Source organism: Episyrphus balteatus, chromosome 4 (assembly GCF_945859705.1).
Source record: "Episyrphus balteatus chromosome 4, idEpiBalt1.1, whole genome shotgun sequence".
NCBI lineage: Eukaryota > Metazoa > Arthropoda > Insecta > Diptera > Syrphidae > Episyrphus > Episyrphus balteatus.
Window position 1 is genome coordinate 46,849,085 of NC_079137.1, and position 288,358 is coordinate 47,137,442.

Below are 288,358 nucleotides of genomic sequence, written 5' to 3' on the forward strand. Positions count from 1 at the left end.
TTAAAATCTCTATATGTGCTGGCAAAAATAAATTTAAGCAAACAAAAAAAAAAAAATCAACACAAATAAAAAAAAATACATTTTTACTAAAAACAAAAATGACTACGAAATAATAAGCATTATAAATAAATTGTAAAACCTTTTTTTATAAATATAAATAAAAATAAAATAATATAAACAAGAAAATTCAGAAAAAAAATAAAACAAAATGCTTTCTAAATGTTACTATACACAAGTATTTAAGGGAAATTAAAATAAAAAAAAACAAAAAAAGTACATATATTATAATTAATATATATAAAATATAAATACGAATATATCTTCGAAAAATGCCCGACATTCTTTTTTTTTTTTAATTTATATGTATGAGTATTATACAAAAAAAAAAAGAAATAAAAACAAAATGAAGCAAATTTACAATTTTTTGACAAATAAAACAAAAAATAATTATTTAAATGCAAAAAACGAATGTAATTTTGTTGTTTTTACTTGTTAAGTAAAGAGCTTAAAATGTAAGTATCAATCAATTGGCATCATTTCTTTCCTCCTTCATTCGGAAGCAGATATTATCGGATCAAGGCCCCGAAATAAATTTTGGTTTGCAGATATGAGATAACATTGAACAGGCCTAAAAAAAATATTACAAATTTATTTTTTTAAGATTTTCGAAAATTATCCAAGGGGTACCCCTTGTCTAAAATTTCGGAATTTTCAAAAATTTTCTCAAAATCCATCGAATGAAATATAAAAAGAAAAGACTCCTTAGACTCTATTCATAACTGAAAACCAAAAGTTTGTAGGAGTTCGGGTTGCTGAATTATTTGCAATCGAAATATTTTTTCTTTTTATTCGGAAGCAGATATTTTCGGATCAAAGTCCCGAAACAAGTTTTGGTTTGCAGACATGAGATCACATTGAACAGGCCTATGTATCCAGCTTGAAATATTACAAATTTATTTTTTTAAGATTTTCGAAAATTATCCAAGGGGTACCCCCTGTCTAAAAATTCCAAATTTTCAAAAAATTTCTCCAAATCTAACGAATGAGACATTAAAAAAAGGACTCTTTATACACTATCCATAACTGAAAACCAAAAGTTTGTAGGAGTTCGGGTTGCTGAATTATTTGCAATCGAAATATTTTTTTTTTCATTCCGAAGCATATATTTTCGGATCCAAGTTCCGAAACAAGTTTTGGTTTGCAGAAATGAGATCACATTGAACAGGCCTATGTATTCAGCTTAAAATATTACAAATTTATTTTTTTAAGATTTTCGAAAATTATCCAAGGGGTACCCCTTGTCTTAAAATTCGGAATTTTCAAAAATTTTCTCAAAATCAATCGAATGGGATACAAAGAGAAAAGACTCCTTAGACTCTATTCATAACTGAAAACCAAAAGTTTGTAGGAGTTCGGGTTGCTGAATTATTTGCAATCGAAATATTTTTTCTTTTTATTCGGAAGCAGATATTTTCGGATCAAAGTCCCGAAACAAGTTTTGGTTTGCAGACATGAGATCACATTGAACAGGCCTATGTATCCAGCTTGAAATATTACAAATTTATTTTTTTAAGATTTTCGAAAATTATCCAAGGGGTACCCCCTGTCTAAAAATTCCAAATTTTCAAAAAATTTCTCCAAATCTAACGAATGAGACATTAAAAAAAGGACTCTTTATACACTATCCATAACTGAAAACTAAAACTTTGTAGGAGTTCGGGTTGCTGAATTATTTGCAATCGAAATATATTTTTTTTTTCATTCGGAAGCATATATTTTCGGATCCAAGTTCCGAAACAAGTTTTGGTTTGCAGAAATGAGATCACATTGAACAGGCCTATGTATTCAGCTTAAAATATTACAAATTTTTTTTTTTAAGATTTTCGAAAATTATCCAAGGGGTACCCCTTGTCTTAAAATTCGGAATTTTCAAAAATTTTCTCAAAATCCATCGAATGGGATACAAAGAGAAAAGACTCCTTAGACTCTATTCATAACTGAAAACCAAAAGTTTTTAGGAGTTCGGGTTGCTGAATTATTTGCAATCGAAACATTTTTTCTTTTTATTAGGAAGCAGATATTTTCGGATCAAAGTCCCGAAACAAGTTTTGGTTTGCAGAAATGAGATCACATTGAACAGACCTATGTATCCAGCTTAAAATATTACAAATTTATTTTTTTAAGATTTTCGAAAATTATCCAAGGGGTACCCCTTGTCTTAAAATTCGGAATTTTCAAAAATTTTCTCAAAATCAATCGAATGGGATACAAAGAGAAAAGACTCCTTAGACTCTATTCATAACTGAAAACCAAAAGTTTTTAGGAGTTCGGGTTGATGAATTATTTGCAATCGAAACATTTTTTCTTTTTATTCGGAAGCAGATATTTTCGGATCAAAGTCCCGAAACAAGTTTTGGTTTGCAGACATGAGATCACATTGAACAGGCCTATGTATCCAGCTTAAAATATTACAAATTTAATTTTTTAAGATACTCGAAAATTATCCCTTGTCTAGCAGGTGGCCATGGCACAGAGGAATAGATGGATGACTTCAGAGCCAGACATCGTGGGTTCAAACCCAGCGGTCGGCTCAGAAGTTTTTTCTAAATCGCCAGCTTAACTGAAGCCACCTGTGCGATAACATGAGACAATTTTCAACTATGTCTCCTCCTCTGTGCCACGTAGTTCAGTGTTGTATGTTCTTCTCTCGTTCTTTCTCTCTTTGTCTTTCTGTGTTGTATTAATGTCTTGTGTTGTATCAGCAAAATGGACCTAGATTCCGAAGCTGCAGTGTTTCTAGTCCGGAGATTTATCTTCAGACTAGTTTAATATGTAATGTAATGTAATGTATCCCTTGTCTAAAAATTTCTCCAAATCTAACGAATGAGGCATTAAAAGAAAGGACTTTTTATACACTATCCATAACTGAAAACCAAAAGTTTGTAGGAGTTCGGATTGCTGAATTATTTGCAATCGAAACATTTTTTCTTTTTATTCGGAAGCAGATATTTTCGGATCAAAGTCCCGAAACAAGTTTTGGTTTGCAGACATGAGATCACATTGAACAGGCCTATGTATTGAGCTTAAAATATTACAAATTTATTATTTTAAGATTTTCGAAAATTATCCAAGGGCTACCCCCTGTCTAAAAATTCGGAATTTTCAAAAATTTTCTCAAAATCCATCGAATGAAATATAACAAGAAAAGACTCCTTAGACTCTATTCATAACTGAAAACCAAAAGTTTGTAGGAGTTCGGGTTGCTGAATTATTTGCAATCGAAATATATATATTTTTTTTTTCATTTGGAAGCAGATATTTTCGGATCAAAGTCCCGAAACAAGTTTTGGTTTGCAGAAATGAGATCACATTGAACAGGCCTATGTATCCAGCTTAAAATATTACAAATTTATTTTTTTAAGATTTTCGAAAATTATCCCTTGTCTAAAAATTCGAAATTTTCAAAAAATTTCTCCAAATCTAACGAATGAGACATTAAAAGAAAGGACTCTTTATACACTATTCATAACTGAAAACCAAAAGTTTGTAGGAGTTCGGGTTGCTGAATTATTTGCAATTGAAATATTTTTTTTTTTTTTTCATTCGGAAGCATATATTTTCGGATCCAAGTTCCGAAACAAGTTTTGGTTTGCAGACATGAGATCAAATTGAACAGGCCTATGTATTTAGTTTAAAATATTACAAATTTATTTTTTTAAGATTTTCGAAAATTATCCAAGGGGTACCCCTTGTCTAAAAATTCGGAATTTTCAAAAATTTTCTCAAAATCCATCGAATGGGATACAAAAAGAAAAGACTCCTTAGACTCTATCCATAACTGAAAACCAAATATTTGTAGGAGTTCGGGTTGCTGAATTATTTGCAATCAAAATATTTTTTTTTTTTCATTCGGAAGCAGATATTTTCGGATCAACGTCCCGAAACAAGTTTTGGTTTGCAGATATGAGATCACATTGAACAGGCCTATGTATCCAGCTTAAAATATTACAAATTAATTTTTTTAAGATTTTCGAAAATTATCCAAGGGGTGCCCCCTGTCTAAAAATTTGGGATTTTCAAAAAATTTCTCCAAATCTAACGAATGAGACATTAAAAGAAAGGACTCTTTATACACTATCCATAACTGAAAACCAAAAGTTTGTATAAGTTCGGGTTGCTGAGTTATTTGCAATTGAATTTTTTTTTTCATTCGGAACTCGGAAGCAGTTATTTTCGGATCAAAGTCCCGAAACAAATTTTGGTTTACAGATTCGAAATCACAGTAAACAGGGATATGAATGCATATAATTTGTTTAAGCAAAGTGTTTTTTTTTTTAATACTACAATCATTTTTTTTTTACCATAGTGTAAATAAAGTCTCTTCCTGTAAAGACTATAACAAAGCTTTTCTTAAGAGAACAACAAAAGCTTTCTAAATTCTAATACCAAAATATACCATCACTTTTCTTCTCCCCAAACCCAGATACAAGATACAACAAAATAAAATCACATGCATGCGAGGTAGATACTTCAGTTTTCAGTACACAAAGTTGTAGTTCTGTTTGTTTTGGTTCCAGCTGTTTTGTCCGTTTACCCATGTTTTTTTTTTATATTGCCATAAAAACCACTATACAACAAAAAAATCAAAGAGAATATAAATACAAAAATCTACTCTACCACCACAAATAATATTATTTTGCTTCGGTGGATCTCACAGCACAGAGCGCGCCCCAGTGGATGATGGGGAAACTTATTTTGTATAGATGTTTTCATAGCTTTAATCGTACCCAGAGTTTGAAAATTTATATATTCTCTCGTCTCGTCAGTCTTGATTTTTTTTCCATTCGAGAAAGGTACGTGGCGGATAAAAAATAAAATCAAGCAAAAAACGACGCAAACTTTGCGATAAAATTAAATTTATTTTTCTGTATTAAAATAACATTTGCTCGACGCACACGGTTAATCTGGATATTTTCTGAAATATCGAAATCTATTTAAGATTTTTTAAACGTAAAAATTTTAATTTAGCAAATAAATTAATTTAAAAAATTAATAAAAAAATATAAAAAGATAAATCAAGCGAATAGATTGAATAAAAAAAAATCTAATTCATCTTTTAACACTCCCAAATTATTATAGGTGTATAAATGGGACACCCCCTCCCCACGGGTCTTTAAGTAGGGTGGCCAAAACAAATACCCATAGAGGGAGTTTTTTTTTTGTTGTTTTGAGGATTAAAAAGGATTTGTTTTTGTTGTCGTTGTCATAGGTGTTTGTACTTGCTATAAAGTGCGCTGGATTGTGGATGAACAAACAATATTGATTTTGATTTTCTGTTTTTGTTTATTTAGTTCGAATTCCATTGTTTCACAGCAAAAATATCCTTCTTCCCTTTTTCTTGGCTACATCACAATTCTAAATCGTAAATACACGCAATGCTGTTTTGATCAAGTGCGTAAATTTATAATTAAACAAAAAAAAAAATTAATCTCAAAATGTTAATATTTTTATTAATTTTTTAATTTAAGATTTTTACTTCAAGAATGTAAATAATTTAGATTCAATTTTATCTTCGTTGGCCTTCGAGTAAAAATTTTTATATTCGGTGAACAACAACAACAAAAAAAAAAATTTTATTTTCTATTCAAAAAAATTTCTTGGGGAGAAATTTTTCAAAAAAAGAAATAAGAAAATAGAAAAAATGTATATTTTAAAAAAATAAAAATAAAATTTATAAAAGAGAAAAAGGAAGAACATAAATTTTGAGATTTTCCGAGTGAGTTTATTTTGAATGTGTCTTCCTTTTTATTGTTGAACATTTTATTTTGACAACAAAAAATATAATAATTCTTGCACCAGTATTTATTTATGTAGGTATGTTAGTTTTTTTTTTTTTTTTATTTTTATTCATTCATTCTTATTTGCTTGATTTTTTCTTCTTTTCTTCTTCTTCAATAAAACAAGGAAATAAACCCTTTTTTTCAAAATCATTAAATTGCTTTTTTGATACCGATTCAATACCTACAACAATACGATACTTGAGTAGATTATTATTTTTTTTTATTATTATTATTCTCTCTTTAACTGTGGTGTTCTTCAGAAGAAAAAAAAATTGTAAACAATTTGGCAAAACAAAATAATACCTGATACAAATTGTGTGTGAAAAAAAATAATACAAAATCAAACGAAGAATATAAAATTATTAACAAACGAAATTTATATTTTCTTTATTCTTTTCTCTTTCTTCTTGTTCTTTTTTTTTCTTTTATTTTTTATTTCTTCTAAATAAAAAAAAAAATACAAACGAATTTTTAAATTAATAAACAAAAAAAAAAATCAAAAATATACTTGTGAAAAATAAACAAAAATACAAATATAAAACGCACCAATTTTTGATTGGATTGAAAATCATCAACAAAAATCATCAAAACCAACGGATTATTTCTGCACTCGCTGGGATAAAAGTATGTTAATATTTATTAATTTTTATTCGATTTCTTACAATTTTATATATTTTCAAAAATTTAGCTTTAAAATTAAATAAAATAAAAATAAAAAAAAGAGTACATTTTTTGTTACTTGGAATAATGAATTTTTAGTTCAATGTTATAAAATGTGTCTGGTACATCATAAAACCTCTTCTTATTCTTCTAAAAAATGATGGCTCCTTAAATTGTTGTTAGAAACCGATTTCGAGTGATTTTGTGGTCTCAGAAATGTTGGTTAAAATACATTTCGATTTTGAAATGAATATTTTTTTATATAGGTACAGGGAGTCCCAAAAGTAATAATTCAAACTTAACTTAATAGTTAAAGACCACACGGAGAAAAAATAACGCCAGGAATAACATTTCTTCTGTGATACTTAATCATAATATACACTCCTGCTCAAATTTAACGCACATCCTATTTATTTTAAAGTAAAGTCCTGCTATTACTTTATGCCACAGCATCATGGTTATTTTCTCAAATGAGACAATAGTGATCTTAAATTAAAGGTATGGAATAATATGTTTGTCGGGAAGATTTGGGGAGAGATTTGCTGAAGTCTGTCTGTTAACCCGCGAGCCTTTTAAAGAAGAGTCATAAAATTTCATGGAGTTAAATCTGCTTTACAACACCTACGGAGTTAGCGAGCCTTTCTAGACCTAAGTTAAGTACCCAAAAATACTTGACTGATGCCCTCGAACAGCATCTGGTTCCAATCACCCCTAGATTTGGTCCACAGTTTAGTCTGATGCACGATAATGCATGCTAGAGTAGTTTGAGAATATCTTCAAGATTTTAATATTCCAGCTTCGGATTAACCACACAGAAATCTGGATTTGAATTCAATAGAACATGTGTAGGAAATATTGAAAAGATGCATTCGCGACCGAAATCCACCTCCAAGCAGTCTTGATCAACTGAAAACTTCAGTGAAAGAAGTGTTAAAACAAAACCTTCAAAAGTTAATTAGTGGAATGGACAAACGACTCCAGGTTGTCATATGCGCTAGAGGAGACTATACCAAGTATTGCATACAATTATGGGAAAGAACCGTCACCCGCTTCCATTTTTTTAAAATTTTTCTTCTTAAAAATAAAAATTATTTTATAATCAGTTTTCAGACCTTGAATTGTTAAATTTGGTTTATCTTTTTTTTGGTTGATAATACTGTTGCAGTTTAGCATTTTTTCGACTTGCTAAACAATAACAAAACACAAAAAAATGCACCAAAGAATTTTAAAGACTTTTAAAATAAGATGCAGGGGTATAACTTCAGACAAAAAATGTGTGCGTTAATTTTGAGCAGGAGTTTAGTTAAATATACAAAAAATTAGTTAAATTTATCAGAAAAAAAGTTAAAAATACCAGATGTAAAGTTAGGTTTCCCTGCGTTATTTTTTTTTTTGTGCATTTTACTGCCTCTCAGAATTCTGTAAATTTTCATCTCGAATATTAGCGGTTTTCTTTTAATTGCAGACCTTGTCAAAATTCGAACAACCCCTTCTTTCAACCTCAAACTTTTTTTTTCGTGTTTGAAATTTATCAATTCATTCAACATTTCCCTAAGATTTTTAAGGGCAAGTTCAAGCATTATGGCACACCTCGAAAACACTTTACTACCAATCAGAGGCGTACATACCATTGGGGCAGTCGATGCATATTTGGATTGCAATTACTCAGCAAAAAGTTCTGGAAGAAAATTTTAGTTAAAGCTTAAAGTTAAGCTTAAAGATACCTTTATTTTGATGTCTTACTCGATGAATTTGGAGGAAATTTTTGAAAATATATATTTTTTTTTGCAAGGGGTACAAATAAAAAAATATGAATTTTTTTGCGTTAATGCATTGGCTATTTACTGTGAACTCATATCTGGGAATCAAAACTCGGTTTGAAACTCTGATAGTCCCCAGATATTTGCTTCTGAATGTAAGTAAACAAAATATTTGGATGCAAATAACTCAGCAACCACACCTACAAGAAACATTTAGTTTTTATTTATCCAATAGAGCTTAAAAAGACCTTTCTTTTGATGTCTCACTTGATTAAAAAAAAATTTGTTTGCCCCGGAGCACAGTGGTACCTTTGGTGATTTTTGGCGTCAAAATTAATTTGCTTGGCCATTTCTTTACGAAATTATTACAATGTTCAATAAAGCTAAGTATTTATTTTTTTCAATGAACTGAAATATACTTTTCTAATCCATTTTAATAAAAAATTCAAATCCGAAGTAAAAACAAGTCTATGACGTCACGTCAGAAGATAAAGACTCATCTTTAACATCTTATATCTCAAAAACGTGACGTCACAGGTTTTTTTTTTACCCAAAACAGAACTACGAAAACTATAAGACAGGCCAAAATGGATCTCGGGAATTACAACCAAGAGCGTTTCAAATAGATCTTATAGGTAGCAGTGCATCTTACACCCCAAATATCAATCAATCGATAAAAGTGCTTAATTGAAAAGAAAACAAAAAATGCTCGAAGAAAGCCCTGATCAAAAAGCATCAGCAGATAATTTCGAAAAGAAAAACTATTTTAAAAGTTAGGCCCCAACAAACAATATCCGTTCTTAAAAGCTTTACAGGAGTTATATTACCACCTGTAAAGCTTTATAGAAGCAAATTTGTTAGTCGGGGGTATTGCTACTTTTGTTAACAACAATAATCCAAAGCCTTCTGTGTTATTGTGACCTCTATAAAACATATTATTTTAGATATAAATTATAATGAATTGTACGAGTATAGGTACTGTTTATTTAAAAATAAAAATATTTCACTAAAAGCATTCAAAAAATTTTAACATTTTTGATCCCAATACAAACTTTGCTAATATTTTACATTAGAAGATAATAAACATTAACCAAAATAACAAAAAAAAAAATGATAATCCTTTAAAAGGGTAAATAAGCTTTCCTTTGTTTATCATTTTTCCAAAGAGTTGATTAGATTTTAACCTACTGCCACCCTTTTAAATTTTTTTATATCAAAAATTTATTGTCAAAGAAAGTAAGTTTCAGCTTTTGCGCAGGACATGAAATTAAACTCTCTTTACATTACTCCTGAAGTTTCTCTTAAAAGTAAAAAAAAAGAAGTACACAAAATGACATCATGGTTTGTTTTCGTGTCTTTACCTCGTGCAATCAGAAGGTTTATAAATTAAAAATTATAAGAAATCCTTAAATTTATAAAAAAAAAAACATCTGAAGGTTTTCATCCGGAGTCTTTTAAGTCTAATTTTTCTAGATCGGCACAACGGAATTTTTTATAAAATAAAAGCATTTCCAACATAAAATATATTCAGAATATTTTTTCGAAATATCATATGAATTTAATCAACTAAATGGATTTTGTGAACTTAAGTTGATGTTGATTCATTTAACCTTTTAAAAGATTGGAAGGTACTCTATTCAATTTATCTTATTTTTTGAAAACTCATTGAATATGTATGAAACCATATACCTATCAGCGAATAAAGTAAAAAGTTTTTGAGTTGACCTTTTAGAGTCACAATGCAGCCTTTAACCTTTAAATTTTTGAACAGATGCCAAAGATCAAAGAATAACATTTGTGTCAAAAAAAAAAAAAAAAAAAAAACAAGACGAAATACCTACCTTTCATGTTTATAAAAAAAACTTCAAGTCTGTGATGGCTTTGTCTATTAGCCACACAGGTAGGTAGTTTTATATGAATGAAAGGTATATATAGGTATTTATAGGTAGGCTTTTCTTTTGAGCTCATGTTCCTACATAAGAACATTTATCCATACACATAAACTTTCCTTTTCATCTAAATTTCAAAGATTTTCATTCATCATATGATTCGACATAAATTCTCTTTTTTATGCAGATAAAAACTTTCATTCAATTGAAGGCTATTTTCGAAATAACATAGGATATTCATCTTTCAAGGGTATTTATTTTTTTTTTTATAAAGGACATCTTTCCTTTTTCTTTTATTTAAACACATGTTTCATCTTTTTTTGTATGGTTATGAGAGATATAGGAAATCAATTCATTTCGTTTAAGGATACGATGTAATGTAACCAATTCTTATATCTCTTATTGAAATATTTTTTTTAATCTCAATATTTTCTGGACTTGCGCATTGTTTACATATTTTTTACAATTCAATAGCATTTTTGTTTACAAAATTTCATTTCGTGGGAGGAGGAGGGAATTTTTATTTTCGTTTGTAACCGGAAATGCTTAGGGTAGTTCTATATATGTACTTATACGCACAATTACATACAAAAAAAGGGTGGAATTCTCGTAGACGAATGTCTGGAGATTGAATAATAAATATACTATCATTTAATTTGGTAAAATGTAACTAAATAAAAAAAAGTAATTCATTGAAATTATCTTTTTATCTTAATTATGGCTTTGTTTTATGTGAAAAAAAGGAATAAAGATAGTGTTGCCATACGAATTTTATGGTTAGATTATAAATTAAAAAGAAAAATTGCTTCATATTTATGAAAAAAAAAAGAAAAAAAAAAGAGTGTGTGTACACATGTACACGCGACTGAAGTTATACTTCTCATTCAGTATACAGGGTGTCCCAAAAGTAATGGATCAAACGAAATATGGTGATAGGCCTCCTTAAGGGCTCTCAGAATTTGGTAACTTGTTCATCCCAAATCCTTACGGTTTTCGATTTAATGCAATTCTTGTGAAATTTCGAAAAATCCCTAGTTGGCAACAGTATTTTGCTTCCTGCGCCCATTATTGATTTTTGTTTTTTAAAATTCTTTTACAAAAACATTGCCAAATAATAAGGAACAATTAATTAATCAAAATAATTTTTATTCCATACGCCATTTCGCTGCAAATTAACTAACAGTTTCAAGTTTGATAAAAAATCAATTTTTAACTTTTATTTGAGAGCAACACGGCGACAAAAATTTCTACGGTGTGAGAATGGTTTATTATTTTAAAAAGTTGTCCTGCTATTGTAGTTTTCAAAAATGTATAAAAGTTTCCAAAGTTGCAGTTAGATCAGAAAATATTACAATTTGAATTCAACAAAACAGGGTTTTTCACAGCAAAAATTCAAACAAAAATAGACGCTTTTGTTCAAAGAAAAATAAACAAATAACAGTTCGAGAAATGTGTTTATTTTTGGTTGTTTTTTGTTCTGAAAGTCAGCTGAGCTGATGGTTGAGCTGAGCTGTTGGGTGAGCTAAAGTAAAGTGAGCTGAGCTGAGCTGTGATGGGTGAGAGGATACATTGATTTTTATTTGGAAAGTATAATGAAATATGAAGATATTTTAAACTTTTATAAAACACCATAGCTCAAGATGTTTGGTTCTAGTTATTAATGGAATTATTTTAACACATGGATATTTTTATAAATAAAACAGATAATTTTTCGTGATCTTTCTCTTGGTTTTTTTAACCCTAGAAAGATAATCATAATATACGTCTCAGAGACGTATGATTCTAAAAAAGATTTTTGGTCTTATGTTAACACTTTTTGTCATATTTATTTAACTCATTACTGAGATTATTTTAAAGAAGTGATATAATAAATCAAATCAATTTAACAAAAACCCAGAAATTTGAATTGAATTAGATGAAACAGTTCTTTACACGCCATACGTCTTACAGACGTAGATTATCTTTCTAGGGTTAATAGTAAATATATTTCTATTTTTTTAGTAAAATATTTCTTTTTTAATCATAAAAAAAATCAGGTACAATCCGGTTTTACGACTTTTTTCAAAATTCCGAGAAAATCGCGTTTGAAAGTTGGGGTAAATTTTTTTTTCGAAAAATCCCCGAATTTTTGAACGCTCCTGGAAGCTAAACCGCTTGAGAGCAATTTTTGGGAGTGGTGCCAAATGATAGCTTGTGTCATGGGCCTACGCTTTGCACATTATCAGATTTTTAAAAAATCGCCTTCCATGTTAAACCGCCACATCATGCCTTTTTTTTCAGAATCGGGCTTAACTTTTTTTTTACCTTTAAGTTCTCCTGGTTTGAGAACGCGTGTACCTACAGGGATGGAAGTTGTACCCAAATGTAGGTTAGCTACCTTTTGGCATCAAAAAAATTTTTTTCATTTTTTTCAAAATTCCGAGATATAGGCGTTGGAAGTTGGGGCGCTCACTTTCAGCTCAGCTCAAATGAGCTAAGCTATGGTACCTAGCTCAAATTTGAGCTGAGCTGTGACCTGAGCTGAAATGTTAGCTTTTTGCAACCCTGGCAACTTGCCACATGTAACTTGCCACATACAACTTGCCACATGCAACTTGCCACATGCAACTTGCCACATGCAACTTGCCACACGCAACTTGCCACATGCAGCTTGCCACATGCAACTTGCCACATGCAACTTGCCACATACAACTTGCCAAATGAAACATGTAACTTGCAACGTGTTGTGTCTTTTATGTTTGCCGTACTGCGGCGTACTGCATTTTTAAATACTAAAGTACTGCGTACTCTAAAGGTGAAACGACAGCCCTGCTACCCAGAGTGATCGCGTCATAATCCCTTTGACATTCTTGTCAAAAAAGTAAATTTTCATACCCACCCTCCCATAAGAAGTATAACTTCAAAAATTGTCGGTTTAGCCAAGATTTATTCATTTCTTTTGACACTTGTCACTTGGATTCATTTCACAGTTACTTGGTCAATGGCATTACCACGATTTTCTATTGGTGACACTTATTTCCTTAAGGAAATTGCATTCTTGTGCGCGAAGGGGTACAGTTGATGTGTTTATGTCAAATACTTTTGCATATAGCCCCTAACCCCTTTATTTGAATACTTCTTTTCAGTGGCAGATCTAAGACTTCATCTTGAGATTTTTCTTTCCATCAATTAAACATAAATCGATATGGAATTCAAACAAGAAGGAAAACAAATAGGTTAGTTTTAAAGTGATTTCTCAAAAAAAAAAACTAAACGAACCTGAAATGGAATGACCGTTGCAAAGGCTTCAAGCTAAAATGTCTTGATTTTCCTACAACCTAGTTCGTTACAGCCTAGTACGTAGATAAGGCTAAATTTTAGCTGTCATTTTTCTGTCCAAATACAACTTAATTCCTACCTTAATTTTGACATATGAGATTTATGGAGAGTATTAGAATGTTGTTTTTTATCCTGGATGTAAAAGATGACAGATGTGTTGTTAAATATATTTAACCGTTAAACAATTAATTTGATATGTGAATTTTACTAAATTTTGACAGAAAAGCTACATAGGTATGTATATGTACAGTTAAAAACTAAAATTTGATTATTTTACCTTCCGGATAGATTTTTCAACTTAATTTTAAATTTGGAAACAATTTTTTTTTATGGCAGATTAAATTACGAGCGATCTGCTTTCTTAAGATGTAAAATAAGTTCAAATGCGTGATAAAGTAAGAGAAATATTCTGAACAAAAAAATTAATTCGTTCATACTGGATTACCATTTCAAAAAGATACTTCGTTTTATGAAGATTTAAAAAATGCATACCTACAATTTAACAAAGTAAAGCTTTCTTTTTTTTTATTTAACAAATATATACATATGTATTTGTTGTGATTTTGTCGATATAGTCAGATCCGCTAAAAATTACTTTTCCTAAACGGTTTTTTGCATGGCAATTATACCATTAATTTTTCAATTGCCCTTCTAAGCTCTTAGAAGCACAAGTACCCAATACCAATAAGCATATAATTGTAAATCGATTATGTGATGTAGAATGCTTCGTAAGATAGGTATAACTTCACTTACAAAAAAAAAATATCCATTGAATTAAGCAGGCCCGGACGAAAAGAACCAGGTCCAAAGCCCCTAGGTGTTTGGCATTTTGGAGAAATTTAGAATTATTTCTTAACTCCTCAGATTTTTTGTACTGGCGCGGCGGTATAAATTGGAACCCTGACGAATCTGTCCCTACCACACATTTTGGTCTTGTTTTCCTTGAATTCGTCAAAATTGAGTTAATACTTACATAATTATATAGTCATCAAGGGGCACGGTAGTGCCCAGCCAAGTTCTCTAGCAATTTTCGCACTACACCTTTATTTAGAGGAAACAACTCAGGCCATTTTCGACCCCCCTCTAGCTTCCACACCAAAGATGCTGGAAATTTCAAACATTTATTGAGCTTGTCAAAACCAAACTCCTCACAAAATTTCAGCCTTTTACGATGAGTAGTTTCTGAGATATAGGGCTTCAAAAATCGCAAAAACCGTAACTGACTGACTGACTGACTCACTCACTCACTCACTGACAGATCATCAAAATCATGGAGAACTTCCCGTTAACGTAGAAACTTGAAATTTTACACGGTGATAGGACTTGTGGTGTGTACAAAGGGAAAAATCGAAAATTTGAGATTTTCAATTCAGAGGGCGTGGCATCCGCCCATTTCCGCTGAATTTTCATCAAATATTATAAAGCACTTCTGACTATCGTAGAATCTTAAAATTTGGTAGAATGGTGGAGCTGGTAGTTTGTACAAAGGAAAAAATTGAAAATTTGAGAATTTTAGCCAGGGGTTGTGGCAGCCGCCAATTTTCACTGAATTTTCATCAAATATAGAGATTTTCAATTATACAGCCATACCTTGCAAAAACTAGTGAAATCACAACAAAAACATTACTGTTAAAAAAGGAGCCAAGTTCTACTATGTTGAAATTATGCTGGCACAAAAAGTACTGAGATGTAAAAGTGTACCAAGTTCTAAAGTTTGGGTTCAAATTCGTTTCAATAAAATTTTGATTGTTTACTTGTACTCCAGTCAAAGCGTCATTTGACCTTGCGCTGAGAGGCACTGTCAGTTTTTATTTCATGGATCGATAGGGGTATATTTAAAAGGCTTAAACCCAATTTCTCACCACCTGATCATTCTTTTTAGCGGAGTTATTCACAAAAACGCATTTTTTGGGAAATTTTACTTCTAAGCTAATATCTTTGCTAAAGATTGTCGTAGACCAAAAAATAAACATACATTCTCTTCCTTATAATATTTTCTATCGTTATATGTAATTTAATTGTATTTGAGTGAGTAAATATAAAATGGCAGCCATTTAAAGTCAAATTCTTGTTGTTAAAAAACACATTTTTGTCATTATTTCGAAAAAAGCTTATATCATGATTGACATTTTTCTAACCAATTTTGTAGCCCTGTTCATGTCCTGCATTTTAAAGATGGCCGAGCAATTGATAAATGAACGCATGCAAAACCGGTGCGAAAACACCCAAAAATATCGTTTTTTGGGAATAACTCGACTTCAGAATGTCCTACGGCAAAAAATAAAGCAATGAATTGTTCGTTACAACATTTTCTATAAATTTAGTGCACATTCTTTTTGGCAATTTTTGAAATACCTAACTTTAAAAATCGGTAATTAAATGAAAAATTGTCAAGAGAACAATCAAAATGTACATATTGGAAAGACTTAATCACGGTTTAGGTTTTTCAGGATGTTATTCCGCAGAAAATTTAGGCTGTTAATTGAGGTCTTAAGCTTTACCATCCTTACGTGTGTTGGAACTGATAAGTTAGTACTTATAATGCACTGCTATCTACATATTTCATTCCACATTCTAAAATAAAGTGCTTTTAAAACCATATACAAATTCTTTCTCTTTTAAAAAATGCCTCAAAAATGATTACCACTTGGAAATCGAAGGAGGAGATTGGTCTTTTCAATCTCATTGTCATTAAGTTTCTCGATTTTTCAAAAACAACCAAAAAATAAACAATTTAAAATAATTCTGAATAAGACAATCATAGGTATCATTAATTTTTCCAGTGAGGTGTTATTTTCATTATAGACCTGCCTACTATTTTGACAAACAAATTACCCTCTATAATCGTGTATATGCCCTTTATTTTTTTCCATAATTATTTCACATTCAAAAAATGAAATCTACTTTTCTTGTCGTAACTACACCAGTGCTGTCATACTTGTAATTATGAATGTGTTGTAGGTATCTCAAAACTTCATTATTCAACAAGGTTTAAGTAATAATAATTATAGGTTGCATTTATTACTACTTAAAGAGTTGTCAAATTAATTTTTCAAAGAGCTGTTTTAGAGTTTGAGTTATTCCCACAAAAATCCGACCCATGTTAATGCCTTCGTGTTAAAATTATGAATATTGCGTCACCTTAAAAATGGTTCTGTTGTGTTTTTAAACACCTCCACCAAGTCTCAAAGCTTCATATAGTCATAATATTTGAAATATCCATTAACTAGGGGAAAAAAAATAAAATATTAAGGTAGACTTTTATGAAAGACTAAAAATGAGGTAATCCGACGAAAGTTACGACGGATGACGTGAAATTGACGTCATTTTTAAAAAAGTCCTCCTTTTTTACCATCAAGTAATTTGTGAAAGAAAAAAAACACACCCGCGTACAAACAACTCTTTCCTTCAGAAAACTCCTTGTGGCAAAAGTAATAAAAGAAGACAGTAGATTAAGTAAGAGAAAGTGAGAAAGAGGGAGAAAGAAAATTAGACTCTGCTACCGAAAAATATGTTTATTTCTTGAATATTGGCTTTGGCGGCTTGATTGTAGACTAGGAGCAGGAAACGAAACCACCATGACGAGAACCACCACACGAGATCGACATCGACCGACATGATGTCTATGTGGAGAAGAGTTGAAGAGTTTACATAAAAGACTAAATACATAATGTAAACAAGGTATGGACTAGGTCGACCTACATTTTGGTGTCTTCGGTCGATATTTAGGTACATCTATATGGAATGGAATTGTATGTGGTTTAAGGGAACTTGGTTATAAACACCAGGATTCGCAAATGGTAAATACTGCAGTGAATATTGAATTTTTTGTTGTTGTTGTTTTTGTTAGGGGCTTGAAAAAGTTTGTTTATATTTGAAAGTACAGTAGGCAGGCATAGAACATTAAATGAAAATGAAATTGAAAGCAAAACGTGATGCCAAGTTGGAAAGTGATGGGCTGTTAGATATATATCCTCTAGGGGAATAGATATAGTTTTTTTGTAGGTTAAGTTAATTTATTCTATATTAGGCTGGAATGTAAGTTGAGTCAGGACTCCATCAAAGTTTTAGCGAGAAAAACAATTTTCTTTAAGAATCAATTAAGGAGCTTAGCTTTTAGATGTGAAGAAAAGATTAGTTAGATGAAAGGTTTGGGTGGACGTTTTTGTAACTCCCCAGAGACTCATTAAAAAAAAAAAGTGTTTCTTCTTCTTTCGTTTTTGGGCACATTCGTAATTCGTATATTTTCGTGTAGGTAGGGTAGAAGGGGGAGGATTTGCCAGGATTTAGGAAAATTGACTTAACGCAAAGTTTTTACGTTTGTTTTAATTTTTTTTTATCTGATATTATTATTGACTTTATTATCTTCTCTTAAATATTTTTTTCATCTTGATATATTAATTATTTCTATTTTTAATAATTTATTCAAAAAAACGAAAAGTGATGTGGCAAAGCCTTCCCAGGTGGGAGGCTTTGCCACGGGGGTGGGGAGGGATTGCCAGTTACCTAAATATCAAAGTTAATACAAATAAAACCAATAATCATAAACAAAACTTCTTTTTAGCTGAAAATACGAAGAAGGGATTGATTTTTTAGGATTCTACCATCCTCTTTTGAGGTAGCTCGCTTCTGGCAAATGTACCCCATGGGCTGCATTTGCCAGATCAAAACCTACCCAAAACAAATGGCAAATGTACCCCACATGCTAATCTTTCGAAAATTTACTTATAACTTTTTTATAAGTTAAACAGTAAAAAAAACACTTCTACACAGCATAGTAGATATAATTTTCAAAAGATATTTGTATGAAATAGTAATTTAACCAGACAAATATTTAAAAGGAGAATGGGCAAGTTTGTATGAAACGTGGACGTTACGCGGCCAGGAATGAATTTGTTATTTTTTGATGTAATTAAGGCTTACATATATTGTGCAGAAGTTTTATCCCTGTGACGTATTTCAATAACGGATAAAATGCATTTTTGCATATAACACTTTATATATGTCTCAATGTTATAACTCAATTGTGTATTTTAAGTGCAAAATATTATTTTCTGTCATTTTCCCTGAGTCTGAAGACCTTTATCCTGAATATCCAACCACTAGAACCCAAACTATAAGCATTTTAAAACAACAAACTCAAGCCTATTTTTAGAGTTTTGTTGTTCAATTTTTTGTTACTTTGAATTGTTTGAAAACTTTCGAACATGAAATGGTTGTCTTAAAAATCTTATATTATGAGCTCTATTGGTCGGATTTTCAAGATTAATGTCTTCATGCTCAGGGAAAATGACAGAGCATCATATTTTATATTCCATATAAAAATATAAATCAGTTTTTCCTTCATACATTGAACAATGCATTAACAATACTAATACTGCATTATCTTGCATTCTTAACGCAATACAGCGAAACGTCCATAGGAAAAGTTTTTCTTGGGCTATAATTCTTTCATTTGATACCAATTTTATTGATGGCCGCTCAACGTCCAAAATGCCCATTCTCCTTTACGACGGTTATGTGCCTTTCATATTTTGGTTCTCAACATTAAAAAACTATCACAAGCGTCTAATTTATTTCGTGTCTAGCCAAAAGCTGTCAAACTTTGTAGAAAGTTTTCAATCGTAAATGTGCAACAGAAAATCATTTTTCAGTATTTAATATTCTGTTGGTTTGGAAAAAAACCTGGACTGGCAAAGGTACCCCATTGGCAAATGCTCCCCCTTCTACCCTACCTTTTGATCAAAGACTTTAAGAATCTCTCATCCATTCTAGACTTTTTAATGGAAAGCGTCGCTTGAATAGTGAAATATTCTTGAAAAACTTGTATGCTGTCTATTCACGCAAACTAAAACACAAAGTGTACAAAAGATGGTTCAACAGTAGCATCACTTCATTTCTCCGATCGGTCGTTTCCCGTTACAGCCTCTTTTGCTTGTTCAAACCCAGCTGTGTGAAAGCTTTCAAGTTGATTGAACTTTGAACATAAAGCGACTTAGCACAACTGAAAGTTGTTTAATTTCGGTATGGTCCCCGTAAAATAGCTATAACTTGGCTTATAAAGTATGCTTTGTGAGACTTCGGTAAGTTAGCCTGATTCAGCGTATAACCATTGTGGGTTTGGTTGTTTGGGTAATGAAGGCTTCAGAGTTAATCAAAAACTTTTGGTAAGCTGTGCTGTTACGTTATCTATAGGGACTTGGTGATATGGGCCTAACGATTTCACGGTCGTGAATAAGTCGATGACTTACTTACTCGACGTGCGCTTTGCAAGGATAGACACGGTTATCCCTCGTGTTTTGCCTGACCCAAGGTTCGCAGCTGGTTGGATCGGGTCGGACGGTGGGCTCACGGTAAGGTTATATATGTATATTATCTGATTCTTGGGGAAAATCCTTACCATCACACACAGTTGCCCTAATTCGCTTTTTTATGTTTACCTATAAACGCCGCACATAGGAGTATTTGCAGTAAAAACCTGGTCATAAGTCGATTTTATGAAAATCAAAATTGACACCAAAAAGTTTGGCAAAGTGGGTGCAAAATAAACATGTGTCAATATGCTGCACTCATTTTTTGTTTTTCGATCGTGTCTTGTTAAAAAATGAGTTCAAAGTTAACTGTTACATCCACCTCATTTTTATTTGAATGCGAAGTATTTTGGTAAGTGTTATTCTATATGCGATATCGAAGTGTTGTGATATAAATCAGTTATTCTTCAGTTATTTATTAACGATATTAATAATGTTTTGAAAATGTTAGATGGTTTTTTCTGTTTTAATTCGGACCTAGAACTAGTATCTAAAAACTTGATATTTTTGATAAGTTATTATTTGAACTTTAATGATTTTGTTTTAGTATACCCCGTTATTCTGCGATGAATTGAAACTTATGAGTTAGTTTATATATTCTTTAACACAATGCAACAAAAATTGGGTGCTCTTAGGTGCTCTTAAGTGAATCGGGGGTCAATTAGTTTTTGACTTTCTGATAGAAAATACTCCTTACTTTATGCAACGTTTTTTTATTTTTAAATTAAATTTACTGATGTTATTAGCGTATTTTATTTTGGGTGATCTTAATTGAGGTTGGGGAAGAGAGAAAAGAAACTGAGAATTGCGTATTAGGGATGAGGAAAAAAATTTGAGAAAAATAATATCGACAGGCGGAGTACTATTAATCATTTTTTTTAGTTTTTGGTAAAAAAATAAAAATAACAAAAACTAGGTTTATATTGTATTTTCTTGTAGGAATACTCATTTTAAACAGAAATAATAACAAGAACCACAAAAAATAATTATGGCCAGGTTTTTGATGACAATACTCCTATGTGCGCCGGAGGACAAGACTATCACCTTTTTACATACTCGTTCTCCTATCCCAGGGTATTCGGGCGTGTCTGCGTTTGATTGGCCTCCTATAAGTTTATACGCATTCGCTCATGTAAAGCTCGGATACGCTTTTGTCGGATGTCAATGTCTTCAGTTGGAATGTCACTCGGCGCGGTGCGGTTCGGAAGTTGTTTGGTCCTTAGATATCTTGCCCAAATCTGGAACTGTTGTGAAGCAAGATCTGTCACCGAACAAAAAAAGAGTTTTTCCTTTTCAGTCTAGCATTTAACTATATCTCCTAAAAGTATTTTAACGTTAGTCTTCAAAAAAGAAGATAGGTTTCCGCCTGGAACTTGTTGTTTGAAAACATAATTTTTTTTCCATGCTAACGGAACGGGCCTGATAAAGATAGCTATAATTCTGACATCGTGAAAGCTCAAGGCATATTCTCTCCTAATATTCCTCTTTCTGTTAATCCACTACATCAACGACTTCAAACATGGGTTGGGGTCAAAATTCTGCCGGGGTCAAAATTCTTTTGTCAAAATTCTGCTTTCAAAATTCTGCTTTACAAAATTCTGCTTTCAAAATTCTGCTTTTCAAAATTCTGTTTTTCAAAATTCTGTTTTTCAATATTCTGCTTTTCATAATTCTGTTTTTCAAAATTCTGCAAAAAATTAAAAAAGTGTTTGGAAAATGTTCAAAAGCGCGCGCTTTTTAACATTTTCCAAACCCTTTTTTAATTTTTTGCAAAATTCTATAAAATCATCTTCTTGAAAAATTATCTGTTTATTTGATTACTTACCTACATAATTTGCATTCTTTGAATGTATATTAATTTTTGTTTTATAAATGAATAAATTTGAAAATATTAAGAAAAGGTTTTGAATACTAAACATTTCCGAAAATAATTCAAAATTTTTTAATTTGTCAAATAAAGATGAATATTCAAAGATTTGAATAAGAAAAGGAATATCTTGTATCAAACAACTTCGGTTCCAATAAGTTATAGATTTTATTTGAAAGAAAGTCAGTCTATGCATTTTAAAAAATATTTGCGACACTTAAACAAAAAAATTTAGGAAAGTGCCAATGTTGAATTACATTAATGAGGTGTATTTTTCTTTAGTCAGCGCATATGCTATAAAAAAAAACAGAATTGGCAGAATTTTTTTGTTCAAGTATAATGCTGGCAGAATTTTGAAAAGCAGAATTTTAAAAAGCAGAATTTTGAAAAGCAGAATAGAAAAAAAGCAGAATTTTGAAAAACAGAATTTTCTTTAAAAAAGCAGAATTTTGAAAAGCAGAATTTTGAAGCCAGAATTTTGACCCGATCCCTTCAAACATCAATAGTTAGGTGTTTTTGGACTTCATGAAGCACTTTTAAGAATAACTGAGAACTGTCCTTTTCTTTGCAAAGCATCCATTGAATGTGGAAAAAAGTACCGTGAAAAAACAGTTTCTTCCTACAAATCGAAGCTCGACTTCTCTCTTTACCAATAAATTATTTTATTAGAAATGTTCCAAAGAACTTCCTATAGGTATATTTTCTATGGATAAAATTTGTCACAGATGTTTCTTTGTTTTTTTTTTTTCCACGAACAACGTTACTAGGTCAAACTAACGCAACTTTTTATCCACATTGTGTCATTGCGCCCGACCGAAACCTCAACACGACTTATCCCCAAAGATACATCACACAGCCACAAGAAGACATGTTCGTGTTGTTGTTGTATTTTTTTTTCGTTTGCACAACACCTGGCTTAAACCTCTGCCTTCTTCTTTAACGTGGTCGATGATGATAGTGCGGTTTAAATATTCACATAGAGAAACCCCAAACGTCATGTTGAGTCTATATATTTTTTTTCTACAGATTTTGCAAGCAAGTTCATTGTGGTTGTACCTATTCAAATAGCAAACGACGACCGCGGCGGCGGCGGTGGTGGTGGCGGCACTGTCTTTAAAAGCCAACTTGCCATATCGTAATGCGTATGGATTACCTACCTACTCACCTATAAGAGGTCCATCGACTAGAGTATTGGCAGACATGTGTGCCTCTATGCAACCTAGACAATTGCATGTGATCGCATCATCAAAAGAGGTAATCTTTTTCCGTGCATGTTTTGTATAAGAAGGCTTAAAACATGGCCTTCCTGCTGTCCACACAAGCCCAATACGAACGAGTACGTATTCAAAATGTTACGTCAAAGTTGTCGAAGTCGCCAATGTTTTCTTATAAGTCTGCTTTGTTGTGTCTATCAACGTTTAGAGCGGTGTATAGCAAAATGCAGTCCATGCGGACTGGTTGAAAAATTAAAAATTCAACTTCGAGACTGCAATAGGTAAAAAAATAAAAACCTTTGCCGCCACCACTCCGCTTTTACCTGCCTTAAACTATCAACAACACAAAAATGCAGGTCTCACGTGTCAATTAATGTAATGTCATGGCGGTTTCATTTAATATATCCGTTTGAAATGCGAAAAGGGGGGAATGAACTGTGTCGGCTATTTTGGTTTTTTGAACGGACTATGAGGTAGAAAAAAAAAAGCATAACAAACTACGAGTAATAATAATAATTATAGCTTCCTACGTGTTTTGCAAGAGTGCGAGTAGAGCTAGTCAAATCGAGCGGTGAACAAAACGTTTATGATTTTTGTTGTACACATAAAATTTTTAAAGAAAATAACATGAAACGTTTGCAAGAATAACAATGTTCCGAGTTCCGACAGTTATTGTTGCGTTTTAACTGTGGGAATGACCCATATGTTTTGTATAAGAGAAACAAATTATGTATTGCTTTATGTTGGTTAGCAGTTAGTATAGGTTGTTGTTTAATTAAATGTTTAAAGATACTTATTTGCAATTACACGATGTGGAAATTTGTTAACATGATTTTTATTATGTTAAAAAGACACAAGAGATGGATGCTCAATGTATGCATTATTTTTTTATTATTCGAATAATAATTATGGAGGATATATAAATTGAAAAATTGAAGCAGAATAATCCTGCTTTTGCTTTGGAGTATGCCATTTGATTTCTTGCATAAAAAGGAATTTTTAGAAAAAAAAATTTCGAAAATCCTTAGAGCCGTTTTTTAAAAGAATATTTTTTTATATAGGTACCTATAAAAATTTTCTAACATTAACAAAAAAAAAAAATCATGTGTGCAATTCACACGTGGTTGAAGTGAAACCTTAAAAATCATTTTTCTTGCAAAAAAAAAATTCGAAAAAAATATAACTTTTTTTTATTTCACAACTTTTTTTTATATGACAACCTACAATAAATTTAATACCATCTGAAAGCTTATTGTTTCAGCTCAAAATATTTATATCGATCATGTCTATAGAACATCTACAAAAAGAGCTAGAATTTTTTTAACCCAATTAGTTTTCATAAAAAAAGCAAAACAATCAATATTTTTTCTCTTCTAACGCCATTAAATCCATTTTTTAAATGACAACCTATAATAAATTTTATATCATTTTTATTTCACCTTTTATATGACGCTTCAATCATATTTCTACGATATCTACAAAAAAAAGTAAGAATTTTTTAAAGCCAACCATGTCGAAATTTCAAACTGAGATTATGGTACTTCCTACACTGGTGGCTGGTCATCGGCAACAGATCTTCATAGGTGTTTTGAGGTATTTTTCAGGTTTTTCAATTAATCCATTATGTGTGATATATGAAAGGTAATATTATCAGCATGCGTATTGAAGTTAAATAAATTTGTTATGTGCTCTAGATCAAAAGATACAAACATTTGAATATGAATTGAATTGAAATTTTGCACAATTATAATTTATTTAATTACTTATCTACTGTATTAAGTAATAGTAATTTCATTTATCTATCTATTAAAAGAAAAAAGTTGTGATCAAATGATTTTTCGTGTCGCTTTTTCGTTTCATCTTGTTTCAAATCACTACGATACTAAAGAAGTTTTCACTTCAAAAAGTTGGTAGATATGCCATTTTTAAGAAATTATTATTATCCAACATATAAAAACGAAGTTTCAATAAAATTCATCAACCCGTTTTCAGAAAATTGATTTTTATATAACGTTTTTTTTTAACATTTCTGTATAATTTTTTTTGTTGAAATCTGCTTACGAGAAATTCATAAATAAAAAAACCGTTCTACATACGGTACAAAAAATATTTTTTTTTATTTCCAAAGAAAGCTTTTACAAAACTTTTAATTAAAATCGTTACAGCCGTTTTTGAAAAAAAGTTGCTTTTCTATTTCCGTTTTATGACAAATAAAGTTGGTTTTGGTCCTAAAATTTCAATTTGTCCTCTAGGGAATCACCCAAAACTGTTAACTACCAAGTTTGAAGAAAATCGCTCCATTAGTTTAGGCTGTAGTACACACAGACGGACAGACAGACAGAATTGCCAGACCCAATTTTTTGGTATTCTCCATAACCGTAATGTCATACAAAATTGTTATCTCGAGTTCGATTTTTTTTAACGAATCCTAAACTTGCAATATAGCACCTATATCACAAGTAAAAAAGTTCAAAAAACTATCACAGTTAAATTAGTCTTTGAAAAAATCTATTGCGTTAAAAATTGCTGTAAAAAAATTTAATTTATGTAGATCTTTTTTTGTGTAGTTAAATGCAAGCATATTGCGTTATTTCTAATCAAATTAAAAACAACCAGTTTTAAATAAATAACACTTTAACCCCTATCAAAAAACAGTGTTACTATCATAAAAGAGCCGGTTCTTGCGCACGCACAGGAGGATAAATATTATATGAGTTTGCAATAATTCCTCGCAAACACTTACCTTATCTAGCTTTTAGTTTTGGTCATGCATAATATTTAATAACTAACCATGTTCACTGCAAGAATATAGCTAACAACTCCTCTGTATATAACATAGCTGCCGTATCTACATCGTAATAGCTTACACGAATCTGGCCAAACCAAAAAGTATCTATCTCACTATACCTAGTACCATGAAAACGAAAAAAAAAAAATCATTTCAAAATTGTGAGGTCATTATAGTTTCCCGATAGATAGTAGTTTTTCATACTTTTTTTTGGTGAAGTTTTTTTTTTTTAATTTTTTTGTTTTCCATGCACATAAAACATGGCAATCATTTTGTGGTTAAAGCTATACTTTTTTCAAATAGAATGTTAAAGAGATAGTCAGAGTGAGAGGATATTTTTTTATTTATTCCTGTTAAATGGAAAAATCGTGAAGTTTTTCCTCCTTTTTGCCAAGAAAAATTAAAACATAATTTTTTGGAAAGAAAATTCTAAAAAAAAAATGGCACACATTCGAATTCCGTGGCTGACTGGCGCTGGTGGCTTACTCGAAAATGTTCTAAAAATATATTTTTGTTTATTTATTTTTATTTATATTTCATTATTTTTTTTTTATTTCTGATTCATTCAAGTGGATAGATATTATGGTGTTGTGATTGAATCATGGATCACGTTTTCAAACAAGTCGATTATTATTTTATTTTTTTTTTTAATTTTAGAATCAAGATAAAATGTGTAGGAAGAATAATGATCTAAGCTCAATAATCAGAATCAGTTCTCGGGTCTTCTTGTATAATTTTTTACTCAAGCAGAAAATTGACATCACATTGAATTGAGTTTTCATTTCATTTTGAGTGACATTCTGGATGAATACATTACCTCATTCATTAACAATTCAGAAGTACAAATTCAAGAGCATCTGATAAGAAGGTATAACCTTACAAATGATGCTTCTAGTATATTCGGATAAGAAACAGGTTTTTAAACTTTTTAAAAGTTATGTTGTGGTAGGTATAATTTCTGGATTTTCAAGTATTTTTTTTTTAATAAATACAAACAATCTTCATAATATGTATAATAGGGTGGACCAAAAAAATTATTTTTCATTACTTTGATTTGCTCTACCGATAACTTGTTTTCTCGACACAAAATAATGCTACCCTAATTTATTCAGAATTTTTCGATGATGTTTAGGGGTTGCGCGCACCCCTTTTATAAAAAAAATAAGCTCTTTTAGTTTTTATTTTTTTTATAGCTTAAATAATTCTTTAATCGAAAAGCTGTTTGAGTAAAAAGTATTGAGTTTCAATAGATCTACTTACATCAATTTTTCATTTTTCAAAAAAAAAATTTTTGACTAATTACCAGGCGTTAGAAGTCGAAATTACTGATAAATGCTGGGAAAAAAGCCTTAAAACTATGTTTTACTGTTTTTTATAACGGTTAAAATTATTTTTATCGTATTCCTCATCAAATTTACTATAAAAACAGTGCTTTTATATTGCTCAATTCTTCTTAAATTGATAAAAGAAAAATAATTTTTAAAAAAGATCGTACCAAAACAAGTGAAGGAAAAATGGGGGAGGGTACTATATCTTGGGCGCCGAGATTTGATAACGGTATTTTGTAGAGGAGTTTAATACGATCATTTTTTACTATGGGAGGGGTGGTCTATCTGGCTCCGTTTAGGCGGGAATGGCAATTTTCTAAAAAATGACTTTAAATAATAAAAAAAATATTAAAAAACAATGGCAACACTTACAATTATGAATGATACTTTTTTCAAAAGCTAGAACTGTACACTTTATTCTAATTTTAAAGAACAGTTATTTCAATCAATTGTTTTTGAAATAATCGATTTAAAAGTAAAAAATTGGGAAAAAAAAGTTTAAAAAAACACATTAAATACTATTTTTGTCAAGATTGTGGATTACAATACAAAAAACGGCTGATAAAATAAAGTATCACAATTGATTCCTTATCAAATACTGAAGTCCACATGTTTGAATGCTTCCTAGTTTTTGAGAAAATTGAAAAATAAAAAAAATTCTTTTTTCTCAGACCAACTCGAGATCGTACTTTTGGTTCCACGAAATTTTAATTTGAAAACTATCCATACTTTTTAATGATGTTGTTGTTGATGCAGCGTCTTATAATATTGAATATCGAATATGTTTTTTGATGGTGGAAAAAATATCGAAAACAGCCATCAAAACTATAATCTGAGAAAAAAGAATTTTTTTTATTTTTCAATTTTCTCAAAAACTAGGAAGCATTCAAACATGTGGACTTCAGTATTTGATAAAGTTTAAAATGTAATTTTTTTCAAATTGGGAGTCGGTTAAAAATGAGGGTAAGTCGCTGAAGAGATTTTTTTGACAACAATTTTGAAACCAAATTACACACCAATTAAGTGGAATATTGCACACAACATTATTTAAAAGGTAGGATAAGAGGAGAAGCCTGAACTACATAGAAACACAAAGTGAAAAAAAAGTAAAAAAAAGGTTCTTATTTTTCAAATAATTTAAATTTTTATTTTTTTTCACTCTGTGTTTCGATGTAGTTCTAGCTTTACTCTTCAGTTTTTTTTTTCTTTTTGAAAATTGAAATGCAAAAATCAAAAATTTGAAATAATAAAAACAGAAAGATCATTCTCCAAAAAAGGAAATTTCGTCAAAGGAGAATGAGCAAATTTGTATGGAACGTGGACGTTAAGCGGCCATTAATGAATTTATTATTTTATGATGTTATTAAGTCTTGCATATGTTTTGCAGAGATTTTATCCTTGTGACGTACTTCAGAAACGGATAAAATGCATTTTTGCCACTTTACACTTTATGCAGATTGTCTCTATGTTGTAACTTTAATATGTATTTCAAGTGCATTATATGATACTCTGTCATTTTCCCTGACTCTGAAGACCTTAATCTTGAATATCCAACCAATAGAACCCAAACTATTAGCATTTTTTAACAACAATTCCAAGCCTATTTTGAAAATGTTGTTGTTCAATTTTTTGTTAGTTTTAATCGTTTGAAAAATTGTCGAACAAAAACACAAGCAGTTGTCTTAAAAATCTTGTATTATGAGTTCTATTGGTCGGATTTTCAAGATCAATGTCTTCAGGTTCAGGGAAAATGACAGAGCTTCATATTATGTTTTTAAAATAAAAATATAATTCAATTTTTCCTTCATACAATAAACGATGCATTAACAATACTAATATTGGAATATCTTGCATTCTTAACGCAATACAGTGAAACTTCCAATATAAAAGTTTTTCCTAAGCTATAGCTCTTTCATTTGATACCAATTTAATTAATGGCCGCTCCACGTCCAAAATGCCCATTCTCCTTTAGTGTTTTCAGTATACTTAGATCACATAACCCTTACATTATCAGCGATAAAGATCAATGAACTCAATAGTACACTTTTAAACAGGATAAAAATTCAATTTTATTCATTAGAATCAATTTTCATGCAATGATTTTTTTTTTATATTTATTGGTTCAACGAAAAATATTTATTTTCATTTATTATTTGGACAGTTATTTCATTTAAATCACAATTTTCCAATAAACAGTTTTAAAGTTCAAATTTAACTAAGTTTCTACTAAGCTTATAAAAATGGCACCAATTCATTTAATATACATACATATACGTACACTATGGTCAAATTGGACGTTAGGTGAACTCGGGCGTATACGTAATTTTTTTTTATATTCATAATTGTATTTTATTTCGTAACTTTATATCAGTGAAATTTCGTTAAAATTACTAAATACTACTACAGTCTGATGCTGTTAAAGTTCTGATTTCTTCAAAATTGTTTTAATATCTTGTAGATTATTAGCTTCTCGAATAGAATTAATTTTTACTTGCGATATAGGTACTATATATCAAGTTATGCATTCGTACAAAAAAAAAAAGTTGAGATAACATTTTTCCATGACATTACGATGGTAGACAATGCCAAAAAAGTGGGTCCCGGAAGTCCGTCTGTCTGTCTGTCTGTCTGTCTGTCAGTCTGTCAGTCTGTCAGTCTGTCTGTCAGTCTGTCTGTCTGTCTGTATAAGGAGCTACAGCCTAAACGGATGGACCGATTAATGTCAAACTTGGTATGTAGCGTTATTTGGCGACTCTCCAGAGGGGTTTTTGGAATTAATTTTTTTGGACCAAAAATAACGGTACTTGTCATATACCGATTTTAGTAAAATTAAAATATCTCGAAAACGGCTCTAACGATTTTGTTTAAAAAATTCAAATGTTAGTTTTAAGCTAAAGTCTATCTTTCAATAGAAAAATTTTTTTTTGAAAATCATAGAACCGTTTTTTTTTCAAATCCGATTATCTCCGAAACTGCTTATTCGATTTCAACGAAACTTTTTGTGAAGAAGCATTTATATAATTTTGAAAAAAATAATTTTTGGATTTTTAAAAAAAATTTGAAAATTTTTTTTTGAAAAATCAAATTTTCGAAAACGGGACATTGAACTTTTTTGAAATTTTGTTTTTAGATGTTGATTAGTGATTTCTACCAAATGGCATACTAATTTTATTTTAAAACTTTTTTTCCAAAAAAATATTTATAAAAAATTAGTTTTTTTAAAAAACGGCTCTAACGATTTTGAAAATTTTTTTTCTAAAAATGCATGTTAATATATCAATCAAAACTGCATACTTGTTTTGGAGGGCAATTTAATTTCAGATTTATTTTATTTTTTTTCAAAAACGAATTTTGTTTTTTTTTCCAAATTTATATATAAAAAGTCTTAAAAATTTAAGCAACTTTAACTCTAAGAGCAAGTTCGTGCGACCCAGTCGTGCATTTTATTTCATTTGCAATTTCAACTGAGTCATTTTATTTAAACCATATTTTTACGTTTTACGGTTTCTGCATATTTCTTCGATACTTCTAAAGTTTCAAGGTATGAATCACTCTTTATAATGTTAGCGGCATTCCTTAGCCATAAAACTTCAAAAAATAAATAAAATGTCATATATGTAGTTCGTTATCGATGGTATAATCATAGTATATTTTTATTTCCTCAAATGAAATAAATGTTTATTTTCTCTATGAGTACCTAAGCTTTTAAAGTTTCAATTCATTTATATGTATACAATTATAGTTATGTAACAACTTCCGCAAAAGATGTCCCAACCAATCCCCTTGAACGGTAAAAAGATAATATTCAATGTCATTAAACAGTTACCCTTTTCAACTGTTAAATGCCCTTAAGTTTTTCTATAAAAAGTAAAAAAGAATCAAAATAACCGGTTTTTCCTTTATTTTTTCTAGATTTAAAAGTTACTTCTTTATTTGTTTGCATTCCACTGCAATTACACTTTGCTCCAGAAAACCAAAACGAACGACAACCACAATGACGCCAAATAATTAATGCACACACTTGACGTTAACTTGTGTCCGTAAATAAATATTCAATTGGCATGCCATGGGAAGTGCTACCATACATACAACAGCACAGAGAGTTCTTCTTCCTCTTCATGACGACAAGTCTACGAGTTAAAGTGTACCTATACCAACCATTTCCGTTCAAAGCCCAATACGAGCAAAACGGGAATTTCAACTGCGGGTGACAGTTTCTAATTCTATTTTTGCATTTCTATCCTCTACTATTTTTTTTTTCTTTTTCTATAAACTCAAACTCAAACCATCATGGATGTGGTAAATAGAGGGAGACCATGTTTTAAACATTTATGTAGGTCAAATGCGTGAATACGATAAAATTATGTCCAAACCTTTAAAAAAAGTAAAAGAAGATAAAACGGTAGAATCATTTAAGTTTTTTTTTTTTTAATTTAGCTAATGGACATTTTTATTTGAATGTATGAAGGGACTTTACTTAATCCATTGGATGTGAACGCATTTTTGCTCTAAATTATCACATAAGTAGTTTTTTGTGTTAGGTACAATGTACCATATAAGTTTGAGTATATAATTAAAAAAAGTTGAGAGTACTTACCGGCTAATTGAGTGAAAAAATTACATATTAGTTGGGGGGACACTGGAATAAAAGCTGTTAGTCGGGGTACATTTTAAAACTCATATTATATCTGATGAAATCCTAATGCAAAAATATACTTACGTTAAGTTCACCCACACTTGTAATCTATTTACATTATGTAGCCCCCCAAAATACCTTTGCAAGATGTTTTGTGATGCCATGTAAGTTTTCAAAATTGTTTAATTCACCTTTGGAAAGATTACCGGCCTCTGGGTTATTATTATTATATTATTACAAAAGATTGAAGTTGTTTGGAAAAAGCTTTTCTGAAATCATATTTAAGTTATTATTCCTCCTGAGAATTACAGATTTTGCATCTTCGAGTCCAAATATCATCGAAGATGGAACATTTTTTTTAAAAAAAGGTACGTTTTCATCGCAGCATTATGTACTGAATACTGACTTCAAGGTTCTCAATACAGGCTTTTATGGACTATGTACAGTACATTGTACATTAGGGTGGGTCAAAAAAATTTAATTTTTTTTTTTTGATTTGGTAGGAAATTGAGCGCTCTTCAAAAAGGCCTTGTACCCTTTTTTCGTTTATCTAACCGTTTAATAGATATTTGAGGTCCAAAAATCGAGAAAATCTTCAAAAATTCGTTTTTTGTTCTTAATTTTGTAACAACTTGAAAAATTATAATAATCAAACGCGCAAGACATATTCTTGTAGGAAAAAGATTGTTCCACAAAAAAAGGTCTTATTAACTTTTTTCATTAATCTAACCATTCTAAAGATATTCGAGCTCAAAGTTAAAAAAAATTATAAAAACATTTTGTACTTTTCAAAATTTTCTAATTCACTGAAAATTCATTATTTTCAAATTAGCAAAATATGTTCTTGTAGAGGCTTAAACGTTCTATAAAAAATTCCTTGGAATCAAATTGATTGCTTTAACCCTTCAATAGAGTTCAATAGTTTACTAAAACGTGAACATAAATTTTAGATGAAAATATTTTCTTGTTGCATTCTTTTGAGAACGTGATTTAAGTTTTAGAGTTCTTTTTTTTTGTACTTTTTATGTGTTTCTATTTTTACATGTCAAACATTTTTGGTAGATCACCTATCAGTGGCGTACGTTGAGTCGCCGGGGCCCCGAGGTAAGACTAAATTTTGGGGCCCCTTAGTTACAAAAAAAAATTACGTATACGCCATACGTTTTTTTTTTTGTATGGCTTATTTATTTTTAGGTTTATTTTAGTGTTTTAATATATTCGTAATGCACTTTGCTATACTTACTTAAAATGTCTCTCATAAAAGTAGTAAACACTTGTATTAGGGGCCCCCAAAATTAAATATTTAGAGACCCCTAAAATAAAAATTTTTTAGCTAAGAATTGATAGTTCTTGGGGATTCTGTTCTGAAGTAATAAATACATATTTTATTTTCCATCATCAGACATAATTTTTTTTATTTTGGGGGCCTCTGAAAAATTATTTTTAGAGCTTCAAAATTAAGTGCTTAGAGGCCCCTAAAATATAATATAATTTTTTTGGAGCCAAGAATCAATAGGTACTGGGGCCTCTTTTCTGAAGTAATATTCGGAATGCCACCAATATTTTTATTTTGGGCCCTGACGTATTTATGTTGGGGCCCCTGAATTTATATTTAATTTTCCATTTGATTGTTTTGAACCACTTTTGAGGATCCTATAATATTTTTTGTTTGCTTTTTTGGGGTCCCTAATGTAATATTTGTGGTGGTAAAAATTTTTCAAGTAATATTTTTTGGGGCCCTAAGATAAAATTATAATTTTTTCTTTTAAAAAAGCAATTTATTTTTTTTGGGGCTCCTGGGGTAACCTTTTTTTAAAATCAATATACATTATACATATATTGTGTGGCTACCAATGCATTATACATTACACTGAATGACATAATTTGTCTCCCTATTTACTTCGTAACTCAAGTTATGCTAACAGTTTCCTTCTCTGCATTATCTACAGTGGAGGCCCTGGGGTCGGTCGGGGGCCCCGGGGCACCGCCCCGCTTGCCCCAAGGGAGTGTACGCCCCTGTCACCTATATAATAGGTAACTTAACTTTTAGTATTTTCACTTTGTACAAAGTATCTACAAACTACAAAGTACTATTTGTCACCTTAGCTGTGTTCATTGTGTGCAATCAGTGTGAAAAATTATATGGAATGTACTTGTTTTTGCAACTTGAGGTAAATGACTTTGAATGACACTCTTAATATGTACATAACCTTGGCGTTCCTTTTAGTCAAAGTCCCAAAGCAACCTTTTTCTTCTATTGCAAATAAGTTCTAGGTACCTACCAAGAGAACTTTTGAACAGATTATAATTCTTTTGTGTCTTAAAGTTGTTATTTAAGACAATGAGTAGAGAAGATTATAAATATTTTGTAATTATTTGACAACAAACAGAGCGTATCTGTTTTGTTTTTTGACTTGACTATCTCTATAGACGCAGCAAGCAGGTTGCACTTAGTAGTTGAATGCTCTTAACATTCAATATACAACACAACACACCGTATTTGATCTACTTTGTATACAAAGTAATGAAAAATAAAACAACACCAAACTGAACATTGAACAGAAGATAGAGTTTAAAGATTGAACCAGTAAATAACAGACATAACATTGAAATATTATCAGAATCATTGAAGTAAATCGATTTGCGTTCAAAAGCGTTACAAGCCGGCAAGACGCAAGAGCGGCATAAAAGAAGAATAACACATATAACAACATGGTTTGATATCCATTTGCTGCCTTGAACTTGTGTGTTGTGTTTATTTTGTGTTCCTGTTCATTGAGAAACAAATAAAAAATTACAAAAAAAAAAATAATACAAATCTTTAAATCAGGTTTTATATCGTGTGATGACGTAATGTTTACCATGTTTGTGTACTCTCTCAAAAGGTATATACGTTCAAATATAATTACTACCTATTAATGGACTGCGTGATTATAAAAAAGTTATAACTGAAGCTAAATTAGCTTTGTTTTTGAGTTCGAAGTTGAAGTGAGTTTCTATTTATATTTGACGTTATTATTATTATTTTTTTTTTGCAAGATTGTGTTTTCTTTGAATAGCCTTAAGTATGCGTACCTATTATTTACTTAATTGTATAGGATAAAATAGTCTTTGGTTCTGAAGCTATTAGGTACTTGGCCTTTTTTCTGACTCTGTTTTGTTATTATTTAAAATAGAACCTCTTAGCTATAATTGAATATTACTTGAGACTTGTGTTCCAATTAATTTGAAATTATTATCATTTGTTTGTTATTATTTTTAAAATATAATTTTTTATGGAAATGATCTATCATTATATTGATTTATTTACTTTTTTTGCCTGATGCGATGTACGTATTTGTTATTTCCCTCAGGTAAATACATACATTAAATTGAAGTAATTTTCTTAAATTCTTGGGCCTTCTAATTTTATTTATTTTGGAATTCCTTCCTGATTTTTGTTCCTTTGTTATGAACACATTAAAGGCATTTATTTACTCTATGAAAGTTTAAAATTTTCTTAAAAATTATTATTATTATATTTTTTTTGTTTTTTTGGCAATTGGAAAAAATTCCATACCAAAACCGGCCAAAAAAACAAGAAAAAAAGTCAAGAAAATCGATTTTTTGAGTTTTTTTTTACTTTTTTAATGTTTTTTTTTTCGGGCTGAGATAGTCATACATATGTATTGCTCTGGTCCAACGTTTTCAAACCGTTATACCTGGCTACCAGAACCGGCTACAAACAAAATTTTTATCTCATTCCACTCAAATCCACCTGATCCTCATTTTATCTATAGGTCTTGCATCTCAAAAAAGTAAAATATAGACGCTATTCAGTTTTTTGCGTTTTCCAAACACTTTTGCAAATTGGACTTATTCCGTTCTCACAACTGACGATTCAATTGGTATGCAGGCTTCTTTATTTTATTTTTATCTCTATATCGTTTTCTTAAGTTTTGTTTACTTCCACTTAAGGAATTCTTAGGAAGTGCTTTATTTGGTATTCATAAATGTTTTTTTTTTATAATTTCTTAAAAAAATTCTTTATTCCTTTGTAAAAAGGATTTGTAGTTCCCCGTCACCTAATGTTTAGTGCAGTTCACACCTCACACGTGGTAGAAGTGAAACCTTAAAAAAAAATAATTTTTCTTCAAAAAAAACAATCAAAAAAATCTACATTTTTTTATTCCATCAACTGTAAAAACATTTTTTAAATAACAACTTATAATCAATTTTATATCACCTGAAAGATTTTTATTTTAACTTTTATATTACGCTTCTATCATATTTCTGCCATGCCTACAAAAAAAGTAAGAATTTCTTATGCCAGGTATTTTTTTCAATTTTTTTCAATTTAAGATTGTGTAACTTTTAGAGCACGTACCGTTATGTGTGATATATTAAATGAAAGGTTATATTATCAGCATGCGTATAAAAGTAAAATAAGATTTGTATGTGCTCTAGATCAAAAGATATAACGTGTAACGTTATCTCAAAATTTTGAAAATAAAATTGATTGAAATGTTGTCCAATTATAGTTTATTTAATTGCCAAACTACAGTATAAATTTCATTCATCTATCTATTAAAACATCTTTCGTTTCATCTTGTTTCAAATCACTACGATACTAAAGAAGTTTTCACTTCAAAAATAAATAAATTTGAAGCATGAAGGTTTCAGTTTTCATTTACAATATCCCAAATCGGAACATTCCACCTTATGAAAGTCAAAATTATTTATGGGTTTTTATCACTATACCTGCATTTCACCCCTACCTTTGAAAACAATAAGACCCAAGCTGACGAGTATTATTTATTTTTATAATTTTATTAGCAATATTGATTCATACAAACAAACACTCTTGCTCAAATTTAACGCACACACCCTATTAATTCAACAGAAAAAGATCTTTAATTGAAGAGATGAAATGAAAAGAGTTTTGGGAGCTTTTTTCTGAAGTGTGTCTGTCCACCCGCAAGCCTTGGTCATAAATTTTCCTGGGTTAGAATCTGCTTTACAACACAAAGTTATACGCATACTATCACTCAATTTTAGACCCTAATTTTCTAAATTTTGTTAATTGGCGTGTTTTTTCTACAACTCAGTAGCTACTTATTTTTGTATTTTATTCGAAAAACAATAAAAACAAATACTTACTTGTGTAATTATTATTTTGCGAATAAAATGAAAAATAAGTAGCTACTGTGTATTAGAATAAACACGCCTAATGTTATTTTTTGAGTTAGGATAATATTGTTGCTGTTTAGCATTTTTCGACTTGATATAAAATAAGGAAACCCACAAAAATTCGTACTAGAATTTCAAAGCCATTTAAAACAAGATACAGTGGTTGCCTACAAAAGTAAAAAGGTGTGCGTTAATTTTGAGCAAGAGTGTATATTAAACTAGCAAGTATTTGTGGCTCATTTCTTTGTTTGTTTTTGTGCAAAATTATTTAATTTGTCATACAAATGCAAAATTAAAAGCAAATACTGTCCTACCTTAATGTTTATTGAGAATATTAGTTTTTTTTTAGGCTTCATACGATATGGTTTTATTGTGATATGGATATGATTGCATAAAGAATTCCATCTTGTTTGGAGCATACTTATACAATACCTATACATATTTTATTAGGCAACACGTAAATGATTTTTTTTCCTCTTAAGTTGAAATTTGAGTGATTAGATGAAAGGTGAAAAAAAGAATCAAATATGATTTGTTTGGACTATTTTACACGAAAAATAAGTTAAAGCGTGAAACTACCAACCTGCTGAAATTTCGTAAACGCTGAATGACAAAGTTTTTCGTAAAACACATTTCTCTCGAAAAGAAATGAAGTTCTGTTGTAGAATCACCCTTTAAAGTAAACATTAAGTTTTTTTTTTAATTTCATCTTTATCAATAATTTCATTGAAAATATTGACAAAGTTCAATTCGTCACGCTTAAGAAAACATCGATTACTTACAATGTCATAACAGATAATATTTTGTAATCAACAACAACTCTCTTACTCTCAATTTCTCGGCAGCCAGTCAGTTAGGTTAAAAGTTTAAACCAATTCATGATGAGATAACCAAACCATACAAGAAAGAACTTAATATTTGACTTATAATTAGACTTGACAGATAACAAATAATAGAGAAGAGACGTGACAGTGAGCAAATAAGTGCAAAAGTCAGAAAATGATTCGTCCTTATCAATCAAATAAATATGTACAAATGATCATTCACTTTGTTAATTACTTCTAATTAAATCATCAATTTAAAAGACAGATTCCATATGAGTAAACTTAACTATCATACACATATTTTTGAATTACTGTCAAATACAGTTACCGGAAATACCAAACGCCATCGTACATTTTGAAATATGCATAATAATTTTTTTTTGAAACGGTACGTATTTCTATTTTCTAAACCTTGCGCGCGATATGAGGTCATTATTCCACACAAAATTATAAAAAAAAGTATAAATTGATACTATAAACGAACAAATAAACAATTCAATTTTTTTTTTATTATAATTCAGTTTATTTCTCTTTTATTGGCTGATGGCTAACGGAACGGACACCCATTCATAAAAAAAAGTTAAATGAGATCACAGTGAGTCAAAAATTGTGTCATAGGTGTGATTGTATTTTAATATGAATAATGACATGTTCTTATATTTCTATATCTTTTTTATATTGTGGAAGGCCGTTTTACTGACCAAAATTAAAAATGAATGTTGATTTTGTATGAGTAATGAGTTTAGAATGATTTTTGTTTGATGGTGTTATCAGAATCTGAAAGGTCAATGTGTGATAAATTTAAAAAACGTGACACAATAGAATTGTTAATAAAACCAACATAAATCTGACAGCTATTTGTGTGCATTGATCTATGTTTTTTACACAATTTTTGTAACATTTTACCTAACTGTGTTAAACCAAAAAAATGGTTATGTGTTTGACTGGTACTGGTACAGGTAAAATAGTACAAAAAAAAAACAATAAACAAAAACTTGGCAAAAAGTTTGCTTTTGGAATAGGAACCAAGGACCAAAAGAGTCTATAAAAAAATTGTGTGAAAGGGTTTTTTTTCGAATAGACAGTAAAATCTTTAATTGGTCCTAAAAACCCAGTGAACCATTTTATCCAATGACAGATTTTTCTGTCTCTTCGAAAAAAAAACACCCTTTCACCTAATTTTTTTCAAATGAAAATTCTTCAGTCTTACTTATTATCCCAAATGCAACGTTTTACCAAATTTTATTTTTATGGATCAATTTTTGTTTCACTAAAAAAAAACACCCTGTTAACCATGTAATTTTTATAGATACTTTAGATTCATGTTTCTAATCTCAAAAATTAAATAATTGCTGAGTTTCAATGGGGTACCACTTGCACTATCATTATTTAGTTTCTCCTATACCCACATTTTTACTCTACACCTAAAAAAAACACCCTTGTACATGAAAAAAATATATATAGACTCATTTTATACGCATTTCCGTGGCAAAGACAACAATTTTGATAAATTTCGCAGGGCAACCTTTTATACCATTGATTTTATCGGTCTATCGCGGATCTTCCTTTTTTCCCAAAAAAACACCCTTTCACCTAAAATAGACTACTTAGATTCCTGGTTTCTGTTATAAATCAAATATTTTTACTAACTTCCATTGGGGGTAAATTTTTGGTCCTAATATTTGTGGTACCTACTTATTCTATATTTCATCATTTCTTAAAAAAACAGACAAGATTCTTAGTTCTTATAACAAAAGAAACGTTTTCACCAAGTTTAAAAAATTAACAAACTTTATGTTAGCTGTTGATGATGTTATCATACCATTGATGATGTTATCATACCATTGTCACACATAACTCAACCATTTAAAAAAAAAAACACGCTTACACCAAAAACATTTTTAGAAACTTTATAGGTACATTCTTTATCCCTGGCTTTTTCTAAAAGCTTCATCCCGAATTTCATCAGCGTATCATTTTTTTTTTTCACATGAGTTTCGGTTATATTTTACCTGGTGAAATAAAAGAAACAAGCACTTTTGCGTTTAATCGGGAATTACTTTTCTTAGAGCAATAGTATTTTATTTATTTTGGTTTCACTAGATTCAGCATCGAAAAGTAACCTAAAAACATGTGTGATATGAGTATATTCCACAAACTATTTTTTTCACATTATTTTTGACCTTCACACCCTCCCTCTTTTCCGCAAAAAAAAAAAACACCCTTCCACTCAATTTTTTTTTATAGACTGTTTTGATCCTTGGTTCCAAAAGCATAAGTTTCATAAGGGTAACAATTTGTTTTTTTAAATCTCTATTTTACCTGTAATATATTTATGTATTTTCGTCTGTGGTACCATAGCTTCTTACTTACTTATCGTAGTTTGACAAATGAGGCAACTAAGCCATTAAAGTCTAAACTCGCAAAAAACAAACAATCTATGAATAGATTTTGTTTACACATATAAACTACCTAACCGGGTACAACTATGTGCTAATTTAAAAACATTTTGCAAAATATTGTTTACAAAATATACACAACACCTAAGTTCTATGAATTCTTGAATTCCAACACTTTATTTATTTATTTTGCAAACATAAAGTCATCATGCAATAATTTTTATTTGATTATCTCTTCATAATCAATTAACAGATTATAATATTAAAGATGGTATCGTATTATTGATAATATAGTGATGTCACTTCAAGTCCACCTCACCCATTTGGCACTCCATCAAAGATTCCTGCACGAACACTCTTTTTTCGTATCCATGATCAAATGCCAAAGCCAGTTGAGTTATCTATCTATGTATCATCAGACAGAGTGATATATAAATATAAATAATCAAAAAATAATAATAATGAAACCAATTTAAAAATTTTGAACACGTATAAAATGACACACACAATATTGCAAATGAGATATGGTGCTGAATGGAGAATGGTGACGGCACTATTTGTGTCATTTTGCAAAAAATTAAAAAAAAAATCGAACTAAAAAAGAAACAAGCCGGCTTCGTTTAAAATTACGTCATTTGGAGTCAAGCTGATGATAAAGTTGAAAAGTGCGAATTAAATTTAGGTGATATTAGCCGCGACCAGTTTTTGTTTGATGTTAATGAGAGTCGATCTGTAATAATTATTGTGAGAGATATTTGGAGACTGACAGATATTATTTTTTTTTTTTTTTGTTAATTTTTTTAACCTTAACCTTGACGTTGTATTTATGGTTATGGTTTATGGTTAAGGTTTGGAAGATACATATATTTAAATTTTAAATTTTAGGGTGTTGGAAATTTTGTAAGCAAACGTGTTGAGAATTCTATTTTTTTGTTTGGTGGATCTAAAAAAATACCGGCTTAGATGGAATTTTTAATTAAATCAAATCAAGGCGTGTAAGAAAACTTAAAAAATTCAGACCTTGGTTAAGGTAAAACTAGTTTTCTTTATAAAAAAGTTCAACAACCTTCTTATTATAGAAACAAAAATTAAAATATTTATACATAGGTACTTACAAAAAACTTAAAATATTAAACTTTTTTTTTTAAATAAAAAATACGAACATACACAACAAAAATAAACATGCATTTGAGACCAAAAAACATTTGTCACATAAAACAAATCTTAGAAAAGTGTCGACACTAACAAACATGAGAAACATGAAATATACTTTTACTTTCGATCTTTATTTACTCAGTGGACATTATACAATCAGTAAACAGGTTAGAAACAAATTTGTAATTGTTTTTTTATAATTTTTCAATGTTTAAACATAAACGGTACCTTTTTATCGTATCTTTTGTATTTTGCAAGAAAATTTTTATTCACTTAGAAAATATTATAATTTAACTTTAAATGAAAATAAGAAACATATAGATTTCATACCGACTTATTTCACTGTACCATTGCTGATTTTGGTCTCAAAATCAAAAATTCAACTTAAAATTTAGAATTTAAATAAGTAAACGTCTCTTTAAGGTTTAGGTATTCATAACCGAAAACCAAAGATTTCTTGGAGGTCTCCCAAACATTTTTGTTTCTAACATTTGGAGGCAAATTTCTGTGGCCAAAGCCTTGAAACAAGTTTTGGTTAACAGATATGAGTTCACAGGTCTACGAATTTGGGTAAAAAAAATTACAAATTTATTGTAATTATTATTTCCAAATTGTATTTTGAAACCATTCTTAAAACCGATATAATTCATTCAACTGAGAATTATAATTTATCTGGGACCATTTCTTAAAAAACTTTAGGAATGACTGATAATTTCCAAAAGTAGGGTGTAGTCACAAATATTTAGCTAGAACAAGATTTGGAAATTTGCATAGTTAAAGCCTTATTCTTTTTATTTTTTAAAATTAGTAAACCTGCGATTAAACCAAGCTGGATCAAAAATAATCTTTATTCTTTTTAAAATTACACATAAAGCTATTGAGAGCATGTGTAAAGTTTTGCTTGAAAATGCACACATGTTTGCTGATTTTCCAGATTTGTGAAAATTTGAACCCAATTGGCATATATATAATTAAGATAAGTATTCAAAGAATCGAAGTTAATACGTTAATAGAGTCATTTCATTGGACTAGCCACTGACTGTACTCAACAAATTATTCGATTCCGATAACCTTGTCGATATTTTAAAAACTATATTATTTTGGAAATCATTAGGCCTACAACAGATATGGTTCTTATCTCCAATTTATTGGAAATTATGTAGGCTCTCAAAATCAATAAGTTATAGGTATGGTTAGTCTAAGTGCACCTAGAACTAGTGTTGTGGGGGTAAAATAGTGTTTTAAGTGAAATTTTTGGTTTTTTTTGAAAAACTTTCTAAGAACAATTTTCAGAAGACTTATTTACAAAACGTTTGGAAACTAAGAATTTTTGTTAGCTGTGAAATAACATTTAATTCTTTCAAAAATAACATGTAATCCTAATTTTCTTATATTAATAAAGAACCGATTTTAAAGAAACTTTTCTTTTTCGAAAGCACAATCTAATAAATATTTCTAGTTGACAAGATAAAACGAAATGATTATTATAAAATTTTGTGATAATGCTTACCTTATTTTCGAATTAGTTTTAATGTCAAAACAATTTTCTGTAAATTTTTAGTTTAAAATGTGCACGTTCAGGAAATATTAGGGACTAGATATTTAGGCAACGTCATTTTCTGAACGGAAATAAAGGTAAATTGACTAAATTTGATTGGATGTTTCATTATTGTCAAATATCGAAATTTACTTAAGATTTTTATAGATCGCATGGGTCAGACACCAAATTTCACTATTCTTAAATAAATAAATAATATTAATTATAACCGATAAAGCACTTTTTACTCGTTTTTCAAACAAATAGATTTAATTTTGCTAACGTAATTCATTTATTAAAAATAATCACCTGTCATGTTGACAAAAAAAACTTTCCTAAATGTTTAGGTAAAATTTTCTTGCCTAACTTTCCAGTCAGCTTTCCAATAAAATTACCTAAATTGGAAGGATTTTTTTTGACAGTTGACCAATCAGAGAGCGAGAAATTACCTAAATATTTAGGCCCTAACGTTTCTGAACCTGCCCAATTACTCAAACCAAGACCGTAAGACTACTTTCAGATCACTAAAAAAATCCATATGTGTACATATTCAAGTCTTCAGGTTTCAGTTATTTATTAGAAAATTTTGAGAAATGGTCCCAGTCAAGGTCCCGTAAATGTCAAATGTGACAATTTCGACTTGTTTTGTACTGACAACAAAAACGCCTGTTTAGGACGATTTTTCAGAATTTAGTAGAAATCAAATGGCAAATGTTACGATTTTTAAAAAGTTCCACATACGCCACAGTGACCCGAAAAATTTCCCATAATTTAATCACGGAATAAGTAGCGAAACAAGTGTATTTTTTGTGACTATTCACCAACTGTAAAAGTCATTGAGTTGTTGAGTCAAAACTTAAATGTAAGATTTTCAGATAATGCAAGCAAAAAACCTAGAGTAATTTATAACATTTGAAAACAAAAACAAAAAAAAACATTTTTAAAGGCAAAATAGGAACTAGCTTATTTACTTTTTTAAAAGTAGTATCAAATTTTGATTTACAGTAAACAGTATAACTTTTAGAATATTGCAAAAACTATTCGAGAATATTACAAAAAATCATCTTTAATTACAAAAAAGAAACAGTAATTATTAAATTTAAAACGAAACATTTTAATAAAAGTAATGGTTCTTTTTTTTTCACTTCCCTTTCATTGATATCTTAACAGTTACATATCTTAAGAAAGCTCATTTAATAGACTAGCCCGCACTCTCTCATCTCAGAAAAACTCATAACTTTTAAACAATGGCATAAGTTAAAATTGACCTGCCACCTATAAAAAATTAATTTTAATAGTTCTATACACAATGTCTTGCCAGATGGTAATTCTGATGGCGCCATTATCGAAAATCTTAAGATTTCTACAAATCTATTCAATTGTCTCTATTAAAGAAGACCAAAATAAAATCAAAAGAAAAAAAAAACCGTTTTGACCTCTTTCATCACCGTCGCATCGTCAGTTTCTTAAACAATAAAAAACAAACAATACAAAATAATTTGCATACAATAATTTCATAAAAAAAAAAAAAACAATTTCGAAAATAAATTCAACAAAAAAAAAATTCTTCGAACATACAATTTCTTAACGTCTTTTTCTTCATTTTGGCATCTTTTCAATTTAAATTTAATTCCCCCATGTTTTTACATTGTTCCTACATTTTCCCCAAAAATCGTGCCCTGCTGCCACGAGACAAACAAATTTCCTCGATGTCTTTTCCGACAGAAGAGATGATGTGGTGAACTTTTTTTTTTCTTTTCTTTTTGTCTGGCAGGGCGCCCGCGCCCGCCCTGTGAAAAAAAATTCCATTCTAATTTTTTCTTACTCTTGTATCTTTTTTCGTCGACTATGGCAGAAGTGAAAACTGCAAAAAAAAAAAACTTATTACGTTGACATAGTGAGTCAAGGAAATCGAAAATAATTTTACTTCTCGAATTACGTCATTAAAGTGTAGAATGAAAATGTATTTTTTTTAGTGCAATGTAACGCGTAACTCATTACCACTTTCCTCCACTCACAACGCCAATATGGCTATATACCGTCATCAGCATCACCCAGTGGCTGCTGGCTGCTACTGCCTGCGGTATTTGAAAAGAACAATGATGTCATAGCATAACCAAAAATCAAATAATTAGCGTGCTGTTTTGTATCTTTTCTATTCTATGCTTTCGGGTGTATCTTCGTACCTATAAATTTTCTATTTTTGCTTCTCTCACTGGGTTTATATAGAGATTGAAGATTGAGAATTGAGAAAGGGAAAAAAAACTGATAGAAGAAAAATTTTCTCACAGAACGTCTTTTGTCCAAAAATAAATTTCAAACTCAAACCGCGCACCGTTCGACTGACTTGTAAGATTGACTAGCTCAAATAGTATCTTTCGATTCTTTGCTAGTTTTTAACTAAATTTAATTTTTTTTTTCGATTTAATTTTTTTTTCGAATTTCCTTCCTTCTGCTCGAGATGTGATATTTTTTTTATCCGAATTGAATATTAATTTTTTTTATCGTCCTCAGTTTTGTGTGTTTTTTAAAGAGTTCTGTGTTTTCTATTAAATTTACTATAAAAAAGATGATTAATTTTCTTTAAAAAAGTTACTCCAATATGTGTCGCGTAAAAGTTACCTGTTGTTGTTTTAGCAAAAAATAAAAATAAATTTTATAGTTGGGATACAATTTTTGTGGTGGCTAAAAATAGTGAACAAAGTTAAAGTTCGAACCCAGATGTTTTATGTCATTCATAGACAGGAAGAAATATTAAATTAATTAAATTTAAATATTTTTTACGAATTTTTAAATAATTATAAGGAAAATTAAAGTTTCTATATAAAAACTATTTTTTACGAATTTTGTGCTAAAGTTTTTTTAAAATTGCGAATGGATTATATGTAAGAGTAATATATTTTTTTTCTTTTGAAATTTTTTTTTGAAAAGTTGAAAATGGCGATTTTTGAGAAAACTCATTTTTAATTTAATATGACAGAAATAATATAGAAAATCATATGAGTTGAAGAAATAAGATTTTTGCGCATGGCTTTTTGCATTTGTGAATATTTTTAAAGTTTAAACAAATTTTTGCTCTCAATTTTTTTCCCTCTCTCTCTCTTTTCTTATTTTACTGGAAAATACGAATTTTGAATAAAAAGAAAATTAATGAAAAACTATTTAATATTTCTTGCATGTGTTATTTTTCTAACGTATGTGTATTTTTAATCGAGTCATATTTAAAGTCTCATAATGTTTATAGTGGATCAAATTTTTTGTAAGATAAATGAGGCCAGTAAATAAACTCATAAAGTTGATTTTGTATAAAGCCGGCAAATATTTTTTTTTTTAATTTGTTTGAAAAGTGCGTATTAAAAAATTAAAATTAATGAATTTATGTTTTTTGGTTTCTTTTCTTGTTTTGCTTTTTAATTTGATTAAAAAATCAAAATTAGTTTTTTTTTTAAATCCATTAAAAGTTAAGATAAACTGATAAATTATTTGGGAATGGGCAATTAATTACAGCAGATTTATGTACATTATTATTATTTATATAAAATTATGATAAATTGATAGATAGATGTGAATAATATTTTTGAAAGTTCGATTAATGATCGATGATCAATTGTTTTTTCGTAGATGGTGATAGTAATTAATTAGCTATCATCATTTAAGAAGTTCAAATCAATTTCAGAAAAAGAATGTGAATGTTTAAATTTTGGCTATTTAAAGGAGTTTTTTTGTAGTTCAGTAAAAAAACAAAAAAAAAAAAAACAGAACATGCATCGGTGTGAAATTTTTTTTTTGTCAATGTGCTTGTGTGGGATTGAAGTGAAATTAAATCAGGAAATGCTACAAGACCCAATGTTACCATTTTATAAATGAAATGTGAGAAGCCAAATGGTTATTATATTTAGTTCATATTTTTGAGAAAACCAAACTTTTATTTCAAAATACTCAAACTCTCAAATATTTGAAAGTTAAAAAATGCCGTTTGCGTTGGAAAACTCAGATAAATCGAATGTTAAATTCCTTTATTATGTCTTTTTTGTAGTTTCTGCACCAAAAACTATTTCTCCCCAGCTATAAGCCCTGGTAGCCATAAGCTATCGCTATATTACCTATATTATTATCTGTACATTTATGTGCTTTTAATAAATAATAATAATAACTATAACTATTTCTTTGTGAAAAAGTAAAGCAGCCTTGCACTCAAAGTTCCAATACATTTTTCCCGTCATAGATTTTTATGTAGATACACCAAAAATCCGTTAGGAAATACCTATTCAAAAACACTAACTGCTCATGGATATGGATTTATCAAAAGGACCTTGTTTGTCTACCACCAGACATGTTTTTTCACCCCAAAATTTAAAAAAAATGAGTGTGTTTTTCCAGACACTCGTAAGTTTATTTATTAACTTGGCCAGATGATTTTAAAGTGGTTTCCAGGATCCTTGTTTTTTTCTTAATATCTCCTTCACAAGTGATACCTCGCATACAAAATTTTCGAGGTGTTGCAATTATCTCGATGCAAAACTGCATTTTTAGTTTTTCTCAAAAATTCAGATTGAAATATGGCCCTTTGTTTACGAACATTGACATAGTTTTTTTTTGTCCTTACATGTCCTTAATGACAGAACTTATTTCATTGAAAATTCATAGACAAAAATATTTCTTATCACTTTGAATATTAAAATTTTTTGAAATATTCAAAAAAAAAAGTTGCGGAAATTCTGTTTTAAATCAATTGCGAAGTAATAAGAGCATTGAACACTTAAAACATAAATAAAATGACGCAAAATTTTGAAAAATACCAGTTACGATTCCCTTGTATCATTGAAAAAATAATTTAAAGAAAACATCGAATTTTTTAACAAACATGATTTAAATTTTAAATACATTTTGTAAATTTCTTACGCTAAGGATTCAAGGTACTAGCTTCGATTTTGTAAGGCATTGAGAAAACTAAAGATATAATTTGAGTTAAATTTTTGAAATGTATTTGATCATCAAAACTGTTATAAAAAGTGTTCTCTAAATAAATATTTAACCATACTTTTTTTGCCACTTCCATTTTTAAATCTGACCGGAGCGTTTTTCGTTCACTTTGTTTCAAACAATCTTATTGGGGTCTCACTTCAATTAAATAAATTATTTATTATGCATTTGTTAAATCAAAATTTTAAGAGTATACTCGGTCTTAAACCAATTTTACTACCTACTTTTCAAAAGCTGTATCTCAGTGAAAAAGAACGATAAGCCCCCATTCTCACAAATCGCTCGAAACCAATAAAAAATCTATCATTTCATATAAATTGTATCATTAATTTGTGGTTAAAAATTATTTTGTTTTCCAAAAATAAAACATTTTAAATAAATTCATGTAAGAAGTTTCAAAAACTCTGCCCTTTAAGGTACACTTTGTCTGAGGACGGGACTAAATCTGGTTTTATTCAATTTTGTATACGTAGAGGAAAGTAGAATATAAATATTGATATATGCACTCGAAAACTGAATTTTTGGTTAAAAACTGGAGATTTTTGTTTAAAAAAAAATTGTTTATTTTCTTTATCCAATACAATCACTTTTAATTGAATCGGTGAAATTTTGAAATCCTTTTTTGATCCTTAATTTTTGTCCACATTTCAAGGTTTTACTCCAGTCAAAGCGTCGCGAGAGAGCTAATTTTTTTTTTAAATTGTAGATAATTTAAAGGACTACAACAGTATTTAATTTTGTTAGCCAATACTTGCACCGTTTACAAAATAATAAGGCAAGAGTTTTCTAAATAAAAAAACGTCTTTGACTTAATATTACTTATTTTTTATTTGTTTCAACAAAAAGAATATGCACTAAATCGATAGAAAATGTTGTAACGAACAATTAATAGCTTTATTTTTTGTCGTAGGAGATTCTGAAGCCGAGTTATTCCCAAACGATATTTTTGGGTGTTTTCGCACCGGTTTTTTGTGCGTTCAATTATCAATTGCTCGGTCATCTTTGGTGATAAAGAGTTGATTTTTTTCTGTAAAATGCAGGAAATTAAGAGGGCTACAAAATAAGTTAGAAAAATGTTAACCATAATATAAGCTTTTTTCGAAATAAAAACGAAAATGTGTTTTTTAACAACTAGAATTTGACTTTAAATGGCTGCCATTTTGTAGTAACTCACTTTAATACAATGAAATTACATACAACGATAGAAAATATTATAAGGAAGAGAATGTATGTTCATTTTTTGGTCTACGACATACTGGAGCAAAGACATTAGCTTGGAAGTAAAATATCCCAAAAAATGCATTTTTGTGAATAATTCCGCTTAAAAGAATGATCAGGTGGTGAGAAATTGGGGTTAAGCCTTTTAAATATACCCCTATCGATGCATGAAATAAAAACTGACAGTGCCTCTGTGCGCAAGGTCAAATGACGCTTTGACTGGAGTATTTAGATTAAGCTCAAAATCATTTTATCAAACCTTTTTATATTTTGTTTTTTCCTTGAGAAATGAAGTTCTTTGAGGAGGGGATCTTATCTCCTTTCTTCCCCAAGGTCTGAAAGACTAAGAGCAATTTATTTTCCGAAGATAAGGATTAAAAAGTGTTGTATGTACGAATTCATTAGGAAAATCGGAAGTAAATTTATGTATTTTTATTTTTCATTTCAAATTTATTGTTAAATGTTTTCGCAATATTCTGTCTTCTTGTAATTTGCACATTTTTTATCTAATATCTAATTTCATATATATTTTTCTTATATCTTTATATAATTATACATACATAAATAATGTTATTTATATCATTTAATTGTTTATTAATTAATTATTTTAAATTTTTTTTCTTGCTTCCAGAAATAATGTACACTGTTCTCCATTATGGACTTAGCTGATCAAATCGATGATTATATTTGTTCATTTGAAGGAATCGGTGACTTATCAATGGACTCATTAGCAATGTTCATATTTATTTGGGCCGTTTTGGCTCTATTCTTAGTATGGCTGTGTAAATTTTTATATAATAAATATATGAATAAGGAAACACCAATTGTTAATAGTCGAAATAATAGTGTTGTTACAACTGGTGCTAAAGCAAATGGTGATAAATTACGACTATCTGAACCTAAAGAAATTTTATCTAGTAAAGATGTTAAGGTTTGTTAAATATATTTAATAAAAAAACTACTTAATTCAAATATGTTTTTTAAGGATTCTAAACCACTAAGTGCCGGAGCTGGAGGAGGACGAGGCCGATCTGGTATTGTTGGTGGACCAAATGCTCCTTTACGTAAACGTGTTGTACGTCAAAGCTCAACTGGGCCCGAAACAAGGAAAAAACGAATTGTTCCACCACCAGCGAATGTTGTTGGACCAGAAACGGTTAGTTAATAAAAAAAAATCACTTTTGTAAATTTATGTTAATTTTTCTTTTTAATTTTTAGACTTCCGTAACGTGGACAAGTCAAGTTTTTCGTTGGCTCTATAGCGATTTGGTGATTGTCAATGAGCTATTAATATCATGGGTGATTGCACTCAATGATAGCTTGAAGAAATCTGTTGAAGATGTAAGTTACTACAGAGAGAAAAAAAAACTATTTTAATTTGTTTAAATTGTTTTGTTTTGATGTTACAAATCTGATTATAACCTCCTAAATGGGTGACTTTTTTACTTGCGATATAGGTACTATATATCAAGTTATGCATTCGTACAAAAAAAAAAAGTTGAGATAACATTTTTCCATGACATTACGATGGTAGAGAATGCCAAAAAAGTGGGTCCCGGAAGTCCGTCTGTCTGTCTGTCTGTCTGTCTGTCTGTCTGTCTGTCTGTCTGTCTGTCTGTATAAGGACCTACAGCCTAAACGGATGGACCGATTAATGTCAAACTTGGTATGTAGCGTTATTTGGCGACTCTCCAGAGGGGTTTTTGGAATTAATTTTTTTGGACCAAAATTAACGGTACTTGTCATATACCGATTTTAGTAAAATTGAAATATCTCGAAAACGGCTCCAAAGATTTTGTTTAAAAAATTCAAACGTTAGTTTTAAGTTAAGGTCTACCTTTTAATGAAAAATTTTTTTTTGGAAAATCATTATTAACGGTACCTGCCATAGAACCGTTTTTTTCAAATCGGATTATCTCCGAAACCGCTTATTCGATTTCAACGAAACTTTTTGTGAAAAAGCATTTATATAATTTAAATATAAGCCAAAAATAAAATTTTGAAAAAAATAATTTTTGGATTTTTAAAAAAATTTTGAAAATTTTTTTTTGAAAAATCAAATTTTCGAAAACGGGACATTGAATTTTTTTGAAATTTTGTTTTTAGATGTTGATTAAAGATTTCTACAAAATGGCATACCAATTTTATTTTAGAACTTTTTTTCTAAAAAATTATTTATAAAAAATTAGTTTTTTAAAAAACGGCTCTAACGATTTTGAAATTTTTTTTTCTAAAAATGCATGTTAATATATCAATCAAAACTGCATACTTGTTTTGGAGGGCAATTTGATTTCAGATTTTATTTAATTTTTTTAAAAAACGAATTTTATTTTTTTTCCAAATTTCTATATAAAAAGTCTTAACAATTTAAGCAACTTTAACTCTAAGAGCAAGTTCGTGCGACCCAGTCGTGCATTTTATTTTAAATGCGTCAGTAGTTCAGATAAAAGAGTCACAGAGAAACACGTTTCTGACATCATTTGCGATTGATTAACGTAATATATGGACAGAATAATTAATGAGACAAAAATTGAATACGAGATCGCCTTGAAATTAATGGTCAAGAGCATTTGATTGACATCTAAATATGGGTATAATATATCATTAAGTCTAGAATTGAACCAATCGATCATTTATGGGAAACACAAATTGCAGCATGCGATGAGTTTTTGTTTGAATAGAAACTTTTTTGTTTTTTATTTGAAGAGAAAATGTTTTTGTTTGTGATTCAATAAAAAAAATTATTTAAAATAGTACTCATACGCCACAGTGAATTTGGCGTATTCTTTATTTATGATATTTGTTATAAATTGTTTCTTAGTATTTATGTGATAATTCAATTGGAGAAAAATATGAGATGTTCAATGCTTAAGTGATAGAGGTTACTCCTGAAAATACAATTTTGAAAAAGAGCTAAAGATAGATGCAAGAAAAAAAAAGTTTTTAGTTGCCAGCTACCCCTTTAAAATCGATTGAATCGAATATATTCGTGTTAAAGAATTTATTTCGATATAGAACGCAACGAAGAGATATTCCGCATATTTTTTGGAAGTTTGTATTTAAAGTAGTTGGCTTCTAAATGCCATCAGTAGAAACAGTTATAACCTCTAAAAAGGACCCCAGCTTTTATTTATTCATCCAATTTGACTTCGGGATGAAGTAGTGGATCCATATTTCATCCATTTTCATGTAGGGGAAAGTGGCCCAAAATGGCACCCCAAGGTAAAATGGCCCCCTTGCTAGAAATCGTAGAATCGAAAATAATTAGAAAGTTTTATGAACGCGATTCTTTAGTTTATCTGGCAAAACCAACATATACGAAATTTCAGGAACTTCAAGCCATTATTTGAAATTTGACAGGTCAAACTTTCTCTATCCACATCAAAAAGTACACTCGTTAAAATTTTGTGAAATTTTTTTTGCAAAAAAAAAAGTATAAAAAACATTGTATTTTGGAAAAAGAAGTTAATGTGTGTACGCATGAAGTATATCTTATTAATTTACTGAAATAAGTTGGTTTAAAACGATTTTAAATTTGTTGGTGTAAAAATTAAATTGAAAAAACTCAAAATGGGCAAAATGGCCTACTTAGTGCTCGGGTAAAATGGCATACCTATTTCACAAGTCATTTTAATTTTTTTTTTTCACATTTTCAGTTTTTTAAAGTGAAAATAGTTGCTATTTATGAACGATGTACAGAGAGGAAGTCCTGGACTGAGGAAAGCCCTTGATTCCGTCAAAAAAGCATCCAAAACACTCAAAGTTGCAAAAACTACAAAAACGAGACGAGCAACCAACATGAACTTGGTTTTGAATGATTCGATGAAAGATCTGGGGGGATTAAGCACCACTTGTTCCAAGAAAATGGAAAAGAAGCCCTTTGACTCAATTTTGCATTTAAAATCACGTATGTTTGGACAGTGTGCCATTTTACAAGGGTAAATTTGATCAGTGAAATTTGTAGACGTCTTGAAAATTAAAAAAATTAAATACTTTTTGGAACTTTTTCAACTCGCAAATGAAAAAAATGTGAGAGTAATATATTAAACTTTGAAAAGTATATAGCATTTAAGTTTGAATGCTACTGTTTTTCGAGATATAGGACATTTTCCTTAGGGGGGCCATTTTAGGCCACCTTCCCCTACTAGTTGCAAATTCTTTTTCTTTTTTAAAAGTTTCAAAATAGTCATTTTACTGATTAAATATCTTTTACAAACTGTAATTCTACTAAAAGACCATATATTTGGTCTATAAACGCCGATAAAAAAAACAATAAATGCCAAATATATGTGATGCTTTTCGATGATTTTGGACTTAAAACAGAAAATTTCAAATGCCAAAATCTTTCTAAATAGAGCCAACTTTGAAAAACTAAGGACACCATCGTGTTCAAATTATCTTTAGTAGATAAAAGCGCCATCTGTCGGTAAAAAAATGTGCGTTTTCAAGCACAGTGAAATTAATGATTTCTTAAAACGACTGTAAAATGGTAAATCTGAAAGAATAAATTACTCTTTACCTTACACATTCATCATTTAAATAATAATTGCAATCACTGTTTTTTAATAATTTTGAGTAAACTGAAAAATATTTTATCAGATTTTTCTTTTTTCAAAATATTTTTTGTTTTTATTTGTTTTTATTTTTCAATTTTCTCAAAAACTAGAAGACATAGAAACATATAGTTTACACTGTTCGATTAAGAATGAATTGAGGCAGTTTTCTGTGTGAGTATTTTTTTTTAATAAAATTCACAGTCTGAAAAAATTTAGTATAAAATTAGTTTTAAAATTTTTTTTTCACCTATTTTTAACTTTGAAATCGATTATTTCAAAAACTATTGGTTATAATATATTGATTTTAAAATTAAAAATAAATGTATAATTTTGCCTTTCGGAAATGGTATCATTTATTACTCTAAGTGTTGCCGTTGTTTTTAAATATTTTTTTTTGATTTTGATAATTTTTTTTAGAAAACTGCCCCTCCCACCTAAACGGGGGGAGATAGACCCCCCTCCTAAAGAAAAAAAATGTTTGTATTGAGCTCCTCTACAAAAACCCTTCATCAAATCCTGGCGCCCAACTTATCCTACTGCGTGCCAAAACAACATTTTTGTTCTATACCTAAAAGTTCGAATTTCTGTATCTGGGTTGTAATCTTAAATTTTTTTTTTTCTGAGCCAATTTTAAAGTGATTTTCATAAAAAATACCTCGTTTGATTTGAAAATAAATATTATTTTAGAATATATTTTTAAAACAGCGTGTTGTTGTGAAAATATATACTTTAATTTGATGTTGAAGTTGGGTAAATGACGAAAAAAATGGAATTTTTGAACTTTCACAGCTTATAAATTCTAGGTGGTTAAACCGAGTTACATGTTTTATACATTGTTGAAAAAGTATATTTATCTCCTATCAGAAACTGTAAAAAATCGAAAATGAGTAAAAATTTGACGAAGCTAGATTTTTTTCAATGGGTGAAGGTCAAAAAAACAGTTTTTTGCCCCTTACTCCAGATTTTGGGGGTGTTAATGACTTTTTAAATACCGTTTCGTAATCAGTGCGACTAGCTCTACAAAACGTGATAGGTCTCCGCCCGCAATCTTCACATCAGGAAATTGGTTAATCCAAAAATGAATTTTGTTTCCCTCGTTAAACAAACTCATCACTTATTTCAGGAAGAACAAGATTATTATTTTAATAAATTGGCCAAAGTTTAAAAACATGGCACAATCATTTAATGCTTAATAGACTTGGCATTGTTAATATATAGTGGGTTCCTAATTGTTGAAGAAAATTATGCCTTCATGTGTAAATGTAAAAACGAACGAACTACAAACACACAATTTGTTCCGTAAAATTGTTTTTTTTTTTTTCTAAGCAATTTTATTCTTATTCAGTTTTAAGTGAAGAATATTTCAAGTACAATTATATGTTTAAGCAGCTAAAGTTGGGAGCAAAAAACTTGAACAAACTAATTGTAAAAAAATCCTCTAAACAAAAATACCCAGCTGTATTGCATTACTTTTTGCCTAAATTATGAAAATGAAAATGTATTCCTAATCCAATTAAACCTTCTATAAAGAGACTAGTTAATGTCAAAGTTCGTTGTTTATTATGTCAACAAAGACACCATATTACATTATTTTGTTTACATACTACTTTAAAATTATGTTAATTTAAATAAGAGCTGTGAACTTATAATTGATTAAATTATTTTTTTTTTTGTCCCCAAAGAAAAAAAAAACTAAGATTTATAAACATCTTCTAGACAGTTTGCAGTCAACAAATTCACGTCTCATTTAACACACTAAAAAATACCATACAGCCTTTAAAATTAAACCCCCTAATTTTAAATTACTCGTATCATCCAAAAATACATTACATACATACTTGGTAATGAATTGAAATTTCCAAGTGGCCTGAGAGAGGCCAAGGTCAGGTTTGTGTTTACTTTTTTGTTGTGTGTTTATGTTTCCATTTTAATGAATTACGCAATCGAAACCAAAAATACACAACAAACAAAAATATAATTTCCGATTCGAAATCGACGATAACTAAAATACATGACACACACTTGTACATTATGTAAAAATGCTATACATTATGAGTATGTGAATAAAGAAATTCCAAACATTTTCTTAATTTTGTTCTTTGTTTGAAGTTTGGGGTTAAATGGAAAAATAATTTGAAATTTTTGGAAAAAAAAACCTTGATTTATAGTTTATAATATTTATGGGGGGAAGTTTAGAATAAGAATGGGGGGATAACAAATTGCATTTGTTATATTTTGTTTAAATAAAACGAAATTAATTTGTTGATATCAAAAATTGACGAAGAAATAGTTAATTAAAAAACAAAGTTAAAAAGTATTAAAAGTGAATGCTTGAAAAAGGTTTTGGAATATTTTCACAAGTCTTTTTTAAGTCCACTGATATTACCAAGCTTATTCATATTTTTTTTTTTTTTATCACGTTAAAGATTTGTTTGATTGGACCAAAGGTGCCTAGTAAATTCCTACCACTAGAAAGTAAATTTTGAACTCAAATCGATAGTCATAATTTTTGTTAAGTTATTAAAGAAATAAGAAGCTCAACTCAATTATTAATGAATTGATTTTTGTTTCAAGAAAAAATACTCGTTTTTGAGAACTTAAAGGAAAAAAGTAAAATAAGGAACAAAATGAAAAAGTAAAAATAAGAAATCATTTTTGAACATTTTTCTTTGTTTGATACCTACAAACTTAGTATTTTTTCTTGAAAGAAATCAAGGTGGTAATGTTTAAGTTGAGCTTCGTATTACTTTTTAATTTGATGAATTATACTGATGTATGCAAAAGTTACGTTTGTTAATAATCAGTTCCTATTTATTTTTTTCTATAAAAATCAAAGTTTTAGTTTTTTTTTTTTTTAAACAGTTTTAATCCTTAGTTTGATTCAATCTCAAAATTCTCAAAAAGAAAGAAAATATAAAATTTTTAGTAATGTGAAAGTTATCCACACTATTTATAAACGTTGAGTCGTTTATGTGGTTGTCCACCCAGCCTTAACCTCAAAACATCACATGACCAATTCAACAACTTCTAAGATCAAATAGCTTTCGTTAATATTGTCTGATTAATTAAAAAAAAAAAAAAAATAGAACAATTTGCATTATCAAATTTATATTAAACAAACTAAAGCTACGCATACACCACAGTGACCCTCTTAGTTAAACTGAAAGAAATACTTAAAGAAATGTATTGCTGACTCAATAACTAAACCAGTTTATTTAAAATTTTAGTAGAGGAATGTAATGTTGCGAGAACCTTTAAAAACTTACATAATAAGACCATATTTTGAAAGGTAAACAATTTGACTTTTATTGTTTTGTTTTCATTATTTTATTTTATTTTTTAAAGGATTTAGTAAAATGCGAAGGCCTTTTAGTAATTTACTAAGTCAAAAATATTATTATTATTAAGAAAAATAAAAGATTCTGAAAGAGAAATAAGAAAACACAAATTTTGCTCATACTTCCAAAATGTTTTTTTGAAAAAAAAATACCTAAATAAATTTCAGAAAAAATCAATTTTTTAACTAATTTCTTAGTAAAACCTTTAAATTGAATAGAAAGATATGAATAAATTTAAGTTTCTATATAAAATTACTTATTTTTCAGCATGGAGTCGCTGTTGAAATTGTTCGCGTTCTTCCAGACAGCCCACCACCAGGATTGTCAAATATATTTTGTAATTGTGATGAAAATAATCCAGCTGACATGGTCACAACATTTGACGTGGATGCCATGCCAGTGTTGCAGGTCAAGACCTTCCGACAGAAATCGGGTAAAGTTGACACATCCCATTACAAGGTGACAGTGTCACGTTTCCGTGCAAGAATGACATCAAATATGAATTACAACGCATTAAAAGGTGATATGCGTGTCGAAGGATATCCCGATGTAAGTACATAGTTAACCTCTTGACATTCATAAAAATGAAGTTAAACATTCCATATACACTTTTAGATACGAATTGCGATGAATAGCGTGGGTGCAATTAAGGCAATCGATCAAGATGAACAACAATTACAGGATGTCATAAGGTTAGTCAATATTTCAACTTAAACTGAAAAAAAGAGGATTCTAAATTTTAATTTTTTTTAGTGAAATTTTGACAACAGCTCTACGTGAAACTGTCTATCCATGTGACTTTTCAATCTACTCAACATGCCCTCGGGCTGAAATCGAAGTCCCAGAAATTCCTGTAATATTACCTGTTCATTATGACTCCTTGGCGGTGAGATGGGATGACAAAAATGAGAATTTACAAAAACAATACTTTCAATTTCAAAAAACAAAATATGCATGAATGCTTATTTTTGAAAGTTTCTTTTTTAAGTTGTGCTCCCTCTCAGCATAACATTTTTTACTTTTTCGTCTTCATAAATCTCATTTCGTTCTTTCTCGCCTCTTTGTGTGTTAACCTTGATTTTTTTGAAGCCAATTCATTATTTTATTTTTTTCAAAAGTAGACGAAAGGAAGTTTATACTCCCCCGAAAATAGAAAAATGTCAAGTAAACGAACTTGTATATAGTCTCGTGACAAATTCCTTCTTACCTTGAATCTTCATGAAAATATGTTTGTTGCGTGTTTTTTATCATATAATTTTTTCTCTAGACAGTGAAATGCTTTTCGTGTCAAATGTCATTTGTAGTAACAAAACTTCTATAGAACATCTCTTCAATCACTGGAATGATTACGACTCTTTTATTAAAAAAAAAAAAAATAACCTGTGACGGTATTTTCTTTATTCTTTTTATTTCATTTCAGATAATGCGAAAATATGCTTATTTAAAATGAAACTTGAAGGGAACATGATGTTGTGGTTTTCTTTTTTTGTTTGAGTTTTCAGAAACCCCGTTGAACCTAAGCATTATGTCATTTCCCTTAAATTTTTTGACGTTATTTTAAATAAAACCTTATAGAATGCAAAAATTAAATAGTTTTACAAATTTTTTTTAATTCCTATATCCTTTCGAACACAACATACTCAAAACATAACAAAAAAAAAAGAATTTTAAATTTAAAAAAAATGCATTTCGGCTAGAAGATATAAAAACTATCATCCAAAATAAGTGAGACAAATACAATTACTTTAAGGCCTAAAAAAAATTATTTTATCCTACCCTGTAACCCGAAAAAAGTTATAAGAAGGTGTGACCCTCTGGAATTGAAAAATATCAAAATTTATGTAATTGTGTTTTGGTTAGACCAAATTTTTAGTTTAGTACCTTGCAAAGTTAGTACTTAAGCATATTAATCGAATGAACTTATTCGCACCTTGTTCGAGACTCGAACGATCTAATTTTACCTGTTTTTAATTTGTATAGTTCGCCGATACATCTCCTTTGTTATCGGTCTAACAAGCGACACAGCATACTAATCTATTGTGTCTATCGTGGTTTTTGGTATCCAAAACGAATAATTTCTGAGCCTCATACGCTTTTGATCTGTGAGACAAAGCTACCCATTAAGTGGCAAAGTAACTCCGTTTTACGGGGTGAAGATTTCATAATTCTTTAAGGATGAGACAAAGAACGATTAAATAAAACATGTCCTCTTAAATTGTCTTAAAGACTTAATGTCATATTTTTAGCTCCGTGAAGTCCTAATTCATCATGAAGACTTTTTTATTTCAAAAATTTGAATTTTAAAAGGGGTCATAAGGTCATACTTTTTGCTTCATGAAGTCCTTATTCGTCATGAAGACTTTTTTCTTTTACAAATTCGCAATTAAAAAGAGGTCTTAACTTTTGCCTCGTGAAGTCATCATTTGTCATGCAGACTTTTTTCTTTCAAATTCGCATAATAAAAAGAGATCATAGGGTCATACTTTTTGTTTCGTGAAGTCCTCATTCATCATGAAGACTGTTTCTTATTATATAAATTTGCATCATTAAAAAGGTCTTAAAGTCATACTTTTTGCTTTGTGAAGACCCTTTTCTTTCATAAATTCGCATTAATAAAAAAGTCTTAAGGTCATACTTTTTGCTTCGTGAAGTACTTATTCGTCATGAAGACTTTTCTTTCATAAATAGCATCTTGAAAGTCGTTTTAAAGATCAACCGAATTATACATACCTATATAAATCAATTTTGAATGCATTGTGTGGTGCTTTGCTCGCTAAGAAAAATATCCGTTTTTCTTTTCTCTGCAAATATGTTTGCATTTTTAAGTGATGGCACACTTTGAAAATAATAAGATTTAAACTCGCTGAATACAATTTACAAGTTTTATACTAATTATTTTAAAAAATTCTGTATTATTCGAAACTCACGACCGTGTTTTAGGAGAATAAATCACTTCTCGGGCTTAGAAAAAAAAGTTTCTCCAAAATTTGTAACCTTTGAGAAATTTTGTTTGGGAGCTAAAATATAGCGAGGATCAATTCTACGAAAATTAGTGCATTTAACTTCCTTAATTACATACCCACTTATTATATTTAACTTTATTAAAGAATATTCTTTCCAAGTTGCAAGAGATGTTTTTGGGTAGATCCAAGTTTCCTAGAAAAAGTATAATAAATGACAGCAGTATTTGTATTTTTTTTTTTTTTTTGTTCGCTTGAAAAAAAAAAAAATACAGACCAATTTTTGGAAATTGTTAGAGTCGTTCAAAGAGAGAAGAATACCTATTGCAGTTTTTTACACAAAAAGTGTAGAGAAGACTTTTAAAATGATATTTTGGAACCTAAAATCTTATAAATTGAACTTCATTTTTGACTAGGTGTACACTATAAACACTCAAATATCAAGTTTTTATATTTACAATCCCAAAAGTGTGAATCCGGATTTATCTCATGATCTTCCTTTCGTCTACTTACATAATTGGCAATTCAAAGTTAAAAAAAAAAAAACTTAATTTCATTTCATAACTTCCTTAATTTCTTCCCTTTAAAAATCAACAATATGCAACAATCCAAACATTCAGCACAACATGGAAAATTACAATACCTCTGGCTATCAAAATCAAATGGGAAATTCAATGCAAGCAATGGCATCTGGCCGAAGATTGCTTGTTAAAATTGTCAAAGGTGAAGGTTTAGCTGATGCAAAAGATCCCTATGTGGTTGTGGAAATGGATGAACCAGCACAAAAGAATCAAACTGGAGCACGACAAGGAACAAATCCATATTGGGATGAACATTTCTTATTGTAAATTTTAAACAGAAAGAAATATTTACATAAATCAATCAATAAAAATGTATATTTTATATTTTAGTGAACTATCACCACAATCAGCTGAAATTCTATTCGAAGTCTATGACCGTCCAACAAATACTAACGATCCGCCTAAATTCCTTGGTCTTGGTTTGGTTGGCATTGATGAGTTGGCCGTGGGGCCAGCTTCATCGCAAACACTTGCCTTACAGCCCCGACCTTATGAGACTCAAAAAGTTGCCGGTGCAATAATGGTTGATTTTGTGTTCATTGAGGGTGCTGAAATACCAATCGGACCGAGACCTTATAAATTGAAAGAAGCTTTAAAAATTAGCACACCAATGATAAATGAACATATTCGAAATGGAGCGGATTTGGCAGATGCTGCGGTTAGAGCATTGCAAGACGGTGCATTGACAAATAATGGAAATCCTAGCAAGAGTACACTTATTATTCATAGTGTACAGAGGGTAATTGATTTTGTTAAGACTGTTTCTTTCAAGTTTTGAACATTTCCTGTATTGAGCTCATAAATTGTTTAAGAACGCAATTATTTATTTAAAAGTGGCACTTTTTCACAATCACCTTGAAGCAAAAAAAACATAGAATTTCATAGAATTGACATTATTTTCAAGTAAAGGCATTAAAATGATGCATTTAATTTTAATTGGGTCACAAAATCATACCTTCATAAAATAATTTTCATTTTCAAGATTAGTTTTTGAACTTCCTGACTCACAACTTTGCTTGTATAAGCTTTCCAGATGCTAGAACGATGGAAAACTTAACATCTGGTATATTTAATCATATAATATAGTTAAAAAAAACCAGAAATTAGTTAAATTAACCAGATGGAAAGTTATCCTTGCGTTATTTTCTCTCTGTGTAGTGTTGCTTCTGTAATTCCTTATAGAAGCATATTTGCTAGTTGGAATTTACATAACTGTCATGGTTACTTGTCATCTCTAAGTGTACAAAAAATGGTTTTTATTGTTAAAATTCTTGAAATTTATGAGCTCAAATAAAAAACCTTCTTTGTTTTTTGTTCCTTGTTTCAAAAACATTCCCATCCTTTTTTGCCTAAAAAACAGTTTTTTTTTTTAATTAAAATTCAAATTGGTACCATTGACGCCTTTGTCATTTTATGTTTATTTTTTTACGTTTTCTTTTCATGTTCCTGTATCCTTCTCACAACTGTTTCATTTTGTTTAGAATAATAACAATCCAAACGCATTCAAGGTAATTAGTCATTTGGCCATTAGTTTTTATTTTTAGTTTTAAATGTTTTTATGTTTTTCATTTTTTGTTTTAAATTAAATTTTGTATTAAATTTGAGTTGCGTTTCATGAAAAAAAAAAAAAAAAAACAAAAAAACAAAACAAAAAGAACAACAAAATACCATTAAATGTGTAAAAACATTTTTTAAGCAAATGTTTTATTTTTTATCTAACAATATTAATGTTTTTTAATTTTTATTTTTAAAATATAACTTTATTTAAATGCTGCAAAAAACTAACTCAACCCAACGCTTAAATAAAAATGCGCTCTAAAACATACAAAAAAAACACAACCTTTTTACATACCTACTTCAAAAATAAATAACAAAAACCAAAAAAAAAGGTTGAAATTAACAAAGAAGGACAAATCGAAGTTAAAGAATCCCCATCACCAACAACATCCGAAATTAATAATACTGATGAAAATCAAATTGTACAAAATGATGAAACTAATTCTGAACAGACACAAATATCAACACCAACTGGATTGGATGAAAATCAATCAACAACACAGGATATATCAGTGACGACTGATATTACGGCAAGTCCCACTGATAGTTATCCACCAAACGAACCTGCTTTCGGTATTGATGAAACAGGTAATGGAAGGGATTTAAATGGATCGATAGATGAGGTGAGTGTGAATTATAAAAAAACAAAACAAAAAACTACTATAATGCTATATTTGTTTTTATTTTTCAAAGAGTTTTTATTTGTTTAGTTTGAAAAAGTTTTAATTTTGTTGAGTGTAGCTTATAGCTTAATAGCTTCGTAAAAAGTCAATAATACAATAAAACAAAAAGAGTAAGATATAAATTTTTGAAAGCAGCAAATAGCTTATCAGCTTTGATGATTTGGGTTTTACAACGATTTTTAAATATTTTTCAAGTTCTAAGTTTTTGTAAAATTGAAGAGGTTTTTATCTAATTTAAAAAAGTTTTGAGTGGCCGGCATATCCACTCATTCTAAAAATCAAAATTGTAATGGACTCATCTGTGGGAAAGTGATTCCTATACATTTTGCACGTAAACTAGTACACCGGTCGTGGAGCAAAACTCTTCACTTTTTTCTCCCCGAAAATTTACAGGAACCTTCAAAAGTGAATTTAAAATGCAAATGTGTATGGATTCACGTGCGTCGTGTTTCACAAGTATGTACTGGGCTGAAAAAAGTTTCGAACAGTTCGCTTGAAATAATTATATCCTCAGAGAAAATGATCGAATCCTTTAAATTGATGTCGATTCCGGGACAAAATTATCCAAATTCTTCACCTTATTGAAGACCAATATTTTTACACACTAAGGCTAAAGTAAGTTTTTAGCAGAGTTGTTCAAAACGAAGTCTTTTTTTATTACTTTTTGACCAAAAGTCTAACTTTCTAAAGTTTTTTTAAATTACATCAAATGCGGATTTTAACTAGGGTCGAATTACGGCACGATCATTCAACAGGAATCGGACATTTTCTTAAGGAAGAAATTTTAAATTCGAGGAATAGGTTTAGAAGTTGTAAGCCTATTTTAAAATCTCGATTTTCAGGGCTCTTTTTAAGTTTAAAGTTAAGTTAATAAACCAATTCCATTTTTGGTGTATAAAAGTCCATATAAATTTTGTCTAATTATGGATAGAATTTTTAAGAAAAACAGTAAATTAATTGTACTGTACTGTACAAGTGTCCCACCCGTTACGAAAAAATGCTCCATTAAAAAAAATCAGATGTTGAAAAGCTCCAAAAATTATTTTATTCTGTTAAAAGTTTATATGAAATACATTACATAATATTTCTTACAGAAAAATTAAAGCCAATAATTTTTATTTCTAGAAATTTTTTTCAATATATTTTCTTCAATAAAATACTTAATATTTTAACTTTCCATTTGAATTATTTTTATAGTTTGGTCGCCCAGTTGCTGCCTCATCGCCCAATCAAATGAGCCGCCAAATCAATGGTAATGGTAGTTACAATAATGGCTACAATAGTCTACCTAGAAGTCAAACCCATCCAACTACACCAATTCCCGATGACTTGGACGAACGCAGTCGAAGTAAAAAACGTAATTTCTTTGGAACGTTGAAGAAGCGCTTGGGACGATCGAAAACTCGAACACGATCGGCCGATCGTGATGGAATGATACCGTTCGATGCCAACAATCTAAATGGTGATTCTAGATCGTTGTCTGTTGATCGTGGTGTACTGTCGAAAAGCAATTCGCTTGGTAATTAATGCACTTTAGTTGTAAAAAACCTCATTTAGTCTAATTCTTTTGAAAACATCCATCCATCTTTTAATCATTAACATTTAAATAATTAACATTTTTACTAACATTTTCAACAGTGGTTAAAAGAAGAGTAGATTTTTAGGCTTGATTGGATTTTAATCTTATTAATTTGTAGTTTCGTTAAAAATATTTTTTTCACCTAAAATTTTATTTAAAATTTAGCTTTTTTATCCACTGTACTTAGTAGAATTATGTATAATTATTCCCAATTAATACCCAATATAAACTTAAAAGTTAACATTTTGTCACATTAATTCATTTAAAAACAAACAAAAAAATATTTAATTTAACCCGTAAAAGTTTGTGAACCTTCTTTTTTCTTCTTTTCTTTTTTTCTACCCTCTTTTCATGTCGATCAATGTTAATAACCGTCAATGTATCGTATATGTATTTAACTATGTTCCTGTTAACACACAACCTATACACTATAATAATTTTATTGCTATTTTTAAAAATATTTTTTATTAATTTCTTTTATTTTTATAAATTTTTCTTTTCTTTTTTTGGTGATCGTTAAATTATATCTATAAAAACACACACATACATAAATGGGCTTCATTGCACACTCGAAAATTACAAAACAAAAAAAAAACATTAAAAATATGGGTTCAATGTTGCACGCAACTTTATAAAAAAAAAAACACACAAAACATTTAAAATTGCTAAATAACGTTGCATACTTGTATGCGTTGCGTATATATTTTATGTTATATTTTGTGTTTAAAATTGGCAAAACAAAAAAAATACCAATATAGGTCCAAAAATAAATGTGACAACACTTGACCATTCAAGACGATCCTCAATTTCAGAATCTTCAGCTATCTCAGGTTTTTCATCGGCTAGCAACAAAACTTATGTACATGAAGCATCTACATTAGTATTGGAAACCATTGAGAATGGTGTCAAAAGGTAAGTGAATTTTTTTTAGATTTCCTTCGTTTTTAAAAATTATGATTTTTTAGCAACTAATGGGAGCTCATTTGAGACCCCCAGTTGCGATGCAATTTTTGAAATATGTTTGAAATATTGAGCCCCTGTGCCAATTTGAGGAATTTTTGTAAAGTCTAATCAGAAGACAATCAAGATGCTTCCAACGATAACCAATTTGTCAAATATTGAAAAGTAGTTCAGATGTTATGAGGGAACAAACCTACCTTCTCTCTAACGTACTTAAATTACATCCTCTATCCAGGAAGTGAAGCTATTTTAAAGCTTTTTAAAAGAAAAAAAAAACACAGTTTTAGAAGGAAAAAAAAGAAACTAAAATGTTTTTAAGTGCTTTGATTTGTTTGTTGACCTCTTTTGCTTAAACCGTTTTTTAGGGTACTTAAATAATTATAAGATTCTTTTGAGTGTGTTTCGAATTTTATTTTCATGGGTCAAAAATTTAAACTTATTAATTCAAAGAGCTTATAACATTTAACAAATATTTTCTTAAAATAAAACTGAGGATTTAGTTATTTAGCCTGGAAACTTGACTTCAGTACAGGAAATTTATTTTGGCTGAAACTTTCAGACCACTCTTTCATTTTCTTGGGTCTTAAATAAATAAATCTTCGTCTTCAATTTGAACACCAAATATATTTTCAAGCTTTCATAATAATTAGCCTAGGCAAATTAGTAAATCAAATCGCATTTTTCGTGGGACAAAATTTTTTAACAAATTTTCATTTAAAATAAGAACAATGCAAGAAAGATTTTATTAAAATAAGGTATACTTGTTCATATCATTAAGCTCCTCTATTTAAGGGCCTAAAAATATTAACAAAATGTGGAGTTTTCTTTAACTTTCATTTTAAAAGAAATCAATGATTATTTGTTTATCTTTTATAACAAAAAGAAAAATTAATTCCAATTTTACACTTTATTTTTTCTTATGTTTGGGACCTTATATTCTTGGTTCTTAAACTTGATGGATCTTAAAAATGGCTTAAAGAATAAGAACGGATGGGTATGCTGAGGAAACTAGGCTTTAAATCAGTAATTTTTTTTTTCTTGTTCCTTAAAGGCCTTATTTTCTAGGGTCTTAAATTGAATGAATCTTCATTTTGAATACCAAACAAGTTTAATAGACTTGTCTTCCAAAACAATGTTTTTATCGTTATAATGATTTAATAAAATTATAATTTTCGCATTTTATTTTGATCCTTATGTTTAGGGTCTGAAGATTAAGGAAACTCAAAATCCGTTTAGAACAAAATTTTGATTAAATATTAAATAATTACTCTTTTTATTCAAAATAACAACAAAACAAAAAAATTGTACAACAAATTTCGTATTTAGGTCTAAGACTTTTGGGAAATTCTGCTTAGAACAAAAATTTGTGTCTTCTTAAAAATTGATTTTTAAGACCCAATATTGTCTTATCTTAAGGTATTTTTTTCTTATGTTGTTATTTTACTAAATTATTTGTTATTGGAAATATGTGCAAGTGGAATTAATTTAATTTTTTTGAATTTTATGCCATAGAAAGTCAGCAGATGATTTTCTTTACATGATTTTTCCTTTTTTAATATTTAATTTTAAAATTTTGTTTTCTAGTTATTTTACGAACATTTTTTAAAAACAGTTCTTAACCGGTTTTGTTTTCTTAGGCATTTTATAGTTCCCCTCGCAATAGCTCAGAGGCCTAAATGGCGTCGCAAGGGCACAAAACTACACATATACAACGATCATACGTTTGTTGCCAAACATTTAAGCGGGTAAGTAACTTCTATGATTCTTTTGCAAAGTAAAAACTTATCAAAATACTCTGTTTTATTTTTAGAAGCCGCCTTGTATGTGCAATTTGTACAAAATCAATCCCGCGACGACCTGGCAAACAGGGCTACGAATGTCGTGACTGCCAAATGATCTGTCACAAACAGTGTCATGTGCGTGCACCACAAGCCTGTACGAATCCAACAGTTCTATCTATGGAATTGTAAGTAAAATTTTCATCAAAAATTCAAAATTTCAATTATTTTAGTTTCTTATAATATTTTTTTAAGGAATTGAAAATAATACAAGTTTTTCTTATTCTTTTTTTTTCCTTCTAATGATACACACACACTTCATTTTTAATAAAAAATGCCTTAAAATTAAAAATAAAATGCTCCCTATAGGTCCACATTACCGGTACTCTCAGAAAAAGATTTAATACAATAAGTAGCGCTGTGCTAATCTAATAAACTATATTTATTTATTTTTTTTTTTAATTTATGCTTCGATAAATTTAAAAGAAAAAAAACAGCTATAAGTAAAAATATTTAAATAAAATAAAAATTTAATTTTAATTTGCCTTATAAATAGTTTCTTTCTTAATTTTGTATTACAAAATTGTTCATTATTTCATTCATATTCATTTTAAATTATTTCCTTGGTTTGTTTTCTTATCGTTATCCTGTTGTTTAATAAATTATTTTGCCATTGCTTACATTTTTAATACATGTTAATCTTTTTACTATACTCCCATTCTTCAAAAAAACACTTTTAATAAATAAACAAAACTATTACATTTTTCTCTTCTTCCATGAAACCATATTTAAAAAAAAAAAATACTAAAGGATGCATAGTAATTTTATGTAGTGGTCATCTTTAAATGTTCATATTTTCTCGTCCATATTTTTACAATTTCTAAAACATTTAAATAAAATAAAAAACAATTTTGTATATAATTCAAAAATAATTAAAAAAAAAAAAAAAGAAATGACAAAACCAAATTCGTCCTTGCTCTGAGTGCTCCAAAATTAAATTGCTAAATTAATTATAAAGATAAAAAATAGTTTAAATAAATAAATGAATTACTTCGCAAAAGCAATTTAAAAAATAAATTAAAGTAAAAAACGTCAACTGCTACTTCTACGTTTGTAATATATTTTCGACCCAGATTGCAATGAAAAGCGTATTTTTTGGGAAAATACAGTTAACAAAGAAACGGGTAAGCACCAAATAATATCTTCGTCCAAAATGTGTGATGAGTTTCGTTGAGTTTTGTTTGAAAATACCACATGTTTCCTTTTTATAGAAAAAAATTTTTTTTATATACATAAGATTGAAAACTTATTTGCTGATTTTATGGATTTCCAAGCTTTGATACAATTTTATTGCTTATTAAAGCACAAAGTATTAAAATGTGCTTCTGCTTTTGAAAAAAAAAACAAAACCGCTTTGAAATTTTAAAATCATAAGATCAGAAAAAAATAAATTAAAGGTACGAAATTTGCATTTTCACATTCTTAACTCAAATTTTAAATTTCTTGCTTGCTTAACTTTCCTAATGTTCAATGCTAACAATTTTGTTGATGATTTATTTTTTTAGATACTAAAAAACTTAAAATTAAATATTTCTAAGCAATAAAACCTAAGCTCATTGAAAAAACTAGAAATAGAAAATTGAATCCTGAATGAAACATCTTCAGGTGCAAAAAAAAACGAAAAGAAACATTGAAAATATACAAACAACTTTTTTACACAGCTTTAATAAAAAATAACACAATACCAATATAATGGCTTCCACTCAAAAGGGCATTTTAAAATTCAAGAATTTGGTACATTCTGAAAAACAGACAAAAAAAATTTTTCCATTTTTTTTTTTCATTCAAAAAGTAGTGATTTTCATGAATTTTTCAAAACTTTCTCGAGCGGAAGCCATATGTGTTATAACAAATTGAATGAGACATATGTAAATTAAATACATAATATCTTTTTTTCTCATATGTCAACAAATTACACCAGAACTTGTACTTTTAATACAAATAAATTTACATAAACATTTTATTAAATATTTGACTAAAAAACGGAAAACCGAGTAATATTTTTAACAACTCATAAAAGAAGAAGAATTTAATTTTCAAAATTGGATTTGGTGTGTTTTGGTTAATTAGTGTTGTTCACTCGGGCGTATACTTACTATTTCAATATTTTTTTTTTTTTGTAATATCAAAATTTGACACTACAAATAATTTTTACATAATGTTTACTGATGCTGTGGCTAAAAAGTGTTATTTCGTGTATATTTCTGTAAGTCTAGTCTTGTTTTCTGGCTTTTTAGAATTCATTTTCCTAGTGGAACTAATTTTTTTGTTTAATTTTTTTTATTTTTAAGTAAAGATATTTTCGTAAATTTACGTGGTGTTATATGAAATTGTGAGAAAATCTTTATTTCTTTTACGAGGTATTTCAAGATCAGAGCTAAACAAAATCAGAAACAAAAAAGTTCTCGGTTTCACTCTATAAGATATAAAAGTGCGCTTAAAATAATACATAATGTGGTTCACAGAACCTGACAAAAAAAATTTGTATTTCCTTCCATTCGAGTACCAGTAGCAATTTTCAAAAAAAATTGTTTTGTGATATGTTTTATCCATGAACACTTTTAAAAAGATGGTTTCTAAGTCAAAAATAAAACAAAAATATTAAAATAATAAATAATTAAATTGATTTTTTTATGATTTTCGTACATATTTATAATGAACCCAGAAGTTAAGTTTATTATGAGCGAATTAGTTACTTCTAGTAAGATTGAGTAAGGTTTACTCCTTGTTGTAACGTCGGGAATCAGATAACACTGCTTTACTCTCTGCAAATTGCCTTATGTCTTAAATAGCGTAATAGTGACAATGCCAACATGTAAAATTAATCAGCCCTATTCTGCTATTCGATTCACGTGAAAGTCTAAAATAACATGCGTTTAAATGGCGGTTAAAATAAAATTTTCACAAAAATTGTATGATGGTAAAACATTTCAGAAAAGTTAATAGGTTTGGAATAATTTTTTTTTAAGAGCTCATATTTCAGCCATTTTGATTTTGCTTCAAAAATTTGGCTGTATCCTTTATTATAAATACCCCATCGATTTGACAAACGAAATGCTATAATAGTTTGTGTTCAAGATTAATAGAGTGTGTTTATAGTAAAAAAAAAATACTTAAAATTATGTTTTATTCTAATTAATTTTTAACTTATATTTTCAGATCAAAAATAAATTCCGCAACGGCAGATGGAAGCATACGAAAACTGTGAAAAGAAAACAAAAATATAAATAAAAAAAATATTTATCTAGAAAAAATAACAAAAAAATATTTATTTTATTTAACAAAAAACAAAATAAAAAAAGGAAAAAAAAAACAGAACTAGGATAAAATTTTCACATTTTTATGAAACAAGAAAACATACAAAAAATAACGAAAAAGCCTTGCAACAAAAAAATAATTGAAAATAAAAAACAGTTTACAAAAAAAAATATAATGTTAACTAAAATTAAGAAGTTTTTTTTCAATCTCGCACATTTACAATGAATATTTGTTTTAGTTTACTTTTTTACATGTTAATTGTTTTTTTTTTTTTTACTATTTTTAAACAGAAAATTGTGGCAATCAATCAATAATTTATTATATATATAATTGTTTTATTATTTTTTTTTTAAATAAAATCTCAATATATTAAATGTCATTTACACACAAAAAAATATATATAAAAAATGTTAAAACTAATATACATATAAATATTTTTTTAATTTTTTTAGTTAAACTTCAATTTTTTACTCGAAATGTAGTATGTTTTGTTATAAATATTTATGTTGTAAAATATAATAATTCTAATAAGGTGTTTTTTTGTTTATATACTGTCAAATAAAATTAAGAGAAAAATCTTTTAATTTTTAAACAAAAAAAAAATAGGTTACAGTTTTTCATACTTATAAACTTATATAAACACAAAACTCTCTCTCCTTTCTATAATGTGCAACCTTTAGAATAATAAATTTTATAAATCTTTAAACAAAAAATAAACTCATTAATACTATCTACATTAATATAAATCTGTTGAATATAAAAACTGTTTAAGAAAAAGTTAAATAATTATTTCACATTTTTCTGAGTGAAATTATTCCTAAGAAAGGCTTTACCTACAACCTTACAAAATCTCAAGAGTTTAAAAAAAAATTAATCTCTGTTACGAAAAAGAAATTATAAAATAAATACAAAAAAAAAAAAATTGTACACAAAATCTTTTGACGAAAAACGAATAAAATTATTTATGTTGGTTAAGGATAAAAAGTGTTTGCGTTTTCATTTTCAATGAAGATGGATAAGATCTGACTGACAAAAGCCGGAATTCCGTAAGACTACGAAGCTTAAGCCTAGTACGCAGCTGAAGCGAAACAAAATTTTCCCTACAAACATAGCACAACGAAATCATTAACGAAATTAATTGGATAATTTTCGAAAATCTTAAAAAAACGAAGTTATCTGTAAAGCCGGTTTACGGACGATGATTTTACGTGATAACGTCGTCAGAAAACAATTGAAGCGTTTACTTTTTTCAAACAATCATAATTTACAAGAAAAAGCTAAAAAAAATACCTTTTTTATTTTCTCATTATTAATTTATTTATTTTAAAAGCTTACAAAAAAAAATTATGCAATTTAAAAGCCAAGTATTTCTTCTTAAGAATAACACCATTTTTAAATATTACAATGAGCAAAAAGTATTAAAATAATTTGTTGAAAACAATCATTTTCATCAAAAAAAGCAAAAAAAAAAAACATGAATTTTTATCTTCTCTCGTCATTAATTCCATTTTTTTCCCTAACAACCTATACAAAATTTTATACCATCTGATAGCTTATTGTCTTAGCTCAAAATATATACATATATCGATCAGGTCTATGAGACATCTACAAAAAGAGCTAGAATTTTTTGAACTCGATCAAATTTCATTAAAAAAAGCAAAAAAAAAACATTTATTTTTATGTTCTCAGGCTATGGAATCAATTTTTTTGTTTGACAATATAAAAATATATACCATTTGAAAGCTTATTATTTCACCTTTCATATGACGTATCAATCTCATTTCAAAGATGCCTACAAGAATTTTCAGACGTAGATTACGGTACTTCCCACACTGATGGCTGTTCAGGGGGCAACAGATCTCCACTGGTGTTTTGAGGTTTTTCGCAAGTTTCTTGATTTAACATTGTGTAGCTTGTAGTTAGTCTACCGTTATGTGTGATATACCAAATGAAACGTAATTGTATCAGGATGCTCATAAAGGTTTAATAAAATTTCTATCTGCTCTTGGTCAAAAGTTATTACTTGTTGAATTCTAAAATTTTATTTTACCGTTATCTCAAAATTGTGTTTTCGAAAATGATTGATTCGCACACATTTAGTCGTGGTCATGGTCTATCATTACTCCATATATATTATTCCTGTATCTATTAAAAAAAAAGATAAAAATAAAAAACGATGAAAATCGGTAAAAAACGGTCAAAAAACGTGTGTTTTAAAAACTTGTTTCTTCCGTTTTTCCATACACATGTATGCATAAGGCCAAAACCTACATGTCCTATAAGTTTGAGATTTTTTTAAAGCTCCAAAAAAAAAACTAAAAATCAAAAACTACCCAAAAATACCCCTAAAAAACGAGGTGTTTTTCAAAAATTCATATTTCGAAACGCAGAGTGTTGGAAAAAAATTCGTATTAGACGCCTAATTTTTTTTTCTCATCTTTCACGTGGCACCTTTAGAATTGTCAAAAAAAAATTTCCCTACCCAAAATCATCATTATGTCATAGCCCCAGCACGTGTATATCGTTCAAACAAAACGTTATAGGTAGCTTAGGGCCATTTGCTGATACGATACTTAAGAGTTTATGTTTGACATAAACCCTTAGGTACCACATATTGGTTTGCACCAAACCTAAACCTAAACATAAACTTCGATAAGTAGAACATTATTTATGTCTACGAAAAAGTAATACATAAAATATTTAGGTTTGACATAAGGGATTGAAGCGTTTTGAAAAATTATTTTTGAATATTTGGTTTTTTATAAATAAAAAAGGTTTTACAAGAAATCAAAAGAAAACGTAAATAAAAATGGATTTTGAAATTCTGGATGTGTTTGACGATGACATGGAAATCCTTGAAGTGATAGAAATTGGCATTCCTCGTCAAATATATGAGAGAAATGAATATTTTTCTTCATTTGATGAGCTTTCTTTTTACAAAAGATTCCGCTTAACAAAAGAAATAACCATTATGGTTTTGGAAAAAATAGAAATTTTGTTTCTTCAAATCTTAACATGCAGAAACGTATGAATTTGATAAATGATTACTTTGGACGTTTGTAACTATTTAATCACTGTTGAAGGGCAAAATAAAACGCATATTTATTTAAAAAGAGATTGTTTTTTTAATAATTCATACACAGAAACAATAAAATCTTTAAAAACAACAAACATACAAAATTAAAATTCAGAAAATCCCTATGTACATACATACAAACATTTGTATGGACAAAATAAAAACATGCATAAAGGTAGGTTCTGCGACTATTTATTGTTTAGTTTTGGCTGATCTCATCAAAATAAACTTCAATTTCCTTTAAAACATTTTGGGCATCCTTGGCGGTGCAGCTTTCTTTTTTAATCTTTTTTAAAAGTTCAGTCTTAATTTGAATATCTAGCTCCATGGATTTTTTCTTCAACTTATGCTCGATATTTCGTTGGTACTTGTTGTCAAAGGCTTCTTCTTTCAGAGTATCGTACTGCAACTTGGCAAGTTCTATTTTAATTCTTGATAGTTCAGTATACTGCTCTGTTATTTTAGTGTTTGGTACACTTGAAGCAACGGGTCTTCTTCTAGACATCCAAGGTGTATTTGTCTCTTGGTCAATGCTTTCAAAAGATTTTTTAAAACCTTTTGACATAATCACTTTTGGTGTTTTTTCTTTTTCAACATCCTCACCGGAAATTCATTCATTAGCCTCACTTAATTTGGGATCACAAGTTGATTGTACTGGGGGTTTCAGTTTGGGATTAATACCTTTTTTTAACATAGACGGTTTATAACTGCTCCAGTCGTTGTTTTGGTTTGGGTTGTTATCAATCTAAAATCAAATTATGTTGTCTTTTATCAATAAGAAAATTAATTAAATTCCATTTTAAATTACATTTTCATTTCGTTCATTGGATTGGCTATCTCCATCAAACTCGTTCTCCAAACCATGAACCGTTTTTGGATTCATAATGGAGATAGCAAGTTCGAAATTTGGGTCCGTTGGTTTGAACTGCTTTCCACCTCCAGTTTGCAAACATGAAAATTTTTCTTGAGCAGCTTCCTTCCTGGTTTCCCCTTTGTAGTTTGCATAGAACCGTTTAAGTGATTCGCCACTTCTATAGCAGGAAGCTCCGGATTGACTGTTGAAATTTGTTTCGATACGTAGCCAAGCACTTTCTTTATCCTTCCAAGTTGCAGCATCAGTTTTTTTATTTTCTATTACTCCTCTTTCTTCATACACACAATGAAGGAGCAATGATTTTTCACTCGATGAAAAGTTAGGATTTCTTTTTTTAATTTTTTGCGACATTTTTTCTCAAAAACACAATAAAACAAAAAAAATCAAACATTCACCGATTAGTTTTCTTGCAAAAATTTTAAATTTGACATATCGCATTTTTCAAAGTGAACTTAGATGTATTTCAAATCTCTTTCTTAGCTATGATCGACATAAATTTTTACGTGCAACACAAATAGATTTGTGTATAACATAAAAGTTATGTGGAACCTGGCTATTAACTGGATTTATGTTTCGAATCAGCAAACGGGCCTTAGTTTCAGAATTTTGTAGAATTTTTTCTTAAATGCAGTTATTGTTAAATTAGTCTCATCTATCTATAACACAAAAAATCAACTCTTTACAACTTCGGGTTTAGATTTTAGCCCAAATTTTATCTTTACGTTTTACCCCTGTTTACCCTATTAAATGGTGGAATTTTTTAAAATCCTTCAAATGTATTTAACTTTAGGTTATTATCTTTCAAATAAGCTATAGAAGATTTTTGTTTATTTTTAATTTTGAATTGAAATTTTTTGCCGCACTGCGAAAGTGCGAGAGTTTAACGTTAGAAAATGGCGTCACTTTTTTGTGGTGGCTGCCATGGTTCATCGATTTATAAGACGTCAATAAATTTATAATTTTTTAAGCTGAATGCATAGGCCTGTTTACTGTGATCTCATATCTGTAAACCAAAACATGTTTTCGGACTTTGATCCGAAAATATCTACATCCGAATGAAGGAAAAATATATTTCGAATGCAAATTAACCTTAGCGTAACTGCATCTCTGTAGAAGTGTAGGCCCAAACATTTTTGCAATACAGCACTTCAAATGATGAAAATTCTTCCCACAAACACAAGTAGTACGGTAAAATAGGCATTGAAAAAATTAGTTCTTCTCATCAAACATGACAAAAAGTTTGCTTTTGGAATAAGAATCAAGGATTCGGGAGAGGGTGAAGGTCGAGAAAACAGTGAAAAAATCTGCAATAAATCGAATAAAATCAATTGTATAATGATACCCTTGCAAACCTTATGAATAATGTTGTCTTTGCTATGGGAATTGCCAATCAAATAGGATGACTAGAGAAAATGTGAATTTAAAAACAAATTTGTAATAATGGTATCTTATTGAAATCTAGCTATTTTTTTCTAGAAGCAGGAATCTTAACTTTGTAGGTACATAAAACATAATACCGTGTGAGAATACACTTAACCGATGCCAGGATAGATTTTTGACACATTTGAGGTGAATAGATAAATTTGCAGCTGTAAAGAACTTATCTGCTTTTAAGCTGTATGAATTGGGATACATTTTTTACGTCACAAAATAGTTTTTTTTTTCAAGCTGCAAATATCTAAAACTTTCAAAACGCGTTGCCCTCCCTACAAACAATTTTGCCTCTATAAAGCTTTATAGAAATAACGGTAGCATCTATAAAGCTTTATAGAAGCAAAATTGTTAGTTGGGCTGTGAATTTTATTTTTGGTAAACATTCACTTATATTTTTTTTTTACATAATTATATTGAAATATATTAAGAAATATTAGTTTTTCAATGCAACTCATTGTTTTATTAGGCCTTGTCTTCACAGTTAGGGGTATTCACGGTCCGGTGCAGCAAAAAGGTGTAAAAATGCTAAATTTTGTTTTTCTACTAGATACTACAACTACAACAGACAAATTTTGCACCATTGTATTTTATTTTTGCAATAATGGTTAGGGTATAGTTTAAGTGTAAAAGTGTAAAAAAATTGTAGTCTGTATATTTGGTTGTTTTATTTTAAGAAAATGTTACACTTTTAGGGTCAATGTGGGTAAATGTAAACAGGGGTAAATGAGAACATGGCTCATAACAAGCTTCAGTTAAGTCTCTTTGACTTTTACATTTACCCCGAATTTGTAAAAAAAAACACAAACATGGTGGGGTATTTGTAAACATGCCATATTTGACAGTAATGTAAACAATTTGGGAAATATTTGTTTATATTTATAAAGAAGAATTGTCATCATTTCATATTTGCATTTGAAGATACCATTCAAGTTGTTCCGTGAAAACATATACAAATCTGAAGTCAGACGAAAAAAAAGACATGAAATTGTTTACATTTACCCACATTGACCCTACAACGATACAAGACCAATTGCATCGAATCGTGAATACCCCTAGTGTTGTAACCAATCACGTTCCAATTAATATTTTCTCGGAACAAACTTAAAAAAAAGGAAAATCCTCATCTTACTTGCCTTGCCTACAACATGAAAATCAAATTAACAATTCAATTAACAATTCTGCTCCTTTAAAGCTTTACAGAAGCAACAGCAGCATATGTAACGCCTTTTACAAGCAAAATGAAAATTGTGTTAGAAATTTTTCAAATAAGCTTAGAACTGAGAAAATAGTTGTAAGAAGATGAAATTTTTTTTTTATTCTCTCGCGTTGGTAAAAAAAAAATGTTTGCTCAACGGACAAGGTACAGAAAATAAGGTAATATCTTTCAAACGATGTCAATATTTGATTGTCAAAAACCGGAAACCCATATCTGTCATATACTTTATTTTGAATTTTTCACTTTTAAACTACCTACGAAAAACACACAAAAACTGGATTATTATCCAATTTTTCGTCTGGACAAACAAATTTTGACAACGTTCGGAATTATACCTCATTCATTAAACTGTCCTCAATGGAAACAAGTCATAACATTAATGATGTAATCACACCACAAATAACAATTTTATGAACACACCCTTCAAAGCGCCATCTATAGCCAAACACTCACAAACCAAAAACGTCAAAAAAATTTCCCACATACCTACATTTTCCAACTGGAATTTCCAAAATGGCGATCAAACAACAAAAAAAAAAAACAAAATTATTCACCGCATTCTCAACGAAACAAAACGAAAATTAGAACATCCAACTACTACAACGCAAATGGAAAATAGGAACATTCGAAATCAACCAGAACGTCGAGAAGTGTCAAAAATACAAGTCGTGTCGTGTTGTCTTCGCCGCGTCCGTCAAGAAATCTTAACAAAAAAAAAAATTTTATTTTTTCAACACAAAAAAGAAGAAAGAAAAAAAGTAAATCCATTTTACTCCACCTACTCAACACACAAATAAATAATTCTTCTAAAAACTTTTATAAATTCAAACTTCAGTGAAATCAATTCTGAAAGAAATGAAAAAGTTTTAATAAAAAAAAAGAAGAAAAAAAAGAAGTGAATGCAAAAGAAGAAAAAAAAATCATATTTTTCGCCAGCGCCCAATTTCTTTTCTTCTTATTTCTTCTCATCTCTCTCTTTCCAATTCCATATTCCAATTCGTTTTTCTTTCTGCGTGTAAAGTGTTCTTTCCAGTTAGCGTGTTTGTGTGTGTGTGTAGTGTTCCTCAATTCCATTTCGTTTTTTTTTGCTTCTTTGATTTCATAATATAGTGCTCTCGTTCTCACTAATCTGATTCTGACGTCTCCTCTTGACGATGGTTATTTCTTGTGTATAAAAAATTTTCTTTCTTCTCTTTTTTTTTTTTTTAATTGTATTGACAACACGTCAACGAAAATGTAAATTAACAACAAAAAAGTCGATTAAAATGTAAAAAATTTAATAAATTTCGGTAAATTATTAAACAAATTACCCTAATTAAATGAAATAATTGAAAATAAAAAGGTTTTTTTTGGAAGAAATTTAAACCAAACAAAGTTTCTCTTAGTTTTTCGACGACGACCTTCACTCTTTGTTAGTGTTAGTGTGTTGGTGTGTGTGTGTGTCAAGTGTGGGAAGCTCGACGAAGCCTTTTCTTTCCCATTTTCTCACAATTCCAGTTCCAGTGTTGTTGTGGTGGAATAAATTTCTTTTCGATTTCAATTCCATTCAATTCCTTGAAGAGTGTATCCTTTTTTATTTTTTTGTCGGGGGGGCGTTCAGCATCGAAAGCAAGGAAAATCCACGAGATTTTAATTGATTCATAACAACAAAAAACAACAACAATGGCATCGTCACATCACAACGCCAATCTGCTGAGCTCGGATATATCGCGACGTAATCCGCAGGACGAATACGAATTAATACAGAAAATTGGATCGGGAACATACGGCGATGTTTACAAGGTAAGTTAGGTTAGGGTTGGAATGGGGTGGAAATGGACAGGAGGGGTCGTGTCAAGAGGGGAAACACTGACAAAAGAGGTTTAATGAAATAATGAAATTATTTGCACCTGCTTCTTGTAGCCTTTAGGCATTAGTTGGTTGTTGGAGGAGAATGGGGAAGGGGGGAATTTTCCCTTTGTATCTTTGTGTTTGTCATTGTCAGTTGTTTCTGTTGTTGTTTTCTTGGAAAAGAAGATGTTAACGAGAAAACACACAGAGACAAGGACACGAGAATGTGTGTGCTTTTTGCTTCAGTTTCAACCATCTTCATGTTGTGTACCGAAAAATGGTGGATATATATGAAAATGATGATGGACCATGATGAGAGAGAGTGGGTGGGACCTTTGACCTAATTTCCATTTCCCCTTTGAATAGAGCTTCTTCTTGTCAGCTGCCTGCCGAAAAAAAAGAAAAACAAGAAAAAAAGGATAAAAATGTGGAAAAAAAGAAATAAGGCGGTGGTCCTTGCCTCGGTGTTGTTGAGAGTACACGAGCACTTCTGTTTTTTTTTTTCTTTTATTTTTTTATTTAAAATCCTTGAAAAATTAAAATTAAGGGTTCTTCTTGGGGTTTTTTTTTATGTGGGTTATGTTTTCTTTTTGGTTGTTTTTTTTTTTGTTGCCTTTAAAAAGCATAAATCAGTTTGTAATGTGAGGAAAGTTGCTAGGAGATATGGGAAATGGGATGAAGATGATGCAGAGGTTTGGGTTTAAACATCTTTATGAGATTTTACATCATTTTTGGGGGAAATAGTGAATTAGACTTAAAGGGGTTTTTGTTCCGAAATTTACGGGCAAAACTTTATTCAAGATTAGAATTCAAATTATGAGAATTAAAGGATGAGACTTTACTCCTTGGGTAGTTGAAAAGACTTTAAATAAAGTAGAATTTTGAGCTGCTATCGGTCAGAAGAAGATGAATGAAAACATTATTTCCTGTCAAAAATAGAGGGACCTTGAGATGTGACTGTAAAAACAAGAAGAGTGAGCATGGGGGGAGGGAGAAGTTTTTTCACTTAAACAATTCTTGCAACCAGACAGCTGCGGAGGAATTTCCTAGATAAAATCGACGTTGGCGTCTAGAGTTCCAATCAGGATAAATTAGGTAGGTACTAGGGTGGGTCAAAATACAATTTTTTGGATTTTCAAAGAGGCTCATTGATTAAAAGATGCTAAATGGTTCGGTTAGCTTATAAGTAAAATTTCATTTCATTATTTTAAGCCTAAGTGCCTCCGGATTGTGGTTTCATTTTTGAAAAAAAAGCTGATTTTTGCCAAAAAACCACACATGCTTTTCTTAATTTATTATTATCTCATTTCTTATACAAGCTAATTCAGGAGGATGTGCAAAAAAGCTTAAGCGTGTAGGTTGGGTCGGGAAAAGACAAAAATCGTATTAGCGGGGGTTAATATTCGCCCCCGTTTATCCAGGAATGGCAATTTTCTTAAAAAAAATGATTTAATTAACAACGGTTATACCTACAACAACATGTTATACTCTTTTTCGTTAAGTCCAAAATCTCTTTTTTATTTTGCTTTCAAATAAAGCTGTTTTATAGAACAGTTTTTGAAAAATTAATTTTCAAAATCTAAATTTTGAAAAAAAAATTTAATTTTCTAACTAATTTTTTTTTTCAAAATTTTATGTGATTAAGTACTATTTAAGTTTTCAAAATTCAATGCTCTAATTTGTTTTTTAATTTTTCTAAGACTTGTTCATTAATTTATGATACATTATATCTTTCTTTCATTTTTTTTTAGGGGATACCACGCCTCCAAGGTAGAAAATCTTAAGTTGGAATATGTTTCCTTTGCATTAACTACAATTCTACCAAGTTTCAAGATTCTAGATATATCAGAAGTATACTTTTTAATAATTGATATTAATTCTACCAAAATGGGCTGTTACCACGCCCCCTGAATCTTAAATCTCAATTTTTCGATTTGTTTCTTTTTATGTACTTCAAGATCCATCACCAAAACAAGTTTCTATGAAAACTAAAAGTTTGCCATAATTTTTATCATAATTTAGTTAGTGTGTTAGTGAGTAAATCAGCTACTCTTTTTGCGATTTTTTAAGGGCCTTTTTCTCAGAAACTACTTATCCTACGTAGCTGAAAGTTTTTGAGGAGCTTGATTTTGACTATGTTAACCCTTTCGAGCCCAAGCTATGAAAATCAATACAAAAAAATGTTTTTTCGGTATTATCGGGTCAAAAACATCACAACTAAGAAATATTTGTATTTGTATTTGTATTTCAAAAAAAAATCACATGATACAGTAAGATATAATCTTTAAGAAGTATCTAAGTTTGCTTACCAAGTGAATAGCAAAAAGTTATTTTCCAAAATAATAAATAGCAAAACTAATGTGTTATTCTCATGTTCAATGTAAGTAACATGCACTGCCTATGACCACCAAAAAAAGTCGGAGAACTGAGAAAATAACTTTTTATGAAACTATAATGTATGCTATTTCTTCTAAGCAAAAAAACAAAACACTTTCTGCATTAAGATTTTTTATATCTTTTTTTCAAAATTATGACCATATTTAAAAAATTTTTTTGCAAAAAAAACAAATAATGTGAATTTCAGTCCCTTTTTCTATAGAAAAAAAAAAATTAAAGGTATGATATTAAACTAACTTTTTGTAATAATCCAGTAACTAGGCATTATTATCATTCAATTAAGCCATCAAAACCTAAAAAATTGTTTAATTTAATATTTTTTACGAATTAAAAAAAAAAATGTTACATGAGAGTAACGCTGGGTCCGAAAGGGTTAACAAATAAAACGAGTTGGAAATGTTTGACATTATTGAAATAAAAGTTAGAATGGTTCGAAAAAGGCCTGAGTTGTTTCCTAAGGGAGTAGGACCAAAGTTCATAGAGAACTTGGCTGGGCAACCGGAGGCAGAAGATAAAGTCTGATTATAACCAAACTTTATATTATTGTTCTATTCACAGTTTGGCACCTTTTCATCACTGTGTACGTAAAAAAATCAGCAAAAAACATGTCTCCATACATTTGTGACCCAGCCTAGTAGGTACTTAGTAATTTAGAGCTTAGGCCAAAAAGGAGCGATTTTAAGGCCGCGTGTGACAGTACCTATAGAAAAGAGCTGAGGTGGAAGCACGTAATATGATGAGCAGAGGCAATACCTTGTACCTACCTACCTTATTTGATTCAATCGAATGTTCTGCATTGATAACCTTCTACTGAACTAAATAACATGCTAATGGCACTCGATGAGGATTTGACAAATTACTGATATCATAGAAAAAAAAAACTCTTGTTTTATTTTTTCATAAATACGAAATCTATAATAATTTTATTAATTTTTCCAATCCTTTCATTTGGAAAATAAATTCGCAAGCGTAATGACAAAAATAGTAATATGTATGGACCACAGCTGAAGCGATTTTAACAAGTGTTTTTCTACAGAAACTAAAATAAAAAAAGTACCTATTCAATAACAAAATTAAAAAAAAAACGAACATTGTTTTACATTTTAATCTTGTATTACAAAAATATGAAATTTGTATTGCTTTAGATTAAGATGGTAATTGCTCTTGATGCATTTAAGTGTCTGGTATTGTTTAAAAGCTTAACTCAAAACAATCCCTTCAGAAATTTAAGAGGTATTCGTAAAAGTTGAAACATATTCTTAATTTTAGGTACTTGTTCTTAAATACTTTCCAAAATAAAAAAATTTTAATACACGAAATATGCTTAACGTTACCGTCAAATATTTTCAAAACACTGCACATTTTCAATTAGTATTTGCAAAACCACCATCATTTTATTCAAGAAACTAATTTTTTAAGTGGACAATATAATAAGAGTGTTTTGTTAAATTGCATTATTTGTTGGTAATTTTTATATTATCTTTATTGTTTATATGAAACCAACTTAAATAACAAATTTTAGTTTTGAAACTAAAAAAAAAATGGGCCGCGCGAAGCATTGCTCAGAAGAAAAACGGCGATCACCAACTCTCGACAGAAAGATTGTTAGAGAGGCTCTAAATGATCCCTTTTCAACATCCACCTTTATAAAAAGAAATCTGTCATTGGATATTAGCTCTCGAACGATTCGCCGTCGCTTGCAAAACAATAATTTGCATGGAAGAATTGCAAGAAAAGTACCACTGCTTAGTAAAAAGAACATTAAACATCGCATCACCCAAGGAATTGGCAAAATATCCTTTATAGCGACGAAACTAAAATTAATTTGTTTGGATCTGATGGCCGAGTTTACGGCCGAAGTAAAAAAAATGAAGAATTGAACCCAAGGAACACAATAAAAACCATTAAGCACGGTGGTGGCAACAAAAAAGTTTGGGGTTGTTTTTCACATGCTGGGGTAGGTCCTATCTTCTGGATAAAAAACATAATGACAAAGAAGCTTATCTTCAAATATTGCAAGAAGTTATGCTTCCATATGCCGAAGATCATATGCCATTAGTGTGGACATTTCAGCAAGATAATGACCCCAAACACACAGCTAAAGTTGTTACAAGGTGGTTTGATAAAAAAAGTGTCAGTTTTGCGATGGCCATCACAGTCCTCCGACCTAAACCCCATCGAGAATCTGTGGAAAACCCTTAAACATAGTATCATTTAAAAAAAACCACAAATTCTGAGGCACTGCATAATAAGATAAAATCTTAAAAAAACGATTTCACTCTTATTATTTTGGCCACCACAATATAACAATAAAAAAGTAGCTTTAAAATTGAATAGGTAACTAAAATATAGGTAATAAAGTGCAATTTATTGATTTAGACTTTCGTCTAATTAATCACAGCTTCTAATTCTTTTTTTGATTGAACTTATGAGTTTTTGGTTGTTATTTTGGAAAATTACGTCCCATTTGTTCAAAATTCGTCATGGAAATATGTATACCATAATTTGAAAGTTTTCCGTGAGGCATTGAGGAATATCCCGCATTAATATGAATTCTTGTCAAATAAATAAAACGAGCCATGTGATCCACCAGCATATTGCTTATGTACCGGTCCGAAATTTAAGCTCCTTCACTATAACCGCAAAAGACACAAAAATCAATGTCTCTCAAGTTAGCAGAGCAAGGTCAGCAGAACATATGTTTTATTATTGGATCTTTTAGTGCTAATTAAGTGCCCCAAAATTAAATTAAGTGCTCCACTACTTTTGGAGAAAATTAATGTTCTACTAACTTGATTTAAAGTTAGCAGAGCAATTACCAGAAAATGTCCTAAACTGTTCGTAGAAAAATCGGGTTTGGTATAATATTTAGGTGCTAATTAAGTGCTCTACGAATCCAAAAAAAAATTTCAAAAATAATTTTTTTTCTGTGATTTTCGAAAAAAAAATTTTTTTTTTTTTCAAACTGTCTTAAATAATTAAGTGCTTAACTAATTTAAGTTATGTACCCCATTTTACGAAGAATTTTCCGAGATTTTTCTACGAGCAGTTTAGGGCATTTTCTGGTAATTGCTCTGCTAACTTTAAATCAAGTTAGCAGAACATTAATTTTCTCCAAAAGTAGTGGAGCACTTTAAAAAAAAATCGATTTGAAAGCGATTTTTTGTTGAATAAATCATGCTCGGCGAGTTGTCTAAGACAAGTAAATCGCATCAAGATCGATTTTGATTTTATGTTTTTTGAAAGATATTGGATATTAATGTAATGTATGTGAGGTCAAATAGTTAAATTTGTATGATTTTTTCCAATAAGTTTAAAATATAATAGTATCTAACTTTAGAACCGTTTACACTACAGTTCCTTGCCTTATTATTAGGCCCAAGTGAAAAAAATACACTTTTTGGTTCATGTTGCTCAATTTTTAAAGTTTTTGTCGAAATATCTAAAAAAAAATTTTTGTCTCATTTACTTACACTTTTCATGTAGATACGGATTCACTTATAGAGAGTTGAAGAATTTATAAATTTTGATAGCAAATACCGTGCAAAAAGGAATAAGTTCTAAAAGACGACCGGAGAATTTCCAGACCGGTCCAATAGGTACCTTAATTTTTGTATCGAGGATTAACATTACATTCTTAACTTTATGTCAAGGGGCACATTATGCACAAATACAGAATCTTTGATCCTCGAGTCTATTCCCAAATCGTAGAATCAAAACGAAAATCTTTAAGAGCTTAATCCCTTTTGAACATTATTTTTTATCGAAATTTATGAATTCTATAACTTTTTTTTTTAGTCAATCCGTCAATCAACATGATAAGTGTAAATAAATGAGACAAAAAAAAACTTAAGATATGTATTTCGACAAAAAACTTTTTAAAATTCATCAACATGATCCAAAAAATTGTATTTTTTTCGCAAGATACTGTAAAAAAATTAAAGAATTTAAGTTCTACATAAAAACCCATGCATATTGATAATGTGTCTTACGATAAGTCAACTGATGAGTCCAAGTGAGCTCCAAAGAATCGCCAAATTTGTACTTTATTTTGTATTTCTGCTTCAAAAATGCTATTCATATAAAATGGTGCATTTATTTAACTATGCAATTATGCATTTCTCTAAAAATCATCATTTAAAATAAGAGTCTGTCAAATATACATTTTTGTTTTTTATTTATTTTGTGGTTGCAAATGGCGATTCTTAGTTAATGTAGTATTAATTGATAAGGGTAAGAAGGTTAACTTATTGAACAGACAATTTTTAATATTTTTAAGTCTCATTGAAAATTCGATTCGACTGCTATGCAGTAATGTGACGTTATCTATGGACATATAATACCATTATTTTTAACGTAAAAGGAAAGGCTAGAAATTTTCATTCAAATTAGGCTTGGAGTTTTACCTTAGTATTGTATGGCAATGATTACAGATAATTTTGTAAACTCCATTTTTCTTGGTAATATTCATTTTCCTGCTTAGTTTTGTTTTAAAAACGCTAGATTGGATCAATCGTTTTTTTGTATATTTGACTTTTTGAAAAAAAAAAAAGACTAAAAACTCAGTTTTATTGCAATTGCTTCGAATATAGTTACAAAGTTTAAGCAAAATCATTATAGCCGTTTCGAGAAATTCGCTATAACTTGAAAATTTTGTATGGGAGGTAAAAATCCACCCGTCCGTCGTCGACCCGTTTAGGTTGTGGAAATTTGTGCAGATGGACGCACAGACTCAAAGGCGGGCCAACGGAATTACGAGACCTACTTTTTCGGACTTCTCTATCATCATAATGTTGGTTTTGAATAAAATCTCGAATTTTTTTTGACACGAAACTAATAATAATTGACTTATTGAGCAAGTAAAAAAATTGCTTAAAAATTAAAAAATAATCGTACATTGAGGTTCCAAAATTACAAGTAGTGATATAAAGTTAGTATACATTGTATCCCGAACCCCACAGGTGGATCACTAGTGTGAAGCAGTAACGTGGTAAGGTTATGATCCCCTCGACATCGAGATCATAACAGCGCCGACAAAAAGGAAGAAGAAGATACATTGTATCCTTGATGCACTAACAGCTATTCAGCCAAACCTCCAAAAAATAAGTAGAAAGTAACTCCCTCTTTTTTCATTTCCAAAATTGAATTTCAATTACTCCGATGCCAGCACATGTTAGTTTTACAGTCATACAGAAATTCACAATCAAAGTCCAAACCTAGAAAGGAAACAGGTCCGTCTGTCTGTCTGTCTGTCATCGTCGTGGTCGGGTTTTAAACTCATTTAAAAAACTAAATGCTGAATTTAATTAATTCCCTTCTCCATCAGCCACTCCATCTTAATGCACTTCAAGTAGGCTTAAGCACGTAGAAGTACTCTTCGTAAGTGAATATAAAAATAAAAATTGTCATTCCGATTAAGACCATCTCTCCCTGGTTAACTTACTTACTGATGACGATGATGTTGATGATGATGATGAAATATTCCCAAATCGAAGGGATGGCAATGGCAGTAACGAACAAAATACAAACGAAAAAAAAAAAATAGAATGCCTCTTGGCTGTTATTAAAAAATAAAGTTACTCCATCATCTGGTTTGGTTCTTACTTGTGTGGTGGTGCGGTCTGCTGCTTCCCAACGAGAAACTTCAGAGTAGACTTTTTGAAAATAGGAAAATGCAAAAAAATAAAACACAAACTGCTAGAACCCATTTGCAGAGGCAGAATAGGAAAACGAAAAAAAAACCTTGCACCACCACCACAATTGCAATGGTGAGGGTTGCCATAAGTTTTTTTTTTTTCATTAAAATTGAGTTTTAGAGATTTTTGTAAAGCTTTTTTCGTTAAAAACAATTGTGAAGCCATTGTGGTAAGTAATAGTTGTTTTAATCCTTTTTTATATTATTGAAATCAGCAAATGAACTCCTTTGGAATCTATGATTATTCTAAATGAACTTTAAAGACCTTTAAAAAAGATGGCAACCCTAGTTGAAGTGGGTACCCTCTGGACCGGCCTCCGTGATTTACACAGAGAAAGAGAGTAAGCAAAAATGTAGGAGACACATGCAACCACAAAAGGTGGGCGACACGCTAATAATATACGAAAGACTACGATATGACGACGACCACGATGGCGATAGCGATGGCAATGGCGACGCAAGAAGGAGGCAGTGCAGGAAAAAATAAATCGATAAAAGTGAATTCTAAGGAGATTGGGTTGGGTAATTTTTTTTCCTGTTTATTTTTTCGCTTTTTTTTAGATTTTACAATTTCTTTCATTTTTGCAAATTGATGATGAATACATATGAAGGAAAAGCAATTGCAATTGAAAAATAAATAATAAAAAAAAAATATACCCTTTTTTCGTTCATGTAATGTTTGGAAGCAAGTTCTTTGTGTTTTATGTTGCTGAAGAAGAACATGCCCTCGTTTGATTTGATATTTTCTAACAGAAGTTTTTTGAGAAATAGGATTTTTTTTTATTTTTTGTGTTTTTTTTTTTATAGGCATTCGATTTTATGGGCCGAAAAGGTATTTTTGTAGATTGGAGCCTTCGATTGACCTGATTGTCTCTTTATTTTTGAAAAGAACGCTATTACTACAGAGATAAAGAGAAAAGAAATGACGGATGTTGGAGTTTATTCAAGTTTTTTTTTTTTTTTTTTTTTCATTTTCAGGATAAGGTAATTTTAAATACGTAATCGTGCTATGTTATGGAGTTCATTGAGTATTTGAAAGGCATTTAAAAGTATTCAAAGATTGCACTAACTTTAAAGAATCTGTTTGAAAAACTTATAATACGAACTGTGAAATGAAAGTAAATATTAAAATAAAAACACATCAAATTCGCAGAACGTTTTTTGGTGCTAAAATTACTTAAAATTACTTTAAAATTAAATTAGGTGCTCCAGTTCTTTAAGAAAAACTAATTTTTGCTAAAATGAATTAAAGTTAGCAGGCCAATTCCCGGAATATGTATTTAACTCATAGTAATTAAGAATTGATTGAGCGTTCTACAAGTAAAAAAAAGTATCTTGAACAAAATTGTTTTACAAAAAGAAATAAATTACCTAATTAATTTATAGAAAAAATAAACTAAAAAAGGATTATACAAAATAAAAAGTTTAAAAAAATTAAATAAAAAAAATTAAAATTAAAAAAAATTAAAAAAAAAATTAAAACAAATGAAAAATAAAAATAAAATAAAATAAAATAAAATAAAATTAAATTAAATAAAATAAAATAAAATAAAATAAAATAAAATAAAATAAAATAAAATAAAATAAAATAAAATAAAATAAAATAAAATAAAATAAAATAAAATAAAATAAAATAAAAAATAAAATAAAATAAAATAAAATAAAATAAAATAAAATAAAATAAAATACAATACAATAAAATAAAATAAAATAAAATAAAATAAAATAAAATAAAATAAAATAAAATAAAATAAAATAAAATAAAATAAAATAAAATAAAATAAAATAAAATAAAATAAAATAAAATAAAATAAAATAAAATAAAATAAAATAAAATAAAATAAAATAAAATAAAATAAAATAAAATAAAATAAAATAAAATAAAATAAAATAAAATAAAATAAAATAAAATAAAATAAAATAAAATAAAATAAAATAAAATAAAATAAAATAAAATAAAATAAAATAAAATAAAATAAAATAAAATAAAATAAAATAAAATAAAATAAAATAAAATAAAATAAAATAAAATAAAATAAAATAAAATAAAATAAAATAAAATAAAATAAAATAAAATAAAATAAAATAAAATAAAATAAAATAAAATAAAATAAAAAATAAAATAAAATAAAATAAAATAAAATAAAATAAAATAAAGTAAAATAAAATAAAATAAAATAAAATAAAATAAAATAAAATAAAATAAAATAAAATAAAATAAAGTAAAATAAAATAAAATAAAATAAAATAAAATAAAATAAAATAAAATAAAATAAAATAAAATAAAATAAAATAAAATAAAATAAAATAAAATAAAATAAAATAAAATAAAAAATAAAATAAAATAAAATAAAATAAAATAAAATACAATAAAATAAAATAAAATAAAATAAAATAAAATAAAATAAAATAAAATAAAATAAAATAAAATAAAATAAAATAAAATAAAATAAAATAAAATAAAATAAAATAAAAAATAAAATAAAAAATAAAATAAAATAAAATAAAATAAAATAAAATAAAATAAAATAAAATAAAGTAAAATAAAATAAAATAAAATAAAATAAAATAAAATAAAATAAAATAAAATAAAATAAAATAAAATAAAATAAAATAAAATAAAATAAAATAAAATAAAATAAAATAAAATAAAATAAAATAAAATAAAATAAAAAATAAAATAAAATAAAATAAAATAAAATAAAATACAATAAAATAAAATAAAATAAAATAAAATAAAATAAAATAAAATAAAATAAAATAAAATAAAATAAAAAATAAAATAAAAAATAAAATAAAATAAAATAAAATAAAATAAAATAAAATAAAGTAAAATAAAATAAAATAAAATAAAATAAAATAAAATAAAATAAAATAAAATAAAATAAAATAAAATAAAATAAAATAAAATAAAATAAAATAAAATAAAATAAAATAAAATAAAATAAAGTAAAATAAAATAAAATAAAATAAAATAAAATAAAATAAAATAAAATAAAATAAAATAAAATAAAAAATAAAATAAAAAATAAAATAAAATAAAATAAAAAAGGTTATAATTAAAAAAAAAATTAAAAGAAAGGTTAAAATTAAAAAAAAATTAAAAATAAAAAAAATAACAAAAAATAGAATTATGTATACTGAAAAACAAAAAATCCTTCGAACTTTTTATGAAAACAAATAAGGAATGATTATAGGTAGTTTGATTTTTTAAGGAATTTCCATAAGAAGTGCAGCGAAATATAAAATTTGTTTTTATAATTACTTAAACACCGTTTTAAATAATTTTGAATTGAGAATGAAAAAAAAACCATTTGATAAAATGATTTTTGCAAAGAATAAAAAAAAAAAAAACACAGCTGTGCACGTAAATTGTCTTGGTTAAAGTTGCAAAAAATGTAAAGTTTTTTTTTATGTAAAATTTAATATTAAAGTAAAAAATATTCAGCTTAGTTTTTGGTTATGTATACCAAAACTATTCGTTCAAAAAAAAAAACAACCAAATTTTATTTTATAAAACCCTTCTTAGTTTTATCGTTCTTGGGCCAAAAATTTAAAAACTTAAAACAATTGTTTTTTTTTTTACTGACAAATAAATATTCATCAGTCTTATAGTGTTTATCTATATTGCAGGTAAAAACAAACATAATAAAAATACCTGCTAAGTTAAGCAAGTTAAAAAAAAAGAAATAACACCAAAACTGTTCAAATAGAAAATTTTATAAATGAACTAAATATTTGATGACATAATCCACCCTTAAATTGGTGTCAATTCAATCGAAACCTATAAATAACTTTTTACAAACTTAAATTTTCCACGGTGTCAATTTCAATATTTGTTTAAATTGTTTAATACACAACAAAATAATTACCATTCACACAAAGTGTCTCTATTATGATGCCATGGCTAGAGTCATTCTAAATTTTTTTTGTTAGCTTATTAAATATTGACTTAACCCATATTTTATTACGATTATGCAACTCATCCTCTACTAATTGCAAGAATGCAAACAACATAATTAATCAGTTCCACTGAATAAATAATAGTTCCTCATATCTAATAACACACGAAATTCAATACTTTCTTCCACACTAGAATGATCCAGCTTGACCGAAACCTTAATTGTTTGTTAGCGAGCGATGTCGATGATGTCGGTCGATTTTGATTAAATTCGATGAAAATGAAGCTCTACAACATTCCTATACCCTCGCTCGGTTCGCTCGCACAACAAACAACTACTTTTGTTTTGTTAAAATTCAATCGGGGGTGAAAAATTTGCAATGGCACTCTGTATAATGTGTTTAGATAGTTATAGAAGTTCTATAGAATGAAATATGAAAAAAAAAACAACACATTTGTTTCACGTGGTGTTCACATATTCCATATAATACTTTTTTTTCCAATTGAAATAAATGAAAACATAAAAGGAGAAACTTGAACATATTGTACATTTATTGCTATTTGCCCTATATTTGTTGTTATAGAAGTGTTATACAAGTGTTATTGGTTTGAGAGTAGAAAAAAGCGTTACACTTCAAGGATTTTGATTTAATTGAAGACATTTTCTTCATTTCTTCATATGCCTAATAATATTCTTTTATATAAAACAGACAGCAGCATGTCTGAATAAATTGACGAGTCGAGTCGAGTCTTTGTTTTTATTTGGAAAAGACTCCTCCGAAACAAAGTCAATTAAGTATGTAACGCAAAATAACGCAAAGAAAAAATTTACATCTCATCCAGATGTAATTTTTTGAGATGGAAGATGATTTAATTTATACTCTACTGAACAGAGATAGAGAATAAGAATGTGTCTTCTTTATTGAAATGACAAACAAGAAGATATGTTTACAAACAAAATAAATAAATTAGAGTACGAAATTATAAACAAAAAGTTTGTTATCCTTTTGATCTTTTGTATCTTTTTTTTTTTGTTTTGTCTTATAATTTAGCTTCCAACTAAGTGACAAAAACATACAGTAAACCTTTATATATGTGGGGTAGCCTTGTATTTATCCTTTTTGGCCTTACTGTTTCTAAATGTGTGAGTGTGAGTTGGGAGGGAGACTTAAAAAAAAAAGAGCCGAAGGCATAAATGAGTAAATTGCTTGTGAAATTAACTCAGTTGATTTTTTTTTTTTTATCATCATCGTTGTCTTCTTCGTCTTCATCGTCGACATCGTCGTCGTCATCGTCATAAACATCGCCATCATTACCATTGACATTAGCATCATTGTTGGCTTTGCGGATCTGGATGTTCTGACTTTCGTCGTCGTCGTCGTGAATTATCATCGTTGCCGTTGACGGCAGCGGCAGCAGAGCTGTCATCTTTTCTTTACCAAGAAATGTCGTAGTGTTTGTTCTTTTGACGCGAAGCATATAGTAAAAATTATTTTCATTAAAACTTCATTGGCTTTTGTTTCTTTTATATTTGTATTGTCTTTTCATATTACAAAGCTAATTCGAGTATTATTAACGTTCTTTTTGTTTTATTTTTTTTAATGGTATTACTTGATGTTTTATTTTATAACAGAGTAACTCTTTTGAAAAAAAAAAAAACTTAATTGGGTAAGGATAAAGGGGATATACAAAATTTAATTAGTATAAGCAGTAATTTTGACAATTTTCGTATTTAGGTACTTTCTTAAAAAATTGACTATTTCGGTATTATACTGTTGCCAACTATGTTTTTACGTAAAGATTAAGAAAAATATGAATTAAGAGAAAATTACAATGTTCAACAAAAATTAACGATAAAATCGTTGAAGCAAAACATACTTTTCTAATAGATTTTAATATTAGCCCTGTTTTATTAGTAAAGTATTTAGCTCAGTAAAATTTTGCACGGGACTACAACAGATGATTCATAAGGAAAAACAAAAGTTTTTTATTTTTTGGTTTACAGAGAAAAATTATTTCTAAACTTTTACCTACATTTTTTACCCTTCAACAATAAGGATTATTTATAAATAAATAAATGTAATCAATTGTTGTTGATAACAGCATAAAATGTTTACTCAGTAAAATACTGAGTATCAATAAAACACGGCTATTCTAAATTCGATTCGAAGCAAAAAAAAAACTATGATGTCATAGATATTTTTGACAAGTATATTTTTGTTCAATAAAAAATACATAAATTGAGTTTTATTGAACATTGTTATTTGTTATTTATATGTTTATTTAATTTTATTATATTTTACCAATTTGACACTTTTAGGACTTTGTTTGAATTTTTTTATTGACAATTTTAGGACTTTGTTTGAATTTTTTTATTGAATAAGAAGAGTTATGCATAAATCCAAGTCAAAGATCTTTTTGGCATCAATTTAGCTAAATTTTTAGCTTAAATATTGTTTGGAAAAGAAAATTCTATTAAAGGGCTTTCTTGATTGTCCGTCATTTTTTAGCCGACATTTTGAATAAGCTTTTTCGTATTCTCCACACTAATGTAAGTACATATATCATATTTCTTGACTCTTCGTCAAGAAATGGCTGCAAATGATTTTTGACGCCAAAAAGCGCAAAGTCCGAAAGGGCTCCGTGAAGCCAGAACTGCGACCTCAAAATTTTTGAACCAAATTTGTCTAATTCGTTTGTCCACCGTTTGTCCATGTTTGTCCACCCAAAATTTTCGTTTGTCCACCCTTCAAAAAAATTTTAGAGCAAATTCTTTTTTTTTATAGGAAGTCTGAAAAATGAAAAATCGTCTAAAACGCTCAAATTTTGAGATAGACGTATAAAACCAACTGCAATCGTTTGTCCACCTCGAGTTCTATGTACACACCAAATATTATCGTTTTTCCACCCCCCGTTTAGGAGCAATTCCAAAAACAAATTTTGCACTGAAAAATTGAAATTCCCCTAAAATCCCCAAAAATCAATTTTCATCAAAAATTCAAACTGCTGTCGTTTGTCCACCTCGAGTTCCTTACGTATACCAAAAATCATCGTTTGTCCACCCTCCGTTTAGGAGATATTCCAAAAAGAATTTTTTTATAGCAACTCAAAAAAAAGTACGCATACACCACAGTGTACCTGTACTGAAAATTAAAAAGTCCTCAAAAATTATTATTTTTTGAAAATTCAAACGGCAATCGTTTGTCCACCTCGAGAAATGGATACAAACAAAAAATCATCGTTTGTCCACCCTACGTTTAAAAGATATTCAAAAAACAAATTTTGTACTGAAAATTTCAAAGTCCCATAAAATCTCCAAAATTTGACTTTTTTCAAAATTTCAAATTTCTGTCGTTTGTCCACCTCGAGTTCTATACGTATGCCAAAAATCGTCGTTTGTCCACCCTACGATTAAAAGATATTCAAAAAACAAATTTTGTACTGAAAATTTCAAAGTCCCATAAAATCTCCAAAATTTGACTTTTTTCAAAATTTCAAATTTCTGTCGTTTGTCCACCTCGAGTTCTACACGTATGCCAAAAATCGTCGTTTGTCCACCCTACGTTTAGAAGATATCCAAAAAACAAATTTTGTACTGAAAATTTCAAAGTCCCATAAAATCTCCAAATTTTGACTTTTTTCAAAATTTCAAATTTCTGTCGTTTGTCCACCTCGAGTTCTATACGTATGCCAAAAATCGTCGTTTGTCCACCCTACGTTTAGAAGATATTCAAAAAACAAATTTTGTACTGAAAATTTCAAAGTCCCATAAAATCTCCAAAATTTGACTTTTTTCAAAATTTCAAATTTCTGTCGTTTGTCCACCTCGAGTTCTATACGTATGCCAAAAATCGTCGTTTGTCCACCCTACGATTAAAAGATATTCAAAAAACAAATTTTGTACTGAAAATTTCAAAGTCCCATAAAATCTCCAAAATTTGACTTTTTTCAAAATTTCAAATTTCTGTCGTTTGTCCACCTCGAGTTCTACACGTATGCCAAAAATCGTCGTTTGTCCACCCTACGTTTAGAAGATATTCAAAAAACAAATTTTGTACTGAGAAATCGAAAAAAAATATTACGCATACACCAGAGTGAAAATTTCAAAATCCTCAAAAATTACTTTTTTTCAAAAATTCAAACGGCAATCGTTTGTCCACCTCGAGAAATGGATACAAACAAAAAATCGTCGTTTGTCCACCCTAAGTTTAAAAGATATTCAAAAAACAAATTTTGTACTGAAAATTTCAAAGTCCCATAAAATCTCCAAAATTTGACTTTTTTCAAAATTTCAAATTTCTGTCGTTTGTCCACCTCGAGTTCTATACGTATGCCAAAAATCGTCGTTTGTCCACCCTGCGTTTAAAAGATATTCAAAAAACAAATTTTGTACTGAGAAATCGAAAAAAAATATTACGCATACACCAGAGTGAAAATTTCAAAATCCTCAAAAATTACTTTTTTTCAAAAATTCAAACGGCAATCGTTTGTCCACCTCGAGAAATGGATACAAACAAAAAATCGTCGTTTGTCCACCCTACACGTTTAGGAGATATTCCAAAAAGAATTTTTCTATAGCAACTCTCAAGAAAATACGCATACATTCCTTAGTAAAAATAACAAAAACCCCAAAAATTTTTTTTACAATAATTTTAGCACTAATTCTTATTCAAATAACTTAGCACTTTAATTTACCATACTAACTTAAACTATTTATATGAACTAAATACAGTAGCCCAAAAAATTTTAGGAAAAAACTAAATTCGTGATTCTTTTTTTAGTGATTTTTGATAAGCTGTTTCTCAATGAAAAATAATCGTATCATGACAAAACAAAAAGCATGTGAAAGCTTCATTTTTTTGGTTTTACAATTTTAGAAGTAAAGATTTTATTTAAAATGGTGAAATAGAAATAGAACTGTCTTATTTTCTCTTAAGGAAGTGAGAAATTTTTTTTTGATAAAGTCATTTATTATTTTTTGAAAGGCTATTCATTTCGATTATTTGTTTTTAAAGACTTCATTTTCAGTCTTCAAACAAATATTCATACTCTTGAATTAAACTATTCATACCTCAACAACGGATCACTTTATAAAAAATGAAAGGATACATTTGAAATACCTAATCATTTAATTTTCAAAAAAAAAGTAAGTTAATAAAAAAAAAATTCTTACTGCAAAATTAAAAATTGTCAAACAAATTTTTGGCTTTTCATACCATTTTTGGATACTTTTTTTCATATAATTAGATAAAGTGAACCTAGTACTGAGAGAGTGCTTAGTTATTTGAATAAGAATAAGCGGTAACATTTTTGAAACAAAAATTTTTAGGGGATTTTATGGGACCTTGAATTTTTTGTTTTTTTAAATATTTTCTGAAAGTAAGGTGGACAAACGACAATTTTTGGTATACGTATAGAACTCGAGGTGGACAAACGACAGAAATTTAAAATTTTGAAAAAAATCAATTTTTCGAGATTTTATGGGACTTTGAAATTTTCAGTACAAAATTTGTTTTTTGAATATCTTTTAAACGTAGGGTGGACAAACGACGATTTTTGGTATACGTATAGAACTCGAGGTGGACAAACGACAGAAATTTGAAATTTTGAAAAAAGTCAAATTTTGGAGATTTTATGGGACTTTGAAATTTTCAGTACAAAATTTGTTTTTTGAATATCTTTTAATCGTAGGGTGGACAAACGACGATTTTTGGCATACGTATAGAACTCGAGGTGGACAAACGACAGAAATTTGAAATTTTGAAAAAAGTCAAATTTTGGAGATTTTATGGGACTTTGAAATTTTCAGTACAAAATTTGTTTTTTGAATATCTTTTAATCGTAGGGTGGACAAACGACGATTTTTGGCATACGTATAGAACTCGAGGTGGACAAACGACAGAAATTTGAAATTTTGAAAAAAGTCAAATTTTGGAGATTTTATGGGACTTTGAAATTTTCAGTACAAAATTTGTTTTTTGAATATCTTTTAATCGTAGGGTGGACAAACGACGATTTTTGGCATACGTATAGAACTCGAGGTGGACAAACGACAGAAATTTGAAATTTTGAAAAAAGTCAATTTTTCGAGATTTTATGGGACTTTGAAATTTTCAGTACAAAATTTGTTTTTTGAATATCTTTTAAACGTAGGGTGGACAAACGACGATTTTTGGTATACGTATAGAACTCGAGGTGGACAAACGACAGAAATTTAAAATTTTGAAAAAAATCAATTTTTCGAGATTTTATGGGACTTTGAAATTTTCAGTACAAAATTTGTTTTTTGAATATCTTTTAAACGTAGGGTGGACAAACGACGATTTTTGGTATACGTATAGAACTCGAGGTGGACAAACGACAGAAATTTGAAATTTTGAAAAAAGTCAAATTTTGGAGATTTTATGGGACTTTGAAATTTTCAGTACAAAATTTGTTTTTTGAATATCTTTTAATCGTAGGGTGGACAAACGACGATTTTTGGCATACGTATAGAACTCGAGGTGGACAAACGACAGAAATTTGAAATTTTGAAAAAAGTCAAATTTTGGAGATTTTATGGGACTTTGAAATTTTCAGTACAAAATTTGTTTTTTGAATATCTTTTAATCGTAGGGTGGACAAACGACGATTTTTGGCATACGTATAGAACTCGAGGTGGACAAACGACAGAAATTTGAAATTTTGAAAAAAGTCAAATTTTGGAGATTTTATGGGACTTTGAAATTTTCAGTACAAAATTTGTTTTTTGAATATCTTCTAAACGTAGGGTGGACAAACGACGATTTTTGGCATACGTGTAGAACTCGAGGTGGACAAACGACAGAAATTTGAAATTTTGAAAAAAGTCAAATTTTGGAGATTTTATGGGACTTTGAAATTTTCAGTACAAAATTTGTTTTTTGAATATCTTCTAAACGTAGGGTGGACAAACGACGATTTTTGGCATACGTGTAGAACTCGAGGTGGACAAACGACAGAAATTTGAAATTTTGAAAAAAGTCAAATTTTGGAGATTTTATGGGACTTTGAAATTTTCAGTACAAAATTTGTTTTTTGAATATCTTTTAATCGTAGGGTGGACAAACGACGATTTTTGGCATACGTATAGAACTCGAGGTGGACAAACGACAGAAATTTGAAATTTTGAAAAAAGTCAAATTTTGGAGATTTTATGGGACTTTGAAATTTTCAGTACAAAATTTGTTTTTTGAATATCTTTTAATCGTAGGGTGGACAAACGACGATTTTTGGCATACGTATAGAACTCGAGGTGGACAAACGACAGAAATTTGAAATTTTGAAAAAAGTCAAATTTTGGAGATTTTATGGGACTTTGAAATTTTCAGTACAAAATTTGTTTTTTGAATATCTTTTAATCGTAGGGTGGACAAACGACGATTTTTGGCATACGTATAGAACTCGAGGTGGACAAACGACAGAAATTTGAAATTTTGAAAAAAGTCAAATTTTGGAGATTTTATGGGACTTTGAAATTTTCAGTACAAAATTTGTTTTTTGAATATCTTCTAAACGTAGGGTGGACAAACGACGATTTTTGGCATACGTGTAGAACTCGAGGTGGACAAACGACAGAAATTTGAAATTTTGAAAAAAGTCAAATTTTGGAGATTTTATGGGACTTTGAAATTTTCAGTACAAAATTTGTTTTTTGAATATCTTTTAATCGTAGGGTGGACAAACGACGATTTTTGGCATACGTATAGAACTCGAGGTGGACAAACGACAGAAATTTGAAATTTTGAAAAAAGTCAAATTTTGGAGATTTTATGGGACTTTGAAATTTTCAGTACAAAATTTGTTTTTTGAATATCTTTTAATCGTAGGGTGGACAAACGACGATTTTTGGCATACGTATAGAACTCGAGGTGGACAAACGACAGAAATTTGAAATTTTGAAAAAAGTCAAATTTTGGAGATTTTATGGGACTTTGAAATTTTCAGTACAAAATTTGTTTTTTGAATATCTTTTAATCGTAGGGTGGACAAACGACGATTTTTGGCATACGTATAGAACTCGAGGTGGACAAACGACAGAAATTTGAAATTTTGAAAAAAGTCAAATTTTGGAGATTTTATGGGACTTTGAAATTTTCAGTACAAAATTTGTTTTTTGAATATCTTCTAAACGTAGGGTGGACAAACGACGATTTTTGGCATACGTATAGAACTCGAGGTGGACAAACGACAGAAATTTGAAATTTTGAAAAAAGTCAAATTTTGGAGATTTTATGGGACTTTGAAATTTTCAGTACAAAATTTGTTTTTTGGATATCTTCTAAACGTAGGGTGGACAAACGACGATTTTTGGCATACGTGTAGAACTCGAGGTGGACAAACGACAGAAATTTGAAATTTTGAAAAAAGTCAAATTTTGGAGATTTTATGGGACTTTGAAATTTTCAGTACAAAATTTGTTTTTTGAATATCTTTTAATCGTAGGGTGGACAAACGACGATTTTTGGCATACGTATAGAACTCGAGGTGGACAAACGACAGAAATTTGAAATTTTGAAAAAAGTCAAATTTTGGAGATTTTATGGGACTTTGAAATTTTCAGTACAAAATTTGTTTTTTGAATATCTTCTAAACGTAGGGTGGACAAACGACGATTTTTGGCATACGTATAGAACTCGAGGTGGACAAACGACAGAAATTTGAAATTTTGAAAAAAGTCAAATTTTGGGGATTTTATGGGACTTTGAAATTTTCAGTACAAAATTTGTTTTTTGAATATCTTCTAAACGTAGGGTGGACAAACGACGATTTTTGGCATACGTATAGAACTCGAGGTGGACAAACGACAGAAATTTGAAATTTTGAAAAAAGTCAAATTTTGGAGATTTTATGGGACTTTGAAATTTTCAGTACAAAATTTGTTTTTTTGATATCTTCTAAACGTAGGGTGGACAAACGACGATTTTTGGCATACGTGTAGAACTCGAGGTGGACAAACGACAGAAATTTGAAATTTTGAAAAAAGTCAAATTTTGGAGATTTTATGGGACTTTGAAATTTTCAGTACAAAATTTGTTTTTTGAATATCTTTTAATCGTAGGGTGGACAAACGACGATTTTTGGCATACGTATAGAACTCGAGGTGGACAAACGACAGAAATTTGAAATTTTGAAAAAAGTCAAATTTTGGAGATTTTATGGGACTTTGAAATTTTCAGTACAAAATTTGTTTTTTGAATATCTTTTAAACGTAGGGTGGACAAACGATGATTTTTTGTTTGTATCCATTTCTCGAGGTGGACAAACGATTGCCGTTTGAATTTTCAAAAAATAATAATTTTTGAGGACTTTTTAATTTTCAGTACAGGTACACTGTGGTGTATGCGTACTTTTTTTTGAGTTGCTATAAAAAAATTCTTTTTGGAATATCTCCTAAACGGAGGGTGGACAAACGATGATTTTTGGTATACGTAAGGAACTCGAGGTGGACAAACGACAGCAGTTTGAATTTTTGATGAAAATTGATTTTTGGGGATTTTAGGGGAATTTCAATTTTTCAGTGCAAAATTTGTTTTTGGAATTGCTCCTAAACGGGGGGTGGAAAAACGATAATATTTGGTGTGTACATAGAACTCGAGGTGGACAAACGATTGCAGTTGGTTTTATACGTCTATCTCAAAATTTGAGCGTTTTAGACGATTTTTCATTTTTCAGACTTCCTATAAAAAAAAAGAATTTGCTCTAAAATTTTTTTGAAGGGTGGACAAACGAAAATTTTGGGTGGACAAACATGGACAAACGGTGGACAAACGAATTAGACAAATTTGGTTCAAAAATTTTGAGGTCGCAGTTCTGGCTTCACGGAGCCGTCCGAAAGGCTTAACAGAGATGTACTTTTTATTATTTTATGATATTTATCACAAGAGGCAGTGAAGTCGGTGTGGAGGCTGGATTTGAACTCAGACCTCTGGTGTAATAGTCCAACGCACTACCCATTGTATCACGGAGTTAAATGGTTTGCCATTTTTTCTTACGTTTTACTGAAATACAACAATGAATAATGAAAAAAAAACATAAAGGGCATTTTACCGTTACGGGTGGGACACTTGCAAGATTAATTTACATACTTACATACACTTTCATAACATTAACACTCAAATTTTGTAAATTATTTGAACGAATCAAAGAAAAATATGTGAACTTAATTATTTTTTTAAATTGACGGAGGATATTCTACTGTCACGGGTTTAAAACAAAAGAAGCAAAAAGATAGTTATATAAATTTCAGCTTAAAACAAAAAGCAATACTTTTTTTTTTTTGAAAAAAAAAAAATTTTAAGTTTATAAAATATAATATTAAAAAAAAGCTATTCATTTAAAACAATTCGTAAAATTTCAAAAAAAAAAAAAAAATTAAAAATTAAGAAATCAAAAGTATTTGAAAAGCTGTTTTCGTTATTTTTTAAAAATAATTTTTAATATTATTTTAAATTTCTCATAAAAACAATGATAAAATTAAATAAAATTCTAAGCAACTTTTACTTTCGTCCTTGTAGTGCATTTTATTTTCACAAATTTAAATTTGGCCGATGTACTCTTAAATAAAACTAATAATTCAAATACATATTTTTTTTTAATCTTTGACATATTGGGAGATCAAATAGATATTCACACTTGCATACAATAATATGAAACCAAAAAAAAATGTTTGCTTTGAAAATTTTACAGTTTCAGTAAAGTTTTAAATATTTTACTCCCTTACTCTAGATTTATATGAGTTAAATAAAATAATTCATTTCCGAATGTAGACTAGGGCGATTCTGTTTTTTTTTTTTTTTTACACAAAATAACACACTATTAAGTCCCATTGAAATCAATCAATCGAAATTGATACAATATTCATTCCAATCGTAAAAAATCAGCTTTTGTATTCAATATATCAGAGAGCACAAAAAAAAACAAGAAAAACGAAACAAAATTAAATTACCATTGCAAACTTAATCGGATTTTATGTCATGCAAATTGATGGAGATGATTGTCGATGTTGAAGTGAAAAATACAAAAAAAAAAAACGTCTGAATCTGAAATCAATCCACATTAAAAAAAACTTATTTCATTATATTGAAAAAAAAAAATTCTTTATTCTTACTTTATTTTTTAATTTAAATTATATTGAAACTCATTTTTATTTAACAATTTGATTAAAACAAATATATTTATAAAAATATACATGTTCAAAATTAACTTTTCCTCTTACCTCCTATACATGCTGGAATTAAAACATAAAAGCTCTTGACATTAAGCTGGATAAATTAAGCTTTTATTATGTTTGTTTAAAAAAAAAACAAATGAAAATATTATGAGCACACGCACATAAATCCATATTTTGTTGAACAAATACAAAACATTATATGAATTTTATGGATGTCGAAAGGGTCAAGAACGTTTAATTTTCATGCAAGAGTGATTTTCTTTCTTTATGACTTGTACACACATACATTTTTTTAAAATATTATTTGTACCTTTCTTCTTTCCACAATCTCCTTCTTTGACTCATGTTTTTTTTTTTAATTTCAATTTTTATTCTTTTAAATTGTATAATCCTCAAATAAACACATACAAACAAATATAAAGGTTTATTTAAGCTCAACTTCTTCTACAAATGGCTCAGAAGTGGGATTGCGATAAATTAATAAAAAAAGGAAAGAAAAAAAAAAACGAAAAGCTTATGAAAAATAAATCTTTTTTTTTTTGGCTCGCATTAATCCTTTTCCGAGGAGGAAATCGAAAAATGTTTTTCTCATTTCTCATTCACCTCTCTTTCTACATATTTCTTTTAAAGAATGAAAAACATAAAGAGTTTTCTTTGTTCAAACCAACCGCATTCTATTCGTAAAAGTACATTAGCATTACCTATCTTATGCTGTAGAGAAGCCGAACTAACTAACTACTGTTTGCCATGCACATTATTTACAGTCTGGTTCACTCGATTAGATACTACTTTTTTCTATAAGTATAAAAAAGTCCAAAAATCATTTATTTTCTATCAGAAAAGATTTATTTCTGGTGAGATCTTGCTTCAAAAAAATCTCTGTTTAAATTGAAATTTCTTTGAAAATGGATTTAATCAAATGAACCGTAGTGTTAATGAAAGTCAAATTAAAAAAAAAAAAAACAACAAAATAAAACCATAAAGCGCAAATAAAACACATAAAATAGATGAATATATGAATGAAGAGTGCGAAAAACACATAAACAGCAGCAGCAGAAGCAGTAGACCCAAAGCCAAAACCAGGAGGAGGATCTACAACGCTACATAACACAGCAGTTCACTTGTTCAAAAAGTGTTTCTCCAAATCATTCGTTTCGGGGGCTGAGAGATGGAAAAATTATTCTTTTCTCTTAAAATGTTTCTCTATAATGTACACAAAACACACACAGAGTATTTATGGACGGTAAAAATTCAAGGCCGTTTTCATTGATAATGATGATGATTATTATGATGAAACTCAAAGAGCAATTATATTCGAAAAAGAGGTTGAAAATCTGTTCACCATCGACATCGACAAGAGAGAGAGAGAGAAAAAAGAAAAATGTGTTATTGTTATTGTTGCACTTTTATCGTAAAACTAATAAATTTTGACATTTTGGACAGGTGTAATTTATACGATGACAAAGGCCAAGATGTTGTTGTTGGCAGGTATAAAGTGGCTTCCGTGGTACGCTTCGCAACACAGAGACCGAAATAGAAGGAATGTGAAGAAAAATTACTTTGTTAATCCAATATTGATTTATGGGGAATAGGTAGTATGTGCTGATGCAATTTAATATAATAAGCCAAAAGCCAAATAATAAAGACGTCAATTTTCAATGAAAAGTTGTTGTTAAATTTATAATTTGAAGAGGTATTATTTTGTTTATATTATTAAAACATGAATTTCAGGGTTTTTTTATTTTGAAAATTAAAGTGGATTACAAGGCCAAATTGTACTTCTGCTTAGAAAAAAAAAACTTTTTCAAAACTGATGCAATGTTACGAGTTCTAGTTCTTAAAATGTAAGAACTCTTATTTAATTCTTGAATCGTGAATACTTTGGAAAAACATTGTAGAAACATTTTTGAATATTGAAAGTTGTCCTTCAAAGTTTATTGTACCACTCGTCTTAAGAAATTAAAGCTGTTTAAATTTTCATACAAAATTAAAAAATTCTTGATTCATTTTAAAAGTTTGAAATCCTATTTTTTATTTAAATAATCATTTTTATCAAAAAAACAAAACCCACTTCCATGGATCAAAACTGGGTTTTATGTTTTTTCTAATAGTTTAGATAGGCAGAATTGAACGAAATTGAAATGGGACCCACACTGCAGGCACCAGCTTTTTAATACAAACCGAATAATGAAAATTGCTGCACTCAGTCCAAAGTTATGAGGTAACAAAAAAATACAGACCAATTGAATACCTCCTCCTTTTCGAAAGTGGATAAAAAAAGAAAAACAAAATTAAATGGCAACTTTAACTGGAAATACTAGCTCATGTGGAAGTCTGTAAAACATATTTTTTTTCTTGCACAGATTGTAAACAACCGCAGTACGAAAATTTTCCCTGGCAAAACCATTTTTGAACGTCTCTAAAGTCCATTTTCTTGAGTAAATAAAGCAATTTTTTTTTAATTCAAAATTTATGAGTTAAGAAAGTATGATTTTGAACATAATTGTTTTTTTTTTTTGAGATTAAATGGATTGTTTTTAAAAAGGTAAACAAAACATTCACTGAAAAGCTCATTTTGTTTTTGGTTGTCATTACATACAGAACGTCTGTACCTACATTAAAGTTCTTAGGCCCAATTTATTGACTCTCCATTAAACTTAAATCTCCATTAAAAATGGGAATTTTAAATTTAAAAATAAAATTCGTTTAATTCAGTCTCTTTTAAGGATTTTTTTGAAGTTTCTCATCATTAATTAATTGAGCATTAAATTTTAAAGCCCTTTTAGTTAAAACCCCAAATATTACCTTTTAAGAGGGATTTTTACAGCAAATTGAGGTTTTAAACAGGATTTTTATTTATTCACTCTCCATTAGAGTCAAATGTCATTTCTTTATTGTTTAATTTTATTAATTTATTTGAAAAGCTAAAGAATTATTAAAACAACAAAACACTTCATTTTAGATTTTTAATAGACACAAAATTAAAAAAAAAAATGCATTTCTTAGCTCAGAAAGGCACATATAGAACTAGATCACCTAGATTTGTCTTCTCCACTTAAAAAAACACTACTAGTAAAACCAATCAGGGTTGAGGTGCTGCATTTATAATCATCTCAAAACATTTCAGAACACTTTTGTGTATCGCGACTCTCGTCTGTTTGATTTCGTCTTGCGTTTTCAGCTACAAAATAATCACGCGCCTTAGTTTTTATGTTTTTTCATATAATTTATAATTAAAATCTTCAAATTCAATTTGACAAAATCGTTGCTTTTGACAGTTTAAATTGAAAAAAAATAAAAATTCCCTAGGATATTTTTAACAGAGTTTTAAATTTAACGTTTCCATTAAAAGTAAAGGCTTTAACTAAAGAAGAGTGAATTAAATGAATTTTTAATGATATTTACTTAAAGGCGTCAATAGTTTAAAATCGTTTTTAACTAAAACGATAAATTTCAAAATTTAATGGAAGCTCAATAAATTGGCCCTTAGACGTACTACAAGAACCATTAGCTTTTTGGGAATTTACTCGCTCTTTAAAATAAAAACACCCTTTAATCAAAAATAATTTTATGAAGTCTCTTAATTCCTGGTTTCTATCCCAAATGTTACGTTATTACAGGGTTACCCTACAGGGTTAAAAAAACACTCTTTCACCTAAGATATTTGTATAGCCTGTTAGGATTCTTGTTTTTCTGTGGCAAATGAAATATTATTGGCTATTTACCAATTTTTATTGTTTTATCATTTTGTCACAGTTTGTATGGTACCTATCAATTCTGAATTTAATCTTTTCTTAAAAAAAAAACACTCTTTCCCTCTTGATTCTTTATAATAGTATTTCTTGTAACGAACGAAATTTTTTCACCGAAAAATCATATAACTAAGATCTCTGATATTTCCATTTAAAACTTTAGGAACAACGTAAGTCTTTTTCTTAATAGTCTATTACCAAAAATCAGATTTAAAACTTAAAATACCACTGCGTTACCAAGATAAACCACAATATTACCGTGATTTGTTAACAATTCGATCCAAATTTGAGTTTCGAACTTGTAAAAGTAAATAATGTTAATTTTATAACTCAATATAGTTTTTCTACTAATTTGTACTTTTTCTTTAAGAAAAATTACATTCAAAAAAAGGGACATTTTTTTAGGGCACTAAATAGGTAGTATTTTGGCCCGTATACATATTTCTTTTAAATTTGCACATTCAAGAAATTAAGATGATTTGTCCGCTTAATTTAGGACGGAGGTCATTTTAGCAAAAAAGCATGCAGAAATTCGGTTAATTTAATACGAACTCTGCTTATTTTTAGGTGGTCTTTTTGCTTCGTTTGGTTGTATATTATTTGAGATTTCTTCAAAATGTGAAGTTAATAAGCCCCTAATTAGTTGCAATCATTGAAATTGGTTGTTTTCTTTTAACTGTGGCCATTAGGTGTCTTAATATTAAAAACCATCTTTGGGTCACTGTGGTGTATGTGTAATTTTTTTTACATAGACCTTTTTTAATAGAAATTGTTCTTTTCTTGAACTCTGCTTGACTAAAAAGTCACAACATAACTTTACCTGATTAATATATGTTTTAGTTTTATTTTATAAGTTTGCTAATAATCAAAACAAAAAAAAAAACAAAATTCCTATACCCTAATAATTGAAATACTTAAGATTCTTATTAAAGCTCATGATCCGCATATAAGATCTCAACCGGAAACAATAACAATAAAAGAAAATAACAATCCTATATAACATTGAACAATATTCTCAACCTCATCACATACTAATTTGCCAGCAATTTAACAAATTAAATTCCCCTAGCATTGACAACCTTAACAAAAGGAATACTAAACAAAACAAAACAAAACAGAAAAAGGACTTAAAGGCTCCTCTGCAAAAATATATAGAAACCAGAAAAAAAAACTTCATGACGACGGACGGACGAAGAAAAACAAATATAATGTATCTTTTTTCTGGTCTCTTTTTTTTGGATAGAGACCTAAAACCTACAAAACAAGAACCTATAAAATGCTCATACAAAAAAATATCTTTCTCTCTAATAAATGCTGACCCTGATCTCGTATCGTCTCGTATATATGTCGAAAGGACGACTTAAGTCGTTAGGTGTATCGTCGTCATCGTATAGGTAAGATGATTATTTTATTTTATATGTTTTGCCTTTTCTCCATCATTGGCTTTTATTTTCCTATCCCGAGGTACTCAAAAAGAGTTCAAAGTTATTTTTTTTTTCGTTTTTTATGATAAAATCAATATTATTATACCCTAGCTAAAAAAAAAAAAATAAACTCCACGTGTAAACAAACAAGCCAATGATGATGATGACTCTAACTATAAAACAGAGATGTGCCAAAATCATCGACCCGGCAATAAACTTTTCGCCGTAATTAACATATTTATACCTAAAATACCGCTTGGTCGTCGCCACGGCCGCTGCCGGCCGCCATTGGAGCAATTTTATTTAAAGCAAATATTTACACGGTCGTGTCTAAATAATAATTCGTTCGGATGAGACCATCAGCCAGAGCGAGGAAAACAAAATAAACGCGAACAACAAAAAAAAAGCAAACAAAAGTGTGATGAGAGATGCGGGGCTAGGGTCAGTTATCATCATAATGAGAATGAGAATGAGTAATGACGAGGACGCATCATTATTATGCATCTGACAGGTGTTCTTCCATCTTTCGGTTGTATGATGGGGCTGCAGAATTGCATAAATAAATGCATATATATCGGTTATGCAACTGTCATCGGTGACATGTGTGCGACTTGTATGAGTGTGTGGTTTTGTATTGCATATACATATTATATAGAGGCCATGTCCATTGTCCAAATCAAATTCGGTTCAATGTGAGCTGTCAGACACGATATAACCGCATGGGTTTGACATTTAGCATATTTGACTAACAAATTAATAAAGAAACAAAAAAAAAAAGACGAGCAGGCGAATGTTTATGGACATGGGAACATGCACAATGACAGCGGGCGGGAATCAGAAATATGTTTGTTGTATATTTTCAAGTTCTGACCTATTGAAGTGGTTTGGTTCTACTCGAATACCGCAAATGGAATGAGTGTGGAATGTCAGTCGCAATTATAGCAGGGAACAACAAAAGAGTATTTATTTTTTCCGATCTGACCGACGACGACGTGTTAGTGTAGGGTATATGTTGGTTTGTTTGATTGTTTTGTTTGCATGAAGGTGAATTTGAAATTCAGAAACAGAGCAGAGATAATAGGGATTGCAGATTTTAAATTATAAATAAAGAAACAAAAAATAGAACTGATACCCATGAACAGTGGATTGTAGCAGTGGATCAATCTTTTAATTCAAAATACCTACATATTGGGGGAATGCATTGGGTTTAAAATTTTTAATCATACCTTGGTAAATTGAACTGAGAAAATATTTGAAATTAATTTTCAAAACAAACAGAATATAGGAACTGAATAGAAGTTCTGGATCGCATTGGATAGCTAATATGCTTTAGAAAGTTGAAATGTAACAGAAACTACTTTGAGAAAAAGGAGTACCTACCAATTTGTAATGTGTAAAAATTTGTATTTTCATAAAAAGTGATCCAGAATCGAAATGAATTAACGTTATTTTTTTTAAGCGTTTTAAATAAATAAATGGAAACAAAACTATCACTACAAAAATACAAGAAAGTCAGTAATTAAAAAAAAAAGTTCCAAGTAGTGCATCGCTGTTCCAAAAATATATTTTTTTATTTCAAAAGTACCTATACGATCTTATTTGCACAAAAAAAAGTACTTCGTTTTTAATAAAAATAGTTCTAGTCGTTTAAAAGTAAAAAGTTAGATACCGTTAATTTAGATACTAAAAAAAAATTTAATTTCCCCTTTAACGAATCACCCCCGAAGGTGTTAGTTAAAAGAGAAGGAATTAACAAATAGTAGCAATGCCCTCCAATTCTGACGTGAAATAAGGCCCTACGACATTTACCTTTTAAAATGTGGTTTTATTTCCATGGGAAAATTGTTATAAGGCCCTTTGCAAGTATAAGGCCATATTTACGAGCTTAGTTCCCTTTTTGTATTAAATTACAGTTTTAAATAGAAACAAAACCCATTATAGCGCTGAAGCAGCGAACAAAAAATAACCTTTTAGATAAAAAAAGCTCCTGACTTGCGACCTTCAATAAATGGAACAACAAAGTTGCGTGATCGGAACAGAGGATCAAAAAAGGGATTCAAAAAGTAGGTACTCGCGTACTTGGCTCCTCAGTTCACTTAGTTCCTGTGGACTTATTTCCCTGCACCACCAGGGCTCCCCTGCGGTGAGCGTACAAGAGATTTTTATTGTTTTTTTTTTTTTTTTAATAGAGACATAAATGTGCCAGAGACATGAATGTGTAAAAATGAAAATGTTGGGAAATTGTGTTACAAGGTTTCAAGGTGTCATACAAACCCTTTCGGACCCAGCGTTACTCTCATGCAACATTTTTTTAAAAATTCGTAAAAAATATTAAATTAGACAATTTTTTAGGTTACGATGGCTTAATTGAAAGATAATAATGCCTAGTTACTGGATTATTACAGAAAGTTAGTCAAATATCATACCTTTAATTTTTTTTATCGAGAAAGGGACTGAAATTCACATTTTTTTTTTGCAATATATGGTCATAATTTTGAAAAAAAGATATAAAAAATGTTAATGGAGAAAGTGGTTTGTTTTTTGCTTAAAAGAAGTAGCATATATTATAGTTTCATTAAACGTTATTTTCTCAGTTCTCTGACTTTTTTCGGTGGTCATAGGCAGTGCATGTTACTTACATGTAACATGAGAAAAAACATTAGTTTCACTATTTATTATTTTGGAAAATAACTTTTTGCTATTCATATTTCTTAGTTGTGATGTTTTTGATCCTATAGTACCGAAAAAACACTTTTTAATATTAATTTTCATACCTTGGGTTTGAAAGGGTTAAGTACATTCATGCTGTCTGCGAATTTTAAATTGGCAAATCATGAGTCATCTAAAAGTTAATCCAAAAAACCAATAAACTCGAAATTAGAAAATTGCACATTCATGACGTTATATGGTTTTCAGTGTAGGTATGATAAGATATTTTGTATTGAAATTCATAGTTTTGACAAAAATAGTATTCAATGTGGTTTCTCAAAACTTTTTTTTCACAAATTTTTAATTTGAATTCGATTATTATGAAAACAGTTGATTTAAAATAACTTGATTTAAAAATTAAGTGTGCAATTCTGGCTTTTGAAAAAACTGTCAATGTTGCCGTTGTTTTGAAGTCATTTTTTAGAAAATTACCGTTTCCATATAGTAAAAAACGATTGTACGAAAAAAAAAACAAAAAACCTCAAATATAGTATTAAAAGTTGTATAAAAAGTTAAAAGTTCGGATGAAAAGTATTGTTTTTGGTGGCCAACTATGCTTTTTGTGGTGCCGAAGATCTACATATCTGAATTTGTTCAACAAAATTTCTCACGACAACGATGAGAAATACCCGAAAAAAGTTTTTTCTTCTTATCGGCGTATTTTTTGAAAATTGATTTTATTTTTACAAAAAAGCTGTGTTAAATAGAAGAAGAAAAAATTTCCAACATTTTATGTCCTCAACCTTTTTTATTTTTGAGCGACTTATTGCTTCTACTAAAAAAAACCGTTGAAAATTCATACAAATCATAACCTTTTGAAAAACAAACAAAAAACTTTTTTTCAAAGAATTTTTTTTACATTTGTATGAGTTTTTCAACGGTCTTTTGAGTAAAAGCCATACAAAATAGGTGAGACATAAAATGTAGGCCAAGTTGATATTGGTAAGAAAAAATTATGTGATACATTAAAAAAAAAAATGAAGGGTCCTTATCGACTTTTTGTGGGTATTTTTGTTTTCAATGCAAACTTTGAACATGTAAAACTGTTTTCACAGTCACTATCAATCATAAATCTGATATTATCGATTCATTTTGTGAAACAAAGAGCATCGTCCAAATGAAAATTCAACAAACAATAAAAAAAAAAGAGAAAAAGGAATACCACAAGGTTGAACACTCAGTCAATTACTATTGCTTTTGTAGATTACTGTTATTATTATGTTGCAAATTGAACATTTTTTTTTTTACAAAAACTGCTCTTTTTCCCTTTAATTAATCAATTAAATTTTCTTTTTTTCATTTCAGGTACGTATGTTTTCTTGAACGTTCAATGACCGTCATTTCATTTCCAATTGATTTTATGTAAGTTTTCCAAAGTAAGCGGCAATCCACAAATTCTTTGAATAAAAATCAACAATTTTTTTTTGTTGATTTCCATTTATCCATTTAACTTTTAGCTACTGGTTAAGCAGCAAAGCAAAAGCGATCGAAGCGTAATAATTTGTTTGTATAATATCCTTTTGGCGAAGCTCAACTTTTCAGCTCGTCATTCAAAGTGTATTTTTTTTTAAATTGCGTAAAATCAAGTTCCTGTAATGGGTATAACGACGACCAACCCTTCCGTTGAACAAAACAAAAAAAAAACTTTCCGACAAGCTTCCTTTATAAAATGCACTTTGCCAATCTGTGAATTGAATGCATTTTTATTTTTATATTTATATATAATATTTATATATGTACATGAAATCACTGAATCATTCCATTCAGTTAGCTTTCTGTAAAGAAATGACATCCACCATCATAGTCGAAACGAAACGACGAAACACGTGGGGGCTAGGGTTGGTTAATTTTGTTGAATGGCTTTTCACTATTTTTCTACCAACCAACGACGACGACGACATTCAATGATATAAATCCTTCCGCCAGACATACGATAGTTTTTTTTTTTTTGTTGGATTTTTGTGCAAAAAAAAGCTTCCTGCCTGTGCCTCCTAGAATGTCTCGAGTCTCGACAATCGGATGAGAGGCATCATCATAGAGATGATGGCGCGTCTGGAAATGAAATATACTAAATGCGCTACATCGCACGACGACGCGTCGACGACAGACGAAGGGTTGAGGCTTTTTTCTTTGTTCTAGGAAGAGAATTCTATAAAAGTAGGGTGGCGCTGGCTGGTTTGAAATGGATGATGGATAAAATGTTGTCGCCTTCAAGAAAAGAAGACACTTTCAATTTTCAAACTCGAAAAGGAAATCATCATTACCTTCTACCCTTTTTTACTTTTTTTTTTCTCTCGAGATCAACAAACTTTGAGGCTTTTGCAATTTTGTTTAATTTTTGTATATTTTTAAATGCCAAACGATTTGAATGAAATCTGAAGTCATCATCAACACACAGATTAAAAGATGAATGTGAGTCATTTTTTGTTTTGGCAACTTGTTTAGCATTTTCATTTCATTTTAAATTCTGTCTGTGTGTGAATAAATTTTAGAGATTTATTACTTTACACTTACAACAAGCTATAAGCATGTGTTGTGTAGTAAAATTTTTGGAAAATATCTCTTCTCAACTTGTGTTTTGTTTAAGTGTTTTGTTTGTGTTTGTGTATATTATGGTAGGGTTATATCGGTGTTTGTGATGCGTGTCTGCCAGGAAAATATTTTAATCGATTTTTCGTTGAAGATGAAGAATTTGGTTTTGTGTAATTTAAGGAATTTATATTTATTGAGGTTGTTTTTTGCTTGTGTGCGTTTATTGAATTTCATTTTACATTGTTTGACAGCGATCAATATAAAATGTTTCAAAATTCTAAGGTTAAAGAAGATTGAGGCAATAGCAAAATTGAATTTGTTTTCTTTTTTGGTTTTTTTAAATAGGTAACTACTTTTGAAATTTTTCAAAAAAAAAAAAGAACGAGAAAAAACACGATAATTAATTAATCTTATAATAGAATTAGTAAGAATATCATAGTTAAAAGGGTGTTTTTGTTAGTGAAAACTATTGGTGGGCAACCCTAATGAAATTAGGTATAAAGGTTCCATTTGGGATAGAAAGCAAGAATAAAGAGTTTTCATAAATAAAATTTTTGGTGAAAGTTTTTTTTTCGAAGAAACAGTAAAATCTGTAATTGGTTCCAAATTATTGGATATTACCTAATTATAAAAGAAAAATTGTTTTTATATTGAAAAAATGTGCCTACTTATTTTCATTATCAAAACAATTTTTCTTTTATAATTTACAGAATTCTGGGATACAGAATTTTTAAATCTAAAATCTCTGAAATATAGTTTCAAATTCTCTACTAATTTGCATATGGTTTACAGATATTGCAATGAATGACATACCTTGGTAACTCATTTTACGCTGATTAGCTGGAGTTAAGTAAGTTCATCTTGGTATAAGGTGAAGGCGGTGCAGGGTCGAAAGTCCACAGGCCAAAAGTCCATAATAGACTATTGGCTCACTAGTGTGGACTTACAACCCACCCAAGTGGGTCAAAAGTTCACACAAATTTCCTGTGGACTTTTGGCCCATCGATTAAAAATTAATAACCAATTAGGAAAGCCAAAATTCATAATGCGGCTGAACTGTCGTCTTCTAAATTTCTTCGCAATTCCAAAACAATAAAAAAAAGGAAGTAAATATCTTTTAAATTCGAGTGAATCTCAGAAAATTACTTTAATAAGTATTCAAAACTGGAACACTCGTCGATTTTCGAAAGTTTCTTCATTAAATGTTCTATTGGTGTGCCATGAAATAAGTTCAAGTGAAATAAGACCAACTTCAAAAAATTGGTTTTACTTCAATTTTCAACATTTATACAATAATTTCAAAAGCTTTTTAAAACATTTGAATAAACATTTGAATACATTAAATGAAAGCCCGTTTTGGCAATTGTATGATAATACCGATCACCAAAGATGTTTATGTTATAACTTGGTAAACGCGATGCGGAAAAAAATTTGCTCACATGAGAATATATTTAAATTGTACAAGTCAAACGCGAAGCGGAAAAAAATTTTGCCCACGGGAGAATCAATTTTGAGGTGTGAAAATAAAAATTCGCGCGAATTCTCATGTGAGCAAATTTTTTTCCGCTTCGCTTTCCGCCAATCAATTGGGATTTATTTTTTTTTAATCTCCGTGAGATAATTAATTACCCCCTTTGTCTGCGAGATAGTTTCTCAAATCAGTGGCGAATATCACTATGAGACTCCAAATTAATCGTCATTTGAACAAAATTGTGTTCTGCTTTGCTTTGTGCGAGTTTTTGAAAATTACTTCAATAAGCTTTACAAACGAAACTCGAGTCAGTTAAAAAAAACATAAAATTTTCAAAAAACAAAAAAAAAAATTATTAAAAAAAAAACTAAAAAATCAATTTACAAAAATATTCTTGAAAAAAAAATTGGACGTTTCCATAATTGATTTGTGGACTTATAACCCACCAAAGTGAGTCAGTTGTCCATTATGGACTTTTGGTCCGTGGACTTATGACCTTGCACCGGTGAAGGCAGAGTAATTGTAAATATTTAACTGTTAAAATAAAAAAAAAAAAGAAAATGATAAATTATTTTGTGTCGAACAAATCAAAATTGTTCAGCTGGAAATTTAGAAGGTTTAGGAGTACAGAATTTCGAAAAGCAGAATAACGAATTTGCAGAATTTTGAAAAACAGAATGTTGAATTTACATAATTTTTAAATGTAGAAATATAAAAAAACAATAATGGAATATAGAATTATGTTCATACAGAATTTTTCTTATTCAAATACAGAATTAAGAACATACAAATTTTTTTGGAATACAGAACGACCCGTTGCCTAGTAATTTGTAAGCCCCTTTGCATTACTTATTTAACTCTTCCTATCCTTTCTGAAATAGCTTCAGTTTCTAGACATTTCTAGGAATCTATGACTTTCGCCCAGAAGATGTTTAAAAAATTCGTTTAATCAGTATAAAAAATCTAAAAAATAACCACATTTTTCATATCAAATGTACAATAGTGAAAAACTTATTTTTTTTTTGGATGAAGCCTTTTATTTGCATCGATTTACTTAAAAGTTGTAACTGCGTTTTTTTTCTTCCAAACTTGAATAAAGTTACTTGCCATATAAGCTTTTGGAATACTTATTTAAATAACAAACATCTATCGATTGGTGAAATGATTTCCTCTTACCGTTTACTAAGGACCACTTTGTGGGGCTTCAAAGAAGATTCCATTATGTAAACGTTTCTAATTTCTCTGCGCTTGTATTTGCGTTTCAGCACATGCCTCGCTACGGAAATAAGTTTAAAATTCTTTAAAAAATTATTTTAAAAAAATCACAACGGTTGTCCTTAATGTCATCCCAAGAATAACAAATGTAACCGCAATCACTTCAAACTTGTCAAATACCTACATTAAATCATTAACCCCATAGTAAATCTGTAAAATATTTTCTTTTTCAACCAAAAAAATTTAATCATAAAAATAAATCAATGCAATTGTAACGATCAAAAGCGGATTTGCTTTTAATTCCAACATTTTCATTTTTACCGTCGTTGCGTCGGTAGTTGATTTTGTATTACTAGGAAAAATAAATCATTAAAATCCACGAGGAAATATTTTCCAAGTAAATAAAAAAAAAATCATGTGTGCAATTCACACGTGGTAGAAGTGAAACCTTAAAAAATCATTTTTCTTGCAAAAAAAAAAAAAAATAGAAAAAATATACCTAATTTTATTCTATCACCTTCAAATCCATGTTTTTTATATGACAACCTATATAAATTTTATATCATCTGAAAGCTTATTGTCTAAGCTCAAAATATATATATCGATCAGGTCTATGAGACATCTACAAAAAGAGCTAGAATTTTTTGAACTCGATCAATTTCCATCAAAAAAAGCTAAAAATACACGTATTTTTGTCTTCTCACGCTATTAAATGCATTTTTTCCCTAACAACCTATAAAACCTATATACCTAATTTTATTCTATCACCTTCAAATCCATGTTTTTTATATGACAACCTATATAAATTTTATACCATCTGAAAGCTTATTGTCCAAGCTCAAAATATATATATCGATTAGGTCTATGAGACATCTACAAAAAGAGCTAGAATTTTTTAAACTCGATGAAATTTCATCAAAAAAAGCAAAAAAACAATTATTTTTATGTTCTCATGCTATTAATTCAATTTTTTTGTTTGACAACCTATACAAAATTTTATACCATGTGAAAGCTTATTGTTTCACCTTGTATAATGATGCATAAATCTTATTTCAAAGATGTCTACAAGAGAAGTTAGAATTTTTTAAAGTCAACCATGTCGAATTTCCAGACTGAGATTACGGTACTTCCTACACTGGTAGCTGGTCATCGCCAACAGATCTCCACAGGTGTTTTGAGGTATGTTTCAATTTTTTCAATTTAAGATTGTGTCACTTGTAGAGCACGTACCGTTATGTGTGATATATCAAATAAAAGGTTATGTTATCAGCATGCGTATTAAAGTTAAATCAAATTTGTATGTGCACTAGATCAAAAGATATAACGTGTGTTGGAAAAGAACATCTTTTTACCGTTATCTCCGAATTTTGAATATGAAATTAATTGAAAATTTGTACAATTATAATCTATTTAATTACCTATCTACAGTACAAATTTCATTCATCTATCTATCAAAACAAAAAAGTTATAACAAGTTGAAGTCGTGTCGCGTTTTCGTTTCATCTTGTTTCAAATCACTACGATACTAAAGAAGTTTTCACTTCAAAAAAACCTTCACAAAACACGCACGCGATGGAAGTAAGTCTTTAGCTTTGGGGAATACTCGTATACATTCTGTGAAATTTTGTATCGAATACGGGTTTGAGGTTAATTAAAAAACCATAATGAAATTGAACAAGACCATCCGATTAATTTTATATCGCAAAAAAAAAAGACAAATTAATTTGATGTTGTATATCGAAAATATTTAAACAGCTTATCGATAAATATAAAATAAATCCGTGTGTTAACTGAATCACCCTGTTTTATGACCAATAATTTGTTTATTCAAATCTCGTCGATATGTAGTTCAATTTGTTTCAGTAAAAAATGATTAAAATCTAATTAGTATTCAATTTGGACACAAAACTTTTATTATGTTAGTGGAAAAATAAAAATATTTACCGGTATGGCAATTAGATTGGGTGACCTTGAATGACTGCCTTATTTTTTTTTTTTTTGCAAATTCTAAAATAGTTTAAAAAATTCCAGATAGATTCATCATCCTTGAATAAAAGTGATGGTGTACAAAAATAAATGAAATCTCTTCCCTAATAAAAATGAAGTATAGTTTAATTTTCCTTAGGTCATTGACACTATAGCAGCAGCAGAATTGCAAAAACAGCAAAATAATACAAGAACCACTCTACAATCTAATTTCCTCGCAAACTCAGACCCAGGAATGTGCAAATTTATAAATTAAAAATCATAAAGACAACGATAAACACCCCGTGTATTATAGCAAGCACAAGCCCAGCAGCGGCCAGCAAACGCTCAAGGCTTCATCATCGTCATCATCTACATCATCATCATAAGCGGCAGAAGCTACACAGTGCTATGTGCATTGTACAGAGCTCCGCAGAACAGAGTCTTTTTTAAAACAATGCCCGCATTCAGTTTGTACCGCAGCTATGTGTACATTCCCGGTCCCGATTCCGATTCCGATTCCCATGTGCATAAACCATTTCGCATTAAACAAACTGCAGACTCTTAATATAAATTCGAGAGAGTATTTTTGCTAAAGGCACTTCTTGGCTGGGACCTGCCTGCTGCGCTGCGGTCGGCTGTGTTTTTGTGCGGCCCCGAGGTGCAGTCGAATAGTAGAAAAGTGATGGTGTTGGATGGAGAGCGGCTTGAGGAGGAGGAAAGCACAGCGCAAGCTATAAAAATTGAAACGAAAATAATGGCAGCGATGATATGACATACAGAACCGGCATCACCACATGCCGATTCTACGACGGCGGCTGCTGTTTACACTTTTTTTTTAAATCTTTTTTTTGTAAAATAGAAAACGTAATGTCTGCCAAGAATACTGCACCTTCGGTTGGTGTTACACTATTCGTATATGCGCTCCGAACGAAAGCTGATGTTTCCTCACAGTCAGACAGACGACAGATAAACAAAGTATTCCATTAGGAACGATACTTAGTTTTTTTTTTTGAAATGGCAAAATTATACTTTAGGGAGATGGGGGAATATTCACTTTACTTATATAAAGACTATATCCATACTTTCATACATAAGGTACTATATGCATATATCTGTGCTTGGGAAATGTAGTGCAAGAATTTAAGCACCACATTTGGCCCTTTTCTTATGAGCATAGGAATTTTGAGGGAACTCATTATAGAAGTTTTGGGTTATTGAAAATTTCATTTAGAAGTTATTAAAATTAAATTAGAATAGAAACTTTAGAAAGTTTCTTGATATTTACGCAAATTAACTATCCAGTTTGTAAAACTTTTGGAGCCACGTTAAGATGAAGGGGTGGATATGGTATGGTTTTTCCTCAGAAGTAAAATGCTTATCGATAGGGTTGGATTGAGTTTGTAATTTTGAAATTTTTAAAATACTAAAAAATACTGTTATCTCGAATAATGATTTTAGTTAAATTAGACCAATTAATTAATTTTATTAATATGACTTTCTTTGTATAATGCAAGTTACAAGTTACAAGTTGGCTTATTGCCTCTTTCCGCGGTTCTCTCCCATTTCTCCCTCTCATTTTTTAAATATATTTATTTCATTTCCAATAGATAATCGGAAACAAAACAGGGAGAACAAAAAATAATCACCTTAATATTTTGAACATCTTATGCAAAAGTTAGAGGGTGGTAAAGTTCTGCAAGTTCGATTTTTTTTTAAGTTTTAACATAAAACTTGTAAAGTAATGATTAAAGATAAATTAATTGTAAAGTTCAACAATTTGATTTTCAGAAGGTGAATTTGATTTGCAAAAGGTGAAATTTGGTATATTTAAAATTTGAACATCGTGATAAAAAATCGAACTCCAGATAACAATCAGACATGACATTACGATGATTAAGTGTGCCAACAAAAGTAATTAACCCCAATTCTGTCTTTCTTGATATACCTCGAGCTGCAGCCTGAAACTACCGAAGCGATTGAAGAGAAAATGCATTAAATAATCAAGCCAGAAAAGCTGACGATTTTGATTAATTTTTTTTCTGTATAGTTTACAGCACTATATTTATATAAGGCCCAATTTTTGAAATAAAAGAAATTTATATTTAGGCCGTAGGAGGTGGGACATAAGTAAAACAAGTATTAACGGCTTGGCAAAACACTTTGAAAATTGATAGGTGAAGTCTTTATAAGACTAACTTCAAGTTAAAAAAATAAAAAATGCGTTTAAATGTGTTTTTTTTCTATCGAAAAAGTGCCAATGGCATATATAGAACAAAACAACTCTGGGCCGACGATTTTTGAATTCAAAAAAAAAAAAATTCCAACTTTGTTTTTTGAAAAATCAAGTTTTTGAAAACTGTTCGAAAGATATTTGTTTTCGAAATTTCGTTCTCAAGACTAATATTTTCTTAAAAAAAGGTGTACCAACTTGTTTTTACATTCCCTTTAATTTAAATATGTATTTATTTCTGTGCAACCAAAAAAGACATCAATTTTTGTAAACCTAGTTACAAAGGCCTAAAAATAAAGACCTTAACGAAGTTTCTGCCATTATTTATAACAAAGAAATTATTATTAACATTTGTAAAGGTACACTAAAGTAGGTATAAGTGTTTTCTTATCTTCGCTAAGTACATAGTATCAAAATTACAGATAAAGCGTTACTGTAAAACAATTTTTTGGTGGCTGGTGTTTTAAGTAATTTTAAAAAGAAATATTATCAATAACCCTGAAATTTCTTAAAAAAAAAATATTATAGTAATGTTCCCTTAATTTTGTTCATAAAAAGCTTTAACATAAAAGCTACTTATAGGTGCCATAAGAGCAAGTACGTACAAACCAGTCGTGCATTTTTAATTTAATTTTTTTTTTCAATTTAATTTTTTTTTTTCAATTTTTTTTTTTTTTTCAATTTTTTTTTTTCAATTTAATATTTTTATTTTGAATAAGATACTTTCCTGTAAATTTTAAATAAAATCGTTATAGCCTGCCCTAAAAACGGCAAGTCCATATTACCGCTATCCGATGAAAAAAGCTAAAAACGCAGTTTTGTTAGAATACCTAAAACCATTACTACACTTAATTTAATAGAAATCGTAGGGCCGTTTTCTAAGTACAAGTTCTAGGAAAGATATTAAACATATAAAAAAAATAAACCTTAGAAATTACAACAAAAAAAAATATTTGTATAAAATTTGAAGAAAATTCATTAACCCTTTTAGGCACTAGCAGAAAAAAGATAATAGGTACCAAAAGAATAAAAATTTCATGTCCTTAAATTTCGAATATTTTGATCGATATCTCGATAATCATGATACATTCAAATTTTCGTATCTTATCGGATAGCCGAGTTATTGTAATAAAGAACAATTTTATCCCTTTTTCAAAATGGAGGAAAAAAACCTCATAGGAAATTTTGTTCGAAAACTTCAAGTTAAGCTTTTCTAAGCTTATTTGTTCATTTGCATTTCTAAGCCATTTTTTTTTTCGACGGAATGACTGAACTAAAAATAATAGGTAATTAATTGTGAAGAGATTATGAGATTTGTTTTTGTATTTATGTACACAAACAATTTAAAACAGTAATTTTAATGGAGGTGTAACAGTAACGTTCCAACATGGCACCATAGTAATTACAAGTTTAAAGAATACCCATCTTTTTGTTCTGTGTATCCCCAGTAACACCTTATCTCATTAAATGATCACAGCTATACAGCAAAAAAGAACAAATTGTATGTGTTTAAATTTCTATTACAAAATTACATTACAATTGCACACATAAAAAGGTTGGTGTCGTACCTTTCTTCAATGCCTGGGTGAAGGCTAATTACAGGAATCATACAATTGTAACAAATACGATTAGTTTAACATCTGCTGCTGGTTTAGTTCCATATTCCACATAGGTAACTTAACTGGGCATCTGTCCCTTAGTTAAAAAAAAAAAAAAAAAAAAAAATAAAGACACACAAAACATTAAAAGTGAACCTTTATTCCCACATAAGCATAATCATAAGAACCTAGAAAACAAAGTGTCATAAACTTATTTGTCCACAAAATGGAAAAAAAGAAAACAAAACAAAGTAAAAGACAGGTATTACGGTCACCATGGTCTATGAATATGAATAAGACATGAAAACTTGTTGGCTTGGAATTCTCTAGAAATGAGAGTAAAAACAGAAACAAAAACTAAGCCAAGTAACGAAAATAGCAAACCCAAGGAATTAGAAATGGGTTTTTAAGGGAAGAGGGTAAGGTTCTTTTGTTTTGTTTGATGGTGAATTTGAGGGTGGAACTATTGAGGCGTATCTCAAGTTACAATACAACTTTATAAATAAATTATGAAAATAAAGTAAACAAACAAGTTCATTTCCATATATAAAAACTCTTAAGCAGCGTTATTTGGCAAGTAGAGGAACGGAACAAACATTAATCAATAAGTACACATTTTTATTGGAACATGGATTTTGTGAAGACCCAAATATGAGCACATATTTGTTTGGTTTTATACTATACAATCTTTGGAAAGATTGAGATAATCTATTAGACAAATCAAACATTAGACAAATTGAACGATTAAGGGAAAAATTAAGATGTAGAATATTTTTTGTTTGTTTTTCAAAGCAATAGAATAAATAGAAAATAAAATTATAAACTTTAAAACCGCTTCGCAGTTTTCCATTTTTCCATCAATCATATACACTACTGGAAAAAATTAAGGGATCAAAAAAAAAATTCCAAATTTTTGGGCAAATTTCAACAGGCCGTAACTTCGAAAGAAATGGTCGTACAAGAAATCGATATAGAAGGAAATTGTAGCTCCAAGTGTCTTGTTTTTGGATTAGAACTTTAAAAAATTTTAACCTCCGCGGTTTTTGAGTAATCGTAGAAAAACCAGCAACAAAAAAATTTTCAAAATTTTTTTAGTTTTTTTTTTTTGGTCTACGGGCGTCGAACTATAAGGATCGGATACTTTGTTCATTTAGCTTTAATTTGGTTTTTTGAACACCTCGATACGTCCACTTCTCGCCGAGATATCGGTCTTCAAATGGAAAAAAATCCTTTGTGTTTGATTATCGATATCTCAGCAACCAATGATCGCACAGAAAGTTAAAGGTGGGTTTCAAGAACTTGAATGAATTCTCCTTAACGGCTAGCCATTGCTTTCCAAAAAAAATTATTTTCTTATTTTCACATGAATTTGAAAATGCAACAAAAAAAGGGCTTTTGGTGGTTTTTTGGAAAATCGAGCGCTAGATCGAAAATATTGAGGAAACCGCTAATGTTAAGTGTGCATTTTACAGTTCAATATGTCCACAAAAACCCTACAAAAAATCAAATTAATCCAGCCAGCCGTTTTTTTGTTTCACTCGATCGAATTTTTGAAAAAATTAAAGGATCACGTTTTTTGCTCTGAAAAGCTCAATTTTCTTTTCTCATTTTGTAATGAGAAAAAAATTGTTTTTCCTAGCTTTTTCCACATTTTTGCTCCAGAAAAAGCTTAAATTTAAAACAAAACAAAGTTCCAAAAAAAAAAAAAAATTTAAAAAAATAAAATTTTTTTTAATTTTTTTCTCTTGAAAAGTTTAAGAGAAAAAAAATTTTATTTTTTTAAATTTTTTTTTTTTTTTTTTGAATTTTGTTTTGTTTTAAATTTAAGCTTTTTCTGGAGCAATATATATATTAACTTATTCTTTCGTACAAAAAAAAAATTATATATAAATAAAAATTCTATTTTGAAAAATCATTTTCGAAAACGGGACAAAGACATTTTTTGAATTTTTGGGTTTAGATGTTGATATTAGTTGCTGCAAAATGGCTTGCCAAGATTATTTCAAAACTTTTTTTTTCATAAATTACACCGGCACACAAAAAAAAAAAGTGTCATGAACCAGAAACCAGACCTATCTTTCTATATGTTTTTGGGCACGCTGAATCCGAATTTGAAGTCCGTTTGGCCCCATCACCCTCCAGTTTTGAGCTGTGAGTGCATTTTGTTTGAATTTTTATGACTTTTTTGGAGTTTTTTGCATTTTTCTCAAAACTGAAGGGTGACCGGGCAAAACGGACTTGAAAATCGGATTCAGCGGTCCCAAAAACATATAGAAAGATAGGTCTGCTTCCTGGTACATGAAACTTTTTTTTTGTGTGCCGGGTATGACAGCGACATGTCGCGACAGTGCTAGCACACAAAAAAAAAGTTGTATGAACCAGAAACCAGACCTATCTTTCTATATGTTTTTGGGACCGCTGAATCCGAATTTTAAGTCCGTTTTGCCCGGTCACCCTCCAGTTTTGAGAAAAGTGTAAAAAAGACCCCAAAAACTACCTTTTTTTGAGTTTTTTGCATATTACTCAAAACTGGAGGGTGACAGGGCCAAACGGACTTGAAATTCGGATTCAGCGGGTCCAAAAACATATAGAAAGATAGGTCTGGTTTCTGGTTCATGACACTTTTTTTTTTTGTGTGCCGGTGTTATTTATGAAAAATTAAATTTTTTAAAAAAGCGGCTCTAACGATTTAAATTTTTTTTTTTTAATTGCATGTGTATAAGAGAAATTAAACTACATACTTATTTTGGAGCTCAATTTCATTTAAAGAGTTCTTTTTTTTTCATTTGAAGAACAAATTTTGGAAGTTTTTTAAAATTTTTTATTTAACATATATTTACCAAATTTCATAATTTGAATACGAGCAAGGACGTGTGACTTATACTTTTTTTTAATTTTTAATGGAAAGCAAATGCATTAAGAAAATATTTTTTACAACCCTGGGTCTATATCTATCTCGAACAGAGCCTAAACTACTGAAGCAATTTTCTTCAAACTTGGTATGGTTATGAGTTTTATGTATGATATACCCCAAAGTCGAAATTGAAGTTTTCTTTTAAGGACCAAAATGACGGTACCAGCCAAAAACCAAATTAAAAAAAAAAACTGACTTCTCAAAAACGTAACAATTGTGATTAACTTTTTTGATTTTCAATTCTGAATTATCGTTAAACAATTCAATCGTTTCCAATGAAAATATTTTTATAAACGCGTTTAAATACCCGTAAATTGAAAGATAAGACATTTTTGGGTTAAAAAAAAATCAATTTTTTGAAAATGGTTTGATTAACTTTTTTTTAATTTTTTTTAGTGTTGATTAATTTTTTCTTATGTGATATTAATTTTTTTTAAAAGTTAAAAATATTTTTTTAAATAAAAAAATATTTTTTATGGCTATCGATTTTCAAAAACTTTTTCCCAAAAATTTCGTTTTACAAGAAATAAAATGTTATCTTCGTTTTATAGTCTTAACCATTCTAAACGATGTTTTCTAAATTTTTAAAAACTAGCATCAACACTTTTTTATATATTTTTCATTAAATTAATGATAAAATTAAATTAAAATTATTCTTTAAAAAGCTTTTACTTTCTTAGCAAATATTACTATAAAAACAAATCTTGCCACCTAGTGTTTATTAATTTTGTTCTTTCAGAACAAAATAATGAAACCAGTTGGACCATTTTCTTACCTTTGCTCAACAATCTTATAATGGGTATATATTGCCAATAATTATAAAGCTGCTATTATTATCATTCAGTAAAAAACTGACAAGCTTCCTTTAATTATTTTACAAAAAAAATCTTTAAGATCACATCAAAATTTACTTAAAATTATTCTTTACGTGAAGAAAAACTGTCAACCTTGGGTTTTTGTGTAGACATATCTCGATGAATGTGCATTGTTGTTGTTCATTTTTAAATAATTTCCATCTCATTTCACAGCATAAACCAGTTTGATAAATTGTGTACACTCACCGGTATTTTTTTAATAAAACGATGATAAGTCTTGAACAGTTTAATTAATTTTCAGTCAATCGCCTTAGTGATTGATGATGCTGATTTTGGCTTTAATTGGAAATTGCCAATCAGTGGCGGCCGAGTGTTTCGTTTGAGTTTCAATTAATTTCCTTTTAATGATTCGGTACCGGAGATCTTTCTGCCCCCTTCTCTACTCATTCATTCATCCACATCATGAAAAGGTGTCAATATTGTTGTGTTTACCATGCACTTTGTCGGAGAAACAAAATGAGCAAATAAATCAATGAAATTGAAGTGTTTACCGTTTATATACCCTCTGAATGGTCAGGGGGTAAAACGACCAATGCGATGGAGGCGATGTGGTGTGAAAATTTGGGTTACCTACGGGAAAATTAAAAAGAAACCCACTGTGCACGCCTTTAATTTGTTTTCGATTTTATGGTAATTTTACAAAAGCTCTCTCGAGCATATAATTATTTAATTTAACAAGCTGACCAATTTTTTAAATTAAAGACTATAAGGGACAACTTAAAAAGATTTAACCGCTCCGCCCTCACGACAAAAGCCATAAATTTTAATCTACGACAACTCTGATTTATCCCCCTTACCCATAAAAACAAACTATTGTGTCCGAGTCGGAGACAAAAAAAGACAACAGACATAATTTTTTTTTTTCAAAGCAAGTTTAACTCTTTAATTGATTTCAATGAGCTCAAAGACCTCAAGCGATAGTTTCAATTTAATTGTTTTTCATTTTATGTTTCGAGAAAAAGAAAATCCGAAAACCTACGCTATGGTTTTTTTTTTTTTTAATCCACATTAGCGCAATGGAGCTAAAAAATGTATTATTTATTTATTTTTTTTATCCTCCCACTACAACCGCTGCGCTCTTCGGAATGAGTTCGTTTGCTATTTAATTGGTTATTTTTTTTGCTTCACTTTTTTTTACATCCCCCCTTTCTTGTGATGAACTTGTATTTTGTTGTCTTGTTGGAGCTTTTTTGCTAAGTGATTCAGCATCTTGTTAATTAAGTGATTAAACCAACTCAGAAGTGTGATAGTTTCGATATTGTTAAGTCAATTAAAAAAAATATTTTCTTTACCTAATTACCTAATTCTTCTTTGTGATTTCGCATCAACTGCGTATAATGCAATTCAAAAAATATTAACACGGAGGTTTTTCAGCCAATTACGACCATAATTTTTTAAAAATTGTCGACGGCAAATATCGTTTTTGAATAATTTATTTTTTTTTTTTGAGATTGTCAGTTTATTTTGGGTTTCATTAAAATATTTTCGCTGTTTCCTTAGGTTCAAAAAATAATCGCAAACGCTATACAAAATACTCATCGTTCAAGTTCTATTGTTTGGCACAAAAGAAAGAACCTTCTCACTTAATTTATTCCAAAAAAAGGCCAATAGTACGATTTTGAGATTTATGTATAGTCTGACTTGTTTCTGTACATCCTCCGAAAGGAAAAAGAAGATCACTTTAAAACAAACGGATTCTGGTTTAAATTAAGCGGATTTCTGCATGGTTTTTTGCCAAGATGACTTCTGTCTTAAATTAAGCGAATAAATGTTCTTAATTTTTATGAATGCTAAAATTTAAAAGAAATCCACTTAATTTTAGCGGGATCTTATTTTTATGTGGAAACATTTTAATAAAAAAAAAAAAAAAAAAAACTGGCAATCTTACAATCAGCCTATCTCACTGTTAGACTTAAGCTAAACTCTGTTAATAATTTTTAAATTTTTATTTTTAGTCGGTTTTTTAAGATCAAAAATCATATTAAAGTGAAATGAAGTTCACCTTAAATTAAAAAAAAATTTAAGCGGATTCCACTTGTTTTCAGCGAAAATCGTATTATTTTAAGATGAAAATTCATATTAAATTGAAATGAAGTTCACCTTAAATGAAAAAGAATTTAATCGGATTCCACTTATTTTAAGCGGAAATCGTATGGTTTTAAGAGGTTGGGATTTAAAGTGGGCCCTTTTTTTCTCAGTTAACTTAAGATAATTCCTTCCAGAACAACTGTATACAATAATTCATAGAGAATAGAATTTGAACTACATTTGGTCATTAAAATATACTTCATAAAAAAATCAAGAGAAAAAAAAACTTTGCTTCAAAAAATGTAAACTCAAAGACTGCATAAAATCATGAACATCGCATTTTGAAGTTGTTAGTCCCTTTGACATCATCTGGAATGGGACACGTCATTACGTTAAGGTGATGTATACATTATTTAATTAAAAAGAAACTCTCGCTCCAATGGCCGTCGTTGTCGTCCATGCAAATGTTTGTTCAAAGAACTTTTCTTACATAAATCTCAATGTCATTATTAAAAAAAAAAACAGATACAAAAAAAAACAGAATAGAAGCTTTATACATTTATTCTCCACCAAGCACTTGAGAAGAGCTGCATATTGCCGTTGTGTTGTTGCCATAGTAAAAGTAATTCATGTCCTCCTTTCAGTCGTTAGCGTTGTTTCGTGAAGTCAAGGGTTGGAAGGAAAAGTTGCCCTGTCTTCTCAATGTGAAAAACACCCTCCTAACAACAATAATTTATCAAAGTCCTAGACCAAGGCAAATATTTGTCCCATCATCAACATCATACCAAAAAAAGCGAAAACGAAAAAACAACACACCTGCTGTTATGTGTTGTGTATATGAAAACGTAGAATTACATTTATTTAATGACAAATGTATACATTTTGACAAAATTTAAGGAACAACCATTTTCGTCTAACTAATGGCATCGTCATTAACATCAACATTATTATCTTCATTATGATCTTATGGTCATTGTTTTTGTTGTTGTTGTTATTTTCTTGTTGTGTCAATGTCATTTTATATAATTCATCCTGGTCTTTATGGTTGATGTAGTTTTGAGAAAATTTATGATTTCAACAAACGACGACGATGAAATATTTTCGAGAAGAAAATTTTCATTTAAAAACGGATTATAAAAAGTCCTTTCAGTACGTGAGCTATTAAATAGTACTTCACGTTTTGGAACAAATCATAAATCAAAAAAACCAAACCCTTGTCATAGGAAAAGTAAAAAAAAAATACTAAGATGAAATAATTTGCATTCTGCTGATGAATCAGCAGAAGGATATAAAAATATCGTTGCTGTGCGCTGAAAGTTTAAATTTTTTCTATTGCATAAGGAAATGTAGTGTTTTTTTTTTTTAATTCCACATAAAATATTAGATGATTTTCCTTTTAAATTAAGTGAATTTCTTTTAAATTAGCACATTCAAGAAATTAACACGATTTTTGCGCTTATTTTAAGAGGAAATCATCTTGTATAAAAAACATGCAGTATTACGCTTAATTTTAGGTGGTTTTTTTTTTTCTCCGTGTTAAATTTACGACTTTTGATCAATACTTTGTCAAAAGCTTGTACGAAATTAAACTCTAATTTGACCATGATTGAAATATTCCACTGAACATTTGCTATTGCTAAAAGTAAGACAATTTTTTTTATACATTTACGAAAGTTCATTCAAGGATAGCAAATAACCAACTTATATAATTTCCATAAGAATAAAAAACGGGAGTTCCTTTTTGCTTACCCAATCTCATATGTATTCTTGTATAAGCATATTGTGCACACAACGACTTATCCAACAACTTAAATCCTTATTCCATGTGCTTATCTTTTTTTATTTCTCAAATTTTAGCATTGAACTTGCTCAATTAGTAACTCCCCATATGGCTCTTTCAATCCTTGAAAAGTTTAATTCAAACTTAAAAAAAAAAAGAAAAAAATTATTCAAAATATATGTATTTCCAAGGTTATGTGCTTGATTGTAGGAAAATCTTTATTCAGATAGTTCAAAAGCTGTGTTCCCTTATTCAAACTCTGAATATATGTTTCCACTTATACAGTACAGTGCTGTGTGAACAAAATTGTAAAAACAAAAAATTATGTTTTTTAATATGCCTTAATCAACTCACCCTCAAATATGTTTAAAGACACTATTAAAATTGATTAAAAATATTTACAATCGCATTTGTATTTAAAACAGGGTTACCGCAGACCGAATTTTAAGTCTTTTTAGAAATAAAAGCAATGCTTTAATCGATTTTTCATATTTTTGTGCTCAAAAATGTGTTTTAAGTCTTTCTTCGTTCAAACTGGGTTGCCACCTTCATAATTCTGCTTAATTTAAACTATCATATTTTTGATATGCTCTTAGTCTAATTAAATAAGTCCTAATTTCCCAAACTAACTTCAATAAAGTTGACACGTACAATCTTACGTTTGAAAAGCGGTAACCCTATGTTTAAAATCTTGCAAAAATTAGATAAAAGACACTTCTAAGCACCTGACTGTTAATTTTAACATGAATATATTTTATTCCTTAGAGTAGGTAGAAGCGCAATTGAAATTCTCGTAACAACACCCTTGGGTTAAAAAAGATATGATACAAGAAAAATCCATACAAAAAAACAAACTTTGTCTGGCTGGCAATGGAAAAACGCATGCAATTTTTTTTCACTCCCTTTTCTCGCTTTTTTTCTGTCGAAAAGAAGAAGGATACTAGGAACTAGACTGGAATAATTTGTGATAACATTTTTAAACCGCCACCATCATTATCCGATGTGATATCCTGAAAGAGAGAGAGAAAAATGAAAGAAGGAAAAAATAAAATTCAAATTGAAAAAGCTAAATTGAAATTTCCACATGCGGGAAGGACGAAAAGTGTTTCTTTTTTTTGCTCCTTTTTTTTTTTTTATTTGTATTCCCTCGATTTTTTCCCTTATTTATCCTTCTGGTGAAATGTGATGTGTGTACTCTGTACAAACACCTATACACTTGTGTGGTTGACGTGTATACAGAGTATACTTTGCCACACTCGTATCCCTGCTCACTGAATCTGAAGGAAGTGCATATACTTAAACGTTCAATGTAGGTACATAGTTGTTGGTATATGGAAACCCCTTGAACTTGCTCCAGGGGAAAACTTCAATATAAGCCTCTTCATATTAACCTCAACTTACGATTCTACGTACAAAATATTTTATTATGAAACTAGTTATGTTTGTTTAATGTTCATTAAAGTTTGTCAATTAAACTTCTACTTTAAGTACACCTTATGCTTCCGCGAGCATTAGATAAATTATGTGGTGGGGGAGTTTTTTTTTTCATATTTTTTTTATTTTTCTACATCACTAGTAAAGGTATAGTTTTTTTTTTATTTTCTCTTTCTCTGATTTGAAGGCAGTCGTCAGTAATTAGCAATTAAACAACCACTCTGAATTTTACCTAATAGAGAATTTTATCTACAAAATGCTTAAAATAATATCTTGAAATTGAAGGGTACTTTGTCTTTGAGGAAGAAAACTTTGTGCCTGGTAAACATTTGTTAATTAAGTTCTTATCAATAAGGAAAAAAATGTTCTTTTTTTTTGTTTTCTTCTAGTAACTTTATGTAATAAGAATTTTATTGATGTAAAAGATGTAGCCATTTAAAATTTCAGATTTTTTTAGTTCAGATTTTAAAGTAATAATTTATGAAAAAAAAAAACTACAGATAGAATTTAAATTCAATATAAGTTTAAGTGACCTCAACTCCAAAAATTTATAAAGCGTTTCGCCCAGGTACGACAGTTATTTTTTTCTTCGTTATTATGATAGAATTTAAACTTTAATTTAAGGCGGGCAAATCATCAAATTCGTTTTTTTTTCTAAATTTCAATTACTTTTTTTTTAGGTTCATGGTAGAGGCAGTACCTTAAGATTTAATGAACGTTTGGGTATTATTTCAAGCACTGTTAAGGTTGCAATTACTACGGATTACGGAACACTCATTGAGTTCTTAGTTTTTCGTTCAAGAATTTTATCATGTCTTTAAAAAAATTCTATTCCATAAAATGTTACATTTTTTTCGTTGAGATTATTTTTTAATTTGATCCTCTTACGTTTTCGCTCATCACAACCAAAAATAAATTAATTTTATTAGTTTATTTTTGTTTTATAATTTTCTACAATAATTAATTTTTTTTGAATTTGTTTGGAAAAGTCAAATGTTTTGTATAATGCTATGTAGGTACCTAAAATTACATAATTTACTAATTAACATTTTGTAAAATAAATGTTTCCTTGTCAATATATAAAAACAGAAAATTAAAATCCGTTAAGATACCTAACGAAAAAGTCGAAAAATCTAAATTGCTGAAATTTTTTGCTCACTAACCGAAATTGGCTATTTCACACCAATTTGACAACATTTCAAAGCTCAAATAAAATTTTCATCAAAAGTCTGATCAATTGCTAAAGAATGAAACAATTTGTATTAACATTTTCATTTCATTGCATTTTAAATTTTTCAACCAAAAAGTACCACATACGCCACCACGACTTCCGAAATTAAACCGAAAAATAATAAAATGAAATTTATCGTTAAGTTTATTCAGTGGAAGTATTTTCTGAAATACCCCCTTTCAGTCCATATTACAAAATTGTGTAAGGCACAAAAATACTCTCTCTTCATTCAGTACAAATTTATAATCTGATTCAAAGTTGTAAAAATTATTTTTCAAATGCATTCCTTCCATTAAAAATTAAAAAAAAAAAATTGATTGCCCTTAGAGTTTTAGTTGCTAAAATGTTTAATTTTTTTTTGCAAAAGACCAGAAAAAGAAAAAAAAAATTAAACCCGTTTATCAAAGCAAAAAAAAAAAACATTTACAATGAATTAGAGCTCAAAGAATGCATGCAGTTTGATTTCTCTTATTTAAATGCATTTAAAAAAAAAACTAAACCATTAGAGCCTTTTTAAAAAATTTTTTTAACAATTTTTCGGAAAAAAAATAAGTTTAGTATGCCATTTAGTATGTAAGTAACTATCAATGAATGAACATCTAAAACCAAAATTTAAAAAAAAAATCAAGGACCCATTTTCAAAAATTTGAATTTTCAAAAAAAAAAATTATTTTTTTTATCCAAAAATTAATTTTTTTATTCAATCCAAAAATTAATTTTTTGAAAATTTTGCTCTTGATTTCTATTGAAGCTTTGTATATAAAAGCTTTCATAAAAAACCGTTCTATGGGAGTTAGGTACCGTTATTAATGATTTTCGAAAAAAGCAAAGCTACCTCAATTTTTTCATTAAAAGCCTTTTTTGACAAATATTTAGCTTTTCTTAAATTGGTACATATTTTTGGGCCAAAAAAATAGTTCGAAAAACTTTTCTGGACAGTTTCCAAAAAAACACTACCTACAACGTTTTGAAGTTAATCATTTCATCTGTTTAGGCTGTAGCTACTTAAACAGGTGATTATACACTGAGGGAAAAAATAAATAAAAGTTGAAACGTCTTTGTTTCAAAGATGAACTACTTTGGTTTATGTGACTTTTAGATACGAAACCATCAAAAATTAACCTTTTTTCCACGTTGATTTTAAAATGTTCATCTTCAACGCAAAATCATTCCGAATAATAGTTAAATCAATGTGTTTTTCATTTATTTAATGTTGTATCTTGGTCTAAATTCAAAATTTCTTTATAAATCGCCTTAGTTGTAAATATTTTTTCAAGACAATAAAAATTTTAAATTCATTTGTTATCATTATCATGATTTTTTTTGTTCTCAAAAACTATTTTCTTTTTTTTTGTTGGGACTAAGTCAATTCTATATACATGCATACAAACATTTTTCTCTTTATATAGTTTGTATCAAAAATGCAATGTTTCGGAAAAATTAAGTTTGGTATAAATTTACGTTAAAATTTAATTTAAATTTAAACAATAAAATCATGAGTTTTTTATCCAATAGCTTTCATTTAACTTAAACCTTTCTCATTTTTGTTTTTGGTTTTTAGAGAAAACTAACAAGCAAACTTTTTCACAAAAGTAAAATATGCTTCCTACAAAAAAAAAAACACCTACAAAAATAGAATTGGTGTTTTTTAAAAAAGAAAGAGGAAATAAAAACACACCCCCTCAATAAAACACTGCTGGCTCGGATTTCCGCCGAAAAAAAAAATTAACTTATCCAAACTCAATATCATCCGCAAAGGATGGTTGTTTGCTTTTCCAATGTTCACAAAAAAAAAGTTTATCCTCTCACCTTCATAAAATCCTCCAAAAAAAGAAAAGAAAACATTTTTAAAAAAACATTCAATTCAAATCACACATCTCTATATGAATGAATGCGGATAGATGGATGAATAGTCGACGACACAAAAGAATAGGATGCAAACGAATGTGGAATTGATAGACTGAAAAACTCATTCTGATGATGAATTTAGAAAAAAACTAAAAAAAAAAAAAATAAAGAAACGAAAACATTTTTCTAGGTTCTTCTTTAGATTCAGAACAAAAAAAAACACCCTTTATTTTTCCTCAAAGATAGAGGTTCTTCAAAAAAAATGCATTCACATAGAATAAGGACTATTTTTTTTTTTCACTCTTCTAATACTTCAAAATGAATTTGTATTCGAGAGGACTCTTCAAATTCATATCCTTCTAGAGCTGAGATAAATCATTTAAGGCAATATTCATGAGGGCAAAAAAAAATTCATTTTGGTTTTTGTAGAATCTTTAAGAACCACATTCAATATCCCTTTAAGCTGGGGCCATACTTCCTATCTATCCTTCATCCTAAAGAGGTATCTTATGTACATACGAGTATGATGTAGAATTTATGGTGTAGATGAATGATATCAAAATTGCTTATATCATTTCTGAAAGTAAAATAGAAATTTTCAATTATGTCTCTCTTGCTTGTGTGCTGGGGCTGGGACTGGGGCTGGGTCAGGGCTATTAAAAAATTCAATTTACTTTCACATACTCTATGCATCCATCAGCCTATTCATACAAGAGATAGCCCCCATTAAGTCGTTGATGTTGAAATATGATGTTCCCTAAAAATGATGTTCGTCCATTATCCTAGAAAACGGTATTTTATAAAACTCCGGTGCTTTATCATTGTGTTGCCTTTACACTGAGAAAAATATAAGAATGATTTTTTTCTTCAAATTTGTGTTAAAATTTAAAGTTCTTTAAATGTTTATTCATAATATCATAGTATTTTTAGAAAAATCAAACTTTCACAGTTTTAGATGGATCAATTATACTTCGTTTAAACCTTTTTTAAATCTAAACATTTTAAAGGTATTTCTTGAAAATTTTGTGATTATTATGGGTCATTTATGTGTTTGAAGTCAATTTTTAATTATAACCAAAGTTGTTTTTCAAAAGAAAATATCGAACGAAAACTTATCAATGTTTTTTACAATTTTTGGTTACTATGTCACGTACAGACAAATTACAACATGACAGACCTAAAATGATTCTTATTCTACCCTGGTTCATTAAAGTTTTCAATACTTTCAACTTAGTCAAAAAAAAATACCTAGTTTTTTTTAATGCTGTTGTGTTTATCACCAAAAAACAAAATAATTCATGTATACAAAAATTAAATGTTAATGAAAGATTTTATAAAGAAGACTTAAATTAAGGAAAAGCGCAAATCCTTAATAAATTAGCATTCTACAAAATTGAAATAAGTTTCTTTTAATGTCTTTTTAAGTTTTCTTTTATGATTGTATAAATTTTTTTTATACAATGTCACACCCGTTACAAAAATATGTCACACCTGATGCTGATATATTTATCAATTCTTATAAAACAAAAATTTCTATAAATTTTCTTCAAATATATGTTTACTGCAAACGTCAAAAAATCTTCTTTCACATTTCAATTTTCTGATGTCACACCCGTTACACTTAATGTAAGAGATTGTGACGTTACAAGATAGGTTAAATAAATTTAAAAAATACATTAAGAACTTAATACATTAGATGTTGAAGCTATTAAATACGTTATTTATTAAATAATACACAAATCAGAAACAAAAAATGAAGTAAATGCGTCACACCCGTTACAATGGAAATACCCTTAATCTAACTATTCTTTTCCATTAACCCAAAAAGAAAAAAAAATGGAAAATACAATTTGAATCCATGGAAAGTACCGCTTTTACGAGTACTAAGCTGAAGTTATTTTTATAAAAATTCGTAATCATACTGCATATAGGTAGTATAATGCATGACGCATTAAAGCATTTGAAAGTCATGGCATGGTCAGCAAAACACTACTCCTTATATTTATAGGTAAAGAATGAAACAAATCGTTTCATAAAAAAGTTACACATACGCCATAGTGAACTTTTAGTTAAGTTAAATCGAAAAAAAAATATAAAACAAAATATTTACATATAACTGAATAAAAACATTAACCATTTGTTGACTGTCACAATGTGTCCATTTATAATTTTTTTTACTTGGACTGGTCCGTTTCTTGTCTTTAAAATTTCTTTTTTTTTTTGTTTCATATTTTGGTGATACTGATAACTGAAAATCTGTTCAAAAAAATGTTCATTACTATACAAATTTTTTTTAAGTGTATTTAAACATTTTGTAATAATTCTCTTCTTTTATTCTTCTCTTTTACTTTACACACACATAGGCAAAACGTCTGCAAAGCAACGAATTAGCTGCTATAAAAGTCATTAAACTAGAACCCACCGACGACATACAAATCATCCAGCAAGAGATAATAATGATGCGCGATTGTCGTCATCCGAACATCATTGCCTACTACGGTTCATACCTGCGACGGGACAAACTCTGGATATGCATGGAGTATTGCGGTGGTGGCAGCCTTCAGGACATCTACCAAGTGACTGGGCCACTAACTGAACAACAGATTGCCTACATGTGTAGAGAGACACTAAAAGGACTCGAGTACCTGCATCAAATGGGTAAAATGCATCGTGATATAAAAGGAGCCAACATCCTGCTAACAGAATACGGTGACGTAAAATTGGCCGATTTCGGTGTGTCAGCACAAATTACAGCAACGATAAATAAGAGAAAGAGCTTTATAGGTGAGTGTTGTGTGAGAGAGTGCGATGTTTATGAATTGTTATATATGTTTGCAATACATACATAAGTCATGTGTATCTTAGTTTCTGTATTGTGTAAACAGTTATGGATACTGTTATGTATAGAAATCTTGTAGGTATCCTAAGCAACGCTGCCAATCTGACAAAGGTTGAGGCAGCCAGCTCTAAGGTACGACGACATTTGAGGAAGAAGATAAAGGATGCACGATAAAGTGCATGGAGTAGATACCATTTTTTTTTTTTTTTTAGTTTTTATTTTTTGTGTTAGTAAGGGCTCTTGGTGGGTTTGTTGAACCTTGAGGAGGTAGGTAGTTTACTCTTGAGGTGACTAGAATGATAAGAGGAAGGATAGTTTTGGCAAACGTGTCCATGAGAGATAATAGCTTTTTTTACAGAACGACGACCGAAGAATGCTCTGTTGTATATTTTTTCTTTCTTTTATTTTTGGTTCCAAATTGCTAAAAGTGTTATGGAAAAATGTTATACATACTTTGAATATGGAAATTTCAACAGAAATGTGTTGTGCTTTCTTTTTTTTTTAATCAAATTTTCATAACAAAGATACGTGAGTGAGTAAATATTCTTAAGTGCTCATTCCTAAATGTTCTAAGAAGAATTGTGTAGGTTATTTTTCTTGTGTTGAATATATGCGAAAAGATGTTTATTATTTATGAGCCAGATTTTAAAAAGGTGCTGAAGAATAATTATTTTAATAATTTACGTGAATAAATCTAAAATAATTGCTTGAAAATATATTACTTAATATTTAAATGATTTCTGAAAGCAATAAAAGAGTAATTTTTTTAATTAATTTTCACTTTCGAAATTGTATAGAGAGTTCATGTAATCTTAATCACTTGGGTTGAGGTATCATGCAGTACTAGAATCTCACTGAATTTTAAGCGGGAAACACTGTTACAGCAATCATACAAAATTGTTAAAATCTGTTTCGTTTTCATGAAAATTGATAAGTTAATATAAAAGTGGTATTTTGTCTTTGAGGATAAGTTCAATTCATCAGGGGACAACTCATCATAGGACTGCTCGTCGCAGAATAAATTAATTTCAGCAGACATTTCATCATAAGATAATTTATCACGTGCCAAGGGCATACTATTCTATTGGAACAAATTCATCTTAAAACAATTAGTCTTTTGAACAGGGTCACTTTTATGTGTTTACAATTTTTATTTTTATTTTCGCTTAAAATACAGGAAGAAAAATCGAAGAAATTTGGATTTTTAGAGATTTTTGAAATATATATATATATATTTTTTTTTAACTGCGCCGTTTGGATACAAAAAAAAATATATTAAAAATTTGTAGGCTTTCTCGTGAAAGATAATTCAAAGAAAAAACTTTTAAGCTTATATTTGTTGAAATTGAACACATAGTAAAGAAGCTGCGAAATAATAAGCGAAGGGAAACAATCATTTTTTCATATAAAATTCATTTTTTCTTAACAACTTCAACCGATTTGAGCGAGCCAAAGACGAACGATATTATAATATTTTTTAAAATATTACTAAACCTTAGACCCAAATACAACTTTTATTAACAACACTATTACATTGTAAAATTAGAGTACTTATTTTCGGCCATACAAAAGTGACACACCCTACTGTTTAATCACCCGATGCCTTTATAGGGCATACTTTGAAGTGCATCGGGTGCAAGGCATTCGATTTTTTCTGACCTGTTCGAAAAAGTTTTTTTTTTAATAGAAATCACAGTATATTTTTCTAATAGTTTTTTGTGCGCTGAGCTTGAATACGAAGTCAGAAAAATTCTATCACATCACGTTTTTGAGATATTAATATGCTAAAACATCACAAAAATAGTGTTTTGGACGTTCAAAATTCAATATCTCAAAACCTTTGCACGTTAGAGCTATTCTAGATTCAAATTAAGAAGGTCAAAGGCCATTAGAAAATTATAATTTGGTTTGTATGGAAAATTATTTCTTGCCAATATTACTATCATTTACGGAAAAATCGATCTTAAAAATGTTTTTTTTTTGTTTTTTTTTTCAATTTTACTCAATATTTTCTGAAAAAAAAAAGTATTGTTTTTCTACATAATCTTAAAAAACAGGTTTTAAACTAAATAACTACACTCCAAACTTTACAAAAATCTAAAATTTTTTCGGTAACTTTTTTGATTGAAAAATAGGCTAAATAAAGCTACTAAAGTGTTTTCTGTGTTTTCATGTAAGCAAAAGGTACAAAATGGGACCTAGAACACTGCCTTGTGGTACCCCATCCAATTGTCTTTTCTTCAAGAGCTTTCTCATTGACATCGGTGATACTAAGCGTTTGATCAATTGTCTAACTGGTGGTCAGGTATAACGTATAAGAGATTTTTCTCCAATTAATGGTTAAGAACGCTAAAAAATACTCTCTCAAAAACTTTCGATAGGTATTACAAAAACAATGTTACGAAAATGTAAATTTTTTGCGAATGTACCAGTGTTTAGCCAAAATTTAAAGCCAACACATGAATTTCAAATTTAAGTCAAATTGATGCGATGTAAGGTTTAGAGAATTGTACCTTTAGGGGGTTCAATTCTTTTTAGAAACCTTCATTTCAAAATTTGTACATAATATAAAACTTCAATAATTTCAATTATTTTAAATGGCTTTTGATATTCCACTTGGCGTAAAAGAAACATTCAAAGCTTTTTATTAAACAAACAAATTTTCATGAAATATTTTCATATAACACAAACAAACACTTATATTTACACGTCTTCGCCGCGTTCCACAATTATCGACATCTTTCTTTGGCATAAGTCATTTCATCCATTTTGATGTTAGTTTAGTTAAAATTTATGGAATGAGGGCGTTGTATTTTGATGACGAGACATTCATTTTTGTAAAAGTTTAAGGACTTTTTTTTTAATATTCTTCAACATCCGGTTATATGGAAATGATGACTACACTTACATCCTTTCTGCCTAGCAAAAAACAAATAAAAAAGGATGAAGTACTTGTGGTGGAATAATAATTTAAAAAAAAAAAAAACATTTGCACACAAAAAGTCTTGTTATGTGGATAAGAAAACAGTTAAATAAATAAATATATTCACATTCACTTACATTTTTCCTTAAGTATTTTGAAATTAAAAAAAAAAAAAAAACAAAAGAAAATGAAGAATGAAAAGAATAAATTTTTATCAAAATAGGACAACAATGTTGATAGGTATTTTTTATAATAAAATTGTTCAAACGTGATTAACAACAACAACATACTTTATAATTAAACAACAATAAAACTCAAGTAGTTTTATGTGCAAAAGCAGCAGCAGGAGCAGCACTACACTTGTCTACTTGAGTCAATCTATTGAGAACTAAGAACAAAAACAACACTAGCACATATACAGAAAAAAAAGGATTGCATATTATTAAAAAAAAAAATCTCTACGCCAAAGTAGATTTTTATGTCCTACTTTTGTAAAGTGGATACGTACCACCTACTTAGCCGGAGATAAACTCATCAAAATAAAGATATCTACGTCCTTTTGGATTATGAAACACTGCAGTTGTACGTTTTTTTTTTTTCATTTTCATTTTTTATTATTATTTTGATACAAGTGGAGACTAGGTCGATTTGAGTAGTGCGGCTTTGTGCCAAAAAGAAGAAATTTGCTGACTTTGGTAAAGAACAAAAAAAAATAACACAACTGTTCAGATCTTATGGGAGGGATTGAGTTTTTTTTTCTTTTCTTTCTTCAAGTCAAGCTTGTTTTGTTCAGTGTTAAGATAATAGAAGACGAAGTAATGTGTTTGAGATTTGAATCTTTTCAAAAACTATGTCAAATACTTTAAGCTTCCATAGAAATCGGTAAATATTACAAAGCTATTACTAAATTGATTCCTCTTATGTGTTATATCAAAAGAAAATATCGAGGACATTCGTACACAATACTTGTAGTCAGTGGCGTATCCAGAAAAAAATTTGGGGGGCAAGGTGTTTAGTAATCTTAAAAAAAAAAAAAACTTTTTTCGTTCGAACTTTTTCATGTGCTGAATTCAAAACTGTTTACAGATTTATTCCTATCACGTCTAGTTCTTGCGCTATACTCATCACTTTTTTCGGGATAAATGCCCATATTTCAGCAATTTTACCGAAAGTGAAATGGCATCACTTTTGAATTTCACGTGAAATTGATCTTCGATCGATTTCGAAAACTTCGAAATTGCTTCGAACTATCAAAACTGAAGGATCATCCATTTTTATTTTGTTTCTAAAGTTAAATTACTTTATTGGAAAAAAGCAGAATTTAAAAGAAAAAATAAGAAGTCACATTTTGCAAGACATATGAAATATGTAAGTGAAATGCAGAACATGGGCGATATTATTGCAAATTTTCAAAGAAAAATGAATTAGATAACGTGTAAAGCGAATGAGGTTGCAAACACAGAGGCATGATATTTCATGCCTCATGTGTTTTATGTATTTTGTATTAAATTAACAACAAATAAACATTACAAAACAATACAAATATAAGTTTTGATAATATTTTGTCCAAAAATTGGAGATTCATTGAAAAAGATACCAAGTTCACGAGCAGAAACAAAGCGAATTGAATTCCATAAAAAAATCGAAATGAGCGAAAAAATGTAGAACACCTAATTTCACTATCGACAACGCAAGTGAATGCTCAAAAAGTGAAATGCAGAACGTAAAAGTCTCAAAAACTAATCCTGAAAATTCCAAACCTCAACGTCAACTAAGGCACTTACTCAAACAAACACAAACAACCATTTTAGAATTTGGACTGGGCTCGACCATTTGAGCTGCCTCTAAATCTCTACGATTTGCGAAGAAGTTTCAGTTAATCATGTAGATTATGATAAAATCAGCTAAATAGTAACATGATTTTGGAGGCTTGGGGGGGGCTTGAGCCCCCTGAGCCCCCCCCCCTCAATACGCCACTGCTTGTAGTACAAACAATGTATGAAATTTTTCTTTGCAAAAACATTTCGCTTTTTTTGTTTGAATACATATTTGTTTTTAATGTATAAAGAAATTATTGAATTTGCATTAATTTAAAAAAATTTCCGAATTTGACTTCATAGTTATTGCCAAAAACCAATTGTGGGGTGGTGTAGTCGGAGCGACTATGTGTTGATTGATGTGTTAATTTGATAGCTGTTATTATCAAATTTTTTTTTCGGTGCATGTCGCCTTGTCGCGTCGCCGTGTCGCCTTGACGCCATGTCGCCTTGTCGCTGGCAAAAACATTTAGTTCTAAAATATGCTACTTTTAGGACATTTTTCACAAAGCCAGACATTTGGACTTAAAATACAATATTTCTATGTGGGTACATTAACCGGAAACACGTTAGTTTTTGTTTTCGTTGAGAAAACGACAAATTAATGGTTCCTTTAGTTATCCCTCTTCGAGTTCCACATGCATGCGAATTATAAATAAATCAATATTTCCCAAAAGAAAGCAAGCAAAATATAAAAACCAGCAGATTTATACTAATCGTTTCGAAACAGAATTTCTTCAACAACTAAATCGTTGTCAAAGAAAAAAAAAATATCAAAACTAAAGCAATCACTGTCAGTGACAAAGTAAATGCTAAAATCTAATTAATTTTACTATCATACAACATGCAACAAAAAAAAAAAAACAACTAATTTCATATCATTTTCCAGAACAATGAAAATGAAAGCTAAATTTGTGTTATTCAATCTTGTTGTTACATAATATCACAAAAAATAAAAATAAAAACCTCTACAAGTCATGCGAAATTCCCAGCATCAAAAAAGTCTCTATCAGAAAATCAAACGAAAATAATCTGTACTGTTCAATGGTTCCAAATTAATAGCTTCAGTCACAATCTTTGACACCCCTTAAATTTTCACCACGATACATATAGAACCAGAAGACGAAAAGAAAGAAACGACACAACACGACAAGACAAGACAACCAATAAATTACCCCCAACTTTATACCATTTGTGTGTGGTTCTTTCACATTCATTACCTATGCCTCTTAACCATCAAAACCATCCTCCAACCAACCAAACCAACCACCTTTACTAAAAAGGAACCACCTTTCTTAGCCAAAACCACAAATTTTGAAAGTGGAATTGATGTCTGCCTAATTTTTACTCATACAGTTACACCTTCTCCACTCTAACCACTTTGTTGGATCTATAGACGAAAACCTAACCTGCAAAACCACACACACTTACACCTTAAAGTGTTGTTTAGTGTTGGTGGGTTGGTGGAAGGTCGTGCCGTGTCGGGGCGTCATTGTGTCGTCCCAATTCCCACACGTGGGCGCTGCAGCAGTGTAATTTTGTGGCTAAAAACATTCATCGATCTACTTAACCAAAACCAGAAAATGCATTTTACAAGCTTCTTGGCAACACGTTCCACAACTGTATACTGTGAAAATATAACCCAAAACAGCTTTATGAACGAGCAACCAACGTTATAGAGAAAACCTCCAAAAACTAACACTAAACTCGCTTCGTTTTACCCCCCGAGAACCTAAGAAATTCTCTAGAAAATCCTTATTTAATGTCGCTGTCATCGTCGTACGAAAAAAGTAGAAATAAAAAAAAGTTCAAGGTGAGGAAAATCCTTCTTATTCTTAACTTTGTGCCAGAAAGTCAGAGCCAGGTTATGCGAAATGATGATGATGATGAGACTGACTAAACCGCATGATGTAGAGCAATTAACAACCGTATCTGGGATGACACTTTTCATCGTGATGCGCCACATAACAAACACTGAACTCAAGCGGGAATAAATTTGCATGTTTCAAACTATGAATTAATCAGCGGAATTCGCACAGTTCGAGATAAACGATCTGTCAGATGAATTCTTCTTCCTCTATCTCATGAATTGTATTCCAACAGAAGCCTGTAGGCGTTATAAGTTCGTAGTTCGAATTCCAAAATGTTACGAATGTTATGGAGGTTGAATGTTTGTGTTATATTTTTTTGCTGTTTGTGTTTTTTTTTTTATTTCATCATGTTATTCGATAAAAGAAGCAATATATTTTAGCAAATCGATAAATCTTGTGCGACTTTAAATTGAGATTATATTTGCAGAAAATTTGGAGTTCTTTTTTTGGGGTATTTATCTTAAGTGGGAGAAGATTTTGGTAGGTACAAGTATATTTTTATAAGATTGAAGGTTATAAACTTTAGGAATTAGGGCGCTTGTCAGTTGTATGCATAATGATTTATTCAGAATTTAAATATGCCCGGATTTGGGATTCAAGTTAAGTTCAATTGAAAAGGAGATTTAGGCTGATTTGAGGAGGTTAAATGAAATATTAGATATAATTTTGTATATTTATTTCAACGTTTTAGATTAATTAATATATTAACAAACTTTGTTTTTATTGAACTAGGATTTAAAGACTATAGGTCCTGGTAAAAACTGCATTTTTTAGATTTTTTGTATTACCTAAATGTATAAAGAAAAAACTTACCTAAATGTGACTACCAAAATTTTCATAAAAAAATATCACAAAATTTCGTCTCCGGGTGAATCTCTTTACGTGCCTTTTAAAAATGACAAGCTAAAGCAGCATTGAAAAATTTTCAATAAAAATTTGGTACAAATCTATAAAAAAAAAAACTATTTCGCACAGAAATACTTACTAGTCCAGTCATTTCGTCGGAAAAAAACGGCTTAGAAATGCAAAATGACCGAAAAAGTTAAATTTTGGATATGTTGTAGGGGATGCTTAAAAAAGCTAAACTTGAAGTTTTCGACCAAGATTTCCTATGAGCTTTTTTCGCCATTTTGTAAAAAGCAAACCGCTCCACAGTGTGTCGTCCCCTTATGATAAATCAATTTTTGTTTTTGTTAAAAATTAATATTTTTGCTATTAAAATATAATTTAGAAGTGTCAACTCATATGAAAACATATTTATCTTAGAAAATAACCTAGGTTATGTATTCAAAATAAGCTCCGAAACTATTTTGAGGAATTTATGTGAAAAAAATTTAATTTTTAAACTTAATTTAAAAAAAAATATATAAAATCATATCGATAATTTTTTTATACTATTTTGCCTTAGGCCTATACTTAATATTGGCAAAGTTTGGTCTGCTTCTGTTTGCGATTACCAGAGATATTCACATTTATGTGCTACGAGTCAAGTACTCAAAATAATTCATTTTTTGCGAAACATCTTCAAGGGGATCACAAAAATGAAAAAATCGATGTTTTTAATAATTTTTAGCCATACACAAGTAACAAAAAGCTGTTCATGTAATTAAAAATATTTTAAATATTGTTTTCAACAAGAAAAAAATTATATTTTTCTGCATACTAAATTTTTAATGTAATTACTTGACCCGGCCACGCTCTACTGTGTATTATAGCGTACTTACCAATCTCGCCGATATAAGAATTTACGAAAATGCAAATAAAACGTTATTTCAAAATTTGAAAGCGATTGACAAAAAACTATTCGAGATTTGCTATGAAACGCAAATAAACATACGATTTTTTTGTATAGAGAAGATAAACAAAACAAGTTGACTTCAACTTAAGATTTCTCAAAGTAGAAAAAAGATATTGAAAAGATTTAAACGGGCTTTAAAAGAAAACATTTAGTTCTTTTAGAAACTGTCACAAATTTATTTAAAATAAATCACCACGTTCAAGAACATAACCTCAAAAACTGTTAAAAAACGACATTTCAGATTTTCTAACGGGAATATTTCAAAAACGTGATATGATAGAATTTTTCTGACTTCGGATTCGAGTTCAGCACACCAAAATCCTTACGAAAAGTATATTTTTGTTTATATATAAAAAAAATTAATTTTGCTCACAAGTGGCTTCTTCAATAAATGTTAATTTCATAAATTATACTAAAAAAAAAGTAATAGGTTGTTTAATTTGTTAATTTGTAATTTTTTTTTCGATTCCTGCCATAAAAACACGAAAAAAGATATTAAAACTCCAAAAACTTAGCTGCAAGTATTTATGATAAACTTTTGTATGGGCTCGACACACTGTGCGCTCGTTCGGTTGTAAAAATATACAGATTAAAGCAAGTAACAAAATGCACACTCGATACAAAAAGCCGGTAAACTGTGTTACAAAATTTGGTTTAAAAAAAACCATTACATACAAAGTGATTGTTTTTGTTTACAACCGAACGAGCGGCTTGCTTGGCGGTGGTCGCGCACCAAACGACTTTGCGGCTAGGCTAGCTGAAGGTTGTAATTTTTGTCAAAAAAAAAAAAAAATAAATACAAATACGAAATTGTAAACATTTTTGACTCTTTTTTTATCGATATCTTGAACACGGTTCATGATATGCAAAAAATGTGCATGCATGAATTGTAGAACATGGTAAAAGCTACAAAAAAGATCTTTGTTAAATTTTCGTATCTCGACGGATAGCCGAGTTATTTTCAACAAAAAAAAAAAATTTATCCTTTTTTTTTTTTTCAAAATAGCGGAAAAACCTTAAAGCATCCCCTGCAACATATCCAAAATTTAGCTTTCTCGGTCATTTTGCATTTCCAAATGTATATAATGACTGGACTATACGGATTGTTCGATTAACAAACTAACTAGAACAACATTTATGAGCAATTGAAGTGTTTATTTTTTTTTAGTAAAACAAACTAGCAACTATTTCAAATTAGTGCAATAAACCCAAAAAAAAGTTTGCTAATTTTTTTTATGGAGCCTTGGACTAACGCGTTCACTAATGAAATTTGTATCAAATGATAGCTTAAATTGAGAACATTATTTGGGTAAAATATTTTCAAAATCGTTAGTGGCGTTTTTGAGATATTGGGTCATATGCATTAAAAATAGTAAATGCTTTTACTTGAAAAACTGTAAAGTATGAAAAATTTAGAAAAATCTGTTTTTTTTTCGAAACATTTCATAACGTTTTAGTACCAAATGAATGATCAGAGTAATACCTTTTGACTGATGTAAAAATATCAATAAATAAAAGACTATAAAATACACTTAAATTCAGCTAACAATCTCTTCTATCTAAAAAAAATGACATCTCTTAAATATAAACAACTACTTGGCAGCCAATAATTGCGTTCATACAGAATTTAGCAAGAATTTTGGAATGCATAACGACCATGTTTACACCAAAATACGTGAAACTTTCAAAAAAATTAGATTTTTCTTTACTGTTTTTGAAAGAAAACGTTTAGACTTTTTCAACAATGTATGAACGTTGGTTAAACCACCTAGGCTGTATAAGTTCAACAATTTCAAAAATTATTTTTTCTCTCTTAAAAAATAGTTACCTTCAAAGTATTTTTTATGAAAATCAATTTGACTAAGAAAAAAAATTTTAAGTTTTGATGAAAGTTAAAAAAAAATTATATTGTCGGCTAAGAGTGCAAACTTCCTAACTGCATAAAATTGATTTAAAAAATTAATTAAAAATACAAAAAGCTTGAAAATCTTATCAATTACATATATTTAATAGCATAAGAATAACTCTAAATATTGTTTTGGAATAATTTATTTTGAAATAATTTATTTTTTGAGGAGTGCAAAAATGGATTAAGCTGTTAGTTCTGACGATATCGGACTCCATGTAGACTTTCTTCTGTTGCAAAACAATAATTGGTAAATTGTATCGTTTTATTTTAAAATCAAAGCGGTTAACCAACTGAAACCAACCAATAGACGTCGGTAAACATCGACCAAAATAAGGCGTCTTAGTAAGGGTACGACAGATCTAACTGATGAGCCCACTGTCGTACCTGGGCGAAACGCTTTATAAATTTGGAGTTGAGGTCACTTGAACTTTAAAATTGAATTATATTCAATCGCTCCACTTAAAATAGAAATAATTTAAATAATTTTTATTATTTTTGTTATTTTTTTTCTTCGTTGTTACTCATTATTTAAAATGTTGGGACATAAATAAATACACACGTTTAAGTTGACTTATTAATAAAGGACTAAGGTCCTATGTGAATATCCATATACAAACACGTATATGAACATTATCACTTCACTTTAAAAACAAAGAAAATGTATGCTCATTTCTTTCCAAATGATATTTAAACAACAAAATTAAGGTCAAGTATGTATTTTCCAAGACATTAACCATCAAAACGAAAACTTCCTTTCTTTCAAATAGTAACCTCAACATAAATCATTTCACCACAATTTTTGTATTCATCCCAAAATACAATTAATTACTTTCAGTCAAAATGATAAATATCTTCAAACTATTTCCAAGTATAGTCCTTTTTTTTCAAGTTTTTTTTTTTTTAACTTTTTTTCTTCTTAGAGTTTTGGTTAATTGATAAAATTATGCACAAAGCAAAAACAGACATAACTGATTGACTATATTTTCTCTTTATTTTATGAAGATAAAAATTCTTAACTTAAAAACAACTTTCAATTGGCTCTTGAAAAAAAAATATTTAAAAAAAAACAGGACTAAATTCTTTGTCTCCGTGGCTTTAACAGCACTACTTGTCAAGTTTTTCTTTTCTTCTTTCTAATAAAGAATTTTTACCCCATAGCGCCTTCTTTGAAAAAAAAAAAAATTCTAAACAAAAAAACAAAAAAAATAAAATAAAAGAAACTCCGCGATGCGGAACCTATAAAAGTTTTTTTTTTCTACGCCATATCCTTGACACGAATTTATTATTATTTTTTTTTTTATTTCTTGAAGTTTTCGCGTAGTTTCCTTTTTCTATGTAGTTTTGTTTTATTCTTTAATACAAAAAAAAACTAAATAGAACAAAAGTACGCATAACTCTCGAGAAAATTGATTCAAAATTTAATTTTAACTAAAAAATATTGATAAATACGAATTATATCCCACTTCTGACATTCTGAATTCTTCATTTTCAACATTTCAAATGATACCTATGATACAAATGTTTTTCTATTTCACGAACCATCAGAAATTTAAAACTAACAGACATTTTGTAAGGTTAAAGACCCTTTTCTTAACCAAACTTTTAAAGTCAACTACTTCCACAGGTCAAGTTTTACTTTTGACCTGAAATTGAACTTACCAAAACCTTTTGAAAAACTCCTCAAAATACAATTTATTTATCTTACTTTTTTGACTTCAATTTTAATGACCTTCTTTAACTAATTTGTATTCCAAGTACACCTTGAAATATCCTGGTTTCTTACTTGGCAAGTCATCGCCATCCATAGGTCATAAAAAAAAATCTTTCTTTTCACTTTCCTCTTTTCAATGAGCAGCATAAAGTTTTACAGGTTGACATTAACTTGATTTTAATAAAGTAGGTACTTGTCTTCTCCAAAGATTCTAGCTTTCCTCCCTTTCCCTCTCTCGCTCTCAAATAGCAATATTAGATCTTTGATTTCTTAAACAAATTGTTCTTCGTCGAATTTCACCTTGGTCGATTTACCTGCTCGTGCACTAGTACGAGTATGATGGATATAATAGCTTCTATTTTTTTTTTTTGCTTACCCTGACACCATTAATCTCTTAAGGATCTCTTGTGCCATTCACTTTGAAGAACAGTCTTCTTTGATTATTAACACCATCCTGCCTGCTTGTAGGTAGGTAGCTTTAACTGTACAACATTTACACGCTTTTTCTTAGTCCTTATTAAGTGCCACTGCTGCCGTACCGCTGTCTGCCTATAAGAAATTTCCCATTGAGTTGGGTTTTTGCTGTAAATGGGGCGTATAAGTACGTGGAGGTTCTAAGGTACATGGACTCTGATGAGTTTACATGTAGGCAAGGAAGGCATGTTAAAAAAAAAAACTAGTGTATCCTTAAGATTAAGTGCAAAAGAAAGGAGATATGTAAGTAGAAGGAAAATTTAAATTAGCTGAGAATAATAATTCAAAGGATAGTAAAAATGCAGCAGATGAGATAAAAAATTTATAAAATGAGTTAGTAAGGCTGCATGTACTTGTTGTTCTTGGAAGCTGATTTTTTAAAAAAAATATTGTATAATTTTATTCAGCTACAATCTGAAATAGCAGACGTCATCGTCACAATAAATCACAGTCTAAGAAAGCAAAAGTCAATAAATCACATTCGGATAAATCACAATCCAAGATAGCAGACGTCACTATAAATCATAATCTGAGATAGCAGATGTCACTATAAATCATAAGTCACTGTAATTCACAGTTTGAGATACCAGACGTCACTATAAATCACAGTTTGAGCTAGCAGACGTCAATATAATTCACAATCACAATCTGAGATAGCAGATGTCACTATAAATCATAAGTCACTATAAATCACAGTCTAAGATAGCATATGTCACTGTAATTCACAGTTTGAGATAGCAGACGTCACTGTAAATCACAGTTTGAGCTAGCAGGCGTAGCTATAAATCCCAATCCAAGATAGCAGACGTCACTATAAATCACAATCACAGCCTGAAATAGCACACGTCACTATAAATCACAATCTGAGATAGCAGATGTCACTATAAATCATAAGTCACTATAAATGACAGTCTATGATAGCATTTGACACTGTAATTCACAGTTTTAGATAGCAGACGTCACTATAAATCACAGCCTGAAATAGCAGACGTCAATATAAATCACAATCTGACATTGCAGATGTCACTATAAATCAAAATCTGAGATTGCAGATGTCACTACAAATCATAAGTCACTATAAATCACAGTCTAAAATAGCATATGTCACTGTAATTCACAGTTTGAGATAGCAGACGTCGCTATAAATTACAATCTAAGATCACAGATATTACAATCACGGAGCTCACTAAAAATCACAGTTTGAGATAGCAGACGGCACTATAATTCACAATCACAACCTGAGATAACAGATGTCACTTTAAATCATAAGTCACTATAAATCACAATCTTAGATAGCATATGTCACTGAAATTCACAGTTTGAGATAGCTGACGTCACTATAAATCACAGCCTGAAATAGCAGACGTCAATATAAATCACAATCTGACATTGCAGATGTCACTATAAATCGCAATCTGAGATTGCAGATGTCACTATAAATCATAAGTCACTATAAATCACAGTCTAAGATAGCATATGTCACTGTAATTCACAGTTTGAGATAGCAGACGTCACTGTAAATCACAGTTTGAGCTAACAGACGTAGCTATAAATCCCAATCTAAGATCGCAGATATCACTATAAATCACAATCACAGGCCTCACTAAAAATCACAGTCTGAGATAAAAGGCGTCACTATAAATCACAGTCTGAAATAGCAGATACCACTCTAACTATAGGATATTTTTCCTAGAAACTTTTATTTTTTGTATGATAGTTTTATGGAGCCTTTATGTAGTTCCATCACAAGTGTACAAAAAAAATCTCTACTAGAGTGCTTTTCTTCTTTAATACAAGTTCAGTGTATTCTTGAGGGTGTTTTTTTTTTTTATATCCTAACTTATGGAAATCTTTTGAGAATATTCTTATGTAAAATAATAAAAAAAATTCTTTACAATGTAACTATAGCACTTTTACATTTTTTCTATTTTTGTTTTTTTTTTTTTTTTCAGGAACACCTTATTGGATGGCGCCAGAGGTAGCAGCTGTTGAACGGAAGGGTGGTTACAATCAATTATGTGATATATGGGCGTGCGGAATTACAGCTATTGGTAAGATATTACTCGTGTTTCCTTTTTTTTTTCTTCTTTATTTTTATCTAATCGTTGTGTCCAAAAAAAATAAATGAAATATTGGGTTTTGTTAAGTTTTGGGTTTTAAATAAAATTTATAAAAGGTTGGCATAGTGATATAAATTATATCGATTAAACCCTTACAAAATATAAGAATAAGGGTGCAATCAAAAAGTTCTTAGAGTCTTTTCTTATGTTGTAACTTTTAGAGAGAGAGCCTTACATAGAATTTGATGTAATAAATCTTCAACTGCGATTCAAAATGATTTAGCTAATTTCTTTTGAAAGAAATTTTAATAGCTTGTAATAAAATTAGTTAATTTAGAACATACGCGTATGTTGTTTATTGTTTTGAGTTTGTATTTTACCTTGTTTTTAATTTGTTTTTATTAGAAGAAAAAAAAACTGATTTATTACATTTTAAGAAGCATTTTTCAGTTTGTATCCTCTAGATTTAAATCAAACAAAGTCCTTTTAAACAAAAACCACTGAACACATAAATATTCGTCGTTGGGTGAAATAATTTATGTTGGTTTAGTTCACTTTTTGTAAAAGTTTTCTATATCTATAGGTTTAAAGGTAATAATAAAAGGTATATGAAGAATAATATTTCTAACTATGATAGATATTATTGCAAAACTTTCTTGCATACCTTCATACCTTAATATTTCATAGTAAATCCTATATAAGTTTATGATATATTATATTTAGTTTTCTTTTATATCGTTGTTTAAAGGCAAGTTTTCCTTTGAAATTTCAACACTTTTTTCGATTTTTTATTTCACACGGTTTTTTATTTAAGAATAAAACAGAAAGTCAAATCCTAAAATTGTTCTCTTCTCTCTGAATCTACTTAACAACTTAACTGTCCCCATAGAAACTCATTATAAAACCTTATACGTCCATCATTATTCTCATCAACAACTCTATAAGTCCCATGAAGCACATTGGATTCATATAATTTATTTTTTCCCTTGCCACCAGAGTCCAATGAGTCATATATGATACATACAAATATTTTCATAAAATAGAATTTACTGTCCCCATACAAACTCCTTCAAAATCATCTCTATACGTCCAGTACTTTTTTTCAAGAATAAGCATTACTATTTACAAATAATGCAATTAGAATTGGTTTCTTACCTGAGTAATTGGTAAATATTGTTTAAAAAAGGGTTTAGTTTTATGCTCCTATATGATTCATGGACGTATGATATTTGACTTTCATCGCCACAAGTCCAATGAATCATATAGGAGCATAAAACTAAACCCTTTTTTTAACAATATTTACCAATTACTCAGGTAAGAAACCAATTCTTATTGCATTATTTGTAAATAGTAATGCTTATTTTTGTAATGAAAATGTGAAAAACTGACATTGATACCGTATAGGCTAAAAAAGTTATAACTTATAAGGGTCAAATGGCCATGGAAATCAGTTTTTCACAAATATCTCGCGACCTATTTCTCGGAGGTCATCAGAGGGCATGGTTCGTCGTAAAACTATATACAATCTAAAATCAACCGTTTTGGATGTAGAGCGCAGAGAAGATGAACTAGATTGCACTTACATTTACTTATGATTATTATTTTTATACGGATTCTCTTAAAAAAGTGCAAAAATGTACACATTGGGATAAAAAGTAATAAACAAAAAAGAAAAAAAAATTGTTTGGAAATTGTGTACCTATGTTTCCCTTACTTCTTAGCCCTTACAACAGCCTTGGGGAGTAAAAAATAAAAATTAAAAGCACGCATTAGTTGTTTGGCTCTCTAATTAAAAAAGTATTCTGTAGGAAAATTTTGAATTTAAAAAAGAAAGATAATATAATTTAATGTCAAAAACGTCCTTGCAAATTTTCTGTAAGATGAGTCGTTTTCGAGGTATTGATCAAAACGTATTTTACAAAAAGGCTGGCGTGTGGAAAGCCGTACAAGACAAAACACATTATCAAGCCTACCTACCCATTCAATAATTGTGGATCGTAGTTAAAAAAATATTCTTCCATATCGATACCTTCCCGTAAGAATGTATTATATACATATGTTTACATATAACTTCTCCCAAAATAAAAAAAAAAAATCTTTAAAAAAATCAAAGATTTTTTTATGAAATAACTTTTTTTACTCAAACATTTTTCCAATTTTATTTGCAGTTTGGGAAAGTATTTCTTCTTTTCCTATACACATTCATGAATAAATTATGCTCTATAGACATATTTTCATATAGCAAACACGTTTTTAGAAACACGTCTTTATGAATCATATATGACTCATGGACTCTAGAAACACGATACACAAAATATTCTATGAGTCAAATATGACTCATGGGACGTGGAGTGATGAATCCTTCAAATAAACAAAATAATATTGAACGTAGAGAGGTTTTTTAATCAGATTTTATGGGGACAGTGAAGTTGTTTTTAGTAAAATATGTATATGAGTCATATATGATACATGGGACTCTGGAGGCTTGTGACAAAATATATATTTTGAGTCATATGGGACTCATTGAACAGTTAAGCTGTTAAGAATAAAAAAAAACTCAAGAATTAAATTCGTTGAATTTGAACAAATATTTCCAGTAAATAACTTCTTGGCACATAAAATTTAAAGAAAAACTCTGTTGTTAAAAAACATAAAATTTAAAGAAAAATTTGGACCGACAAAAAGCCAAAAAAAAAAGCAAAAACACAATACATACATAATTGAATGAAGTAATTAAAAAAAGGCCGTTTTTGAAATGTTTTCTTCTTTTTTTTTGAAAATATATGTGCCTTTTTTTTAAATAAAAAAAATTTCCCTTCCACATTCAACTATATTTTGTGTAGAAATTTTAAATTCACTCTTGTATATTCTGAAAAATTATTTATTGCTGAGATATTCATAGTTTAATTCAAAATAATAGTCAGAAGCATTTTGGACGCGTTTTAGACGCGTTTCGTTCGGACGCGTTTTGAACGCGTTTCGGAAGCGTTTTAAACGCGTTTCGGAAGCGTTTTGGACGCGTTTCGAACGCGTTTCGGAAGCGTTTTGGACGCGTTTTGAACGCGTTTAGGACGCGTTTTAGGTGGTGCTTAACATTTAATACCCATCTAAATTAAAAGAAAAATCACCGCCAAAAATAACTCAGCAATTGACAAATGAAGACAAGTAAAATCGGTGCAACGACGCACAAAAAAAACCTTTTAGTAGTGAATATTTCGAGTTTAGGATATCTCCCGAAAAAAATATTAAGTTAAAATTACTTGTGTTAACATTTCCAATCTATTAGGTGTACCGTGTTTTTTTACTTTAGTTTGAAGAAAATTTAAAATAAATATCAGTTATTTAAAGGTATTTTTTTTTTATAAATCAAATTTTGAATGTGCATTTAAGTTATAGAAAATAAAAAAACACTTCTTAAGTCCTCTTGATTGCATACAATTAAAATTAAATCAGATCTTTACATCAAACAAGAGCCGAGCAATTTGTTTTTTTTTTTTTTTTTTTTAATTTAACTTATAGGAAAAACAAAATTTATTCTCTCTTAAAAATACGGCAGAAACACGTTTATTAAAGTTTAAAAAAATTCAATATCTCAAAAACCTGGATCGTTAGACAAATGCATATCGTCGGTCTCATGAGAAAACCTCGTAACTCCCAAAATCAAAATTTTACAGGAGAGACGAAAGAGTAAACAAACAACAGAGTAGTTGGGAAGAAACGCGCTGTGCAAAATTTGAATTAAAGTCTATTTAGAGATTCGGAATGACCCCAAATTTTCTGGGTTGCTTCGCTGACATATTTTCTAAAGAATGGCATTCAAAAGTCATTTTTGAAAAAAAGTGGAGTTACGAGGTTTTCTTATGAGACCGACGATATGCTAAAAAAATGCGTATTTTGTTTCTGGTCTATCAAAAAAGCTGGTTCATGGATTTAAAGTTATTTCAAATAATTTTTGAATATTGATCTAGCCTAATGATCTGATGAAGAATAGGAAATACTACGGGACAATATACCAAATTTTCAAAATTCAAAAACGATCTTAAACAACTATGAATAGGTACAAATTAGTCTCATCAAATGGTACTTTTTATGATCTATTTAGAAAGGAGCATTTAAAAAAGGTGAATAATTGGTGAATTTAATAACTTCATACTTACAGTGGCGACAAAATAAATAGCACATGTACCCTAAAATTTCTAAAATGAAAGTTTTTCGCACTTTTTTAACTTATGCCCCATAGGGGGCATTTCCAAATGCCCCATACGGAAATTCCCCGCGTGGGGCAGTTGAAATGTGACCCGCAGTATAAAATATAGACTGTTAAGGATGATGGGGCTAGTATTCTTGTTTGGGGATGTTTTTCTTGGCATGGTGCGGGGACATCGGATAGAGGGTATTATGGACCACCTTAAGTACAAGGAAATCCTAAGGGACACTATTCTACCTTTTACTGAGAAGGAAATGCCTTTAAAGTGGACATTTCTACAGGCTAACGATCCAAAACATAAGACTAAGTCTGTGAAACAATTGCTATCCGCCCAAAAAATTGGTGTTATGGAATTACCAAGTCAGTCCCCAGATCTGAATCCTATTGAGGACTTGTAGAGTGACGTGGGAAAAGCGATTAACAGGTCTGATACCTCAAATTTGGACAAACTTTGGCAGGAATTTCGACGAGCTTGGTATTCAGTACCTTTTGAGCGATTTCGGAGTCTTGTTACGTCTATTAACTGCTGGTTTTATGCTGTGATAAATAATAAGGGTTACCCAACCAAATACTAGTTATTTTCGTTTAACTGTGTTAAAATTTTTGTTAATTTGTTTTTGTTTTTAGAAAGTGTGCTATTTATTTTGTCCTAAAAAACTTGAGCTGTATTAATGATTTTGTTGTTATTTTTTGTTAAAGAATTCAATGTACTTAATTTCTTTTTTAATAAATCAAATATATCTATGTTCTTAGGTTAGGTTAGGTTAGGTTAATAGGGTGGTGCACAGCTAAGCTGTTGCATACACGGGGGCCTGTTGGTCCATTGTGATACCCTCTTATTTTAAAAATCGCAATGATGTTCCTAAACTGGTCTATCGGTTTACAAAGACTGGCTCATTAACGAACCATCCTGTACTCTCAATAAATTTTCTCATGTTAGCCATTGGTACCTGCGCTAGATCGTCCAGTTCATCCACGAACCTCGTTCCAAAGAAACGAAGTCGGTTTGTTTGGAGGTTTGGACATTCGCAGAGCAGGTGTTTAATGGATTCTATCTCCTCTACATCTTGACAGCTCCTACAGAAATCAGGTGCAAATACACCCATTCTAATAGCCATTGTGCCAATGGCACAATGACCCGTTAGTACACCTATCAAGACTCTAATGTTCTTTTTGCTCAGGGATAATAAATACCGAGTTTCTTTTTCATTGGTTTTGGGCCATAAACTTCTAGAAATAATGCAATCGTCCCTAGTTTTCCAGGTGTTATTGATTTGTTCTCTAGTCAATAGGTCTATTCTCCTTTTGAGCACACCGATAGGGATATCTGGTCCCTTTGCTAATTGGATGCTAATATTCTCATTTGATGCTGAGCCTAACCTAGCTAGTTCATCCACTATTTCATTCCCTTCTATTTTGCTATGTCCAGGAACCCAGCAGAGTTTAACTTGGTTAGTGTAGCAAATACTATTTATTCTTTTCCTGCAGTTTAAAACCGCCTTGGATCTTATTGTCTCACTGTCTAGAGCTTTGATAGCAGCCTGACTGTCCACAAAGAATGTAATCTCCGAGGAGATTAGTTTTTCTTTGAGTACCAATTCTGCCGCTTTCTCTATAGCAAAAATTTCAGCCTGAAAGACACTACAATCGTCTGGGAGTCTGAATGATTCTCTAATATTGAGAGGTTTGCAGAACACCCCAGCTCCTGTTCCTGATTCCATTTTTGAACCATCAGTGTAGAAGGGTATTCCTTGTTTGCTGATAAGCGAATTGTGATCCCATCCTTTTCTTTCTGGTATTAAAATGGAAAATTTTTTATTGAAATCTATCAAGGGTGGAATGTAATCTGTAGTCGCTTCCAATCCAGGAACTGTGTCGTATCTTTGCATGATAGACCCATGACCATAAGTGTTTTGCTTCCAGTAGCCCAGTTCTTTTAATCGAAGTGCGCTTTTGGCTGCCGTGCATCTTATGAACTCGTCCAGGACTGGAAGGTCCAAGATCATTTCTAAACCTGCTTGTGGCGTAGACCTTTGTGCCCCTGTAATCCCTATACACGCTAATCTCTGTACTTTGTTAAGGTTCTTGAGATAGCTTGATTTCTCAACAGCTTCCCACCATACGATCGAACCATAGGTAAGTATGGGGCGAATAATCGCCGTATACATCCATTGGATGACTTGAGGTCGCATACCCCATCGTGCACCAAAGGTTTTTTTGCAAGTGTAGAAAGCGCATAGTGCTTTTTTCATTCTTTCTTCGGTGTTACGTTTCCATGTAAGCTTGGAATCTAGGATTACTCCAAGATATTTAGCTTCTTTGGAAAGTATCAGAGGAATATCATCAAGTTTAGGAGGATTAAAGTCCCCTTGTTTCCTTTTCTTCGTGAACAGAACCAATTCTGTTTTAGTGGGGTTAACCCCAAGACCATTTTGGGCTGCCCAAGAAGATATTTCTTTGAGTGCGCGTTCCATAATGTCTCCGATGGTGGTAAGAAACTTACCTGTTATCAGAACTACTATGTCATCTGCATAAGCTACTATTTTTATACCTTGACTTTTAAGTTTTGTAAGAATTTTGTTAACCACAAGGATCCAAAGGAGAGGCGAAAGAACCCCTCCTTGTGGAGTACCCCTAGTTACTGTTTTCTCTACAGTACTATTTCCCAATTGTGAGTAAATGATTCTGCCATTTAACATTGTATGGATCCAGTCTACTAAAACTGAATCAACTCCAATATCGACTAGACAGTATTTTATTGATTCTGTGTTAACGTTGTTAAACGCTCCTTCAATATCTAAAAATGCTGCTAGTGTATGTTCCTTGTTTTCAAGACTTTTCTCAATATGAGAAACTACCTCGTGCAATGCAGTTTCCACTGACTTGCCTTTAAGGTAAGCGTGTTGGTAGTTGCAAAGGTTGTTAGAATTGAGAAGTTCCCTAATATGCAGATCAATGATTCTTTCCAGTGTCTTAAGGAGAAACGAGGAAAGACTTATTGGTCTATAATCTTTTGCAGTTGAGTGTGTCGGTTTTCCAGCTTTTGGAATAAAGACCACTTTAACTTTTCTCCAACTCATAGGGACGTATCTAAGTTTAATACAACTAGTGAAGATAACCCTAAGCCATGGTGCTATTACATTTAAAGCGTTTTGAAGAAAAGCTGGAATTATCTCATCTGGTCCAGCAGATTTATAGGGTTTAAACGAGTTGATTGCCCAGATAATCTTCTGCTCTGTAATAATCTGTTCTATGTTTAATTCTTGGTGTGTGGATTCAAGCAGGTTCGATTGCTTGGAACCAGGAATATCGGTATTTTTACAGCCAGGGAAGTGTGTTTCCATAAAGAGTTCAAGTGTTTCTTGGCTCGAGTTCGACCATGATCCATCAGGATGCTTAATGTAACCCGGTGTCGTGGGGTTAGAAGCAAGGACTTTACGAAGCCTAGCCGCCTCACTTGTGTTCTCAATGGATTCGCAGTGCCTAGCCCATGAATCCCTTTTAGCCTTCCTCAGTTCTTTGGTATAAAGGTTAAGTTTGGCTCTGTATGAATTCATGTCTCTCTCTAATTATGTTTCTATCTATGTTCTATGTTCTTACTTCCCCATTAATAAAACAGCTCTTTTAAGTTAAAAAAGTGCGAAAAACTTTCATTTTAGAAATTTTAGGGTACATGTGCTATTTATTTTGCCGCCACTGTATTTTGCTGCAACATAAAAATAGAAGTGTTTTTTTTCATTTTTCAAGTGGTTTTTCTCAGACTAGAAAGAGGTTCGAAATAAGAACGAGTGTACCGTTAAAATAAACAAAAACAAAAAAAAAAAAACTGCGTGTTCTAATTTATTGGTTTAATTCTTATCCATAAAGTCCCTTATGCTATGCCTGATTTCAAATGTAATGAAAGTTTCATAACTTAATTTGTTAAGAACCTTTAAGCTTTTTTTTAACTTAAAGTAAAAAAAAAAAAAACTCAAAGCTTCCTTGTTAATAAAAATGCCAATAAACAGTAGAAAATCATTCTTGTTTTTCTTTTTTTTTTCAATTAACTTAAAAGTGTTTTTAACTTTTGCAAACTAGTTCGAAAACTCAATGCTGCCAAACTTCCTCTGAGTTCGGTGTATTGTTAGTTGTCCCCTAGGGGTTATTATCACTTTAGGTTGAGTTGAATTTAAAAAGTTCCCATCGAACTTTTGCGAACAACATTCAAAAAGTATGAACAACAACGATTTACCCATGAGGCATATCAAAGTTTAAACTGCTGTTGGTAGAAATTATATTTAACTTCAATCACATTTATTTTTCTTTCTTTCTAAAGAGAAAAAGTAGCCACCTATAAAAAAATGTTTAAATAATTTATTTTTATTATTTTATATATAGAACTTGCTGAACTCCAACCTCCAATGTTTGATCTCCATCCAATGCGTGCATTGTTCCTAATGTCAAAAAGTGGCTTCAAGCCACCAGCACTGAAAGACAAGGACAAATGGAGTCCAACATTTCACAATTTCATCAAAACAGCGCTAACAAAAAATCCAAAGAAGCGTCCAACTGCCGAACGATTGTTACAACATCCGTTTGTCCAAAGTGAAATGTCCGTTCGCGTTGCCAAGGAATTACTGCAAAAGTATCTTAGCCCGAATCAATTTTATTTCTATTTGGATGGCGATGATGAGGTAAGTAACGCGAGTAACGCAAGTTACTCACAAACTCAATTTGAATTTTATTTAATTTTTAGAAAGAGAATTTCTATTCTCTTTGCAAATCTTTTAAGTTTTTTATTTTAATAAAAATTCAAGTGTTTTGAGAATATTCATGTGGATTAAGGATAAACTGAGGAAGGAGGCCTTAAAATATTCCTTCTTAGTTCTTCGTTGATTTTCTGAATAAATTTGGCCAGTCGCAGGCGTGTCGTCACAGATGGTTGGAATAGATTGCGAAGGAGTAGTGTTTCAAATTTATTTTTATCTTATAAAGTATTCTAAAAGGCTGTTTTTTTTTTTTGTAGACGAAGAAGGAGGATGAGTTAAATTGAAATGAAAATTATTTTGCGTAACACTTCTTCTTCTTCTTTTTGGTAGAGATAAATGAATTCAATGTTTACGATTCCAGGAAATTGGTGATTTAAAAAAAGAAGCGCAAATACAGTTTGCTCTGTTATACTTATTTATATAAATGTGTATTTCTTCTTTATTATATATTATTTTTTTTTTTTGGTAGTTGTTAGCATAATGTCAATATTAGACCAACAGAAAGATAACGAAAATCGATTGGGAAAAAAGTTTTTTTTTTTTATATTTTAATGGATGAAACGTGTGCACGAACAAATTTCAGGAATACAAATAGAAGAAACAAAATTGAAAACTTGAAGGAAGACGATGACTAATAAACTATTTAAAGTAGGAAAGTATGGATTGGTTATGAAGTTGTGACTGTTAAGATCTTACATTTTGAATGTTTAGAAGTTGAAATATATTTATTGTACTGCAATAATAAATTGAATTTTTGGGTTTTGCCCTATGACAGATAGCTGTTTTTGAAATGTACAAAACAACTTTAAAGCATATTTTCTATAGAAAAAAATTCAAATTTTCATGTTATTTAAATTTTTAGAAGAGTCTGAGTCTGAAGTTATGGATTTGTTTTGTTTTTTTTTTTTATCTATTGACAAGAAAAATAATAACTTTTTACAGCATTGGTGATAGATATAATTTTATATGATTTTTTAAATAGTCTTAAAAAATTATATCATAACTTTATAAGGACGTCGATATTATGTACGAGTATTTTGATTTAGACCCAATTTATTTACTCTCCATTACATTTAAAAGATATAAAAATCTGTCGAATAGTATAATTTTTTTTTTTTTATTTTCTAAAGGCAAATGTATTCACACTCAATTAAATGTTAAGTCGCCATTTTAAATGGAAAATTTTAAATTTCGTATGCGATTTGACAAATTTTCAATTCTTAATATAATGGAATGTAAATCAATTGGGCTTTAAAGTGATTAAAGTTACTGTAACGTAAGTGTAAGTGTTTTGGTGAAAATTTTTGGTGCATTTAGTAATCATTTATTTTTCCTGATAGAAAATTCAATAGCATAATATACTGCGCCACAGCCCGTGACTTGAATAGAAACATCAATTTTGCTTTAGAAAAAAGTGATCGGCTCTTAGATCAGGCTTTGCATTTTCGAAAAAAGAACTTTTAGCAAACAATGTTGTAAACACACCAAAAAAAAAACAAAAACCAAAACAGAAACCTATTTGCGTTTCTTGCATTGTTTCACAAAAAAAAAAAACAGTGTTTATTTTCCTTCACTTTAGGTAATAAAAACACTCAAAAACACAAATTATAAAAAAAAAATTATGAAAAAACATGCTTCAAAGTTTTCTATAGAAATGTTTTATAGGCTCAAAATAATTTAAATTGGAGGTTAATAGATAAATATTTTCATAATTTTCATAATTTTCATGTGTCCGTGTTCGAATTGGACAAATTGATTATGAAAATATTTTTCGATATTTTTTTTTCTACTATTAAATGTTATTTTCCAATAGACATACAATTTGTCCCAGTCAATGCCACAAGTCAAGATAGTTCTTATTTCCACTTCTTCAAATACTCGTTTACCTTAATGAGAATTCATTTAAAAAAAGACGTTTGCATTTCTTACTGCATCGTCTAGTTCTAATGGTCTATAAGAAAAGTCATTAATACCATTTTTTTTTTTTTTTTCAATTTTTATTGATATTATTTTTTAAGAGATTCGAGTGCTCGATACCACTCCTAAGTTTTTTTTGTTAATAATTCTATAAACGCCCTTTAGTTATGAGTGCTTTAAGAATATCGACTTTAATGTTGAAATTCCATTCCTGGTAATTTTTGATAAATCCATATTAGGGTGGTCCACGGTTGTATGGGAAAAATAAAATTTTCAAATAAACATTGGGCCACCCCTTAGTTTGGTTCCACATAATATTATTATCATACTGTTGAATTTTCAGCCGTCTATCTTATATAGAAGGGGGTGCTGATCGATATTGAAAATTGTATTTTTTTGGAAAAAGTAAAAAAAAAATATATTTTTTTTTAGGTTAAAATTTGCTTGACAGTTGTGGTTGTTGTACTTATTCTGAAAAAAATATCGAAAAAATAATTTCTTAGGCTACTTCCAAGAAATTATTATTTCACAACGTTAATGTTATAGATAAGTGGAACAAATTGAATAAGTGAATTAAATTACTGAATGATTATAATCAGATATTATGAAAAAGGCACTTAATCATCAATTCAACATCAATATAAAATTCAATATTTCTCTTTTTTTTATTTTTTATTCATATTTATTTTTCCAAACAAGAAATTTAGCTTTATAATATTATTGTTTCGTTAATAGCTGTTATCTTAAAATTTCAATAAAAACAAATTTTGTCAACAAATCTATATCTTTTTACAATCGATATGAACTGACTTGCTTATAATGTGACGTAATATGAGCTAATTAAATCGCAATTTTTTTTTAATCTTTCGCAAAATCATTGCAAAATAAATTATCTGAATGACTTCTTATTTAATACTTTTTTTTAACTTTTTTTGTGATAACAAAAAATAAACGAGACACAGATATATTTTTAAAACTAAATGTAAAAAAAATGTTACTCATACACCACCGTGTACCTTATCAAAACTAGATATACGATAAGAGTTGTGTATACACAATTTATCAAATCTTGTGTATTATCTAACAGTTTTGAATATGATTTATCTTTTATTATTTATTTTAAATAACTAAGTTAGACATTCAAAAATACCAAAATTAGCTAATTTGCATATGATAATGTCTTTTTTTTTTAATTTTTTTAGACTGTTGCTGGTGTACCACAAAGAATAGCTAGTAAAATGACTGCAAGGCCGAATGGTATCTCCCCGCAGAACCATACATTAAGAACAGGTAAATAAGCTGATATTCATAATTGAAAAAAGAAGCAACTTCTTAAGGGCATGATAATGAAAACCTTCGTCTTTTTTGTTTTTTTTTTTATGTAATGAAAAAAAAAAGAATAAAAATAGAATTCCATTTAAACCATTAATTCCTTTTTTATATCTAAAAAAAAAAACTATTTTCTCTTAATTCACAAAAATGAAAATCTAAATCAGACGATGTGCTAATCTTTTTCCAAACTTAATTGAATTTATATAGTTCAATGCTTTCATTCGATTCGTTCGTGCTATTTGACCAATTTTCAAATTCTCTTATTATTTTTATTCTAGCAATGCAAACATCCCAATGGAACGAACGATCATCTAGTCCAGAAACTCTACCAAGCGATATGTAAGTACTTTGATGTTTTTATGCTTTCGTTAATCCTTGGTCATGTCTATATCGCATTTTGGCTGCGCTCTCGATTTATTTTCACAACCAAAAAAATTTCACATTTAATTTCATTTTTTTTATAATTTTTTTTTTCAAATCTCATTTTATTTAACTCGTTTTCCTCACATTTTTTTTTTCCAAATAAGCGGGTTTTATTTTCAGATTGAACAATAAATTGGCTTTAACCACACTTTCAATCCAAATCGCCAAATGCATTCAAACATTTTAATTCTTTTTTTGATTTTATTCTTTTCATATCCAGAACTGCATTGCATTTTTTTATTATTATTTTTCTTTTCAGTCTTTTCATTCAGTTTTTTTTTTTTTTATTTTTGCTAAATTTCATTCTTTTCTAAGTGTTTTGTTATTACAAGTGTTCTTGTGGGAAGAGCATTTGAGATATTATGTATGTGTGTGTGTATATTCGGGAAGTTAGCGTTGCCGTTGTTAAATCAAATAAGGTCATACTAAGTTTATAAAAATTTGTATATTCGTACATATGTCAATATTGTTTTTGTTAAAAAAGTTAACATTTGACAAATTAACTCGTTTTGTAATTTTTTTTTAATGCAACGCTATCTTTCATTCCTGTAAGATAGTTTAAGGGATTTTAATTTTATTTTGTTTAATTTTTTTATTTTATTTTAGAAATAAAGAGCAGACTCGAGAGTCAAAAGTTAGTGGAACAATGATTTTCAATATGTCCTTAAGGTTAGCGATGTGTTTTGCAGTCAATATGCAACGCAAAATTTAATGCGCAAAAGCCAATTAACAAAATAAAATAAAAACCGAAAAGACTATTTTATTTTTAAGAAAATCATCAAAGCAATCTCCAACGTAATTATTATTAAATGTTGGTGTTTTTTTGTTGTTTAAAAAAAATTATTTTTTTTCCATCGTACCTAACCTCAATTGATTTAAAATATTTTTTTAAAAAATGTGTTGTTGCAAGGCTTGATTTTAGAATTAGAAAAAAGGGACGTTTTGTGAAATTTACTAATGAAAACTCATGATGCTTAGCAAAATGCATAGCTAATTCGATCGTTACAAATTCATGCTTCTAAGCTCAACTTATATTGCAAAAATCATTTTTGAATTTACAAAAAAAATAAGAAAAAGAACACAAATTTCAATTAACTTACAACTTTAAATATACCTAACTTTTGTATATATTTAAAAATGCAATATTAATCAGCTAGCGATCGTTTATCGGCAAAACTTAACTCCAACTTTTTGTAGCAGGGAGCTGGTGTAGGTTACTTTTGGCCGAAACTATTTTCAACAGTATTACAAAATCGGAGTTTTAGTGTTTAATATGAGTCTAGGTTACTTGAAATTTCTGCAAACGAAAATTTTGAATTTGACATTTTTTTTTTCTGATTTTTAAAACAAAAAAAACAAAACCTTGAATATTGAGCTACAAAATAGGGATTTGCAACAAAAAGTGCACTTTTTAAATTTAAAATTGAATTTAAAAAAAAACTACAGAGTTTTTGCGCAACAAATTAGAATTTTGGACACACAAATTTTCTTACTGTCATCGAATTTTATGTAGTTTAAAGTTTATGTAGTTAAAAGGTCACAAATTTGGATGCCAGCCAAACCTATTGTTCAGACTTATTTTAGTGGAAAATTCAATAACTCCAAAATCATGCGAGCTACAAATTTTTGGTTTGAGCAACAAAATTGGGATTTGCAACAAAAAGTGCACTTTTTAAATTTAAAATTAAATTTAAAAAAAACTACGGAGTTTTTGCGCAACAAATTAGAATTTTGGACATACAAATTTTCTTACTGTCATCGAATTTTATGTAGTTTAAAGTTTATGTAGTTAAAAAGTCACAAATTTGGATGCCAGCCAAACCTATTGTTCTAACTTATTTTAGTGGAAAATTCAATAACTCCAAAATCATGCGAGCTACAAATTTTTGGTTTGCGCAACTAATTAGTATTTAATTAGCTTCAATTTCTTAGACTAATTTTGTCCGAAACCCACGAAGTGCACGGCAAAATAAGTGATGTCTTTTTTCCAATGGATCAAGGTGGCTGCCTTGGGGAACACCAGAGTTAATACAGAATTGATTAAAAAGTTCATTTCTGAAATGTATTCTATAACTTCTTTTTCGAGACGAAACACATCGTTAAAGCTAAGAGCTCTTTGTTTAATTGTAAGTTTTTTGTGACAAAGTTTATCAAAAGCTTAGCTAAAATGGTCTTAGCACAGTAAATTTGTTTAAGATCCTCAAAAAATCGATACAAAAATGGTAAAGTAGAACAAATTAGTTACAGATATTTTATTTTGAATGGATATTAGGGTGTGTCACTTTTGTATGGAAAAATAAAAGTACCTTAATTTTCAAATGTAATAGTGGCCAAAAGTAGTATTAGGGTCTGAAATTTAATAATATGTAAACAAAATTATAATATCGTTCGTCTTTGGCTCGCTCAAATCGGTTGAAGTTGTTAGGAAAAAAAACGATTTTATATGAAAAAATGATTTTTTTTTCTTCGCATATTATTTCGCAGCTTCTTTACTAAGTGTTCAATTCCAACAAAAATAAGCTTAAAAGTTTTTTCTTATAAGGATATATATTTAAAATATTTGATTTTGTATTCAAACGGCACAATACAAAAAAAAAAACATATATTTAAAAAATCTCTAAAAATTCAAATTTCTTCGATTTCTTCCTATATTTTGAGCGAGCCAAAGATATTAATTAAAATTAAAATTGTAAACGCAGGATTTATTTTTGATAAGTAATGTAACTTTTAAAAGCTATTACATTTGGAAATTCCATACTTTAGCATTTTGACACACCCTAATATATATGTCGAATTTCGGATTTCATTCGTTTTATGGTTTAACTGTAATTTTAACGCTGATTGCGTCACTAAGCACCTTTCAAAAAAGTCGCCACTCTCGAAGGAAGGATTATGCAAACAACTAGCATTACCAGAACCAGCAAACCTTCATTTATGTCCGTATTTTGTTTCTGTGATGTTTTTTCTGTGATATTTCATAGATGGCGTTGGAAACGGATTTAAATTACATTTCTAATGCCGGAGGAGTTTTCTCGAATCGAATTGAACGGAAAAACAATCACTTAGTCTTTCGTCGAAATATTATTGAAAAAATCGCTCCATACCGGTTATTCTGTTATTCAAGGGAAGATAAACCCAAAAAAACAAAGATAAGAATCTAAAACCGTTTTTGAGTTTTTCGTGTTAGGTATGGTTCATCCGAGTTCACCTTGTAATCAAGTTTTTGAAGTGAAAACTTTTTCAATATCGCAATGATCTGAATCAAGATGAAACGAAAAAACGACAGGAAAAATCAATTGATTATAACTTTTTTTTATTTTAACAGATAGATGAATAAAATTTATACTGTTATTGTTGTACATTGTATTTCAATTAATTTCATATTGAAAATCCTGAGATAACGGTAAAGAGATGTTCTTTTTTTCTAAAAACGTTATATCTTTTGATCTAGAGCACATACAAATTTGATTCAACTTTAATACTCATGCTGGGTAATATTACCTTTCATTTGATATTTGACAACGGTACATGCTCTACAAGTTATACACAATCTTAAATTGAGAAACTTGAAAAATACCTCAAAACACCTGTGGAGATCTGTTGCCGTTGACCAGCCACCAGTGCACATAGGAGTATTTGCAGTAAAAACCTGGTCATAATTCGATTTTCTGAAAATCAAAATTGACACCAAAAAGTTTGGCAAAGAGGGTGCAAAATAAACATGTGTCAATATGCTGCACTCATTTTTTTGTTTTTCGATCGTGTCTGGTTAAAAAATGAGTTCAAAGTTAACTGTTATATCTACCTCGTTTTTATTTGAATGCGAAGTATTTTGTTAAGTGTTATTCTATATGCGATATCGAAGTGTTGTGGTAGAAATCTAAAAAAAATTAAATGGAGAATTCTTCTTCAGTTGTTTATTAACGATATTAATAAAGTTTTGAAAATGTTAGATGGTTATTTCTATTTTAATTCGGGCTTAGAACTAGTATCTAAAAACTTGATATTTTTGGTAAGTTATTATTTGAACTTTAATGATTTTGTTTTAGTATACCCCGTTATTCTGCGATGAATTGAAACTTATGAGTTAGTTTATATATCCCCTAACATAATGCAACAAAAATTGTGTGCTCTTAGTTGCTCTTTAGAGAATCGAGGGTCAATTAGTTTTTCACTTTCTGATAGAAAATACTCCTTACTTTAAGCAACGTTTTTTATTTTTAAATTAAATTTACTGATGTTATTAATGTATCTTATTTTGGGTGATCTTAATTAAGGTTGAGAAAGAGAGAAAAGAAACTGAGAATTGGGTATTAGGGATGAGGAAAAAAATTTGAGAAAAATAATGTCGACAGGCAGAGTACAGGCCATTAATCATTTTTTTTAGTTTTTGGTAAAAAAATAAAAATAACAAAAACTAGGTTTATATTGTATTTTCTTGTAGGAATACTCATTTTAAACAGAAATAATAATAAAAACAACGAAAAATAATTATGGCCAGGTTTTTGATGACAATACTCTTATGTGCAGTGTAGGAAGTACCGTAATCTCAATTTTAAATTTCTACATTATAAAAAAATTATAACTTTTTTTCTAGATGTCTGATTGAAACATCATATTAAAGCTTAAATAAGAAGCAGATTATATAAAGTTTATAATACCTATAGGTTGTCATAAAAAATAATCTTCTACCACGTGTGAATTGCACACATGATTTTTTTTATTTGTCTGCACTATAATTAATTTCATATTGTATATTATAATAAATTCTTTTACTTGTTTTGAAATAATTTTTTTTTTTCAAAAGCTGTCAATTTTTATTCAAAAAAAAACCCTTTCATGGGAGCCTCAGTAAAGTTAACGTAAAATGGGTTCTCCAAAATAGTTCTCGAACAATTAATCTCAAACTAAAATGTGTGGTAAATTAAAGCAAACACTAAATTTAAGCCATGGTTACACATTTTATTAAATTCCTTCCAAAACTATTCCACTATCCAACTCAATTTACTGAATTCTAATTCTTAGAATTTGTGGGTTGAAAAGCATTCGTGGTCTTTTATTTTTGTTTTGGTTTTCTAACTTTCAAGTGCATTTGCCTTAAAATAATATTAATCCTTTTGTTCGAAGTTCTTCAGTTAAAACTAAGAGCAACCAATTGAAGTTTCAACTCAAAACATTTTTTGTTGTTTTTTTGTTTTCTATTTCTGCCCTCAATCAAATTCAAGTGTGCTTGAGATTTTAAACAAAAAAAAAAGTTGAAGTTTTTTTGTCTTTCTAAATAATCAGTCCATTAAAAAGTACACAAAGCTTTGTCTATGGACAAGTAGCTACTTTCCTAAACCTAAAACTTGTCTCTTTTTGTGATCAATTCAACACTTTTGTGTTGGCGACAGATTATGGTGTGCAAAAAAAAAATTCAAACCCTTGGTATAAACTTAAACCGACCAACCCCATTACGGGTTACTGCTTCTTCTAAAGCCATTTCTGTGTTAAATGAAAAAGAAAATTTATCTATCTATCTATGCATATAGAGGAGCGATATGGCATCAGACAAAAACACTGTCTGTAAAAACATTTTCCATCAGCCAAAAGGAATGTTCAGTTTGAACGAGTACGAGGTATGAGTACGAGAGTATTATAGATAGATTTTTATCCTCCGATACGGATCCAAATGTTAAAAGGGAACGTTGTTTACAAGTTTAAGGTTACTGAATCGAAATGAATGCACAACGATACACAGAAACACACATATCAACTACACCAGGAAAGGAATATAGCCAGAGGAAGATGGAGAAGAAGTCTTAGAACAGTGAGAGGTCGTTTGCCCTTTTTTGTATAGAGATAGTAGCTACTACAAATATAGAGATACCTATAGAGAGAGAAATGCTGACTCTCTCTCTCTCTTAGAACTATACAAAGCCGAATACAACGCTTTTGATATAAATTTAATGGGATCGTCATGCTTGTGATTTAACCGGATGGAATTATGGCATAATGCTGCTTTGTTTTTTGTGTTTTGTTTGGTATTTTTTTTTTTTCTTTAGGGATTAGTCGCATTTTTGTCTACGTTAAGGATGTGCTTGAGCATAAATTAAGTTTAATCTATATTGCTTAGAAAGAAGAGAGTTTGTCTGCATCAAGTATTTTTGTGGCAATGAGGCGTGATTATAAATGCCACAAATTTCAAAAAAAAAATAACCTAAAATACTGTAAAATGTATTGTAAGTTATGTTCTATATTCTCTTATCGAGTAAACCACCCCTTGGAGAGGGGCTTTAAAATATTATACCTTAAGCCCTAAGTCCCTTTATATTTTTGGGTAGATATTAAATAAAACGTGAATCTTATTTGTTTTCTTTTTTTCATAGGAAAATATTAAGATAGATATTAAAAGGATATAAGTAATGATGTATTCCAAATAAAAATAAGCTTGTTATTTTTGTATCTTATGTTTTTTTTTTTTTGTTGGTACTGGAATTAAAAATATGACCTTAATAAAAGGTATTTTTATTTTTATTAAAAAATTGCTCCTTGAGATTTTTTGGAAATTCGAAGAATTTTGTCTAAGATATCGTCCTAGGATGAGGGTTGCTAGCATAAGCGTTTACAAAAGCTGTATTTCAAATGAAAATGGCTTCAATGATTCCCTTGAAAATCGATTAAATTGGTCACCTGATATTTATACCAATTGATTGCACGTGTATATTATTAGCCAGGAGATATTCTGTAAAACGATACAATATCTGGGATTCGTTAGTGGGATTGTCTATTGCTTAAACAAAAAGGTATGAGCCACAGCATGAGTTGAACCTATGGGAAATTGTCTCAATGTTATACCTATTATAAAATCGAAGAATCAAATTTCATGAAATTTTCAACCATAATCAATGGTATAAGGTATCATGACAATACAATTTTCGCCCACTGTCATACGCTTAAGTTCTTCTGAAAAGTTATAGAACAGACATTTATTAAAGAAATTCGTGTAAATTTCTAATTCCTGAAACTTTTTGAAATCATTGGACCTTTTGAAATATCTTTTTGTTAAATGGCAATTATTTTTTGAAGGAAAAAGTTAAATTAAAACTTCTAAAATTTCAATTACATTTCGCCTAATTTGAACTCAGTTTGATTAAGTATTTTTAAAATTACGAAAAATATTTGTCCAGCTTTTTCTTTAATAAGCTTCATCTCCAAAATCTTCGGTCATTTAATGGACTCTCCCTTGTCTTCTTTTCCTATATTTAATATTCACCAATCTTTTGAAAGGTTTTTGAAGTCAAGTTAATGTTAATGCATCATTGGTTTAACTTGATGAGGCTGGGCAATTGGGCATTTCTAACAAGTGTGATAGGAACCATTATCTACATGGGAAATGACACTACGCGCAGAATCACCTTCATTTTGTTACAATTCAAGAGTTCTTTAAACAAAAAATAAACATGACTGGAATGACTGAATTATGAGCAGGGTTGTATGTAAAAATATCAATTGAAAAGAAAATGCATTTGTAGTTTAAAAAAATAAATTTACTGCAAATAAAATAAGATTGCATTAAAAAAAAAAATGTTATTACAACTGAAAAATACATATTTGCATTGAAAATACAATTTTTATTGCAAACAAAAATATTTTGTCATAAAAAAAATATTGCAATTTAAAAATTGTATGCATTGCAAAAAAAAAAAATCAATGCAAAATGTGTGCATTAAATATTTTTTTTTAAATACTCGAATTTCGTCGAATTTCTTACAATTTTGGCTATTTGAACATACATTACGTTCAATATTATAGTTGAAGTAGCTAATGAATGGTCAAATAGACAAAATTGTAAGAAATTCGATGAATATTTAAAAAAAAATATTTATTGCACACATTTTTCATTGATTTTTTTTTTCAATGCAGAAATTTTTAATCTGCGAATAAAAATTGCAATAATATAATTATTTTCAATGCAAATATTTTTTCAGTTGCAATAAAAAATTTTTTGAATGCAATTTTTTTTCAGTGGCAATAAATTTTTTTTAATGCAAAAGTTGTTTTTTTTTTTTTTAGTTTGTAATGGAAAACAACTACATTGAAAAAATATGTTTTTTTTTTAACCCTGGTCGCCTGAAAAAATTTCAACTTCATTTGTTATTCCCTTGTCATATTCCAATAAAGTCTTGTAACCTGCCAAAGCAACTTCGAACGCTCCTCTTTTACTTTGGCTAACGTGCTTGCATTATAATTATAATAAAAAGTGTGTTTGTAGACAGAAACACGCTTTTTATAAGATCAACTATTGGAATGGCTTTATCCTTCATTGACTTTTCTCTGGGCCTCGATTTTAAACTTTTTACTACAATTAAGAATATGATTCTAAAATTCAGATTTTAATTCTTAAAAAAAAACGATGGTAAATTCTTAGTGTTAAAATCTTTTCTACACTGAGGGAAAAGCCACCATAAAACAACGTAAAATCAATGAAAACCACATTGATTTAACTATTATTCGGAATGATTTTGCGTTGAAGATGAACATTTTAAAATCAACGTGGTTAATTTTTGATGGTTTCGTTTCTTCAAGTCACATAAATCAAAGTAGTTCATCTTTGAAACAAAGACGTTTCAACTTCAATTTATTTTTTTCCTCAGTGTATGTGTCAAAAAAATGGCATTTCCTGCCATTTGACCAATATGAAAAAAATCGTTATTCTCGAAAACAGCTTTGTTGATTTCGATTTTAAAAAACATGCTTTGGAAATTAAAAAAAAATATTTTTTGAACCATTTTATTAACGGTATAAGTCTAATACTTGGTTGCATAAAATCGCCAACGTCATTGAATTATTTACCGCCTAGAAAAACCCATCAAAGCAGTAAATGCGCTTTTTTAGAGACACACTCAGGAAAAGTTCTAAATTGAAGTTTTCTGACGCAAACATTTCCAACAATATCTGGTCTGTGTTCTTAAGCCATGAATATCATTAGATAGCGATTCGAGCAATTGTTGACTCCTCGAAATGATGGGAAACCCAAGATATTGGAAGAATGCATGGCGTTAATGGTTTATTTAGTTTATTACTCGATGATGTTTTTAAATTTAAATCCTAACGATTTAACGATATTTTTATCGAACAGTAATTATATATATTATATATACAATTTTCTTAAAGCTAGTTATCTAAAAATTTACATTGATTATATTTGTATTATGTTGGCACAAAAAAATCCTAACAAGCGAATGAGATTAAAAGGAATAATTTACCAGTGAATATTATCAACATGCGACACAGTGACCCACTCTTAAATTTTTTTGACTTGTTTACAAACTACTTTTATCTGTGTACCAAATGTTACGAAAAATATCAGAGATACAGTCTATTGTAGTATAAACTATATTCGATGTGGGTCACCGTGGTGTATGTGTAATATTTTCTTCTCTTGAAAAATTTCAACAAATTTCTACCGGTCAATAAATAATGAAAATATTTAGCTTTGATTAACCATTTACTTATACAGGGTGTCCCACAGTCACCGCCCCAAACGAAAACCATGGATTCCTGAGGTCATTTTAAGTCGAAAAACTTAAGAGGTAATTTTCTCGTTTTCGTCCCGTTTTCGAGTTACCACGGTTTTTATGATTTTTGTTCTCTTTTCCCTTATCTGGCTTTATCTTTGCCAAACTACGTTTGATTTGAAAAATTTTTTTTACAACCAAACAAGAATTTATTACAGTTTTAGTTTGTCTCAAAACTTTTTTTTCTGCGGACAACCGTTTCTCCACAATTTTGCATCAAACACAATTTTCCTCGTTTTTTAAGTTGTTTTTTACACTTTCATATCATTTAAGTCAAAAAAAAAACACGTTAATGAGTATTAACTTTTTGTGCTTTTTATTAAAGCCCAGTTTATTTTCATAAAAAAAAATAAGTTTTATTGCATAAAAAAGGCTACTGAAATTAATTTAAAAAAAATAAACAATCTGAGTGAATAAAAAAAAAATAATTTTTAAATAAAAAATTAATTTAAATGAGTTAAAAACTTTTTCTGAGCTATTGTGGTTAAGAAAAGAACAAATAAATAAAGCTCAGAAAAAGTTTTAATTCATTTAAATAAATTTTGTACAGTAGTCCCTCGATAATGTGAACTAATTAAAACAAGGCGTTTTCGGATTTTAGAGGGATTCACATTACTGGAACTTTTTTCAATTGCCATTTAACTGATTAAAACATTCTTAAAACCAATGAATATTACATTTATTTTTAGCTCAGTTTAAGCCAGTACTGAATAAAGAAAAAAATCAACAAAATACAAGTAAAAAAAACGTTAAAAAACTTCGTATAAAAAGATGTAAAATGTTAGCACAAAAATCTCCAGCCTGCAGCTGCTTTCAATATTAAGAAATGTCAAGACAAATAACAGTTATCCACTTTTCAGACCTATACAAAGATTGCGTGCACGAACGAGAAAAACATGCAAGCTTTTGCAAAGGAAATTCACATTATAGAGTCTAAAAATTTTCGAAATTCACATTACAGAGATGACAATGAAAATTTTTGGCGATTCACATTTTAGAGAAATTCGCATTATCGGTAATTCACATTATCGAGGGACTACTGTATTTAAAAATTATTTTTTTTTTAATTCACTCAGTTTGTTTATTTTTTTTAATTAATTTCAGTAGCCTTTTTTATGAAATAAAACTTATTTTTTTTTATGAAAATAAACTGGGCTTTAATAAAAAGCACAAAAAGTTAATACTCATTAACGTGTTTTTTTGACTTAAATGATATGAAAGTGTAAAAAACAACTTAAAAAACGAGGAAAATTGTGTTTGATGCAAAATTGTGGAGAAACGGTTGTCTGCAGAAAAAAAATTTTGAGACAAACTAAAACTGTAATAAATTCTTGATTGGTTGTAAAAAAAATTTTTCAAATCAAACGTAGTTTGGCAAAGATAAAGCTAGATAAGGGGAAAGAGAACAAAAATCATAAAAACCGTGGTAACTCGAAAATGGGACGAAAACGAGAAAATTACCTCTTAAGTTTTTCGACTTAAAATGACCTCAGGAATCCATGGTTTTCGTTTGGGGCGGTGACTGTGGGACACCCTGTATAGCTTAAAAATATTATTTTATTTAATTAATATTATTCTTCTATAAAAATAAAAACTCAAATAATTCTCGAGAGGAATATGTTTAAAACTATGGAATTGACACTTTTTTTTCGATATAAGCTTAACCATTTGACTAAGTTTACCTACTCATCGTGTTCATTCAATCCCTTTCAATGTGTTTTATTCTTTATTCAATTCATTTGCATAATATTCTAACTTTATCAATCATCAATTTTGAATAAATTTGGGTTTTCAAAAAAATTGTCTAATTCAGTTGTTTGTTTTGTTTTTTAAGTACTGATCACACTCAACAATTTTGTTTAAGTCGTATAATACTTTTGTTGTTTTCTTCATTTTTTCATTTTTGATTGATGTGTTCTTGGTTTTAAGATTGTTAGTCCCCAAAACAAAAATAAAAAAAAAAAAATCTACCCCCGATTTGACTTGCTTTTGTATAAATGTTCTTTTTTATACACACACTTTATTCTTATTATTTTCTTACGATTAATATTTCAATTGTAGGAGCCTCTTACAATATATTGATGAGGAGCTCAAGCTCAGGTAATTATAGTTTATTGCAAAAAAAAAAAAAAAAATCAAAACAAAAAAATACTTATCATCACCCACTATTCTATCTCATTATAATTTTTTCACTGTATACAGTTAAATTATTTAAACAAAATAAAACTCATCTCATTCACTAAGCAACAAACTTTTTACTCATACAATAACTACATATTCCACAGATTTTAATATTTGAAAATAAGTTGTAGTTTTTTTGTTTTAAGTTTTATAGACATGTTACATTGTGAAACATGAACAAAAACACGAGAAACACAAAACATGTACAACAATCATTTTGATTTCATTAGCTTTTATCATTTTTTTTTTTTTTTTTGTGGCTAAATTTTGTTTGGGTGTTAGAGCTTTTGGGTTTACTTCTTTTTGTATTATATTTGTTTTTTATTCTGTTTGAATTGTGGTTTTGGATTTCTATAAATTTTTAATACAAAATTGTAATAATTTTTGTTAATTAGATAATGTTTATAAAGTTTTGTTATAAAATTTGTCCTGGTTAAGGTCTTAATTTTTTTGATCGCGGAACTATATGAGAAATATACAGGGCAGCTTAATAAAGTGTTCATCATTACTTACTTAAGCTTTTGTTTTCGTTGTCGTTTGCCAAAGAGTTACCCAAATCGATTGAAAAATTGTGGATTGTTGTCCTGTGGAACCAATGGTCCTTCATTGAAGTAAATGTGTACGCAAATTTCTTAAAATTGGGGACTATTTTATGACTGAATTTAGTGTCTAATATCATAGTTAAATAACCCCCCCATCAAAGAATGGGTCCTGAACAATGTCATAAATCCAAAATATTTAAGACTTTTTTTTCCACCTAAAAATATCTTCCCGATTTCTCATGAAATTTAGAATGTTAATTTATTCCTGCTTAAGGGAGTTATTTCATTGAATAGTTATTTGACGGAGCCAAAATTTTCACTGCAACTTAAAGAGATTGTTAGCGAAATTGTTAAATTCAGTGAACAGTGACACGCGTAAATGGACTTTCCAGGTGATAAAGGCCCGTTGCCGGAGTAGATTCAGCCTGGATAAAATAGCAAAACTGTTCGAATGAGTCAATATTGTTGAGAACACTAGAAGATCATTTGTCGTAAAATTTGAAAAAAGACACAAATTTTAAAAATCACTTTACAGTAAAGAAGTCTAAAAAAAAAAAAAAAACACACAAAACCGACTTCTAAGATCGAAACTTGTATTTATGATCGGTCTAAAAATTAAAAATTAAAAGAATCCATTAAAATGAAAAATTTATTTAAACAAACAAATAAACTAAACTGATTTTTTTTATTATTAAATGTTAAAACAAAGTGGTATTCTTAAAAGTGCGTTCTTCAAAATAAACTTTTAAAGGTTTTTAAGAAAACAAAAAAAACAGTTCTCGGGCCAAAAGGAACCCTATTCTATTGAATGGAAGTTCGAAAAAAAAAATGTATTTCAAACTACCTACTACTACAAACTACTAATAATTTCTTAGAAATAATGAAAATTAGAAGTAATATAATACCACTTTTTTCCGTACACGTCGCATTCCATGAAAAATGGTAACTTTTCATAATTAGGAAAAAGAGCAATAGATGGGATTTATTGCAATGAAATACTTCTTTAGAGGCAGATAATTCAATGTCAAGAGTTAACAAGTGTTTGTGAACTTAACTCCTAAATTGATATTCACCCAGCCAAACTTTTCATCAAGTTTTAAATAAAAATAAACGCTTAAACTTGGTTGATTTGATGTCGTTTACGTTACGCAATATGTGTATTTAATTTATGGTAATTATATTTGATAAACTGAGACTTGTGGACGCTTCATTACAGAGAAGGTACGATTTAAAAATATTTCTAAATGTTGAAATCGATCTAAAAGCTGTAACTGCACTTAAAATCTACAAACAGCAAAAAACAGGCAAACATTTCATCTACGTTACAATGGAAAGCTCCACACGCAGTATAATAATAAAAGTTTAGTGATTGGTTCTTAAAAATAGTTTGTAATTACCTGCTAAAAATTACTCTGAATAAGTACTGATACCTTCTGTGGTACTTGCAAATAAACATTCTGTGTTCCCATTAAACACTATTTTCCTTTTTCTTCTGATGCCTTTCAAAATGTTAAAATATACTATTGATAAAAAAAAAAAAAATCCCAAAAACTTTACTTTCAAATATTATTTTGATCCCTTTGTACATAAATTTATACGTATTTTTGTTCTCTTAAATCTGTATAATCTGTACCGTTAGTATTTAACGAAATAAAATAAAATAAACTGAGGTTCTCTTAGATAGTTTACGGACTCTTGTTTAAGCTTACTCAAACTAATATAGTCTAAGAGCCCACAACATACAACTCACGTTGTTTAACCACCCCGAAAACCATACAAAGCCGCGATTTAAAGCTCCCAGACTTTTGAACTCGTAGAACGAATAACGCTATAAAACTACATACTCACATTTTGATTATAGCTCCACTCCCAAAATTCCAAAATTTGCTTTGGGCTCTCCGTCTAATACCAATTTCTTTGATAACCTTAAAATCAGAAGAAGTTCAATTTTTTCAGGACAACCAAGTCGATTTAAAAAGTTTAAATTCTTTAACATTCTTCATTAGTAAACTCTGTATAACTTACCCCCAACTTATTGCTCGAAACTTAGTCGTAAAACCGAAAGTCTTCCTAATTTACTCTGTTTTGTTATATAAATGTTACTTTGTGCTTTATTATTAATATTTAAGAAATACCAAAAATACCTCCAATCATCTGTATAAATTTGTTTTCATCAAACCAACAATCATCATCATTAATCCATAAATATTTTGACAAACCCACGGCTTTATTGCGCTTGTTAATTTTAAGGATACACTTTGCATGTACTTATTGTATAGTTATCGTATGTAATTTATGAAATAAGGGAAAATTCAAATAATCTTTTGGGTTTTTAAAATAAAACAACAAATAAATTGAGTGAAAACGGTTTACTATAGCTACACTACTCTTTAATTTTTCTTGCTTTTTTATTTGTTTAAGTTTTTTATCTTTATTTTTGTGTTAATTTTTAATTTGTATATAAATTTATTTTGAAAAAAACGATTTTTTACACAAATATTTAATTGTTTCCATTTTTTAAAAACCATTTCCAGAGCAACTCTACCACTCACCGATAATACCAAAGATATACTCAATCCTGATTGCTTATGTCCACATTCGGCCATCAATGGAATAAGTCCTACTGATGTAAGCGGAAATAGTGGAGGAGGCAATAATGTTGGTGGTGGTGGTGGCAACAGTCGTGGTGGCCTCGTTACTGATAATGCAGGACCACTATCCACGAGTATGATTAGTAATTTACGAACAACAGCTGTAGACGCAATGATGCCATCAACTAATGCCATCATCAATAATAGCAACAACAGCAACAGCAATAGTAGTAATATTAGTAGTACATCAAATGGTCAAATGTTGCTAAGAGAAAATAGCAGTGGAAGCAATAGTGGACATGGTGGACATGGCCATGGATCAAGCTCCTCCAGTGCTGCCCAGCAGGCAATTTATGCAAATTTGGAAAGTATGTACGCAACTGTATCGGCATCTGTATCGTCGTCGTCCTCATCATCATCAGCAGCAGCAAATGCTGCTGCTGCGAGGACACAAGCAAATAATGTATCGAACAGTAATAGCAATAACTATATGAGTAGTAATAGCGATGCGAATAGCAGCCATAACTGTGATTTTAGGAATGAAAGTAATCAGGTAAATTGCCATATTCATTCATTCAATCTCATAAAAAATTGAAAAACTCAATTAAGTATCATCAGAGAAATCTCTGATTTGCTATTGACCATAAAACTCATTGAACTTTATTCATTTTTTTCAGAATGGAGTCGAAGATTCTCCACGAAGACATAGTTCGATGGACCAATTAATGGGTTTACTCAACGATATGGGTAAATCATCAAGGACGAGAAGCCTAAGTGATAGTGGAACACAAGAAGAAGGTATCAATATCAATTTCATTCCCTTTTCTAATCTTTTTCACTAACATTCCCATTTTTTTATTTTTTTTTTTTTTCTTAGAAAAAGAAAGAGAAACCCAACCCGACCTACTCAACAATACACCTCCTGTGCCTCCGAAGAGATCCCATCGAAGACGACACACCCCGCCACGACCCATTTCGAATGGTTTACCGCCCACACCAAAGGTCCATATGGGCGCATGCTTTTCGAAAATATTCAATGGCTGTCCACTGCGTGTTCATTGTACAGCCTCATGGATCCATCCGGAGACACGTGATCAGCATTTGTTGATTGGAGCCGAAGAGGGTATATTCAATTTGAATATGAATGAATTGCATGATGCTGCCATCGATCAGTTATTCCCGAGACGAACAACTTGGCTGTATGTGATTAAGGATGTTTTAATGAGTTTGTCTGGTAAGTAATCTGCCCTCCCCTCATAGATTGTAAATCCCTAAAACTGTTTTTTGTATTTTTTAGGAAAATCCTGCCAACTATATCGACACGACTTAATTGCCCTACACTCCAAACAAACTCACCGTTTCTCCCTGCACATGAATAAGATTCCCGAAAGACTGGTACCGCGCAAATTTGCCCTCACAACGAAAGTTCCCGACACCAAAGGTTGCACCCAATGCTGTGTCACCCGCAATCCATACAATGGTTATAAATATTTGTGTGGCGCAACGCCATCTGGCATCTTCCTAATGCAATGGTATGATCCATTGAATAAATTTATGTTGCTCAAGCAATGCGAATGGCCATCGAATTCCGGTGTAATTGGTGGTCATATAGTTCAGAATGGTGGACAGACACCAGTTTTTGAGATGATAATTACTCCTGAGCTGGAGTATCCGATTGTGTGCACGGGAGTTCGTAAGGGTATGAATGGCAGCTTGAGACTTGAATTGATCAACATGAACAGTGGTATTGACTTTGTTTTATCAAAAGACAATTGAACTTATGATTTTTTTTTCTTTTTTTCAATTTATTTTAGGTGCGGGATGGTTCCATTCAGATGATTTGGAATTTGATGGAACTGCGACTATGGTACCACGACGGGAGTTCATTAAAGTTGTTAAAGTTCATCAAGTGGAGAAGGATGCAATTTTAGTTTGTTATGGAAATATTATACAAATTGTAACGCTCCAGGGTAATCCAAAGCAGCACAAGAAAATGGTCTCACAATTGACTTTAGATTTTACTGTCGAGAGTATAGGTATTAGTTTGATTAGAATAATAATAATAAAGATTTGGAAGCTTGATGTGATTTTTTTTTATTATAGTCTGTCTACCGGATAGTATTTTGGCATTCCACAAGCACGGCATGCAGGGCAAGTCGTTGAGGAATGGCGAGGTTACACAAGAAATCAAAGATATGTGTCGAACATACAGGCTATTGGGATGTGATAAGTAAGTAATATATATTTTTTAATATTTCCTTTCAATTACTAGAAACTAGCAATAGAAAGTTTAACATGATAAAACAATGTATTCGACTGTAAGCTGTAATAACGACAATAAGGATTTCTTATATGTTTGTAATTTAGACCCAATTCGTTGCATTTCGGAAGAATTGAGTTTTTGTAAATTCAAAATTCAATTTTGGTCCCTTAAAGCCGACTATAGACATAGAAGGAAGACTATTGTTTTTTCTTTTCATCAACACGCGATCACCTTGCATAAGCTTGGAGACAAGAATCATGAGCCATCTTAACCCGATGTATCCCATCTTTTTTTTAAATTCTGAGGTTATTTCGTCCGGCCCAACAGCTTTTTCCTTTTTGAAATATTTAACCGTTTCACTTACTTTCTCGACTCTGGAGACGTCGGATACTTAAGCTATTAAAAAGTATAGCCTTGGAAATTGAAAGGCAGTCAGAATACTGTCGCCACCTGTAATAAATTACTTCGACTTCCACAAGAAGCTTGCCTTGAGCATTGTTATTGAATTATGGTTGAATATGGTTGGTTGCAGCCTTGTTCGTGTTTTTTCGTAGCAGTTTGTGTAAAAATTTCGTACCATTTGATCTTCTCAAGACTTTTCACTCAAAGTAGATCTTTCGAGTGCAGTTTTTGGGTATGTTGCACCAGACTACCCCACTTTGAATAAACGTTTTGGTATCAATAGTATAATTGTGCACATTTTCAAGTAGAATCTTGTTTAACAACAATCTCACAAATGCGGTCTTCGACAGGCGAACTATGTATGTAGAAATGGGCCCCCTTTTGAAGGCAACCTCTGTGTGAAACCATGTGCAATTAAAATGGCACTCATAGCTGGCAACGAGTGGTCAAAGCCTCTCACTCGCTTACAACCTAAAAAGAAAAAAATGATGACATGAACTGTATTCTTAATTTATTAATTATATATGGTTGTGTTGCTTTAAAGTCAGCTACTGCTTCTTCAGTAATTGGACCGGTGACTCTGACCAGGCCTAGTATTTACTCTAGTGAAAAAAAGTGGCGTTACTTTTGCAAAACATGAGGCGAATCTCATATAAAACACACGATTTTTCTTTGTATGAAAAGCTAGGGCCATAACGGTTTCTCTTCCTTTAAGTGCCAGTCTAATTTTTAAGCAATTCTCGATATCGAATTAGTAAATATGTACAGTTGTGTTCAAAATAATAGTAGTGCCTGCAACTAAATAACACTTGTTATATTTACGGTGCTTCTATGGTTAAAAATTTAATTTCTTTGATGTCAAAGTTTGTAACGGTCAATTACTAATAAATGTATCGTAATTTTAAAGTGGAAAAGAAGGTGCCAAATAATTTTTCAATGATTTTTGGTTGTTCTTTCGAATTTGACCTGTTCAAAATAATAGTAGTTAAAGTTATTTTTTAAGAATTAAAAAGCGGTTTATAACTTAGAATATTTATTTTTGGTTTAAAAGTAAGTACTCATATAATTTGAATAATTTTTCAACAAAAAACGATTTGTTTCGGTTTTAATCTATTTAAAGTTCGAAGAGCAAAACACTGCAGTTCGGATAACGGAAACTTATACGAAAGCTGCTTGAAGAAGGGAAAACCTACTTGGAAATTCAAGTTTATATTAGGATGCTCCCCTACAATGGTAGCCAATGCAATAAAGTCAACGAAAAACCCGAAACGCGCGGTAGAAGAAGAAAAAAGACCGCCGTAGATGACAGGAGTAATGTCCAGACGAGCAAAGTTGAGCCTTCTGCATCGTTGTTTCACATCCAGAAGGCTTTAAGCCTGGATTACAGTGCAGTGAAAATTCGGAGGCGAATGTTAGACACTAATTTGTACGCTTGAAGTCCACGAAAAGTTCAGCGAAAAATGTTAAAAAGCGTATCCAGTTTGTAAAAGACCACATAAACTGGCCAGCAAAGTAATGGCGTAACATATTGTTTACTGATGAGAGCATATTTGTCCCCTTTGGTGGTACTGGATCTCCAGAATACGTCCGACGTCCACCCAATACGGAATATGTTCCAAAGTATACGACGGAAACAGTTAAACATGGAGGGTCGAAAATTTAAGAATTTAAACATATTTCTTTGTTAACAGCGGAACTTTTCGTGGACTTCAAGCGTACAAATTAGTGTCTAACATTCGCCTCCGAATTTTCACTGCACTGTAATCCAGGCTTAAAGCCTTCTGGATGTGAAACAACGATGCAGAAGGCTCAACTTTGCTCGTCTGGACATTACTCCTGTCATCTACGGCGGTCTTTTTTCTTCTTCTACCGCGCGTTTCGGGTTTTTCGTTGACTTTATTGCATTGGCTACCATTGTAGGGGAGCATCCTAATATAAACTTGAATTTCCAAGTAGGTTTTCCCTTCTTCAAGCAGCTTTCGTATAAGTTTCCGTTATCCGAACTGCAGTGTTTTGCTCTTCGAACTTTAAATAGATTAAAACCGAAACAAATCGTTTTTTGTTGAAAAATTATTCAAATTATATGAGTACTTACTTTTAAACCAAAAATAAATATTCTAAGTTATAAACCGCTTTTTAATTCTTAAAAAATAACTTTAACTACTATTATTTTGAACAGGTCAAATTCGAAAGAACAACCAAAAATCATTGAAAAATTATTTGGCACCTTCTTTTCCACTTTAAAATTACGATACATTTATTAGTAATTGACCGTTACAAACTTTGACATCAAAGAAATTAAATTTTTAACCATAGAAGCACCGTAAATATAACAAATGTTATTTTGTTGCAGGCACTACTATTATTTTGAACACAGCTGTATGTATACTCCTTTCATGAAAAATCTAAAAATTTTCGGTTTCACTCAAAAATCGGAATACATACATACATATATATTTTGAACCATTCAAAACAATTTTGCTATAAAACAAAAAGAAAATTTCCTATTAATATAAAAAACTATGTAGATTTTTAAGATTGTAATAGAGCAAGATCCCAGGGCCGCCAGACATTACTTATTTTCTCAAGAAAAAAATGTATGGAATTACGTAGTGCTAGGACATACTATTAGTGTATGGATACTGGCTATCTTGTGCCGACGGCCATTTTACCGGTAACAGGTGCTAAAGGTACGAAAAATACGTACTTACTTTTCTCATTTTCTCAAGGCTGATTTTTATATATGATACTCGGATGGGCCTAACACCTTGCCAGACACGCATAATAGGAAACAGGAAAGTTAGATTTTATTATATGGAGGTCTGGGAAAAAAATAATAAAACATTTTGACTTCAGGACTCGAAAGAGTATCAAGACACGCGTCGAAAACCACATTTTGCACAATCGCATCTAGTCATTTGGCCGCCATTTTGTTTTTTTTTTAATAAAAATTGCAATTTTTCACATAACTCACGTATTTTTGAATCTAAAGAAAAAAAAATGTATCGCAAACTTGAAGATAATTTAATTTACTACAATATATGTTAAATTACTTTTTTCGATTATACCTTCGGTTTATTTTCGTCATATCTCTTTTATTTAAGCTTTTTTGAAAATTTATTTGGAGTAAAAGTTGTAGATCTTTTTATTACCTTCAGTTATTACATTAACGGTTTTTCGATTTGACAGACCGTTTTTGGTCTATAGGAAAAAACTTCAAAAAGGTTGCAATTTTTTAATAAATAGCAAAAAGGTTCTAGTACAGGGTAATTTGCATTAGATGTAACAACAACCTAGGCGTGTAGGTTGCACTCAGACAAGAACAAAATCGTATAACTAACACTGCCAGACCCATTTTGACAGCTATTTTTTTGCCAGACACCTTAAAGCTTTGAAAAAATAGTTTAACTTTACTTCTTTTTTCTTTAAATACTGTTTAAACATAAATTTTCCAAATATATGTAATGAAAAACACTTTTTTAACTTAACAACTATTTGTTCATCATTTTCATTATGAGTTTAAAGGTAGGTGATATAATATCTTTAATAATGTGGTATTATTAAGCATAAACATTTTACTTCAATACTACGGAAGATCCATTAGATTATATTAATATAACAAATCTAACGAAACTTTGTTATAAAGCTCCTTTACAAACATGCTCACGCTGGCGCTGATACACATAGGGAGCATTTGTGCCTGTCTGGCAAGGTGTCAGGCCCATCCGATAGTCTGGCAGCTTACAAAAATTTATTGAATTAGTTCCCTGAGTACAATATATAAAAATGAAGCTTGAGAAAAAAAAGTAAAGTTAAACTATTTTTTTCAAAGCTTTAAGGTGTCTGGCAAAAAAAAATAGCTGTCGAAACGGGTCTGGTAGTGTTAGTTATACGATGTTGTTCTTGTCTGAGTGCAACCTACACGCCTAGGTTGTTGTAAGTTGTAACATCTAATGCAAATTACCCTGTACTAGAATATTTTTCCTATATTAAAAAATTGCAACCTTTTTGAAGTTTTTTTTCCTACAGATCAAAAACGGACTGTCAAATCGAAAAACCGTTAATGTAATAATTTAAGGTAATAAAAAGATCTACAACTTTTACTTCAAGTTAATTTTCAAAAAAGCTCAAATAAAAGAGATATGACGAAAATATGGTTTCAAAAAAAAAACCACCCTAACTCTTAAACCGAAGGTATAATCGAAAAAAGTAATTTAACATATATTGTAGTAAATTAAATTATCTTCAAGTTTGCGATACATTTTTTTTCTTTAGATTCAAAAATACGTGAGTTATGTGAAAAATTGCAATTTTTATTAAAAAAACAAAATGGCGGCCAAATGACTCTAGATGCGATTGTGCAAAATGTGGTTTTCGACGCGTGTCTTGATACTCTTTTGAGTCCTGAAGTCAAAATGTTTTATTATTTTTTTCCCAGACCTCCATATAATAAAATCTAACTTTCCTGTTTCCTATTATGCGTGTCTGGCAAGGTGTTAGGCCCATCCGATGGGTCTGGCAGCTTACAAAAATTATTGAATTAGTTCCCCGAGTATCATATATAAAAATCAGCCTTGAGAAAATGAGAAAAGTAAGTACGTATTTTTCGTACCTTTAGCACCTGTTACCGGTAAAATGGCCGTCGGCACAAGATAGCCAGTATCCATACACTAATAGTATGTCCTAGCACTACGTAATTCCATACATTTTTTTCTTGAGAAAATAAGTAATGTCTGGCGGCCCTGGGATCTTGAACTATAATATATCAGTTACTCTTAGAAGCTTTCCAAAATCAATATTTTTATTTTTAAATTTCTGTGATATTGATTTTCAATTGTTCTTATAAAACATAAATAAGAACTTGAAAAGGGCTCTTATTTAATTTAAAAAAAAAATATTAAATAATTATTTTTATTACAGAGTCGTTGCCCTTGAAAGTCAACTATATAGAACTGGTTCACTTGGAAGTGACGAAGGACACGACCTCTATATATTAGCAGGGCACGAAGCCAGTTACTAAATAAATAAAATAACAAACAAAACAAAAAAAAAAACTTAAAAAGAAATATAATTTAAATTATGAAGAATCCCTAGAAAAAAAAATAAAACAAAATTAATTAAAAACAAAGCGTTAATTAATCTAAATTATTTATACATATACGATAGTATACTTGTTTTTTTTTTTTTTTTAATTTTTCTTTTTCAATATTTTATTTAAATTTTATTTTTTGTTTTCTTTTGCATTTTTAATTAAAAATTGAAAAAAAAAACAACCTTTCAAAGGCAACTATTACAGAAATTAATTCAAAATAAATAATTAAATATTTATGCAATAATGAAACAGTATGTATAGATTTATTAATAAAGAAAAAGAAATTCAATAAAAAAGTGAAACTAGTTATCCATTTGCCGGAAACCCTATTCTTATAAATAGATTTTTTTTTCTTTTTTTTTAATAATTATATAGAAATTTAAGCTCACAAAAACAATTAATAAATAAATTATAAGCAAACTGAGTAACTTTCCAAAAAAAAAAAAAAATAAATAAATAAAAATAAATTAACACAAGATGCAAATTAATAAATTTCTATTTAATTAAGACAAAAAATGTAATAAAAAATATTTAATATACAATACAAGAAAAAAAAATTTAAATATTATATTTAAAATACAAAAAAAAAACACATAAAAAGAAAAGTATATTTTTAATATTAGATCGAACAAATTCAAATGCATATAAGAAAAATATTTAAACTTCTATGTATTAAAATGCATTACATAAAATACATTTATGTACTATTTAAAATAACATTTCTTATATGAAAACAAAGAAAATGATTAGGGTCAATGTGGGTAAATGTAAACAATTTAATGCTTTTTTTTTCTTCTGACTTCAGATTTTAATATGTTTTCACGGAACAACTTCACAGGTATCTTCAAATGCAAATATGAAATGATGGCAATTCTTCTTTATAAATATAAACAAATATTTCCCAAATTGTTGAAATTACAGTCAAATATGGCATGTTTACAAATACCCCACCATGTTTGTGTTTTTTTACAAATTCGGGGTAAATGTGAACACTGATTTAAAATTTAGAATTTCCTCTTTATCATATGGATAACGACTTGAAAAACGTTCAAGAAGGTATTTGACAAAAACTTTTTCAAATTCCAATAAAAGTTTTTGTTTTCTTCCTTTGATTCTTTATATAGGCACCCAATATGCATCCTGAGCACCTCTGAACATCATATTTTTTTTTATTTTTACGTCAAAGACCGATTTTGCAACATCATCCACTGAAAATGATGGATTTGGCAACTTTAAAATATGACTCCACGGCACTTTAGCAATAGTAATTGACTAAAAATACTTTATTTTTATTAAAACAAATAATTTCAGCAAAAATATATGTTTATATTTACCCCCAGAATACGTTGTTTACATTTACCCATTATGAAAAATATTCTGGGGTAAATTTAAACACATGCAAATCGACATAAATGTCCTGTATTTTAAAATTTGTTTGTTTCACATAGAATCTACATCAAAATTCAAAACTAAAAAGTATTTGCAAATTATACTGACTTAATTGAATCTGCAAAAATATTTAATATTTCTGAAAGACTAACGACTTGTTTGGCACTTTAAAAAATTATCTTTCACGGAAAATACGCTCGTCGAATGAATACTCACTTGACAACATTGAGTTTGACGTATAAGTTAAAAGATACATGCGTCCGCGATTTGTACTTATGTATACGTCACAGAGACTTAACTGAAGCTTGTTATGAGCCATGTTCTCATTTACCCCTGTTTACATTTACCCACATTGACCCTATACATTATTAATAAATTGAAAAAAAAAAAATTAAATATTATTTAAATATTAAAATAAATAAAACTAATTATGTAATTATGAGAGAAATTAAAATTGATAAATAATAATAATGTTTAAGTAAGTAATGTATAAATTTAATTGTTTTTACTCATATTAGAAGCTTTTATTTAAAAAAAAAATCAATATTGATATGTAATTTTTTCTCATTCTTCCAACTCGAAGAGAAACCCAAAAACAAACAAAAAACAAAAATATACTTTAAATTTTATTAACAAATGACTAATTTTTATTTCCTTTATTATGTTTATTCCTTGTTTTTGTTTATATTGTTTATTTCATAGGGCTTTTCCTTAGACCAAGAAATTTGATTTCAGTAAATATCTTTTTTTTTCATGTAGGTATATCAGCTACTTTTGAGCATTTAGGTCATTATTTTTTTAACAGTGATAAGGCGTTATTCAAATAGCTTACTGAAATGAAAGATGGACCAAAAGGTTGGTAGAAGTTACTCAACTTGAAAGCACTAGCAAAATATTAAAAACAGAGCAGAGGCAGTGTTAAAAATTTCTTAAAGCTTATATTTTAAACAATTTTTTAAAAATTTGAATCAAATTCCAATGTTGAACGAATAGCTGACTTATAATTTTGTCACGCTCTATTAGGCAAACATTGGTTTCTTTTGCGCCAAAGAAATTTAAAGATATGAATGATTCTTATTGAATTTCTAAAGATGTATTTTTTGTTTATTTTCTAATTTAAGAAAAAGTACTTTTGAAACTGACACATATTCATAGGTAAACAATTGTACTTTTTTTTGTTTTTTTGTAAGAAATAAGTTTAAGCTAGGCAAAATTGCATATTTTTTTAAAATTTTTAAACTTTAAAACCCTAATAAATACTGTAATAAAATAACCTCAGTAGATATTCCAAGTTTGCGCACCATGTTGATTGGCTATTTCCTCTTATGCAAACTGTATTTTGTATTCCCGAGTTACAGTGGTGCCAAAATATACATTTCTAAAAGATTTTCTAAATTGGAATCTGAATCAAAATCTATGCTGTCATGTTTTTCGAAAATAAAAGCGCATTTAAAACTGAAGCTAAGGAAATCCATATTTTAGGTGACTGGAATGTTGTTCTTTGAAATCCACAAATTGAAGGTGGATAATCGAAAACGATTGAGTTTTGAATATCGACTTTGTATTCCATACTCCGGAAGTCTTGAAAAGTTAAAACCAACCACAAATTTTTTTTTTGGTTATCATTTAACTTGGCCTGTTTAAATGAAATGGAAAATGGAAGGCCAGAACTTCATTTTTTGTTTGAAAAAAAAAGTGAAAAGTGATATTAACCCCTATTTGAAAAATCATTCCACAACTATCCGGCCTAACGAATTTCATTCGGGTATCAAATTTACGACTAATACTTTAAAACCAATTACAGCATCCGTTCGTAATGAAAATATGAATGAAATTTTCGATTACGATGGATTCCGTGATAACTTTTTTTCGAGAATCGTAAAGCAAATCTATGATACGAATGGAGTTCATGATGAATGGTTTAACTTCGAAGTGTGTAGAATTTTCCAAATATCAATCAACAATAGCTGTGTTTTTTTGGCAAGGCTATTTGCAGTAGAACTTCCCAAATATCAACATTGAACAAAGCTTTATATGCACGCCTCAAGATAAAGGAAAAAAGAAACTAATACTTTGTCAAAATTCTATCCATTTAGCTTCTATTCCTATCGGCAGGTGCGTGTTGTATTTGTAATGCATTTAAACTCCAACTGCGGATACGGATAGCAATGCCCAAAAAAACACTGCTAATGCGTGTGTATGTGTATATCCGCACCAAAATTAAGTAAACAAGAAAATAATATACACCTATTGGCAGTTGGATTTCACTTTTATTTTTATCGGGAGGTGGGTGTTGTTTTCGTAGTGCATTTTGAAAAATAATAATTGACTGCTGTGAAAGCTGCAATCCTTTTTTCTGAAATATTTTTTTTTTAACCTAGGACTAGGCCAAAATGCTTCTTTAAAATTGAGCTGCAACTCCAACCTACAACAAACTTACTAATTTTGTTTAGTTTAAACGTTGGGCGCCATTTAAAACTAAGAATGATTGTATTTGTTGTTTTTTTTTTTCATTTTTTTCAATAATTTACTCTCCGTTTGCACTGAACTGAAAATAAATATACAAAAACACAAACAAGCTTGATAATTTTTTTAAATAGGAATATAACAAAACAATGTAAAAAAAAAAAACCACCACTATTAAAGTGAACTAAGAAAAGTTCACATCGAAAGTAAAATTTTTGTAGCAATTTACTATTAAAAATTATTATGTGTAATTTACTATCGAATAATGAGATTATTATCTTAAATTAGAGTGCAATCATGCGATTTATAAATAAATTAAAGATATGTATTTCCAAAAACCCATTCTCGATGTGTACTTGATTCCACCTATAGTATGAATATGAATATAATTCAATCACATAAGCCAACCGACAACTCACCTTAATTCTCACCTCATTCTCACTCAAAAATTCAATCATTATTAAACATTAGAAAAAAAAAAAAAATAAAACGATTCAAAAACGTTAATTAAGAAAATAAAATTTCCATTTACATAATTTGAATATTATTTTTTTCCTTAACAAAAAAAAGTATTCTCACGAAATCACGTTAATCTCGACATCAAAAAACACAACTTGTAAAGTTAAGCAAAACTTATAACTATCGTTAGTTTAAAATTAAAATCTAGCGATTTTAACATAAACTAGTTTAAGATACAAAAAAAACTTTAAAATCAAATTGAAATGGTTGTTTTATCGTGAATTCTCTCCGTAAATTATAATTTTTTAATTATGTCGAATCTCATTAAAAAATAAAATTAACAAAACAAAAAAAAAACTTAAATCTAAAAACAAAATTTAAGTTGTAAATAATGTCAATAAAAAAAATATATAAGAAAAGCTTAGGTTAATTAAAAAATTCAAACAATAAAATGATAAAAACAAAAAAAAAATTATTTATTAGAATCTAGTGTAACGCACACTTTAATCTGCTGGAAAATATTAAAAGTATTGGAAACGTTCGAAGAAAGAGAAACCTTTTGATGAAAAAGACAAATAACGGTAACTATTGATGATAATGTGTATATTGTATTTAAAAAAAAAAGAGCAAACAAAAATAATGATGGAAATGTTTCGTATAGAAATTTGGAATTAATAGGAATAGAAATAAATTAAATTTATTTAAGAATCATAATAAAAGTTGTTTTATTAAAAAAAAAATTATGAAAAATTTAAATAAAAATCATTCGTTCATGAAATTTAGTCAGGGTTTACATCTGATGATTTTTTCACTGACGATTTTTCTTTGTTGATTTAATCGTGTGAGAAGAAAAAGGGACCAGTTTTCCAGTGAAATGAAATCCTGATTGATAACAACAACAAAGATATCTTTACTGAGGACAATTTTGGTAAATGCTACTAATAATTTCACAGCCCAACAAAAAAAAAGTTTTTGACCTGGAGGTGCAACTTTGTGAATCATAATGTTTTTTGGGTCTCTGAAATCGAAATCCAGTCAGATTTTCGAGATAACATAAAAATTAAAAAAAAAAAACTACTTTCTTCTTTTAATAGTGGAATACAAGAAATCGCGTGGTTCACATTTGAAAAAAATTTTATCGAAGGGAAAAAATATTTTTAACTAAGTAACACTCTAAATAAAAAAATTTGTTGCGTTTTTGAAAAACAAAATGTGTTTTATTGCACAAAAAGTTTGTTAAGTGCGTTTTTTTTGGTACAGTAAAAATAAATTCATATTCATAGTAAAACTAAATTCATATTAAATTAATTCAATCAATTTTTGTTGAATTCCAAGAGTACATGTAAAATATAGCATTTTTCTGAGCCCGCTAATGCGAAAATAGTCAACTTTACATAACTTCATAAACCACGTCTTGCAATCCTTCTCTGTATTGAAAATACATTTTTTTCTATTATGTTAAGTAAAAACAAAAATTAAACCACTTTAATGACAAGTTTAGTTTTCTTCGATAATTTGGTTAAAATAATATCCGCGTTTTTTTTTTTTTTTTTTAATTTCATAAGTAATTGTATAATTCGAAATTTTTTTGAGCCACCCTAATATGAAAATTTTCAATTTAAACTCAGTAGGTGTGGTTCTTATTACGACCGGACTTAAATAGACAAAACCAAACGCATCGGGGTTCAATCGGAAATCTTGGCAACACTGCATATTAGGGTGGGTTAAAAAAATCGATTTTTTTTATACTCTGAAAAATCGATTGCTAGACACCTCTAGAATATACTCACCAAATATGAACTCTTTATATTAATGGGAAGGTCCTCCGCTTTGCAATTTTCTATTTTTACATCATTATTCTGCTAAAAATAAAATGCACGACTGGGGTCGCACGAACTTGCTCTTAGAGTTAAAGTTGTTTAAATTTTTAATGTAGTGGCAAGGTTTCTCCACTCATTAAAATAGATGAAAGTTTCAATATCGGGTCATAAGTGACAGCATAAATGCGTCTTCATATGTCCACGATACTAAAACTATTGTTGGATCAGCCACCAGAGCCCCGAAGGTCTACAAGTGTCTTGATTATTTTCTTAAATAAAAAAAAAAAGACTTCTTAATTTTCTTGTGAGCTCTTGACTCTTCGACGGTTCAAAGTAGAATGATTTTTATTTTAACATTAAACGATAAAATTACATAATAAGTAACAGTTAGAAATTACGGTTTAACTTTTAATAAGAGAGAACGAAAGTATAAACTGCAGTAAAATGAAAACGTAATAGATTATTTCGTTAAGTGACAGTGACTCAAAAATATGTTTATACATACATTAAATGAAATGTACTTATGTACTAGATTTTCTTGTTAGCAATAAATAAATCAAAATAATTCGAATAGTTAGATTAAACTTTAAAATGTAATTGTTGTATTTGTTAAAATATATAGGTATATATGTTGATTAATGTTATTCAGTTCGTTACAACCTCCCCCTCTGTCGCTGAAAACGTCCCGATAATGCGACAGGCTATTGGGAATATTGGGAATATGTTCGTATACGTCTGGGTCTTGAAGATCTTCTTAATATTTGTATCTCTTGTTGCGGGACTGATTGATTTGTAGCTTCGTCGTTTCTTGGAACATCGATACTTTGATTGGTTTGAATATTAGGTTCTTCTGACTCTACTGATTTGCGAGGTCGACCTCGAGGTCGAATAGGATAAATTGGATTGTTGATTGTACCATCGTATGGTGTGAGTGATGATACGTGATGTAAACCAATGGGTTGGTCTGGTTTGTCTGTAGCTGACAAAATATAGCAGGAGGACCCCTTCTTCTTCAGAATGATGTAGGGGCCATCACGTCTTGGCACAAACTTCGACGTTATACCTTGCTTTGCTTTACTTTGCGCGTGTGTATCCACCAGGACCAGATCACCTTCTTTAAACGCTTGTTGAGGTCGTCGTTTTTGGTCTACATATACTTTGTTTTTATCTTGTAGTAGCTCTTGTGATTCTTCAGCCATTTTTAACGTATCTGCAAGCTTTAACAAATGAGGTGTGATTTGAGGAATGAAATTTTCTGACTGCACAACTTGCTTCAAATCCGTGTGTACTTCAAACGGTGTACGAAGCTCTCTTCCAAACGTAAGGTATGCTGCTGTGTATCCTGTACTTGCACATTTTGCTGTGTTCATTGCAAAACGAATTGCTGCTAATTTCGAATACCATTCTGTATGATTCTGCCCAACACATATTGAAAGTTGTGTTTTAAGGTCCCTGTTTTTTCTTTCTACTGGATTTGCTTCGGGATGGTAAATTGGTGTAAACGTTTGTCTTATACCCAAACAGAATGTTAGTTTTTGCATTAGCGCTGATATAAATTGGGAACCGTTGTCTGAATGCATTCTTCTTGGTACCCCATATCGGAGAATAACTTCATCAAGCAATTTCATAGCACAATTCTCTGCAGATGCCTCTTTAAGTGCAAAAAGCTCTATCCACCGGCTGCACAAGTCTTCAACTATAAGAATCCACTGATGTCCGTTTTCTGAACGTGGAAGTGGACCAAATAAGTCCACTGAAATAACTTCAAATCGCTGGTTACTGCTTACAGTTTGCATTAGACCAATAGATTTTAAGTTAGTTGGTTTGTACTTCTTACATTCAGGACATGCTCTTACGTAGTTTGTTATGTCTGACCGCATACCTTTCCAGTAATAAAGCGGAGTAATTCGATTTATTGTTTTGTCAATACCATAATGGCCTGCTGTTGGAGCATCGTGATAGTTATATAATATTTTTTCTTGCATTGATCTTGGTGCAACCAGCTGTCCGTTTTCAGAAACTTCTTCCGAGCAATACCGGTATAAGATACCATCAACCATAATATATCCTCGACCAGTGTGAAGTTGGACATTTTCATCATCTGCCTCAAAGGAATCAATAATTTTTTTAATGACCGGATCCTCTAGCTGAGCGTCACGAACTTCTTTGGCTCCTTTTGCCGGAAAATCAATTTCAAACGACATGCATTCGCACTCGATGTTTGTATGGGATACATTGCAAGGAGGACGAGATAATGTATCTGCCACAACATTTTGTTTACCTGGGGTATACTCTAAGTTTATATTGTAGGTTTGAAGTAACAAGGACCAACGAGCAAGTCTTCCTGTTGGTGATTTCAAACTAAATAACCATTTCAGTGGCTGATGGTCAGTTAAAATCGTTATTTCCGCTCCCTCAATATAGCCACGAAACTTTTGAACTGCCCAAACAACAGCTAAAGCCTCACGCTCTGTTGTCGAATAGTTGCGTTCAGCTGGAATAAGAAGACGACTGGCATATTCGATTGGATTATAATATTTCTCCCCCTGGAGCAAAACAGCTCCAAGCGCATAGTTGCTTGCGTCCGTCCATAAGAAAAACGGCATTTCTTCTTTTACTTGTTGTAGGATAGGTGGGGAACTAAGAAGCTGTTTTAGTTGTTCAAAAGCTGTTTGTTCTTCTTTTGACCATTTCCATTGTGTGTTCTTTTTCGTAAGGTTTGACAAGGGCTTAGATATTTTTGCGAAGTCTGGTATAAACCGACGAAACCACGAACAAGTTTGCAAGAAAGACATGAGCTGCTTCAAATTTTTTGGACTTGGGCGTTTCATAATAGCGTCTGTTTTCTCCGGGTCAATCTTTAACCCTTCAATTGTTAAAATGTGCCCGAGATACTTAACCTCAGATTTGCAAAAAAACATTTTCCTCTATTGAGATGAAAGCCGAATGCATTTAGTCTATTCAATGTTTGTTGTAAGTCTTTAATGTGTTTTTCAAAATTTTCTGAACAAATAATTATGTCATCTAGGTATGCTAGTATAAGGATGTTGGGGAGCCCGTTTCGAAATTTGTCGATTATCCGTTGAAACGTTGCCGGCGCGTTTTTCAAGCCGAACGGCATACGATTAAAGGCATAGATTCCGAAAGGTGTCGTGAAAGCCGTTTTGGGTTTATCAACATCAGAGATTTTGATTTGCCAATATCCTGATTTCAGATCTAAAGTCGTCATAAATGGTGTTGATTTAGCAGCGTGCAATAAATCGTCTATTCGAGGCAATGGATACGTATCTGTAATCGTAATCTTATTGAGGCGTCTATAGTCAACACATAAACGTATATTTCCATCTTTCTTTGGTATCAAAACAACCGGCGAAGCCCAAGCTGATGAAGTTTCTTCTATAATACCATTTTTTAGCATTTCGTCTAACTCTTCGCGTAATTTGCCTTTCATTGTAGGAGATAATCTGTAAGGAGTTGTAGCAATCGGTTCATGTGTAACTGTTTTGATTGTGTGCTCAACTCCTTGAATCGGTGCGGAAATGTTTTCAAACAGACGTTTCTTATCTTCAATCAAAGCTCTTAAAGTTTTCCTTTCAGACTCGGAAAGTTGAACTGCTTCATCATCTCTTAAATCAACATCGATCGAATTTAAGCTTATAGGTATAAAATCTGTATCTATTTCATTTTGTTTCAGCTTTTTTAGTGGTGGAAACAAATTACATTCATTTGGGGTGTTGTAACTTAAGGGAAGTACGCTCTCAAAGATTCTATTAATTCCCGCTGGTGAATATTCATTTGACGGAAAACGGTTTTTCGTTGGTGTTTTCATTATTTCTGACTGGTTGTTTTGTTCAAACCAAGTGATGAAATCGTCTATAGGAGACTCAGGCTTTGTCAATTTTTCAATTTTAGCTTCACTTAAAGAAACAGCATTATTGAGTTTTGATTCCTCCAATTTGAATTCAAAAATCTTGTTTGGTTCATCTTTGTAGTGCCATGTACGCTGGGCTAAATCTAGTACTATCCCCGATTGCTCTAAGAAATCTATGCCAAGAAGTGTTCTATTATTTTTTGCACTTGGTAGGCAGATAAACCGTATTTGTTTGAAACGTTTACCAATGATGATGCAAGCTATTGTCGAGTACACTAGTTCTTTTCTGGCTGTTCCATCACCAAGTGTGATTTCAGCGAACACTTTTTGAAAATTCTTATTTTTCTGTTTGAGTTTCTGGAAAAGTTGATAGCCAGCTACGCTAGTTCTTGCCGCAGTATCAAAATATGCTTGCCCATTCAAACCATCAACATTAATGTTTACCGTAGGTACACTTCTGCCTACAAGAGTTGTGTAGATTGCATTAAATTCTAGTTGTTTTGGACTATCTGATTTCAAATGCTTATTGCAATTAGGGCAATTCGATCGGTAAAACCCAGGAGTACCACACCCATAACAATTCAGTTTTGTGTTTTCAGAACTATTTATCTTCCTTTCTTTTTCGAGCTTCTTAAAACAAACTTCTGCAGAATGATTCTTCTTTCGACAAAAAGAACACCGAATGCTAGAGTTTGATTTTTCAGGAACATCAACTGGGTGAGGTTTGGTTTTCATTGAGAGACAGTTCAATTTCTCTTGCCCTATTCAAAAGATCTTGGAATGTTTGGACGTCTTCTCTGGACAATCTTTCTCTTATTCTTAGGCTTATTTGGGAAAACAGCAGATCAATAATCGTTTGTTCTGGCAAAGTTTTCTTTAGTTGAGAAAACAACCTTCTCTTTCGACAAATAAAAGAATCTGTAGTTTCGCTTATCTTTTGCTTATCTTGAAGAATTTCCGCAAATATTCTCCAATCAGGTCTTGGAGGACTGAATGCAGTTCTTAGCAACTCAATTGCTTCATCAAATGTTTTTGCTTCATGTTTTACCCCTTGCCACCAGGATGAAGCATAACCATCAAGTAGAAGAGGAAAACTAGTAAGAGCAAACTGATCTGAAATGCTCACAGCATTTTTATAAACGATTATGGTTTCGATGAAATCTTCAACCTTAGAACTATTGCTCCTGCCATTAAACCTTGCATTGCATGAACTAAATGTACTCCTAGAACCTTCTCGCACATTAAGACTTCCTAACAGACTAGAAAATTGGCTTTCAGTTAAACTTATACTTATTGGAACCTGTGCAGCATTACTAGTAGATTGACCTTCATTTATGACATTGCCTACTTGACTTTGAGTAACATTTAAAAGGAGAATCATTTTGCCTGGTTGTATTTTGTGATTTATCCTTCTGTGGAGGCGGCGGCGGTGGCGGAGGTGGCGAGTGTTGCACACCAGTGTAACCAGCGGCTTGTGAGTTCGCTGTAGTTCGTGTCATGATATATTGCCACAGAAAAAAACAATGCAAAAACTCCAAAAACCTCAATCAAAAATTTCAAAACACCTCAGCAAAAACCTTATAAAATTTCAGCAAATTATCAAAATTCTACTATCCAGCAATCTTTAACAGCAACAGCAGTGCAACAACAACAAAATATAACGGGGAGCGTTTTTATTGATCACGTGGAAAACACACGGCAAAGCAAATCAATAGGTACAAATTATTCGATGTTTGGTATAAATATTTAAATTTTTTTTTTTTTTACGATGGGCGCCAATTGTAGTGGCAAGGTTTCTCCACTCATTAAAATAGATGAAAGTTTCAATATCGGGTCATAAGTGACAGCATAAATGCGTCTTCATATGTCCACGATACTAAAACTATTGTTGGATCAGCCACCAGAGCCCCGAAGGTCTACAAGTGTCTTGATTATTTTCTTAAATAAAAAAAAAAAGACTTCTTAATTTTCTTGTGAGCTCTTGACTCTTCGACGGTTCAAAGTAGAATGATTTTTATTTTAACATTAAACGATAAAATTACATAATAAGTAACAGTTAGAAATTACGGTTTAACTTTTAATAAGAGAGAACGAAAGTATAAACTGCAGTAAAATGAAAACGTAATAGATTATTTCGTTAAGTGACAGTGACTCAAAAATATGTTTATACATACATTAAATGAAATGTACTTATGTACTAGATTTTCTTGTTAGCAATAAATAAATCAAAATAATTCGAATAGTTAGATTAAACTTTAAAATGTAATTGTTGTATTTGTTAAAATATATAGGTATATATGTTGATTAATGTTATTCAGTTCGTTACATTAAGACTTTTTATATAGAAATTTGGAAAAAAAAAATAAAATTCGTTTTTTTAAAAAAATAAAATAAAATCTGAAATTGAATTGCCCTCCAAAACAAGTATGCAGTTTTGATTGATATATTAACATGCATTTTTAGAAAAAAAATTTTCAAAATCGTTAGAGCCGTTTTTTAAAAAACTAATTTTTTATAAATGATTTTTTGGAAAAAAAGTTTTAAAATAAAATTTGTATGTCATTTTGTAGAAATCACTAATCAACATCTAAAAACAAAATTTCAAAAGAATTAAATGTACCGTTTTCGAAAATTTGATTTTTCAAAAAAAAAATTTCAAAATTTTTTTAAAAATCCAAAAATTATTTTTTCCAAAATTTTATTTTTGGTTTATATTTAAATTATATAAATGCTTCTTCACAAAAAGTTTCGTTGAAATCGAATAAGCAGTTTTGGAGATAATCGGATTTGAAAAAAAACGGTTCTATGGCAGGTACCGTTAATAATGATTTTCAAAAAAAAATTTTTTCATTAGAAGATAGACCTAAACTTTAAACTAACACTTGAATTTTTTAAACAAAATCGTTGGAGCCGTTTTCGAGATATTTCAATTTTACTAAAATCGGTATATGACAAGTACCGTTATTTTCGGTCCAAAAAAATTAATTCCAAAAACCCTCTGGAGAGTCGCCAAATAACGCTGCATACGAGGTTTGACATCAATCGGTCCATCCGTTTAGGCTGTAGCTCCTTATACAGACAGACTGACAGACAGACAGACGGACTTCCGGGACCCACTTTTTTGGCATTGTCTACCATCGTAATGTCATGGAAAAATGTTATCTCAACTTTTTTTTTTTGTACGAATGCATAACTTGTTATATAGTACCTATATCGCAAGTAAAAATCATTTTTTTATAAATCGACTTTTTAGCAAATTTCTTTACATAGGGTGCTTTTATAATTGCATGGGTGCTTTGTTTACATGCGATCATTTGCGTTCAGACTAATGTCAGAGGAATTATTTGCGCAAGGATTTATGAACACTTTTTCTGACTTCCATCATCTGTCAAAATTTTTAATTTTGGATAGCGATTAATTTTCTAAAAAATGGATAGGTATAACAAGGGCATTTGAAAGATATAAACAGATATGAACAAAAAAGGAAAGCTAAATAACCGTTAACATGATATTTATCTTTTTTCCAAGTATAAATGCAGAATGCACGTGAAATTTTATATTTGCAGATTTGCGCTGCAAATATGAAAGCTTTGCATTCGTCAGACTTGCGCAACCATGCATTTATGAAAGCATCCATATTCTTGTTGGAATTTGAATGCTCTCCAAAAAAAAAAGGCCTTGCTCACTTTTTTCGTTTATATATTCGTTTAAGAGATATATTATGAGATATATGTACAAAAATTGAGAAAAACTTTTAAAATTCGGCTTTTGTTCTTAATTTTGTAACAAATTGAAAAATTATAATAATCAAAGTTAAAAAAAGTTATAAAAAGATTTTTTACTTTTCAAAATATTTATTTCAATAAAAATTCATTATTATCATATAGCAAGATGTATTCTTGTATGGGCTTAAATTTTCTACAAAAAAGTACTTGTCATCAAATTAATTGCTTTAACCCTAAGAATAAGAAGTACTTCTTCTACTTCTTAGCTTACTTCTTATTCTTAGCTTAAGCCTGGTACGCTGCTCGCGCTAAAATTTAGCTGAGATAAAATTCCCATACAAGTTATCGATAACTTGTATGGGATCCATTTTATCTCGGCTAAAAATTTTCGATAATTTGTATGGGAGCTAAAATTTAGCGCGAGCAGCGTACCAGGCTTAAGCGTACCAGGCTTTAAGCCTGGTACGCTGCTCGCGCTAAATTTTAGCCGAGATAAAATTTTCATACAAGTTATCGATAACTTGTATGGGATCCATTTTATCTCGGCTAAAAATTTTCGATAATTTGTATGGGAGCTAAAATTTAGCGCGAGCAGCGTACCAGGCTTTACTTCTTATTTTTAGCTTTAAACCGTTTAGAAAACATTCGTATACGAATCGCAATGCATGCTGGTCATAAGAAAAATATTGAAATCATTGGGGAATAGGGTTTTATTACGAATCTTATACTTCCTCTATGCCTACGGTGACCATATTCCTGGAAGCGAAACCCGGGACGGATACATTTTGGATCGATTTGAAAATATTGATTTGAAAATTAAATTTTTTTAAATGAGTTTTTTATAATTTCCTAAACGATTTTATGGGAGCGTTTTTGTTAAAATCGTTTAAGTCGTCTACGAAATCAGAAATCAAGAAAATGGTTAAATAATAATGTCTGTTAATAACTTCAAAAAAAAATATTTTTTAATCAAAATCGGAAGAGCTGTTTTTTAACATTTTAATTTTATTTTAAAGGATTTTGAAATTGTATGATCTTTAACACAACTTTTAACATTTCCTTAAAAGTTTTGAAACTTATCTGGGTTCATTACTCTTCTATATGTTGTTCTTTATTCGAAAATATTTTACCCAGTGTAGCAACCTTGCAAACAGAAGCTGGAACTAAATAATTGACAAACATTTAAAAAAAAAACTAAAGCCTAGTCTAGAGACGAAACGAAAATTTTCGCAGCTTTGGTAACGAAATTCTTACCTGTGCTAGAATATAATATGGAGATTTTTCAATCGTTTGTCACCATTTATTTGTCTAGGCAATTTGTCTTGCAGCAATAGTTTTTTGACTTTGGAGACTTGGAAAAATTTTCGTTTTGCTTCAGCAGCGTACTAGGCTTAATGCTTTATCCGAAAAATTGGAAAAATTTTAATTTCCAGCCACTCTTTTCTTGTTTTCCGTACAAAGTATTTAAAATATTGAATACAAAAATCAGAGAATGTCCAAATACGGGACAATCACGGGACAAATTACAAAATACGGGACACTTGTACGTCCCGGGTTTCTTAAATAAAAACCTGGGACAAGCTGTAGAAATACGGGACAGTACCGAGTAAACCGGGACGGATGGTCACCGTATCTATGCCTCATGTGTTTCAAGTTTTTTGTACTAGTATAACAAAAAAAAAAAAAAAAAAAAACATTACAAAACAATAAAAATACAAGTTTTGGTAATATTTTGACCAACAAAAAAAAAAAAACTGCAAAAGGAACCAACTCACGAACAGAAACAAAGTGAATTGAATTAGCTCAGAAAATGTAAATGAGTGAAAAGCAGAACACATAATTTCACTTTCGTAAAGTGTATTCGGAAAAAGTGAACTGCAGAATATAGGGGATACTTTGTCATTCCATACGTCAGTTTCAACGTCTGCAAACAAATTCTAAACAATTTATGAAAAAAATCAGTTTGATATCACAGATTTAAAACTGTTCAAAAAGTAAAAGCCTGGTACTCAGCTCTCTCTAAATTTTAGCTCCCATACAAATTGTAGAAAAATTTTATCTGAGCTAAAATGGATCCTATACAAATTATCGATAACTTGTATGGGAATTTTATCTCGGCTACAATTTAGCGCGAACAGCGTACCAGGCTTTACTATCGTTGTGTTATCGATAATTTGTATTTCCACTTTGATATTTTCTGTACCTATAAATTATCGATGACACAACGATTATAGTGTCTTGGCACCATTGACCTACTATATATGGACTGCTAGTCGTTTGACTTTTCCATACAAAAATTGAAAAAAAAAAATGATTCCACATCTTTCTAGCTCTACTAGCGGTATAACCTTAGACGGCGAAAAGAAGAAACTTTTAGTGAATGACATCTGTCGTTAAAAGGTAGTGCTTTCTCTGTTTTTCTATATTTGTTCCTTTCGCACTTCGTCAATAATGTTGCACTTATTCTCCGCTTTTTTTAAGGGCGCTAGTATCGCGAAGAAACAAGTGGAACCAACCTGAATATGCTTCTAGCAGTCCATATATATTAAGTCAATGCTTGGCACAACTGTTTTTATTTTATCTGGAGTTAACACATAGTCTATACAGATATTTTATGATTGTTTTCGATTTTAATAAATTAATTAATTGTTTTGATTTGCTGCCATTTTTTCACAAAATTTTATTCGGAGATGCAAGAAAACACAACTTTGATTTACCTCCCAAAACCTAGTTGACATTTTCATACAATTTATCGATAACTTGAAATTAAATTTAATTATTATAGGTTCAACTTCTACCCTATTCAAATAGTTCAATATCCCAATGGTTAGTGTGTTATTGCATTCAACTATCTAATCTTGAACACTGTTTTCTTTTATGCAATCCATTAAACAAAAAAAAAAAAAACAGCATATTTAAAAATAAATTTAAATTTTCTCTATCAAAATTAGTGATGGGAACTATCGAATAAAAAATTAAAAACTGTCATACTATCGATAGATGTAAAATATTCATGCATTCGATAGTTTTAAATCATTTATTCATTCATTCATTTAGTTACTATTTTCATTCGAATAGGTTTTTCATTCGATAGTTTAGTTACTATTTTCATTCTCATAGTTTTTTTTTTTATACGATAGTTTTTTCATTCAAATAGTTTCCTTAAATAGTTAGTTTTTTTATTCAAATAATTTTCTTAAACGATAGTTTTTTCATTTGAATAGTTTTTATTCGATAGTTTGTTCGATAGTTTTTATTCGAATGTATAGCTGTTCGAGATAAATTTTAGCTCCCATACAAATTATCGAAAATTTTTAGCCGAGATAAAATGGATCCCATACAAGTTATCGATAACTTGTATGGGAATTTTATCTCAGCTAAATTTTAGCGCGAGCAGCGTACCAGGCTTGAGCTAAAAACGATCCCATACATATTATCGATAACTTGTATGGGATTTTTATCTCGGCTAAAATTTAACGCGAGCAGCGTACCAGGCTTGATCTAAAAACGATCCCATACAAATTATCGATAACTTGTATGGGAATTTTATCTCAGCTAAAATTTAGCACGAACAGCGTACCAGGCTTATAATAAATGAATGAATGAACTATTCGATAGTTCAAATCATTCAGTTACTAACTATCGATAGTTCAAATCATTCGATAGTTCCCATCACTAATCAAAATGTAACATCCCCATTCCATCGCATCTTACTAAATCCATGCGTTGACATCCGTCAATTTACTCCTCGTTTCATTTCCACTCATATTCACATTACGTTACGTCAATTGACATTATAGGAATAAAACAAAATCAAAACACTACTTTTCGCTCAAAACCTGAAACAAAAAAACTGAAAGAAGAATTAGAACAACCCTCGAGCAGTGAAGTCGTCTCTCGGTTTGTTGGTTTCGCCTCCGCCGCGACAACTTAAAAATAAACTACAAAAAAAAATAATAAAGAAATTCTATTTATTTATTAATAATTAACAACAAAAAGAATACTCCAAAACAGTGGACATCAAAAAACCCCCCCTCAATTTAACACCCCTTCGTGTGTGTGTGTGTTTTTGTGCAATTTGTGCAAAACAAAAAAAACCAAACGAAAGAAAAAAAAAAAAACATGAATTCCATTTCAGCCTGTCAAAATGATGAAGAAAAATTTTCATCGTCGAAATTGAAAATTTTTACTTTTCGATAAAAAGTTTTTCAACAAACAAAATAAATTGTCTTTTTTGCAGTTATTTAATAACAAATAAAAGACCAAAGCAATTGTGAATACAAAAGAAAAAGAAAATTTTTTACAAGGAAAATAAAATTTGTTAAATAAAATCAAAGAGAAAAGTGACGTCATTGTTATAAAGAATTTTTATATGATTTTCCAATCAATCAAAAATAAAACAAGCGAAACAAAGTGGAATTTGGTCTTTTTTCTTTTTGTTGTGATTTTTCATTGAAATAAAATTGAAACAAAAAAAAACTGCATAAAATTGTTTTAAAAGATTCTTTTTTGTATAAAATAAAAATCCTCCTGAGGGGGTGGGGAAATTCTGGTATATCTTCTCTCGTCGTCGTCGTTGTCTTTTTTCTCGCCTCTCATCGTTGTAATTTTTTTTGTGTGGTGGCCGTGTCTCGTCCCGTTTTTCCGTTCCATCTCAAGGTTAACGCATTGAAGAAGAAAAAGAAGTGTCGTTTCGTTTCATTTTGATCTTCGCCTTTTTGACCAAAATCTATCCCTTTTACTCTTTTGTTGTGCAAATAAAACAAAAAAAAAACAAGACAACATCAAAATAAAAAAATTTGCAAAAAAATCGTTTTTGTTTTGATTGCTTTTGTTGTTGTTGTTTTACTCGGGGAGATTCGCTTTGATTTGCTTCGAGAGAGTGGACTCGTGTGGACTCTCAATAAAATTTGTTGTTGTTGTCATTTTGCTTATATAAAAATTGTTTACAACAAAAACTTGTTTATTTCTCCCAAAAAAAAGGTGCTTTTTTTTGTCTTGATTCCTTTGAAACAAAAAATCCAAGACACCATCTGTGCTCTGTTGTCACTTAACTTAACTGTGTTCAATAATCTCCTTTGTGTTGGTGTGTCTCTCCCATATTCCAACGCGGAGAGAAAAATCCTTTATAAAGTAAAATTCCATCCACACCTTATTCAATTAGATTATAAGTAGACAACAAAAAGAAAAGAAAAAAAAAGAGAACCCCCAACTGACCTTAGTAAAGAGGTGCACCTCTTCTATTTGCTAAAAAACCAAGCAGATAACTCAAACCAAACCAAACCACCCCCATTATAGTCATGGGAAGTGTTTGGAAACGATTGCAACGTGTTAATAAACGGGCGGCAAAGTTCCAGTTTACTTCATCGTATCATGAATTACGTGTCGAGACCACCGCTAAGTGGTAAGTTGCATTATTTTCACATTTCTTTTTTTCTCTTTCCTTTTTGATATGTATGCATGAATTTATGTTGCAAAAGTGCATTAGAGAGTGGATCCCACTCAGGTGGTGGACACAGAGGAGAAGATGTCTGTCTACTCTCCAAGTCCACATCACACAAGAAGAAGAACAGCAGCTGGTGGCTGGTGTAGCTTCTTCTTTTGATTTTTTTTTTTTTGTTTTTGTTTTATTTTTAGAAGAAGCTCTTTGGTTGCTCTTTGCAGCAGCTTCAATTTAATTTACATTTCCACAGTTCTGGAAGGATACAAGATGAGATGATTATTATTATGGAACATGGACATAAATTTATAATAGAAACCATAAAACATTGTTATTTTTTTTTTTTTAATAGAGGGCAGGAGGAAGGTTGTTTTTTTTATGTTAAAGGTGCTGACTGCTGAGTTCTGAGGTAAACCTTAGAAAACAGGAGAGACCCAAAAGACACACAAACACACATGTAGACAATATGATTGTGGATTGGGTCTTCTTTGAAAATTGCGATGCGAATAAGGTTATCTACCTGCATCATCTTTTAAAAAGGGATTTTTTTTTGGTTCCAAGAAGATAATGTTACTCTGTTCATTTTGATTGATTACTTTTTTATGTGGGTGGGCTCTCTAGTTTTCTTAAAGTTCTTAGGTTTCTTTTGTTTGTTTTGTTGATAGGTACCTACATAATATTATGTTTCTACTTAAATTGAGATAGAAATATCTTTGAAACTGTCATTCATAAAGTCTACGTTTGTAGGTAGATTCATATTGTCTCGGCTCGGCTGTGCGTTGTTATTTTTTTATTTGTTAGAAATCTATTATTAACCAAAAACATTCAATTACCCCCCCCCCCCCCCGTTTTGCCTGTATTTTTTTTTCTGTGCTCAAATCGGAACCAATGTTTTGGTGACGTCTATCTAACGAATGAATCATCCATCATTGCAGTTTTTTTTTACAACGAAAACAATTCATATTTTTGATCTAACTACACAACTAGAAACTATTTTTTAGTTCCGTTAAGTTAATGGTATAGAAACTCAATTATATGTACAGCCATGGACAGAGAAATAGCACACTATTGAGAAAAATCATGCGAATCGAATTTTAGATATTAGGAATGCTTTTTATAAATTTTTTTCTTTTGGTATATTATCGAAATAAAGTGATGGAGACAAAAATATCTTAAAAGTACCGTTATTTTCTATAATTATTTGCACTAGCAATATAATGCTTTTTCTGTCTCTTTCGCTAGTGGACACAGAAATAGCACACATTTGTTTAACCGTTAAGTTTTTATTCCGCGTTCAAAAGTTGTAGACGAAAATGCATTCATTTTATTGCTACTATTTAATTAACAAGTATTTTTGAAAAAAATAGGCAGAAAACATCATTAAACTCCGAAAAAAGGGAGAATTACTTTCGAGCCTCATAGTCAAGGGAAAAATCCTTCTTAATTAGCTTAAACTCTAAATTTTTCGAATAAATGATGGATAAAGCCATTTATTTGGAAAGAGCAAATAGAAATTTAAACTCTGAAATTAAATTGCGTTAACTTCTTCCACGCAAAACTTCCATACGAGTGGATAGAGCGATCACAAAGAAACGCAAATGTGGGCCTTTTAAGTCATCTCGCACGATTTTGCCCGAAGTAAATATAGAATTCGGCGAAAAAAGTGTCAAGCAGACTTTTAAGAAGGATACTTAATGATGCTGAGTTGTACAGACAGGTAAGCAAGAAAAATCCAATGATATAAAAAGACACATGAAAGATCACCTAACATTAGCTATAAAACATCTGAATAAAAACATGTTGTTTTGAATGAGAGTCTTTTGGAGTGATGAAATAAAGGTTAACCGCATTGGAACCGATGACAAAACATTTGTCCATCGCCTAAAATGTTAAAAGGACAAGCCAAAGTATTATCTCAAGACGATGAAACTAAGAGGATAGGATTTGATGGTCTGGGGCGCATTTTCCTGGCATGGTAAGGACCCATTGGTTAGGTGGATGGCAAAATTGATAAATTCTTTTGTCTTAATATTACATTAGAATACCGAGGAACCATATTTCTCGCCAGTTAATTAGATATTCATACATGACAATCACCCAAACATGCATCAGAAATAGTACAAGATAGGTTTTCGGACGAAAAAATCGATGTTTGCACCTAGCCATCTCAAATTCACAATCTTAACCCCATAGAAAACTTATAAATTGATGTCAAGGTTAAGCGTGGGAAAAGGAAATTCAAAAATTCAAACGATCTTTGGGCCAGAATCAAAGAAGCGTGGTGCCGTACTCCACAAAGTGGATACCAGACGTTAGTTGAAAGTTTACTAAAGAGGTGCGAAAGAACTTTGAAAAACTGTGGTCTACTAACAAGTTACTAACTTAGTAGTATTGAATTTATTGGAAATTGTAAGAATTTTTGCTTAGAAATGATTATTTTTATGATTTTCGGAATGTGGGCTATTTTTTTGTCCACAAGAAAAAAGGGTATTCTCTAGAAATTATATTTTTAAAAATTGAATTGAAATAAAATAATTTATAATTATTAATTTTATGAATTCCCATAAGCTAATGCATGCCCTGATGTAAAAATTATAATATATAAGTTAAAAGGTCCCAAATAAATCCAATTTTTGTAAGAAAAATCAAAAGTGTGCTATTTCTTTGTCCATAGCTGTATATGACGAATCTGAAATCAAACCGCTTCTATCTTATCTTTCCGATTTAGCAATCAAAAGAATAAATTCATTTTGTTACCACGAAAACCAACTTATAAGAAATTTTGTATTCCGAAAATATTAATTTCAATTTGGAAGAGAGATACTACTCTTCTCCAATTAGTTTAATTAGTGGCCTTAATTGCGAGTGTCGTTCAACTTTTGATGCGATAAAAGTCGATCGAATCGATAAATATCTATTTTGGTGTTGTGTATCTATATCTTTCGACAAGATATTTGCTATTGTGAACTATGAACTCGATTTGAGTCGACAGCAAAATTATAAACGAAAAAGATCGAACGGTAACAAATAACTTCAAAAATTAACAAAATAGAAATTCACAACACCAAAATTCATTTTCGATGACTGCGATTTTCGACAAAAGTCGTATATCGATAGAGATTCACAACACAATACCAAAAGTCAATTTCGACGATCGACAAAAGTGGCATATCGATAAACAAACGACACTCGCAATAAGGGCCAGTGTCTAAACTCTAAAAAGAAACAATTGTTGCCTAGCAACAACCTGTCAAGGCATAGGGCTGCCATGCTTTAAATTTAATTTTGTTCGCCTATCTACACCGTGCTTATATGATAAGGAGGTGTAAAAAGAAATTATGTCAGAAAAAATTTAATTGAATAATTTGAATATTCGCGTTTTTTATTTTTAGAAATTTGAATTTTAAGGGGTTAAAGAGTTTTTTAACAAAAAGCAATAGAAACAAAATTGGAATCCATATTGTAAATACATAATATGTGTTTACAATATACAGGGTGTCCCACAGTCACCGCCCCAAATGAAAACCATGGATTCCTGAGGTCATTTTAAGGCGAAAAACTTAAGTGGCAATTTTCTCGTTTTCGTCCCGTTTTCGAGTTATGACGTTTTTTATGATTTTTGCTCTCTTTGCCGAACGACGTCTGATTCGAATGATTTTTTTTTACAACCAATCAAGAATTTATTACAGTTTAAATTTGTTACAAAACTTTTTTTTTTGCGGATAACCGTTTCTCCGCCATTTTGCATCAAACACAATTTTCTTCGTTTTTTAAGTTGTTTCTTACACTTTCATATCAATTAAGTCAAAAAAACACGTTAATGAGTATTAATTTTTTGCGCTTATTATTAAAGCCCAGTTTATTTTATTAAAAAAATAATTTTTTTTTTCATAAAAAAGACTACTGAAAGTAATTAAAAAAAATAAACAAACTGATAGCTCAGGGAAATTAGTCAAAATATGGGCATGAAATCGCATTTTTCGCGGGACAAAATTTTTTTCATGAAATGTGTTCGGGTGGTTGTCCTTATCATAAAAGTCAATTTGTTGGCATAATTGGAGGTTGGGAACAGCCGCCATCTTGGAAAAGAGATTGGTATCGTTTTTATTGAATAGCTCCATTGTTATTCATTTTAACAAAAAATGACAAAGGTAAGACTTATTAACAATAAAATTATCTAGGAAATGATATACAAAACAATTCCGTGAGTTGAATAAATAAAATTTTATAGTTGGTCAAAGTGCGGGTTTGTATCGCAAGGTTGGGACAAAATGACATTTTTTCATATATCTGACGAACTTTTGATTTGTTTGGATAATTCTTCATGAATGAATTGTAGTACTTATAATTACCTATAAAATGAGCCCACAATCGTTATTGTCACCATCGTATTGTAGAAGTAATCTAACTCCGAAACTCTCCATGTACTAGTCAAAAGTAAGAAAAAAGCTGTTTTTTTGCTAGTAGGCCGAGAAAATTTTGGGACGAGAGGTATAACCAAAATATAAGTACGCAGTTTTGCAGCCATACGCGTGTTAATGTCGATTTCGAAGGTCTGACAACTCTAATTTTGTGCTTTATACGGTTTTTGGGGGGTTAAATAACGTAAGTTTTCCAGTTAATGTGAATGGGCTAAATTTATACTATTTGAAATTATAAATATACAAGCTGATGCTCTATTATTTTTCCTAAACCTGGACACCTCAATCTCGGCTATGGGGTTAATAGAACTCACGATATAAGCTTTTTTAACTAACCATATCAGGCTTTTCAATTCAAATAAACAAACAAAAATGTAAACAAAAAAAGCTTCTAAAACATAATCGTATAAACGGCTTATATATAGTTCTATTGGTCACATCCTCAAGATTGGGGTGTTCAGATTTAGGAAAAATAATAGAGCATCAGCTTGTATATTTATAATTTCAAATAGTATACATTTAGCCCATTCACATTAACTGGAAAACTTACGTTATTTAACCCCCCAAAAACCGTATAAAGCACAAAATTAGAGTTGTCAGACCTTTAAAAGCGACATTAACACGCGTATGGCTGCAAAACTGCGTACTTATATTTTGGTTATACCTCTACTCCCAAAATTTTCTCGGCCTACTTAGCAAAAAAAAACAGCTTTTTCTTACTTTTGACTAGTACATGGAGAGATTCGGAGTTAGATTACTTCTACAATACGATGGTGACAATAACGATTGTGGGCTCATTTTATAGGTAATTATAAGTACTACAATTCATTCATGAAGAATTATCCAAACAAATCAAAAGTTCGTCAGATATATGAAAAAATGTCATTTTGTCCCAACCTTGCGATACAAACCCGCACTTTGACCAACTATAAAATTTTATTTAATCAACTCACGGAATTGTTTTGTATATCATTTCTTAGATAATTTTATTGTTAATAAGTCTTACCTTTGTCATTTTTTGTTAAAATGAATAACAATGGAGCTATTCAATAAAAACGATACCAATCTCTTTTCCAAGATGGCGGCTGTTCCCAACCTCCAATTATGCCAACAAATTGACTTTTATGATAAGGACAACCACCCGAACACATTCCATGAAAAAAATTTTGTCCCGCGAAAAATGCGATTTAAATTACTAATTTCCCTGGGCTATGAGTGAATCTAAAAAAAAATTATTTTGAAATAAAAAATTTATTTAAATGAATTAAAAACTTTTCTGAGCTATTGTGGTTAAGAAAAGAACAAATAGATAAAGCTCAGAAAAAGTTTTAATTGATTTAAATTTATTTTGCATTAAAAAAAAAAAACTGGAGTTTATCGCATTTGAATTACATTGGATAAAACCCAAGTTTAGTTAAACAACTACTATGAATTTGTCTACGGTGACCATCCCTTTTTTTTTAGTGATTAAAGAAAGACATACTAAAACATAAAAAAGTGGTAAAACATTTGCATAAAAATTCTTTTCTTTCAAAAATCCTCCAGCTCCGAATTGCATATCTTTGCAAGCTCTTTGTAACGCAAATCTTATCCACAATACCATGATTTCGTTCGATTTTTTTTTTTTTAATTACACGTTGAAAAATCATGTTAGTTTCAGCATTCTTAGACTAGGAGAACAATTTATGACTGTTGATAACGCTGTTGCTCTGGACTACGCTGAAACCTATCTTGCCAAATATCCTTCGAATCACTTTCAATAGTCCAAAATGAGCACACTGACCGTATTTCTTAGTGAATTGATCGATCATTTTTAGGAATAGAATACCTAATAATTATTTTTGTTAAGCACGAATCATATGGCTATCAGATAGAAATTGTGAGGAAGTCGCACAAAAAATCAGTTCTGATTCTGAAGCCGTAAGCTACCTAACATTCGTCAGTAGGTGACAAAACTGAATATTTTTAATAGCAGACTGATATGTCAGTTTTTATCAGTCTACTTCATAATTTTTCAATTTATTCCCTTTTATAAAATATGTCCTCTTTTTAGTCATTAGAAAAATTGTCATTGTAAATATGTCCCATAAAGTAGAGAAAAACATACAATTTGCTCGCTTCCATTAGAAAGTCACATAAATAAAACTGTGACAAATATATTTGACAATATTTACTGAAAGTGTCCCCTATGAAAGTCATGTTAATTACAATTAACATGAACATTTTAAATTGCACTCGATTTGAAGGCCATTGTTATATACAATTTTTGTAACAAACAAACAAATGAAATGATTGCACTCTACTTAAATATATGTAGGTACATTTGTGTTTGCAGCTTATCCCGCGAATCGAAAATTAAAATGGACATGTCAACTTTTCACCTTCTGACAAAAAAAAAAAAAAGCGGAACAAGTGCTCAGGCTCAGACAGTTTCCACTTCGATTAGCATTATCGTTGTTGCACTGAAATCGCTCAAGGCGTTTATAAATTAAAAAAAAAAAATACACTTCAATGCAAATTTTATTTAGTTGTTGTGAATTTCTATGGATTCCCTTATATACAATAGATACACTTTGTTTAGGTCTAAGGAGGAGGGGAAAGTGCAAGGTGTGGCTAAGACGGGTTATATTTTTGCATTTTACGCTAACAATAATCACAGTTCATTGCAACCGCATTTGTTGTAATAATTTTATTTATCATCATCATCATCTTGGAGACTTAAGCTTGATAGAACTATTAACTTACACTGTTTGTTAAGAGATCTATTTTTGTTTTGTTGTTGTTAAATTAACTAACAAAACATTGTATCTAAATGTTGTAATGCTAATTTATTGCTTAACAAAGTGCATTTATAAATAGAAAAAAAAAAACTTTGATCGGGTGTGGGTACATTTTTGTTCACACATTTTGTTTGTTTATGTTGCACATTAATACCCGCAACAATATTGATAGCGATAGTGGAGGAAATTGTTATCTTATACTTTGACACTTATCGCAGCCACAAAAGAGTTTTATGTTTGTTTTTTTTTTTTGCTGAAAGGAAAGGGCGAAACCGCAACGTGGTTTCTTCAAGTTGTTATCGAAATCGAGAAATTATTTTTTATTTTTTATCAGTCAGAGAACTTTATGTTTTTTACTTTTAAAATAATTTTTTAGATAAAAAAATAAAAAAATATGTGTAGGAGCCTTAAAACTTGATAAGAAAAAAATTGTATTTATTTTCAAAAATAAAAATGACGAAGGCAAAATTATTTATTTCTTTTTCTGATAAGTGCAATATTTACGTCATTTTTCAGAAGTTTAAAGATAAAAAGAAAAAAATCCAAAGAAACACAAAAGTGGCTATTCATAAATTCATCAAATTGAAATACCGCCATGTCTACTATAGAGAGATTTTGACTTCTATTGATATGCATATTTTGTTTATTTTATTTTTATTTTATCTAAACCAGATGACACCAATGACATTGAACTTAACATTTAACATTATGATCTTGGCATTTCTCTAAACTAAAAAGATATATTTTTTGTTTCAGATTTTTATCTGCCTACACAAAACTAAAACATGCGACTATTTTATTTTTCTATTATTAGATTATTGATAGATGTATCAATTTGTATTATTTTTTTCTCGTATTCAGTGAGGCATATAGCCATGTCGAAGAGAGCATCTGAAGTAGGTATTATTTGTATTTTTTTTTTTATTAAAACTTCTTAAAATAAAATAACAATGATGATGCCCACGTGCTAATTAATATTGCTCATAGTTTTCTGGTTGGTTTTTATTATTGGTTGAATTGACTTGAGTAAATAAATATATAATTCAATTGAAGCGTGCATTAAGAGCTAGGTTTAGTTAAGAAATTGTTATGGCCCGATAGTTTTCAATGCGTTGAAAACACGTTAAACGCTTAAAAAGTTTTAATATATGTAGTAAAAGTTCTCTAGTCAATGATAAAGAAATATTTGTATAGAGTGTTAAAATTTGAACAATTTTTTGAATTTTGCATTTATTTTTTGAAAAATTTGAACAATTTTTTGAATTTTGCATTTATTTTTTAGAAGTCGGAAATTCCTAAACGCAAATTCAAGAGAACTATTCTACAAAATCTTAATAAAAGGATGTAACTGAAATTTTGGGGACAGTTTGCTAATGAGAATTTGTAATGTTTACATTTAGGAACAGTTTGTTTCGCATATTTTACGTAAGATAAGCGTTAAGGAATTAGAAAACTGTAAGTTCTCACTCAAATACTCAATTTTGAAATTATATTGTACATATTAACTCAATGCACTGATCTGTGACAAAACAAAAACAAAATTTTAAGACTCAGCCTGGTAGGTGGCGCTGATGTCACTATTTGACGTTTAATTCTTAATTTTGGCGATTAGCGCCCTAAACATTAGATCTGATGCTGGACTTTGTATTTATTTTTTGAATTTCTAAAAATGGCGATTATGCCAGAGTCTGGGAAAGCAAACAATAACAAAATGTCGGATTGTTTGATGGCTTGACATCTGTTAACATTTCTGTCAGTGCGGCACTAGTTTTTTCCGCCTTAGAAATTCAATTTTATTCAAAGTTTATTGATGTCGTGTGAATCACTCCTTTTTTTGTGCAATTTTGCAATTTGTTCACTGCGAATTTGACAAGTGGAGTGATTTGACGTTTGCTTTGCATGTGTTTGTAATACTAAATAATTTAATAAAATAATAACACAATCTTTTGAATTCACTTTTATTGATTTTTTTCAATACTCTATTGATTTTTTTTATAAATAAATATAATTTTCTTCACAAAAAAAAAGAAAATTAAAACAACCACCCAAAATTTGACAATTACACATCTCTCCCATTGTCCTTTTTAAAGTACAGCGAAATGCATTGACATTTTGTGCATGCAAAAGCAGTCGGGGTCACAAAATATTCTTTTAAAGATGCTTTTTAGATTTAACTGAGTGTTTTTGATTTTTCCAAATACATATATCTTTTAAAAATTGAATTAGGGTGTACCAAATTGTCTTTTTGCGCGAAGCATTTTAAATTATTTTTCTTTTTGCTTCTGTCGAAAAAGTTTGTATATAAAAAAAATTTTAATTGACCAAATGTTTTGCTTATTTCTGCAATAATCAATTGGAAATAAACCCAAAATTAAGAAAATAATAAATTTTATCATATTTGTATACATAAATACGGAGATAAGCAAAACTAAAGTTAAATGTACTTTAAAAAGTACAATGGGATCATACATACATTTTTCTTTCAAGTACTTTGAATGGATTTTATAACTATCCCCAGTATAAATTTGTATGGAAATTTTTTCCAAAACTTTGGTGCTAGAACATAAAAATTACAATTCGGAAGTAGTCAACGCTTATATAGTTGGCTCAGAGAATTAAGGCTCAGGGACATTATGCCCAATTTATGGGGCTTATGACCCTCAAGTGGAACATTAGTCCCAAATAAAATTTCGCACCTACCCCATATCCAATAGTGCGTCCAAGCAGGGGGTTGCGGGGAAGCAGTATGCCCTCCTTCCCCTCCTAAACATATTTCACTAATACTGAGTGCAAGCACTGTATAATATGTAAGCAATAATGGTGTGTAAACAATAGTGGACACACTATAGGATTTGTGGACGTGCGAGGTTATGTCCCTAGGCCTTATATCCCTAATTTCTTGACCATTGGACAGTATGACAGATAAAGAAGACACCGATATTGACAACATAAAATAATAGAGCTACCATAATGTTCGACTTAAAATTACAAAAGCACTAACAATCCAATATCTCAAAAATTGCATTATAGAGAGCGCTAGACAACAGTTTATTAAAAAAAACTGCCTAATCAACTAAAGTGTCGCAAATGTCATCTATGGTAAAAATGTTGCTGTGGAATGTGTAATGTTAAACTATGCATTGCGAAAGAGTGTTTTGAAAATTCTCATATCTATTAGAAATAATATGGTATGTATGATCCCATTGTACTAAAAAAAGTACACCCCCATAACTCATTACCAACAATTTTTAAAAATAATTTTTCTTTCTATATATCTTAACTTTTATCTAAATAAACAGAAAATATCATAAAAATATATTATTTTTAATTTTTACTATACTTGGGTGGTAATGGGTTAAGGAACAAATCGTGAAATTTGCATTATTGGTTAGTTTAGTACTCCATTTACAAGTAATTATAAGATATTAAGCCACTTTGGATTCCAACCGTAAGGGTAGACACTGTGCAATACAGTAAAACTATAATTTTTACCATTCCAAATAAAATGCAAAGTAGACTGATTTAGCAATTATTTTAAAACAAATTCAAAAGATATCGAATTTATTATTGTTGAAAAAATCTAATGAGAAGATAAAATTCTTCCAATTTAAAGAAAAAAGATTTCTCTTTTGATAATCTGCATTTTGAATATTTTTTAATTTGAAATAGGCATAATGTGTCACTATTTCGAAAAATAAGTTTAATGTGATTAAATTCTGTATTCTTCTACAATAACCATGAAAATTCATCATTTTAATAATTTTCTCTTTCTTTTGATTCAATGAAACATAAATTTTCCACATCTGTACCTATTTTTGTAGGTATATTGCAATACTTAATGTTCTTTGTAGATTGTATCTTTTTTCTTTATTTATTTTTATATCCATGCAAGCGCACTCGTATTTGAAAACCCTTTTTGTTTAGTCCATATCAAAGGCAATTCTTTCAATCTTTTCGTTTACCATACAAATATGTTGAGCATGAAATTTTTTTTGTATATGAAATAATTGAATCCACACAAACGTATGTACATATATCTTTTGAATCACTTCGAATCCCCATTGCCTCTCCATTTCAATTCAATTGTTCTCTTGTCCGTTCATTCACATTAGTCCCCTGTGATTGCGACGACGATGACGAAAAAGACCGACGAACGGCGGCAAAAACATTCAGTAGCCTGAACCGCAACGTCTTCCTAAGTAAACAGACTAAAGATTATGCGGGAAGTTGGCATTGCGCTTTAGAAAAATAAAGAAATAATGCCGACCAAGTCCAAAATAATGAAGGGCAGACGAAGACCGACGGCAGATCATCAGGAACAACCACACCACCATCATCATGAGGTTGTTTCCTCATTCAGTTTTTTTTTTGTTATTTTTATTTCCACTTCTGTTTTGAGGAACATTCAACGAAATCGAAAATGTAATCATTTCATATTATACACGAATATCTTCTTTTTTTCGTCCATGACTCTTTTTATGGTCGAGTTCAGAAAAGCCAGAGTCAATTTGAATTTCGTTTCTCTTTCTGCACGATAGACATTTTGGTCGAATTGGACTCATTGAAGTTGTAATATTATAATTTCATGATGTCATACAAATACAGTCATTGTCATAATTATTCGGATAATGAAAATGTTATACGAGTATGAATGTCAGAATGAATATTTTCAATAATTTGTAATACACAAAAATTTATTTATGTTTTTATTTTAAGATAGAGAAAGGTGCGTTTCATCAAATTTCAATCAAAACAAAATAAAAAGAATTTTTTCGAAAAATAAATTTTTCGAAAAAAAACAGAATTAGAAAAGCTTTTAGTGTTTTTTTTTTTTTAATAAAATTTAACATAGTCTAATGGTCAAAATAGCTTAGAATGTTAAAACTTTCATTTCATATAAAGAATAATAAAATATTAATTTTGATTTAATGTTTTAAGAAATACAAAAAATAAATTTTAAAATATAAAAATATCAAATTAAATGGCTTTAATCTTTAAAAAAAATTCTTGGAGAAACTGTTTTTAAATAAAAAAATTCAAAAATGTATTAAAAAAGAAAAAAATAAAATGTACGACTGAGGTCGCACGTACTTGCTCTTGCAGTTCAAAGCACTTTTATGTTAGTCTACTTGTAGATTTTAAAAGCTGGCTCTTAATTAAAAAAAAAATTGATATTGGGGAAGAGCCGACATTTAGGGCATGAAAATTTTTTTTTGTTGTTTGGCTTTTTTGAGAAAAATAAAAATGCAGTTTTATTTCCACTGCTTTAAATATTACGTTTACAAAGTTTAATCAAAATCGTTAGAGCCGTTTTGGAGAAATTCGCAATATCGTATTTTTTTGTATGGGAGGTATACGTTCTAAATGAGATATAAAAAAACAAAAAAAAACCAACTTTCAGAATTCCATAAAAATCATCTGTATCAAATTTGAAGCAAATCCGTCCAACCGTTTAGGCTGTGGAAATGTGTACATATGGACGCACAACCGCACAGACGTACAGACGCACGAACGGAATTGCGAGACCCACTTTTTTGGAATTCTCCATCATCGTAATGTTGGTTTTGATTAAAACCTCAAATTTTTTTTTCGACACGAAACCAATACTTGCCCTATAGAGCGAGTAAAAAATCATTTTTTCCAAAAATTTCATATTTCAAAAAAAAAAAAAATAATAGGTGCATAATATGTAGGTATGTATTTTTGAAAAATCCAAAACCGAGTTTTTTGAAAATTCGTTAAAATCGGCTAAATCAGTTATTGGAAAGTTAGAAATCAAGAAAACGTAGGTATCTATACAAGCATCGTTATGTAATAATGTATTGGTTCAAAAAGAATTTTTTTATTTTAAAAGTAAGATTAAGGGCTTTTTTGCAAACGTTTTTTAAAAATTAAAAATAAATGAATATTTGAAATGACAATTGCAATAGTTCACGATTTAAAATTAAAATTGAGTTTGTTGCTGTTATTATTATGTATATCAAAAAAGAAAATTATCTCAAATACATTTTGAAAAACTCTGATTTTCTACTTTTATGTAATTATTTTCAATCAAATACCTACAGAAAAAAAAAATAAATAAAAAATATAAAGCAAAAAATTGGTACGTTACTTTTTGGAAAAATTATATATATTAAAAAAAAATTTAAACTGAGTTAAAAAAAAACAACAATTTGAGCAATTTTTTTCTATAAATTTGTTGTGGAATATGTAGAAAATAAACCCATTAAAAACAAACCGTTAAACCGTTTAAAGAAAGCGATCTATTGTAAATTGTAGTGCAAACAAAATTTTTGTAAGGTATAATTTTTTTTTTGCAATTGTGTTAAAGTTGGAATTCTGTTTTGTTAGTTTTATTGAAAGTTAGCAGATCAATAATTACCAGAATATGTTTTAAACTGTTAGTACAATAATTGTGTTTGGTATAATATTGAAGTGTTAAATAAGTGCCCTGCAAATTCATCATTTTCGGAAAAATATTTTATATTGTAAAATTGAAGAGCACTTTATTATTCAAGATAATTACTTATAGTCCAAGCGGCGACCGTCGAGTTACTTAGCTTATAAGGTTAGAGGTTAAAATTAGTGTCAAATGAAAGATAAATTGATACTGAAAATAAAAAAATAGGGTTGCCACTTCTAAAATGGGAACTTCCATGTGGCAACCCTATTTGAAAGGAAAAATTGTCACATAACTAATACATTCATATCTTTGTTGTTTGGCCAGATAAAAAAAAATTTGAAAAGCCAAACGAAAGCCAAAATAATAAAAAAAAAATAATAAAATAATATAAAGGACGTGACCCTACAAATGTGGCAACCCCATCCAAATGAAAACAACACTGACAAAAATCTTCTTTGAACAAAACAGTATAACTTTTTATGCACTAGAAAGCTAAACTAAACACTATATTTTAGATAATACTCCCTTCTATTTAAAAAATGTCGGGTGCCACCTCGCAAATGCAGACAAGTACTCGGCAACCCTACTCAAATGCTAAAAAACGCAAAAATCACTTGTTTTTTGGCCAAAGTGTATAATATTTGATCGAGTTAAAGGCTGTAAAATACATTATGTTTAGCTTAGACTCTCTTCTATCTAAAAAATGTCGGGTGCCACCCCGCAAATGTAGACAAGTACTCGGCAACCCTACTCAAATGCTAAAAAACCCAAAAATCACTTGTTTTTTGGGCAAAGTGTATAATATTTGATCGAGTTAAAGGCTATAAAATACATCCTGTATAGCTTAGACTCTCTTCTATCTAAAAAATGTCGGGTGCCAGCCCGCAAATGTAGACAAGTACTCGGCAACCCTACTCAAATGCTAAAAAACGCAGAAACCACTTGTTTTTTGGCCAAAGTGTATAATATTTGATCGAGTTAAAGGCTGTAAAATACATTATGTTTAGCTTAGACTCTCTTCTATCTAAAAAATGTCGGGTGCCACCCCGCAAATGTATACAAGTACTCGGCAACCCTACTCAAATGCTAAAAAACCCAAAAATCACTTGTTTTTTGGCCAAAGTGTATAATATTGGATAGAGTTAAAGGCTATAAAATACATCCTGTATAGCTTAGACTCTCTTCTATCTAAAAAATGTCGGGTGCCAGCCCGCAAATGTAGACAAGTACTCGGCAACCCTACTCAAATGCTAAAAAACGCAGAAACCACTTGTTTTTTGGCCAAAGTGTATAATATTTGATCGAGTTAAAGGCTGTAAAATACATTATGTTTAGCTTAGACTCTCTTCTATCTAAAAAATGTCGGGTGCCACCCCGCAAATGTATACAAGTACTCGGCAACCCTACTCAAATGCTAAAAAACCCAAAAATCACTTGTTTTTTGGCCAAAGTGTATAATATTGGATAGAGTTAAAGGCTATAAAATACATCCTGTATAGCTTAGACTCTCTTCTATCTAAAAAATGTCGGGTGCCACCCCGCAAATGTAGACAAGTACTCGGCAACCCTACTCAAATGCTAAAAAACGCAGAAACCACTTGTTTTTTGGCCAAAGTGTATAATATTTGATCGAGTTAAAGGCTGTAAAATACATCATGTTTAGCTAAGACTCTCTTCTATCTAAAAAATGTCGGGTGCCTCCCCGCAAATGCAGACAAGTACTCGGGTTGCCGAGTACTTGTCTGCATTTGTGGGGTGGCACCCGACATTTTTTAGATAGAAGAGAGTCTAAGCTAAACATAATGTATTTTACAGCCTTTAACTCGATCAAATATTATACACTTTGCCCAAAAAACAAGTGATTTTTGGGTTTTTTAGCATTTGAGTAGGGTTGCCGAGTACTTGTCTGCATTTGCGAGGTGGCACCCGACATTTTTTAGATAGAAGGGAGTCTTAGCTAAACATGATGTATTTTATAGTCTTTAACTCGATCAAATATTATACACTTTGCCCAAAAAACAAGTGATTTTTGGGTTTTTTAGCATTTGAGTAGGGTTGCCGAGTACTTGTCTACATTTGCGGGATGGCACCCGACATTTTTTAGATAGAAGAGAGTCTAAGCTAAACATAATGTATTTTACAGCCTTTAACTCGATCAAATATTATACACTTTGCCCAAAAAACAAGTGATTTTTGGGTTTTTTAGCATTTGAGTAGGGTTGCCGAGTACTTGTCTACATTTGCGGGGTGGCACCCGACATTTTTTAGATAGAAGAGAGTCTAAGCTATACAGGATGTATTTTATAGCCTTTAACTCTAGCCAATATTATACACTTTGGCCAAAAAACAAGTGATTTTTGGGTTTTTTAGCATTTGAGTAGGGTTGCCGAGTACTTGTCTACATTTGCGGGGTGGCACCCGACATTTTTTAGATAGAAGAGAGTCTAAGCTAAACATAATGTATTTTACAGCCTTTAACTCGATCAAATATTATACACTTTGGCCAAAAAACAAGTGATTTTTGGGTTTTTTAGCATTTGAGTAGGGTTGCCGAGTACTTGTCTACATTTGCGGGGTGGCACCCGACATTTTTTAGATAGAAGAGAGTCTAAGCTAAACATAATGTATTTTACAGCCTTTAACTCGATCAAATATTATACACTTTGCCCAAAAAACAAGTGATTTTTGGGTTTTTTAGCATTTGAGTAGGGTTGCCGAGTACTTGTCTACATTTGCGGGGTGGCACCCGACATTTTTTAGATAGAAGAGAGTCTAAGCTAAACATAATGTATTTTACAGCCTTTAACTCGATCAAATATTATACACTTTGGCCAAAAAACAAGTGATTTTTGGGTTTTTTAGCATTTGAGTAGGGTTGCCGAGTACTTGTCTACATTTGCGGGATGGCACCCGACATTTTTTAGATAGAAGAGAGTCTAAGCTAAACATAATGTATTTTACAGCCTTTAACTCGATCAAATATTATACACTTTGCCCAAAAAACAAGTGATTTTTGGGTTTTTTAGCATTTGAGTAGGGTTGCCGAGTACTTGTCTACATTTGCGGGGTGGCACCCGACATTTTTTAGATAGAAGAGAGTCTAAGCTATACAGGATGTATTTTATAGCCTTTAACTCTAGCCAATATTATACACTTTGGCCAAAAAACAAGTGATTTTTGGGTTTTTTAGCATTTGAGTAGGGTTGCCGAGTACTTGTCTACATTTGCGGGGTGGCACCCGACATTTTTTAGATAGAAGAGAGTCTTAGCTAAACATGATGTATTTTACAGCCTTTAACTCGGTCAAATATTATACACTTTGGCCAAAAAACAAGTGATTTTTGCGTTTTTTAGCATTTGAGTAGGGTTGCCGAGTACTTGTCTGCATTTGCGAGGTGGCACCCGACATTTTTTAGATAGAAGGGAGTATTATCTAAAATATGGCGTATAGTTTAGCTTTCTAGTGCATAAAAAGTTATACTGTTTTCTGCAAAGAAGATTTTTGTCAGTGTTGTATTCATTTGAATGGGGTTGCCACATTTGTAGGGTTACGTTCTTTATATTATTTTATTATTTTTTTTTAATATTTTGACTTTCGTTTGGCATTTAAAAAAAAACTTTTATCTGGCCAAATAACAAAGATATGAATGTATTAGTTATGTGACAATTTTTCCTTTCAAATAGGGTTGCCACATGGAAGTTCCCATTTTAGAAGTGGCAACCCTATTTTTTTATTTTCAGTATCAATTTATCTTTCATTTGACACCAATTTTAACCTCTAACCTTATGAGCTAAGTAACTCGACGGTCGCCTCTCCGACTATTATGCAAAAAGGTAATACGTTTTCGAAAATGACGATTTATTTAATTAATCAGAAACTTTTATTTAAAAAGAAATTTCGACTTAAAACTATTTTTTTTTACAGAGGTTCTTCTTGAATTTAATGTTTTTTTTGTGCAGTAAAATGCCAACTTTCGAGTTATTAGAGCGTTCCCGAAATTATGGTGTATTTTTTTAAGAGTCATTAATTTTTCAATCAATGCCATTAAATGCAGAGATGTTCATTGATTTATAATTATCACTGAATGAAAGAGAACAAAAACAAAAAGCTAGCTATACCTAGCTCATATTTCTAAACTCTAAGAAAAAACTTTATAACCAAATATGTATTTCATTTGCGAGGTCAATAAATTTGCAATGTTGAGGCTTTAGCTTAAGTATTTTACTTTACCATCAATAACATCAGCAGTTGTTGAGTTGCTTTGCGAGTAAAAAGCTTTTATATTCCATTCGGTTTATGGATCGAAGTGAGCGACCTAAAAAACAAAGCACTCCTGATCCATTATTGTTTTGCTTTACAATAAATTCTCAGCAAGTGAATAGTTGTTGTTGCCCTAAGTGCACTTGAAAAAAAGTTTTTGCCAAAAGGCAGGCATATGGTTTTGGAGGGAATGATTCATAGCCTTTTAAACCGTTTTAAATGGTTAAACTTCAAAGCGGAAGGCCTTGGGCAAATTTTACTTCTGTTAAAGTTTTTTTTTTTTGTTTTATTTTGAAACAATGAAATTTTTAAAATCCATTAGTCATTTAAAAGTGTTTTTTGTTATTATTTTTAAAGTATAAAAAGTATCTTTTAATCTAAATTCAAATTACCAAAACTTGTCAGTTTCACTTTTCTTGTAAAGTTTTAAACTTAACAAGTCACAGAAAAAAAAAACTCAATGCATACAAACACAAGTGATTAGTTTATATTTAAGTTGTTGTTGATGTCGAAAAGACCTATTTTTCATCATCAGTTTCAGTTTTGCGAAACAATTCCCGCTCCCCTTCTTTTAGACACAAGTATTCATGTCAGTGCTTCATTAACAACAAAATGCATTAAAAGTTCAAATCTCTCGATGTGTCGTTCGAATTCTGATTTTAGTTCATTCGTTTTCGTTTCGGGGGCACACACGACCAAACCATCACTCAAAATCAATTCATTCTCCACTGTTTCATGTTTGCATTTTGTTTGGCAGCTTATCGCAAATGCTATATTGAATAAACAAAAAAACCAAACCAACAAGCAACGCAGCGAGCCAACAAATGCAATCATAACAACAAAACCAAAGAGACCCAACTTTTCAATCGAAGGGGTTTCGGTAAATTAGACCACAAAAGTATCTACAACACCCAATAGATATGAATTTAGGTACTGTAAAGATATATAAAAAAAGATACACCATCAATGTAGGTTGTTCGGTTCGGATGCATTTGCAGTAGCAGCAAGTATAACTTGTCGATATCGTAAAATTCAAAACTAAATGCTGATATGTCGTCGTATAGTCATCATCATTATTTTGTCGGCATCGTTATACTCTTCATTCGTTTTGTATACAAAAATATTTATGCATGTTGGTAGTCGTATAAATGTGTACCATTCTTCGATATGTTAAGCAATCGAATTGTATTGATTCTATATGCAAATTTTACATCCACCCATATTATAGGGTAAATTGGAAGTTATTGTTGCAAATAATTTGATCAAAAAGTTCATAGAGCAGTTTTCATTAGTGAATTAACTTAAAATTTTAATAGTGACAAAAAAAACTTGTCAGGGAAACCGCGAAGTCTATCCTGTTCTAAATTCGAAACGTAAAATATGTCACACTGAAAGAATAAAAAAAAAATATTGAAATATGTAGTTTTTCTATGTCAAAATGGAAAGCATATTCTCAGGTTAAAAGGACTTAAAACAGCCATTTAGTTTCACCCAAAACAATGGATATTTTTAAGTTTAAGTAAAGCCACAGTAATAGTCTTGTTATATTTGAAGAAAAATTTAACGTCAGAAATTGATAAATTGGTGCAAAATGTATGTTTTTTTTTTAAGTGAAAACTTCGTTAGTACCTATCGTAGTAATTTAAAACACGATGAAACGAAAAATCGACAGGAAAAATCAATTGATTATAACTTTTTTGTTTGAATAGATAGATGAATAAAATTTATACCGTAGATGGTTAATAAAATAAACTATAATTGTACAAAATTTCATATTCAAAATCTTAAGATAACGGTGAAAAGATGTTTTTTTTTCTAGAGGCGATATATCTTTTCAACTACAGCACATACAAATTTGATTTAATTTTAATACGCATGTTTATAATATTACCTTTTGATATATCACACATAACGTTACGTGTTACGTATGTACCTTAAATTGAAAAACTTGAAAAAAAAACCTCAAAACACCTGTGGAGGTATGTTGGCCATGAACATCCACCAGTGTACTGCAGTGTAGGAAGTACCGTTATCTGAATTTTTGAAATTTCAACATGGTTTGCAAAAAATTTTTACTTTTTTTTGTAGGCTTCGTAAAAATATGATTGAAGCGTCATATAAAAGGTGAAATAATAAGCTTTCAGATGATGTTGTTGTCATTTAAATATTTTTTACGAAAATGGATTTAATGGTTTTAGAAAAGAAAAAAGATTGTTGTTTGTTTTGTTTTTCTTTTATGAAAACTGATTGCAAAAAATTCTAGCTCTTTTTGTAGATGTTGTATAGACATGGTCGATATAAATATTTTGAGCTGAAACAATAAGCTTTCAGATGATATAAAATTTATGATAAGTAGTCATAAAAAAAAATGGATTTAATGGTGTTAGAAGAAAAAAAAAGACTTTTTTTGTTTTTTCATGAAAAATGATTGTTTTAAGTAAATTATTTTCATACTTTTCTCTCATTATAAAAATTTAAGTATGGCTTTATTCTTTATGAAAATTTGTAAGGTTTTTAATGGTGTATTTTTTTTCAAGTTTCACTTTAAACACGTGTGAATTGCACACATGATACTTTTTTTAAATTAAAAGGAGCTGATATTTACTTTCTCGATATAGAGATTGGTATCCTAGAACATATGTGCTTAGAATTTTATTTTATTTAAACATCACGTTTTTAGTCTACAAAAATGTTCTTAATACGACTTTATTAACTTGGTATGCATTTCTTCTTCCCTCAAAATGTCTTTCACGTTAAAGCGATTGGTTAGCATTAGTTATATATTTAGCACCAGACCAAAAATTGCCCTGATATAGGTAATTGAATACGGGTACACAAAAAATGCGCTTTTAAAATGTATCTTCTTAAAATAATAATAATTATAAAAATAATTATAAAAATAAATGGAATCCATTAAATTCTGTTAAATTTAAAGTGAACTTCACTTTATTTTAATAAGAATTTTCTTCTTGAAACAAATTATAGTAAATCTGGGCTTAGATACAAGAAATTAAGAAAGATTCCATTCCAAAAAAATAGTATAAATAATAAAAATTGATTCCATTTGTTTTTAGCATGCGTTTTTCTCCGTGTAGGTACAAAATGGTATCGCCGAAGTAATGTAAAGTACTGCAATTATTAACAATTATGTTGGTAGTGCAGATGAAAACAAGCTTCCCTGGAAAAAGAATGGAAAGTGGGGATTTGGATCATGTAACGAACTCTGTAATACAATTTAAATAAAGGAAGAATTATTTAAAAATTTTAAATCTTTGCGAGATTCTGTCGAAAGGTTTTTTAAACTCAGCCCAGATCACTTTGACCTCATTTCCGTTCTACAATGTCGTCTTTCATTTGGCAGATTTGTCCGAACATTTGTTGTTGTTTTTTTTGACAAGGTTTTTTTTTATAAAAACAGATTTCATCTTCCATTTGCAAGGAAAAATCAGGCAATTAAAAAAAAAACTACAAGGCAAATGGAAAACGTCATAAGACGGAGACGGTACAATTTAACTTGATTAGTAAGGGGCCATACGTTGAAAATAAACTGGATTAAAATCCAGCCGAAAAAAAATTTCTGACAGAAATCTTTCAATAGAATTGTGAAAAATTGAATTCAAAGTCAGTGGTATGATTCGTTTCATTTTTTGAAACGAATAAATAGTTTGAAAACATCTTGAACCAAAAAATACAAAAACCTACATAAATAAGAAAAAAATACATGCATACATTTTTTTTTTGTTTTTAATTCAACGACCTTAGCCATAATGTATTTTGCTACAACAAGTTTTAATGTTTCTAATTATTCAAGTCTGGTTAAATTATTTACTTTTAAATGAAAAAAAAATATTCAAGACTTTTTAACAAATAATAAATTTATGAGTTTTTATATCACCTGAAAGCAAACAAAGTTTATAATTTATATTTTCAACTAGTAAGTTTGATTATAAAATGAAATTAAAATTTTATCAAAAAAAAATCTTATTTTTTTACTGTTTCAATAAAAACTTTGAAATTATAATGATTAACAAAACAGCTTTATAGTTTAATGACAGTTTAGTATTTACGCATTTAAAAACCCTAAATGACAACATAAACTTTTATTTTACAATTTTGTACTAGGTAGGTAATTGTTTTTAGAGACTAATTTGTACATATTTCAATTCCACTTGGTATGTAAACAAATAATTCTGTTACTTCTCCAGGAAGTGCCTACACAACAAACGTGTTCCTATAAAGTTGGTGAATAAATAAATACAAGGTTTCTTTCGAAAATCAGTTTTACGATTGAATTGATTTTTTAAAAAAAATTTTCTAAAGCGAGACCGAACTTGATATAATATTAAATATGTAGACTGCCAATTTGAAATCTAAAATAATTAAATGTGATGGAGTTTTTTTCTCTCTTCTTAAAAACAAAATAATAAATAAATAGGGTACCTATTACACAACTTCTATATTAAAAGAAGCTTTCTTATTTTTTTTTTTTCAAAAGTCAATCTTCTCAATCTCTATCTTAATTGAACGTAATCCGAACGAATTGCAATCAGAATTTGTATAGAAAGTGCACAAATGCTTGTTCTATTGCGGCCAACAACGTCAACAAACATCACTCATAAAATTGATTATGTAAACGTCGGCGGCGTTGATACAAATCATCATGCATCTAGATACTCATATCAAACACATGAACACGCAACATAAAATATATTCGATGATATTCGAATTTCAAGAATTTAATATCGTGTGATATAAGAACGACATGTTTTCCTGATGCGAAAATTACGCAACATAAATAAAAAAAACAACATGTAAAAAAAAAAGTTTTTCAATCTAGAAAATGTGACGAAAGAAAATGAAAATAAAAACAAAATTGTCATCGATCCTTTTCATTTAATTTTTTATTGAGGTGAAGACTTGAAAAGCATCACTATGACGCCAGACACATATTGATGTGAGTTTTTGCAGTCGTACCTTAGATTTCGCAGGTTTGTAGAAAATTGATTACGTCAATTTCAATTAAGTTGTTATTATTTTCGATAAATAAAACTTTTACTTGTTTGAGTGTTCAGTAAAAAAAATCTAAGTCGAAAATCTTCAGAACGTACCATTAAATTACGTCGTCATTTTTAATGGAAATTTTCAAATAATTTCATTTTTGAAGGTTATCATGAATTTCCATTAAGGAAAAAAAAATGAATTAACATTAGATTTCTAGCTGGGGTTAGTATAGTTGAGTATTCATTATTTATTGTGTGTTTGGTAAAATGTTTTGTAGAGCGTGCAGCAACCTCAATTGCATTTAAGAAGCAATGTGTTTTTTTTTTTTTCCTATTTTTTTTTTTTTTTTCAAACGAAGAATATGCATTTTTGCTCCCCATATTTTAATGAGCAATTAAGCCAAGCCGTAAGAAGCAAAGACTGAAAAACTTGGAGGTATTTTAATTTTTTGCTTCTGTTGTTTACATTTTGAGTGCTTTTGAGTTTTCATCTCAGTTAAACGCAAAAAAGACTTAAGAAATTGAAACGTGGGGAATTTTTAAAAGGAATTTAGACCAAAGACTATACAGTGGTTCATATTGGCTTGTTTAGTTCCAAAAATTTAAATATACTCTAAAAATAATAAATAAATAGGAAAAAATATATTTTTGTATCTGAAAGGAAATTTATATATTAAATCAATAAGATGCAATGGCGATGTTTTAAGAAAGGTTTTCAAAATTTTCTATTAAAATACGCTTTTTTTTTATTGTGTCACTGGTCAAAGTCATTGAGGTGAAAAATAAAATCCAACTTATCAAAAAGATTTCATGCTCAAATGATAAGTGCGCATTTGGTAATTGTAAATTAAAAAAAAAAACAAAATAAAAATTTGTGTGTTCTTAAGGAAAAATAAACTTTTTAAATGAATTTGTGCTGCCATTTATTTTTTTTTAACTAAGGGCCAATTTTTCAAAAGTCAAATAAATCTCAGTTAGAGCTTATTCCTAGGAATAAACATTTTTTTAAGTTGATATTTATTCTTCTGATAGTCTAAGACGGAAAATATCATCTATTTAGATCATTATAATCATCTATTTTTTGTCTTAAATGAGAAATAAAAAACATATTTATTGAAATTAAATTGCTTCTGGCTTTTGTCATATTATATTACCAAAAACTCATTCGAAAACTAGCGTTTCTAGAATGACGTTTAACTGATGTAGATTCCTTATATCCAGTGATAAATTCGTTCGGCGTCAACAACGAAAAAAAAATTTTTCGAAAAGATATACAAATGGAAGAACGGTACAAATGGTTATATGATTAAAATTTTGACACTTAAAGACACTTTGATTCTTTAAGTTCTTCGGACAACTTTTATTTAAATACTCATTGCTCATTGCTCCTACACATGAAATCTCTAAAATGCATTGATTCGCTTTGACAATGTTAACCAACTAAATAACAAATTAAAAAAAATTTTGTTATATATTCAACAACAGGTAAATGAGAAAAAACCTCTAATTCTATTTTGTTTTAACTTTTAAAAAAGCCTTGAGCTCAAATGTAGATGTAGACAATCCATGATTTTGACCGTGTCTTAGAAAGTGCATATGAACTTTTTTATTCGAATCGCTTTTGGGAAAACTAAACTTCAAAACCTTTTCAAAACTATGGATATGCATTCAAAAGTTCTTCTTACTGAAATTTTTTAAAACAAAAAAATTTATATTGAAGCTTACTTGAAACATAAAAACGTAAATTTTCACAAAATTTTATTTAAAAAAATAATTTTTTTGTTAAAGATTAACATAAAAAAACCAACAAAATTTGTTTTTATCATTTGTCTCAATATATGTATGAGGTTATGTAAAAGTCCTGTTGTAAACGAAGTTGTTGTCTTTTGATAATCAACAACTTCACATCTAACTTTTTTCAATAACAAAGTTTTTTTTTTGCCAGAAATTGTCGAAAACCCCCTTTTTCACTTTGACCCCGTTGTCTATACCATTAATTCTAAATTTCTTCATCACTCATTCTAATATTCTTCTTTCAACTTTCGGCCTCTAAACCAGCTTTGGACTATTATAGTAGACGAGAAAGTTCAAAATAAAAATACGATAGTTATCTCAAGTTCAATTTTTTCACGAACAGATAACTTGACGAATAGTCCCAACAGAGCTGAGAGTTCAAAGTAATTAATTTTACGTAATCTTTAAATCACATCTAATATTATAAAAATCTCGTGTCGCAGTGTTTGTTATCAAACTTTTCCGAAACGGCTGGACCGATTTATATGAAATTTTGTACACATATCGGGTAGGTCTGAGAATCGGTCAACATCTATTTTTCATATACATAAATGGTAAGGTTGGTCCACCATACACTTTTTTTTATTTCTGAGAAAACATTTTTTTTTTTATTTTTTTATAATTCACTATTGAAAAATACATATAATTCTAAATTTTAAACATTCTAAACCAACCAATGTTTTTTAATCGCAATTTTTTGTTGAAAATCAAAGTGTTTTATTATTGTGAAACATTTTTTATATGTTTTTTTTTTTTGTTTTTTCTGTCGAAAAATATGAATGTTTAATCGTTGTGATGTCAAATAAATCACATTTAGTGGAAAAGGGGGAAGGGTATAGCCCGGCTCAAGACAACATGACTTTGTACAGCCCGTATCAGGCAAACTCAATACTCAAGTAGGCGCGTATTTTTGGGTATCAACTATGAAAGCGAATGTGAAAGTGATCTTTGGTAAATTTGGCAAAAACAATATAGTCTAAGAGCCCAGAGCAAATTTTTAGGAGTGGATGCATACCTAACAGAAATGTGAGTATGCACTTATGCAGTTTTATAGTCTTATGGGCTTTATTAACGAATTCAAAAGTCTGGTAGCTTTAAATTGCGGATTTATATGGTTTTCGGGGGGTTAAATAACGCGAGTTTTCCAATCAAGGTGATTAGGCTAAATTAACGCAAAACTTTCAGCGATCGATAGAACTCAATAATATAAGCTGTTTAATGGCCTGTTTTCACTAGAGTGAAAATACGAATGTCGCATCGACAAGATTGAATTATTCAGGCTTTGGGGAGATGACAAAAATTGGAAATAAATACTAGAAAAGGTGGAACGAAGTCCGCCGGGTCAGCTAGTATTGAATAAAAATAACAAGATTGTTTTTTTTTTATGAATCACTCGTTTAAATTGATTCATATAGATAGTTTGTCATATAGTAATGACGGAATTAAAAGGTTAATATTCTAAAATAGAAATGATTATTCACGTAAAATATTTCAAATAATTCCAATGCGCATAATTCATACAAAGATTCCTCGTTCATTTTATTTTAATTTCATTTAAAATTTTTCATATTATGCATACTATATGCATATTTACGATCTACAAATATGTACATTTTACATGAATGTAGAATATTTTTGTAGGTATATTTAACCAAACTACTAAAAATGTAGAATGCGTTTATTCGCAATCAACTTTTTTTTTCTGTTTTATCAGTTCCTTCCCTTAGCTAAATATTTACAGCAAACATATTAATCAAACCAAAACAAAACCCCAACTTTGCAACTACACTTGTATATAGAATATAGGGATATTATAATAATCTGTGCAGTTTCGAAATAAAACAACTCCACCAACCAGCTAACTATCTATCTGCCTACATTATTCATTTTTTTTTGTATACAGAAATACTCGTACAGAGATATAAACGTTAACCGGGGCACTGCCATTTGACCCACATTTGAATAGTTATTTTGTTTTTTTTTTGTGGTTTGTTTATCGTTACTAAAAGTACACAAACTCGTTATAATTACGTCACTGATACCAATTTACCGGAACAATTTACTCATCATCATTATTATCAATATAATACAATATCAACAAACGAACTTCATTGAACCGTCATGCCATTTAAGCTATTATAGGAGAATAAGCTTGAATAAATTATCTTAATTTCGAATGTGTGCGAATATTTGAGTGTTTTTATGCGGCACCTGGTCCAAATTGGTTACTCATTTTAGGTTCCATAATAAGAAGAGACCCCCGCCAACTTTGGCACCATGCGGGCAGACAAGATTTGCGACCCAGACGTAGGTGTCTTGTTACGATGTTTGGGTGTAAATGCAGGGAGCTGATGAGAGTTGAGATATTTTAAATTGCCTTACTAAAAGTTAAAGTCTTAATTAAAAATGCAATAAAAATTATTAAAAATGCATAAAAAATGATTAAAATGCATTGATAATGATTAAAATTGATTAAAAATGCATTAAAAATGATTAAAAATGCATTAAATGCATATAAAATTATTAAAAATGCATTAAAAATAAGAAATCTTTAAAATAGCATTGAAACCTTAAAATTTACCGTTTTAAATGGCGACTTTAAATTTAATGGAGTGGGAAAAAATTGTATTTCAATGGAAAATATTACTTTTATATTATTTTAGTTAAGTATTTTTAACCAAAATAATTATCTGCAACTAGATTTCCTAAGTAAGCTCAAGGTTTTGCCAAATTTTGCAAAATTACATAATTTCGCAAAAGCTTGGAACAACTTTAAGATGCCACCAGCTCCCTTCGTTGATAGTGCCAAAAAGTCGATACTTTATACAAACTCTGCAAAATGATGTGATTTGACTTTTAATTTCGTTTAAAAAAAATTATTCAGTTACTTTACACGATCAGCGTCATGAAACGAAACGAAAAGAAACGCATGTGTTTTGTACTCACGTCTATAGCTTAGCTTGTAGTAAGTTAATGTGCGACCTGCTGCGAGCTATCTAGCTTCTGCAGAGATATCATATATCTGAAATTGCCGATTGAATTTTGAATGAAACTTCCTGGTTGTTGTGTGTCTTTGGGGAGTCGTTAAGGCAAGTTCTATTTTTATATCGATACCCTGGGGAGCAGACATTAACATCGAACGAAGGGGAAATGCGTTTTGTATAGGTATGGAAATGTAGGTGAGCTCTGGCTTAGAAAAATTTATAAGACACCATACATGCAATTGGCATGGCATTCTTAGACAAATCAAATAAAACTGTGCGTGTTGGAATAATTTTGTTTTAAATTTGTTTTTTTTTTTTAATAAATTAAAAGGTTTACACGAAGACAAGTTATGAATAAATTAAACATTTTTTTTTTGTAAAATACTGAAGAGGGAAGAGTAATTGATGTTTGGACTTCATCAAATATGACACGCACTTTCCGATGAGTAAAGTAATTGTTGTTAAATGAATTTATGAGAAACTTCAATGACTGACAAAAAAAAGAAACTCACTTGTTCGTCGCGAATTAAGGTTTCACTTTTTTAAACACGAATTGTAGGTATAAGAAAAATTATTAAGTGGTGAATGCTATGTGTATGAACAAAAAAAAGTGCACAAAAATTAATTGTATTGATTCTTGCTTTGGTTCTATATTTCGTTTTGATCTAGTGATTATGGTGTATCTCATACGAAACCGAAAAACCTTAGCTGAATTTCAATAATGTCAAGCGGAAATGGTAAATCTCATCAAAAACTGGATAATTTCAGGAATAACTAGTAACTCTCAGTAAAAACATATAAATCTCAGTCAGATTTTGTCAGCCTCAGTCTTAATTTGAAAACCACATATAAATAGACCAGTGCCAATTCGGTTTTCAGAAGGCAAAAGTTGAACTAATTTTAAGCAGCATAAGGGTGGTGGGAAAATTTAGGATAAATGGTATATGAAAGGGGAAAAATAAATTGCCCACAAAAAAATTGGGGGAAAGGGGGTGGGTGGGCGAAAAAGTGGGGTGGGTGTCAAAAATCATCAAAATTAGACGTCCTATCGAAAAAAGTCAAATGCAAAACTTGTAGGTAGTACAAATGTCTACAACTTTTACTCAAACAATTTTTTTCTATAACCTCAAAAATATTGAAAAAAATTCAAAAATACGATTTTTTTATTTTTTATTTTTATCTTTTACAAAAATAGTTGGATTTTAACAAAACTTGGTTTAAAATTACTTTGTTAGGTTTTCTATCTATTAAAAATGTTTATTGAGCAAAAAGTTAATTTTTAAATTTTTGACGAATTTAATTTGAAAAAATAGCTTATTTTTCAATCAAAAAAGTTACCGAAAAAGTTTTTGATTTTTGAAAAGTTTGGAATGCAATTATTTAGCTTAAAAATGTTTTTTTAAGAGTGTGTGGAAAACCAATACCTTTGTTTTAGAAAATATTGAGAAAAATTGAAAAAAACAAAAAAACGATTTTTAAGATTGATTTTTCCGTAAATGACAGTAATATTGGCGAGAAATAATTTTCCATAGAAACCAAATTATACTTTTCTAATGGTCATTGACCTTTTTAATTTGAATAGAGCACTAGAATATCTCTAACGTGCAAAGTTTTTGAGATATTGAATTTTGAACGTCCCAAACACTATTTTTCTAATTTTTGGCATGGTGATATGTCAAAAACGTGATGTGATAGAATTTTTCTGACTTCAGATTCGAGTTCAGCGCACAAAAAACCATTAGAAAAATATACTTTGATTTCTATAAAAAAAAAACTTTTTGACTAGTGAAATCGAACGGGGCAGAAAAAATCGAATGCCTTGTAGACTACCTACAACTTTTGCATTTGACTTTTTTCGATAGGACGTCTAATTTTGACAGAAATCGTAAAAAATTTTTTGACACCCACCCCACTTTTTCGCCCACCCACCCCCTTTCCCCCAATTTTTTTGTGGGCAATTTATTTTTTCCCTTTCATATACCATTTATCCTAAATTTTCCCACCACCCATATGCTGCTAATAATTTTTTTATTTTCAAAAATTATTGGCACTGGTCTAAAAGTTGGAAAACTATAGCAAAATTGGAAGATTTAAATCGGAACTTTCCAATGCCAGACATTGGTATTTTCTAGCAAAAATGATCTTTCTTTTTAAAGCGAAAAAATCACAGCTGATATCAATTAATTTTGACAGAAATTGACAAAAATTGGTAAAATTTCTTATCCTTGTTTTAGTCAAAAATTGTACAGCCGAGATTTTCGAAATTTGTTAATTTAGGATAAAACTATTAAATTTCGACACATACTCAGCGAAAATTTGTAAATCAACGCGGAAATTGTTAAATCTAATCAAAAATTTTTCAACTTTGTGAGATTAGTTTTTAGTACTTTTGAGTTGAAAATTTTTGATTGCCACTTTTCTTTGTTAATTAAAAAATGAAAATAACTTTTTTAAAACGATGTAAATTCGTTAAACATTGGCGTATGAATATTTAGTTTAATTTGTTAAAAATGATTATGATTGAAAACGATATTAAAAGCGCGTATCAATGGCTCATTGGTGGTTTCTTTTAGCATGAAAAGGGTTTACGCCACGACATCAGCTATTAACTTTTGGTATACTTCTTTAACATACCTTCTCCTCTAGCTTTACATCTTGCAGATTTTTTTAAGGCAATCTTTATTTTGAAGGTTTTCTTGATCATTTTCATAAGATTTGAGATCATTCCACGGACAAGAAACTTATTTACTAACTTGAGATTATTTCTCTTCAAACGAATTCTAGCGTTCGATAGGAATTTTTTTTTTGAATTTCAGAGTAGCCATCATGAATTGGTTCAGTGAGTAAGTCTCAAATTTGAAACACAGATTAAACAGTACCCATCTTGAAAGGAAAATGTTTTCAGAGGAAATGGCTCGAATTTTATCGGCGTTAAGTAGGAAAAATAGGAGATTAGTAGAAATTCTTTTGTAAAACCTTAAATCTTTAAAACTTTCATTAAACAGGAACTTTTCCTTCATAGCTAGCTTACTGAAGCTATCGAAACAGAAAAAAAGGTGACAAAACACTGATTTCCAACTGATTCCCTATCTTTGTATTAACCGCGTCTTCCGATGCTTGATTTAATAATAACCATTTTGAATTTGTTGTTAAAGTGGTTTATGAGTGTTTTTATCGTTACGGGTGTGACAATTCATCTATTATTCAGTATTAATAAAATTTAAATTGTACATACATATTTACATATATGTAATGAAAATCATGACTTTGTTGAAATATTCGATTTTGTTGTGTTTCGGATGTGAAGATTTTCAAATCAAATTTCACACATTTTCTGGAATGAGACTAAAAACTATCAAAAAAACATTTGTTTTACGACTGTTGGTATATTGGTGTTACAAGAACACGTTTGGGCTGTAAGATTCCATAATATGCTTTGAGTTTTTTTAATCCGCTCTTCTGTACTTTCAACATATGGCAATACCAGTTGATTTGATCGTTATCTATAGTTTTTGCGAGATAGTATTTTAAACGTTTAGGCTTCCTCGGATGATTCTTTGCCTCGGGTTATTCATATTAATTTAAATAAGAAAGAAGTTTACTTTAAATAAATTACTTACATTTTTTAAAATTCAATGTTTTGTATCATTTATTTTATTTTTTTTTTATACATATTTTGGAATTTAGAGTTCTTTTTATTTTGAGATCTTTTATGGTCAAGCATTAAAAAAGCTTCATAACTATTTGAAAACGTGTATCTAAAATATGTAATTACATTTTGTTCAATAGTTCTTAATTATTTTTTTCTATTAAAGTAATTTCACGCTTATAAAAAATGTCCATCAAACATCAAACTTTTCCCATCAACAAATCCAATATAAAAAATCACCTTCATCATCATTCACAAACTCATAAAAATTAATCTGAAAATCTGTTCGTAATGATTTGTATGTGATTATTTGCTACAAATTGATTCTGTGATTAAGGGCTTTAATAATGTTATTCTATTTTACGATGGATTTAGTGATTAAGAAAATAGTGTACTATTAGTTTTACTTGCTTTTAATAGTGATTTCAGAATTAAGTTTCCCTTGAGGGCATACCTTTTTTTGTAGTTTGTAAATTCGTAATTCGGAATGTAATCTATTTGGTTATAAATTCTATCGTTTTTTTTTAACGACCATGAAATTGCATTTTTTTTTTTGTTCTACTTTTAAAACCGAACAAGTACTGTCTTGGTCTTCTTTCTAATTTTGTCTCTATATCCTTGGAAAATATCTACAAACTAATGTAATTGATTCCAATCACTTACTTCAATAAAATGTCGATAACATCAATTTTCAATAAAGTTAATTATTATTCTTCCTTTCATGAAGAGTTTTTAACAAATACTCTGGCTGACAGGAAAATCGATTTTCATCCACAGAGTCCACAGAGTGTTGGTTTCATTTTGTGTTGTTGTTGTTGTGTCATTTTCCTGCCACTTAAAAAGAAAAACCAGGCAATATCGTATACCACACCCAAAAAATACCAATTCTGTGTGCAGTAAATTTTTAAACAAATACAATCGCACATTTGAATGTGTAAGCTGTTAGAGAAAAGGAATATTTTTTTATAGCCACTTACACCATCAGTTTTCTAATAGAAATACAATAACAACAACAACAAAATCCCTGATGGGTGAATGTTTCTGTCTTTGTATTTATTTGTTCCATTACTCTACTCCTTTTCGACGTCTCCACTGTCGATGTCGTCCTCGTCGTCGTTTTTTTTTTTGTAATTGGAGAAGGACTTGTTGTGTATGGCAGTGGCGTTATTCTTTTTTAACTTCATTTGTTAAATCGATTAAAATGGAAGTCCTTGATGGTAGCTAACCAACCGTGCCATATACACAACACGATTTTTTTTTTACTGTATTTTTCACAAAAACCGACATTGGCATTCTCAGGGGCATTTACCCCCCATCCTATAGGAAAAGTATAGTAATAATCTATTTTGAAAAGTTTACCCTTTTCGTGGCGTCTAGTCACTTATAAAAATGGGGGTTGTGGTGTTTTTGTTTTTTTATTTGGTTAGTTTTGCTTTCATTAAGAGGTTTTTTCTTCGTTTGAAATATGAAACACATAAAATAACATTTTTGTGTTGTATTGTTTTGTTGATTCATTGAATGTACATTAAGATACTTTCATAATGCGTTAAGGATCATTGAGAACGTGATGGAGTTGATAGCAGTAATAAATTAGATTTGCTACGAGACCTACATTTTGTATTTGAGTGAGGCCATTTTTAGACTCGAGAACACTAATAGAATTTTTTTTTAATTCTTTTTTTTTTTATTAAAACGACATCAAATCCAGGGTTGTAAAAAATATATTTTTTTTAATGCATTTAATTTTCCATTAAAAATTTAAAAAAAAAAATATTTAATGCAAATAAAAAATGTTTGTATTAAAAAAAATGTTTACCTAAATTGCAACTAAAAAAAAAATTGCATTAAAAAAATAAATTGTTTCAAATAAAAAATTACATTAAAAAAGAAAATGTTATTACAACAGAAAAATATTTGCATTAAAAATAAATATATTTAGCATACAAAAAAAATTTATTGCAATTTTCTTTTAATATTCGTCAAATTCCTTACAAATAGTTTGACTATTTGGCCTTTCATTATGTTCAATAGGTAGTCAAAATTGTAAGAAATTTGACGAATATTAAAAAAAAAAATATTTAATGCATACATTTTACATTGAATTTTTTTTCAATGCAGAAAATTTTTTATTTGCAAACATTTATTTTTAATGCAATATACTTTTAAATATTTTTTTTTCATGCAATTTTTTTTATTTGCAATAAATATTATTCTTAAATTTCAAATGCATTTTTTTCAATTGATATTTTTACAACCATGATCAAATCAAAGTTTTCTTTGAGAGTCGATACATCATTAGCATTAGACTTATAATTATCATCATATAATAAAACGGCGAACATGGTTTTTGTGGTACAAAATACGCGGCCCACAAAAACGGAAGGGGCATAAATTATACAACGAACGATAGAGAATGACTTCTATAAGTGCAGAATCAATTTTTTTTTTACTTTTTTTTACCCGAAATAATGAAATTAAACAAATTAAAATTCGATACAAAATAAAAAAAAAAAAAAACAAAACAAAAACAACTGGAATATCTGTTGGAAAATTTCCAATCTACTGGAATGAAAAGTCATTCAAGACTGAATGAATGAATGAAAGCATTCAGCGAAAATCAAAAAACATTAAGGTGGTTTCACATTGGTGCGTTGTTTTAAAATCTCATGTTAACTATGGTTAACTTTCATTGTTTTAGTTATCTAAGTTTAGAAGTAAGATGTTTGTTTTATTACCATGAATTTTTTTTGTTAAAATCGAATTCTATTAAAATCGAGTCTATTACTAAGGTCCAATCTTTTGATACCAATGAAATCTATCTTTGTCCTTTTCTCTCTTGAAAGAACATAAGAATTTGAAAGTTCCTTTACCATTTTACCAAGTTTTCACTTTTAGACGTTTAAATTTTTGCATAAAAGGCACTAATATTTTACCGCACACCAAATGCCGCATGACAAAGCGTTTTTCTTATGAGGTTCAGGGAAAACTAACTAAAACGTCTTTTTTGTTCCTTATCTACAATAACCTAAAAAGTGAAAAAAAAGGAAATTTAAAAAAATATTTTTTTTTATTTCTTTCTAGCGCTATTTGTTTTTGTTTATTAAAGCTTTCTGCATCATTATTTTTGATTTTAAGGAAAGAATAACTGTCAAAAAATGAGTTTGAAAGTTTTCACTTTTGTACTTTGTCACTTTTTGAGCCAATGTAGTTTAACCTATAACTACAACGGCCACTTTTTGCAAAAAGTCAAAAAGTGAAAATTTTCAAACTCATTTTGTGATAGTTTTTTCGACCAAAAAATTAAAAAATAATGATGCAGAAAGCTTATTTTTTGGTTTGAAAAACAATTTTTGTAGTTTTTTCCAAAAACAAATGGAGCTTGGAAGAAATAATTTGCCACACAGTACGACCCGACTAACAAATTTGCTTCTATAAAGCTTTACAGGTGTTAATGTAGCTCCTGTAAAGCTGTATAGAATTGATATTGTTTCTTGGGCACGGATTACCTTTTTACTACTGTATACTGTGAAGATAAACACCTGAACGCACCTTTAATAAATGTGAACCCACAGTACACATAATAAGGTAATATCTTCCGAACGTTGTCAAAATTTGTTTGTCAAAAAATGGGCACCAAACAGGAAATTTGTTTTTGTTTAAATTTATAAAATTGAAAAAATTATAAATTAAAAAGTAACAAATTTTCTTCTCGTTTCTTCGCGGAAAATGGTCAATATTTGTTTAAAAATTAGTGGTGTGCGTGGTTTATCGGTTTTTGTGCGTTTTTCGTCGGTAATTTAAACAATTAAGAATTCGGTAGCTGACATTGGTCGCCAATTTGTCATGTTTTGACAATTTGGCGACCAATGTCAGTTCGGAATATATTACCTTTTTATGTGTACTGTGATGTGAACCTATCTTTAATCTCTTATTAATATCTGAACGCATTCATTACAATTTTCCTAGAAAACTGAATAACACAAATATCATTCCAACTTTAAGTGCGATAAGTAACGCCCTCTCCCTTCCGGAAATTTAAACTTCTACAAGCCAAGACGAGAACCTACAAAGTATACAATGGTGTGAATGACAAATTTGAGTGAAGTTGGTGGAGGTTGAATGATTGAATGATGGAATTTACGTAGTTGAGGGCAGTTAAAACGTAGTTCAACAATATCTAAATCAGGTTTAAAATATATCAAAAAGTAGGTATATTATATATACCTGTGTATTTTGTCCTCGAAAAGTGTAGTTAATCGCAAGAAAACAACAACAAATACTATACAAAATAAAGAAACTATTTTGGTATAATTGTGTTCAAAATTATTGCAAATGAAAAAAAAATAAAGAAATTGGCACTCGAATTTCGAGGGCGGGGTCGGCTAGTATATATTATTATAACAGGAAATTCGGATAAAAAAAAAAAAAACAGTTGTACCTCGTGTGCTTCAGAAGAATTGTTGTTTTTTTTTTTTTTAGAATTTTAATGCAAATGAACTGAAATTAAGTGCACCGTTTTTTTTTTTTGAAAAGCATAATCAAAAAAGGTTCCCTAAAATAAGTTTGCCACCGACAGCTTCTCTAATTCTAATTTCCGTATCCTAAGAATTCATGAAAATATTCTGTAAAGTTCTTTGATTCTAACTATTTGCCTTCTTGTGCAGATTTTGGTGTTCATAACCGAATGTCAGGCTAAAGAAAAAGTAATTAAAATTTCAAACAAAATAACTCATTAAATCCATAAAGTCTCCGCGAAAAGTTGAAAAACAGAACAAAAAAATTGTAATCCTTTTTAACAAAGCTCTTTACAGCATAGTGTTTCTATGTACCTACTACATCATCATACTAGTTTAACGGAAATACAATACATGAAACAAAAGTAAAAAAAAAAACTGTTTCTGGATGAAAGTTTCCCCGCATATTGTTGGTTGTTTTTTTTTTGTTCGTCTTCCATAAATACACTATATTATTAGTATGTCTTTTCTTTCCTGTGTTGGATTCACAAGGAGATATTGTGATGAGTCATATTTTATCCAACCCCGCACTAAACTCAACAATATCTACTCTCATATTGCAACCCTATATAGTTTTTATTTTTTTTTTTGCGATCTAAAATAAGCTGCTCATCATCCCCCCATGAGCTTTATTATTCCGCGCGGCGGCAACGATGGCAACTAGACAGTTTTTCTTCTTTGTTGTTACTTTTTTTTTTTTTTTTGTGTTTGTTTTTAAGTTGACACCCCCTGAGAGTTTTCTGAAATAACCTCCAGGCTATATTAGAGAAAAAACAAAGGCAAAAACCAATTGGCGTAGTCTTTCAGGGATTTCGTTGTTATTTTTGTTTTGTTTTTTTTTTCTTTTTGTCTTACTTCACATATATAAAGTTATTTTTCTTTCTTGTTTTTTGTCTGCAATCTGACTTTATGTCTGTCTGCTGTTGACAATCATCGTGCTTTTTTCTTGCTTTGTTATTTTTGTTATTTTTTTTAAAGAACTAAGGCTGATGCATTGGATTTATTTTGGAATACAAAAAGGGTCGATATGGATATTTTAATAAAATTGTTCTTTAAATTCAAATCACTCAAATACATATTTTAAAGCAAAATTCACCAATTTAAGCCTCACTTGTACTTTAAATAAACAAAAAAAAAAATATACTTCCTTGAATAATGCATCCGAAAAATCACATTGAATCTTTTCCCACAAAAGGTAGATATAAGTTTACCATATTAAATTTTTTTGTTCTATTCCTTCAATCGTTTTCAAATTAATTGAAAGAAGACCAACGAGTGAGGAGTTAGTAAAATTCGTAAACATACATACAACTAGGGTTGCCATGCGTCCGGGTTTTCCCGGACATGTACTCTTTTTTGGCTGTGTGGGGGACGTCCGGGATAGTTTCTATCAATTGTCCGGGATTGTATTCTTTTGAAGCCTTTAAAAATCTCACTTTTTGTATGCTACTCTTAATTCATTTCTTATTCAAAAAACGAATCGAGTTCATTAAAAGCGAGGCGTTTTTATTTTGGTCTATTATCTGCTCAATTCTTTTTTGTGTTCTGCTCCAATATAATCAAAACTCAAAAATGTGCGTATGAGGTACTGGTTAGTGAATTCTCTGACCAACAAAAATTTATTTTAATAATTTATTTAAATTTGATTATTTATTACAGTAGGTACCTTATTGTAAGACTCAAGGTGCAAAATTTTAAACGAAGAAAAATATAAGGCCGCTTAAGTAAGTTGCTAAGTCAAAAAGACCATTTCTTAACTTAAATAGTAACTTTCTAAAAATTCTATTAGCATTTAACTAAGCTCCAATTTTTCAATAGTCAGTTAAACAGTCATTTAGTACTTATTCCTAAGGATAGTGAAAAAATCAATTTTTCAACAAGCAGATATAGCTTATTCCTCAGAATAAAACTATCTGCTTCTTTCAGAGACGAATAAAAATTATTCTAAGGAATAATCTCAACAAAATTATTGTGTCAGTTGTCAAAGCTGTTTTGAAAGAATTTTGAAAAAAAAAATACAGTGGAACACAAGAAAACAAAAACAATCATGAATAAAAATGACGTTTAATTTTAAATATTTTTGAATTTGACAATTTTTTTTTGTTATTCTGTAGAATAAATTATTATTGATCGAAAAATTCAATGTTTTTATCTGATTGTTTATGAGCCTAATAACTTTATTCGTCGAACAGTTAACTGACTGTTTATTAGAAGATTGAAAAATTGGCTCTTAATCGTTTAAAATTTTGAGCAATTGGATTTTAATGGAATTTAAAATTTTTTTTACTGTAACTATGTACATTCCAACTTTTGTAATATTAGCTAAAATTTTTACTTTTATTTTTTTTTTGTGAAAAAAATAAGAAAAAAATGCTACGGGAACAAGGATTAAAAATGTGATTTTTAGTTAAATTTTGAAAAGATTGTTCCGTTTTTTTTGTTTTTATAAAACTATGCATTCCTTTTGTCCTAGATTTGTACTCTTTTTTGTGTCCTAAAATGTCCGGGAAAGTCCGGGATTTTACATCTCGATTACTAGTTTCGTCAAAATATATCTGGCAACCCTACATACAACAAACTAATACAAATGGGACATTTTATTGCCACGGGTGGGACATATGCACATTGAATTGATTTTTTACTTTTAGAATTTTACACATAAATGTAAAATAATACACCTGAGGGTCAGTTCTCGTTCTGTGAAGTGTCAATTTCAATTTTCACAGTGTTTTTTTTTTTTCATTTAATCACTTCACAGACTCCCGTTTGTTTTCATTTTTTCACAAATTAAGAATTGAATTTAGTGTGAAGCTTTGAGTTTTTTTTTTTTCATTTCAAAGTATCACAGAACGAGAATCGACTTTCTGAAGCCTTTACTGAAAATCTCATTTATTTATCAATATATATACATAGTCCTTTTTTAAATGGCCATTACAAAATGTTTATGATAAGAAAATGTTACACAGATGTCAAATTTAATATCCCACATTCATAGAACAAATAAAAAAAAATATTCCGCATACACCACAGAGACCATACTTGAATTTTGAAAATTCATACACGGAGAAAAAAGTGTCACCTTAAAATAAGATAATGCGCACATTAAATTTCACCACCTTAAAATAAGGTGATATCCGCTTAAAATAAGGTGATTCCACTTAAACTAAGTTAAATTTAATGTGAACTTCATCTTATTTTAATTTGAGTGTTCATCTTAAAAAAACCGACCAAAAATAGAAATTTTAATATTTTATATGCACACTTTAGCTTTACTTGCAGTTTATCATACTCATTTCCAACAGTGAGATAGCACAGTGGTAAGGCACTAGCCTAGTAACCCAACAGTTGTAGGTTCGATCCCCGGTGGCTGCCAGCTTTTTTTTTTTTATTTGCGCATTCAAGAAATTAATGTGACTTGTCAACTTAATTTAAAGTGATGTCAACTTAATTTAAGGTGAAAGTCATCTTAGCAAAAAACCATACAGAAAACTGCTTAAATTAAGGTGCGATCCGCTTAATTCTAAGTGGTCTGTTTTCTCCGTGTACAAAAATTAATACCCAATGAAAAAAAAAAAGAAAAAACTGACTGCAATAACATTGCAAAATGTCAAACTAATTACTGGGTCTCAATTTTATTTTAGTATTTCATTAAAAATTATGTATTCCCAAAAGTACCAAGGGTTATGTGTTTGAACGGTATGTATGTATATTTTTATCTGTTCTATCATGAGAGATTGTTTGAAGCGTCTTTTGCGTTGGCTGTAGTGTATGTAGATTATGTGATTTCACATTAAATTGAATATAGCGCCCTCTTGAGGCAAATGTCATGAACTATATTTTTTTAACTTTATTACGAAATTACAATCCTGAAATAATTTACATAAAAAAATTATCTTAAGACTCAAACTTAACTACTGTAAAAACTTATATAAAAAAAGAATACATTCTGCCAGAAATAAGTATAACCACGGCTTATGAAATGAAAATCGCATAGTAACGAATTTTTTTGTACTTGAGAATATTTACTTGTTTCACACTTTTTAAACCTTCATTTTAGATTCAATTAAAGAAGTTCGACCGGCCAACAAGACATAAATATGTATTTCAAACTTGAAAAGTATTCCAATTGTTAACATTTTTACAAACATAAATTAATGGTTTACAATGGAATTTCTGTAATATTTTTTGAGACATCAAAATCTGCGTTTATAAATTAATTTAGGAGGTATTTAAATTTGCAAGATCCCAGTGTACTTTCTAACATACAAAGTTAATTTTGCAAATATTAAAAAATTGAATTTTTAGTAATAATTTTAATAAGCTATTTATTTATTTATTAAAATATAAGTAATAATAATACGTTTGTATTTGGTATATGATATTTTATTCGAATCTCTTTAAAGACTCAAGACTTAAGTTCTAAGCTAATTCTATTCTACCCTGCTGCTGGTGCAGCAATTATAATATTTTGCAGCGTGTGCAAAATATCACATTGCTTTCTATCTTTTTTGTGGCTGACGACGGTGTGAACGACTTCGTTTATAGAAGTCGTTGTGTCAGCATATAATGTTGTATGTCGGCGATGATATTGACGACGCGACGACGACGACGACGACATACACGACCGTCGCTTCCGCTGACGACCTAGGAGATCGTGTTAACTCCTCCCTCACTTAAATGAAGGCCGTCCTCGGTCTTCTTCAAGGCCTTGATCATGTTTTTTAGGTCGACTTTTCGACGTCGTTCGTTTTGACATTGTTTCAGTCTAGCAGAAATGTAAATTACTCCAATGATCGAAAGAGTAACGCAGGAGGCTATAAATGGGTGAGTCGTCAATTTGGTTTTCATTTCACCAATGTAGCGTAAGTTGTCTTCGTTTAATTTATGCAAAAACGGTAAGCTCAATATTTCCATATGACCGGTAATATTAACAATCGATGATGTTGCACTAATCGGATGTTTCTTCTGAATGTTGTTGTAATTAACAAATTTTGTTCCATTTATTGAAACTTCATCATCAAAAGTGAGCAAGTATGTCCCGTTGATAGCTATTTCAGTATTGTTGGCCTCCTTTATAATAACATGGTTGTTATTTATAACAATAATACCCTCATCGATTACAAACACTGCATCCCTATGATCTGGTTCTGTATTGCAATGCGCTGTTCCACCAAAGTGCAGTTGTTGAGCACATGTCTTGATAGAAACTTCCTTACAGAATGTAGATGCTGTTGTTTCTACACAATTTTCTACTGCCAGTACATGTTTTCCGCATTCTGCAACCACATTATTGCCGTTGAAGTATATAATTTTACCTTTATGCGCAACAGGGAAGATAATAACCTTCTTACAAACTATCTTAGGTTTAGGATACTTAATTATAAAATGCAATACATTTTCATTTTGCAAAATCTTAACACTAGAGGCTTCCATTAGTTCTACAATGCTTATGTTTACAAATTTTTCGTTTATTGAATTTAAATCAACATCTTTCAAAATTACTGGGTTTACAATTTTTTGCTTTGCAAGTGTTATTGAGGTTATAAGATTTTGTATTTCGTTAATTATAATTCTGTTCCTTGCTAACAAGGTTTCATAAAGATGGAAGGTGTCAATTTGTTGTTTTTTTTGAGTTTGCTAAAATACTATTGACTGTGTCTGAAAGCCTGTTAATTTGTTCCCGGTACCTTGTGTTGATAATAACCTGTCTATTATTCGAATTAACTAATTGATCCTGGTTAAATTTAATTTTCTCGAAATCATCAAAATCAGGAGTACCGGCCACAATTTTGAGACCAGTTCCCAAAAAATTAAGACTCCTAGCGTTTCTATGATGAATGTTTATACTTTCGATAAGTGTTTCTAAATGGCTTATATCTATTTCCAGGATTTTACGCATAGGCGACTGCGGAAAAAGATTAGTCATGTTCTTTGACTCATCTACTACTTGTCTGTAGGCTGTTAGATTCGCTGAGTGGCTTAAATAGCCGTAGACTTGCCAGAGAATTACATCACCGTCAACTATTGGTATATAGTTCGAATTGGAATAATTTATTAATTTTCCTGTCGCAGTCGTCATCAATAAAAATAGGATAATCCTGAAAGATGTCGGTTTCTTTAATAAAATCGTTTTTTTTAAGTTTTGATTGTAAAATGTAAAAAAATTTTAATAAATCATCTATTTGAGATTGTCCTTATGGACTAGGGTACCGGTGTTTCACCAATCAACTGTTTTTTAGGATGTCTATCGTACTTTGACTTTGAGCATATTTTACAATTTGTCACAACCTCATTTGCTTGTTTGGTCATTTTTGGAAAGAAGTAGTCACATAGAATTTGCTTAACGTTCTCTTGAGCTGCTCTATGAGCTCGGTTATGTTCCGTAATTACAATTTCTTTTTGCTCATTGGGGTCAAATATATCTAATACAAATTTATTAGTATGCCAAAACTTAGTTGATGGAAATAACTCGACTAAATTGTTTTGAATAAAAGCCAGAATTGGTAACTCACAATGAATAACGTTGACTACATCTGTTTTAATTACGTTTTTTAAAGTGTCAATTAAAGTATTTCTATCGGAAAAGTTTATGAAATGTCTAGTTTTCTTACCAAATATTATAAATGTACGAGTTGAAGCGCTTGGAGCTTCCTCTATAATAATTTGATTTCTGAAGCAGTTTAATGGCTTATCTGTTGTTTCGATTGTATAAGTTAGAGATATTTCACTATGCATTGTAGCGGCATTAGAAGATGATTCATTATCCAATGCATGAATGTTTTGTCTTGAAAGCGCATCCGCGACATAATTCTCTTTTCCTGGTTTGTAAAATATTCGAGGATTATGCTCGTCTACAAAAGCTTTCCAGCGCTTAATTTTTGCGTTTGTGTTTTTGTCTGAAACTGAAAATGAAAGAGGCTGATGATCTGTAAAGATATTTAGACTCTTTACTCCGTAAAGATAATTACGTAGGTTTTTTAATGACCATACTATGGCCAAAAGCTCTCTCTCGTTGGTTGCAAATTCTAATTCTTTGCCCTTGAGAGTTCTTGAAATCATTGTTATCGGTTTCCCGTTTTGCGACAAAACCGCTCCGAGACCGTACGATGAAGCATCCGTCGTTAGATCGAAAGGCTTCGTGAAGTCTGGGTATAATAATGTTACGTCTTCTGACGCCAAAATGTCTCTTAGTTTATTAAATGCATCAAATTGTTTGGGACTCAATTCTATCTTAACTTTTTTTGACTGATTAGCACCTATTTTACCATTTTCACCTCCTAATATATCAGTCAGTGGTCTAGCTATTGAGGAAAAGTCTTTTATAAAACATCTATAATAACTCGCTAGTCCCAAAAAAGATCTGAGTCCAAAAAGTGTTGAAGGTTGAGTGAAATTTTTTATTGCTTCCACTTTATTGGGACATGTTTTTATACCATCTTTAGATACCATAAATCCTAAGTATTCAACGTTTGTTTTGAAAAAATTTGATTTTTCACGTGAAACCCTCATATTTGCATCATACAATTTTTTTAAAACAATACTGATATCCTCTACATGTTCTTCTTCAGTTTCAGAAAAAACTATTACGTCATCGACGTAAACATAGCAAATTTTCCCAATATGTTCACGTAGAACATCATCTATGGCCCTTTGGAACATGCTGGGGCCATTTTTTAACCCGAACGGGAGGCGACAAAATTCATATTTCCCTCCATTAACGGAAAAGGCTGTCTTTTCCCGATCTCGCTCGGCTAATTCGATTTGATGAAACCCTGATTTTAAGTCCAAGGTTGTAAAAAATCGTGCCTTGCCTAAATTTGACAGAATTGTTGTGACATTTGGGATGGGATACTTATCATCTATGGTTCTCTGATTTAGCTTTCGAAAGTCTATTACTAGACGTTTCTTTTTATTTCCTATTTCGTCAGTGCCCTTTTTATCAACAACCCAAATAGGATTGTTGTAAGGTGACCTTGATGGTCTAATTATGCCATTCCGTAGAAGATCTTTTATTTCATTGTTAACAAAATCTGTTACACCCATAGGATAGGGGTAAAATTTGGAGTAAATAGGATCTTCACATTCAGTACGAATTGTGGCAACTATATTTGTGTTGTAAGGCAATGCCTCATTTGGATCTGCAAATGTTTTAATTCTATTGTTAATCATTTTTTTAAAGTCGTTTTCTATAGATTTTGGCACATCTATATCCTCTACTCTTGTAAAGTTAACATTCTGACAACTATGAAAACTAATTTTTTCAGAACCAGAATCGAAAATGATTAAGCTTTCCTTTAAAGAAATTGTGGCATTGATTTGCGTTAGCAGATCGAAGCCAATTATCCCATCAAATTTTTCGAGGTGTGGTAGTATAAAGAAAGTACTTGTTACCCCGAAAATTTCAAAAAAACATTTGGATTCAACACTATTGAATCCATGTATGGACTTAACTAGGAACGGAGTATCTACTGGAACAACATTTTTTATTTGGCGTAGCGGCTTAATATAGTTTTTCGAAGCTCCAGTGTCAATTAAAAACTTCATTAATATCCCTCCTACTTTTCGCTGGATGAATGGAAGGAGGGATCTTCCCCTAAAAAATGGACGTAGTCAGAATTTGGTATTTCACTTTCAAATTCATTTGATTGTGATTCTGCCAAGGACTGATAGTCAAACTCTTCCCTCTGAGAAGGATTATCCTGCCAGATGTGATTTAACCTCTGACGTCTTTGTCCAGATTGTCTCTGAACACTATTTGGTCTTTTGAACACTTGGCTTTTGTTGTATGAATTGATACCACTTTTGTTTTGTTCAAAGCTTGTAGACTGTCTAAATCGCGAAGATGTTGGGTCAACATCCATTTCCTCAACAGGCTCATTACTAATTTTATATTGATGATTATTATTATTATTATTTGAAAGAAATTGACTGTTCTTCGATCTATCTTGACTGAAATAAGGATTCTTTTTAGAGTTATTAGCCTGATTGTCAAAGCTATTACCGTAGTAATTTTTATTTTGATATTTATTCTGTGAGCGTTTTTCTTCAAAATTACGTGCAAAATTTGTTGCAAATAAGTACCTTTCGTTGTTCGACTCTATTTCTTGAGCCAATGCTAGTGCTTTGGGCAAGTCAGTTGGACGAGCCGAAAATAAAACGTCACTCAATGGTTTCCTCAAACCTGATATAAACACTCGCAGAGCGTCAGATCTATATTTTTCGTTGAAAGCAGTGGCTAATGCACTGTCATATGACATATTAGTTTTGTTTGTAAGGAGGGTAAGCTTTTTTTCAATCTCGTCATAATATTCTAGAACGGTAAAGTTCCCTTGCCGCAATGTACTGAGTTCTTGCTCAATTAAATAAATCGGACGAACATCGGCGTACGTAAAATCTAGCCTAGCTATAATAGCTTTAAAATTTAAAACTGTATTGAATGAAGCTAGAGCGGCATCGGCCGGACCTCTTATTTTGTTTCTAATTATCCCAACCGCTTGATAGTGCCTGGAACTACCATCGTATTTCTCAAATACTTTATAGGCGGCGTGTACGGCTTGACGCCAAGAAACATAAGTGCCCTGTTTTCCCTCGAATTCGGGCAACGATTTGACTATGTCTAGGGTTTCCTCACATTTAACACCCTCTCTAATTTCAATATCCTTAAAAACTTCTATTTTATTTTCACTATTATTACTAACACTTAAAAACTCAATAGTTTCATTAAGTTTTTTTTCGAACTCCTCCTTTTGTGTAGTTAAAGCACCACGAACGGCAGCCTCAATCACAATTTTTAATTCTGCCGCGTTCATTGCTTCTTTCTGTTCTTTAGTTACTATATGACCACTAATTCTTAAATATCCTAGTCTTTCTAAAGCTTCATCTAAGCTTTTACTAGAATCTCCCATGAAATTTCATAAGCACAAAATAACACTTGCTTACACTGTTATGTTAAGATAATAAATTAATTTGATGATGTAATACTTAATTTGATAAAATAATAATTTTTTCTTACATTTCCGAATTTATTTAATAAAATATGATGCAGCTTCAATAAAATATTTAATTATTTCCAAATAATCTTGGTTCAGCTTCTTGGTGGGTTCAGCTTCTTTATAAGTTGGGCGCCAGTAATAATAATACGTTTGTATTTGGTATATGATATTTTATTCGAATCTCTTTAAAGACTCAAGACTTAAGTTCTAAGCTAATTCTATTCTACCCTGCTGCTGGTGCAGCAATTATAATATTTTGCAGCGTGTGCAAAATATCACATTGCTTTCTATCTTTTTTGTGGCTGACGACGGTGTGAACGACTTCGTTTATAGAAGTCGTTGTGTCAGCATATAATGTTGTATGTCGGCGATGATATTGACGACGCGACGACGACGACGACGACATACACGACCGTCGCTTCCGCTGACGACCTAGGAGATCGTGTTAACTTATATGTTTAAATTATAAATTTGTTTAGAGCTTAAACCTTAAATAATTATATTAATGAAAATTTTGATCAGACGATAGAAAAAAACGAAACATTTAATTAAAAAAGAAATTAAATGCGTTTTTTTTCGAGCTGGTAGTTTTCTTTTATTTTTTGTAAGAGAATAAATAAATTTGACAAAATGACATAATTGACAAACAACTTTTTAATAAACTTATTTCCCATGATTTGACATGAACTTACAAAACCATTTGTTTCTGCTAATAAAACATTTTAAAATTATTTGAACGTTTGACAGTTTGTGATTTTTTGGTTCGAACAATGTGCCAACACTCGTATTTATTCGAATCAATATTTCTTTGTCAGTCAATAAATGCGACCTAGTTGAGGGCTTTAGTTCTTTTTATGTTTTAAAACTGTATACGCGTCATTTAAAAGAAATGACAAACATCAGCATGTTGTATAAATGTCTCCTTCGATATTGACGGAAGGAGGCTGTGTCAAACATCCGTATCCGCCATTTTGCACATTCGCTTGATATCATATGAAAAACGCGAATCCTATAATATAAACAACTACAATTCACTGTATACTGTGCATAGTTGAAGGTACTCTCACCCAACCATATACTACAATACGACGAATAGTAGGTACTATGACCTAATTCCTTTGACATTTCAGTCATTCAAAGCGAAAGGGATTCATTGCGATTTGGAATCCATCCCCCTCCCCTTGCCTGCCTTTTTGCCATTCAAGTAACTATTTTCAAATGCGCGTTGAATAGAATGGCACCCATCAGGCACATATTTAAAAGCATAGAGTGGGTATCCGCCTCCGGGCATTTTTTCTATACATAAATGAGGGAATACATTACACACAGTGAGTTGATTTGAGAGAATAGAGGTTCCAGTTTTTATTCCGCATCTATACTCGTAAAGAGTGCGGGCGGAATAGGAAGCAATATAGAGATGTGATTATGTATGGAACTATATTTTCTGTTCTTTTATAGAATTCGCATAAAATTTTACTCTCTCACTCTCTTTCTATCTCTGTCTCACATTTCTAACACAAAGTTGCAGTTTAAATAGCTTGAGGGAGCTAAAAAGGATTCATGCGGGAGTACATCAGAGGAAAATGTTTGTGCTGGAAAACAAAAAAATTGGGTTAAGCTCTCGAGGTGAATATATATCTACGATGTAGGTGGAGGTGCAGCAGTTACATTGCTGGGTTAACACAGAATTTAAATGGGATAATTTAGAATTATAAGAAAAAGTATAGTAAAGTACAAATGAAAAGTGTAAAAAAACCTATGGTACGAATAAATATCAGTTTTTTTTTGCGATTTGAAGGTAAAAGTATCTTTATCTGATTTGAGATTTTATTTGTTGTTGCTGGTTGACATAGATATTTGGGGTGAAAGCAGCAGTGAAAATCTACACTCATGGAAATGAGGAAAATACAAATGGGAAAACTGCCAGAAAAACTTTATCTATCTCTACTCTACACCCAAGTGCTGAAAATTTGTTTTTGACAAGAAGTGTGTACTTGAGTCATGTTTGGAGGATATATAGAATGAAAATGAAATCTGAGATGCAACATCAATGAAATCGATTACGTATTGGGGAAGATGCTTTTTAAAATGAACAAAAGAAGATGTGGGTAAAAAGTTTTATGAGATGATGTCATAGTCATATCTGAGGAAAAAAATAAATAAATAAAATGTAATTTTCTGTTGAAGGAGTTTGGAGCAGAGACCAGAAATAACAGTCAACCTTTATTTTCAATCGGTTTCTCTCTAAGAGTTACCATTTTGCTTGAAATACGTTTCGGTTACGGTTTGAGATTTATTTTTAAAAATCAAAAATAAAGGTTATCGGTTGAGATTTTTACAAAAAAAATAAATGGAATAGGTAAACCTTTAACCGTTTTCGCTGAAAATAAATCAAACATGGTCAATTCAAAGGAAAATGTCGAATAGGTCAAGAATGTCTTTATATTGCAAAAATAAATATGAAAAGGATGTTTTTTCTAAGTTTATGTATTAAATAATGTTTAAACTAAATAGACTCTCAAAGTTCTTTAAAGTAAAATTTTAAGACGAAAATGTGTTTTCCACTGTGATTTGAGTCGCTGGGACGACAAGCACAACCAATGCAATTTCGAATATTTCAGGAGACCGATGTTCTAATATCCAGAAGCGTTTTTGCCCGCCCAATTTCAAACGGCTATATCTAGGAATTTTGAAAAAAAAATTTTGATGCCAAAAGGTAGCGGGGACTCCAACCTACATTTGGGTACAACTCCCATCCCTGTAGGTGCACGCGTTCTGAAACCGGGAGCACTTAAAGGTAACAAAAAGTTAAGCCCGATTCTGAAAAAATAGGCATGATGTGGTGGTTTAACATGGAAGATGATTTTTTTTAAAATCTGACAATGTGCAAAGCGTAGGCCCATGACACAAGCTATCATTTGGCATCACTCCCAAAAATTGTTCTCAAGCGGTTTAGCTTCCAGGAGCGTTCAAAGATTCGGGGATTTTTCGAAAAAAAAATTTTACCCCAACTTTCAAACGCGATTTTCTCGGAATTTTGAAAAAAAAAATCCAAAACCCGATTATACCACTATCGGATAGCTGAGAATATAAGCTTATATATAACCACTCCCATGTCTCTAAGAATTGATACATTTGCAGATGAGATTTATTTTTTTCTCTCAGCGATAAATCTCACTGGTTGACCGAAACATACAAAAATACAAAATAAAGGTTTCTCTCAGACCTTGACCGAAATTTTTCTTTTTTTAAAATAAAGGTTATTTTATGACCTTTATTGAAAATGGCGACAAATAAGAGTTATTAAGGAACCTTTCAAAAGGTTGAGATTTATTTCTGATCTCTGGTTTGAAGTTAAAGCTTTTAGAATTTAACAGTTTAACAAATTTTTTTTTTAATTTTTTGTATGTGTCCCTTTGAAGAACACTTAGCGATTTTAAAGGAAATTCTAATAGGGAAAAGCAAATCCTTGAAAGAAATTTTTTTTTTAAATTCGAATGCCTATAAAATATTTTCTGCAAAAAGTGAGAGTGAATTATGATATGCGAAGTGAAAAATCGTATAAGAATTTTTTTAATTTAATGGCATAACTCTTGAAGGTATGTTTTATTCTGATGGTTTGGTTATTTGCCCTTGTATTGGATCAAAGAAACCCCTTAAGACAAAGATCCAAGAAAATCGCAAAGGTTTCTAACAAAAAAAAAAATTAATATACGAAAACCCTTTTTTTAAATCTTGAAAAAAAACTTATCACTTAAAAATAAGCTACATTTTATCAACAAAGCCCCAATCAACAATTTGTAACAATTTAAATAAAATTGATAAGGGTTTATGTCGAACTTGAAGATAACTAAGTCAAGGTTAAGTATGTATGTGTGTATTTTTTTTTTTTTTTTATTTATTAATGAAATGAAAACATTTATATTTGTGTGAAGGCCAATTTTATTACGTCTTGATATTATACTTTTAATATCAAATGAATGCTTCATCATTGTGGTATAAAAAAATCAATTTTCTCATAAACTTTTTTTCCAGTTACAAATTCCATTTCGAGGAAACAGATTTTTTTTTGCTTCCTATATTTTTCATTTTTTTCATCAAAATTCCGTATAAATATCCTTGGAAAATATAAATGGGTTTTATAATAGACACATCAAAATGAAAATTTTTGTTTTTCTTGTTTAGAAAAAAAAAATCGATTATATGTGTGGAAGAATTAACCCACATACAACATCATTTCTACACTCATAGAGGAGAACATAAAATAAGGATAAAGAATCCTTATGGACCGAGTGTCTCTGGTTGAGATAAAATTTTAATGACATGTCAGAGTTAGATATTTTTCACACATCATACGATTTCAGATATGAAATTTCATGGTAGTGACCATGTCGAACAAGTTTATCTTTTTGAGCTAAGGACTAAAATTCGATTAGAGTGTCAATTTTTGGAAGGTCTTTAAATTCAATGAGATAATATTTATTCATAAGAAAGTTTACATCAGATTTTTTCCATAAATAAATTTGCAGAAGCTTTAAAAAATATATAGAGGTCCAGTTTAAATAAAGGATACAAGGTCTATTTAATAAAAACAACAGCACAAACCTGCATTTCCGACGAAATGCACACACTTTCCTTTCTTAATAAAGCGCGTAATCGAAAATTTTAAATAATGTTTCAAAGAAAGCACAATTAGTTTTCTTCATTTAGGGCTAGTTCGTTGACAGCCGGGTAAGTTTTAAATAGGGGTTATTTATGTATTTGAATTTAAAAGCATTTTTTTTATAGAACAGTTTATATTTGGTTAAAATTCCATTACTGGCAGTCACCTTGAAATCGAATTTATGGGGAACATTCAGAAAATCCTAATTGGGTTTAATAGTCTTACATTAAATTTTTGTATTTTTGACTTGGTTTGAAATTGTTTAAAATTTTTTTTTGAGAAATGTTGAAAATAGTAGGTTTCTTAATTAAGTGCCGCAATTAAAAATATTTTTACGAGCATAATTGCCCAAAGGTCTAAATACAAGAACGTTGGTAAAAAACTGGAATTTTGAGAAAAGCTTAAATCCTGTGTTTCGGATCGCCAACCTCTGACGAAATCTGCCATTTTGAAAAACGCGAATTGATTTATATATCAAAAACCTTTGGTAATTTTTCTTAGTTCACATAGATATTATTTTTGAATCATAAAAATTGTGGAAGATCATATTTCCAATAACTTTTTACACTTTTGAAGATCATGTGAATTTTCAGTATAAAGTTATGAATCTAAAAAAGCAATCCAGCTTAATATGTTTAAACAAATTATGTGATTTTTTTTTTAGCATAAGGTATAGAAAAGACTAGAACGTGTAAGTTGGGTGAAAACAAGACAAACATAATAGGGGAGAGTGGGGCACATTTGAACACTTTTTGCTTTCGCAGCTGCTTGAACGAAATATGTTCGATTTCTTGATCTATAAAGTTTACTAACATTGAACAGTAACATTGAACTTCAATTTAAAATAACGTTTGGTTAGTTAGACGAAATATTTATATTAAATTTTGATGTTTAACCAATATAGGCTCTTATGTTCAAAAGTGCCCCATGTATGGGGCAGCTTTGAACATGGAAGGGGCACTTTTGAACAGCAGTATAATTTTCGTTGTAATGAATAAATAACACTCTACTTTTTATTAGTTTTTTAATAAGAACATACACAAACTCAAAATTGATTATTATATCATATTCAAGGAACCAAAAAATAATAAAAACTCAGAAAAAATAACCTTAACATTGAAACTATAGTCATCACATTTATTAGTTGAAAAGAAAAACAAGACAAATTCATTTATAACATAACTTAGAAAAATGGAATTCATATCTACCATTTATGCTTCTCAGAGTAAAATAGATTTATTTTGTAATCAACCATTATTTCTAGACATTAAATGCAAATGTTAACAAATTGGATGTTCTTCATGTACCAGGAGCGTTAACTGGTGTAAGCAGCTTGACTTTAATTTCTGTAACGTTTAAGCGGTACATAATCGAGTTCTCATCGAGATCAGTCTAGTACCTACTCATAGAACTTGAAGAATTTAGTCATTTTTTTTAATCTTCAATAATGTTGTACATATTTCCATTTTTTTCTTTAATTTTGCCCACAATTGATAGTTTCATTGTTCTTTTTATAAGAACGTTGCGATTTATTAAATTGAAACACATTAAAGTTTCCTTAAAATGTCTGATACAAACTGCTAGGGGCGGTTTTGAGCATGTTCAAAAGTTCAACAACATAAAATGTTGAATAAATATTTAACATTAATATATTCATTCAAAAATTCACCGTAATTTTGTTTAAAATTTATTAAACATTAACAAAAATTGTATTGCGTTTTGAAATCACGCACCAATTTTTTTTTTAATTCTTACAACTAAAAACTGAAATAATACAAAACCACTATAAATATCACCTTCCACCTATAAATCTGAAAGCCAGCTGAGATAACCAAGGAAAGTCATTGACATATATGGATATGGTGTTGACGGGTTCAAATATCGAATAACTTCTAAAAAAGCTTGATAAACTAAAATGTTATATACAGTGTTCAAATGTGCCCCGTGTTCAAAAGTGCCCCACTCTCCCCTATGTCATTAGTAATTAAAAAAAAAAACAAATATCAAATATCAAAGTACATTTTTTAAAGGCAGAAATCCATTTTTTTAATTTCGTAAAAATTACGTTTTAGTGGGTAGTTTTTGAAAAAATAAGTTTTCAAATGCAACATTTTGAAAAAAAAGTTTTTTTTTTATGTATACTGTTTTTTCCAAATTGTTAGGTTTTTTCATATACATTTTGCTCTAAAATCAAAACTGTTTTATTAATTTTTAGTCAAAAGTTTAAGACCAGATTAACAAATGTCTTTTACTTTTTCTTAAAATTAGAATTATATATACTACTGTTGAAACTCGATTAACCGGGATGGTTGGGACCGAGCCCATTACGGATAATCGAAAATCCAGGAAAATAGAACTTTTTTTTCAAGAAAAAGTTTATATGTTTTTAAGTTTTTATTAAAAAATTTATTGAAAGAAAAAGAAAACAATTAAAAAATTATTCCATGAACGTAACAGTTCATATTTTTGTTTGAACATATATTACAAAATTATGAGATTAATTACGAGTATTATGATTTATGAACTTTAAGGAAAATTAAAAAATTGTTGCATTATTAGGTGTGTTTTTTATAACCAGTAAATCCTGATATGTTGTTCTAGGATAGTTCTACTTTTCAAAAAAAAAAAAAAAAAAAATAGGTAATAAATAAATAAGAAAATAAGACCCTCTACAAAAAAATTTTTAAATATTTTCTTTATTTTTGAGTTCCGATTTTGTATTTTTTAGTTAAATTTTCTTCTTTCCTGTTCGCATTTTACGGATAGTAAAGTTTATTACGGATAATAGAGTTTAAATAAATAAATTTTGTTTATTGTCGAGAAAGAATTTCAAATATTTTCATCACTGATAATAGAGCGTCCCGGTTAATCGAATCCCGGATAATCGAGTTTCAAATGTATTTCCTTAAAAAAAAATCACGTTTTGACTTTCTGGTAAACTAAAATACAAAAATGATTTAGAACAAAGTTGTTTCCTGTACTTGTTTCTTCTTTTTATATTAAATTTTATTGCTTATTTTTATAATTTTTTTTACTGATTGTAAAATTTACATATTTTTATTTATTTCATCTGATTTTTAAAGCGAAGTTTACAGTCCCAAATCGATCGATTAAAATTATGTTTTCAAGTTATATGGTGGTAAAATCTGAATATAAACCATACCGCAACAAGTTTAATAAAAATTTGTTTAGAATTTCATTTCAAAAAAGCTCCATCAATTACCTTCAATTATATCCAACCACAATTTATTGTCCTTGATTTTCTACTAACATCTTATTTTTATGTTTTTTTTTTTTTTTTTTGTCTGGTAATAGAAATAAACAATATTATAATCACGTGTGGTTTTGTTTAGCAAGTGTAACCTCATCACGGTCTATATATTTATCTTAAAATAGTACTATAATAAAATTTTTACGATCTAATCAAACGATTTGCCAACCTATAAATAACAATCCTATCAAGAACAGTCGTCGGCAGTCGTTGTCGAGGCAATTTCTCCCACCTGTATTTATACAGAGGAATGCATTCGAAATAAATTGAAAACAAAAAAAATAAACACTATTATTTTAAATATTCACACGTTTTTTTTTTGGTATTTTGATTATTTGCCAAATACAAAAAAACATATTCTATATAAGTTACGATAGGTATAATGTAACAAAATAAATAAAAATAAAAATAAAAAAAAACAACAAATATTTATTTAAATTCTTTTAGTTTGACATCTTAATTTAGTTAACATTGTTGAGATAGAAAACAAATGTGATTGACAGGTTAGTGAACTTTTAAAAGCTAATTAAGTGAACTATTGTTTATAACATACTCTAAAAGATACACAAGGCCGATAAATGTTAAAAAAAAACATAATTAAGAAACAAAATTCTATAAAAAAAGCCAATTGGATTTAGGTCTAACAAAAAATGAAGGGAAATTGTAAATAGATGTTAAAGGACTTCAATTTCCAAGAACCAGAAAATGTTATTTCTAGGCACTCGTTGAACTTTCAAAACAAATCTAATTTATCCCAAAAAAATAAATGTGTCATCTTCGAAATATTAATGACATCAATATCATAAATCATCAAAATCTCCAATCACGTCATCTATTAGTGTAAATGCCTTATATTTAGGCCATTGCTATCGCATAGAACGCACATTTTTTCCAAGGACATTTAGATGTTTTTTTTTTTTGCCAAATGTAATCTTTTCAAACTTCCTTTTCCTTTTTTTTTATTCTGGCACATTTCCGGTTGAGTAACTTAAAAACGAATTAATCATTTGTAATTGGGTTTTCAAAAAAAAAAAAAAAAAAAAACTGCAAAGCAATTGGTTCCCCTTTTCTTTTTTGTTTTAGATAAGGTTTTTTTTTCTGTAGTTTAAGAAACTTGAAGGACTTGTTAAACGAACAAATAAAGAATATTCTGGACCCTCTGACAATTTCTTAAAGAAATTCTTTCTTTCCAAGAAAAATATTAAGTGCTGTGATTTGCATTGCCTCCTAAGGGGTTGCTTACGTCGATTTTTCAAGTAATATTAATAAAATATATTATATTCCTATACAAAAAAAAAAGGGAAAACACACATTAAATAAATCATAAAAAAGGATATATTCTTTTATTAGATATGTGAGTAGTTAAATCCCTACAGATGCGAATAATGTCAAAAAAAAAAAAAAAAAAAAAACCAGGCACGTGCGTTCTAGAAACGAATGTTCTTATTAAGACATCTTCTTGCATGTAGGTATAACTTAATCCTTGAAAGTTCAAGAAATATAAATACAAAAAAGAAAATCCTTGAATTTTTTCTCTACCAACAATCCTTTTTGCATTCTTCTGCAAAAACTTTTTACTGATTTTGTTTTTTTGCTCTTTTTTACTTGCGATATAGGTACTATAGGGCAAGTTTAGGATTCGTAAAAAAAATCGAACTCGAGATAACAATTTTACATGACATTACGATGATGGAGAATGCCAAAAAAGTGGGTCCGGCAATTCTGTCTGTCTGTCTGTCTGTAAGAACCTCGAGCTACAGCCTAAACTACTGAAGCGATTTTCTTCGAACGTGGTAGTTAACAGTTTTGGGTGATTCCCTAGAGGAGAAATTGAAGTTTTTTTTTTAGGACCAAAACTAACGGTACCTGTCATATAACGGAAACAGAAAAGTTGATTTATTTCAAAAACGGCTCTAACGATTTTGATTAAAATTTTTATACTTAATGTTACAGATAAGAGCCTCCTTTGATAATGCGAAAAATATTTTTTGTACAGTTATTAACTGTACCTGCCATAGAACGGTTTTTTGGATTTATGAATTTCTCATAAACGACAAAACCGATTTCGACCAAATTTTTAATACAGAAACGTTTAAACAATCATTATTTAAAAAAATTTTAAATTTTTCAAAAAACACATTTTTGGATTTTTAAAAAATATTTCAAAATTTTTTTTTGAAAAATCAATTTTTTGGAAACGGGCTGGTGAAAAATTTTGAAATTTCGTTTTTATGTGTAAATTAATTATTTATTCAAAATTGCATATCAACTTTTTTTTTGACAAATGTTAGAAAATTTTTATATATAAAAAATCATTTTTTTAAAAAACGGCTCTAACGATTTTCGAAATTTTTTTTCTAAAAATTCCTTTTTATACTAGAAATGAAATGGCATACTTATTTTTTTGTAAAAGAGCATTTAAAACGGTATTTAATTATTTATAAAAGCAGATTTTATTTTTTTGCAGCACTAACGAAATTCCGTGAAAATATCAAATTCCAATAATTTTTCTCTTATTTTGTTCAATTGAAAACTTTAACATTAGAGTAACTTTTACCATAAGAGCAAGTACGTGCGACCCCAGTCGTGCAATTTATTTTTTTTGTTGTGTGCTATGGAAACCACTTAACAATTCAAAAACTATTGTGCAAGGTCTATGAATTCAACCCTGGTAATACTAGGTACTGTTATAAGGGGAACACAATCCCTCACGTGTCAGTTTACGTTTAAGGTTTTTTTTTTTATAATTTTCCCTTTAGCAAGGAAGACATAGGAAAGAATAAATGGAAAAGTTTTGACTTTTTTTTTTTCTTTCTTTGAAAAGGTAAACGAAGAAAACAACAAGGATGAAAAGACGAAAAGTAGTTTTTTTTTGTGTAGATGCATGAAATACTTCAAGGTGATAAGAGGCATACGACTTTTTCTATGAAAGTATTAAGGTATATATTGTATTTAGTGGAGTTACATTAGAAACGATTGCGAAAGGAAAATATCGATGGTTGAATATATATAAAAAAAAACAAGCATTCAACAAAGTCCTGTTGTGCCGAGGAAATTCAATCGAACTAAAAACATGAAAAAAAAGTGGTCAAATGGTACAAAAATCATAATTTTCTTTTTGCATAATGTTGTTTTATTGGAAATATTTTGAAAAGATGATGATAATGATGATATTGCAAGAGAACAATAAATAAATAGAACTTGCAATCCACAGTGAAGAACTTCTTAAAATTTTATCTGAGCGAGACTGGCCACGCAGAGGTTTCTGCCAGTTTGTTGCATACTTTGACAAATCTGTAATAAACAACTTACATAAACGAACCGATTTAAAAGCTTACTTTTGATCTAACTTTTATTTTCAAAACCTTGATTATTTGCATCAAATAATTTATTTTCAAAAGTTACAATAAAGAACTTAAAATAAGAAACATTTTTGAAAAGTTATATATTTTCAAAATTTCTCCACTGGTCTGAACCAACCGAAAGTTCACTTTTTTTAACTTCAAATTGAATTCAATGGGAGCTATGAAATTAAATTTTGCGCAAAAAAATTAATAAAAAATACAAAAATAATAATAATTTTCTTATCGTCCGCTAACTTCAGTCTTTTTACTTGCGATATAGGTACTATATTATGTTATATCATGTTATGCATTCGTAAGAAAAAGGTAACAATCAAACATGACATTAAGATGATAGAGAATGCGAAAAAAGTGGGTCTCGAAAGTCCGCGTCTGTCTTTCAGTCTGTTGTTCTGTCAGAATGTCTGTCGGTCTGCATAAAGAGCTACAGCCTAAACGGATGGTCAGATCCACTTCAAACTTGTTATGTAGCAGTTTTTGACAGAGGGGTTTTTTTGACCAAAATACGGCTCCTACGATTTTGATAAAAAAAAATTCAAGTACATATTAGTTTTTAGGCAAGGATATCATTTCATGAAACATTTTTTTTCGAAAACCGTGATTAATTAATAAAATATGATTTTCTACCAAACGATTTGCTTAATTGCAGCGAAATTTTTTAACAAAAGCACTTATATAGTTTTTGGCATACTGACTTTACTTTAAATTTTTTTTCAAAAATTATTTATAACAAAACAGTTTTTTTAAAAAACTGCTCTAACGATTTTGAAATGTTTTTTTTTTTTTAAATGCATCCTTATAAAAGAAATTAAATTATATATTTTTTTTAACTCAATTTTATTTAAAGAGTTATTTTTTTCATTTGAAGAACGAATTGTATGTTTTATTTTTTTGTTTTGTTTTTTTTTTTTTTTTATTTTCATATAAACTCACCCAATTTGTATAAAACAAATTTTAGCAATTTGAATTAAAAGAGCAAGAACGTGCTACTCGGTCGTGCATTTTATTTTAGTTCAATTTAAAAAAAAAATAAAAATACTGTTTAGGCTATAAGAACGAAATATCTGCTCAGGAGAACAAATTAAATATACACATTTTACAAAAAAAAAAGTTGGTATTCCATTATTTATCAGCACTTAAAAATGAAATTTTAAATCATTCAACTACACCGTTTTAAACAAATTGATTTTTCAAAAAAAAAAAAAAAAAACTTAATTATTTTTAAAAATTCCAAAAATGTGTATTTTGAAAACTATTATAAATCAACATTTACTTAACAATACTCTAAACTAAACGCTTTGTTTAAAAATTTTCGTAGAAATTAGTTTAATCATTTAGGTACACAAGAAATTCAGAAGTGAAAAAAAACCTTCTATAGAAGATATTTATACCAGTAATACTTGTTTAAAAAAAAAACACTTTTTTTATCATAAAAGTGCCACCTTATTTGCCGTATTACACACATACATTTTCAACAAAGTTAGAGCCATTTTTGAAAAAAAAACTTGACTTATTAGACAAGTACTATTCCTTCAAGCCAACTTTTTGATGAAAATTACTTAAACAAATTTATATTTCCCACAAATTTGGTCTCCTTGCCAACCTGACAAATACCATTCAAAAAACACTTTTTCTTGTTTCAATTATGGTAAAATATTTAAATGTCGCTAATTAGCATTAATTGGATTTTCTACGCAAATTCTCTTGAAACTTCCATTTCTAAGTGTTTAACTTCTTAAAAAAACAAGTCTTTGATATTTTTTATGTTTAGATATTATAAACCAATTTCGTGCCCCCTACTACACTATTTTTGTTCTTCAAGAATTTTATTATTTTAAATTAGATTAAATGTTCAAGGCTGTTTAAATGAAATCTAGCTTCTCTTTTTGCAGACAATTTTGTATAAAATGAAATAAAAAATTATGCACTAAAAATGCACTCATTTTATTATAAAGTTCTACTTTTCTATATTTTCTATGTCAATTTAAATTACTTGCAAATGAAAGTAAAATTGACATGAACTCTATTATAACAAAATAAATTTCCTATCTTTTATTCTACTTTATTATAATACTCCCCCACATTTAAAAATAAAAATTCTTTAAAAACTTTTCATTTTGTGTCATTGCCCTGATGAGCAGCAGCCGTCAAATGGGCTTAACGTGCTCAAGGATCCGAAGATTATTTCTGATTGTGTCTGCAAAAAAAAAAAAAAATAAATAAAAATCTAACAACAATTTGTTATTGTATTTTATATTCCCTCATCTCATTTTCAAGGAGGTAGATATATTTTTTTGTAATTTTTTTTATCTCAAAGAGTTTCATTTTTTAAATAAAATTAAGATTTTTCTTTCAAGTGTCCTTGACTTATGAATTGAATGAGTTTATTAACCTTATTTTTTTTTAAATTTAATATTGACAAGAAAATTACAATTTTTTTAGGTCGAGGTATTTTATTTTTGAACAAAAGAAATGAGAGGTTCTTTCTTTTTTTGATATTCATGTAAAATGAAAGAATACTCATTAATTTGTTTATTAATCGAAGTGTATTTTAATGATATAAAATAGGACTTTGGGAAAAAGACAATTTTCTTTAGTTAATTGAAGATAAATAAAAATAAATTTATAATTTAGTATTCGACTGAGGATTCAGACATATTTTGTTGACCTAGCTTTTAAGGTATTGCAAAGTAATCCCTTAAGAGGGAATATGCTTGAAGCAATCCAAAAAGAAAGAAAAAAAAACATCTTAATGAAAAACGACACTCGAATTCTAATTTATTTTTTTCTCATTACATTGTGCACGTGATAATTAATCATTATGTCACGTCGCACAGTAGAACATTTTATCAAATAAAAATTCAGAATAAAAATATGAAATTAACGCTTTGAAATCGAATATTTTAAAAAACATGGTTTTCAAGACATGATTTTATTTATAATTTTTGAATTTTAATTCAAGGATACTTTTTTAAGTTCTAATTTATATTAAAAAAAAAACTTATCAGTTGCATTCTACCCCACTGTAGCAGTTGTTGTCCTCTAGAAATTGCGTTAACTGTTCCCAAATGTGTGACAAAACACATTTATTTGGAACTTTTCCAAATGTCATTGAGGTTTTCTCTGTTTTGCGTCTCTAGCAAAAATATTTGGCTTCACCCGAAAATATTTTTGTTTTGTGTTTATGCGGTTTTGTTTTCTACATTTCTAATAATAAAAACCACTTTGAGAGGTTTTTCAACCAAAAACATGAAAACATAGCATTTTCTGTCTGGTCTCTCGATGCAAAATTTAAATGTAAACAAGTTTTAGTTTTGTGAAAATATATTTTTGAAAATATGTATTTTTGTTTTTCTGATGCAATTTTAATTAATTTATTTCGTATTTTTTTTGTCTATTTTCTTTTTTTTTCTAGGAGACCGTCAAATTTATCGGTTGTATGGACAAGACGATCTAGACGCGTGGCATCGGCACCGCTGCCTTGGGAACCGGACATGGTTAATCCACTTGTAGGTCATATATCATGGCCAGTTCCTGATAATCATTCAATATCTGTGACGTTATTTAAAGATCCAAGGACACATGAATTGGAAGATAAAGATTGGACGTTTGTTATCGAAGATGTAAGTAATTTTTTGAATGATGAAATAATTAAGAAATTTATTTCTGAGATGTGAGCATTTGAGAATCAAAAATCCGGTAATTAAAATTCACAAAATTCTTTATTTTAAAAAGCTAAGTTTTTTTTTACAAAAATTACAAAAACTTGTCATACAAAGTTTTCTTGTATCTTGCATTTGAGAATCAAAAATCCGGTAATTAAAATTCACAAAATTCTTTATTTTAAAAAGCTAAGTTTTTTTTTACAAAAATTACAAAAACTTGTCATACAAAGTTTTCTTGTATCTTGCACCGTTTAGAATTTATAACACTTCAAACTCACATATGTTTTTCTTGATATTTTAATATTTGTTATTTTTATCAAATTACATACAAAAAACTTTTTATTAACTATTTTTTGAAAAATTTTACAGCTACAATTTTGTGGAACATAATTTTTGTCTAAAATCTATCTTTAAAATAAAAAATGTTGTAACCCTTGACCCCTTATAATGGGACTAGCGGACATAGAACTTTTTACAAATTGTAAACCACCCTAACACCAAGCTGTATAACAAAAATCAGACTGTTACATTTTTTTTTTCCTTTTTGACGTGATAACGTCTTATAAATCGATGAACCATGGCAGCCACCACAAAAAAGTGACGCCATTTTCTAACGTTACACTCTTGCACTTTCGCAGTGCGGCAAAAAATTTAAATTCAAAATTAAAAATAAGCTATTAGAGATACAAAAATCTTCTATAGCTTATTTGAAAGATAATAACCTAAAGCTTAATCCAAATGAAGGGTTTTTAAAAATTCCGTCATGTAATAGGGTAAACAGGGGTAAAACGAGAAGATGGACAAAATTATGATTTTGGGTAAAGGAAATCTTTTTTGACAATTCTAAAAATGCCATGTGAAAGATGAGGGAACAAAAATTAGGCGTCTAATTTGGATTTGTTTGCAACACTGTGAGTTTCGAAATATGAATTTTTGAAAAACACCTTGTTTTTTAGGGGTATTTTTGGGTAATTTTTGATTTTTAGCTTTTTTTTGGATCGTTCAAAAAATCTCAAACTTATAGTAGGTTTAGTATTGTATTGTTTGTATTTCCATAATTCCATATCGTTCCTCGCAATTGTTGCCAACCCAAAAATCACATGTCATAGCTTAACATAACTTTAGAATTCGTAACTCTAGTTTTTCGTAACTTCGGTTTCGCGTAACTTTGACGGCCGTAACTCTGTCGCGCGTAACTCTGTTATTCGTAACTCCGTTACCATTTCCTCTTGTAGGCATCTTTGAAATGAGATTGATACGTCATATGAAAGGTGAAATAATAAGCTTTCACATGGTATATATTTTGTATAGGTTGTCAATAAAAAAAAAAATGATTCCATAGCGTGAGAACATAAAAATAAATGTTTTTTTTTGGTTTTTTTTTAATGAAATTTGATCGAGTTCAAAAAATTCTAGCTCTTTTTGTAGATGTCTCATAGACCTGATCGATATATATATTTTGAGCTAAGACAATAAGCTTTCAGATGATATAAAATTTTGTATGGGTTGTTAGGTAAAAAAATGGAATTAATGACGTGAGAAGATAAAAATTCATGTTTTTTGAGCTAAGACAATAAGCTTTCAGATGGTATAAAATTTTGTATAGGTTGTTAGGTAAAAAAATGGAATTAATGACGTGAGAAGATAAAAATTCATGTTTTTTTTGCTTTTTTTGATGAAAATAATTGTTTTCAATAAATTATTTTTATACTTTTTGCGCAAAAAAATTTAAAAATTTCTTAAGAAGAAATACTTGGCTTTTAAATTGCATAATTTGTTTTAAGCTTTTAAAATAAAAAAAATAATATAATGAGAAAATAAAGAAACGTTTTTTCTTGTAAATTATGATTGTTTGAAATAAGTAAACGCTTCAATTGACTCATTTTAAACAAAAGCACAAAATCTGTTTTCTGCCGACGTTATCACGTAAAATCATCGTCCGTAAACCTGATTTACAGACAACCTTATTATTATATGTACCAAAATTACGATGCTGGAGAGGTCTAACAAGTGATTTTCGTATTTGTGAGTTGGCGTGTACACAATTCATTACGGATTTTCTTTAAATTTTGTGGAAATGATTTTTATGAACTTTGAAAGTTGTTTTTGTTAGCTTTTAATATCTTTCTTCAACAAAAAAAAACTCCATATTTGAATTATTATCCTAAAATCATGCACAACATACATAATTGCATTACTAAATTAAAATTAAATGGAATTTTTCATTTCTTTAAAAAAAAAATCATCCTTTTACATTAGAATAGAATTTTTTTTGATTTATTGGTTATCATACCAACTGCAACACCCTCAAAGAATTTCACAGGGAGGTATTGGATTTTTTTCATATTGTGTTTCGGTACTATTGTGCCTTTACACGACTTAGTTGGTATTGCCATGGAGACCGAAGAGATCCTGATCTTGGTCATAATCATCGCCTCTCTTTCCCTTGCACTTTCAATGCGCTAAAAAAAAGTCAATCGGGGGATTTAACTCTTTAAAAAATTAATTTGAACTTCAAATTATTTTCCAAATTATTGCTATATCAAATCTATGATATCATTTTTGTGAATTTATTTAGTTAGAATAAGGAAATGTCGCAAGTAAAATACAACTTGTATAATTTTACTGCAAAAATCCTAAAAGACTATGTTTAAAAGAACAAATAATAATTCTACTTCTTCTTTGTCATGCTAATAAAAGTATAGTCACGCTACACGCTGCTCTACGGTCCATCAATTTATTAAGTTTGCTTTTAGTGCGCCATTATTGCTATATGCTGACCCTAAAGCAGAGGAATCGTCGTCTATTAAAAGGCAACACAACAATGAGAGAAACTCATACAATGCTCTGACATCGAACAGGTGTCGTTTTCGCAGTCATTCACGCTAATAGCGTGAATCGTTAATTTATTTATTCTAATTTATTATTAGCAATTGCGCGTCCATCGTGTTGTTTGAAATTAAGAGTTGCCATCATGTAAGACTTAATTTGAAATTTGGAGTTTTTAACATTGTTATAAAAAATCAAACGAGAATGTTTTTTCTTAAAGTCATAAAAAAGAATACACCAATAACAGCTATTTCTCTAAAAAATATTCGTTATTCCAAAGATATGCGCTAGACCAAGTAGAAAGTAGAAGAAAAAGTAATGCTCAAAAAGTTAAGCTCTAAAAATTGAATGATTCTAGGACGTAGTTCGGGTATTGGGTAAAGCAAACAGTACTACCTAAATGTGTTGCTGAAATTTCAGTCCACCGCACAGTGGTAATTTTGGTGCTTTTTACACGACCATTTTTTGATGAAAAGTCATAAAATTTGGTACACTTAAGCATTAGTAGGTACTATAGAAAATATGAAAAAGCCGCTCTAGCGGACTAGGTTTTTAAATAGAATTTTTTTTCAAAACTGTTATTAGCTAAAAATTTTGCTAAATTGATGTCGATCTTGGATTTAAGTAGGTTTGCCTGTTCATATTAAATAAAAAGAAAAAAACATTTTTAGACCTTTTATTTCTATTTCTTGGATTTTTTTTTTTTTAAATAAGCACAATTTTTTTATCTTTCCGATTAATATTCCTAAGAGCCAATTTTTCAATCTTCTAATAAACAGTCAGTTAACTGTTCGACGAATAAAGTTATAAGGCTCATAAACAATCAGATAAAAACATTGAATTTTTCAATCAAGAATAATTTATTCTACAGAATAACAAAAAAAAAATTGTCAAATTCAAAAATATTTAAAATTAAACGTCATTTTTATTCATGATTGTTTTTGTTTTCTTGTGTTCCACTGTATTTTTTTCAAAATTCTTTCAAAACAGCTTTGACAACTGACACAATTTTTTTGTTCAGATTATTCCTTAGAATAATTTTTATTCGTCTCTGAAAGAATCAGATAGTTTTATTCTTAGGAATAAGCTATATCTGCCTGTTGAAAAATTGATTTTTTCTCTATCCTTAGGAATAAGTACTAACTGACTGTTGAACTGACTATTGAAAAATTGGCCCTAAATAAATTAACTATTTTGCCGTTATATTGTTGCCAACTAGGTTTTTAAAGTAAAGATTGAAAATAATTATGTAATACAAACCAATTTTCCTATTAGATTTTAATATTCCAAATTCGAATCCGAATACAAACAAATCTATGGCATCACGTACCTATCGAAAATTAAAGATGTATTCAGTTTTATTGGACATTCAATTTTTTTTTATTACCTGCAAATTATGTTTTTTAATCTCTACTTTTAAATATAGTTGGCAATAATATATCGCCAGAATAGTCAATTGGTTTATGATCATAAATAAAACAGATGTCAAAATTGTACCTATTTAAAATAAAACCCAAAAATAGCGTAATAAAAAAAGGTCCTAATTTGTGTTTTACTAATCTGTCACTTTTTGGACTTTGTTTTAAAATTTGTTTGATTTTTTTGTCATTCAATATGAGCAGATCTATCCTAAATCCAAGATCGAACACCTTTTTGACCTCAATTTGGCTTAATTTATTGTTAATACATTTTTGAGTAGCAATATTGATTTTCTGGTTTCATACGTTGATTTGCCAGGTTTTGCTGGTTGATGTGCCGGCTTGATCCGTTGATTCACCAGTTCCGTCTATAGATTTTCTGGGTTAGCCGATTGATATGCTAGATTCGTCGGTTGATTTTTCGCGTTCGCCCTATGTTTTGTAAGGTTCTTTGGTTTGCCAAAAACAATCAAAAGATTTCAGCAAACATACCCAATAGCTAAAATAAACATACGAAGCTAAACCAAAGAACCGAAAGCCGAATATTTCAGAATTAGAGGCTTGTTTCTCATCAAACTTCATCAACCGCATCATTTACTACATCGATGAACCCAAAAACCAATTATTGTTAGGCCCCATTGAATTCTGGAAATATGGTTTGTGGGGGAAATAATTTAGAAATGGAAATGGACATATAATTATATATAAGTAGAATGGACATATAATTCGAAGTTTAAAGTGTGTTATGCAGGTAGTTGATGAAGTTATATGAGAAACAGGAACTAGGTCCCAGGGAGTTTTCTTGAAGCGACTACCATCTAAGACCAGTTTTCGGCTACATCTGAACCGGACTTCTCTTCAACTACCTCGGTGACACTGATATAATGTAACCAAGTAACTCTAAAAAGAAGTTTATAGGCCATAGCACCGGGTCAATACTTTTGCTATTGATGTCGTAAAAACGCTTAATCGAATAATGAGAAATATTTCCCATTAAAACCAGAATACAAGAGAAGTGATGGATATCACTGAAAGTATTCTACAAAAAAAAAATGGTTAATCGAAATGGAAACTGTGAATCGAATGCTAATAATTTCACGCAAACGCTGTTTTCCATGAATATTTCATACCCACTCAAACTAAGTACTAGAAGTCTACGTCGACCTTTTTTTGTATAAATAAATACATTATTTTCACTCGAAGCCCCCAAACTGAAAAAAAGGCAACCCTGATTCAAAGCCGCATTCAATGGACGCCTTCTGTGTTTGGAGGCACCTTGTCGCTGAAACATTTTACACATCGCTTGCTTCCGTCATTTTTTTGTTGTTGTTTTCTATATTTTTTTGCTTTAAACAAAAAACAACCAATGGTTGTCTGGAACTTTGGTTATATTTGTGTATACACTATGCCCATCAGCCAGCATCCCTCTCTTGTTGAATCATTGAACAACATCGCAGATGATGGTATTGATAACTGCCTTCGTCGCCGTCGTTGTCGAGTTCTGATGCTATGCTATTACTTTCAATAAACCCTTGAACTGTCACAGAGGGAGAATATTGTTCAATGTTCTCGATGCCAGTAGGCGGCGGCAGGGTGGCGGTGGTAGCCAAGAGGGAATGACAATAATCCAAATACCGCATAAATATATACATATACATGGCAACCACCGCAATCCCAATTCGCTCGCGCCCCCTCTGTGATTTTGGAGCGCAGGAGAATTCTAAAGGAGTCAATATTATGTGCTACCGCTTCTGTTGCCGTCACAAACGTGACGTGACTGTGTGTCTGCATTAAAATTATAATTCCAAGGAATTTCAAATGGCACAGACAAGAACTACATCACCAACTGATGCTGAAGATATTTCTTCAAAAAACTAACTTCAAGAAATTTTATCGCAAGAAGAAATCAGCGAGGCATCTAAATGGTTTTTGAATGTTTTAAATACATAAGTTCTCGTTGCCGCCCATGCTTCCGTGGTATCTATCGTTTTTCGTTGTTAGAAATTTATAAGTGACAGTAATTAAATGAACTTTGTTCAATTTGTTATCTCTCTGGGGAGGGATTTGTTTCAAACAAGACTTAATTGGAAACTATGAGCTAAATACCCGATAGATATAAATAATTTAGATAAAGATCTTCCCCAGTAGAAATAAATTACACACCGGTAATTCCAGTGTATTAACTTTTTTTTCGGATACAAATAACTTAAGTTTTGTTTTTTAAGATAAGAATTTACATGGTAGTTTGTTTATACCTGTAATGTAGATCATTTATAATACTTGGTAAGCACTAGCACTCTTAATGGTTATTATCCCACACACACATACAGAGGAATTGTTGGGTAAATTATTTTTCTAAGCTGCTGATACATTTGGAATTTTTTTCTGTGGAGAGCATTTGCGTACAGTGAAACCTCTCTAAAACGAATATGCAAATTCATTAAACAATTTCTAAAATCAATTCCGAAATTTCGCACTTCGCTTTCAAAATTGCGACATAACGCATTTAAAAAAAATTGTTTCTCCCAGTTTTTCAATAAAGTATGTAAAGAAAAAGCATCAAAAAATACTCAATCATATTTCTTATAGTACCTACAGGTAAAATAGACATTTAAAAAAATGGCTTTTTGTGACCAATTACAGAATTTACTTTCTCTTCGAAGAAACGCCCTTTCACCCAACATTATTTCTTTGCCAAATGCAACATTTTTACCAAACTTCATTTTGGTGGCCCATCATTTTTTTTTTCAAGCAAAAAAACACCCAATCTCAAAACAAACATAGTTGCTTAATTTCAATAGGGTACCATTATATACCCACATATTTTCTATACTAAAAAAAAACACCCTTTTACGCGAACAAGTTTTTCTTGTTTCCCAAAAAAAAAACACCCTTTTAACTAAAATATTTGTATTGACTACTAAGATTCCTAGTTTCTTGTATAAACAAATTTTGTTTACCAATTTTCATTGGTTTAGCATTTTTCTCCCAGTTTTTGTGGTACTAGTTCTGAATTTCAACATTTCTTTAAAAAAAACAACACCCTTTTAATCAAGATAATTTTGTAGACTGTTTATAGTCCAGTAATTTTAGGTTTTATCTGCGGAAAAATTCCTACAGGGCTCGATTTTGGTATAGACCTTCGTTACGGCGTTGTTATGAAGATGTGAAAAATCGACATTGATATCGCGTCCGCGTTAGAAGTTATAGAGGTCAAAAGGTCACGAAAATCAGTTTTTCGCATATATCTCGTGACCTGTTGCTCGGAGGTCAATAGGGGTCTGTGGGAAATCTGTTTGTCATAAAATGATCTACAAATATTGCATTTTTCTGTAAATTCAACCGTTTTCGAAATAGAGCTGTTTCAAGCGTAGGCATAATACATGATACGTAATAATAGGTTTGTTTTATTTAAGAGTGAATAATTCAGTATTTGAATACTGAAAAATACATGTGTGAGCTCTTTTGCTTTTTATTAATACGTTTTTATAAGTTTCACTTGTAATCGATATTCAAACTAACTTACTAACTAACTTACTAACTAACTTACTAACTAACTTACTAACTAACTTACTAACTAACTTACTAACTAACTTACTAACTAACTTACTAACTAACTTACTAACTAACTTACTAACTAACTTACTAACTAACTTACTAACTAACTTACTAACTTACTAACTAAGTTACTTAGCTACTAACTAACTATTTAATAAAATCTTAGCAATTAATTTTGACCCTCAGGTCAAAATTAACTACCGTGAGACGTTTTGGTCTCAGGGTAAAACCATTTGAGGGTCAAAACACCCCAAATCAATCTAAGACTACTTCTAAGAGTCATATCGAAACTTTGAACAAATTTCTGTAGTTTGAATGACTACGTTATAATATAATCCGAAATAGGTTGGATTTACAGAAAAATGTATAAGGCAATATTTGTAGATAATTTTATGAAAAACAGATTTCCCATAGACCCCTATTGACCTCCGAGCAACAGGTCACGAGATATATGCGAAAAACTGATTTTCGTGACCTTTTGACCTCTATAACTTCTAACGCGGACGCGATATCAATGTCGATTTTTCACATCATCATAACAACGCCGTAACGAAGGTCTATACCAAAATTGAGCCCAGTAGGAATTTTTTCGCAGATTGGGGTAAAAAATGCCTAAAATTACTGGGCTATTAGATTCTTAGTTCTTTTAGGAAAAGAAATGTTTTAACCAAATTTGTGTCAGCTGCTATGATACCTTTCTCAAACATAACTTAACCCCTCAAAAAAACACCCTTTTACCAAAAATATTTTTAAGAACTTTATGTAGGTATCCTCTGTCCCTGCTTTATCTAAAACCTCATCACGAATTTCATCAGTGTATCATTTTTTTCACATGAGTTTCGGTTATACTGTATCTGTTGAAGTAAAAAAAAAAAAAAACACCCTTGCTTTTAATCGGCAATAACTTTTCTTATAGCAATCGTATTGACTTTATTTTTATATCATTAGATTCAGCTTCAAAAATTAACATGTGTCATATGATTGATTATATTATACAAACAATTTTGTTCACTGTTTTGTTGACCTTGACCTACTCCCACTTTTCCGCGAAAAAAACACCCTTTCACCAATTTTTTTTATTGACTCTTTAGATCCTTGGTTCTTATTCCAAAAGCAAACTTTTTGCCAAGTTTCATGAGGGTAACAATTTTTGGTTTATCTAAAATTCAAACAATATTTATTAAAAAAATGTTCAAGTAAACTCAAAAGAATTTAATTTTTCTCTTAAAAAAGTGATTAGAACTAAAAGTCGAGTAAAATTAAGCATAAAATTGGTAAAATCTGTAAAACTAGTATATGGCTGCATTATCAAAAGGTCAAATAAGGAAGTTCAAAAAAAAATTCACGGCTCTCGATTACAACAATTTTTAAGGACCGTTTTTTGTCATTTCGTATGAAAGCGTTCAATCGGAATTGCTGTCTCATTTTAGATTTTGCTCAAACTTTGTAGGGATGTTCTCTAGGACTGTAAGGAAGCAAATCCATGAAGATTTAATTTTAAGTTGCGTGGTTTCCCCGCTACCCGCATTCGAACTTTTGCAAAACGTCATTTTCATGTTACTATAGTTTTGCGTCTATTGAAGATATCGAGTCGATTTAAGATTTATTTTGTTGAAAAATATCTATATTTAATATTTAGTAAGTATAAGCCTTCTACTATGTATAATAGCCAAGGTTCTGGAGCCAGTCAAAAACCACGAAAAATCATCAAAATTACCAGTTTTTCAAAAATTGTTTTTAATTCAGGGATAACACTGGTTAACAAGGGTTCTGTTGCCGGAACAAAAATATACTTTTCTGAAGGTTTTTGGTGTGCTGAACTCGAATCCGAAGTCAAAAAAATTCTAGCAGCTCCCGTTTTTGAGATAAGGCACAAGACCATGATGGATTACTTTTCAATAAAAAACAGCCCATCGAAAATCACGATTTTTTTGTTCCCTTAATTTTTTTGGACTAGTGTATTTTACTATTAAAAAATATTAGTACGTAACTTAAATATCCGACATAACGACACTCTATTGTAACAGATGCAGAAGTTCTTGTGTACAAACAAAGTAATATTATTTATCTTCACCAGCTGAATCAGACAGCCACATTATGCGGAAATTCACTGGACATACATATACAAAATTTGCTTGTGAGTTTTGTAGTTTGTTTGTTCCAAATTTAGAGTAAAAATAAACTTTTATTTTGGTGATGATTAAGTGCTTTTTCTTATGAAGACCTGATTTTATATGAGAGTTTTATAATTAAGCTGTTTTTAAATGGAGTTATTTCTTATTGCATAAAGTTTATGTTCATTAAGAACGATTAATGAACGAGTTTGAAATTAAAAAAACAAAGAAAAAAATAAAATTTTAAGAGTAATTTGAGTTTCCTTGAGTAATGTGTCAGTGCGAAGAGGAGAGATGGCAAAGATACGAGCGAATAAATTTAGTTTAGTTTAGTTTTTGAACTTCAAGAATGGGTTTAACTGTGGACAATTTTTAGGTTTGAATGAGAGCAAAAATGCTTCGTTTAATTAAAAAAAAAGCCTTTAAATTGTATTTTTATAGGGGAAGTGGGGGCAAGATCGCCCCTTAAATGTTTGATTGTCTTAAAAACAAATTAAAAAACAACTTTTAACGAAAATAAAGTCTGTATTCATTAAGTTAATTGTTTACTGTAGGAATTCTCATTATTATAAAAAAAATAAAAAATATTGAACAAAAGATAATACCTACGTTTTGAAAAAACATCTAATAAAAAACGGTAGAAATTGGTAGAAAACTGTTTCTTTTGTTTTAAATGCAGTCCAATTCTAACACAATTATGCTATATTTGTATTAGTTCTCACTCCGGCACAAGCGTTGTGGTACCATTTGGTACACATTTTGAACCTAATTCAACAATATTTTGGATTGGATCTAAAAAACACCTGCAGGTTGAAATACAGGCTTCAAAGTCCTCTTCCTCAGAATCACCACTAACAGTTTTTTTTGCGCCTGTCGCTTAGCTTTTAATTCGATTTAACGGTGAACTTCTTTTTTTCACTTTTGTATAAGCTTCAAAATCTTCCAATTTCTCCCATGGGCGGTCTTGTCCCAGTCATATGATATCTGATGTTCTGGATTATTTTTTTTTATTTATCTTTATGATTCCTTCTTGCACAGAAAATACTATTATAAAAAAGTAAAAGTTAAAAATTTTATTTTTTTCAGTGTTAAAAATGCAACTGACTTTTCACATGAACGATAACAATTTGATGAAAAATCACAAAACTTACCGTAACTCTTCGGTGTCTCAACTGAACTTGCTAAAACTTACAGACTTGATCGATCATACCAAAAGGCACTTATTTTATATTGCAAGTGTTTGCCAATTTTACTATTTTTCATGCACCATAGTACAAAAACGATCTTGCTTCCATAGGCGGTCTTTCTCCACCATATAACTTAAAATTGAACTTCATTAAAATTTTTGTTTAAAAATATTTGTTTCCGAAATCAAATTACCCCCAAAAGCAGTCCACAATACTCTTCAATTTTCAAAAGAAAATATTTAAAACGATTGTCTTTATCAAAATATGCAACATTCAAATATAATCAGCATTTGCACATCTCTCTTGAAACTATTTCTCTAGTATTGACAGCGTTATTTTAAGAGCAGAGATACATTTATAAAGCGCACTTCACGAATGTGCAATGCTTTACACAACCCTATACCACTGTGATTTTCAGGTGTTCAAAAAAATATGCATCGATATCCTAATGTCCTAATATATTTTAAGGATAAGAAATAAAAAAAAACTTTTTATCGTGAAAAATATTGTTTTGTTACTTTCATAGGAGTTAAAAATAAATCCTTTTAGTATTGATTTTTTATAAAACGCCTTCAAAAATGTAAGATTGAAAAAAAAAAATTGCTCCATTTATTCTCTCCTTTTTCCTGCGAACAGCTTAAAGAACTCTTTAGTTTTTGCTATACGCTAAACATTAGGAACTAATTAAAAATCATAAGACTTCAAAGCAAACGTGACTTAATATGGAATGTCTGCACTTGAAAATGAAACATTTTATATCTTAAAACATCTCTGCTCCATTTTCCAGAAAAAAATCTGCATTATCTGAAGAAATACAAAATAAGAAAAAGTGCTCTTCAAAACAAACTATACACAACACATCCATTGCCTTGAACGATTTCAATTTATATAAAATGCCGTCCTAGATTTGATAAAATAAAAAAATATACTCTATTGCTGGAATAATCAGAATCTAGCCCCATTAGTACCACTTCTATTTTTAATGCCAAATCAATTTATTGTGATTACGACAAGAAGAGATCTTCTCGCTTACAAAAAATATAACAAAAAAAAAAAAAAGACATCGTGGGAGTGGGTGTCGACAAATTGAGTAAAATTTATTTAACCACTTGGCTTCTATCCAAGCAAGGACAATTCTTCCTTCCAACCAACCTTGCTTTAAAACCTCCTTCTCTTTTTCTTTATTCTCTTCATACACACAACACAAAAGCTAGGGGTGTAGATTTTATGCATTCAGGATGTCACGTTCAATATTCTGGAATATTGCTTTGCTCACGAAGTCGTCCTATACCTCCCTATATGCACTACATAATTCTCTGTAACAATGTCCTTACTTTACCTTGCACATGATGCTGGTAATTGCAGTTTACCCTGATTTATGTTCAATTTGTGTATTAAGGGTTTTAGTTTCGTTTCGTTCGCTTGGTCTTTTTTTTTTAGTTTAAGGATCTGTTAATAATCAAGTAACATTTACAAGCACACCATTAAAACTTCATGGTGGCATTTTAAAAATTGATATTTAATAGTAGGTACCTACTAAAATGTGATACTTAATTTATGTCCATTTTTTTTTATTTCAGATTACTCAACTGGGAAAAAAACGTGTTCTAGCATCGGCCAGCATAAATATGCGGAAATATGCCAGTGTAGAATCAACGCAACAAAGTGTTACACTCACTTTGAAACCAGTGTCACGTAAAATCACCTCCGCCGAACTTGAATTGACAATAAGTTGTGTGTTCCTGCGCGAAGGCAAGGCCACGTAAGTATTTTCTTAAACTCAGTTCAGTCGTTATAAGGTCTTAACGAATCCCTTTAAAAATAAAGTAAAAATCTGTTGAAAATCTTTTCCGAAGTCTAAGCTTCAATCTAGTCTTCTTGAAAGAACTCCAAAGAACTTTCAAAATTGATATAAGCAAATTAATACTGAGGAAAACACTATTTAAGCTATAACCTGTTAGATTTCAATTTTTCTACAGTTTACGGTAGTTAGAAAAACAGCTCTCAATGAAGTCAATAAGCGTTCCTCATATTTTATTCTGCTCATTGAGCTGGTGGGCTGCTAACAATTTCTGGTCCTACTTTACAATAGTGAACATAAGCCTTCCCCGGCATTCTTCTATTATTTCCTTTCCTACTTACCGTTTGGTATGATTCTGCCTAAAATTTTTGCATTTATCTCAAATTCAATTCCAAGACCCCTATGAGGATCTGCGTTTCTAATTTTGTATACATGAGGTCTAGATAGTATCGATAATTAGCTTAGAATATTGCCTTGTTGTTTAATTGTTCGAATTTATTTTTTTTTCTTGCATGCCGCTTACATTTTAATATCTCGTCGAAAGTCGTTCCAAGATATTTTTCTTTGTCAAAAGGATATCGAGCTTTATTTTTAAACACAGGTAATCTATAATTTTTGCACCAGTATGTAATTTCCACGTTAACTGATTTTAGTTCATTTTGTTGTCCATTCATTGACATTATTTATAACATTTTGCAATTAAATGGTAGATTCGTTAATTTTTTTTAATGCAATTATTTCGGTGTCCACAGCAAACTTAGTGTGAAGAAAAAAGGAAGAGAAGTGGACCTACAACTACAGTATCTTGTGGTACCCCACCTTCGATTTATTGATACTCTTTTAGTACATACCACTGAAAATTCAGGCAAGACTTGATTTAACTTGACTTTTTAGACCCTCGTGCTATACTTTGTTAAAAACTTGCACCATATGCAATACATCCACCGCTGAAATAATTTTATTTTTTTGCAAAACCCTTGTGAAAGATATTGGTGATTCTATGCACTTGTCAATTACCGAATGTTTGGTATTTAAATCAAACTGGTGTTCTAGAACCAAGCACTCAAGTCAAGTCCAACCAAAATTTTAACATGTTCAACTTCACCAGATGGTTATACTGCCCATAATCTCGTAAAGGTCCTAACTACAAAATTTTCGATTTGTTTTTTTTTTTTTGCATATTTGGAGTTAGGGCATTGTCTCTGATTCATCCTCATTTATTTTTTTAGCCTAGGTCTTCAAACACGTCAGAAAATTCAAAATGTACTTTTTATTTTTTTCATTTTTATATGCAAATTGCTATTTTAGCTTTACTGTTTCCCTCTCTAACTCAGAAGTAAGAAAAATGTAGTATAGCTTTGCTATTCACTGATAAATGTTAAATTTCTTGCTGAAATGGTTAGTGCGATGGACCGCCCTACCATAGTTGTGGGTTCTAATCCACCCCACACCAGCTAGACATTTATTCCCATCCGTTGCATTCACAAGCGTCTCCGTAATGAACTATTAGATTTCGGGTTAGGAACTAGGTGATGAAGTAGCACCGTTTTCCCGCTTATTCCAATCAAACACATTTTCCATTAACCTTGACGGCCGTCCTCCTCTGTTTTCAGTATAACGTTCTTAAAACCTTTCAACTCCTGCAGTTCTCCCCTCTACTCTTATATCCGTCTTTTACAAATGAGATAGCTGAACGTTAGTCTTTTTGTATAGCTGCCATCGGCTTCTGATACTTTTCTTATCGCAGACTGTCTGCCGAAATTTTGCATCCATAGACGAGAACGGTAGCGTACGTTGCCAACATAAGGAGTTTTCAATTGCTTGCAATTGCACCAATCATTCACCTTTAGTGTTCTTGGTCGTGACGAAGTCACTTGGGGGCTTATTTCGTAGCATTTCTTATGCGTTGTCTGTATTTGAGATTTGTATTCAGCATCGTTTTCGAATACTTCACATATTTATATCTTTAAGATAAATTTTCACCACCCACTGCAGGTACCTTGGAACGCTCAAATGGCAAGGTTATCAATTCCGAACAAAATTTGTAGAGCAGCCTTTCCTGAAACCATATCATTTTCTTGAATGTGATTTTGATTTCGTTAATTTTGCCCACGTCGCGCAGCTGCCTTGCTTTCCTCTTGAGTCTGTAGTTTTCATTCTCCACTTTTGTGGATTGGCGTTAAATTGTCCATAAATTAAAATTTCTCACAGTTCAGGGTGACTGGGCTGAAATAAATACCAATCATTGCGAGCGCTCAATGCAAGGTTCAGTTTTCTCGCAAATATATCCAAGTGCTCCTACGGGAATGAATTTTAAACCTTCCTTTTGATTTAAGTACGTTCACCAAATCCAAACGAGGTGATGATGTATGGGTAGCTAGACTTCCTGATGATTTTAGTGTTACGGTTACAATATGAACCATCACCTTCAACTTAACCTACTCCTCAGTAATAAACATAGAAAGGCACAATATAGATCAGTAAATTTCAGTGCATCTTATATAATTAATATGCTTCATTCATAAACATACAATTCTTAATCTTAATTCACTATTTTTCTCTCTTTCTCCACAGAGATGAAGACATGCAAAGCGTTGTCTCACTTATGTCTGTTAACAATAATTGTGATGTAGCTCCATTGGACGATTTGGAAGATATTCCAGATTTGGAGAGTTCCGGTGAAATATCTGAACATTTGTTCGATTTTACTCAACAATTGGAACAATTAACGTCCAGTTTGAATGGTTGCATTGATCTTGCGACGCCAATGAGTGGTAATTATCTACTTTATATTAATTCCAAAACGAATTTTCTAATCAAATTAATTTCTTTTAAAATAGTTCCTTCACTATCTGAAGATCCAACTCCATTAGCTGAAGCAACCCGCCTATATTTCGAACATGATGCTGATAAACAAAGTACCGATGATGATATGCAGCAAACACCTAGTGCTGCAATGTCACCTCCGCGAAATTCTGTAACAGAAGTTCCTACAGCAAAAGCAACACCAGCAACAGCAGCAGTTACAGCAACTGATTCTACTAGCCAAGAATCATCACCACCACAAGTTGCTGCAGTAACTGATTCAATAAAATCAACATCACAGCAACAACAAAAGCCAAAAACAACAACAACAACAGTCACTGAAAAGCCGAAGAGTAGATCTATCTTTGATACTCCATCATCGATAGCAAATTCAGCTTCTAAGAAACCACCATCCCAAACGACGTCGGATTCTTTAGATCGTAAATCATCAAATTCCATATTTAAAGTGGAAAAATTGCGAAAGGTAGAAATCGATAAAGTTCTACTACCAGCATCTAAATTAGGTGGTGCTCCAGCATCATCATCATCACCTGCAATAAATGAAACAAAACCAAGCAAGGACGATGACACACACCAGCATCAGAGTCAGCAGGTGAAACAAAAGGAAGAAATCAAGATCAATATTATTGCCAGTAGCAATGACAAGGACAAAGAAAAAGACAAAAACAACTCTTCTACACCGATAGTTACGGCATTCACAGAAAAGTCAAAGAAAACTGAAGAGCAACCTGTGGCTGTGGATGATTCAATGCTAGCTAACAATCGGACGGAGGTGAAACGTCCCGAGCTACAACCATTGAATTTGAAGAAGAGCTATGAAAATGGTACTACTACAAATACAACTACAGCTGCAACTACAACAGCTATGACAAATAATAAAACGGTTGAGAAAATTATTCTCAAGGAGAACACACCTGGACAGGATCTACTTGAATGGTGCAAAGAGGTGACTAAGGACTATTCAAATGTTAAGGTTACAAACTTGACGACAAGTTGGCGTAATGGAATTGCCTTTTGTGCTATAATTCATCATTTTGAACCACATTTAATGTGAGTCTGTTTTTAAATTCAATGCCTTTTTCAGTTTAAATTTTGTTGTTTTTTTTTTCAGTGATATGTCTAAGCTTTCACCTCATGACGTAGTTGGCAATTGTCGAATGGCATTTGATGCTGCTGAATCGTTGGGCATTCCGCGTGTAATTGAGCCTCGCGATATGAGCATGTTGGCCGTTCCTGACAAATTGGCTGTTATGACGTACCTTCATCAATTGAGAGCTCATTTTACTGGCAAACAATTGCATATTGAACAAATTGGTTTGTTTAGTCGACCCAATCAGCCTTGAATTTTTTTTTTTCAATTTGTTTGTTTTTCTCATTTTTAAAAAAGGTTCAACTTGTGATGAATCTAGCTATGTCATTGGAAATTATAAGTCCGATAATTTATCAAAGAACTTACTCAATTTGACTCATTTGAAGTCACACCTCAAGCATCAAGGTTCTCAGGAAGATGAAAATGATAAGCCACCATTGTCGCCTACATCGAAAAAAGACGTTAAGAATTTGATATTTTCTGGTTCGAAGAATCTTCTTGGGAAAGTCTTATCACCTGCCAAAGATAGAAATTCTATAAATGCTATGCAACAACAACAGCATAATAACAATTCATCGGTTGGAATTGTTAATAATAATAGTACTAGTACACCGAATGGTGGCAAGGATAAACCAGCTCTAATGACGCGTCGTGAATTAACCGATCCATTTGGTAGCGACGAAGAGGACGAAGCTGAAAAGACTAAACAGAGTGGCGATGGAAGTGAAAATACGAATACGACAACAACGACGACGAAGGATGCAACGGGTACGCCAGCGTTGGATCCTAATACAGCAAATGTAAGTAGAGAGGAGGGGTGAAAATTTGTTTACCATTTATTTGAATCTCTCATTTCATACAGTTTTGATTTTAATTTTTAATCATACTTTATTTTTCTTTGATGATAGAGTGAGTTTTTTTCTCATATACATTTTTATTCGTTCTTAGTTTTTTTTTATATAGTTAATGCTTAGGACATAGAAAATAATAATAATGTAGTTTTTTTTTTTTTTTTTAGTTTTCATTCTTAAAATAAAATCTTAATGCTTTGGGATCTCTTTTTCACTCCATAGCTTTACTTACCTACTTCTTACTACTTTTTTCATTAAAAAATCTCAACTTATAAGTACAGATTTTTATCATGGTTTCATTTTAATCGTCATTTGACCTTGCAAGTCGATCATAATAGATATTAATTTTGAAGCAGAATCTTTAATTTTCATTGATTCACATAACTTATTGTTACTTGCTTCTTGGGGTTTATTATTTTTTTCTAAATCATACTTTGTTTTAAAAAAAAGTTTTTCAGCGCTTCAAAACAAGAGTTTTCAAAAAATGCTTTAATAATAAAATAATGTCGTTTTCGATTGGAATAACTCAAGGATTCACTCATTTTGAAATCCAATAAAACAGTTTAAATCGCTTCCACTCAATTCTGAAATTTTATATCTGTATTGGTGAATAATCAAATAAAAATTTTTTGCTTTTCTACTAGAAAATTTGGTTTGACGTTTACTTATTTAAATATTAGTGATTTTGAGTGAATTCTGTTTTGAAATCAAGAAGAGAATTTTTATTTTCAGAAGCGTTCTGTCTGTCATAATAGTGCGAATAAAACACTTTCAGAAGGCTTCTGAATGATTCCGGACGCTTCCGGAGAGCCAATCGAAAACGACATAATTGATTATATAAGTTTTGAAATATTTTGCTTTGATTAATCATGCTTATTTATACTGAAGAGTAAAGGAACACTCAATTTAAGTTCGTATATTCCTGAAAAGCTATGTAGGTTATATAATTATAATAGCGAAATTATAGAAATTGTTTTGAAAAAAAGTATAAGAAAATTAGACTGGAAGTAATACAATATTTTTTTATCACAAACATTTAAAACAACAAGGTCTTAAGTTTTTCATAACTACATACAGTGTAATTTTCGGTACAAAATGGAACTTCTTGTGGAATATACATTTTTTAATAAATATATAGACCAAGTTGAGTTAAATTTTACGTATTTACAAAAGCAATTTCTTGCACTTTTTCAGGGGCTCTTCTGTATCATTGTCATGAAAAAGTACATCTCTGCTTAGTAACAAATTTATTTTTTAACGTAATTTCTTACCGCGGAAATGTGGAAATCTAATATTCAGCTTAAAACCGAAATATTTCAGTTGTGATACACGCCAATCAAAAAAATTGATATTAAATATGAATTTTCTCGGGATTATGCTTTTAAACAAATTCAAAAAGTTACAATAGAATTGTATGATGAATAGAGTTGGTTATCGAAACTCACTAACCTCTAAAATTCTTTTAAATATTAAAACAAAAAAGGCGTTGATGTTGTTTATTTATTTACTTACCAATTATGACCAGCGCCATAAGGCGGCTACAATCCATTATGGATGTTGTTTATTTAGTAAAACTTATTTTCGAAACATCACATAATTTCGTATTGTAAAAAAAAAAAAACATTTACTTCTGACGTGACTTCAGAAAACTCTTTTACCAAAACATACTTTTTCTGAAACTGTTTTTTCTCAGTTGAACAGAAGCTAGCCAAACAATTATGATCAGTGAAAGTTTCCATCTTTTTTTTGTTGAAATTTGTTATTATTTTGAATTGAATCCTCCTAATGTATAGTTGCTTATGGGTAGGTATGATTTTGCATTGTACCTTTAATAAAGATGCCTCTTACTTTATATCATTTAAGAGCCCCCGCACACTACAAACTTTCTATCGGCCGACAGTTTAGTCGGTGTCTTAATCAGAATGAAAATGTATGAAAGTGCGCACAATTCAACGATTAAGTATCGGCCGATCAAAAAGTTCGTTTGATCGAAAAAAAGTTTGTTTTGCTACACAAATGCCTTCAAACTAAAATATTTCCTAGCGACCCGACTGTTTAGTCGGCTGCCTGTGCGCACGCTAGGAGCCCAACCCGACTAAACTATCGGCCGATAGAAAGTCTGTAGTGTGCGGGGGTCTAAAACAGATTAAAGTTCCCATCCATTGGCTTAGAAACACTGGTTTATTTGAATATGTATAAATGAATACTTTAATTTTATATGTAGATTCTTGCCCATCGATGATAAGCATTTCCAGGTCGTTGTGGGTACTTGTACCTACTTACCCCTATTGATTTTAAGAATCACCGCGAAATCAAAATGAAGGGATTTACTAATTTCCATTTAAATGACAGTTATTTGATTCCAATTCAATTTTTGTAAGATTTTGTGAATCTCATTTGGGAATACAAAAATGCGAATCCAATACGAATTGTTGGGAACCATGTAGAATACTCAAACAAAATTCAAATCAGACTCCTATTTTCACAGAAAATTACTCGTAATCTCGTCCTTTTATTTACTTCACCAATGCAAAGTTATTCTTGAAAGTTTGTTCTTGAATATACAATTTAGTAAAGACAAATTTCCTTTGATGATTTTTATTGTTAATTTTTAAACCAAAAATCTTGAACAATTGGTGTTTCTGTTGGTTTTTCAATATTTCATTTAAACCTATTACATAAATGTATACGTATAACTTTTTTGGAAAGTAAACATTTTTGTTTCAGTAAATAAGTTTGGTTGTACCAGGTACAATGTACCTCCATTCCCAAAATTTGCTAGGGATTATTAAGATAAATAAACCTAAGTACTCACGTTTTGATTATAACCAATAATTATTATCGGTCTTATTCCGCTATTCGATTCACGTGAAAGTCTTAAATAAGAAGCGTCTAAATGGGGGTTAAAATTAATCAAATTTGTTTTCTTTAGAATTCTAAAACAGGCGAAAACAACGCTTTGCTTTCGAAAGTAAGAAGTTTTTCAAAGTCAGCTTTTGGCTTTGGTTAATATTGCCAGTCTCAAATTCAGGAAGAAATTCAGAAAATCTCGTGAAACTCTTTTCTATTAGATAGGCAAAGAAGAAGAAATAGGAAAGGCATGCCTTAAAACTTGTAGTACAGAAATGCCAGTGTTGGATGAAATTTATGAGATATATCCAAGACATTGATATATCTCATCTTATTATTATTCCATTATGTTTCTTCAATATCACAACATATTACGAAGGCAAGTGTGGAATATATCACTATCTGAGAATTATAGAGTTGAATGTTTAATGGACATGGCTGTCGACATAAAAACCTATAATTTTTAACCAGCGATATAAAATGAAATGGATAATGTAATTAGAACATCCAAGCTATTTGAGAACGAAAAAGTTTATTAATGCTCCAGACTTCACACAAATTCTTTTGATATTCTTAGTAGTGAATTGTTAAGATTTTTTTATCTCTTAAACATTTTTATAATTAAATAAATTTATTTGTTTCAAAATATACTCTTTTAAAATAAAACAAATTTTTATTATTCGTAAAAAAAAATTATTTTTCTAAGCTCTCGTTTTCTATTATTAAATTTGTATTTAAAAAAATCATTATAAATCATCATTAGGTACAATTTTCTACTTCTTTTAGTTCCTACTTTTTCTACAACTATTTTTATTTTATAAATATGAATTTTGCTTTTATTAATTTTGTTTTTTCTTATCATTTATGTTTTCTGTTTGTTGTGTTTTTGTTATGTTTATTTTTTTTTACTTTTCCATTTGTTTTTGGAAAACGAAAAAAAAATTATACTCTCCGTAGAAACTTTTATCTCGACATAAGGAAATGAGTGAGAAAGCTAAACTCATGATTGAAAGATTGAAAATAACCAACCGTGAAAATGGCAAAAATGACACCAACGTAAGTAAATAAACCATCAAACATGGATTTGGTAAATTTATTAAATTTTTTTATATTAATTTTAAAAAATTAGTAAATTAATTTTGATACCTAATGTTTTATTTTTCTATCTATATTTTTTTGTTTTTGCTTTTGAAAAATTTTAATTTCTAACGTACGCATAATATCACACACATAAAAAAATCAAATATTGGCTCAATTTCATATATAGCATCACCGTAAAAGTAAAAAAAAACAGCTTGAAAACGGTTTTTGAAAAACTTTTATTTTACCAAAAAAATTATTTGCTTATTTCAGGATGAACGACAACAACGTTTGCTTGAACACGCTCGTCGTCTCATAGCCGAGACACGTTCGAAAACAGTCAATGGCGAAAGTCCAACAACACCCACGAAACGTATTACTATATCGCCAACATCTTCGCCGGTGCGTATCAAGGATGAATTTTTGTTTTGTCAGAACGGTGGCAGTGGGGCTGGTTCCCCAAAGGCACCACTATCACCAACAAAAAAAATCACACCTCCACGAGATATACTCAAGTCGTCGGAGGATAGCAGCTACAAGCTGAGCCCTAGTCATAGATTAAGCGAACGAAATGGCAATAGTCCGTTGCAATCGTTCAACTCGGTCCTCGAAAGGATCTCACCAAAAAGTGAAAAGAGGGTTAGTTTACATTGTTTCCTTATTAAGAACCTTTTTTAAATCTTACAATTCTCTTTCAGGTTGATAAACTTTCTTATATCGAATCGGAATTGGAAGCGCTGGAACGCGAACAAGAAGCCATCGATCAAAAAGCCAGCAATTTGGAGAAGAAACTGCGCGCAGTCATGGGTGGTAATCCAAGTAATGAAAATGCATTTCTTAGATTTTTACGTCGTCCTAGTGGTGGTAGTATTAGAATAAGACTAAATGACTATGACATAAGTGACGATGATCTTTCTGATGAATGTAAAAGTGACAACGACGACGACGAGGAAGATGAAAAAGAAAACAAAAATCGTAATGATGGTTTCGATTTCAATCGGAATTTATCACGTCTTTTTGCTCATAGTTGTGATAATCTTAAAGTTAGTGATGTAGGAATTGGTAACAAAAAACGACGGCGTTCAAGAAGTCGCAGCACATGCGGTCAGTAAAAAAAAAAAACAAACAATCAAAAAAATTGATATTCAATTTTGTATAATAATTTCTTTCAATCGAGTTTTTTTGATATACATATTTTTTTTGCTGAGTTGCGCCTTAAACTCTATATAGGTTAATTTAACAAATATTTTCTGATACGTATTGAATGGCTGACTGCATAATCGTATTAAAAAAAAAAACATAAACTTTCAATGAAGCTTCATTAGAATTGAAAATA

General features: G+C 29.8%; 3 protein-coding genes, 2 long non-coding RNA genes and 1 pseudogene across 25 annotated transcripts in view; 3 read left to right on the forward strand and 3 right to left on the reverse strand.

Annotated features, from left to right (window-relative positions):
* The first annotated feature begins 4,834 nt into the window (after window positions 1-4,834).
* Window positions 4,835-70,401, forward strand: LOC129917777 (uncharacterized). Of its 16 annotated transcripts, XM_055997892.1 has the most exons (17): window positions 6,328-6,464; window positions 49,528-49,827; window positions 49,882-50,052; window positions 50,115-50,237; window positions 57,058-57,339; window positions 57,406-57,482; window positions 57,544-57,676; window positions 60,371-60,594; window positions 60,662-61,070; window positions 61,813-61,839; window positions 62,221-62,511; window positions 63,769-64,090; window positions 64,909-65,062; window positions 66,748-66,855; window positions 66,921-67,076; window positions 67,258-67,270; window positions 67,699-68,072. In XM_055997892.1, the coding sequence occupies exons 2-17, from the start codon at window positions 49,552-49,554 to the stop codon at window positions 67,705-67,707; spliced, it is 2,775 nt and encodes a 924-aa protein (XP_055853867.1). In that variant the 5' UTR covers window positions 6,328-6,464; window positions 49,528-49,551; the 3' UTR covers window positions 67,708-68,072. The 16 variants fall into 16 exon arrangements, with proteins under 16 accessions (XP_055853874.1, XP_055853872.1, XP_055853873.1 ...); XM_055997899.1 differs by lacking the exons at window positions 6,328-6,464; window positions 67,258-67,270; window positions 67,699-68,072 and adding exons at window positions 4,835-4,853; window positions 70,108-70,398 and having other exon boundaries at window positions 49,562-49,827; XM_055997897.1 differs by lacking the exons at window positions 6,328-6,464; window positions 67,258-67,270; window positions 67,699-68,072 and adding exons at window positions 4,860-5,010; window positions 70,108-70,398 and having other exon boundaries at window positions 49,562-49,827.
* LOC129917779 (uncharacterized) lies at window positions 20,821-21,734 on the reverse strand. Its single transcript, XR_008772858.1, has 2 exons — window positions 21,604-21,734; window positions 20,821-21,316 (listed from the first exon to the last, which is right to left on the reverse strand). It is a non-coding gene; the product is annotated as an uncharacterized LOC129917779 (long non-coding RNA).
* Window positions 70,402-73,266: 2,865 nt separating the features above from the next.
* LOC129918894 (uncharacterized) lies at window positions 73,267-74,597 on the reverse strand (annotated as a pseudogene).
* A 2,819-nt stretch (window positions 74,598-77,416) lies between these two features.
* On the forward strand, window positions 77,417-185,451 carry LOC129920091 (mitogen-activated protein kinase kinase kinase kinase 5). 5 transcript variants are annotated; one of them, XM_056001270.1, is made up of 16 exons: window positions 77,417-77,564; window positions 78,407-78,588; window positions 135,193-135,613; window positions 150,124-150,222; window positions 158,816-159,111; window positions 162,306-162,393; window positions 162,714-162,774; window positions 163,465-163,527; window positions 174,480-174,518; window positions 177,676-178,285; window positions 178,410-178,530; window positions 178,610-178,966; window positions 179,030-179,476; window positions 179,547-179,768; window positions 179,836-179,962; window positions 185,318-185,451. In XM_056001270.1, exons 2-16 carry the CDS (start codon window positions 78,469-78,471, stop codon window positions 185,415-185,417), a joined length of 3,171 nt encoding a protein of 1,056 aa, XP_055857245.1. In that variant the 5' UTR covers window positions 77,417-77,564; window positions 78,407-78,468; the 3' UTR covers window positions 185,418-185,451. The 5 variants fall into 5 exon arrangements, with proteins under 5 accessions (XP_055857245.1, XP_055857246.1, XP_055857247.1 ...); XM_056001271.1 differs by lacking the exon at window positions 77,417-77,564 and having other exon boundaries at window positions 77,977-78,588; window positions 179,030-179,473; XM_056001272.1 differs by lacking the exons at window positions 77,417-77,564; window positions 163,465-163,527 and having other exon boundaries at window positions 77,977-78,588.
* Window positions 77,709-78,212, reverse strand: LOC129920092 (uncharacterized). Its single transcript, XR_008773189.1, has 2 exons — window positions 78,117-78,212; window positions 77,709-77,998 (listed from the first exon to the last, which is right to left on the reverse strand). It is a non-coding gene; the product is annotated as an uncharacterized LOC129920092 (long non-coding RNA).
* A 17,620-nt stretch (window positions 185,452-203,071) lies between the features above and the next one.
* The window catches only part of LOC129920111 (EH domain-binding protein 1), a 91,065-nt gene continuing 5,778 nt past the window's right edge, over window positions 203,072-288,358 (forward strand). The window contains exons 1-10 of one of the 2 annotated variants that reach the window (XM_056001310.1): window positions 203,072-204,623; window positions 265,169-265,376; window positions 278,105-278,286; window positions 280,900-281,099; window positions 281,166-282,201; window positions 282,263-282,465; window positions 282,539-283,041; window positions 286,900-286,998; window positions 287,296-287,661; window positions 287,721-287,841. In XM_056001310.1, coding sequence (XP_055857285.1) covers window positions 204,520-204,623; window positions 265,169-265,376; window positions 278,105-278,286; window positions 280,900-281,099; window positions 281,166-282,201; window positions 282,263-282,465; window positions 282,539-283,041; window positions 286,900-286,998; window positions 287,296-287,661; window positions 287,721-287,841 — 3,022 coding nt within the window. In that variant the 5' untranslated portion in view covers window positions 203,072-204,519. The remainder of the gene's footprint in view (window positions 204,624-265,168; window positions 265,377-278,104; window positions 278,287-280,899; window positions 281,100-281,165; window positions 282,202-282,262; window positions 282,466-282,538; window positions 283,042-286,899; window positions 286,999-287,295; window positions 287,662-287,720; window positions 287,842-288,358) is intronic. The other variant, XM_056001311.1, reaches the window with a different exon arrangement.

Coding starts and splice junctions, on each gene's coding strand:
- LOC129917777 (XM_055997888.1), top strand. CDS start 49,552: ATGGACTTAGCTGATCAAATCGATGATTATATTTGTTCATTTGAAGGA. Junction 57,340..57,405: donor GTGTCGAAGGATATCCCGAT/GTAAGTACATAG, acceptor ATACACTTTTAG/ATACGAATTGCGATGAATAG. Junction 66,856..66,920: donor GTTGCCAAACATTTAAGCGG/GTAAGTAACTTC, acceptor TTTTATTTTTAG/AAGCCGCCTTGTATGTGCAA.
- LOC129920091 (XM_056001270.1), top strand. CDS start 78,469: ATGGCATCGTCACATCACAACGCCAATCTGCTGAGCTCGGATATATCG. Junction 150,223..158,815: donor GTGCGGAATTACAGCTATTG/GTAAGATATTAC, acceptor TTTTATATATAG/AACTTGCTGAACTCCAACCT. Junction 163,528..174,479: donor ATTTTCAATATGTCCTTAAG/GTTAGCGATGTG, acceptor TTTCAATTGTAG/GAGCCTCTTACAATATATTG.